This window comes from Osmerus eperlanus, chromosome 22 (genome assembly GCF_963692335.1).
Source record: "Osmerus eperlanus chromosome 22, fOsmEpe2.1, whole genome shotgun sequence".
NCBI classification, from domain to species: domain Eukaryota; kingdom Metazoa; phylum Chordata; class Actinopteri; order Osmeriformes; family Osmeridae; genus Osmerus; species Osmerus eperlanus.
In genome coordinates, this window is record NC_085039.1 from 5,496,433 (window position 1) to 5,707,829 (window position 211,397).

Consider the following 211,397-nt stretch of genomic DNA (forward strand, 5'->3'; position numbering starts at 1 on the left):
CTCTCCAGAGATGTTCGATCTGGTTCAAGTCTGGGCTCTGGCTGGGCCACTCAAGGACATTCACGTGGGAGTTGTCGAGAAGCCACTCCTTTGTTATCTTGGCTGTGTGCTTAGGGTCGTTGTCCTGTTGGAAGATGAACTTTCGCCCCTGAGGTCCAGAGTGCTGTGGAGCAGGTTTTCATTAAGGATGTCTCTGTACATTGCTGCATTCATCTTTCACTCGATCCTGATTAGTCTCCCAGTTTCTGCTACTGAAAAACATCCCCACAGCATGATGCTGCCACCACCATGCTTCACTATAGGGATGATATTTGCAAGGTGATGAGTGGTGCCTGGTTTCCTCCAGACATGACACTTGGCATTCAGGCCAAATAGTTCAATCTTTGTTTCATCAGACCAGAGAATTTTGTTTTTCATGGTCTGAGAGTCCTTCAGGTGCCTTTTGGCAAACTTGCGCGGAAGGGGAAACAGGGTAACTGAATTCTCCAAACACTGGCCGCATGTCGCAGAGCACGGGCGTGACATCACACGCAGGTCTGCTTTTCTTGAAGTAGCCGACAGCTTTTATCGCTGTGGTTCAAATGCCTGTTTTGGAGTATAAAGGTTTTCTTAATGCCAGTATCGAACCGTTCCTAAAAAGCCAGTACCTCGGTATGGTACCAGTACTGGTCATTTGGACCTTCAATGCTGCAGACATTTTTCTGAACCCTTCCCCAATGCTTCCAAAGATCTGTGCCTTGATACAATCCTGTCTCTGAGGTCTACAGACAATTCCTTGGACTTCATGACTTGGTTTGTGCTCTGACATACACTGTCAACTGTGGCACATCAACTGAATTTACCACGGGTGGACTCCAATCAAGTTGTAGAAACATCTCAAGGATGATCAGTGGAAACAGGATGCACCTAAGCTCAATGTTGAGTGTCATGGCAAAGGCTGTGAATACTTATGTACATGTGTTTGTTTCGTTAATTTTTTTTTATAGATTTGCAAAAATCCTTTGGGCCCACCCATGGGAGAAACCGTGAGAGTCGAGTGCGATGCTACATGGGTGGCAGTGAAGGCCAGGGGCCTCGACGGACAAGACCCGGACAAAGGCCGGCTCTGGGGACGTGGAACGTCACCTCACTGGGGGGGAAAGAGCCTGAACTGTTGTGGGAGGTGGAGCGCTACCAGTTGGATCTGGTGGGGCTTAACTCTATGCACAGTCGTGACACTGGATCCATACTCTTGGATTGGGGATGGACTTTTCTCTGGTTGACCAGGGTGTGAGGTGACGGGCGTGTGTGGAAGAGAGGGTTGCTTCCCTACACCTATGGGTTGTGTGGGGGAAAACTCTGACTGTTGTCTGTGCATATGCACTGAACAGCAGCTCTGAGTATTCTGCCTTTTTGGAGACCCTGAATGGAGTCCTGTAAAGGGCCCCAGTAGGGGAATCCATAATGCTGCTGGGAGATTTCAACGCACACGTGGGAAATGACAGGGACACCTGGAAAGGCGTGATTGGGAGGAACAGCCTCCCCGATCTGAACCCAAGTGGATGTTTGTTGTTGGATTTCTGTGCTAGTCACAGATTATCTATAACATATAGATAACATAACATCATAATGGGGTATAGTGTGTAGAATTTTGTGGAAAAGAATACATTTTATCCATCTTGGAATGCGATGTAACATAACAACATGTAGAAAAAGTGAAACGCTATGAAAACTTTCAAGATGCACTGTATATGTGAATTGTGTTTTTAAAAAGTTCAATAATTAAAAGCTTATTATTCATTTTCCTTCAGACTGATAACCTACTGTTTCTGTTTCAGTAAATGAGGTCTTAAGTTCATTAAGTTGTTTAGTAAAGACACACCAAGAAAGCATTCAGCTGTAGTAAGTGTGCAAAGTGCATTGATTGTTCACCCAAGCCAGAAACATCAGAAGGTGCTAAAATACACAGCAGAAAAAACATAACAGCTGCCCTGAATGTGGCCTTTCCACCTACAGTTTGAGGACTTAAATATTTACCACTAAACTAAATTACATGAATTCAGTGGAATGTTGTTTTCTCATTTATTGATCTCCACACGTGCTAGAACACGTGCTCTCCTCTCCCTTCGTACAGATATGTCAGAGGTTATTAGGGATGAAGACGGATAGTTTTGTGTGGAATTGCAGCTCATGCTCTGTAACTTAGTTCCAACTGATTGGTTTGACTGAAAATGTCTCTCAATCCCTCTTTGTGTTAATAAAATGACCACTATAATTATTTTCTATTAAGTTGTTGTGTTTGGAATCACAATTTGCAGCTGTAAACTCTGTGCCACCTGTTGGCCAGAAAATGCAACACATATTGAACCGTCCACAGAATGTGATCAGTGTTATGAATTCAACTGTAAGCTGCTGGTTTCCATTTGAAATATTAGAACCCAGCACCTTTTTGTACCAGCTAAAGGCAAAAGCATTTTTGTCATTAATAAGGCTTTCACGCTGTCCTCTAGTGACAAAACAAGACCATCTGCACCATATTACCAGATCACTGTTTAGAAAATAACATAATAATAATAATGAATTTTGACTGTTCATTTATTCAGTATCTTGAGTGTGTATATTTATAGTATTTATAATATCAATATATAAAGATACAACAATCGTACATTTACAGAAGATAGATTGCTGCTATTATTTCAGAACAGTATAGATTGCTGCTATTCAGAACAGTTGCATTTCATCATCTAGCAACAATTATGTCATAGAGTTGCAGTGATGCCATAAAGAATATTTTGTCAGTTTCCAAGGTGCTACTTCTAAATTATTATTTACCATGAACAAGGGAAACATAATCATGAAGCGTTACACTAGCTCTGCTAACATGACGGATTTCTCCCACAGTTACAATCAAATAAGGAGAACAGTCAGTTCAACACCTGTCTATGGCAAAGACTACAACAAAAGAGGGTATGTGACACAGCAAAAAGAAGTGAAGTCCAGTACAGGATTTTCTGGTGATGGATCAACCAACAGCCTCATTGGACATTATAACTTGAGCATGTCAATGTCCAGTTTATCTGCCGGCAGCTTTAGGGATGAATCGATGCCAAGTTCTGCTGGGTCTTGGAGGTCTGGGGCCTGTCACCCCAAGAGACCCTGGATCTCCTTCACTGAGATGGCAGTCTACCCAGCTGAACCATTCTGGCCATACTTTCCCTGGCAAATAGTGCCCTCTTCACCCCCCAGGCACTGCCAATCTTCCAGCATGTGGAGCAACTTGGGGAGCTACCACTCATCCAAGCATAAGGAGATCCCAAGGATGAGCTTCCAGAATGTTCTCCAGGAGCCTGACCACACTGTGTCTTTGTGGGACTTTGAGGTGGAAGACAGAAAAGCAGGGCTAGAGAAAAACAGCCTTAGGACCAGGATTTAACCTTACACAAAATGTGAGCAGCAGAAATGTAATGTTGCTTATGTTTATTTCTATTTCACTACTTAGTTTTCTTATAATCCCCAAAAAAATATTTTAACATGAATTATTTTCTTAATAGTCGAGGGGGAAGAAGTGATACAATAAAAAATATATTAAATTCAATCCATAGAAGTTTTGTCTTTCATAATTCAAGCATATAATTGGGTATGGTTTAAACATCCTTTTGCTAAAGACTTTCAGGTTGTTAACAGTGGTAGAATAAACGAAATATCTGCCAGAGGGTGGAGCCAACGTACTGTTCATCTACACGGCTTACAAGGCACACAGTATCTTTACCCAACACCACTCATACTAACACTTATATACTGACACTTATTTGGAGGTTTCAAAAAACTTTATTTTCAGTGACAGAAACTGAGCCAAGTTTGACCATCTCAATTCATGCGCCTCCTTTCTATTTGTGTGTGCTCAAGAAAAATCAAGACATTCAAATATATTTCAACAGCAAATTCATTCAAACTAAAATCTGGTCAAATCAAGATAGACATTTGTCTTTCTGAGGGTAACACATTGTTTGCACTGCCTAGATTTGCTAGCACAGTACATACAAACATACAACCCGTGGGTGACAAACTGAAGACTGAATACATCAAAACAGTGTGGCATTAGGTGTGACTTCACTCATAAAAAGCAATGACAAAAGAGACATTGTGATGTTTTCAGAACTCATATTTTTGAGTTCTTCTTATCATAAACATTTTGTGCATGATGTGAAAAATACATATAACAAGTCTAAATACAATCAAACATAAATCACATAACATCCACTCTCCCTGGATAATTTAGAAGTAGATTTCATCACAGTAACATGCTTTTTGTAGTACAGCCATAATTCATGAAATTTAATTTTCTTGCAGTGCAGGTTTGATTAAATTCAATTTACAAAGAGTAGCATGAAAACTAAAGGGTCTCAATAAGGACCAGGGACACATATAATTTCAACATAGGGCTCTGGAGCCCTAAACACCTGAATGAAAACCAACCTTGAAAACGAAACATGACAAAAAGTAGTGAAAGAAAAAAACTGGCAGTAAACAAAAGATGAGAGTTGAAAGATGTAAGTTGAATCTCTTCAAACAAGTGACCCACTGAAGGCAAGGCAACATTTGCTATGCTTTTGTTTCCCCAACCTGGAAGTAAATTGGCTAACGGGAAATCACGTTGTCTAACATTCAGGTCTACAGAATCATGTTGGCACAATAGACAAATAGACAAGTTGTTATGTTTCTCCTCAAGTTGGCATTTCCACACAGCCAAAATACACAAGAGAACTACCAATATAAAGTCTAATCCAAAAGTTTATGTAAAATGTCCTTCCCCATGAATCGACTTGGGGGACTTTTTAAAACTTAAAAGTGCACAGTCTGTTACTCACTTTCCCAAAACAGTAGTGATTGGGACTAGCACTGGATTCAACTAATGTTTACAGGTCACAAACAACAATGGCACAGCACTTCAGACCAGTTGTATTATATACAAGTATCTTTTCATCCATGCACAAATAATAGATAACACATTGCTACTTCAATTTCAGAAAATGGACAGAAAAAGCAACAGACAAGACAAGCACACTGTGCTTACAACAGAATTCAACAGGTGAGAATGGCTGGAAACCTCAACCTCAAAACATAGTTGACAGCGATTTGACTTTTCAAGAAATTGAATTTGTCTATTTTGTCTGCTGTCAAAACTCTGCCTGGTACATCCCACTTTTGAAGGGATTGGTAGAACGTGTTTGTTTCTACCTCCATCAAGAAAGTAAGAGGTCTACTAGCAGACATATTATGAGGCTGAATTTACCATTTACCTTCAAAAAACATCACAAAACACAAAAAGTATTTTGTGTGACATGTATAGTAGTTTGGTAATCAGTTTGGTTTCATTCGAACCTTTTTACACATCTAAAAAAAACAGGAAAACCAGTCATGTCTAGTTGGCTTTTAACTTAACTATCGTGTAATATGGTTGTTGCTAATTATCTAGAGGGAAAATGTTGACACACTAGTGACATGTTGCTAATTAACTTACATTACAAAAGGACACAGAATAATGTATTAGCATGTCACTAACATTTAATTTACAGCCATCACCACAGCATTATCATCTACTGTTGTCATGAAATGAGTAATTTCCTAAAAGTTTACATCAGGAACTAAGCATTAATCACCAAAAATATTTCCCTTTTCATTCGAACCAGCCCCAAAAATATTTAAAAAAATCACATAATCTATTGTTATTTTATCCCTTCTTGTTTTTCCTAATTTTCCATAGTAATCTTGGAAACCGTCCGAAGCCCTTTTAAGGCTCACTTTGAAGTTCTCCACATCCAAACACACTTTTTTTCCTTTTGAACAAAATTACATTTTGAATATACAGCCTACAGCCTAATTCACAGCTGAGTCATGAATAAAAAGAGCTGTTTATAGTTCTGGCACAACTAAGTAGCTAAAGGACAAATACACAGAAGCATCTGGATATCCAGGGGAGTATTTTTTCCCCTATTTTGCGTTCCTTTATTAAGGTGTGACCTTGCACATGTTAAAAAATGTCCATTGGTCAGTACTGTTGCATCGGTCCCAGTCCAGGCTTCAAGTATGTAGCACTACATCCCTTACCCTAACCTGGGTCCGTATTCCCTGGACTAAACCCCTTGCCCAACCCGTATCCCTCACTTCATGTATTACATGCAAATAATGTGTGTTCTAGAACTGTTACCTCTGATGTTCATGTTTTTGTAGAAGGCGCTACATGATGCAAAATTGGTTCATTTACTCCTATACTAAGATATCTACTAATTTGTATTGGATATTATTGTACGCTCAAAGACTGAAATGGAAATGGAGTATGGACAGGTCTCTGATGAGGCATAAATAGTTGTAGTGGACGAGAAGAAAGTGCCTTTAGGCTGGGGTGCTTTAGCTGTACGATTAGAAGGCTTGGATGTTCTGAACAACTCAGAGCCCTGAGATGTGAGCCATGAAGAGGTTAACAATACGGAGGCGCACATCGATAGCATCAGATTCCACATAGTTATGGTCAACATTTCCAAAGTCGTTGTACAGTGTGTGACCTCAACGCAGAGATCGATGAATGCTTAAATAAAGGGATGAACACAGATCCCAATGAAGGGATTGATCCCATGGATGTGGGCAAGGTGGTTGTCACTGGTTCAGACAACACTATGTTGCACTGAACGGCTTAAAAGTTTCTGATGGTAGTAGTCGGCATTGAAGATACCTTGGATGAGGTGTTTCCAAGTCAAAGTGGATTTTTTTCCCCCAAGCCAACTGGGTAGGTTCTAGAAACCCTTAATGTGGCAGTAGGCTTCCAACGACGATAAAACAATATACAATAGCCACAAACTGAAAAAGAGCGTTGTGGTCAATATCTTGGGGATACGAGGCCCGCCCAGCTCGCCGCCAATCTCAGGCCGGCGCCGGTACATGAGCACGCCCACGCACACAAAAGCGAAGATGGTAAAGAGGGTGACAGAGAATGCCAGAGTGCCAGGGTTCACCTTGAAGGTCTGGCCCTTGGATGCGTGGTAGATAGCGGCGATGGACCACGCCACGCCAATGCCCAGGAAGACGTTGACGGCATTGCTACCCGTCACGTTGCCTATGGAAGCGTCGGCATACTGGTCCTGGGTGGCTGACACCTTGCTGGCAAATGTGTCTAGAGGGGAGACAAGAGTGGATGGATAGAGAGAGAAACAGAAGAATAGAGGACAAAGAAAATGGGGAATATTGGGATGACCTACTCCAAAATCTGATATTGCTTAGATATAGTTATAAAGTAGCATGCTTTTGGACATAGGTAATTAAGTTGCCATCTATTGCATCTCTGATTCAACTGCAGAAAATACCTAATACAATTCTTGGTAGCCATTTATATAATAACTACATAGCAATACCAAAAGTAACAAAATTGTAGTAACTGCGAAGTAGTTACACTTAACTACAGTTTAGCGGTATAAATTATGCCACAAACCAATTTTTATCTTGTCCTCCATACTGTCCCTTCTTACACTTTCACAATAACTTTCACAAATGTTGCTAAAACTAAATTCTATGTCATGACATAGCAATTTCTTTACACTAACTCTAGCCGTAAACTTTCAGTTTTCAAACTAAATATTGGGTTACCAAGTCTAAAAGAAGGCATTTAACTTATATCTACTTCAAACCTGCCAGCTCCACCACATGAAGCTGCCAGCTCCACTAAACTGAAACTGACATTGTTAAGGCTGTTAGAAAATCTCAGTATAATTTATTTTCCTCCTCACCCAGTGAGATTGTTCAACCCTCTACCCAGTATTACAGTAGTGTATGAAGGACTAACCTGGTACAGAAGTCCCCAAAGCCACAAACACCACAGCTGTCACCGAGTCCTTCAAGCCCACGGTGCAGCCAAAGTGGGACGCCAGGTCACCAATGATGGCGGTGAGCATTCCGATCACACTGATGGACACCACGAAGCAGGCCCAGCCGTTCCAGTAATCAGTGGGCGGCACGAAGGCGAACAGAAGCTTCCAGAAGACGGTCAGGAAGTGCATGACGTAGTCGAAACAAGACGGAAGCTTCTCCTCGCCGCACTCGTCCTCATTGTCGTTGCCTGGAAACAGAGGAATGTATACAGATGGATAGAACGGATGTCTTCAAACCTACATGACTTTATGGTCAAAATAGAAACTCCTATTCTGCTTTTATGGTTTAAAATGTTGAATGTAGAACGTTCCTGTGAGTAACGCACAGCTAGGCATACAAATGTTATCTTACTGATACATATTTAAAGGACTGCTACATGGTCATTATTGATTTTTATAGTTTTCCAGACACGTTCTGGCATGGAAGAAAAGTGTCAGTGACAGAAGAGACAAAAAATCGAAATAAGGGCCAAAAATTCTTCCCATTTGAAACAAACATGCACTGTGGATAAGCCATTTTCAGCAGAATCACTGACTCCTCACACTTCTAGCTACTTCATCTCAGACATAAATTCACTCCTTAGACAAAAAGGGAGGTCTCTCATCACATCAAGTCAGAACAGAGAGCATTGTCACCTTTCATTGATGAGAGGGTTCATTAGAGCCCCTGACAGCGCGGCTTAAAATGCCAAAGTGAAAATCCATTTGAAAGTTTTGTTGATCTGAGTGAAAAAGGGTCCATTACTGCATGTGTTTGTTCTTGTGGGTTTCTGTGTGTGTGTGTGTGTGTGTTTAGTTTTTTGTCAGTGAACTTGTAGAGACTTGTGTGAAAGGGTGTAGAACACATAACTTTGTGTGTATGTACAGTACTGTGTGTGTGAGTGTGTATTTCTGAGTAGGGGAGAGAGCAAACAGGTCCAGCTGTGATTATGTTGACGATGCTTCATAGCAAATCACATTTGCTTTCTTGGTAATGATTGACCATCAGTAACAACAGTTCCCAGCATTTATAAATACACAAATATATGATGTATGTTTGCAGCGTGTGTGTGTGAAAAACTAAAAATTAATAACGAGTCTTGTACGTATCAATGTGGGTAGATAAATGAGTGACAGTGTGTGACTGTCTGTGTGTGTACTGTATGCTTGTGTCTGAGTGAAAGTGTGTGAGTGTGCGTGTGTGTATGTGTCTGCATGATGCAGAAGGGAGTCTGTCTGGATTAGAACCTAGGCTAGACTCTCCGGTGGTTAATTTGCTACATGGGCTTTAATGATCACATTACAGGCCTCTGTGGAATTTCAGCCTGGGTTTGGATGCCATGCTTGTTCCCATATGCTCTTCCTTCGCTAACAAGCTCTGTCAGTTCCACTCAGGAACTGAGAGACTTTGTATGTGACGTGGGTAGTAGGAGTCTGTGTGTGTGTGTGAGAGAGAGTTATTGCGTCATTTTACGAGAAATAGTTCCAGAATATACACAAATGTTTGTTTTTAGTCCAACATGACGCTCCAGGACATGAGCTGGACAGGAACAACATGAGTGACTCTTAAGTAATTACTTTAGATTTCTTGAGTTGTTTGCATGTATGTTGCAGCAAGGCACTTATCCATCAATAAAATAGAACAATATCTCCAACAGTAAAAATTAATCTTACTAGTAATCTGTGGGACTCTGAAAGCCTAGATGTTTAAAAACATCTGTAAAATTAAGAGTGTACAATCAGGTGTTAATTTGCTATAGCTGGCTAGTCATCTATGTCAGACTCTCATGCATACAATCTTCCTCAACAGCAGTTTCAGAAACAATAAGCGTTGATTTCAACCAGACACAATTGGGGGTCTTTTCCTCAGATTGCATTGTTTCAGGATTTGGCTTCGGAGGTCGCCTTTGCTCTGTTCCAGTTAACAGTAGGAAGCATTCTTATAAATGATTCCAGCAGCTGGCTTCATGCTAACATAGACAACAGTGTTCATTTAACAACAATATTGTGCGGTTTGGATGGACAAATTAAATGATGTTAGTTGTTCTACAGTATGGGATATGCTAGATCTGACATGCTATACAGTATATGTTAGTAACATTTCTGATAGGCATGTGTAAGGCATGCATCTCCATACTAGATTTTTTATTTAGTTTATTAAAAATACACTTTATGGCTTGACATGTATGGTCACCCATGATATGGTCATGGTACAAACTAAACTGAAACAGACTTTTAACTACAAACAAATTCCTGATTTCCATAAATTACATCCGTTTCAAAACATGATTTCTTAAGAGCCTGCTGTAGGCTGCCAAGAAAACTCTTTTTTGCCAAACCAAATGAACACTTTGGTTTATTAGGTTTTCCAGGCTGGAGTAAGTATTAGTGAGTGTGGCTAACTGTATTGGTGAATGTGGGTTGACTTACCAGAACTGACTGTGATGGCTTCCACAAACTGCTCCCTCCAACTGTTAGTTCCAATTAACAGAGCCAGATTGGTCTTCTTGATAAGCTTATCCACTGTGTTCTGTGAGGATATCAAAGGTGTGTGGTAATTCATGTATTATTTTAATCACACACATCATTTGTAAACATAGTACATTTTAAGGATATTTTTATTTTAGTTGTATTGTTGGAATTGTGTTACTGTATGCTTGCTACGTTAAGTGTCTGCTCAGACCACTCAGATCGTGAGGGGCCCTGTGTCATAGAACAAGCTCCAAAAATCTCTTATCTTTGTGTTAATCACAGACACATGTCAAAAGAACCATGTGCCCAGGGACCTCACAGAACCACAATCTGGCCCTGCTCCTATCCTTAGAAAATTTTCAAAATTACTTAGAGATTAATAAACATATTTTGTTATTAAATGTCAAATTGTGGTTACGTCTAGTGTTACGTCTTCTAAAAAAAACAGTGTCTGACATTTTCTGCGAAATGCCTTTTGGACTAAAAGATGTCCCAAGACCATTTCTGTCTGAAAAAAAATATTAAAGTATTGTACAGGCTTTCAACTGAGTCTACTTGAGGGAGTGGGAGATACCATCTTTCAAGTACAACTGGCTCATTGGCTCCTGTCTTAAGGGTTTTTTATAATGAAGGTGGATGAGGATCTCAGAGAAAACCAAAAGCAAAGAAAATGGTGAGTAGGTGAGTGATTACATTTGAAGATGATTTTAGTTTGAGCAAACTATATGATGCTGTTCTAATTTTTCTTTCTTTCTTTCTTTCTCACCAGAACCAAGTCAAACCAACAGTACCTTGAACTCGTATGACTCTTCAATGACCACCTCCAGTTTGACATGTTCTCCCAGGGTGGGCCGGCCCATCTCGGCGATTCGCCTTTCTTCCTCTTCTTTCTTTGAGAGGGCCTCTTCATCGCCCTCCTCTGACAAATAAACAGGGAGCAAGAGAGACAGACACTTAGGGCTTATCTAAAAGTCGATGACTAATCATATCACAGCCAATTCTCAGTTTGTTGTGTGAGGACAACACGCTTTTGGATTCAGGTTCGGCATCTAAAATGGGAACGCAAAACATCCTCTCTTTTTTACAATGTGCACAATTTCTTTTGACAAGGCGCCTACACACTCTCATCCCTCTTTATGAAAATACCTGAGAAGCATGGCATTGTTTCCCCCTCCTCACGTCCTTAATTCACCAAATTCCACAGTTCCATTAACAGTATGCTAACCTCAAAGACCACTGTCTCCTACATGTTCATACATTTGTTTTGTCTTGTCATCCCATATTTCAAATGTTATGACTTGGCAAAGTATGTATCTGAAATTCAACAATCAAAATGTCACCCTCAATCCATACAAACAGTAGGTTACAAAATTGCCCTTTGGAAGAGTTGACAAAAATAATCCATCTGTGGCATTTGGAATGGTGGAATTCAATTAGCATCAGTGAGTGTCATTGGTATAGCAGCTCACAAAGACAAGAAGAACCGGGATGACTGCTATGGCTCAGTACAAGAGGTCATACAGGAATAGTGACACTGGAGGCAAAAAACGAACATTACTGAACATTTTAATGCTCGGGGGTGTGAGACATCCATGTTGGTTAATTCATGAATCACATGTGACTATATCTTCACAAACCGCAAACGTACGCTAACCACTCATAAGATGAGTAGTTAGCTTATGGGCTGTACAATATAGGAGTGGCTGTATAGAAAAACAACCTTTAATTGCTTGGATGTTTACTCCAAATCCACTTGAACTCTCCTTCTGAACCCTTCCGATTGAGATAGATAGGTTTCAATTTAGTGATAAGTGAAAGGACTATGTCGGATTATTTTTAATTATAATCTTGAGCCCTAATTTTTAAACATAATGAAAGTGACCATTAATAAATCATTTGTGTAATGACTAAAATGAAGAGAGAATGAGAGAGAATATTCTAGAAAGGGTGGATGGTGTGTGGGATGAAGAAGAAGGAAGATACAATGGAAAAGGGGAGAAAAAAAGATGTAAACTGGTGAACGTATACCTGCAATGCAGATAATGGTGGAGGGAACAGGGTTATCTCTACCCTGCACTTTCCGGTAGACATCCCTGCCTGAGGGACAAGTTGAAAACAATTCATTTTACAGTGGCCCATTCTCAAAGTCAAAATTGAAGAATTTAACTGCGTAATAATACATGTAGTAACAACAGGTTATATGAACCTTAAGTGATACAAGGTCTGATGTAGGCATTCTCACTATGGGTTAAGTTGTGGGTTAAGGTGGTCCTTCACAAGGAGAGCCCCCCCCCCACATTAATCATACCTTATTCAGATAATACAGCTAAACAGGAATACCATGTTATTGCATACTGGAGCAGTACAATTGTTGTTACTACAGATACACTTACGAAACTACAATGAAACTAAAAGTTAAATTGAATTATAGTTCTTGCTTTTTTCACATTTTTACTCAGCAATCAAAAAAAGAGATCAATATCCATAAAGCCCAATTGAAACTTTTGACCTATCCAGGATAAAAGGAAACAAAAGGTGTTTGATCAGGGCCCAATGTCTAAATGAGGGGTTATTATACATACAGTATTTGCCAACCTTGAAAGGTGATATGTCTCGTGAAGTTATTGATGATTAGCAATGCCTTCATTAAAAGCTCATACGAAGCATCAAATTCAACACTTGGTTGGACCAAGTATGATACTGAATACAATACCATCATACAAATATATTCAGCATTCTGTATAAGTGGCACAGTTATTCCAGGTGTTAAGACAACAACATTCAAATGAAGTGTCGAGGTACTGTATAAACTGTAGTGGAAATGACTTCACGCTTACATTGTTGCACCTATATCATGTACATTACATATGTCATCAATTAGTATTTCTCTAATGAAAACTGTTAAGAAAAAGGGAAGTCCTTTTCAATTGCTAAACAATAAACAAATTGGAATTCATTTGACAAATTGGAATGTAAATATGTAAATAGCATGGTAGCAGTCATTAAAGTACTGCACATGGTAAAGGGATTGAGAGCTGCCAGAATGTCAGTTCCCTCTGGACTTGATTTGAGGTCCCACCTTAGTGAGTGGTAAAGTGTGACCCCGCCATTAAAAGAGCACGGACCATACTCAGTGACACCAGTGACTGCATACCTATGGGCGCCTTCCCATCTGCCTCAGCGGGCAGAGGCCCCCCTTCAGAGGTCACATTAGGGTTGACTGAGTGACCCATCCCCCCCGCAGCATGCAAAATGGCACGTGTCTTGAGAGACACACATCACACAGTGAGGTCACACACACAGGGAGGTTATTCCTCACGTTCACACTTTTTTGCCACAGTGTTGGGAGATTCATTGGACAGAGTTTGCTCCATGACTCGCTCCATGAAGCATGCCCAAAAGTGTGACAAAAGCGGGCACTACAAAATCCCAGTTCCGAGCGTACACACTGTGACGTCGGAAGAATAATCCACGTGAAAACACACCATGCTCGAATTTATACATGGTTAGCTAAAGGGACTTCCACAAGAAAGCCATCTTGTGCTGGTTAGTTCTAAATCGTTCCTAATGATTCTATCAACATCTCTATTATGTCAATTACAGACACGTGACGTCTAGTAGACATAATAACAAATCCAGTCTGAGCAGTAGACAAAAAGCCTCAGTTGGATTATTAGTAGCGGGTCGGAGAAGCACAATTTCTGCTTTACATTTAGATTGATTTTCAAAGCAAACTGTCACAACACTGAATCGTTTCTTACCATAAAGTCTTTTGTCTATCAGAAATTAATGGAAATGTTTGATTAATGAACTCCAACTGGAATTAGTAGAAATCACTGTATAAAGCATAGCATTGTTGCTGTCGTATCTCATACCTGTTTTAACGAATCCACCTAAAATGAGAAGGAAAATCAAAAGATACCCATTACTAATCCCAGTTTCTTAATCCCAGTTTTGGTGTCTTGTTATTACATCCCAAAACATTGAGTTTTCATTACGAATAATATTGTCAACAACAAAAGGAAATTAATATGAAATATTTAAATATGCAGTAAAAAGTACAGCTGCCAGTTTATCTAAAGATTCTTTCACTACAATGGTACAGACAATGACAGTTGAAGCAACGAATGATTCAGACAATGAAAAACTGAGACAGTCAGTGTGACAGAAGATCTCAGCAGAGAACAAGAAAAAGTGAACTGCTTACCAACTTCTTGAAGCAACACAGCTGATAGGGGGGAAACAGATGACACAGACAGTGAGCAGAGGTAAGTGGGAAATGGAAACAGTAACAATGGAACAAGAGAATGAACACGTGAGCTGAGGGCAAAACATGACAGATAAGCCAGTTATGATGCAATATCTGAGGACACTTTTCCAAGTGTGCTTGAGTTCATCCATATACCTCCCTAGTTAGTTTTTTTGTGACAAACCATAATGCTTTGTGTGCATTAAATGAGTAATGTCTTGTGAACCATGCCGGTGTAAAGGCAGAAGTGGTACCTGAATTACTGTGCTGTATAATGACACAGTGTTTGTTGATGTCACAGATTTTTCCTCAGTTAGTTTAAATAATAATGATAAATAGCCTAAACACAGACTGATGGCATCAAAAGTAGCATAGCAATGGCGTCCTGGAAAGCACAGTGTTTTCTATGAAACTATGGAATTATTAAATAAAATGTCTATACATCAATATGTACAGTATGTAATAACGATTGTATGTTTTTCTTAATGTGATTCAGACTATTTCTTATTTAAAATCAATACTTAATAAACAAATTATGCTTATAGTTTGTAATCCTAATGAATCATTTTGCATAATGCATCTGAATTTCTGGCATACACAATGGATAGGAGGGGCAAGCTTGAGGTACACAAATATGTCACCAGCAGATGTAAAATGTCAAAAACTGTAATACTGTACAGCGACGTAAATGTTTCCAGAAATTCCCAAATTTTAACACAAGGAGAATGGTTAGAAAGAGACAAGGAGAATGGTTAGAATGGACAAGGCATGCTACTCGCTCGTTTCAAGACCACACAAAAACAAGATACTGTGCATTCATATGACCACTTGTTGTACAATGCTAAAGTATCTTCAATACTATTTTTGTTTTTTTATATCTCTCAAGGCTTTTTGACTGGGGTCCTGCAAGGGCCAGGTATCAACTTTTAAAACTGGTCAGATATTATCCTCCCTACCGCCTCCTGTAAACAAAGCTGGCCAGAATCAATGCAATGCAGCAAACTAAAGGGCAGGCCCTGCGACAGCAAAAAGAGGCAAAGCGCAGAGTGGGAGATAGGAGAGAGAGAGGAAGACAGCATGTAGGAGGAAGAGGGGGAGAAGGAGGAGGAGGTAAGAAGACTGGAAACAGCTCAGCGGACTATTCTGGAAGAGACTCTCACACCTGTCAACCTCTTGTTCCATGTGGGCTCCTGCAGCTCTATGTAGAAGCTGGCTCTCCTATCATACTCCTCGTGGTCAAGTATTCTAATCGCTAGGGTCTTCCTGTGAGGGAACACAAGACATGGGTACAAAAAAACAAAAAACAAAAAGGGACATAGGTGAGGGAGGGAGGTGGAGGGAGGGGTGGATGGTTTGTGGAGTTGGGAAGGAGGTGGTTGTCATGCTACACAAATACCACCGATGGATTTGGACAGGGATTGATAGAGAGGGTTGCACACACACTCACTCCATCTCATGTAAAATAGGAGCACATACATCCTGATTTTGGTAGGAGCTGTGTTCAATTCCTTTGGACATAAAAGGACTTTGTACAACTTTTGATAGTCACCCCCATCAACAATCACTGACTGAAGGATGTTCCTGAAAAATCTGTAAGTAAGCGTAACAGGTTGAATCTAGTAGTCCACTGGCCCATTTATGACCCTTGAAGACCATTGTGTATACTGGTTTGCACTTGACATCTGATTTCTAAATCATCAAATCTATAAGAGGATAGCAGGAGGATAACAAAGCTTTACATCCTCTGAGGAAATAGGCTAAACCAGCCTACACAGTGCTCTTCAACAAGAACAATAGGCAAATGTCTAGTACTTTAGTCATGGTTACTTCTCCCTGGATGTCCATACAGTATTTTGGTTTGAGCAAGCACAGACAACGAGTGGGTGGGGTTGGGGGAGGGGCCAAAGCCTGGGAAAGGGGACTCCCCACCTTTCCTCTCACTCATCTCCACCAGACGAGGCTCTCCAATCTCAAGGAAGAAGTTCTTGTTTTTCTCATATTCCTCGTCATCGATTATATTGATCTGTATAGTTTGGCTGAAAAAGAAAGAGAGGGAGAAAGAGAAAGAGTTGCAGAGAGAAGCGTGTGGAGAGTGCAGACTTGAAAAAGGCAAAAATAACTCAAGGCATGCATCAAGGAAACACACAATTGACAAACAAAAAAACAAGATGGAGAGGTTGTAGCGTGGCATTTACTAGATTTCAGTGAAATAACAAACAAAACAGGAATGGTGAATCCAATAAGGCCTTCCATTTAGTTAACGCAAGAAAGTAATCTCTCAGGAAAGAAAACTCCAACAAACCAAGCTATTTTGAATGGCCAGTTGGGGATGAAGCCTGAAGAATAATAGGTTGATTTGAAATAATTCACTGGGTGTCTGTAAGACAATTGCTTATGATTCTCACAGGTAAAGCCTTGATTAGTTGCAATGTCAGCCGTGACCACTGAAGACTCCTAAGCTTGCTAACCTGTGTTATATTATTCGTTGTAACACAACTTGAAGAGGATAAATACTAGTTGCTACTAATAAGTGGTACAGGGCTTTTACACATTGGCATGAGGTGTCTGGTTGAAGGTGTTTACCACTATGGATGTAGTTACAAAAAAGCTCTTTCCACAGGCAGTTGGGCCAAAACACAACAGAAGCTTTTACTTAAAGAGCCAAAGCTTCTTACATAGTATCTTACATTAAACAGTAGAGGTCCATCTATGTTTACTGTACTGTATATTCTCCATTCTTATACATCCTAATGACCATTTCCTGCTTTTACTTTCGGAGACAATAGTTTCAATAGCTATACTTTTTGTGTGTGATACACTTTCACTGACAGCTGCTTGCTGGATGGTTTATGAGAAGGAACATTTACAGAAGAGACGTGTTGAAAATAAGCCACCTTCCTAGTACTGGAAACTGAAGACCAAGCCATGCATGGTCTATTTATCTATTTAATAGTTTGATCCTATGACTTGTATCCCATGTTTGAAAAGGACCAGGACCCCCTCTGCACAGCAATACCCTAATATGGAGATTAATTCAATGCAAGACAAAAACAGAGGGAGGAGGAAGACAAACTCCTGAGTATTGTTTATCATCCAAACCAGAGACTGGGGACATGAGAGGCCTATTGCCTGAACACAGAGCCAAATTCAATGGACATTAATACACATGTGAATGCACTTACTGTCTTAGTCCAAATGTTGTGGCTAACTACATTGAGGAGGTGGAAGGATACATTGAAGCTTTCCGGACTTCCCTAAACGTGGGAGGATAAACTGGCAATTTGTTAAAGAAATGTCTGGTTACTTGGTTTGAATGAAAATCTTCTGAAGCAGATTTCCATTTGGGGTTGGAGTTCAAATACATTAAGTAGCATAACAGCAGAAACATAAATCATACTGAAAATTATTTATAAATCCCCTGCTCGATTTTTTACTGTCCTTTTTAACAACATATCAAAAAAGCTGAATACATTCAAACAGATACAGTACAAACCTATTACAAACTACATTGCGCTAATAGTCAGAGAAGAAAAGTTAGGTTATCATGGGCACATAGAGTTCATATAGCTTTTTGATTCAATAAAACATCAATTTAGTCAAATCCGTTCTCTTCACTACTATCTTTCCAATTCCTTTTGGATCTGCACCTCAAACTAGTTTTAGATTTTACCAGTGTCAAAACTAGTTTGTCTTATTCACAACAATCTGTTAGGGGACCTTTCACAGGTGACAGTAATTTACTCAGATGAACATGAATAATTGATTGACCTATTGTGCAATTACAACAAAGGGTAAGGATTATCTGGTGAATGGAAATACCAGGAGCCCTGCTGTGCCCTGAGGGAGCAATCAAGTTCCCTGGCAACATGCTAGAATCTCCTGCAAGCATGTATGCTTATGGTTTGTCACCGACTAGCAAAATAAATCCTGCTTGATAATCCAACAGTACAGTCTTAACCCCAGAATCAAACGTATTGTTTTAGAAAAATGAAACCATCCACTGACGGTACTTGCTAAAAATGAGTTACTCACTTTCAAACAATAAGAGTACATATGTGGCGACAAAGAGTTGAAGGAAGAAAAGGAGAATTACATTTGAAGTCAGTTCCTCGTGTTTTCATAGGGGCGGCTTGTTTTAGCTAGAAAGTGCTTGACAGAGAGGTGGGGAACTGATAACTCTGAGACGGTGGGTTGCGGTGGGCCGCTGTTTGCCCGTTATTTTCATTTTGCTCAGTTTTGCTCTGCAAATCCTACAAACACAGCGCTTTCAAAGAGACCCCTTAATAAGCTCATGCAACTGTGAAATGGGGGATTTCACTTTTCTGGCTCTTTGCAACAATTTGGAGAGATTAGGGCCCCTTCTTTCAAACGCAGTGTTGGTTGGCCAGGAATAAAAATTGCACTGCATCCATAAAGTATGGTTCAGAAAACAGGGAGGATGTTTTCAGATGAATTATAAATTCCTTCCCTGCGGCTTTGTCAAAGGCAGAGGGGGGATATAGTCTAGCTGCAGACACTGAGAGTGAGTGAGAGGTTAAGCTGACGGGAGTAGAGGGAATGGAGGGAAAAGGTCTATGGCGGAGCGATAGCCCCTTTCTCTCCGATATGGAGAGAAAGGGGTTAGATAGACATTAGGAGGACGGAACATAATTTTCCACTAGCTTCTTAGCCTTGTGTCAATCCTATCCCAACAGGCCAGCCCTCTGACTAAGCTGATGCTTGGGTTGACTCTGGGCCAACAACCAGCTGGGCCTGAGAGCTACAAACTCCCTCTACCTTGCCTTGTTAATTCCCACCCTCTGAGGTATCCCTAGCTCCTGCTGACGTGGGTCTAGAATGAGGTGAAGTTGAAGGAGCAGTCAATTGTGTGTTTCAATGTTCTTGTGTGTTGTATGTGTTGTCTTAATCCTGTGTCACTGATTCACATGAAATGTCTAAATTGGATTCACGAACATGTGGTTCATTTACATTGTGGTCTTATGTATACATGTAAACCACCATCTGCAGCACAGGCATTTGGAAACCATGGACAATATACTAGAATTGACCAAAATATGCAAGGTAGACATTGAAATTCAGTTCGCTCAGTTCTGTTTCTGAGAAGTGACTCTATTAAAAGGCAGTTTCTGAATATCTGTCTCAGGACCTTGTTTGATGTTTGTTTATAGATTATGGCGACATCCTGGTAACAATGAGCAAGCAGATGGCTAACTTCTCCATTATGGATGCCTTTGTAATCTCCCTTTCCTCCTGTGCAACGTTTAATGAGCTGAGCCTTTGGGGAGACCTCAGTGAGTAATATGTGCAATAGCAGTGAAATACGGTGTTATATGGACAAGCATATTTGCCCTTTATTTTCTTGGGTCTAGTTCTCAGGGGGAAATGTTCCCTTTAACTTTCAGATCTGACACCCTCCGACACATTCATACTTTTGTGGTGAAATTCTGGAAAGGGCAGCCTCCTGCTGGGATGGTGTTTACTACATTTTCTGTACTGCTGTATCTATTGGAATTTTTCTTGGAAGATTTCAATCAACAGGATGCACTTTAGCCAAATAAACCCCTAGAAACTGAAAATGGGACAAATTGTTTACTTCTCTGACCATTTCTTCATTCCAAATCGTAGCTCACATGCTTAATGGAAAAGGCTGCGCAGTCTAACATAAAGGACATCCCTTTAACTGATGTGAATCCATGTAATACAACTGGAGGCATCTTTCATTAACTGGAAGTTAATGCCAAGCCAAATTCGACCATCATTTAGACTGAGCCGCACGAAAGGCTAACTCCTCAATGTCAAAACTATATTAACAAACTCGTTCATGATCCACTCAATTATAAAACTCCGGCCACATTCATACATCATACTTACAAGCTGAGAGCAGGACTGTGAGGAGCAATTTTCTTTTGGGTGCCTCTGGAGAAGGCAATCTAGTAGTTGTTGATTCGCCTTTGAATGTTTCTCATTTTTCACCCAGATTATTTTTCCATTTCCGGTCTGATGCAGAAGAATTATATTGGTCTTAAAATAAATGTAATTTTACTGTCATACTGTAGTGTACATTAATTAAGCTTGCAGCAGATTTTAGATGGCAGTACATTTCAGGTCGTTGCAGCTAAATCACTCATGCATTATAACAAGCTGCTAAACTGTTTTAATTATTATCCAAACTGACAATATCTCTACAGCCTAAGCTATTTCCTCCAAAGCAGTTTTCTTTGCCAAGCAGTTAGATAATCCAAACTACGAAGTTCACTCCCAAGTCATCCTTTTACTTTCTGATGCTTTCTTTTAAGAAGACTATTTTACTGTATGTTTTTAGTTACTCTATGTTAAATAGTACTTTAGATCTAAGACATAAGGTCCTATACATGCACATAAACGTTAACAAATAGAAGCATTTATCTTTATAATTTACATTATATCCGAAGAAGATTAGTTTTTCAATAAACCAAACAAACCCTCATTTTGTCATAGTTTATCTCTCAGCTACCAACCCATAATGTGGTGAAGTGAATGTGGTATTGTCCTAGTGAGGAGAATTCTAGAGTATTCTGTCATACAGAGGTCAATGTAAAACATTGCCATATCTGGCTTACTGTAGGGCGTGTATGTCCTCTGATATGTTCTCGTGAATGAATACACAGCCTAGACAAGTTTCTATGAGAGGCCGTATAGGCCATAATTCATATTTGGTCTCATATACAACACCATAACCTCACATATATACCATTATACTCTCACATATATACCTTTATACTCTCACATACAACACCATTATACTCTTGCAAATAAACAACTTGGTCTCACATACAACACCATATCCTCACATATATACCATTATACTCTCACATATATACCTTTATACTCTCACATACAACACCATTATACTCTTGCAAATAAACAACTTGGTCTCACATACAACACCATAACCTCACATATATACCATTATACTCTCACATATATGCCATTATACTCCCACATACAACACCATTATACTCTCACATATAACACCATACTCTCACATATATACCATTATACCCTCACGCATATACCACTATACTCTCACATATATACCATTATACTCTCACATTCTCACATTCTCACACTCTCACAAGACTAACTCCTGACAGAGTGCTGCTGCCGCTCCTTGATGCACCTGATCTAGGTCTGAAGAGCTGGCGCATTTCATTGTCAACGTTTGTTAGAAATAGCCCCTGTGGATGGCTGTTGTCTTTGATTCCAACGTTTCTGACAATGAGTCAGGCAAATCCACCAAAAAACTCAAATGTAGAATTCCATAGTTGTTTAGGAAGCTATACGAACAAGCTAGCACCCCCACTACTTGAGTCAAAAGTCCCAGATCAGTTTTTCTGATGAAACAAACAATCAAACTATCATTTAAATGCCAATACCTGTGTGAATACTGTCCCATATGTGGCACTGGGGTTCTAACAGTTTAAGACTGCCCGGCAACAAAGTAGCCTAAAAAGCCAAAAACAACCAAATACGGTTTTTGCACAGGTCCGCAAACGCCCCGCAATCGCTTCCCGTTTTAAAGAAGCATCTGAAGCAGACAGAAGAGGAAGAGATGTTTTTGATATGTTGCGTTGGAGATGTAGTGACGTCACCAGTGCAAGTGCAGCTGATTGCTCTGACAACATGTCGTCTGCTCCAGATTCGACGTGTTTGATTTGGGATCTTCCCACGTATTGTTGTAGTATATAAGAAACCAAATGTTCATCGGGCATAAACAGCAAATGTTTACTCCTCGACAGGTCTGCAAACGCTTTGTCGCCTCGATTTGTTAAAACGATTTGTTTCTAAGCCTCGACCTACGGTCTCGTTAACAAATCTCGGTTTACAAAGGAATTTGCAGACCTGTCGAGGAGTAAACATTTGCTGTTTATGCCCGATGAGTGCCCACACCCATTCACTGCAACGAAATAGCTTCATGAAACTCTGACTCGGAATCTGAGCTTTGAGACGCTTGACAAAAAAAGACATTTGGCGTGTGGTGCGTTTTAGAATTGTTAATGTGATGGGTTCCCATCGTATTTAAGACAAAATATTTTACAAAGAAGAGGTTTGTTAATGTAACTGTATATAGGGATGCGTATTGATAAGATTTTAACGATTCCGACTCCTTATCAATTCCTGCTTATCGATTTGATTCCTTATCGATTCTCTTATCGATGTTCCCCTCTACAGCCATAGGTCTGTGCGTCCTGCATCCCCACACACACACACACTCGTTCTAAACGAATTTCTCAAACTGGCTTTGACTGGCTCTGAAATGAGCTAATACCTACCACCTCTAGGCCTCTTCAGGCCTCTGTTTTCAAAACAAAATCTAGTCGGAGATAGAAACTTTCAGTTTCCTTGTGTTCAAGCTTCTATTACTCAACACCAGTAGGACTTACAGGGGTCCTAACAACAGGGGAAATAACTTCAGTGTCACCTTTCAAAAGAGACCATTTACATGCATGTACTCCAAATGGTTCAACAAAAGCTTTCAATGTACTTTGGGTATGTTGTTTAGGCGTTTTCAGGCACATTTAACAGGACTATTAAAAGGTTAAACAATTAAAATGCTAAGTTTAATATTGGATTAAAAATCGATATGCTCAGTTTAATAATGTGACACGCGAACGTTTGCTGATAACACACGCCGCCCCGATAACGTGAAATGATCAATAAGATCAATACTAATGGGAGACGAATGCCGGAGCTAAAATGTATGCTTCAAACAACGGGACAGAAGATAACTAGATCGACTACACACAATAAAGGCAAATTGCTTCACACAGTAACAAGGGGTTGTGATCACTTTTGAGCAGTTTAGCTCTACCTTAGATAGTTAGAGATGAAGCGCGAAAGTTAGCTGCGCTGCTGCATGCATCGAACACATGACGTTCCAGTAACTTCATTCCATGCTGTGTGTTCAAATGCTTCTTCCTATTTGGGTAACACTTTATAATAAGTCAACGCTTTTTGGCATTTACAAAGTATTAACTAAAAGGTAGTTAACCCTTTATAAAACATTTTGAAACATTAACAATACATTTTTAAATAGTTAATAAGCTTATTATTAAATGCTATGTTAATCATTAATAAACACTGTTAAACATTATGGATTTGATTCATAATACAATTCATAAGGTGTTTGATAACTGCATTACCATACTTTATAGACAGCTTGTTAATATAGTTGCAAACCAGTAGTTTATAATCTGTTAATGGTACATGAGCTGGTATAGAAAGCATTAGCAAATGGTGAACAAACCATTTACATTACCTTTACAAAGCATGAGTAAAAAACTAACAACATATTAACTTATGTCTTTAATTAATGTACGCCAAGTCGAATACATGATGTACACTAATACTTAGCAGATGTCTTAACAACTATTTTATAAACACTTACTAATGATGCAACTTGTGATTAGTAATGCAAGTTATAAAGCATTTACTAAGCGTTAGTTAAGGCTTTTGTGTTATTTATTAAGGTATTCTTGTCCATTCTCAAACCTCACATTCACAAAGGTATCGTAACAACTTTTTTATAAACACTTACTAATGATGCAACTTGTGATTAGTAATGCAAGTTATAAAGCATTTACTAACTGTTAGTTAAGGCTTTTGCGTGACCTAATCTAAAGTGTGAACTATCTCTGCCTTATTAAACATTTATAAGTTATTTATTAAGGTATTCTTGTCCATTCTCGAACCTCACATTCACAAAGGCTGAACATACGTTTCTCAAAAGGAAACAGACACAACACAATGTGATACACAAAATTACTATTTTATTGAAGTAATGACAGGCATGTGTCTTACTAACTACTTAGCTCTACTAGCCGAGAGTGACAGCAGTCGATACGTTAAAACCTCAGTTTGATATTTCCCGGCATGACCGAACGGTCGAGGTTAGTAAGTTGTTTATTATATGGCATTTTTAGCTCTTTTCATTTAAAACATGTAGTTTTTTTCAGCTCTACTCGTCTTCTCACGGTGTGTTTCAGGTGTTAGCACCTAGAAACCAATCTGAAATCTGAGCAACCAAACCTAGCAATCTGCCTAGCGCTTGTCGTTTATCTCTCTGTGTTCACACTTTTCTGCTCTTTTAGAAAGTTAAGAATTTCCTCGTCGCTGTTGATGTCTTCATTGTCATCTGGATAGTAAAACTCCTCGAGCTGATGTCATTTTGAAGATGACATCAGCGGAGGGCAATAAGAATACGTATCAGACCGCAGATGAGGTCAATACGCGCATAGATATATATAAAGACTTAATACGCGGCTGGCATGACTACCCATTAGCCAATCAGAACGCTCGTACTGTTGTTGCAATTGAACCAATATGCTGTTCTTATTGGTTCAGAAGACGTTCTCAAAAGAGTTGTTGATATGTTGCCTTGGAGATGTAGTGACGTCACCAGTACAAGTGCAGCTGATTGCTCTGACAAGATGGCGTCTGCTCCAGATTCGCCGTGTTTGATTTGGGATCTTCCCACGTATTGTTGTAGTATATAAGAAACCAAATGTTTACTCTTCGACAGGTCAGCAAACGCTTTGTCGCCTCAATTTGTTAAAACGATTTGTTTGACCTCGACCTACGATCTCAGTTAACAAACATTTTAACAAATCTCTGCTTTCAAAGGCGTTTGCAGACCTGTCGAGGAGTAGCTAAACATTTGCAGTTCATTACAGCCATTTTTGGAAAATAAAATACATCTTCGGGTAACCAACTTTTATACCAATTCTACTGTATTGCTTCTTAATGGAAATAAAATACTATTTTATTACCCAGGTAAATAAATTAACAGCAATTTCTTCTAAAAAACAAAAACACAACATCTATAGGCCTATAGTCTTTCTATAAATGCTTAATAAGGCATAAATAGTTCACACTTTAGATTAGGTCACGCAAAAGCCTTAACTAACAGTTAGTAAATGCTTTATTACTTGCATTACTAATCAGAAGTTGCATCATTAGTAAGTCTTTATAAAATAGTTGTTAAGATATCTGCAAAGCATAGTGTACATCCTGTATTCGACTTGGCATACATTAATTAAAGACATAAGTTAATATGTTGTTAATTATTTACTCATGCTTTATAAAGGTAATGTAAATGGTTTGTTCACCATTTGCTAATGCTTTCTATACCAGCTCATGTACCATTAACACCTTTTAAACTACTGGTTTGCAACTATATTAACAAGCTGTGTATAAAGTATGATAATGCAGTTATCAAACACCTTATGAATTGTATTATGAATAAAATGCATAATTTTTTACAGTGTTTATTAATGATCAACATAGTGTTTAATAATAAGCTTATTAACTATTTAATAATGTATTGTTAATGTTTCAAAATGTTTTATAAAGGATTAACTATTAGTTAACACTGTAAATGCCAAAAAACGTTGACTTATTATAAAGTGTTACCCATATTTGTAGTATTTCCTCCCTTCGACGAAATAGACTTTTTACACGCGTTACAAGTGGCGTTGTTGTCATTTTGTCGTACATATACGTACTATACAACCAAACTTTAGAACGCTTCTTCCTAGTTGCCATGTTTGCTGCAGTCTGTCTATGGCAAACTTTTATAGTGTATTCAGACAGACGTCCGCGTGTCCCATTATTAACTGAGCATATCGATTTTTAATCCATTATTAAACGTAGCATTTTAATTGTTTAACGGCACAGAGAATCGTTAACAGAATCGTTAAGGAATTTTGCTAACGATTCCAAGGAATCGATTCACTGGGAACCGGTTCTGAACAAGAACCGGTTCTCGATACCCATCCCTAACTGTATACATATCTCACTCATACTGGCTAATCAGCTAACATGTTAAACTCGCTGTCATGAAACTAGCCTCATTTTCACAAAAAGCTTTGAGGTAAAATTAAAAACCTTTTAAATTTAGCAAATATTATTGGGCACAAGTATTTTAGTACAGTTAATATGTAATTGAATTCCATAATTTCCCCAGGAATAACTGTAAAAACGTATTTCAGGAACGGGTTTGTCCTCCCTACAATGACGCCGCAGCATTTGGACTATTCAAAATGTTATTAATGAGTCCAATGGCTTCATTAAGCTGCCCACTATCTGCCATCTTGTCATGTCATTCAGTCTCGTCTAGATAGGGAAGGTAGGCGTTACCCAAAATCATTCTTCTTCATGTGTAAGCCAATCAGGAACTGATAATTCAGTACTCTCTCACATAGACAAGTACTCTCTCTTGCACATCCTGTTATTCTCTTACATTTACACAGTAATTATGGTTCTTACATATAACTATTCTTATTCACATAGACTATTAATATTACTTACATATACTACGATTCTGTTTCACACATACTATTTGTCTCTCTTACATATATTGTCATACTTTAGTATGATGGTGCATATAAGAGGGTATTTCTGTGTGTGTAAAAGAGAATAGCAATCTGTGTGAGAGTATGATAGTAAATAAAGTAAAGTTTGACTGTGCATGTGAGAGAGTATGCCAGTTTATGTGCAAGAGTATAATGGTGTATATGTGAGAGTATAATGGTATATAGGTGAGGTTATGGTGTTGTATGCGAGACCAAGTTGTTTATGTGTAAGAGTATAATGGTATATATGTGAAAGTATAATGGTATATATGTGAGAGTATAATGGTATATATGTGAGGTCATGGCGTGTATGTGAGACCAAGTATGAATTATGGCCTATACGGCCTCTCATAAGTTTCACTTCTTTGTTTCAACATGAAATGATGCATTCAAACTATACTGCATCTCAATGCCCTAATAAGGTCATACATAGTTTGCAAAGGACAACAAAAAAAAGCTTCAATATGAGAGACACTGAGGAGATAAGAGCACAGTGAGGAGTAGCTGAGAGGAGTGTTAGAGGACTGTTGATGTGAGTCATATCAGCTGGGATTTGTGATCTAACAGTGTCTATCTCTTCATCTTGTGCGTGGAAGATGTGAAATAATCAGCACTTAGTCTATCTGTATCCCGGCTGGCAGCAGTGGCTTTGCTCAACTTTCCCTCAAAGTACAGAGCCACAAATATGTGCACAGTCACTGAAGCATGTAGCTATGAAAATTAGGGACATGCACAGAGCACTGACTAACCTCCCTAAAAAAACAAGAAGCCTGCAAAGCCAGCGAGAGGGTATTGGTCAAATGTAGACGGACAGTGTCAGAGGTTGAATCAGTGCAGTTAGAGGTTTTTGGGGTTCTCATTCTCTTCGAGGTTGTCTGTCTTTCTACCTTTCTTCTCTCTCTTTCTCTCTTCATCGGGCCTTTCCCCTCTGCTCTATCTAGTCTGACGAAGCCGTACTGACATCTCCCCGTCACACAGCCCACAGGATGGAGATGGGCATCACAGTCGCGGTCATGCGATCTTCAAGCGAGGGGGCTTCACCGGGGGGTGGGGGGGGGGGGGAGCGGGCATGCAACGTCAACTCTGGATCATGACCATGACAGTGGCTTGCTAGGATTCTGAGGACAGATGAACTGCTGGGCCTGTCCTTATGGGGTTCAGAGCACCGTAGGGATGCGAAGGGCAAAATGAACACGCACTCCCAAAATATTAATTGTGTAAACTGACTCTCTTCCTGAAGCGCCAAGTCACCCGTTCTGCCAAGTCGAATGTGTGTCAAAATGTGGAGTTCAGGCAAAGGAACTTTGTCATTTGGTGTAATGAGTTAAGTTGTGAATTTTAAATTATGTTACTGCAGTACCCACAGAAACCCAATATTATATTAGAATATGTTATACATTGATATGGATCCATTTATAGGCCCTACCTCTTATCAGATTATACTCTGTTTGGTTTGACTTTTGTTTGACATCACTAAGAGAGGAAGAGAGGAGGATAAAGAGGGAGAGAAGGCGATGGAGCTGGATGGAGTCAGCACACAGAGAGTGTCATCACTAAGAGATCAAGAACCAGATGAGAAAGTGGACAGGTAATCAAGACCATGTAGATGCTATGTGTTTTTGCCTGCATTAAATGTTTCCAGGAGTACATTTAGGCGACAAAGCTAAATTCTCCCAGAGAAGTATAAGGCATGATCCGCAGAGATATTTTAAGCAAAAAGGGGAGAAGGGTTGAGATTGAGGGACTGTTCCTTAGGGTAAACTGGGTTGGGTTGTGGGGTGAGTTGACCCAATGTCAATGTATTTTTCATTTATTGTTAAATAATTGTATTAATAAAAAAAATAATCTATTATTTTTTTTGTCATTTAGCAGACACTCTTATCCAGAGTGACTTACAGTAAGTACAGGGACATTCCCCCGAGGCAAGTAGGGTGAAGGGCCTTGCCCAAGACCACAACGTCATTTTGCACGGCCGGGAATCGAACTGGCAACCTTCAGATTACTAGCCTGCTTCCCTAACCGCTCAGCCACCTGACTTCCAGTGAAATTCTGGATTTAGCAGGGGGTTTAACTACGGTGGCCCTGAAGTGCAAAACACTCCCCCCAAATGTGAGTCAACTCCCCCCAAATAGGATGACTTGCTCACCTCCCCCCAAAACAAAGACACGCTCCGCCAAATGGGAAACAACATTAAATCAACTCAAAAACACATTACATTAACTCAAACCGGAAAGGGTTGGTACAACACTTTCGTTGCTGAATGGATGCAGTAACTAACAGGAAATAAGAAATTGGTCTACAGAAGTATGAAATGCAATAGCCTGACAAGAGTTACGTGCACCACCATTTGTTTGGCTATCGGAGCATGTAGCAAGTACTTATGCAAAAGTATTACCTGTTCGATGTTACATGCTTCGATGGCCAAACAACTGTTCTGGTGCACGTAACTCTGTCATTATTTCATTTTGTACTTCTATTGATCAATTTCTTATTTCATGTTAGTTACTGCATCCATTCAGCGACGAAAGTACCAACCCTTTCCGGTTTGAGTTCATGTAATGTAGTTTTGAGGTAATGTCGTTTCCCATTTGGGGGAGCGTGTCTTTGTATTGGGGGGAGGTGAGCAAGTCATCCTATTTGGGGGGAGTTGACTCGTATTTGGGGGGAGTGTTTTTATTTGGGGGATGTACTCATATTAGTGGGTGTGTTTTGCACTTCAGGGCCACCGTATTTAACCCTTTTGCAAGGCACTGTATGAATATCCATGTCACATTCTCATTAAGGGCTGAGAATCCCTAAAGGTCTGATCCTAGAACTGCCCCTAATGAGACCTTTGCTGTTGGATGAAACTGGCAACAGCTTATGCAGTAAGAAATTAAGGTTATATTGAAATGTGGTAACACTCATATTCTCATAGCCATGGAAATGTAAAATGTAAACTTAGTTCTTGGTATTTTCCAGAGAAGTAAGGCTGCATAGAATAGGTATGGATTCAGCACCAGTGAAGTTTGATGGCTAGGATAGGGGAGGGAGCAGATGGCTGACTTGTGTGTGTGCTTCAGACTCCCCCGATCTTCTCCTCAGCTCTAATTTCTCCTCACTTACTGCAAATAGCAAGTGACACAGTCAGAAGCTAAGCCCTGCGTTACACTTCTTCAAAACGTCACATCTATTGTGGAGCCGGCAACTCTTTAGGACAACAGGGTTAATTTGCTTGTTAGTTTACTATTCATAAAATGCATTCATGTTTTGCTTCACCGATTCATGTAATTAACTAAATGAATCCTCTTCACTCATGAAGGGGAAGGATATTTATAGAACACAAGGTAACACTTTATAATAAGTCAACGCTTTTTGGCATTTACAAAGTGTTAACCAATAGTTAATTAATCCTTTATAAAACATTTTGAAACATTAACAATACATTATTAAATAGTTAATAAGTTTATATTAAACACTATGTTGATCATTAATAAACACTGTTAAATATTATGGATTTTATTCATAATACAATATAAGGTGTTTGATAACTGCATTATCATACTTTAAAGACAGCTTGTTAATATAGTTGCAAACCAGTAGTTTAAAAGGTGTTAGCGGTACATGAGCTGGTATAGAAAGCATTAGCAAATGGTGAACAAACCATTTACATTACCTTTACAAAGCATGAGTAAATCACTAACAACATATTAACTTATGTCTTTAATTAAAGTTTGCCAAGTGGAATACATTATGTACACTAATACTTAGCAGATATCTTAACAACTATTTTATAAAGACTTACTAATGATGCAACTTCTGATTAGTAATGCAAGTTATAAAGCATTTACTAACTGTTAGTTAAGGCTTTTGCGTGACCTAATCTAAAGTGTGAACTATCTATGCCTTATTAAACATTTATAAGTTATTTATTAAGGTATTCTTGTCCATTCTCGAACCTCACATTCACAAAGGCTGAACATACGTTTCTCAAAAGGAAAAAGACACAACACAATGTGATACTCAAAATTACTATTTTATTGAAGTAACGACAGGCATGTGTCTTACTAGTACTTACTACTTAGCTCTACTACAGTAACCGAGAGTGACAGCGGTCGATACGTTAAAACCTCAGTTTGATAGCTATTTCCCGGCATGACCGAACGGTCGAGGTTAGTAAGTTGTTTATTATATGCCATTTTTAGCTCTTTCCATTTAACTAAAACATGTCGTTTTGTTCAGCTCTACTCAAGTCTTCTCACGGTGTGTTTCAGGTGTTAGCACCTAGCAACCAATCTGAAATCTGAGCAACCAAACCTAGCAATCTGCCTAGCGCTTGTCGTTTATCTCTCTGTGTTCACACTTTTCTGCTCTTTCAGAAAGTTAAGAATTTCCTCGTCGCTGTTGATGTCTTCATTGTCATCTGGATAGTAAAACTCCTCGATCTTCATTTTGAAGATGACATCAGCGGAGGGCAATATGAATACGTATCAGACCGCAGATGAGGTCAATACGCCATAGATATATATAGACCATGAATACGCGGCTAGCATGACTACCCATTAGCCAATCAGAACGCTCGTAATGTTGTCGCAATTGAACCAATATGCTGTTCTTATTGGTCCAGAAGACGTTCTCAAAAGAGTTGTTGATATGTTGCCTTGGAGATGTAGTGACGTCACCAGTACAAGTGCAGCTGATTGCTCTGAGAAGATGGCGTCTGCTCCAGATTCGCCGTGTTTGATTTGGAATCTTCCCACATATTGTTGTAGTATATAAGAAACCAAATGTTTACTCTTCGACAGGTCAGCAAACGCTTTGTCGCCTCAATTTGTTAAAACGATTTGTTTGTAACGTTTTAACAAATCTCTGCTTTCAAAGGCGTTTGCAGACCTGTCGAGGAGTAGCTAAACATTTGCAGTTTATTACAGCCATTTTTGGAAAATAAAATACAGCCTTGGGTAACCAACTTTTATACCAATTCTAGTGTCTTGCTTCTTAATGGAAATAAAATACTATTTTATTACCCAGGTAAATAAATTAACAGCTATTTCTTCTAAAAAACAAAAACACAATATCTATATAGTCTATAAATACTTAATAAGGCATAGATAGTTCACACTTTAGATTAGGTCACGCAAAAGCCTTAACTAACAGTTAGTAAATGCTTTATAACTTGCATTACTAATCAGAAGTTGCATCATTAGTAAGTCTTTATAAAATAGTTGTTAAGATATCTGCAAAGCATAGCCTAGTGTACATCATGTATTCGACTTGGCATACATTAATTAAAGACCTAAGTAAATACGTTGTTAGTTATTTACTCATGCTTTATAAAGGTAATGTAAATGGTTTGTTCACCATTTGCTAATGCTTTCTATACCAGCTCATGTACCATTAACACCTTTTAAACTACTGGTTTGCAACTATATTAACAAGCTGTCTATAAAGTATGATAATGCAGTTATTAAACACCTTATGAATTGTATTATGAATAAAATCCATAATTGTTAACAGTGTTTATTAATGATCAACATAGTGTTTAATAATAAGCTTATTAACTATTTAATAATGTATTGTTAATGTTTCAAAATGTTTTATAAAGGATTAACTAACTATTAGTTAACACTTTGTAAATGCCAAAAAGCGTTGACTTATTATAAAGTGTTACCGAACACAATTCATATCTACATAGTGAGGGACATTGCAGGCATATCTAGCAGTGTGTTTACAGTAATAGGCTTGGGGACGCCCTGCTACTGCGCCCCAACCACTACGAACTTCAATGCCAAGACTTATACATTTTCCAAATGATAACTCAAGTGCCACCTTCCCAATACAGACTGGTGCCCTGTCTATATATGGTTCTTCTTCCCCATGCAAAGCTGGCTGAGCCCCTTTCACATAACGCACTTCAAAGCAATCCGTTTCCCTCTGTATAAATGTGTGAGTGTCTCGTCATTAATCCGCTTAAAACAAGCACAAGTGCAGGGCCTTTTCCATTTCAAGAGGCTGGTGTTCTGTTCGTGCTGGCAATGTTTATTCTCCAAAGAATGAAACTGTTGTCAGCGACTCCCGCCACCACTCATTCTGTGGAAAGGTCCAGGCCCAACTGCTATTTCAAGAATATAAACCTGAGTGTACAACTGGGTGATCTAGGCCTAGAGTACTTCCAATGTGAAGTGGAAGATTACGTAAAGTGGGTACTGGAATCCTAGTAAAATAAAAGATTCATTATAAAAATCACAGGTAAAAGAAAGACTAAGAATCTTATGAATGGCATTTTTGCTCAGAGTGCATGTCATATCTTTCAATAGATTTTTTTCCGACTACATATCTATTATGCTACAGCTGCTGGCTCTTGCTTCAAAAACTTGTAACCCTAATATATATATATATATATACATCTAAAAATGCATAGTTAGCATTAGCATCCCATTCTGATCACAATGATCATTTGTTGCCATTTGTTTCCTCCACAGCCAAGCAGCAGTGAGTCATCAAATCTTGCCTTCTGTGAGCAGCCAAATGAGGTAATGACTACACTCGCATGCTCACTGCACATCATGACAGATCCTACTGATTGAGTGGGGTGGAATACAGATACTAAAATAAAATACATTTCATAGGTCATATTACTACTTAGAATATTCATTTGTGACACAACGTTGCTGTGTATGCCTCTCCAGGCTCACAACTGTATGATGTCATGGCAGAAAGAAATAAGAAAGACAGGAGAGGCAAAGCTGAGAGAACATGAAACAGAAGAGGAAGCAGAAATAGAGGGCACACGAGAGGCTGAAAATGTACATTTGTTTTCGCCCCTCAGGCATATGGATATATTATGAAGTTATTAAAAAATAAAAAATGGATTAATAAAACAAGAAAGTTGGACAGGACAACATATAGACTTGTATGGACTGGAATGATATGCTGTAATAAGGCCAATACTTTTTTTGGGAACTACAGTATTTTTATAGGGCAAGTATTAGTCAATGTGCAGTCACCTAGTCTTGTTTAAAGGTACACCCTTACAAACAAGCATAGTGACAAAAACAAATTAATGTTGTTTACCAGATCTCGTCATTCTGGAACTCCAGTGCTCCATGGGTGTCCTCAAAGTCCTCTCCACCTCCCTTCGCTGAACCCTCAATGGTCTTGTAGGGTACGACAACTACTCCACGAGCTCCTGAGGTACGAATGACCTTCACCTCCATCATCCCAATGCTCTCGCTAATGGTCATCACCGGTTCTTCGAATGTAAAGATCCCGGCGTGGTCATCGTCAAAGATGGTCACCGTGGCTGTGCATGGTAGGCCAAGACCTGCCAGGGTGTCCACGTGATTGGCCTCTGAGTGTCTGACACCTGTGCCCTCAGAAATTACCTTTACGTTGCTGAGGTGGACCAAGAAATGCTCGTCTTCCTCAAATATGTCATCGTCAATGATGTCTATTCGGATCTCCTTCTCCGTCTCACCGGGCTTGAAGACCACTGTGCCCTCAGTGAATTGGTAGTCTGATCCGGCATTGGCTGTTGCATCTTCAGTGCGGTATTCCACTGAAACGGTATTGGTCAAGTCACCACCACGACGAACCACATTCAGCGCTACAGTACCACAGTTCTCTAAGCACTGGTATGTACCAGGGTCAAAAAAAATCTTTGATGAGAAGTCATTGTCCGAAACCTCTGACCGAACCTCGTGAGCACCAATGGCTTTCCTGGCTTGGTCGGCAGCATGTTTCTTCAAAACATTCCCAGCTCCTGTCATGATCCTGGTTGCCTGGCAACGGTAAAAGGCACGACTTTTCTGCTGTTGGGTCAACACCTGATAATTTGCCAATTCAATGAGCTGCTCCGTTTCTTTCTCCGGGTGTTTTTGTTTCAGCTCCTTCAAGATCTTGGCCATTTCCCGTCTGGCTTCCTCATTGTCCAGATCTCTCTCGTCCATTGCCATGTCTCCATCCATGCAATCCTCTCCATGAGAATTGAGCATCTTGCCCTCCATTTCAATGTCGACCTTTGAGGGAAGCTGAGGGTCTCCTTCAGTTTCAATGATCATCCCTTTCTGCTTCCCAGCTCTATAGCGCTTGTACACATACTTATAGAAAAGAAGTCTGCGGTCAGCGACATAAGCAAACCCCACGAACAGCGGGAAGAAAAACAGAGTGAGAAGGCCTTCCCACACTTCTACAATCCCAGGAGAGATAACAGCCAAGATCAGATAAAGCCAGATGTAAGCGAATATACTCCATGTTGCTGTGACAAAAAATACCCTCAAATGTTTCACTTTTCTGGTCTCTCCATTGGGGATGACAGAAACACAGAGGCCAATGATAACAAACATGTTGAAGGCAGCGCTTCCGACAATTGTGTTAGGGCCCAGTTCACCTGCATGAAAACCATGGCCACACACCTCAACGACGGAGAGTAGGATTTCTGGGGCAGACGATCCTAACGCCATTAGAGTCAAGTTGGACACAGTCTCATTCCATATGCGCACGGTCGTTGTGATTTTTTCCCCGTTCGGTTTCTTGATGGTAATCTCTCTCTCCTGTGAAGTAATGACCTCAATGGAAGCCATGAATCTATCTGCGATAATAGAAACCCCCAGGAACATGTAAAACAAGCCTACAAAGTAAACAGTGGCTCTTGCCAACTGATCGGCAAAGGCTGGGTTTTCTGGTTTCCATACCGCCAGGATAACACCAGGTGTGCATTTATGTGTCCCTCCACCACATTGTGTACTATTCCCATCATCTGTAGAGTTAGTTTCCATGCTTAGTTTGGGACTCCCTGCTCTTGAATACTGAATTTGAGATGAAAATGCTGACAAAAACACAGCAAGCTGAAGAATGAATAGCATGGATGAAGTCCCAGTCTGCGCCATGGTGCTGATAAGATGTTATTAACAGGCCCTCTTTTCCGTGTCCCTGTCAGAAAAGAAAAAATGTATGTTTTACAGATCGTTACAGACATTGGATTCATATTTTCTTGACGATGAGAGTTTTTGTTATGAAAAATATGTTACATTTGGGATTCTCTCATAGACTGTCTTCAATACAGGATGTTATTGTTGTTTTAATGTTTTTTGTTAGTTACCCTAATAGCTAAAGGACATACATAACATGTTTTGCCTGAATTCCATGCCAATGCTGTTGTAACCCTACATAGCATTGAAAACCAAATGAACAACTTTTAAAGTGCATCTGAAAATAATTGTTTTTCCTAGCAGACACTTGCAGTAGGTCCTAAACATTTTCTGATATCTAAGATACAGGCCTGTAATGCATACACACATAATACAGATTTTTGCATGTGGTATTATTTAATCCTCATCCTGAATAATAAGTATGATTACATATGGTTCCACTTACATCAATTGACAGCAGATTGCATAATAAATCATTGGAATGATAGAATACCAAATAATCTAACTTTTACAAAGTGTTTCTATTTTGTCGACATTATCTTTCACCTTCCTTAAAAAAAAAAATCTTGCTTATCAACACACAGTACACCACAATGACAAAGTAAAACGCCACCAGTAATCTGAAATATCCCATTTAGTATGCACACCTGAGTACAAATAAAGTAGAAATGTTTGTTACTTGGCGAAATAATTTTGCAAGCATTTACTTCCTGAAGGCTGAGCCATCATCGTTACCTTGGTACTAGCCGTGATGCTATGTACCATGCTGATATTACATAACATAATTCAAAGCTGATAATATGCATTTCAAAGTGTCTCTATATGAGAATTAAGCCCGCCAGCATCAAAGCCCAATTATGGCCCGGTTTCTGAGGTTTGCTGTAAGTATGGATCACTTCTGTGTTTGTTTCTCCTTAATCATTTCATTATTGATATTCTTTAGAACATCATTCAGGAGAAACAACTGTGTAATGATTTGTTGGTTTTCTACCTCTGACCCTTCTTGACTTGCAGTCATTTAGTTATCTGCAATTAAATCAGTCAGACTAATTAAGAGTAAAGTTGAGATGTAGTCTCAAATACAATTTTTATAAATTATTTTGTTATAATTCTTACACAATGTTTCACAAAAAGCCAGCAAAAGTTTAAACATGGCAGTATAACAAAGTTAAATTGCTTCTCTCATTCCACAGTGAAACTTCCATGTGCCACTGTATTTTTTTTCGACTCCTCGGTACTTTCAGAATGTGTCTGCATGTGTGAGCTTAGTATCCTATACGCTCTTTCCATGCATTACATATCCACACAGCCGTTTCACACAAATCCATTGAATTTGAATATGAAAAGGAATAATTACGTCAAAACGTTTCAAATATAGCACACGCCATTCACATTCAGAATTAAAAAAATCGATATGTGATAAGAAAGAACTTTATTAACCCATACTATAAGCACGAATAGCCTACTCAGGTTTGGTTACGGTATGAGATCGGTCCATCATTGCCTTCAAAACAAATACATAAAATAAAGAAACATTAGCCTTATAAATGTAAAAAATAGGTTGCTTTGTGATGACCTACCTTTTCATTCCCGTTGTCGTGCAAGGAGACAAATTTGAAATAGCCTGAGGCAAATTTTGAATAACATTGAGGCAGCTGCTTTGAACTTTCCTAACTCACACTAAACCTCCGGATCTCAAAGAAGTTCCTGAAAGCATCAATACCTTTTCTTTGAAAAAAAATTGTCGAGGTGAGGCAAGTCAACTCACATGCACCCGGTCGTCGTTGTCAGCTCTCGGTTTTCGCGCTGCTGCTGATGCGCTTGGCTTGTGCATCACCTCTCTCTCTCTCTCTCTCTCTCTCTCTCTCTCTCTCTCTCTCTCTCTCTCTCTCTCTCTCTCTCTCTCTCTCTCTCTCTCTCTCACGCTTGCGCACGGATGAATCAGGGCCAGGGGCATGACAAATGGTGAGATAGGCTACTGCTGCTGCACTTTTTTAAATTTAAATGTAACAATTTGTTATAAAACGGACTGCTTTCTCCATTCACCTCATTCACCGTCCTACAATTTACACTGATAATATTTCCGTTTAGAAGGGTATTTTTTATTTTGCTGAGGGGTCTGTCTCATTGTTGCACTTAGATAACAAGATACTCATTGCATAATGTGGACAGCATTCACTGCTCACCATGAAACTTAGTAGAGATGTATTATAGCTCCCTACAGAAATGTACGCTGTTGCTTGTAATCTTGAGTCATGGCAATGCCATGTCAGGTCAAGTTACCCAATGCCCAGCTTGTTGTCTCCCCTTGTTAGGCCAGTTCGTCTCGAGGCCTGCAGTGGAAGTCCACCAAACAGCCAACTGATATGAATCATATGTCAGATGATGCTGCAACAGTCACCCTTTGAATTATGCTGATCTGTGGCATAGCACAACACTGGTGCTTGCACACAGACTGCACACACAAACAACTATTGAGGCTATTTCGAAACTGACTTGAAATGGACGGTCACACTTTGTCATGGACATAAAAGAAAGGTGAGGGTCCAGTGGTTGTACTAGTGTGATGTGGCAAGTTGCAATTTTGCTCCTTCTGAATAAGGCCTCCAGTGGCTTGGCAAAGCATTCAAATGAACCCAGTTTCCACCTGTCAGTGGAGCTAATGGTAGTCCTCATGGACATTCTTCACCTTGGATAACATCTATGAAGATTAGAGGGTACAGACCAGGAGAACTTGATGAGTCAGGCCATGTTTTTATGTTTTTTATTCTGCTTGCTACTGCTTTGAGATGATGGACCACACCTGGTAACACTTAATTTGAACTCTTAGGATGCACCTTCACTGCCCTCAAAATCACCACATGGCAAAGCATATTCTAATGCATAGAATATTCTTTATGTACAGATATGTATGTTTATGTACAGATATATTGACATCCACCTGTAGCTAGTTAACACTAATGTGTCATTGTTAATACTTCTAATCATTGTTCTACACACTACCACTATTGTCCTACTTGTGCAACACCAGATACATTTTTAGTGTTTACCCAGAACTTCGGGTAACTTTTTGCAGCAAAATTCTAGTTTCAATTTTCGTTTTAACTTTAGAGTCAAATGACCTTGGAACTAACCTTGCTCTCTGGTTTTCTCAGCTGACACGGAGACTACTTAGTAAATAATTCTGTTACCCATCCCCTGGGGAGAAAGGAGGCATTTTGTTCCTGTCTACAAATTCCCTGCTGGCAGTGAGCCCTTTGCCAGCCTGCCTTGGCATTTCTGCTCGATTTTGTGGGTCCAATGTGTCATACTGTAGCCAAATCTTAAAAGCCTTCTACAGTCACAAGAAGTTATCCACACTTGTTTGTCACTGCCTTTTTGGTGAACCTAAACATACAATCTAGGACTGTTCTCTTAGTCCTACAGCATACCTTGTTTCAGACAGATTAAGCAACTTTGTCACAAGTTGATTACTAGACAGGGTAAATTAACTATTGACAACATTAGCATAGCTTAATAATCATAAGTAATTTTATGGAATGGCAACTGTTGCAATGGTCTTTAATCTTTACATGTGGCGAACGACATCAATCAAATGAATTGATAGTTCTGCAAAGACTATAACCCTGGCATCAAGGTGAACCATTTCTCAGAACAAAGTGCTGAAAAGTGTCAAGAATCTGTTCTATGATGGCAAGTGTCCATCTCTGAGCACATTCACATAGGCATAGTTCACATAGTTCATCTCTCAACCATAGCCTTTACCAAGGCTAACCTACCAAATCGAATCCTTTTTAACCCTTGTGTTATCTTCGGGTCGTTCTGACCCATCAGTCATTGTGACCCACCGTCGTATTGCGACAACTTTACCGCATACAAAAACAAAGTGAAGCATTTTCTTTTAACAGTTGGGCTGTCTCAGACCCCCCACATTGCGAAGGTTAAAAGAAAATTATTTGTATTTGTTTTTTTATTGGGTAAAATTGGGTAAACACAACGATGGTTCGTTATGAACCTTTGGGTCATGTGACCCGAAGGCAGCACGAGGGTTAAGACAGCCACAGCTTGAAACATTTTTGTGCAGTGAAAGACCAAATCATCTTCCTCATTACTTTCTCTCTCAGGACACAGGACAGTACAGTTGGTGAACACACACACCAACTGTACTGTCCTGTACTGTACTGTACTGTACTGTACACACACACCCATACTGTATACACACACATCTACAGCCAAAATCTCCCATACCCGAACCTTGAACAAACATCTCAAGGAAAAAAGTTCTGTTAGTAAATAAAAGAGTGCTGACAAAGCACGGTGGCTTGCAAGATGCCTTGTACTCACCTCTGAAGTCCCAACGGAGCTGTGAGAGAAGAGACACTGCTCAGCGGGGAGAACAGGGTGCGATAACCTCTCTAAATTTAACAGAAACAGACATTGTCTCGGGACACTGTTCCCCCCTGAGTGTCTCTAAACATGGCCCGCATAGCTGGCTTTGCTGCTTATCGTCCTCCTTAGCGTGAGCTATAGCCATACAAGGCTCTACATCAGAGACTGTCACCACGTTGCGGAAGCAGGGGCCAGCTATCTGGCAGCTCCCTGTCGCCACTGCCACGTGGGAGATAAAGGGCTCGGCCGGCGGGTACCTTTTTGATGGCGCGGGGCCCGAGGAGGAATGTCAGCGTAAGTGGTCCACCACCCTACATCCCGCCACCTCCATCTCCCCCCCCCTCACCCCTGCACCGCCACCGTGGTGATTTTCCACTGTTCCCATGCCCTCTGACTGCGGAGGTGACGTCTTATGATCCTCTGTTAAGGACTGGGGGGGGGGGGGGGGGAGGGAGAGTGATGGTTCAGAGCTGAATACACAGACAGAAAATGCGAAGATGCATTTTTGTTGGATCTCTGCATTCAAAATATAATGTTCAGATCTGTGGCAGACTTTCTTTTTTGCTCCGGTGGGTGTCTTGTTCTTTCTCACACAGAAGTACCTCTCCATGCGTGAGACTGAAGAAACACACAAGTTAAAACCTTGATTTCACAACACAAGTCACGCCTCCCTTAACCCTTGTGCTGCCTTCAGGTCACATGACCCAAAGGTTCATAACGAACCACCGTTGTGTTTACCCAATTTTACCCAATACAAAAACAAATAAAAATAATTTTCTTTTAACCATTGCAATGTGGGGGGTCTGAGACAGCCCAACAGTTAAAAGAAAATGCTTCACTTTGTTTTTGTAGGAGGTAAATTTGTCGCAATACGACGGTGGGTCACAATGACTGATGGGTCAGAATGACCCGAAGATAACACAAGGGTTAAACATGTTTGTGAACATGTATACACACTTACTGCCGAAACATTTTGATACATTTGTTACAAGGGGTATCATTTAGTCATGTTGCTATCACATATTCACACATCTTCTGAGGAGAAACTTGAATAAGGAGATAGTCAAATTGAAGTATATAATCATGTAAATATTAGGGTAACTATTACAATGATGCTGTATAATGTATACTATTAAAAGTGGTATTTTGATACAAAAAACATTTGTAAAGAGTACTGTAAATGAGAATATGATCAAACTCTTGCCTACTGTATGGCCATTGTTCATGACAAATTAAGAAATCATAACAGTTTTGTCAAGTAGATCCCAGACCCTTTTATCCATGTGGTTGTTTGCTTCATTCGAAATGTGATAATTTATTAATTGAGACAATCCCTTCCTCCACTGCTCTTCCCTTGAAACAGAGACATTCATATATATATCCTGTCTGTTGCATAGAATTATGGTCTAAGCTCCATTTCATTTAGCCTGAGGCCCTGTTCTATTTTCTGGACTCGATCTTGTTCTCTACCTACACCATGTCATGTTTAATAATAAAGGCATGCCAAATGTCTGTTACATACTGTCGAGGCAGTCACTCATTGTTCTGTAGGTCTTTTCAATAAGTAAATTAACCTTCCCTTTGGACACACTATTATTTCTATTGCTTCTGTTTTCTAATTGACTGTAGTAACATTACCCCCTGTACAGAGATCTGTAGATGGTTACAAAATCAAAACGCTATTAAAAGAGTGTAAAGAGCATCCCTGTTGATTGAACAGGCTAGAGTTAGGATGAAGGTAAATTGGCACAGTATTCTTTTCACAGTTTTTGATAGTTTATTAGTAATCTACAGACGATCTACAGATGGACTGGCCGAACAAATGGTTATTTGAAAAGTCCATCTGCTCAATCTATTGTGGAACTAACATGTCTTACAGTGTAAAAGGAAGAAACAGGGATAATATGGATTAAGGTTTCCAAAAGCAGTTAACCATATCTCAAAACATGGACAGATCTTCAGCATTTTGTCTGTGTTGAAGGTAATTAATTTGATTACACCTTCTACTGTTTAGAACCTTTTCGCTCATTTCCACTGAAAAGACAGATGGGTGCCATGATAGTCAGTCCCAGTTTCATTGATCTCATTGTACCTGTGAAAATGTGAAAACACTCATGCCCATATGAACAACACATGATAGTGTGCCGGTACTGTGCAGGTAAATCCAAAAACACTTCTGACTATGCCGATGCTATAATAAACTCACTACTGGCATTGTGAAAAATAAAAATCCTCCACATGATCCCATTATGTCATCTTCTTCTCATTGCCTGTGACAAGATGTTTCTGTGACTGAAGGGATTTTCTTTGGTGGCATGATACCATGGGCGGCGCTAGGGAGGGGCTAGCAGGTGCTTCAGCACCCCCAAGAAAGACAAAAGCACCCCGATAGCACCCCCTAAAATATTGCTCATTTAGTAATAGTATTCAGGCCCAGAGTGGCCATCGGGAGAATCGGGAGAATTCCCGGTCTGCCCGCTCTGCCGTTCATAAATTGTGCCAGCAGATCGCCTGCTTTGTCTTTGTTTTTTCACACACCGAATAAAACGATTTGTGTTAAGTTTGTTACTGTGTGACTGATAAGTAAGCTAATAGGCTACACTAGGTTTTAATCTAAATAAACGCATGATCAGACCGTGCATTAAAAAGTGCCGTTTTCAGTTGTCGCGCATGCTCTCTTTCTCAAACACAGGTGCGTGTACCAAGACAACCCTAAACCATCATTTATTGTTGTGGAGGGAGTTTGCAAGATTAAGATGATGTCAAAATAATAAAATGGATGGGAAAAAGATGCCAGGAGGAACTGAAAAAGACAGGTAAAAAAAGAAAGATCTGTCACTTCAGAAATCTAGGTTCCTGCAAGGGTGGGAAAAATATGTTCTCAAAAGCCCCAAATCTTTCAGGTAAAAATTTGGGTTGTAATTTCGAGAAAATATAACAATGAGTCCAACGTAATGTTTATATTACATAAAGCTCAAAAACCTATTTTGCACTGAAATTAATGCAAAATATCTCGCTTGCGTGCTCGCATTAATGTGAAGTTCCGATTTCAGCTCACATCAAAACCTTGACTAGGTCCTAAATTTGGGTTAAGCCCCGAATGTTAAACGTATGCCTCGGCCCCTGGTGGGGATGGGCTGGTTTTGGCCATTACACTCGCGGGCTGAAAATGGGTCCCACTCTGGCCCTGATAGTATTTATAGAAATAAATATAATATATATATAATTGCGCAGCTCCCCCTGTCAATGATCTAGCACCCCCTCAGCACCTGCATGAAAAATTCTCTGGCGCCGCCACTGCATGTTACCCTGCACTCAAGAAAACAGAACCCAATATAAACCTTATTGAGGAATGATCCTGAAAACAAAGATACCAGCAAAGAATATCAGTAACTGACAAAAAAATGAATGCACAAAGGAAGCGTCTCGGGCCCTTGAAAATGGGTGGAAATTGTTTAGAGAGGACCGTGACGAAACAAAAGTGGGACCGTGGTTTAATGATTTAATTGAATGCATCCTAGCATGGTTGATTAAGATGCGAAAAGCTTGAGATGTTTAGTGATCCCTCTTACAGCTTACATGAAGGGAAGAATTGTCAATGAGTCAATAACAACAACAATAACAATTCATCAATCACACACACATGCATACAATGTTTTCTGTTAAATATTTTTTTAATCTGTCCAATCTGATCTGTGCTCAGTTCATACAAATGTCATTGAAATGTGAAAAGAAACAGAACATAACAATAGTCCCCAAACTGTCATGACATCTAACATTCATTTAAATAAGTGGATCCCCTTTGTGAGTAACAGAACATATATTTTGTTGATTTATCCAAACAATAGGCTTTCCCTGATGTTCCTACCATCAACACTTCAGTGTATTACTGTAGTTAACATCAAATTCATTTATTTTATGTTTTTTGGCACCAGTCTTCCTAGACATTTTCACAGCAGGATGAATACATCCATCAAATTCATGCAGTTTTTTTTAATATAGTTTTGATCCCATCATGTGAATTCATTTTCAACTTTCAGAAGGAAATATGAGACAATAAAAAGGCAAGAGTCATTGGAATGGAAAACTCATTCTTGACTATTACTTTTTCAATAATGTAAGGGAGTCTGATGGTTAAGTTTGGTGAAAGAGCTTTGCTTTTCTCTATAAAGCCTCCCAGGTTTGATATTGCCCCCTGAAAATGAGATTTTACTTAATCATTTTCGTCTTCAGAAGGATGGTGATCCGAAAGGATGAAAATATCTTATAAATAGAATGACCAATGTAACCAATTACATGTAATCATATGTAATCTTACAACACACGCACTTTAAATATAGGTAAAAATAGAACAGAATATACCATTTTCGAATTGACAGTGTTATGTATTAGGCTGCAGACTGTACATCATAGATGCACTAAACAACATCTACAATCCTATTTCCATTTCCATGTGGGATAATGATAATTTATGATAATGAAAATCCCAGGCTTCCAGCAAATGTAAAAGCTGAGTCGGCTGTCAAACTGAATCTTTTCTCCCATGGGGGCCTTCAACTCGTTGTATGTTGTCACAGTTGGAAGTTAATTAAAGCTACAGTGAAATTAAACACTGGAATGGCATAGGTAGGGCAATGTCCAAGTGCCAAGAATTTTTTTTTTTTGTGACATTCCATTGATCCCTTTCTCTGTCTGCTGTGTCAAACTTGGGGGTGTGAGGACTGTGGACTGACAAAGAGGTGTTGATGGGGTCCAGTAACCTTACTCTCACGCCTTGCCTGTTGTTCATAGTTCTAATGTAGGTGTTTACAGATGGACCTCTCCAGACCCTGCTGACGGTGGACCATGGCTGCAAATTGTACATCACACCTCACACAGTCTTGAAAGAGGTTGGGAAGAAACCATTGCGTTCAGAAAGGAAAAGAATGGGCTCTCCCTTTCACCTCTCTTTACAAATTCCAAATCATCGATTCTATTGATGTGTTTAGTAATCCAGACCTTTTGGAGATTTTACGTTATGAGAATGCCAGGGCTTTCCATTTGTGCCTTGAGTAGATGTGCAAACAACAATTATCACTGAACACAGAAGATGGCATCTCTCACAGACCATATGGTGGAACTAGAGGCACTAACACATGGGGCCACTGCTGATATCAAGAATACTTTAATTACTCTCTTCTTGAAAAATCAAGACAAAATGTTGTTGATCGGTCACTGCACATAACCCTGTTCTTTCTTAGTGGGTGCCCAGAAATAGAGGGTGCAGGCAACAGCTGTTACACTATTGTCTCCAAATGTCTTGGCAAAACCTCAAACTCCCTAACATGTAAGTAAGAAGTTGCTGTCTTTCAGGGACAACAGGGATTGACTGTTTTGATAGATTGATCACATATTTTTAAACCGTAGTGCAACGTAGGGTAGAGAACAGTTAAATAACAAGCATCAGAAAACTGTAGGTCCAAATCAAAATATGCTTGATTGATGATTGACTTGATGAACATCAAATTCAATTCTGGAAATCTTCAAAAGCATCAAACTGATACTGTTTTTCAAGTGCTCCCGTGAATTGACATCTGTTCTCATCAGGTATTACATTAATACATAAAAAAATCTAATAGAAAACCTTGTCTTATTTTTTATATTATTATCATCAGAAACAGAAAGAGCTTGGCAAAGTGTGGTCACACACATTATTTGTGCTGGTTTTTAAGAGCACTAAAAACCTAGATACAGGACACAGATCATTTCACTGATTAACATTATTTCACTTAATAATTCCTCTTGTTTAGAATTGTTGTTTGAGATCCTTCTCATGATGCTTTGCATAATAAATGTAACAAAATATAACTTGAAGTTCAAGTTTATTTGAGGACATAATTATACCAAGTGCAGTGAAGTGTACAGTACAAGTGAATGACAACGGTATAATCAGAACAACTTTCTTGAGGGGTGACACACATCTAGGAGTTGAAATACAGCTGTCACATTGTATGCCTTAGGACTGTCATGACTGACAATGGGAGACATCTGAAAATAGAGGTGGACAAATATGGAGGGGAGGGGTACAGTCAGGGCATAGTGAATACATGTTATATCACTGCAGATGACATTGCACAACTCTGTTCAGTCCAACCTCAATTGCCCACTGGCTGAAAAAATACAGATCCACTGACTTTGGTTGGTTGAAAGCAAAGTTATTTTTGGTGTTGCTGGTTGTTGGTGAAGTGTGTGCTGGGGGGTGACATTTGATTCTGCACATTGTGTTTATTGCATCATACTATATTCAATGTATGTACACAAATATATTTTAGGGGCATTTCTGCCGTTATTATAATTTTTTTGACAGAGATAGTGTGAAGGGGACAGGAAATATAGGAGAGAGAGAGGGTGACATGGGGTAAAGGGCCTGGGCTGGATTTGAACCCAGGCGCAGCATCAACCTACATAGTGCACACATTTATCTGGTGAGCCAGATGTGTGTACAGATTTAAATGACCAAAAAACTCGTAGTGTCTCAATTGCAGTTGTAAAAAGACAATTTTTCTATAATTGCCCAAATACAATATCATTTTAGGGTTCTGATGGGTTCCTGCATTACCTGCAAATTTTCACATCTGTCCTTTTCTTTTCCCTTGCTGGTCAGGCAGTTTAGATTAACTTTTGTGAACAGTTTTGAATCGCACTCTGGTCTTAAGGGCTTCCTCATTTTTTTCACCTAGTTTCCAAAGTACAACCTGTATACTCAACGTGTAGTTTGAGTAGAATGAGTACAATAGTGGCTCATATAGAATTAGGACCAATTTATAATAAGTTTAATCTTCTTATGTCAAGAAGATTTGGACCAAAGAATCCGAATGTACCTGTACCTGTTCTTGTACTTGTTAGAAATGGCAAATAAACCTGAAATTTGAAACTTAATTGATATCCTGTGGTGTTGTTACTGCAGAAATGAATGCTCCTGATCTACGCAAACAGTTTTATCTCTGTTCTGTTACAGCGCAACAATGTGAGGACCCGAAAATGGACTCAAAACACAAAGGCTCAAAGGTGAGTATTTATTGTCCATGAAAAAAGGTTTGAAGCTATGGGCTGCAGGTCTTCAGGAGGAATCAGGGCAAGGCAGGTAGCTGGCTGGAGAAGCACTGGAGTCTCAGCCAGGAACTGAAGATCACAGGAGAAAGGTAAGTATGATGAATCCACAAAAAACAGGTAAGAATAATTCAAAACTCAGAGACTGAGCTGCCTAACAATCTGGATGGTGAGCAGGGTTGAAGTAGAATGTTGATTGCAGATCTGTGGCAGGTGAGTTTAGTTGTCTGTTCCCAGGAGACTCTGCACATGCACACACACATACACACACACAGGGAAAGGGAGGGAGGAGAACACACGGAAAAGAAAGAAATTCAGTGTCACAGCCAGGGGCGTGACTTGTTCTTTCCTTCTCTTCATGTAATGTAGCAAGTCAAACACATGGTGGTGCATTAACGTTACTTTATAACAGACTCTCAATAGTCATGCTGAACTCTTTTCCCCAGTAATGCATCACTTCCTGATGCCAACAGATAGATGCTGACACAGAGTGTTTTCTAGCTCAGGACATCAAATGATTGCATTGGGTAGAGACAAGTCAAGTTTCAGGGGGTCAGATGGCTGAGCGGTTAGGGAGTCGGGCTATTAATCAGAAGGTTGTTGGTTCGATTTCCGGCCGTGCCAAATGACATTGTGTCCTTGGGCAAGGCACTTCACCCTACTTGCCTCGGGGAGAATGTCCCTGTACTTACTGTAAGTCGCTCTGGATAAGAGCGTCTGCTAAACGACTAAATGTAAATGTAAGTTTGGAGAGTCAAGTGCTTATTATAGTTCAAATAAATGTATACAAACTCCTTTACCTATCATGAATTAAAGTAGTAACAATGGGTCGTTTCATAACTGTAAGTCTCTCTGGATAAGAGCGTCTGATAAATGACTAAATGTAAATGTACATAACTTCTTGTACCCTGTTTTGAACCATATTGTAGCACATTCTTACTGTCACAATTAAGGGCCCCTGTACTGAGAAGTCTGGATGAGTATGGTTTATAGGAATGCCTATAGGAACTGAATCAAATGTATTGTCATGGAATCCAACATTTATGGTGATGCCCCTGCCTATAACTCCCAGATATCTGTGGGAGGACATATAACCAGACTACTGTTTGCTCCCTGAGACTGGGATCAGTCTTCTGTGTATAAATAAAAGTGAAGAAGAAAAAGTGAAAGCAGAATATAATTATTCTGTTGAGCAGTCCCAGATTTGGTCTTGAAAGCTAACTACTCATAGACAGATTATAGTACCACCGGCTCAGGAATGTTTATGGAATTAAGGTGGAAAATCATGCCTGCTGAACATTGGCATCAGAGTGGACTTATCTTTGAATACAATTTCACTGGATTATGCCATTTTATGAATTTGTAAGCAAAATTGTTGCTTTTACGTGTGACATTTCTGCTACTCTACTAGGGAGCTAAATTAAATGTACTAGTGCACAGTGCCCGTGATGCAGTCAGTGATTAAGATGCGAGTGAAACACACAAATACAGATTCCTTGAACTATAGATAGTGCATAGTGCCCGTGATAAAATTGGTGGCAAACACACACACAGATTCCTGGAATTGTAGATAGGGCACAGTGCCGTTTGACATTAGTTGTATGTGGGGCCATGGGCAGGGGTTAATATGAGTATGGGAATTCATGACTCAGCTTTTATGGTATACTTTAAAATGTGTCTTACTCATATTATATTTGGGTGTTATGAGGTTGTCAATGGTTATCGGTCAGTTACCTCCCTACATTCCTTTAAGAAAGTTAATTTAATCTGAAAACTTTAACAGTTTAGCTCACAACGACGTTGGCAACTAAGCCAAAGAGAATCCCACTACATAAACCCAATCATCCATATTCTGCTCCTGCAGTTGACCCAAAGAATGCTGCCTGTCACAATTGCAGGGATGAATACTGATCTTGGCTTGGTGTAATGCTTCAATGCAGCCATGCCTGCCTCCTTCTACTCCCTCCAGGACACGAAGCACACAAAAAGCTCAAACTAGATAAATTGCTGGCATTGTTGGTGGGTTTCATAATAATGGGGTACTTTGGTCATGATCATCACACCAGACACTTCCAATAGTCACTTGGGTCTTCCTTAAGATGACAATTACAGTAAGCTATTGAGGAGAATTGGAATGGAAGGGGTAGCTGCCCTCATTAAAACTACAACAAGAAACAAGAAACAAGTCAAATAACATATTCTCGGATAGCTGGTAGGAAACCATTGCTTTTACATTTTCTTTATTCTTAAAATATTTATAAAATTCATTTTATATAGTAACTTGGATCAATAGTCTAATGTGCAGTGCCTTCAATAACGTTCTTTCCCCCTTGATTTTCCTTGCTACTGTACTATGGTGCCAAAAAATGGGGGGACTGTATAAAATGTTTCAATGTTAAAACAAAACAAACAAACTGAAAAAAACCTTTTATAAAGCCTGTAAATATTATATTTACTGTGCTTTAACAACTTTTAGATTACACATTTAAAACAGTGGAATAAGGAAAATATAATCTAATCTAACATTATGGAGGGCACTGCATGTCACGTTTCGCAAACTATGGCTGATAAGGAGTTGTACACATCATTGCGTTGTACATATCATTTTGCTCTGAAAAGTCTGTAGTCTTTATGTTCCTGTCACTGTTACTGTTATGTACTGTTACATATTTAAAATGTTAGTGTAGGAAGTTACTGTGTGAACCATCCCATGTGGTGTAAGAGTTAGTTTTGTTGTCCATAGCATGTAGACCCAGTTGCTGCTGCGTTGAAAGCTAATGGGGATCGAAATAAAGGAAGACTCTTTTTCTCCAATTGTGTTCCAAGGGCACGGTTACTCTACTCTTTCATGGAGATAGTTACGCATCATCACCAGCTGCCTTCTCCCATGAATTATGGATACCAGATACAGTTCACTCACCTCCCGCCACTGGTCTGTCTTATCCTCTGTTTGGGAGTGTGTGTGTGTATGTGTGTACGTTTGTGCATGTGTTTGTGTATAAGAATGAGATTTTATCTCATTCTGTGTGCCTGCCCCATTTTTTGACATGTGGGCGCACAGTATGGGACTGAATGGGATGTGTGCACTTTCAGGTGCTGTATGTCTGAAAGTGTGTACACACACACACACACACACACACACACACACACAGGAAACAAGGCTTTTTTTTTACATGAGTAGCCTACACAAGCTCAATGCTTAATTTGCTACCTGTATTTATGCTTTGCATCTCGTAGAGTCGTTTTTCCAGTTTCTACTCACAGCCTACAATTTCCTCTCTCCTTCACCACCACTTTAATAATAGAGAATGAATTTCACCTAAGAGTGTTTAGAACTGTGGTTTTAGAATAGGCCTGTACCCAGTACTGTTTACACACCGCAACCAGCTCAGAGGTTTGCCAGCACACTTTTTCTCCTGAAACATGAAAGGTGGTTAATAAATTGACAATTGCTGAACAGGAGCCCTTTTGTACTTAGTAATTATTTTTAAATGTTGTTCATTCATCTGATGTCAAATCTAATTATTAGTCTGAGAAGAATACTGTACTGTATTTATCACAATTTTATGGTGTGGTTTTTAAAGATACTGTAAAATAAATTCCATGTTTTGCTTCTAAGTACATTATATACGTGTGAAATGAGTTCCTGAAAGCATGTGCAAAGCGCTAAGACTTTGTCACACTGAAATGTGGAGTTAAACCGAAGAACAGTTTCTCTTCCGTTTTCAGATCAGGTTTTAATGGGCGGAGACAAAAAATGCCCTATCTACGTCATTTCGCCCTATCTACGCCAGATCACTGAATGGCTCCTCCTGCTGTACTGTTATTGTAGCCTACATCAGCTAGCTTCAGGATGTCTCCCACCACCCACAACTGCATCTTCCCTAGATGCAAGTGTAGTGCCTCTCTAGGTCTGTTACAGAGGTGAAATCAGTTTCATATTCGAGATTCAACAGACATTCATATTCGTACCTCCGTTCAGGCTCCGCGTCATATTTAGGGACCGGGGTAAAAGAGTAGACAGTCAGAATGTTTCTTCAATATCTTTGTCAAAATCGACCGTACAAACTTCAAACTTGTTGCACATTTGTACAACCTTTGGTTTGGTGATAAAGTTGATTATTGATTAACACATAGCCGATAAATCAACAAAAACACCAATATTTCAGTATTTCCTCAATAACTTTGTCAAAAATGAACATAGAAACTTCAGACCAGTTTCACATTCTTCTACTCCTAGCTGACCAAGTTGTCCAAGATTTGGTTTGGTGATAGAGTTGATTATTGATTAATCCATAGCCAAGAAATCAATAAAAACACCAATATTTCAGTATTTCCTCAATATCTTTGTCAAAAATGAACATAGAAACTTCAGACCTGTTTCACATTCTTCTACTCCTAGCTGACCAAGTTGTCCAAGATTTGGTTTGGTGATAGAGTTGATTATTGATTAATCCATAGCCAAGAAATCAATAAAAACACCAATATTTAAGTATTTCCTCAATATCTTTGTTAAAAATGAACATAGAAACTTCAGACCTGTTTCACATTCTTCTACTCCTAGCTGACCAAGTTGTCCAAGCTTTGGTTTGGTGATAAAGTTGATTATTGATTAACACATAGCCAATAAATCAACAAAAACACTAATATTTCAGTATTTCCTCAATATCTTTGTCAAAAATGAACATAGAAACTTCAGACCTGTTTCACATTCTTCTACTCCTAGCTGACCAAGTTGTACAAGATTTGGTTTGGTGATAGAGTTGATTATTGATTAATCCATAGCCAATAAATCAATAAAAACACCAATATTTCAGTATTTCCTCAATATCTTTGTCAAAAATGAACATAGAAACTTCAGACCTGTTTCACATTCTTCTACTCCTAGCTGACCAAGTTTTCCAAGATTTGGTTTGGTGATAAAGTTGATTATTGATTAACACATAGCCGATAAATCAACAAAAACACCAATATTTCAGTATTTCCTCAATAACTTTGTCAAAAATGAACATCGAAACTTCAGACCTGTTTCACATTCTTCTACTCCTAGCTGACCAAGTTGTCCAAGATTTGGTTTGGTGATAGAGTTGATTATTGATTAACACATAGCCGATAAATCAACAAAAACACCAATAATCAACTCTATCACCAAACCAAATCTTGGACAACTTGGTCAGCTAGGAGTAGAAGAATGTGAAACAGGTCTGAAGTTTCTATGTTCATTTTTGACAAAGTTATTGAGGAAATACTGAAATATTGGTGTTTTTGTTGATTTATCGGCTATGTGTTAATCAATAATCAACTCTATCACCAAACCAAATCTTGGACAACTTGGTCAGCTAGGAGTAGAAGAATGTGAAACAGGTCTGAAGTTTCTATGTTCATTTTTGACAAAGTTATTGAGGAAATACTGAAATATTGGTGTTTTTGTTGATTTATCGGCTATGTGTTAATCAATAATCAACTTTATCACCAAACCAAATCTTGGACAACGTGGTCAGCTAGGAGTAGAAGAATGTGAAACAGGTCTGAAGTTTCTATGTTCATTTTTGACAAAGATATTGAGGAAATACTGAAATATTGGTGTTTTTATTGATTTCTTGGCTATGGATTAATCAATAATCAACTCTATCACCAAACCAAATCTTGGACAACTTGGTCAGCTAGGAGTAGAAGAATGTGAAACTGGTCTGAAGTTTCTATGTTCATTTTTGACAAAGTTATTGAGGAAATACTGAAATATTGGTGTTTTTGTTGATTTATCGGCTATGTGTTAAACAATAATCAACTCTATCACCAAATCTTGGACAACTTGGTCAGCCAGGAGTAGAAGAATGTGAAACAGGTCTGAAGTTTCTATGTTCATTTTTGACAAAGATATTGAGGAAATACTGAAATATTGGTGTTTTTATTGATTTCTTGGCTATGGATTAATCAATTATCAACTCTATCACCAAACCAAATCTTGGACAACTTGGTCAGCTAGGAGTAGAAGAATGTGAAACAGGTCTGAAGTTTCTATTTTCATTTTTTACATAGATATTGAGGAAATACAGAAATATTGGTGTTTTTATTGACTTATTGGCTATGGATTAATCAATAATCAACTTGGTCACCAAACCAAAGCTTGGACAACTTTGTCTGCTAGTATTAGAAGAATGTGCAACAAGTTTGAAGTTTCTATGTTTATTTTTGACAAAGATATTGAGGAAACACTGGAATGTGTTTTTCTTGATTTATTGGCTATGGGTTAATCAATAATCAACTTTATCACCAAACCAAAGCTTGGACAACTTGGTCAGCTAGGAGTAGAAGAATGTGAAACAGGTCTGAAGTTTCTATGTTCATTGTTGACAAAGATATTGAGGAAACACTGAAATATTGGTGTTTTTATTGATTTATTGGCTATGGGTTAATCAATAATCAACTTTATCACCAAACCAAAGCTTGGACAACTTGGTCAGCTAGTAGTAGAAGAATGTGCAACAAGTTTGAAGTTTGTATGGTCGATTTTGACAAAGATATTGAAGAAACATTCTGACTGTCTACTCTTTTACCCCGGTCCCTAAATATGACGCAGAGCCTGAACGGAGGTACGAATATGAATGTCTGTTGAATCTCGAATATGAAACTGATTTCACCTCGGTAGCTCAGTTGAGCTGAAGTGAGAGGTGGCTAACCTGAATTCTTTTAACTAACAAAAATACACTTGGGGTTTCACTAATGAACTTGACAATATTAATCCAGTATATCAACAATCATTAATTTACTTATTAATCATTAATAAACTTATTAGTTATTACTAATCTACGCCTGTGTCCAATAGGAAAAAATCAGTACACCCATATACAGAAAAGCATTAAAGTTTTACTTTAGGAAAAAACAGATCAGTAATTCAATTCTCGTTTCCAATATTGTCACATACGTTCACATCAACATGACATATTATTCACACTGAAAAAACAATAATAAATATAGCTGCAAGCAGCGATGCGGGTTCCTCCGCAAAATGGCAAAATATTATAAACATGTACACTGCAGAAGATCGAGAGTTTGACAGCAAGGGAGCAAAACTACTTCATGTTTGGCCAACAACAGGCTGAATGTGGATTTGAACTCATGAGCATAAGGTTACAAATCAGTCTCTCTATCCTCTCTGCTACACACCAACTGCTGAGATTGTATGAATAGAAAGGGCAGAGTATTAGCTTTGGTCAGCTTTTGGACAAAGGTTAAGAAACGGTTGACATTTCAAGGTGAAGTTGCATGAAATTGTGCATGGTATTTCAGAATGATGTCATCCTGTTTAACTAAACAGATGACAAAAATTATGACAGGCCAAAAGATAATGGCTGGATTCCAACCAACTACCTTATACTTTACAGGTCACCATGCCAGCCCATTGAGCTATTCTCAGTGTTGAATATTGTCATGTTCAGTTACTGTATAAAAAAGTAAGCTGTTTCTCCTGTGGTAAGCGTTGTTAGATTCAGCCTAAGTTGAAACTGCTTGTACATTTCCTATAAAAACGGGACAGCGGGATGACTGGATTGCTGCTGTAAAGAATAACTTTGTCATCGTTTTTTTAAACAGGTTGTTTGGAGTGCCATAACTTGTCATGGAAGGGAATTTTAAATCATGCCTAGCATCAGTGGGAATGTGTCCTGGCTTAGGTTACTGAAATGAATTTGTGCAACAGGCAAGGGATCCACCTGAACAATCAATTTACTTCATTAGAGATAACCATTAGAGTTATCTCTACCATGCGTAGACTACAAGTAGCTAGCTACTGTGGTGAACCTGGCTTGTTTTGCAGTGGTTTACACAGTCTCGCTAAACAGATGATCACAGTGTTGTGATGGGCTCAAATAAACACGCATTGCTATGTTTTTACAACCAGAGGATTGATTGGAAGACTAGAAACCGTTTTGTCCTAATAAAAAATTTACAAATATGCCTCTGACTGGTTTTGAACCTACAACCCTTTGCTTACCAGCACAACATCTCTGCCAATTGAGCCATTCCCAGACATGGATTACACAAAACTGGATAATAAAAAAAGCTGTTTCTCCAATGGCGAGCATTGTTAGATTTGGTCGAAGTTCAAACAGCTGTAATTCAGTCATATTTCGACATATCAAGGTGAAACTTTGCATGGTACTTCAGGGGCATCTCACCTTAAAGCCTATTAAGTTTGAACCATCCTTCAAAAATAAATTTGATTTAGTGACACAAACATATTGAGGCAATGTGGACATTTACATAAATACACCCATTTCAGCCATTTTGTACTTGATTCAATTGCCTTAAGTAAAGTTTTTAAATATGTCAATGATACATATCTGTACCAAATTTCAAGTCAATTTCACCTTTGGTTCAAGAGAAGAGGAATTTTGAAGGTTTTCCCAAATTATCACAGTACAGGAAAATCCATCATGGCGGACCTTATGGGTCCTTAGGCTTTTTTGTTCCTCATGAAAAATGAGGCATGCACACCAAGTTTCAGAAGAATTGGAGCAATGGGGTGGAAATGCCATCACTTTGAAAATCGGACTTTTGGGCGTGGCCTGTGGCGCCCCTTATGGTCCGATGTGGCCCATATTTGGTGTGGGGGTACCCACTTGGATGTAGTATCAATGTGCCTAATTAGAAAATTTATGACCAGGGACTTTTTGAGATATTGGGGCGCAAGGAGAAGAAAAATAATAATAATAAATATAGCTGCAAGCAGCGATGCGGGTTCCTCCGCAAAATGGCAAAATATTATAAACATGTACACTGCAAAAGATCGAGAGTTGGACAACAAGGGAGCAAAACTACTTCATGTTTTGCCAACAACAGGCTGAATGGGGATTTGAACTCATGAGCATAAGGTTACAAGTCAGTCTCTCTATCCTCTCTGCTACATACCAACTGTTGAGATTGTATGAATAGAAAGGGCAGAGTATTAGCTTTGGTCAGCTTTTGGACAAAGGTTAAGAAACGGTTGACATTTCAAGGTGAAATTGCATGAAATTGTGCATCGTATTTCAGAATGATGTCATCCTGTTTAACTAAACAGATAATCAAAATTATGACAGGCCAAAAGATAATGGCTGGATTCCAACCAACTACCTTATACTTTACAGGTCACCATCCCAGCCCTATTCTCAGTGTTGAATATTGTCATGTTCAGTTACTGTATAAAAAAGTAAGCTGTTTCTCCTGTGGTAAGTGTTGTTAGATTCAGCCTAAGTTAAAACTGCTTGTACATTTCCTATAAAAACGGGACAACGGGATGACTGGGTTGATGCTGTAAAGAATAACTTTCTCATCGTTTTTTTAAACAGGTTGTTTGGAGTGCCATAACTTGTCATGGAAGGGAATTTTAAATCATGCCTAGCATCAGTGGGAATGTGTCCTGGCTTAGGTTACTGAAATGAATTTGTGCAACAGGCAAGGGATCCACCTGAACAATCAATTGACTTCATCAGAGAAAACCATTAGAGTTATCTCTACCATGCGTAGACTACAAGTAGCTAGCTACTGTGGTGAACCTGGCTTGTTTTGCAGTGGTTTACACAGTCTCGCTAAACAGATGATCAGAGTGTTGTGATGGGCTCAAATAAACACGCATTGCTATGTTTTACAACCGGAGGATTTATCGGGAGACTAGAAACCGTTTGGTCAGAATAAAAAATTAAAAACTATGCCTCTGACTGGTATTGAACCTTGATTACCAGCACAACATCTCAGCCAATTGAGCCATTCCCAGGCATGGAATACACAAAGATCAATAACTGGATAATTAAAAAAAAGCTGTTTCTCCAATGGCGAGCATTGTCAGATTTGGTCCAAGTTCAAACTGCTGTAATTCAGTCATATTTTGACATATCAAGGTGAAACTTTGCATGGTACTTCAGAGGCATGTCACCTTAAAGCTTATTAGGTTTGAACCATCCTTCAAAAATACATTTGAATTGATTGATTTAGTGACACAAACATATTGAGGCAATGTGGACATTTACATAAATACACCCATTTCAGCCATTTTGTACTTGATTCAATTGCCTTAAGTAAAGTTTTTAAATACGTCAATGATACATATATGTACCAAATTTCAAGTCAATTTCACCTTTGGTTCAAGAGAAGAGGAATTTTGAAGGTTTTCCCAAATTATCACAGTACAGGAAAATCCATCATGGCGGACCTTATGGGTCCTTGAGGCTTTTTTGTTCCTCATGAAAAATGAGGCATGCACACCAAGTTTCAGAAGAATTGGAGCAATGGGGTGGAAATGCCATCACTTTGAAAATCGGACTTTTAGGCGTGGCCTGTGGCGCCCCCTATGGTCCGATGTGGCCCATATTTGGTGTGGGGGTACCCACTTGGATGTAGTATCAATGTGCCAAATTAGAAAATTTATGACCAGGGACTTTTTGAGATATTGGGGCGCAAGGAGAAAAAAATTATAATAATAAGAATACCAACAATAACACTAGGTTCCCTCCTACCGGAGGAACCTAATAATAAGAATACCAACAATAACAATAGGTTCCCTCCTACCGGAGGAACCTAATAAGAATACCAACAATAACAATAGGTTCCCTCCTACCGGAGGAACCTAACTAGCCGGCAATACTAAATAATATAATACCCTCTCGATACAGTTCAAACGGTGCAGGCCTGACTGTAGCTTGGGTACGTTGTAGCCGTAAACCGAATGGCTGCTTCACCACAAGGGCGCAAATAAAATTAAGATGGTACCTCTGGTTCAGATGTGGCGGCCTAAGGGCAGTAGCAGGTGAAGGAGAGACTGCTCGAAGATCCTTGTGGATGACGAGAAGAGCAGAATCCAAGAGAGGACCGATGCCGAGGACGATCCCGAATTTCCACAGGCTTTACCACTACGTTCGCTGGTCGCTAGCTTGGTAGCAAAGTCTGTGTTCAATCGCTAGCCACTTGGTCAGCAGCTGAAGTACGTTTTACAATGGTTGAGTTATCCACTCAACTATCTAAATATATCACCATTACTAAGCTAAACAGAGTCCTGGTTGAACACTTGCTATAATAATGATGGATACTAGAAATAAACTGTTTGTAGGGGTTTACGTTACAACACTTATTTTTTCGACCTCCTCCGTTCACCGTTATCTCTCTTCCTCCCTCCTGCACACCCCACGACCTCTGATTGTATATTTTTAAAGGAACGTGAATATTAATGAACTTAATCGAAATACATATAAACAGTACAAAACAAATAATTTACATTTTAATCAATTTACTTTGTAACCCTTAAATGCTATTTATTATATAATGAACTTATTTATTATAACTTCGTAGTTCTCTAAGGTCACTGTTGTAGTCATGGCCAAGCGTGCAGATTTGGGTTAATGTACTCACAATATCGATCAAAATACCACTTTTACACAACATTTATGTAAGTTTCTCCTCCATCTTGAAATTGTGAAACCTAGAAATGTTTGTCATGACCAAAGGTTGCTACGTTACAAGAAACAAGAAAACAATCCGATTGGCCAACGCTAGCGTTTTCACGCTCCTCATTTACATAAAGTTGAGAAAATCCAACTTGCAACGCTCCGCTCCGCTCGCCTTCCCACAATGCCCTACGCGAGCGTCAACGCCTGGTTTCATTGAAAAACGCTGCAGTGTGAACGCACTGTTACAGTGCGTTCACACTGCAGCGGAGCGGGCGGCGCGTGGCGTCGGCTTCCAATTCATTTTCAATGAAACCAGGCGTTGACGCTCGCGTAGGGCATTGTGGGAAGGCGAGCGGAGCGGAGCGGAGCGGAGCGTTGCAAGTTGGATTTTCTCAACTTTATGTAAATGAGGAGCGTGAAAACGCTAGCGTTGGCCAATCGGATTGTTTTCTTGTTTCTTGTACATTACGTGACTGTTCTGTGCCACTGCTAGCCCAGCCTACAAACGACTGGTTGAGTGACCGGTGGCGTAACATGTATTCTACTGTAATCTTGCACTAGTAAAATCTTGCACTTACATAAATGTTGTGTAAAAGTGGTATTTTGATCGATATTGTGAGTACATGAACCCAAATGCAGAGCGTTAAAAAACGCTGCAGTGTGAACGCACAGTGCGTTCACACTGCAGCGTTTTTTAACGCTCTGTATCGCTTGCCTTCCCACAGTACACCACGCTCGGGGGCGTGTTAGACAAGTTAATACAGAGTTGTAGTTCTCTAAGGTCACTGTTGTAGTCATGGCCAAGCGTGCAGATTTGGGTTCATGTACTCACAATATCGATCAAAATACCACTTTTACACAACATTTATGTAAGTGCAAGATTTTACTAGTGCAAGATTACAGTAGAATACATGTTACGCCACCGGTCACTCAACCAGTCGTTTGTAGGCTGGGCTAGCGAGCTAGCAGTGGCACAGAACAGTCACGTAATGTGACGACTACATTTAAAAGTAGGCTATAAAAACACACTAGGAACAATGACGACATCGGCAACCATGCACCATGCATTATTAGTTTAATGTAATCTTTAAATTCAGGCTCGTCACATTAGTAACTTTGTTCTGAACAGAACTGGGTGTGCAGACACATACGAAAAGTTTCTCCTCCATCTTGAAATTGTCAAACCTAGAAATGTTTACCATGACGAACAGTTGCTACGTTACAAGAAACAAGAAACCAATCCGATTGGCCAACGCTAGCGTTTTCACGCTCCTCATTTACATAAAGTTGAGAAAATCCAACTTGCAACGCTCCGCTCCGCTCCGCTCCGCTCGCCTTCCCACAATGCCCTACGCGAGCGTCAACGCCTGGTTTCATTGAAAATGAATTGGAAGCCGACGCCACGCGCCGCCCGCTCCGCTGCAGTGTGAACGCACTGTTAGCGTCCATTATCTGGGTCGGAGGTAGGCACTAGGCAGCGAGGGGCGGAGCTTCAGCTCCTTCAGGTGACACGCCCCCCCAGTCTCAAGCAGAGAAGACTGCTGATTTTTTCACGATTTCAAAGCCTAATTTAACATACTTGTCTGTGTTATTTTTTCATTCGAATTTGGATGGGTAGTTAATAACACATTATTCTGTGGTGTGGCGAACTTAAAACTCGTTTCCAGGTCCACTTTACAGGATCTTTAACCTGCAATCTCTTGAAATGCAGTCAAGTGCTCTAAAGACTGAGTTGTACCCTACTAAAAACAATCCTTGTTTCTTTTTTTTTCGACATTAAAAAACAAAAGGTACCCATTACACCTTGAACATTTGAATACATTTACAGGCATGTTGGTACAGCAGACTCAGTTAATTTGAGAATTTAGTATACAAAAACATTTGAGTTCCCTATACATTTCCTAAGAAGGAACATTGAATACATGTGTCTTCCGTCACAACCCCTATTTGGATCTTTTAGATTTATATTTTATGTAAGGAATGCACCTTTGGCGTACGCCACTTAATACTTTAAATGCCCTTACATCTGATAGTGACAACATCAGTACACCACCAGTATCAGGGTAAACTGACGATTAGTTAGAACTGGTAAGACCCTATCGTTTTGTTCATTCATGTGACAAAAGTAAATAAATAAATAAATAAGAAACAGAATCTTCATTCTGCCTTGGTTGATTCACCACACAGTGAATACAAAATGTATAAACTTCAAAACCAGGCTTCACCCTAGTTGAAATTAAACCCTATTTGTTGCTCACAGCTAAATACCTTCTCCGAAACTCCTGTCCAAGTTAAATGGCTTGGTTGTGCAATGCACAGTGCGCCAAACAAAAACATGCAGAGGAAATATATTTCAAATGATCATCTATAGAATTACATCTGTGGTACAGTATGTAACAATAATTTTTATACTTATTTACTCTTCTATAATTGTGAAAATCTAAACTACAGTATGTAAAAATGCATCCATATTCTACGTTTCAACATATCTTTATTGTAACATAGCCATAGTTCCACAGTTTCCAAAATAATATATTTAACAAGCACCAATCATATATAAAACAAGCAAAAAGAAAAGCAATTTGAACATGTTTTTTGTTATGTTATATATCTATTTTGTAAAATGTTGCTAGTTACCGAAAACTATAAAAATACAAAAAAGTTCAATTGCAAATGTTCTTCTTAAATTTAGAAAAATACAATCCATTATTCCTCTAACCATAACTGTTAACTATAATTTGCATCCACACCAACCTGGACGATTAGCTTCTTGCAATGTTGTCTTCCATTTCAAATGCACGGGCACTTAAAATTCCTATGGATTCTGATTGGTTGTCAGTATTTTATAATTCATCAGCTGGAAAGAAAATATTTTTGAAAGTGATCCCAACGATATTATTCTGCGGTATAGTTATTGTTATCATTGAGGTGTGGTATTGTTTTAAATATAGAGCAATTCTTAAAAAGGCATCTTTATAGTTATAGTTATTGTTCTTGGTGTGAACGGACCATTAGCCGCTTGTGTCATAACTGTCATAGGTTTAGAGAAAGGCTTATGGTTGTGCATGACACCTGTGATGCCACTGTTATGACATCATCATGTGATTCACAGGTCAATTAATGGTGTTATTCATGTTCAGTCTATGTGCCATACTTTCCATCAGGCCGGTCCACATTGAGGAATCTAATTGTGATGTATTTATAGAAAGATCTCCTCTGAACCTTAGCTTATGGTGCGTAGACAACACTTCTCTTCACTTCAAGTCTTCCCTTGATTTCCAGCGGTTTGTGACCTCACAAAACCAAGAGCTAGAATTGTTCTGGTGTGGGTTAGGGTTAGGTTGTCATTCTAGAAAGACTTCCACCTGATAGCAGATAAGATGGTGTGAATGAAGTAGAGGAGTGTGGCCACATATGAAAACACCTGAAAAAGACAGAGAAAACGGTTAACAATTATAAACCACTTGGCTGGCGCTTATAATTAATAGTAATGTTTGAAAACTTCCTTTAGTAAACTTCTCTGGGCTTATTAGGGTTGACATAAATTTCTGAGAACCACTTGTCACAAGTCTTTATGGGAAGCGGCTTACCACTGCAGAGATGTCAAGTTGGTAGTTTTGGAAGTGAATTCCATCTTTCATATCCAGAGTCACTTTGGCAAGTGCAACTGAAGCACTGAGGTAGAAGAAAGCAGCCAGGCCGTGGTATGCAAAGTCCTGAGCCAGACAGAACAGGAAGGATTAGGAAATGGAAAACAATCTGTGGGAATTGAACGTGCAATGAAAGTGCTTGAAACAAAAGCATGATGTTTGAAGGAATTAAGACATCACTCTGGATCTGTGGATTGTACACTTCCAGGCCAAAGTTCCAAAACATCATGCTTTGTCAATCTTGTTTTCAAGTGTATGGCCTTTGTGTATGGCCTTTGTCACATCTACAACCCTGGGGGTTGTAGATGTGACAACTGACACACTGAACAATGACCCCTGAAATTGACTTTGTTTTTCTTCTGTCTCTAAAACAATGCGTTACCCCACATTATTATTGATTAATTACTGTGTTGAAGTTTAAGAAAAACGCAAGACACGGCAAAACACAAGTCTCAATATCTACAGCAGGTCAAATACTGTACATATTGTGAGAATCAATACTTAAGGAGACTTACCGCAGCAGCCCACTTCCCACTGTTGTGATGCCCACCGCAGGCAAATACCAAGAGCCAGATGAAGGTCATGACAAAACAGAAGACTGACACGAACATCACCCAGCCCTGGGGGTTAGCGGGCACCACTAACGTGCATGCCACCAAGATCCATACCAGGCCTCCGAAGATCTGAAAGGCAGTGTGGCAAATAGTACAGGATGAATAAACAAGTAGATATTATTATTCATTCATGATCAATGTGGCTTGAAAATAGAAATATAATGGAATTGAACATAATCATTTTAACCACTAATGTGTAAATTAACATGGTCTTCGTCAACTGTGTCCTTTAATAGCCCTGCTGGTATCCACACTTAATTATCAACCCAGTCAGAACTTAGATGGTTAACCATACACACTATTGCGCTAAATATTGTTGCTGCAGGATGATTCGAGTGGAGTGGGGGATCCCCTCATCACGCCATTTGCAAATTATATACTGTATTTTGCATGCATCCCGTGGCACCATTACACATAGGCTATTATACAGGTTTTTATATTTAAAAATATCCAAGCAAGCCAAATGCATCTACTCCCTTTTTTAAGCAAAGCACATACTATTTCACCAGAAATCATCCGTCAGGTTCAAAGCGTATGGGTTTACGATTGAATGTCTGATTGTTATCATTGCATTACTTGTTAAATTCATCATAACAAGTTGCAATAGTCAACTGTTAGTATAGGCCTACGGGCTGCCTGTCAGTGTCTACAAACTGTTGGATCTGGCCTATGGTGTGGAACGAAAACTCAACAGTATAGCTACATGAAAAGCGGGCAAAATATAAAACCTATAACCTGAACCAAAAACAAAATATTGTCGTGGGGTGAAAAGTCAAATTTCCCAATTTTTCATTTAGCGTTCCTCAGATGAAATCCATTGCTACAGAGCATGCTCAATTGCATTATAATGATTTTAGTGTAAATTAGCTAGGCCTACAATTAAAAGTAAAAAACTTACAAGCTCCGGAATGTAAAGAATGTCTGGAATAGTTGTGCATATCCCTACTCCGCTCGGCAAATTCCCTACAGTCGCAGTATTCGATGCCATGGTTGCGCTCTTCTGCTCACACACCTGAATGAACTAACGGTTGAACAGGTGCGCACGTCTTAAGAACCTACAGACTAGAAAAACCTGCTTTACCATCACGACACACCCGTAAAAGAAATGAATACTTTTGTCTTTAGGTTTCAGATGTTATCGGTCATCAATATCTTTTCTGGAGTTCGTTTAAAGTTGTTGTGGAAACTGCACGTATGAATTTTGACCAGGTTGACTCATTAAACACCGCACCCTCGAAAATGGACTTTTCCACGTTTTGGGAGTGGGACACATATGTAGACTACGTTCAGCGTTGTCTATGATAGTCCACAACTACACTCATTAGTTGAATGACAGTGTTCTATTTAATGATCTAAATACAACACAATTATTAACAAAAACTACGTTTCATGTGGTGAGTTGTGGTTTATGAAAAGCCTAAAAGCAAAGGAAAGTAAAATGACCACCACAACCCAAATTATGCACAAGCAATATGTTATGTGATGAAGGCAGACCCTGAATAGCTACCCTACTGGTGTAATAGTAGCTGTGTGCTGGAATAAAGCTTGTTTGTGGATTAATTTAACAATCATATTGTGCAACAGTTGTATAGAAAATATTGAGTTTGCCTGTATTAGCATGGGATCCTGATCCTGTATTTGGTTTACCTTATCCAGGACTTGCTGTCCTTCCTCAAAATGAAGATACAAAGTCCACAGAGACAGACAACTATTGTTCATAGCACATATAAGGAAACTGGTTTCCACTAAACTGCAGCTTAATGTTTGATGTGCGCTCATGTTAAAACCAGTTTTCTCTGATCCTTGATAGAGGGCTCAGAGAAGATTGAGACACATGGCGATGCTTATGTTACCTATACAGTCCATGGGGGGAAAACACTTTCTGAAAGATGTTCCTGGAGATTCCATTAGCCTGATGTTTTATGTCACTTATCTGTCTGGCTCTTTTCAGAAATTGAAAATTGCCCTAGACAAGGATTGTGACAAAAGTATTGCCAAAAGTTACAGTCAATTGGACCTATATCCAATCAATTAGAAGAACGAATTGAGATGAAGGCATACGAACAACACTTTCCTTCTTATGAAGGGAACCTTTGGCACTTTCCCCAAATGCTACATGATCTGTGTGTCAACATGAGCAGTGTAAATATAGCTCTACTATGACATGATTCGACAAATAATTCTGTCATTCAGTCATGTAGAATATTGATACTATACCATATTTACAGAAACTATTGAAAGTGAATTGCTACCTCTGATATAAACGTTCCCCCCCCCCCCCCCCCCCCCTGGTTTTTAAGCATCCAGCATCTGTAGTAAATAAAATCCCTACGGCTATATCTGCAATTGTTGCCTTTGTAACAAAAATACACTTACAAATGTCTTTCAATAATCTGCATTGTACGAGCACACTTTGCAGTGAGGGATTGAAGGACAGATGAAGGAAAAGGCAACAATAAAACAGGTCTAAGATATCACATTTAGTCATTTAGCAGACGCTCTTATCCAGAGCGATTAGATGTGAAAACGTTGATACTGTAGAACCTTCTAATTCTAAACTCATGTTGTGGTACCACCATGACAACCAACTGCAAAAAAACAAAAAAACAAACAAGCAAAAAAAACATTCTGTCTGACACAGTAAATTCTGTAGGCCTATGTATGCATGGCAGACAACACAATTGTGCACTCAGTGCAGCCTGAACACCACAGCCATGGCAACAACAGCCCTATTTTGGCAGGATGGGACAGTTCATCAGCCTGTGTCTGTAAGACAAACACCTTAGACAAACGGTGAGTAAGGTCCGGTTACCTTGTTATGTCACATTATCTGTTCTCCATGGTGAATGTAGTCACTGCGCTAGGACAATTACTATATCAGTAACCTAATTGTTACTACTTTTTTTATAGGTTATGTCTATGTCTAAAGTTTCATGATGTGTGTATAAATCCCCTCTTCAGAACATATAGTAGGCCAATTATGTGCATGGCATGTATTTGTGGTGAAATTTAAAAATAACTCTTCTACTAGACTGGTTCACACAGTACTGTTGTCTTTCCTATGCCAAGTTGAGGTATAATTATGTAATGTATTTCATTGTCTCTATTACAGGGATCACAAGTGGGCACCATCCCTGTACCCACGATGCAGTAGGTCACATTCCCCCGTCTTTGTGTCACCGGGGCACTTTTTCTGCCGGTCAACCGTTTCTATGGGATCCGGTTTCCGACAAAGTGATGTAACCCAATCCTTGACAAAATTCCATCCTTTTTCTTCTACTATATTTTCCTTTCTTTTGTTTCCACGCTGAGTTGATAAGATAATAGTTTGGTGTCTGAGAATTGCTCTTGGTTTCTGTTGACTTCAATTCAGTTGGCACATTCAAAGATGGCACACTGTAGGCTACAGCGCAATGATAACGCCCAAACAGATTACATTTAACATATTTATATATAAACATGTATGTATAGTCAAACCTTGTAGGCCCTATAGGTTTATGTCAACTAAAGCGGTGCATGATAGTCTGCTCAGGAGAACACAGACAATAATGTAACAGCATAATCAAGGACCTGAAGCCTCTGAAAAGGCACAGCTATAGGATTGGAAGCAGTAACCTTTTGATGACCTGCGCACGTCATGAAAACAAGTATTTTGTAGTAGGACATGTTGTGAGTGCCAACCAAAGTTACATAGGTTGTTTGTCTGCACAGACTTGATTTTGACATTGATCAAATTTAATCCTACAATGCTCAACGACGGTGACGGATGTACTTGTGTGTAGGGGTGTGAAGGAACATGCTCTTCTGAGTGAACACAATAAGGTTTCTTACACGCATTATGAATAATTACTGGTTCAGCATTCCCAACGTCCCCACAATCACGCCTCTGATTATCTGTCTTTTGCTCTCAAATGACGTCTGAGACACCTTATCACTCAGATGTTCACTGAAGCTCAGCAGTTGCAACCGGGGAGATGAGAACAAATGCATTCTTCAGATATAGATATAGGGAGTCAGGTGGCTGAGCGGTTAGGAAATCGGGCTAGTAATCTGAAGGTTGCCGGTTTGATTTCGGGCCGTTTCAAATGACGTTGTGTCCTTGGGCAAGGCACTTCACCCTACTTGCCTCGGGGGAATGTCCCTGTACTTACTGTAAGTCGCCCTGGATAAGAGCATCTGCTAAATGACTAAATGTAAATATAGGCTAGATTGTTTTCGGAACACCCTTTCAAAGAAACTACATAGGAACCAATTACCCAACATAACATTCTGTCTACCCATTAGGCATTTTGCCCCTGATGATAAGCAGGGGCAGTTATGGGGGGCGGTTATGGGGGGCGGTTATGTTAAAGTGAAGAAAACTATACAACAACAATAATGTTTAATGTAACTGGCCCCTCTAAGAGTATAACTACCCCCCCCCTCTGTTGGAATGCTTTAAAACCTCCCCTAATGGTTTAGAACCTCCCCTAATAGTAAGGGTCGGTTCAATGGAAGTTTGAACTGGTAAAGCCACATTACTGACTATTACTGACAGAGGTTATATCTTCTGTGACTGTGACCATCACCCCACGAAACAAGACAGAATGATTTCAGGTGACCTGTGCTCAAAAACAGACTATCCTGAAGGTGAAGCTTGTCTGATTTAGATATAGGCCTAATGCTTGTTGTTCTCATTAGACCCTTGGGTCATTAATATGGTCATGAACATGACCGCTGATCATCTGCTTATGATCTACATAGATTTATCATATCTCAGTTACTATATCTCACGGAATGATACACTAGCATAGTAAAGACTGACATCTAGTGACAACATTTGTCACTACATACATTTAAAAACATTGTACTAATCCAACCAATACGGTAAATGGCTGCGCTTCTACAACCGTACTGGAAGGAAGGAAAGCGCGAGCAACCAGCTGTAACCACAGATCAGGTGAGCAATGTTTCTTGTGTGTTTATGCTCTAGATTAGATCAAGTTGGCCTAGCGTCCATGTTTTCCCCGAACTATATTTAATACATTTCCACAGACATGCTTTATGGCTTATTGGCTGTAGTCTGTGTTTCATTCTGTTGACACGATTTTCACTCAACGCGTTGCTGAATCGCCATAGGCAAAAGTGTTTCACAGAAGTAACTAGCTATTTAGACGGAAGTAGCCTTTAAAAGATTATTTACGTTATTTAACATTATAATTGTTACAAGAATAGCTTAGAAGTTACACGAGGGGATATCGAAAATGTGTGGGGCTAGATGTGTTCACGGAGCTATTTTGGGTTTATGGACATCGATTCAAACGTGAAGTGGCAACAGTTGAGCTAACGTCCAACTCAATGTATCCATTCTCATTCCGCAGATTCAGTTAAGACATGGACATAACCTCCTCATGGAAACAACAGCTTCTGGGATTTGGCAGTGGAATTTAAGATAGATAGAAACTTTATACCTACCCCTCCTTTCACCTTTGGACACCCTTATAAGCCCAACGCCATATTATGTTACACTCCTTTATAGCTCTTTGTTTGCTTTTGATTATTAGTCATTCACTACCATGTATGGCTTGCAAAACACCTGTTTACACATCCAGGAAACTGAATGGTTGTTGCCAAACCAGTTTTGTAAACGGTAGCCTGTACTTTCTAATTTACACAAGAATGCACTGAAGACAACCTAAATAACTTTTATCCTATCAAATTGTAATCTTCCACCCATACTCTAATCCTTCACAAATGCCTCGATGGAAAGCTATTGCAAGCCAGCATTTGCGTTGGTCCAGCCCTGTTGCTCAGGGACTAGTCCTAAGCGTTGTTACATTTTGCATCATTCTGCCGCTAGTGTGCCACAGAAAGCTGTACTCGTATTATTTCATGAAATCCTTTTACTTGGATTCCTTGAGCGATGATGTGTTACAAAAGAGTTATGAAAGGGGGCAGAATGCTTTGCAATATTGGGAGGACAGCTCTACAAAGTCCTCTTCCGACTTCAGAAACATCGCCAAGGAACCTGAGCTGTTGGTCACTGTGGTTACAGCGAGGCGAACTGAGGGGAGGAACTTCCACTACCTGCTCCAGGTGATGCAACAGCTAGCCAGTCTCCTGAGAGGCTGTGAGGGGCAGAAACAGTGTGCAGAGGTGTTGGTCTGTGACGTGGAAAGTGGTCCCCTTGACAACGAGGATGCTGCCTTACTGGAGAGCCAGTTCCGGGTGGTGCGGCGCTCCCCGGAGGAAAAGTGGAGAAGCAGAGGCCACGTGAACACCTTCGAGAGGGAGAAAAGAGACTATGTTTTTTGTCTTCGAAAAGGATGGGAGCTGGTTAGACCCAAAAATGTTGTTGTCATTGAGGACGATGCCTTACCTCTAAGCGACTTCTTCCCTGTCATAAAGAACTTGCTTTCTCGACGGTTTGCGCTCCACACACTTTACATTAAGCTCTATCATCCTGAGAGATTGCAACGGTACTGGAACCCAGAACCATATCGCATCCTGGAATGGGTTGGACTAGGACTAGTCGGGGCCACGTTCGTCCTCCTAACCTTGCTGCACTGCAACCCTTTCTCTTTCACATTCTCCTTCTCTGCCACCCACATCCTTTTCTTCACCTTGTACTTCATGGCTGCTATCGAGCTCACCGGCAGGCATTATCTTCTGGAGGTCCGGCGAATATCACCCCACCTCTACGCAGTTTCGCCGGCCACCGAGTGCTGCACCCCGGCTATGCTCTATCCTGGTAACTCCTCCCTCAGAGCAGCAGATTACCTAGATGGATCATTCTGCATCAAGGGCAATGCTAAGGATATGGTCCTGTATCAGATGGCCAGGACCATACCTGGGGAGAGAGGTCACAGCCTCGAACCCAACCTCATTACCCATATTGGTGCTTACTCCTCTGTACGCTCCAACCCATCCAGGCCCAGACTTCTATGAGTAGGCTTTTCGGAAAACAAACGCTCTATCCTTTCCCTTATGCACTAATGTAGGCCTACGAAGATTACACTAATCTCAGCAATATATTGCCAGTTTCCACCACACCTTTTGAAAAGGAAGGTGGGTGGCTACTATTGCGGTTCATCTTCTTACTTCAGATATACATGAAGTGACCAGTGCTCCAAGGTCTAGTGTTTTTTTTTGTTTGTTTTTTACCATTAACCATTGTGCAGGGAGATGTATGTTAGCACTCCATACAGATCAAAACTAGATCTAATGTCAGTGTCTAATAACATACTTTGGAATATTTTAGGCTAAGAATGCATTTTAAGCAAAATGTATGTAGATATCAGTGCTGTACTTGCCACAATTAGTGAGATTATCACTGGTTTTAATGAATGTTTAAATCAAACATGCTGTAGCCTAGTATCTCTATATTTATTGATTTCCTCTATGTAAGACATCTTTGTACTTTTGACTAAATGTTTTTACTGATTGATTGCCCCTTTTCCAAAAAGCCTAAATCATGTAGTTTAATGTTTAATTATGTAAAAAAAGAAATATCTTCTTGGCACCTTATCATTTATTGAGCACAATGTACAATTTTAACTATAGCCTACTATTAAAAGCATTGACACATTTATCATTGGATTTTTTACTCAAAATACAATTGACTTTTTCCAAACACTGACCATAAGAATGTTAATACTCAAAGCAAGTAAATACGTTTAAAAAATGTTTGGATGAGTTTCTTTGTTGATTGTTTATTGTCTTGGTGTTTTTAATGCAACTAGGTTGTATGCATAGAATACGTTCTATTAACTGAATTGTGTGTTGTAGAAACATAATGCCAAGTCAGGTCATAAAAGTTTCCTTCCAGCTTTTCTCTCCATTGCCATTTCCGCTAGATTTCTGTCACATGACTGCACAAAAATCATGGCATTGCATTTCAGAAGAATTTGGGAATCACTTGGGAATGATATGTGCCTTTTTGATCTATAGGAAATAATGCTAAAGTTGTGGCCAATCCGTTAGTAATGTATGTAATTCATCAAGAGGAATATAACGGGTGCAGCTGACTGAGCGAAAACAGTTGGAATTTTAGAGACGATCTTCCTTCTCGGGAACAGGGATATCGTGTTCGTTTTGAGTGAATCGTTTAGCTATATGAAAGAAGTGAAAAAGACACTAGTAAGAACAGTTTTTCGCTTCAAACAATGTCTCAGTCAGGAAAAGACAAAGATGCACAAGAAGAAGCTCCACAACACGTCATGGGATTATCGAACGGCAGAAATACCTCTGAAAACTTGAATGGAAAAACAAAGGATGTAAGTGATGCAATTGTATCAATTGCTGGCGTTCACTCCGTCACAAAGTCTCAGTACTAAATGAAAAGGCGAATCTGAGAAAAAAATGTGGTGGTAGTGTGTATCAAGTCTGAGATTTGCATTAAAACTTTTGGCAGATAAGTCACGCGCATAGCTTACTCTTACGGAACCTGCTGGAAACGTCATCCTGTGTGATAAATTATCATACCTTGTTTTTAATTACATCCGATTTGTGAGTGCATAAATTCACCAGCTATTAACATTTTCTGAAACACAAAATATTGCTCAATGATGGCTTTAACCATAATATTTGTATTTGCTGATATTATGCATCTTACACAATGCATCTGACATAAACGCAAATCAAACATGTCCTCTTTCTATCTCCTGTGACAGGATTTTGACCTGGCCGCTGTTTATGTTTCGGATGCTCAGTACAACAGAAACATTTTTTTTGACACAACACCCCAAGCTGTGAGGTAGGGAAGCTTTTCTTAGAGCCGCATCAATTTCAATTTTGTTTCATATCTTGTGGGGGTTAAATAGCATACACTTCATTATTAGTTATGAAAACTAACATAACTAGTTGGATTTTTTGTGTGTTCTTTCACAGGCTGTACATGCTGTATAACCACTGGGGCTTCCAGGTTTTGGTTTACACCTTCATTGTTGTTGACCTGTCTTTGGCTGTCTTTGAGGACCCTGCTGTCATTCATGTACCAATATGGGTACAGTGTAATCATGTTGTATACATAGCACTTACCATAACCAATCCTTTGAACAAACAGGTTTTAAATAGTAATTAAGATAAATATCTGTCTAATTTGAGCATGTTTCTGTTGTGACTGAGTTTGAATACAATTCATGATTGTATGGGGAAGTTGGAAATATTCCTGGGGGAGTTAGCTAGCCTACAAGCCTCCACTATGTATCTGTCAGGTTTACAATTAGACAAACAGAAAGAAATCATGTTTGCTTTCCTTTTGTCTGCCCACAGGTGACCATGGTGGTCGAGCTTGTCTGTCTCTTGGCTTTTACAGCTCGTCTTGTCCACTATGCCAAAGTCATTCCCTGGCAAAAGTTTTGGAAAGACCCCAAGAACATCTGCATCATAGTCATCATTTTGGTAGTATTTTTTTGCAAGAGCAATTCAGATTAAAACTATTAAGTAGGTTAAACTTGGCATTACTGTATGGGTGCTGACATTTGCCCTGGTAGATGGAGCATAGCAAATATATACAACATTTATTATCCATTGTATCATTGTATATTATATGCTTTTGAAACAGTACAGGGTCAATTCGTATTTGCAACTACCGATTTGGCTTACCCACTGCAACAAAACTGTGAGCTACATCAGTTGCACCAAAATGTCTTCAAATAGTTGACCCAGGTTTGATTTAAATGTGCCAATACATTTTAGTAAGAAAAAGCAGTAACAGTAAGACTTTCCTCAAGTGTTAGTTTTTTTCACCATTACTGCAAATACTTGCTGTCAGCATGGGGTGTTTGAAGTAAATATTAAACATGTATGATAATGTTCTGAGGAGTGCTTAGCACATTGTTGTGAAGTAACCTTTAGCCTACGTTTTCCCTGAGTCAGCGTTTCCAATTCTTTTCTCTTTGTTAGCAAATTACTTTTACTCTGAATTCTGTTACTCTGAAAGAGGGACTAAGTATTTTTGAAGTCAAATGGTAGTGCTTGCAGGTTAATGGTACTGTGTTGCTTGCCACTGCAGATTCTCAGATAATGGTAGCTGCCAATAGTATGACTGTGGCTTACTGTATGTGTTTGTTGTAAAAGAAAGATTACGTGTCAGAGGACAGTTGTGGAGCACTGGCATTCACAGATTTATTGTGTTTAGATTGTATAGTATTTCAAAAGCTTTTCATTTTAGGCAATTTCCTAAATGCAATATCTACTATGTATCATCTACCACCATTTTGAATCCTTCAATTTCTAAAGAAAGCCATACAGTGTATTGACTGTAAACCTTTCATTCTCCCCTCCACCGTCTCCCCTCTCAGCTTACCATGCTTGACATGGTTATCTACGGAGCACTGAAATCTTCAAACTTTCATGCTGTCAGATGGTCCAGAGTTATGAGACCCCTCCTTCTGGTCAATGTAACTGAAGGACGACAGGTAATAATCATTGACAATCTTCCACTGGCTTGGGTTGTTGTAAGGTTGTCCCAAAGCTTATTTCTCAAGGCAAAACAGAATAACTCAATGATTTATGTGGCACACAATAAAATTAGTTTGTATATTTAATTATTAGTATTTGATATTATATTTGTAGTAATTGTACAGTATGAGGACATGTATTTGTCTCAATTGCTTAGTTTCTAAACTATTCATGAATTTATTATTTTGTGTTGCTTATCTTTTATTACTCTCTACCTTCCTCTTTTCCTTTCAGCTTCGCAGAGCTTTCAGAAGCATCCGAAATGCCTTGCCACAGATCCTGTATGTCTTCCTGCTCTTCATGTTCAGTCTTTTGATGTTTTCTCTCATGGCTCTTAAACTGTTTGGGAAAAGGTAAGTCTGCAATTCTACAATGATTTTTGTGTGATGTAATGATGTTATTCATACCATAACTTTGTGTATCTTTTAGTACTCCTATTTTAAATGCAGAATTGTGCTGAAATTGTCAACATTTTAATGTTTACCTGAATTAAACGAATGATTATTATGGATTAAATAAGTGTTAGTCTCACTAATATACATATAATGCCCCATATTAAAGAAGTGAAGACCAGTTCTTCTGTACCTTTTTGTTCACATTAAAAACTAAATACTGAAATATCTAATGTGCATCAGTATGTTAAACCTCTGAGTGCATGTGCAATGACATTGTTGAGCCAAGACCCATTTAAAATAAAATTACAAACAACAACGTCTCCATAGTCCAATAGAAAGCGGCACTCCCCTACAACACTACCAAGAGTTCAGAGTGGCTGCCCAATGACTAAAATTGTGTGTAAAAAAATAATAATATGAATAAAAGTACATTGCACACTTTTCTATAAAACATTTAGCTAGACACGGATCTTGATCCAATTGTAGTTCATCAGACAGTCATGAGCAGGATCAGATCAGTGGAATCTGACCCTGGACCAGTTCTTAACATCTGCTGCAGATGGTCAGTTGCAGGGGAAAAAGCAGCGTTATCATTGTTGCAGTTGATGTAAACCAGATCATCTGCTCCCACTTGTCTCTCCAGGGACTTGAAAACAATTGAAGGAAGCTCCTATTTCACCAACTATCTAGAGATCGTCTTTGATCTTTACGTGCTTGTCACCACCGCCAACAGTCCTGACGTCATGTGAGTGTTTATGGATTTTCAGTGTCTTGCTGACGGTTTCTTTATGACAATATTGCTTTGACAAAACAGGACACAGCTACAGTACATTGTGAAAGAGTGTTGAATGTACATGAATGTCTATAAAATTAGAAATTATATAACCTACAAGTAAATCTGTTTATCTGCCATTTAGTTATATTGTGTCTGTGTAACATTTTAAAACACTAATATTTCCTTCTTGTTTACTTCATAGGATGCCAGCATACAACTCCCATGTTCTCTTTGCTGTTTTCTTTATTCTCTACATCCTCATCAACACCTACATCTTCATGTCTGTCTTCTTGGCGGTCGTTTACAACAACTACAAGAAGTACCTAAAGGTAAAGTGCACACTCTAATTTGGTTTGCTTGCTTCTCTGGAGAACATGATTCTTTAATTGATGCTGATGTGGCTGCTGAACGATTTACAGACTGTTTGAGGAAGTCAGCAAACTAAACACATGTTTAATGCTTGACAATGTCATAAAACACACCAACCGGCTCTCTACCATTGTCTGTCTACAGGAAGAGGTACGGCAGCTGGTCAGGACCAAAAGACACAAGATGGTGCGAGCGTTTGGGCAGCTGCAGGAGAGACAGGGGGAGGAGGAGCCAGTGGTGACTCAGGCCTGCTGGAACCAGCTCGTACGATTGGTCCAGCCGGATATCAGCAACGCCCACAGGGAGCTTCTCTGGAATGTCTGTGATGACGGCAACCAAGGCTGCATAGGTCAGTAGTTGTGACCTTCAGTAACGTGTGACTTATGCATTTAAATTGATTACATAATACAAAGCAACATAAAGGACAAAAGAGGAAATATATTTGCTTGGTTTGTAGATTGGACACTATAACACACTACATGTGTCTTAGTAAAATTTGTGAAATTTATAAATTCCCAGGCAAAGTGATGTTTGTCCAGCTGGCAGACCTGCTCAATATCCAGGTTATCACCGTGAAGTCTAGGCCCCATCCCCTAGAGACTTGGATGCCCTCCCTCTACCTCTCCTCTCCCAGCCGCCTGCTGCTTCGCATGGTCCAGCACCGGTATGGCTTGCTCGAGGTCTTTCCTAACCCTGATCAAACTGGGGTGGGTGGGGGGCCCAGTGATTTGACAAATGGGAGCAATATGGTAAATACTTTATAGCAAGTTGAGATTGGATTAATTTAGTTCATGGCTTCTCTAATTGGTGCTTTCAGAGGGCAACCATAGTTTGCTTTGAAACCATTTACTGAACTTAGACATGATTTGTGATCAGTATGGACTTAGGTTTTTTTTTGCAATTCCCATAGCAACATTAAAAAGTCCTTTATTGCCTTTGCAATGAGCCTTGTAGGCACTTTATGACCTTGGGTGAGTTGTAGAATGTTTTTTACTTTCATAAAGGTTATAAAAGATGTGACTTATAAACCTTCCAGCGTGACTCATTACATTCAAGCCTCTAAATATAGCCTGGCTAGAACATGGCTGTCCGGGGGTCACACTGCTTTTGTCTGTGTGAAGCATGTGGAGGGCAGTTTTTATGCCTTTGAACTAATCACGTTGGTCCAATGTTGAGTTTGACATTTTATTCAAACTAAAAAATACTGGAGGAAGTAATTGGTGTGAGGGACTAGAGAATAATGCGTGCCTCTGTGGTTGTTTCATTGTGGTTCAGTTTCATTTGGCCATTGGGCCCAATTGCAGTTGGGCTAATTGCGTTTAAATTCTTTATTGTAGTTAAGCAATTTGTTATATTTTTTTATTAATATGTTTTTCTTCAAAAACCTTAGGCTTTTGATTGGCTTTTCTCTATCCTATTGATCTAAAAATGTACACACAGACATGGACACTCCCACCCTCAACCCCACACATTACTTTGTGTAAACATATTCATTTGTGAGTGTAGGATGGGTGCTTGTGTGCATGGGTGGGTGGGCGGGCACTATAATGCATGCCAGTAAGTGTTTATAGGTGGCTCAGGCCTCAGTGTGATAAGTTGTTATTCCTGCAATGTGTTTTGTACCCACCTGTAATACACACACTAAATGGTGACATTGTGGGTTTGAATCCTCCTCAGCCTAAATCGGTACAAGGTATAAAGGGTTCAAGTCACACACCTCCTGCAGATTCAATGCACACTTTGTAAGTGACTTTGGATAGCAGCGCTTGTGTAGCTGCCGTGGAGATCTCGTGCAGGAGTTATAGCCTGCATGGAGAATACCAAATCAAATTCCTAGTAGGGCTGTCCCCGACTAAGATTTTCTTTGGTCGACCAAGACTCGACTAAAACGTCTGAAAATCGACTAATTGAAATTTGAAACGCTTTTTTTTCCACACACAAAAAAACGTCCATCCATCCATCCATCCATCCATCATCTTCCACTTGTCCGGGGGTCGGGTCGCGGGGGCAGCAACCTAAGCAGGGAGGCCCAGACTTTCCTCTCCCCGGCCACTTCCACCAGCTCTTCCTGGGGGACCCCGAGGCGTTCCCAGGCCAGCCGAGAGACATAGTCCCTCCAGCGTGTCCTGGGTCTTCCCCGGGGCCTCTTCCCAGTGGGACGTGCCCAGAACACCTCACCAGGGAGGCGTCCAGGAGGCATCCTTATCAGATGCCCGAGCCACCTCAACTGGCCCCTCTCGACGCGGAGGAGCAGCGGTTCTACTCTGAGCCCCTCCCGGATGACCAAGCTTCTCACCCTATCTCTAAGGGAGAGCCCGGACACCCTGCGGAGAAAACTCATTTCGGCCGCTTGTATTCGCGATCTCGTTCTTTCGGTCACTACCCACAGTTCGTGACCATAGGTGAGGGTAGGAACGTAGATCGACTGGTAAATAGAGAGCTTCGCCTTTCGACTCAGCTCCTTCTTCACCACAACAAACCGATGCAGAGCCCGCATCACTGCGGACGCCGCACCGATCCGCCTGTCGATCTCGCGCTCCATCCTTCCCTCACTCGTGAACAAGACCCCGAGATACTTGAACTCCTCCGCTTGGGACAAGATCTCCTCCCCGACCCGGAGATTGCACTCCACCTTTTTCCGGTCGATAACCATGGCCTCAGATTTGGAGGTGCTGATTCCCATCCCAGCCGCTTCGCATTCGGTTGCGAACCGCTCCAGTGAGAGCTGGAGGTCACGGCCCGATGAAGCCAACAGGACCACATCATCCGCAAAAAGCAGCGACCCGATCCTGAGGTCCCCAAACCGGACCCCCTCAACGCCCTGGCTGCGCCTAGAAATTCTGTCCATATAAGTTATGAACAGAATCGGTGACAAAGGGCAGCCCTGGCGGAGTCCAACCCTCACCGGGAACAAGTTCGACTTACTACCGGCAATGCGGACCAAACTCTGGCACCGGTCGTACAGGGACCGAACAGCCCCGATCAGGGAGTCCGGTACCCCGTACTCCCGGAGCACCCCCCACATGAGCCCCCGAGGGACACGGTCGAACGCCTTTTCCAAATCCACAAAACATGTGTAGACTGGTTGGGCGAACTCCCATGCACCCTCCAGAACCCTGCCGAGGGTATAGAGCTGGTCCACAGTTCCACGGCCAGGACGAAAACCACATTGCTCCTCCTGAATCCAAGGTTCGACAATCCGACGGACCCTCCTCTCCAGCACCCCTGAATAGACTTTCCCAGGGAGGCTGAGGAGTGTGATCCCCCTAAAGTTGGAGCACACCCTCCGGTCCCCCTTTTTAAAGAGGGGAACCACCACCCCGGTCTGCCAGTCCAGAGGCACTGTCCCTGATGTCCACGCGATGTTGCAGAGTCGTGCCAACCAAGACAGCCCTACAACATCCAGAGCCTTAAGGAACTCCGGGCGGACCTCATCCACCCCAGGGACCTTGCCACCGCGGAGCTTTTCAACCACCTCGGCGACCTCAGCCCCAGAGATAGAAGGGCCCCCCCCAATGTCCCCAGACTCTGCCTCCACGTCGGAACGCATGTTGGTGGGATTAAGGAGGTCTTCAAAGTATTCCTTCCACCGATCCAGGACGTCCCCCATCGAGGTCAGCAGCGCACCATCCCCACCATATACAGCGTTGACAGTGCACTGCTTCCCCCTCCTGAGTCGCCGGATGGTGGTCCAGAACCTTTTCGAAGCCGTTCGGAAGTCATTCTCCATGGCCTCGCCGAACTCCTCCCACGCCCGGGTTTTTGCCTCCGCGACCGCCAAAGCCGCGTTCCGCTTGGCCTGCCGGTACACATCAGCTGCCTATGGAGTCCTACCAGCCAACAAAGTCCGATAGGCCTCCTTCTTCAGCTTGACGGCTTCCCTCACCTCCGGCGTCCACCACCGAGTCCGAGGGTTACCGCCGCGACGTGCACCGACCGCCTTGCGTCCGCAGCTCCGGTCAGCCGCCTCAACAATGGAGGCCCGGAACATGGCCCATTCGGACTCAATGTCCCCGGCCTCCCCCGAGACATGGTCGAAGCTCTCCCGGAGGTGGGAGTTGAAGCTCCTTCTGACAGGGGATTCTGCCAGCCGTTCCCAGCAGACCCTCACATTACGTTTGGGCCTGCCAGGCCTGACCGGCGTCTTCCCCCACCATCGTAGCCAACTCACCACCAGGTGGTGATCAGTTGACAGCTCTGCCCCTCTCCTCACCCGAGTGTCCAAGACATTCGGCCTCAGATCCGACGACACGACTACAAAGTCTATCATCGAACTGAGACCTCGGGTGTCCTGGTGCCAAGTGCACATATGAACACCCTTATGCTTGAACATGGTGTTCGTTATGGACAAGCCGTGTCTAGCACAGAAGTCCAACAACAAAACACCGCTCGGGTTCAGATTGGGGGGGCCATTCCTCCCAATCACGCCCCTCCAGGTCTCACTGTCATTGCCCACATGAGCATTGAAGTCCCCCAGGAGGACGAGGGAATCTCCGGGAGGAGCGCTTTCCAGCACCCCTCCCAGAGACTCCAAAAAGGGTGGGTACTCTGCACTGCCATTTGGTGCATAAGCACAAACAACAGTGAGGACCCGTCCCCCCACCCGAAGGCGGAGGGAGGCTACCCTCTCGTCCACCGGGGTGAACCCCAACGTACAGGCGCCGAACCGAGGGGAAACAAGTATTCCCACCCCAGCTCGATGCCTCTCACCGAGGGCAACTCCAGAGTGGAAGAGAGTCCAGCCCCTCTCAAGGAGACTGGTTCCGGAGCCGATGCTGTGCGTCGAGGCGAGGCCGACTATATCTAGCCGGAACTTCTCTACCTCGCGCACCAGCTCCGGCTCCTTTCCCGCCAGCGAGGTGACGTTCCATGTCCCTAGAGCTAGCTTCTGCAGCCGAGGATCGGACCGCCAAGGCCCCCGCCTTCGGCCGCCGCCCGTCTCGCACTGCACCCGACCCCCATGACCCCTCCTGCGGATGGTGAGCCCACTGGAAGGGGGTCCCACGTTGTCTCTTCGGGCTGTGCCCGACCGGGCCCCATGGGAAAAGGCCCGGCCACCAGGTGCTCGCCATCGAGCCCCACCCCCGGGCCTGGCTCCAGGGGGGGGCCCCGGTGACCCGCTTCCGGGCAGGGGCAACTGAGAACCATTGTTATTTTTCTTCATGGTAGTTTTTGAGCCAAGCTTTGTCTGATCCTTCGCCTGGAACCTGTTTGCCTTGGGTGACCCTACCAGGGGCATAAAGCCCCCGACAACATAGCTTCCAGGATCATTAGGACACGCAAAACCCTCCACCGCGGTAAGGTGGTGACTCAGGGAGTCACTTTTTTTGTACGTTTACAAAAAAACGTACAAACATTTTCCCGATCTGACTCAATGGCTGCTGGACATTGCAGATTCAGCCACTAATAGCCTACTAATAATAAGACTCGTATCACCAGTCCTGTTGTAACCGAATGCCGATGGTATTTAGTATCTCTTACAATGTACTACAAATTTAAAATATTGTGTGTTTAACATGCAAATCATCAGAGCGCGCTTATCACTGCCTGAAAACTTGCAGCATGCGAACTTACGCAGAAGCTGAGTGGGGAACGGTGCAACAGAGAAAGATTTTGTTGTCTTGGCCGGAGAAGATAATGTCATTCGATTTGGATGTGATTCTTATAATAGGCATTCATTTTTCAACCCAGCGCGTTAGCATGAGCGAAGTAGGGCTAGGCCAACTTACGTTTTTCAGATGGAAAGCTATACATCATATTCGACGTTGAACTATGAAAAATCGTTGTTTGCATTCAACGTTTTTCGAGTCACCCGGTACTTTGTAAATGGACTTTAATTAAATGCTGCCTTACCACAGATTTATTTGCCATTTTGACTAATAACACCGACAAAGTAAGCTATGGCAGAGTTTGTAATTCGGCAGCCAATTGTGCTCGTGCCTTGTGCAAAATACCAAAACAAAGCGCAGATTAACGAAAGGGAAAGTATGGAAGCAAATCGTTACCAAAATTCAAATGCAAATGCATTTCCAGAAATGCATTTGCATTTTAAGAATGTGGCTGCATTATTTGACTCATAAATGAAATTAGTAATCAATCATCCTATTTGCATTTTAATTTTCTTCTTCGAAAGTGCTCAATCTTTGACTTAATTAAAATGAAAAATAAATAGACATTTGAGATTTCATTTTCAAAACATGCCCCAGCAAATAGATACCAAAATTCAATTTGAAATGTAACATTTGAAAATTAAAATGCATTTCCAGATATGCATTTTCATTTTAAGAACGTGGCTGCAAAATCGTGACCACAATTCAAAGAACAATTTCAAGAACGTGGCTGAAAAATCGTGACCACAATTCAAATTCAAATGCATTTCCAGAAATGCATTTTTATTTTAAGAACGTGGCTGCAAAATCGTGACCACAATTCAAATTCAAATGCATTTCCAGAAATGCATTTTCATTTTAAGAACATGGCTGTAAAATCGTGACCACAATTCAAATTCAAATGCATTTGCAGAAATGCAAAATGAACGAAAAAGCATTCTGAGCAGCGCAGCAGAGTGACGTCAGTAGCCGCTCTTCTTCAGCTCCCTGCTGACCGAGCTACCCATCTTGTTCGGTAGGGAGCGGTGTGCACATCTGCATTGCATTACATTGCAAATGTGCCGGGAAATTGATTGAATTGCCGGGTCTTTAGAGGACGCATCACAGACTGAGCAACTTGATGTCAAACAATGAATAAAACAGTGGCAGAGCTACTATTAATGTGTAAATCTGTGACGGCAGAGTATGCAGCCAAGCTCTCTATGACTTGTTCTACTCGGTCACAGGCATCAGACTCAGATATATTATTAGAGTCTACCTGTTCAGCTAATTCTAACAGTGTTTGCACAATTTGAGGGAGCGCCATGGTCTGTGATGCGTCCTCTAAAGCAGCGGTCCCCAACCTTTTTTGCGCCACGGACCGCTTTCATGTAAGACATATTTTCACGGACCGGCAGAACGGACTGGGAGGAAAGATAGGCCCTGGACAGCTGCGCTGCTAATGCATGTACATTCTGGGTTTGATGTGATCCTAGTTAGTGACTTCCACACCTAATGCGAGCGCGCGGAGCGCGCGAGAAAAATAGTTTATCTGATTTGAGCGAAAAATTGTTTTTTGAGTTTTATGTAAAATAAACAGCCGTTTTTTCAATTGACCCATCTTTAAGTTTCTTAGCCTGGTTTTCCATCGTTATATTGTTACTAGCTAGCTTTCGATGTGTCAGTCCCACTGTTGTGTGTGACTATAAGCTACGACAGTGACACCCGAAGTGCGTTCCTTATATCCAGTTCAGGCCTATTCCAAAATTTAGTTTGATTGCTGTCACGGCAGAAAATCCCGCTTGATGTTGGAAATGGAAGCAGGGTTTTCAGTGCTTTAGTGGCGATCTCAGGATAGCCTTCATCCAAAACACCGATAGAGTTGTTGTCTCAAACAGGCTTCATTGAGTGGTAACTATCACTTGTCAAGAGGAAGAGACGCACATGATACCGTTCAATAAAGCCCACAAACTTGCTAAAAAATGAGTAAACACACGTCTTTGCAGAGCTTTTTTGCTCAGGGGAAAAGGCCCGCGGAGAAGGAGAGAATCAGGTCATTTTTCAGAATAAAACGTCTTTCAGACTCTGATAATCAATTAAAAGGAAATAATGTTATTAATTATTTTTTGTGCGGCCTGGTACGAAATGACCCACGGACCGTTACCGGTCCGCGGACCGGTGGGCACCGGTTGGGGAACGCTGCTCTAAAGACCCGGCCATTCAATCAATTTCCCGGCACATTTGCAACGTAATGCAATGCAGATGTGCACACCGCCCCCTACCGAACAAGATGGATAGCTCGGTCAGCAGGGAGCTAAAGAAGAGCGGCTACTGACGTCACTCTGCTGCGCCGCTCAGAATGCTTTTTCGTTCATTTTGCATTTCTGCAAATGCATTTGAATTTGAATTGTGGTCACAATTTTACAGCCACGTTCTTAAAATGAAAATGCATTTCTGGAAATTCATTTGAATTTGAATTGTGGTCACGATTTTGCAGCCACGTTCTTAAAATGAAAATGCATTTCTGGAAATGCATTTTAATTTTCAAATTTTACATTTCAAATTGAATTTTGGTATCTATTTGCTGGGGCATGTTTTGAAAATTAAATCTCAAATGTCTATTTCTTTTTCATTTTAATTAAGTGAAAGATTGAGCACTCTTGAAGAAGAAAATTTAAATGCAAATAGGATGATTGATTACTAATTTCATTTATGAGTCAAATAATGCAGCCACATTCTTAAAATGCAAATGCATTTCTGGAAATGCATTTTCATTTGAATTTTGGTAACAATTTGCTTCCATAGGAAAGCAGTAACACCTTTTCTTTTAAATTATATATTTTTAGAGTTGCTTTATTTGTCTTAAATAATATAATCTACAATTTCTGTAGAACATTTCGTTAATTCAGCAATGATGACACAAGCGGGATTCAGATCTCACACTGCCATATGGAAGCTCGACTAAAAAAATCTTAATCGACCAAGAGCATATCGACCAGAAAATCGACTAGTTGACTGAGTGGGGACAGCCCTAATTCCTAGTATCTGTATGGCGAAATAAAGTTGAATTGAATTGGATAAATGTGTCTGCTAAAATAATAAATGTAAATCTACTTGTGTGAGCATGTCCTCATACATGCTGACCTTACGTGTTTTTTCCACACAGGGTGTTTATTTACACTTATGACCTGATCATCCTGGTAAATGCCATATTCATCGGTCTGGATGAGGGAAACCCGCTGATATCCAACGCAGAGTGGGGGTTCCTGGCTCTTTACCTTCTGGAGATCCTCCTCAAACTCTATACCTTTGAGCCCCGCGCCTTCTTCTCTAGACATCAGTTCTGGAACTGGTGAGAACTCGAGACATTGTATGAAATGTGTTGTTTTACAATTGAATTGCATTTAGAAAGTTATGTATGATAGGTTATCTATCTATGCCATTATTGTTCATGTTCATTTATAAACATGTGAAAAGACATGGTAAATTGTGGTTGATTTAGCATACTCTAACTGATACAGGTTTGACACCATCATCGTCATCTCTGCATTGGTTGCTACGATCATCAATTCAGCCGTAAAGTCATGTGAGTACTCTGTTTGTCATTGTCATCATTTGTGAGGATTACACACAAAGTGATGACTTTTTAGTTCTGAACACTGTGACAGGAAAGTTATCATATTGTACCACAGTTGAAGTAAAAAAAACTGGATCTTTGTCAACTCAAAGTTTTGTCATTTCTACAAAAACAATTGTTTTTTTCCCCATAACTTATTTCCCATTGATTTTGCCCAACAATATAGTAAAGCCAAGCTTAATTTATAAACTTAAATTTCAACTTCATAAGGGCATACCGTGTATTAAAGCGAAGAACTTCAATGTTACCATTTATAATATTATCTAATCCCTTCAGATGGGTGTAGGAGATTTATAATGTGAGGAAATGTAGGTTTGGAATGAGCACACTTCTCCTGGGGCCTCATGTATAAAGGATTGCGCAGCTTTCATACCAGAAGATGGCGTACGGCCAAAACTCAAAGTACCTACACACAGAAATATTATGTATGTGAGGGGAGTCAGTTGGCTGAGCGGTGAGGGAATCGGGCTAGTAATCCGAAGGTTGCCAGTTCAATTCCCGGTCATGCCAACTGAAGTTGTGTCCTTGGGCAAGGCACTTCACCCTACTTGCCTCGGGGGAATGTCCCTGTACTTACTGTAAGTCGCTCTGGATAAGAGCGTCTGCTAAATGACTAAATGTAAATGTATGTATAAAACCGGTCGTACGCCAGGTCCTGCGCACCTTTCCTATAAATCACAATCAACGTGAGATTGACCGCGAGTGGTGAACGAACCACTGACCCCGCCTGGCCTCCTCCCATAAATGAATATGCAGATGAACTATAAATGCACTCCTGAGGTCATTTCTTTGTCTGAATTACCGTATTTCTTCGAATAAACGGCGCCCTCGAATAAACGCTGCACCAAAAATGAACGTTAAACGCCGCAGCGTTTATTCGAATAAATACGGTGACTGTGAGATCAAGGTTCTGACAACAGAGGTGGAGGCGATAAAATGTATCCTGTTTGGCGACCTGTCATCAGGTATTAGCGACAAAAGAAAGTCGGCGGAGAGAAAACTGTCACTATTTGCGCCCTTTCTTGTTTTTAACCTGTAGCACTTTGAGATTTAGCTAAATGTAAAGTGCATTACAAATAAAATCATTATTATTATAGAGCCATAAATGCTGTGGGTTCAGAGAACCGGACCATGGCAGAAATTAAGAAGAAATGGTCCAATGCAAAATTTTAAATGAAGAAACGAGTGGTGGCGCATCATAACAGCATGGCAGCAATAGGGTTAGCGTGACATGCATTTCCTGAGTGATTTTGTCGTTCGATTGACACCCTCAAGTTTAAAGATCCTGTAAAGTGGACCTGAAAACGAGTTTTAAGTTTGCCACACCACAGAATAATGTGTTATTAACTACCCATCCAAATTCAAATGAAAAAATAACACAGACAAGTATGTTAAATTAGGCTTTGAAATCGTGAAAAATCCAGCAGTCTTCTCTGCTTGAGACTGGGGGGGCGTGTCGCCTGAAGGAGCTGAAGCTCCGCCCCTCACTGCCTAGTGCCTACCTCCGACCCAGATAATAGACGCTATGTCAAGCCAAACAAAACCATATAGAACTAGAGAGGGTACAATTTCTGGGGAAATTGTAGGGTGTGCTTGCTTGCGTCGGTTGCACAGGGGTCCGTTTTTGGATGACATTTTTACAACTGATATTTCTGTATATTTTATATAAAAATGCATACTTATTATTTATAAAGATTACATAGATTTAAAAGCATTTTTTTGCTGCTCATTTACAACTGAAAATACGAGTGAAGTGTAGAATGAAATAGATGTCTTCTCATTTCCCCTGCAAGAGGCAGCCTCATCGTTGAATCAAAACGAATAGATTTGGAAGACCTGTGTAAAAATTGACCTAATCTCTATGACGTCCTTTTAAGTTTTTCCCTTCTCGTGATATTTGAAGGCATTTAGCCTACTCATATTGCATTCATTCATGAATAAAGAACCCCCTTTGAAGATTATTCTACGACGTTACCGGCAGTAGAAGATGGAATCGCGATTCAAACAGTACCATCTGCTAACTGAAAATATGCCCCCAAAAACGTAAACAAGCTTGACATTTATTTAGTGGAAAATCGCTTTCATAAAAAGCTCACTGGTAGCGATCATTGTCAGTAACAACGCCAAGTGCGATATAGCCCTGTGTGGAGAAGCTGCCTCGGTAAATTGTACAGTACAGTAGACTACTGCTGTGTTCGTCTTGGTAGCGATTGCGTTGGTTGAATTTGATTTAACGTTCCGTTGTACGGTTTAGCCTGAAATTAATTATTTTCATGAACAGATTGACAAAGTTTAGGCTGTGGCAATGAAGTTAAGGTTAGTAGTTAGACTTTTGATTTAAGTAAGGGGAGTGCCGAACATGTTCTGTCGCCGTTTGACTTCCTACAGTTGTGTAACCTAGATGTTTTTGTAGTGTCTCGCGTAGGCTACAGCCTTGCAGTGAGCAACACTGGTTTGAAACCACAGGTAATGATAATTTCACCCACAAATCGTTTACTTGTAATGTAATGTCATAATAAATCCTACAACGAAAATGTATTCATGAGGAATGTTTATTTTAACGATTGAAAACAGATGCATCATAGACCACTGTAATATGTGTTGCCCGGGCAACAGAGGCTAATGTCATGATGCTAATACTTCAGTGACATAGTAGACTACTGTTTCCGAAAGTAGATGTACTTCCTTAATAAAATCAGCTTATATTGTACATTACACGTCACAATTGTGTGTCATATCACAAAGTAAAATTAGTAAATAGTTATCACCCTGGCCTCTTTGCTTGTGGCGTTTCTGCAGCTGCCTTGCAGTAAAGCAGTTAGCTTAGCTATCTCCCAGAAGTTAACGAGCTGCTAAACTAATGTTCTGCTAGAGGTAGTCACGCGAGTTTTCGTGACGTTGGTGACGTAAGTAGCGTCTTTGACTGTGGCTAGCAAGTTAGCCACCGTTAGCTTCACTTTTCGCCACAAAAACGTAATTTCCACTTAAACCATGCAACGGAACGCAAATCCCAATAGAAGCAACTCAATCGCTACCAAGACGAACATTTTGACACCGCCGTTGTGTATGTAGTCCAAATATTGACTGATCCTTAGGGGGGCGAAAATAAATAATAATAAATAAATATATATGTGAGAGAACAAAGGTTGTGCCCTTGCCGAAGGCAAAGCACACCCAATTAGTATTTATTTGTTCAATGAGTGAAACGTACAGATGCATATAAATGAAATGATCCCCTGAGCTGTAACAGTAAAAATGGACACCAGAGACAGCAGACAGTGAGCTCTCCAACTAGGCTACTTCTAACACATTAGCTACCATTTCACCAAAATACCATCATTCTACACCGAGTAGCCTAATATCAATTTAGCGGTTTGCACTAACTCATAGCAGAGATACCTCTGGAAAAGTTATCTAGTATAATTATAACAAGCACACAGAACAGAGTGATGAACTGCTGGCAGCGGTGGATTGTCCAGGTGCGACCGGAGGAGGAACGGCCGGGAGGGCGATGCTCGGTACGGCTCCACGCTGCAAGAGAAGCCGTGTGTCCCCGGACACACGTCCGGGGTTCTGTAGCTGATGTAGCTGATGTAGGCTACAATAACAGTACAACAGGAGGAGCTATTCAGTGATCTGACGTAGATAGGGCGAAATGATGTAGATAGGGCATTTTTTGGCTCCGCCCATTAAAACCTGATCTGAAAACGGAAGAGAAACTGTTCTTCGGTCTAACTCCACATTTCAGTGCGACAAAGTTTTAGCGCTTTGCACATGCTTTCAGGAACTTATTTCACACGTATATAATGTACTTAGAAGCAAAACATGGAATTTACTTTACAGGATCTTTAAGTAAGGGATAATGCCCGACAAGGTGTCCAATATCACCTGATAATGGACGATGCGGAGGCGTGAACCGTCCGACCTCGAAGGGCATCATCCCGCTTATACCATGGTCACTTGCCAACAATTTTTTTTTACAAACATTAATTTATGTTTTCAGGCGTTTTGTAAAAGAAATATTTTTTTTTTTAACGTTAGCCAACTCTGATATTTTATAGTCCGCTCAGCTCATAGAACCAACACCGGCTTTCCCTTGGCTGAGCTATTAGCCCGAAAGCTAACGTTATGCTAGCAAGATTCAGAGGCAATAACATTGTGTACGGTTGACAAACAGTAAATATAATTTTACAGTATGTTTGACAATAAGATTTGCTAGCTAACCAGCCATGTCACTGTCCCAAAATCAATATCAAGATTTTCACGAACAAAGTATCGTCCATACTAGTACTAGGCTACAGTACGGTCGCAGCCTGTGGAGCGAGTTGAATAGCAAATGGATGTGAGATGACCGCATCAAAGTTGACATTTTCTCCAAACAGTAATTATAATTTGACAGTATGTTTAACAACATGACTAGCCAGGTATCGAGCCATGTCATTTTCCCTAAATAAAATCTAGATTTTTAAGAAGATCTAGATTTTACTGTTGTGTTGGCCGCAGCCTGTCTGCAGTAGATTGACTAGCGAGGTGAATAGCGAATGGGATGTGAGATTAGCGGTTACGTGACACTGACACACTACATTCAGAAAAGTAACATTTTTCAATGAAGATAAATATTGAAGTCACTCATTGTTGTAAATACAAGTTAGCTTGTTAAAGTCTTTCAAAATAGTAAATGGACTCTTTTACTCCGTCCCTGTTGTTATGGTTACTTATTTCAGACACTTTGTACAGGCTCATATACTATGTAGCCAGCGGAATAATTTAGAACGGTGAAAATACAGTTTTGCTGCAATGACGTAGTAGGTGTCCGTTATCACCCGATAATGGACACCCCTGCAGCCAATCAGAATCGAGTATTCACCCAGACCATGGTATAACCGAAATTATTAAGTGGTGACGGATTACACAGAAGGCTATATAGCATTTCCCGTTTAGGGTTTTGGCATTTTGATGTGATCATCCACATTAATGATCAAACTTTTATTTTTTATGTTTTTTGAATAGTCAACGTCATAAAACATGGAAACTTTATTTTGTAATGTTGGTGAGTTTCAGCACTTTTCAGTTAGAATTCGCCATGTTACAGAGCCAGACAAGACTTTGCGGACGGTCCGCACATTCTCACGTCAAGTAAATCTTTATACATCACAAAGTGTGCGTGAAAACCAGCGTACGCAAGGTTTTTGTGGGTACGCAACGTTTGAGGCCCCAGGTGAGGTAGGCCATAAACCCTGCTGTTCCCTAACGCTATTCTGCCTCTAGTGGACGCTGTAGTTGTGATGGGCAAGCCTGGCTATTAAAGGGGTCCTTGGTGTGAAGTTACATTCTATATTCAGCTTTATTTGGCTTATAGGGGTAGAGGTATTGTGCTTGCATTTGACTGGGTGTTTTGGGGGGGGGGGGGGGGGGGGTGTGAATCAACTCTAACCCTGATTTTGTATATTTCAAAAACTCTGGCATGGTCTTCTTGTATTACAACTCTCCTGTTAATGGCCTCACAGCATGCTATTTCAGAACATCTTAGAAGATTAAATGTCTTTTTTGGGATTTATCACATTGACGTAAACATGCCTTGTCACAGCTGGAGGGTACACTAGCCGTCAGATCCTGGACATAGTCTTCATCCTGAGGGTGCTGAGGCTCATACGGATTGTGGACAGCATCGAAAGGTCAGAACTTTACGTCTGTGAGCAGATATTCAGAGTTGGAATGTCCACATCTTTGCCAACAATCATAGCCCCCATGCTTAAACCTAAGTCTGTGAGGCTGTAACCTTCTTCATATTATTATCTTCCTAAACAGGTTCCGTGCCATTATCAACACTCTCATCAAGATCGGGCCAACTATACTTACATTTGGACAGCTCATTGTTGTAAGTGGTTAGAGTCTAATTGTAATTACAGAAGTGTATATGCAACATTAGACTTACACAGTTGTCAATTATTTTATGATGTTTTGTATGAGCTGCATTTAATTACTGACTTCATAAATCTGCTAAACTGAAGCTCTGAGGTCATAAGATTGTTGGGTCATCTCTCTCTTTTTCATCTCTCTAATAATGCGAGGAATCTCTGTGTGTATCTGTTTATCTGAGTGAATGGGATTTTAGGGCACTCTGCAAAGTTCGTATTTCCCAGGTGTCATTTTTATAATCTAATGGAGTGCAGTGGTTTGGATAAGAATTTCCCCAAAATGATTTACTACAAGTTTTGCTTGCTGTGCGCACAAAACTGTGCACGAAACTCTCAACACCAAATCAATTATCACATTATAATCACCAGAGTGCATACAAATTTTGTCTCCTCGGTCAGTTGTCATGTCATATTTATGAGAATGCGATTCAGAAAATGCAAGACTATTTTACAGCATTCCATAGCACAAAGGAAAAATTCAAACGTTAATATAAACATAGCAAACACCCCTTAAGCTACATAATCATTTGCATGAATGTACCAGAGCATTGGCAATTTGTTTAAAATAATGAGAAATTGCTTTTATGACGTGCATAAGTGACTAGGAGATGTGTAAGTTGAACACGTACTTCTGAGATGACAGAGAATTTCAATTGTGATCAAGAAATATAGGTACCAAAGCCACTGAGAAGAACTGTCATCACTAGCTGCATCACGGGCACTGAACTATCTATCTATAATTCCCTAAATGTGTGTGTCACCGACATCATTGCGGGCACTGTGCCCCATCTATAATTCCAGGAATCTGTGTGTGACACCAATTTTATCATGTGCACTATCTATAGTTCTGTATTTGTGTGTTTCCCTGGCATCTTAATCACCGATTGCATCATGGGCACTGTGCACTAGTAAAAAAAAAAAAAAAAGCCTAAACAAAACTATCATACCTCCTTCTTGTTTCTTAGGTTGTTTACTACATATTTGCCATGGTGGGAATGGAACTATTCAAAGGGAGAATCCATTTTTTTCCGGAAGACTCCACCGATCCTGAGAAGGAGTACTGTGGGAACCCCCTTCTCAAGGGCACGGCGTTTGCCAGGAACAACTACTGCAAGAACAACTTCAACAATGTGATTTCTTCCTTTGTTCTTCTGCTGGAGCTGACTGTGGTCAACCAGTGGCATGATATCCTTTTTCTAAAACTCACATCTGTAAATAGGAAATGGGGTCAGAAACAACGGGTCGGCTAAAGTTATTCTGTTTAGCCTGTCCGCTGACAACCCTTTTTTTTTCTCACCCATCAGCAGTTGTCTGTTTTGTGCTTTTCTAAATTGAATGGTCAGAATGTTTTACATAACCGGACTCATATAGTTGAAATATGCCAATTAGAAAACAATGTTGACATCTAAGTTATCGTAACCATTTATTTTAACTACATCAGACTCACAACTGTGAAATGCTTTTAATGAAGTTAAATTCAGTTCTCAGTGAAAACTTAATTTGCAGTTCCTTAATGGGGTTCCACTATTGAGCAGTGGGTATACTGCTGTCACTCACGTATCAGCCAGAATATTCTTTGTCCTGTTCCATATTGTTGTCGTCATCATCATCATCAAGTAAGAATAAAAACATTTGCTAGCACTTAAAAAGGGCAGTTTTTATGTACAGTATCTCACATATACACAGACCAGGAGATTGGTAAACCCATCATTTTGGGCTAGTGTTTTTCCATATTGCACTTTTGAAATTACAAGAGCAATAATCGCTCTTTGCCAAATTGCTTTTCATAAAAACATGAGTCTTGATATCCTGACGAGTTGGCTGAATGAATGTAATTTCTTGACAGTATCTTCATCGCCTTTGTACTTGAGGCCTTCTTTGTGGAATACACCGTTGACAAAAGCCACCTGCAGACGTCGCTGGAAAAGAAAATTGAAGAACTGGGGCTGGGTGTTGAACAGTATGTTTTGCAGATATCTCATTGCCCTAGACTAGGTTCCAATATTTCTATTGTTTCCAATGCTAATGTTTCAACTTGATTAATGTATTACTTTACTTAGTAGTTAAGCTTACAACAACTCTCACACACTCATTTCATTCATAATGCACTTACTAAACATAAAACATTTAACAATGAATGAATAAAAAAAGATTCTCTCCACTTAGGGACGGGCCAGATGAAAACTTGGTGGATGCAATGGAAACAAATGACAATGACATGGGTACTTCAGAATCTACGAAGGCCAAACCGGCACTCATGTTTAAGATTGCCTCAAAGAGTAAGATAAGCTCCAAAATCCCATTGTGTTTACCGTGTTCCCCATAGCCTTGCATCACGTGACTGGCATGTGTCTGAATAATATTTCATTTACATTTTTGCTTATAACACTACTCACACACAACAAAAATACCTCATTAGTTGCAAAAACTAGCTTTTGAGAGCTGACTGCGCTTTCTGTTTCACATGATATAACCAGCAACAACAAGCCATTATGAAGCTATGAGACAGGATCATTTGTTGTAAACTTAACTGGATGATGGTAGTTCATCGTACTGACATTCATTGTCTGTTCTCCATCAGGATACAAAACTGTGGATGGCTTGTTACAGAGGATGTTTGAAGCAGACTTGAGCCCTGAGGACTTTGCAGAAGATGAGGATCCTAACAACCCATCAAACCTGAACTTCTCAAACCCTTCCTTTGATTATGTATAGCCATGCTGAAAAAGGGAAATAATCAAATACTCTATGTAACTTTACACTTTTGTACTGAAATGAATATAGCTGCTTATATATATCATGTATCATTCCATATGTAACATAAACTACTTGATATGAATACTATTAAATATATTTTAAGAGGTTTCTATATGCAATAAGCTGTAAATGGGTAATATTCCTCAATGTGATATTTAGTTATCTATCTCTTTCCTATTAAACTCGGTCAGTATCTCGATTTGTAAATATCTTGAACCTTGAAGTGTCTTGTAGCTATGTAACAGGATCAGAATAGTTTTTTCATCAGTGGAAATGAAACAAAATACTACATGTAAGTTTGAAGGAGATTTTGAGAAAACAGAAGTTCCCGATGAGGTAACTTTGTTGCAATAGTAAAATCTTGCTAAAATACAAATCGATGAAGACTTTTGACTCGGCTCTATAATATTTTTGTTATGAGACGGGTGTGTGCATTCATGGCATGATTTAACTATAATTTGTGGGATGCCTGTTGAAAAGCTCCACTCCTTTTCGGTAGGCGGCGGTGTTGCTGCCTCAAAATACTATACGGGGGCTACAGAAACGTGCAAGAACGAGGGAGTGCGTTGTTGGCAAATGATGCTGATGCTGGGGATGCGAATGGAGACAAGCAAGAGGATGCTACTGTAGAAATGGCGGTGCACGGGGCGAACCTCCTTATATGGTTTTGACCGTGGAGGCAAAACAATGCCCCTCGTCAAAATCTTTACGACTTCTATCTCATGTCGGCGGAAAAGAATTAGGTAAGAAGAAAGCTTCCATATTACATAATCTCGACAGCATTTGAGGTTTAGGAAAATGTCGCTTTGCAAACCTATTGTTTCTTGTGTAGGCCCACATGATGTAGGATGAGATTTAACGTATGGTATACATGCATTAATATGAAATGACATCATTTGTTTAAGTTAATTTTCAATTAAGTGCTGGTGCTTTTATGTTATAATTGTATTGGGCTTCCGTTTGGAAATCCCAGCGTGCGATTCACGTTGGAATGTTAGCTCCATTATTTTCAGTAGGCTATGGTCTTTCAATTTTAATGTAACGCCCATTACTTAGATGCGATATTTAATGAATCTAAATAGGCCCAATTAACACCCATCCTGTATGCCCGAAGATAAGAAACATACTGCCATTGGGGTAGATTATTTGTAGGGTGGGACAAGCATAAATTCTTGTTTTTTTTTACCCCTTCATCATTTGGGGTGTTGCGTGCGCCACCTCTCGCCTGAAACGTGGTACGAAAAGGTGGGTCTCTTGTCTAACATGAGACTGCGCTGCAGTGCGGACAAAAAGTGGAATGGGATGGATCGAGAGCCGTTGCGGATAAATGCCGTATTATAAACTGAGATATCAAAATAACTTTGCATGCCTTATTGGAACTATATATAGTAGCCTAAACTAGCCTACATTTCGTTCGTCGACATTGACATTGTAGGCAATTCAAGCAAAGCCCTGCACTTGTCCACTGCAGGATTTGAAACAACATTCGTTAAATACTTATTTGAAAATACATACATTTTTTGTGTAAAAGGATAACCTTTTAGATGAGAAATTAACAAAGCGCGCAATTGTAACTGCTTCTTTTGTGGTAAAAGATTGCATTAGTTTGGATTTTTGTCTTGGATACCAGAATGCAAGAAAGCCCCACTATTCACATTCACATGGGACGTCAGAGATGTTGAAGTTGACGCGGTTACAAGAGTCCTTGCAACGGATTTTATCATATGTTGTTGCCACTGCGAACCTAAGTGTTGAGCTGCATCGTATCGGTTCATCATACAGGAAAAGTAGTGTTTGTCTTTGACTTTGAAGGACGTTTTGTGCCACCTTAAAATCCCAAATGAAGATTCCAAAAAGACGGAAAAGACTAACGTGCCTTCTCTGCGCCAGGTAACGACACGCGTCTAATGAAATGATGGTTGACATCACAAGCCCTTTAGACTCTAGATCGTCTATGGGATAGGACTGAAATTAAGTAGGCCTGTACAACATTTTGCGGGCAGATTGTGGTGTTGGAGCCTCAAGCCTAAAATCCATCAGTGGTGGTTGAAATGTTAATTGCTTAGGCCAAATTGATATAGCCTACAACATTTGTATGTCATTTATTTAGGTAGACCTACTTACGATGATTCTTATTCATTTAGAGTAATTAAGTAAAAAAAATAACGTGAATCGCTATGGTGGTTTTGGTAGGTCTAGCAATACAGTGTGGATTCTGTGCTGTAGCCTAAACAAAGTCGTCTCTCTCACTTGAAACATTATGTAGCTCTGATATATTTTGTCTGGTCCATTTACTTTTTTTATTCAACTGTCATAGTCCTGTAATTGTTGTTGTTTCAGCATGTTTTTTAAAATAAGTTTTGTTAAAAAATGTGTATTATACATTTTATATTTTGTGTTAATTCAAATAAACTGCAACACTTCGCCAAATAGTGCAACGATATCTTCAAACCTCACTTTGGTGAATGTCATGGAAACAGTTGTGACAAACCTCTCTGTATTTTGACTTTTCTTGGATTGTAGGCTAACAAAGGAAGGTTTTGGCGTCGACTAAATTTGGCAAGCTCAGGATTTTTTCTCAGACGTAAGGTTTTCGAAGAGGTTTTAAATATGGTGAGAGGTTTATGTGTTCTTCAAAGTCCCTTGGAAATGTGGCTGCATCTATATCCACCAGTTTGAACACAAAATGGCTGTGGCAGCTCCCCTTTCCTAGGACTTCAAGTAATTTCATGATTTCGCTTTAAAGATCTGGGAAACTTGAATACAAACCCTTGGCTTTTCGCTGAGTAAAAACTCCCTCACTTCCTATAAGGCTATTTGTATTTCATCGAGGAAGAACAGCAAAAAAAATAACTTACTTGTGTCCTGTAACTAGTTGGAATCTATCAAGTCTCTCACTATTTGCAAATTATGCACTACAGCTTTTGTCTTTCCTTTTTTGCCTTAACCTATCACTGCTCCTAATGGCTTCTGAAAATGAGATGAAAATGCTGCTAAAAAGAATCCTTGATTTGAAATATTATTTTAAATAAAGGAGGAAAGACTTGCAGCATTTCCCCATGTGTTCATAATATTTCACATGCTTCTCATAGTCTATTCACTAGGATGAACCCAACTGGAAAGTAAACTGAATTATATACCATTTCCTTAGAGACTATCAATATAAATTAAACTAGCAAACATCCTATTGTTGACCAGTTGTGCAGTTGAAGTTATCAAGTAACTTTACATTTCCTAGCAGGTGCATTGACTTACAGAAAGGTGTAAGTCAAATTGGGGAAATGCTTCCAGTGTGAACTCACGTTCTATTACTCTGAATGCTTATTGGTTGGTCATATCTGCTTGATCCCGCCTCACTCGTTACAATACTGCGTTTGTATTGCTGGTTCTTCTGGCTTTGAAGTAAGCAAGTTGAGAGCACCATGGTTCACTACATTTGCAATGTAACTGCAGTCAGAATTAATGTTGTGTCCTGTAAAAAGAAAAATTAGTCACTCGTGACTATACTTTATTGGGTAGTCAACAGGAATTACGCAACAACAGGAGAAACTTTTCCAGCAGTAGCACTGCAAATGTTTAGAAAACTGTTCTTGGTGCGGGGTGACAGTTCTTGCCTTAAAGACATAACCATTGGTATTACCTTCCTCGCTCACCCAGCTAAATCCTGTTTTGCCACTTATTCTATCGGAGAAGGGAAAAAGAATGTCCACATAAGTCTACTGGAACAGCGTTGACCAGGGCATGACTAAGTACTTTTTCCCCAATTGAGCTGAGCTGTGCATGGATAACCAATGAACCGTGGCACTGCATGCAGAATAGCATGGTTTTGGTACTTACATGCATCACTTGAATGCTACTGTTGACCCTAAAGCTGAACCATACATTTGAGTTAGTGAGTGTCAAATAAAGTGTTTGGATTTACAAATAGTGCATTGATGCATCTAGACTTCAAAAACATCCTAAAGTATATTTTTGTTCTTTATAATTGGGTATTGCGGCTGTTGACAATTAGCAAATTGTTTTTTATAAGTTATACATATTCAAAAGTTTTAAACATATTATCTGAACATGCACGTGTTTAATGGAGAAAAAAGTTGTTAAACGTGTTAGTTAACAAACAATGCAGCATATTAAGTGTAGTGCTTGTTTGGTCTTCATGTCTTTCTTTGTGACATCTGTAAATCATTTGTATTTGATTTATATTGAGGGCATAGAAGCAAGTTGCACACATGATGCATACCTCAGTTAGGACTTCACCACTGTGTTTGTTTAACAAAAGGAATATCTTACTGGTACTGTAGGGGCAAAGGTGAATGACATTTTGGTAGTTATTCTTTCACATAATTCAGTTCCATCTGCAGTTTCTCTAAGCACTTACTCAATATCTAGTCAGTCTTCTCCTGTAGGTGTCAGACTCTATATACAACTATTAATTCCAGTCACCATTGTTTATGTCCATGATATTTGCCTCAACAACTGCAAATACCATTTCCCTTTCCCCTCGTAGTGGCCCAAGCTAACACTAGGAATGGCTTGTTCTGATAAACCCCTTTCTTGCTTTGCGTGCGATATGTGATGCCTGGCTTGGTCTTTTGCAGAAGGAACATACACTTATGTATGTCCTACAAAACCCCCTCCCACCCCCTTTCTTTCACAGATAAATGGCTCGTTTAAGCTGGGAGCTGCTCGTGTTCTGTCCGGCTGGCAGATGCAGTGCCTAGTGCCTGGCCTTCAGGACAACGCCAACATGAATGGGGCTGGAGATCAGGCGGACATATTGCCACCCAACTGCATGGTCAAGGATCGATGGAAAGTGGTGAGTTTGCATTTGTGAAAATGTTGTTCTCATTAGCAGTTTTGGTTAATTCAAGATCCAAGCACATCTAGAACAAAGGGAAAAAAAGGCTAGGTCTCCAACCCAAAGTGACAGTGTATGGTGAAACACACACTTTTCCTTGACATTAATACTGTTAGAATTTCAATTCTAGTCCTTGATTATCTTCTGCACTAACTGTAGGCACTATAGACACATCATTCACGTGAAAACCTCAGATTATGTAGATGTCACCAGTCATGATTACTGACATTTTCTCTTAATCACCCGACCCTAGTCCAAGACTGTGAGAGACAGGTAGTCCACCATGAAAGAACCCATGAAAAATAGTTTTGGCTTTAGTTAGTAGCTTTAGTTTTGGATACAATCAGCCATTAAAATAATTAAATTTACAGTAACTCGTGCATATGAGAAGATTGGGCCTGGGAAGGAAGTAAGGTATTGCGTAACAGCAGAGTCACTGCTCTGCCGACTTGATACATTCAACTACACTGTCAGAAACCATCGAGGATCGACAGATCTCCACACCAAAATCACGGCGCATGAAAGAAAAGGCTGCTTGCGCATGGGTGGTCAATTTGTCTCGGCCACTTGGCTGTCATGGTCAAGCAATAATACGATGGCTAAGAGCACTTTAGCTCTTGCTGAAAAAGCAGCAAAGTGAGACTCAGACGCAGTGGTGCAGCGTGCTAACAGCAAATCCACAATGGATGGAGGCCCTGTTCATTCCAAAGAAAGTGATATTGAAAAGGACATAAAAACAAACGTTAGAACTCTGTTGACGTATGAAAGGAATGCAGGTCAATATAGTATTTGTGACATTACAAATAAGTAAAGAAAAAAAACCTTTTGCTTGTTACAAGGAATCTTGAACCTCAGATTTCAATTTCCATCATGCAAAACCGAATTGGGAAGACAGTGGATTTTTTGGCGCTTTCCATTTTTGCTAGCATGCTCGTATGTTAAATCCTCGAATTGAATTGAATGTCCATAAACAAATGGCAATAAACATTACATCCTCATCCTTTTCAGCTGAAAAAAATTGGAGGGGGAGGTTTTGGGGAGATCTACGAGGCCTTAGACTTGCTGACACGGGAGAATGTGGCGTTGAAGGTGGAGTCGGCCCAGCAGCCCAAACAGGTCCTGAAGATGGAGGTGGCCGTCCTAAAGAAACTGCAGGGTGAGGCCAGCGGACAGACCTTTACTGCTCTGTCGACAAACTCTGTGCCAGCTCCTTATGATTCCTACTGTCGCCCGTCCTTGACACTGTCTGTGCCAAGTTGCCTTTGTAAAAAAAACAACTTCAACTCCGGAGTAAAGAGGAGTCACACTTTTCACTAATAATAGCATACAGTCATAACTAATTTATAATAGCTGCCAGCTAACCAGCTGAACCTAGGAAGAAACTGTCACAGTGTTTTTTGTTTGGTAGTTAACCAGTTATTGAATCCAATGTGTCATTTTCATGAAAATGCTTTACAACAGGTGAAGTGACAAAGTAGTTTGTATCCACACCAAACTTGTAATAGATAAAACCATGATAGGTCTCAAATAGATTTGATTTCTTTTTTACCTCAGGTAAAAAGGTAGGTCGAGAACCCTTAACCTAAAATACAAAAACGTGTTCTGTGTCAAAATACAGCATTTCCTGCACAAAGCTTATTTAAGAAAGCAGGTTGTCTAGTGGGTCAATGCGGAAACATTTTCTGCCTACCTGTTTGTCTTTGAATGTTGTGGGTGGGCTTCTACAGTACATTCAACCTATTGAATTATGTTGCTCAGGGAAAGCAACATATAAACAGATCTTTCACTAGGTTACGATGTCCATAATTTCTGCTTGGAAGAGAAGATAAGAATAGCTTTGACTCGAAGAAATCAATAGTGAACCGCTTGACACCGATTTTTCATGTTGTTATTGAATCAGACCTTTCCTCCAAAATGATTAGCATAGGAAAACTGGAACAGACAGTTTGACTCCTCCTATTTGTTTAATATTAGTGAACCTATATTTCTCCTAAAGGGCTTGTACATCTTAAATACAAGATTACCTAGGAGAGTAAAGTCCACATAAAAATACAAACAGTGCACTAAGCCTAAAGAAGTAATGCAAAATGATGGCCCATAAGCTAATATAAACTAACATTGTATAAACATTGACCTATTTGGTTGAAACTCACCAACACTGTGGAAAGATAGAGAACTGAGTATTTGAAACTGTGTGCACATGCAGATCAGATGTGACTCACTTGGCGTCGCTTGTTGGTTGATGCAGCACTAACACTGTGAACGAGTCACATGGAATTGAAGTCCCTCTTCGGTGGTACTCTAACCTACACGCACACAACCCCCCCCCCCCACCCCCCCACCCACACACACTTATATACACACACACGTACAAACACACACCAGCATGCAGGGGACACAAATGACTCACACTGGCTGGGGGTCATCGTACTAGAAAGGGAGAATGTTCATTTTGCAAGCTGTCTCACGTCAGCTTGGGGACTTTCAAAAACATGTGAGGGACACAGAAGTGTTTCACGTTTGTTGAGTTGTAGAAGAAAAGCTGTCAATCTTTGTGTGAGCGTGCGTGTGCGTGCGTGCATGCGTGAGTGTGTGCGTGCGTGGGTGCTTGCGTATGCACCAGTGCCCATGTATGCCACATGCATATGTGTTTGGTATGTGCATGTGTACATACTATACATGTGTGTGTTTGTATGTACAAGATACATGGCACTGATGTAGACATGACACCTGATAAAAAACACCATGGATATGTGTCACATAAAGCTCTTTGACAAGTCACATTTAGGAGTAAAATAAATAATGAAACCAACTGTGACAAATTTTCTCTGTCCTAGAATTAGCAGGATATTGTATTATCAAAATTAATGGTGCCTGATGAACAATGATTATCTTTGCGCTACTGAGCATGCGCTGTAGGTATTTACTGTCATAAAAAAAGAGGAATCACAATCACAATTTGTCAAGTGTTATGTTTGTGGAGCTATAGTTTATGCAAAGTTAGCTTTCACTGAACATAATAGAACACGATTTAGTCTGTAGCTATTAAAAGTCAATAAATCCCAAGATAGAATTCAAACCTTTAAAAAAAATCTTTTTTCTTATGGATAAAGGAGAAGAGAGATTGTAGAGCTGCTTTTGCACAAGTGTTGAGGTTCTCTTGCTAATATTGGTTTGATCGTTTCAGGTAAAAACCATGTATGTAAGTTTATTGGCTGTGGGAGGAATGACAAATTCAACTACGTGGTGATGCAACTTCAGGTGAGTGAATCTATATACCACACACATTATTGACCCTTATTGATAAAAACAAATGGCTACTGACTGCTACTCTTTACGTGAATACAAATGACAAAAACCACAATAGACACAATATACAAACTAATCTATCATTACACCTAATAATCAGGCAGACTACAGTATATGAGGTATAGTACTGTGAGGCACATATTTCAGCACTTTATTTCATTCAGAAGAAAGTAGTTTTACATTACCCTGACCTGATATGTCTTGACTTGATGTATTGCATTAAGTTGACCAAGCTACAAACTTTAATGTAAATTAAGTACTGCTATTGACCCGATTGATGTTCAATATTGTAAAATGAAGCCGTTGACCTGTTGTTTTCCCCGGGGGTCGATAGGGGCGGAATTTGGCTGACCTGAGAAGGAGTCAGCCTCGAGGGACCTTCACCATGAGCACAACCCTCCGTCTGGGAAAACAGATCCTGGAGTCGATAGAGGCCATCCATTCTGTTGGCTTTCTGCACAGAGATATCAAACCAGTACGTATGTTTGGTTCAGTCTGGTTCAATCTGGACTCTTCAATATGTTGTTTATTTTTATCAGGTCTATTTTACCAGTAGTGATGTATTAATCACTACTGGTTAATACATCACTAATCTCACAAACCTGTTCTTATTCAGTGCAGTTATCATCAGCATGATGTATTCATCACATCATAGTCTGATTGATTTCATACATCTTTAAAAAGTACTGGGTTTTTATTATTATGTTTTATTGGCTGATCACATTACTGTGAGCGGCCCTTGATGTATTTTAATCTTTGATTAATGTCTATTTGTTTAATGTTTATTTCTTCCAGTCCAACTTTGCTATGGGAAGGTTGCCTTCAACGTACAGGAAGTGTTTTATGCTAGACTTCGGCCTTGCTCGTCAATACACCAACACCACAGGGGAAGTCCGACCGGTAAGTCAGCTCTGGTTTCCTATGGTTCGGCTGGTGCTGTAATTTCTTTGTTACGTTTTTTGGGTGATTTTCTTTAATTATTGTGGTTTATAATTTATCCCCACCCCCCCTCAAAAAAAAATACAAAAGCCAAATCTTGCTTGTTACAAGACATTTCTGGTAGATTTATTTTGATCTGTAGGCACTTGACAGATTGCAGATTATATATTGTACTTTTTTGCATGTACGTATAACCTTATAAAGAGCTAGTCAAGGCTCTTAATGAATATTCATGGGGTTAATTGTGATTACACAAAGGGTCACTGCAAATGTCTTGTTTTTGACACCTTAAAGATCTGAGTGAAATTGCAAAAACTGTCAAAGGTAAATCAAGGTAATCTTCGTTCCCAGCTGGGTTGACTGTTAGTTGACTGTTATAAAACTCCAAGTGAGTCACTCCGCAGCTCAAATAAGTTAGGGAGCCACTGAGCCACTGTCTGTTTACATAAAGACACAGTAAGATGTTGGGTTTTGGTGCATTGCAGTGCAGTTCATTCAATAGTGGATTCATTTATCAGAGAGCGCATCAGATGTGCCCAACCTGAATGAAGAGAAGAGAGGGCTTGACAGCAGTTACGTCGAACCCTCTGAGCCTACCGTTTAAGATTCAAAACATAAATGAAAGTGTCAGCTCCTTAATTAATATATGTCAGTCATTTATTCTCTTTTTGCCGAAATAGCTTTAGATGTTAAAAGCTCAACTTTTCACAATTTAACTGTCCCTTGTCTTTATAAAAATAGCATGAAATAAAAGTATCAGGAAATAGAATTACTTTGGTTACGTGACATAATGTTTCACACTATGTTGTGCTTTTTATGACAATGAATGAAAAATTGTTGTTGATGTTAAAGTCATTTTATCATATTGTTGTTTGGAGTCCACTTTTAAGCATCACTCTTTTTTGTGAATGGTTCAGACCAAGTGAAAAGCAATGCTATCTATTTGACATTGAGAGAGCAGTTGTTGAGCCGTTGAAATAGATATAGAAAAATGCCTGCATTGTTACTCTTATCCTAATCCTTGGCCTTTGTTGTTAGCTTCCATGGTAATCAAAGTCTTAGCTAATGCCTTACTGGAACTAATCTGGTGGACTGCATTGGGAGTGCCTTGGAGAGAATAAACTCCTCTGTTCTAAAACACTCTTCTCTTTCCCTCTCTCATCTCTCTCTTCTCGCCTCTCTCTAAAGTCTTGCATGCTACGCACACAGGGACACAAACGCACACACACACACACACAAGAGATGTGTATGCAGAGTTCTTGTTATCTGGCTATGGTGTGGAATGTTCTTTTAAATCATTAGAGGCATTCCTCATCTAGTTGTACAGTAACTCCTCCAAGTCTTGTCTTCACATTCCTGTACCTCCTTCTGCCTCTCTGCTCACATACCACTCTTCTGTCTCAATGCCAATCCTCTAATCTTTTTCTTCTGTCATTCTACCCTTCTCTTGTCAATTTCTTATATTTTTTACAGTACTTTGCTTTCCATCCTGCCTTTTCTCCTCCTCAGGCAGTATCTGCTCTCTTCTTAATGTCTGGCCAATCCTCTTGTGTTCACTTCCCTGCCCTTCACTCCTCCCATCCCTCCTTTTCAAGCGCTGTCACAGTGTTGTCTGCTGCTCCACTATTCTCCTCTCTCATTCTCACCTCTATCTTCCTTCTCCTCTTTTCCTTTCTTCATATCTCAGTCACAGGCAGTGTCTACTCCCCTCTCCTTTTCTGTCAGCTCTCTCCTCTCTTTTCTCTCTGCTTTCATCTCTCCAGCTTCACACCAGCACCATCCAGTTGATTTTTCCCCACTCACTCACTCCATTCGTATCGACCACTCACTCCATCACTTCTACCTCCCTCTCTCTTTCTCTACCCTACTTACTTTCTCTCCCTTCCCTTTATCTCTCTGACGAGGGCACTACCTGCTCCTCTCTCTATGTCTCAGCTCTCCTGCCCTCCCCCTCTCCCCCTCTCCCCCTCTCCCCCTCTCCCCCTCTCCCCCTCCCCTTCTCTCTACTACTCCCTTCTGTCCTCTGTCATCTTCCGGGCTGTAGCTCTGTCAGTGTTTTCAGTGCAGATCCCTTGCTAGAACTGGGAGTACAGCAGCGTGAGATGAATATTTGATGAGCCTGCATGCGTCAGTGGCCAATGGCCACCAGCAAGGCCGGCAAGGCCGGCTGTCTCCCCCCTCCCCCTTTTCTACCTTAGTTTTTTTCTCCTTTTCCTCAGTACAGCTGAGTCAGCTTCAGCTCATTGATTCGTGATAAATACAGGGCTCTGGCTCGTCCTGCATTTCCTCAGTTTTTCATACTGTCCCCCCCATCTCTCTCTCGCTCTCTCTCTGACAGGCGTTCTTACAGTGCTCTCCTCTATCTCCTCCTCTATCTCCTCACCTGCTATCAGCCACTCCAAATCCCTCTGTCATATCTCCCTCTCCCTGCCTATGCTCTACTCTGTTCCCTTGCCTTCACCTCTCCCCTCCCTCTGATTACCCCCCCTTACTTACTCCACCACTACTTTCCTGCACTCTATCTCTCCATTTCTCTCTCTCTCCATCTCTCTCTCAGACACAGCACTTCCCCTACACATAGACAGTCTGGTCCGTGGGTGGCTAAGTGTCCCCAGGCCAACATGACTTTCACCTTACCACTGGGATGTTTCATAGCCTTCTTAAAAGAACCACTCAGCATAAAGTTAGCACTAAGATATTAGCCATATCGTTAGCACCGAATTCTAAGCATAAGATGTTGATTCCATGAAAAGGGCCGTCCCAGCTGCTTCATCACGTATTCTCAGTAACGAGGAAGGATCCTCCCAGAGCCTCTGAATAAATCATTTGTGAAGAATAAATAGCAGTGCGAGGTTTTGTACAAAAGTATGGCATGCATTCAGCGTTTTTAATGCTTTTAAGATGTTTGTTTCATTGCTGTGCAATGCTAGGAGGTCTCGAGATGCTAGAGAAATGGAGTGTAAAATGCATGTGTTATGAGATCCTCACAACTTAATGTTCTATCTTAGACCCTTTGTCACATAATACACGTTAATAGTTTAGGGTTTATGCAAAATATAGATTCCACCAGGAATGCGGTTATACAGTACTTTACATATCAGAATGATATAAACAGGGTTTGTACTGTAGATACCTTTGTAAGCAAATACATTATATTGACAAAAGTATTCACTCAGCTATCCAAATCATTGAATTCAGGTGCACAAAGCAAGGGCCATAAGGACATGGATGAGTTTGGTGTGGAAGAACTTGACTGGCTTGCAGAGTCCTGACCTCAACCCGATAGAACACCTTTGGGATGAATTAGAGCGTAGACTGCGAGCCAGGCCTTCTCGTGCAACATATGTCTGACCTCACAAATGCACTTCTGGAAGAATTGTCAAAAATTCCCATAAACACACTCCTAAACCTTGTGGAAAGCCTTCCTAGAAGAGTTGAAGCTGTTATAGCCGCAAATGGTGGGCCGACATATTAAATCCTATGGTTTAAGAATGGGATGTCACTTAGGTTCATATGCGTGTGAAGGCAGACGAGCGAATACTTTTGGAAATATAGTGTAAGTACCAGAGTCTTAAACTGATTCTGACCACTTTCTGACAAAAGGATTCCATTGTACTGTACAATGCATGACAATTCCCATAACCAGCTTTGGATAAAAGCGTCTGCTAAATGAATAAATGTAACCAGTCCATCATCATGTTTTATTTTAACTTTTTGAACAAATTATTTATCTTGTATCGTCTGCTTTTGTGAACCCCTGTACTACTGACCTTGCATTTGTTTTTCATTCCTCTATGTTTCAATGCTTGGTTTGTTTTGCTTTTGTTGTTTTTTTTTGTGTTACAGTTCCTTTGGATTATGATTTTGAAGTGCATGCTCCGACCTATTTCTCCATCAGGTCCTTGCTCCCCCCGTGGCTGTCACCTCGTTACACCTGGTGACAGAGTGACGTGAGTGTGGTCACCGAGCTTCTGTTTTCCTCATAGCAGAGGGGGGTCACACCGAGGTATAATTATACTAGTAACTGCACAATATTTAGGGAAAACACATTTTTAGAAGTATAAGGTAGGTAAAATTTTGCACTGGTTGGGAAATTGTACGTGGTCGCACACATACACATGTTGTTTATAAGTTAAGTTTAACACTACTATTCAAAATAATGTTTGTGACTGAATCTTGTCATTCTATAACTTTCCTTGTTATTCAGCCTCTCCATCCATAATTGTCTGTACAGTGCCTGATGCCTCTGGTTTGACACACTGTAGGTAATCAGTACAGAATAAATCAACAGAGAATCTTTCAGTATCTTTTTTATGACATCCACCTCTAATGGCTGCCAAAGAGCGGGAAAAGCCTACCAGCTGAGAGCACAGGTGTTGTTGACAAAATAGGGCTTCCCTGTCAGGCCTCTTAGTGTTTACCTTAGTGTTCAGTGCACTCAGTGTTCCAGAAGCAGATAGGGGAACTCGGCATTCAGATGCCCTAGGCTAAGGTCACAGACCAGAAATATTTTTTATTCTGAATACGTTTTTAATTTGTTTCATTATGGACTGACTGAGTAAGATGGGGCTGACCTAGATCTGGGTAATAATTCTGTTATCGTTTTATCCCAGTCACTTGATCTCATGCCTATTTCCGGGCACATTGACGTTCTTGGATGAGAAATCCTAAGATTATAGGAGTATTTGGCCTAATGCCCGGTGTGACCCTTTGCTGACATTTCTGATTATTTCATTATTTGGTTACTTTTGTTGTTTTAGTTGTGTTAGACTTAAAGGTGCAAGATGTTCCTTTAAGGCAAGTGGACTTTAAATATTTATGCTATTATTAAACATTCATTGTGGTTTATCCATTACACCATCATTGCTGCATTGCTCATGGTGCAGTGCTGAAGGTCATATCTGAGTCTATAATAAGACATGTTGACTTAGTGTTCAATATATTTTCATATGCTTATGTAATATGAAAAAACTATTAAGACTATGACTCTTTTAATGCATTTTAAATGCTTGATGTAAAAATTATAAATGTAAAGAGGTATTTTTCCGAAGGTTTTCCTCAATACTTACCTTATATAATACATGGACAGTGTTTCCAGTGCCATACTTGTGATTAATAGTAATATCTTGAAATAAGATTCTTATTGTTGTATGATGTTGTATAATGTTTTTCTTTTTAGCCCAGAACGGTTGCAGGATTTCGAGGAACAGTCCGATACGCCTCTGTAAATGCACATAAAAACAAGGTAAATGTTTCTTATTTTTAGTATGTTTTTGTAACATTGTTGCTAACCTATTAATTAATCAGTTTTGTCCTTTAGCAAGTACCTTTTTCCAGACTGCAAAATTATCTGTCAATTAATGTATTTTTAATGTCAATGTACTTTTATTGAACAGGTCGGCTTGTCACTATAGATTACCATTCTCTTTTTTTTCTAGGAAATGGGTCGCCATGATGACTTATGGTCATTATTTTACATGTTGGTGGAATTTGCGGTTGGTCAGCTACCATGGCGGAAAATCAAAGATAAGGTAGACTTCCTCTGCTGTTCAGTAGCATGGCATGATCCTTATAAACAGATTGTAAAAGTGCAGTCTGTACACTTAAATCAATTAATTCTGTTTTCATGTAGTATCAAAAATGTCTGCAAAACAAGTAGATAGTGGTTTGTTGTGATATCATTCAAAAATCTATTCTGTTCTGTCTTCAGGAGCAAGTTGGACAGATTAAAGAACGATATGACCATAGGATGCTGCTGAAACATATGCCTTCAGAGTTTCAAATCTTCCTTGACCATGTATTGGGCCTTGACTATTACACCAAGCCAGATTATCAGGTACTTTGACATCATTATATTTGTTATATAATAACCATAATTCGTTGTGCATAAAACAAATCTGATTTGAAGAAGTATTAGATAGTACCCAACTGTGAAAGTACCAAATCAATGAAGTGAATCGTCAACTACAAGTTCAAGACAAAATCAACATCTTTATTACATACAGTTAGGTCCATAAATATTTGGACATTGACACCATTTTCATCATTTTGGCTCTGTATACCACCACAATGGATTTGAAATTAAACAATCAAGATGTGCTTTAAGTGCAGACTTTCAGCTTTAATTTTAGGGTATTTACATCCAAATCAGGTGAACGGTGTAGGAATTACAATAAATTTTATATGTGCCCCCCCCCCTTTTTAAGGGACCAAAAGTAATTGGACAATTGGCTGCTCAGCTGTTCCATGGCCAGGTGTATGTTATTCCCTCATGGGAGTTCGTTATTTCATTGACAAGGAGCAGATAAAAGGTCTAGAGTTCATTTCAAGTATGGTATTTGTGTTTGGAATCTGTTGCTGTCAACTCTCAATATGAAGTCCAAAGAGCTGTCACCATCAGTGAAGCAAGCCATCGTTAGGCTGAAAAATCAAAACAAACCTATCAGAGAGATAGCAAAAACATTAGGTGTGGCCAAATCAACTGTTTGGTACATTCTTAAAAAGAAAGAACGCACTGGTGAGCTCAGCAACACCAAAAGACCCGGAAGACCACGGAAAACAACTGTGGTGGATGACAGAAGAATTCTTTCCCTGGTGAAGAAAAACCCCTTCACAACAGTTGGCCAGATCAAGAACACTCTCCAGGAGGTAGGCGTGTCTGTGTCAAAGTCAAAAATTAAGAGAAGACTTCACCAGAGTAAATACAGAGGGTTCACCACAAGATGTAAACCATTGGTGAGTCTCAAAAACAGGAAGACCAGATTAGAGTTTGCCAAAAAACATCTAAAAGACCCTGTACAGTTCTGGAACAAGATCCTATGGACAGATGAGACCGAGATCAACTTGTACCAGAATGATGGGAAGAGAAGAGTATGGAGAAGGGAAGGAACTGCTCATGATCCAAAGCATACCACCTCATCAGTGAAGCATGGTGGAGGTAGTGTTATGGCGTGGGCATGTATGGCTGCCAATGGAACTGGTTCCCTTGTATTTATCGATGATGTGACTGCTGACAAAAGCAGTAGGATGAATTCTGAAGTGTTTCTGGCAATATTATCTGCTCAGATTCAGCCAAATGCTTCAGAACTCATAGGACGGCGCTTCACAATGCAGATGGACAATGACCCGAAGCATACTGCGAAAGCAACCAAAGAGTTTTTTAAGGCAAAGAAGTGGAATGTTCTGCAATGGCCAAGTCAATCACCTGACCTAAATCCAATTGAGCATGCATTTCACTTGCTAAAGACAAAACTGAAGGGAAAATGCCCCAAGAACAAGCAGGAACTGAAGACAGTTGCAGTAGAGGCCTGGCAGAGCATCACCAGGGACGAAACCCAGCGTCTGGTGATGTCTATGGGTTCCAGACTTCAGGCTGTCATTGACTGCAAAGGATTTGCAACCAAGTATTAAAAGTGACAATTAGATTTATGATTATGTTAGTTTGTCCAATTATTTTTGGTCCCTTAAAAAGGGGGGGGCACATATAAAATGTTTTGTAATTCCTACACCGTTCACCTGATTTGGATGTAAATACCCTGAAATTAAAGCTGAAAGTCTGCACTTAAAGCACATCTTGATTGTTTCATTTCAAATCCATTGTGGTGGTATACAGAGCCAAAATGATGAAAATTGTGTCAATGTCCAAATATTTATGGACCTAACTGTATATGTAAGGTGCAGGTGTCTGATACACTCAAGTTGAGCATCTCAGAGGACTGGACAAAGAATACAGGAATGAAGGGCAGTTAAATAGTATCACAATATGGGGGGTTTAACTCTCACAAGAAATGTCAGGGGGATGACAATCAACATAGCCTTTGCAAGCACAGAAAGAGGACGCTGCATGCTAGAATGATTCTGTTTAGGCTTTAGATAGGGCTCCTAGAAATTGCCCTGATGTTCCATGTTTCATGAGCTAATATAGCAGGGTATAGTTCAAACATTGTTTAATATATTCAGAGCATTCCAAACAGTATAAAAGTAATAAAGTAATCATTAGCTGTAATCTTTAATTATTGTTAACTGGTCAGTCGTTTAGGACAGACCTCTTCAGATTCCTTAATGAAGCATTTCGTAATGCTTCAAGCATTTCCTCAATGTCTTCAATCTTTTCAATACCTGCCTATTGGAATCCCTTTTCCATTTATCAGCTCCTGATGTCAGTGTTTGAGAACAGTATGAAGGAACGCATCATCACGGAGAACGAGCCGTTCGATTGGGAGAAAGGAGGGACCGACTCTACCCAGTCGACCAGCACCTCCACCCAGCCACAGCACCACACCCGGCCCACCGCCGCCATGGTGGGGTAAGAACAAAACCCGTTCTGCTCAGCAGACCGAACGCTTCTGGCATCTACCACGTTACTACGTATACTACCGCGTTCTGTTTCTCCTCTTGACTGTAAAACGATCCCATGGCTCTGAGGTTCAAGCAGGGAAGCTCTGGTAAAGTTCAGGCAACCCCACAAGCTCACAAACAAGCATGCATTCATGGACGTAACACATTGTAGATTGTAAGCAGGTCAAATGCAGATTTCCTCTAAAACACTAGGGCACACTAGGGCGCATGACGTCCTTGCAGACAGCATTCTTCCATCTCAGGTTGCATCAATAGTGTCTTGGTTTTTGTTACACACTGAGCTTCTAAGTGCAAATGAACAATGAGAGACTATCAGAAAGAAAACCTTCATATCCCGACCTGTTTCTTAACATAAATAAAATAAACTAGATGAGATGAGAAACATTTCGTCAGTTTGGCTAACAGGTAATATTGTAAATGCATACAAATATTCATGCTTTTCATACTTTTTATTGACATTAAAACACTAAATATCAACAAGGGCTTAGTTGGCAATAAACACCAGCCTTGGCACTCATCTAATAGAATAGTGCAGGACATTTAATTGTGAGATTTTTGCACATCAATTTCACATTCATTTCCATACACTAACTGCGCTCACCAACACCACCTTTACTCTTTCCCACCGTTCAGAGCCATCAACGTCACGCTGGTCCCCGGCGATCTTCAGAGGGAGAACACGGACGACGTCCTCCAGGACGAGCACCTCAGCGACCAGGAGAACGCCCCTCCGGCCTTGCCTGGCAAGCAGGGGGCCGAGACAGCCAGCCTGGTACCCAACGAGGGCGAGAACTGGGAGGACACTGACTTCAACCGCAACAAACTCAGGATCAGTCTCAGCAAGGTGTGGCCGAGATGCATGCTACCCAGTTTGAGGGAAAGAGTATGTGAGAGTGAGTAATTGATAGGTGAAGATAGGATAACACTTAATCCCCAGGCAGGGATATTTGGATGTGATGTAGATGGGCAGGTTGAAAGAAAGTTATGAGTAAAGATAGATGGTATGCAGTGAATAAATGGGTAGAGAGATTGGAAGTCGAAAGGCTCAGACTCGCATTAGTCAACAATAACAACCCGAATAGCAATAGCATCTGGAAAACCAAGTATTGACCACAAGATAGCACCGAAACGGAATGGTAACTTAGTTATACATTTCCTTTTACTTGTTGTGTCCTCTGCCATTGGGTCTCCTGGGAGTCCAGGAGGAAGACCCAGGTCGAGGGGCTTGCCCTGTGTCTCCTGGCCGAACGGGGGGCCCAGATTCGCCCAGTGGCCAGGTGCGCTCCTTGAGGTACCGGCGTGTCAACAGCCCTGAGTCAGACCGCCTGTCTGCGGCCGAGGGCAGAGTCGATGGCTACTGCCAAAGGTAAGAGACCTCCAGATAATATTTATGTGGTGACGTCAAATAAACCTAAGAATACATTTATGTCTGGCTGTTGTCCCAGCCCAACATCTTCAATGACCAATTTTGTAGTTGATCTTGATAACGTGTGTAAAATGTGTGTGTGGTTAGTGTCAGGTCTCGCATGGACATCCTGGGCTCGCCCTCTCGCCACGTCTACTCCTCCCAACCAGCCCAGATGCTGTCGGTGGACGGCGTCCGGTGTGGCGACCGGCAGGCCAGCGGGCGCCACGAGGGCTCGGTGGCCTCGGTGGACCAGGAGGCACACAGCAACGCCTTCATCCGCTCCGTGCCGTTGGCTGAGGAGGAGGACTTTGACAGCAAGGAGTGGGTGATTATTGACAAGGAGACCGAGCTGAGGGACTTCCAGCCCACGACATCGGGCACCACCGACGAGGAGCCCGAGGAGCTCAGGCCGCTGGAGGAGCAGGAGGAAAGGAGGAAGCTCCGGGCCGCAGGTGTGGAAGAAGATCATAGTTTTTTTTCCTGGAAACGTAATTGTAGTCATTGTTATTACATTCTGTTGGTAGTTGAATACACTTCACAGTTTATTTTAATTCAGTTGTTGTGAGTGACATCAGACGCATTGCAGCATGTTTTGTTGCTGATTAAATCACCTTAAAACTCTTATCTACAATAGTAATTAGTATTTATTTACAAAAAATATATATAAATTGTGCAAAACATTTTCTGTGTCATGTAAAGGTATCACAACATTTTGGAAAAGTAGGGATGTGATTGCTAGGAGATTTTTGTTCATTCTATCACACTATCATAGCCAGTTAATATTTGATTAGGTGCAGATAATACAAAGGAAAGACTGTGAAAGTCAATACATGCTGAGCTGTCGTCTGGTAAACCTTCTTGGACCACAACCTACCCCCCCTTGCAAATACCCTTTGAAGAAAGATAATCTTTGAAGGCTTGCTGTGTGTTGTTGAACTGGTACATTTTTTCATGTGGATGAAGGCTTCACCTTTTTTTTTACAATACATTTTTACAAAAATGAAAAATAGTCACTCAAGAGATGTTAATACTATATGTTGGGATATGATTTCATTGTCAACAACAAATCCTAGATTCCTAAAGATTTGTGTTGTTTAGGTGCTGAGCTAGTGGTACGGCCCAAGACCCATACCAGGGACAGCAGTCGAGGCATGCTGACCCTGACTGAGGAGGAAGCCTCCCGGAGGAGCAGTGGCAGCCCCGCCCAGTCGCCGTGTCACTCACTCCCATCAGGCCGCCCCCGGAGAAGAGAGTCCGAGCCCATTGGACCCCAAAGACCGGTAAGAGACCGGGTCATCCAATCAGAAAGGAGAGAGCATACTCTACCCTTGCATGTTCATGGGCTTGGCTTTCGAGTAGGTTGCTGCAGCACAGCTCCACAACTCTTTTCATTGTATGGATGGGCCTAAGTATTTGCCAACCCATATGGTTAAAAGGAGAACTGTACTGTGTCAGCTCTGGTTAAGTGTCCATTAACATGTAGTACTCAAATTGCAAAAAGGCAAGTAGCCCCTGTGAAAGTGAATAACTAAGCTAACCATGATGCCTGCTGCCTTTTCTGATGAAATTTTCCATGAGCCCATTCTCATGAAGTGGTTGTCGTTGACATAGCAGATTCCATAAGCAGCCTTGCTGTTTGATTGTGGTAATATAGCTTTAAGGCATGAACTTGACAGTTAGCATTTAAAGTTTCCAGGTTTTGTGTTGACACCTGAAGGTAACACAGATCTGGCTGTAAAAATAATATACAAGTAACTAAGTTAGTCACAGATATATTTACTTAGAACCCCATATAGTACACATATTGAAACTTATTTAATTTAACATTAAGAAAATGAAATCTGACTGCTAGTAACTTGGTTATTCCTTATAAATGACAATCATTTGAAAAGCAATTTTACAAAAGGTGGTTCAAGAAATGTGTTATCAGGTTTTACATGTTGGTTAACCAAAATTGTTATTTTCCATCAGTTTGTTTTCCCCATGACTTTAGTTTTAACCATTGTTTTTGTAAATCTAAAGTATGAGTGGGAAACTAACAGCATATTACAACATTATTGCACTTTTTTATGATTAATAACACAGTTTACTTCCATTAACTTGTTTCAAGACGTCTATGTTTTACATTTTATTGGTTACCATACCATTGTTGGTAACACATCTAAAGTGTTTGTAAGTATTTTAAACTACAATGCAATACAGCCACTGTTTTACAGTGGTCCATTGGACTGCGATAGAAACACAAGGTATTACACTGAGTTTTTTCACAAATGTGGACCAGAGCTCCAAGAAAAAGGGGAATGTGGCAAAATTCCAACTGAAGTTTGCATCGCCAAAACAAGTTACATTTTAAGATCCTCCAGCCCCTGGAGAGCCCCCTTCCAATTCCTTGTTCCATTTATCCAATACTGAATACAGCTAAAGCATAATACCATAAAATTACAGTTCTTATCTAACTGAAATGTTTTTTTTGTTACATAGTTTATGTTGTAACTTATGATTTGTGTACACTAAACAAAGTAAAAAAAAAATTGGGTCAAGAATTTACCATATATATTTCTTCTTTAGGCATCAGAAATAAAAAATTCACAAGGCAATCAACTACATGTTAGTTGTACCATTGTATTAGACCTAACTCACTTGAACTGTAACACTTTTAAAGTACACAAATTAACTGGCTTACTAAAATAGTAAACTGGAAAGAGCTTGCCAAAAAAGCTGGCAATGTAGTTTTTAGGGGTAGATGTTGGTACTACAGTTATTTTTGCATGCAGTACTATAGGTGACAGTGGTGGAGAAGATCAGATTCAGAAAGTAAAAGTATCATTGTATCATGTCTACTGTTCCGCCTACTGAACCAAGTGATTCCAATCACCTTGATCTGATATTTAGCACAGTTGTAGGTCAGTGAAAATTTACTTTTTTACAACACACGGCACATTTATTTTCATCATTAATATCCACCTCTACTGAGTTTCAAGGACATCAAATTATCCTTCACCATAGATCACTGCTAATATTTTATAAGATATTTCAAAGCATCATAACAACAAATAATTAAACAGTCACTCATTTATCAAGGTGCTCCCTTATAGTAATGTTATATAGTAAGTAGTACCTTCCACTGACCAAACTGCACACTGTTGCCCAGCACCAGAACTATGTAGATGAATGATGAGATGTAATATATCAGCTCTAGAACCAGACCATTTCAAGTTTGCTGTATCCTGAATAACTTAGGGAGTCCATTGTAATGTCATTAAATACATTTATTATAAATGTATGATTAAAGCTGAAAATGTTGCTCCACGTATATATACCACAAAAATTGCATATTATGATTTGACTGGTTTACTAGTGGTTTGAGCCCCATATAGTACATACTAGTTTGGTACTACTAGTTTTGTGTGTTTGCATATTTGAAGACCAGTTTTAAGTTTAACTTGATTTGCACACAAGTGTTCTTATCAAAGCTTACCATGGTGTTCAGATCAGAAATTTTTGTCATCCATTTCTTGTGACTGTGTTGTTATATCAAAACGGTACACCTATAAATGTACATTTCTTTCTTTTTGTCTGTTGTGCTCAGCTATAGAATGCATTGTATCTGGCCTAACACTAGAGGGTGGCACAAATCTTCTCTGGTCTTCACTACTACATTTATACTATCTTTTTCATACAGCTGCATTTCACAGGCTTGTTTAAGCCAGGTCTCCAACTCCAAAAATAATTGACGTTATCACTTAACAGATGAATAGAGGAGTCATACATGTCATCAACAAGGGGAAATTATGATTATTATGACTTTTAAGTGGTTTCAAATGAAGTTAAAGAAATACAATTGTGTTTAGTTGATTAATTTAAAATGACAGGGGCAACTCTGGGACATTTCTTTTCATTGATCTAGTTTCTTATCTTTGGGACTTAAAGCACACTATCAAAGATGCATAATCAGTCCACTGCATCAGTTTGACAAAATCAAGTCTGAGGTTCTCCTTTGTATGCAGGTCAAGCAGACAAATTGATATTCCCAGCTTTTACTTATGTATATACAGTATATATCTTTAATTTCCGTACATTGTTTTACACTTCAATACTTTTTGTTGTATAGTGGATTTAACTTGTCAATGATTGACATGACAAAAAAGATATACAATCAATCTTTAATGATATATATGAATAATTGATACCTGCATATTTAGGAGTACTTGAAACCATACTTACAACATGCCTTATCTTTCATATTAATGTATGAAGATTGGGAGGAACAAAGCTTTTGTCAACTTCAGTTAGGGAACATATAGCTAGTCTCACATGTCATGACTTGTTTTTATAACATTTTCACACATCGGAAATGATTCCTCACTTCCTTTGGTGCCTTTGTATTGGCTACTGCGAAAGTACCAAGCCTTGCAGTCCTACAAAAGAAACGGTCGTTTTTTTGCTCTGCGATCTTTCCCTTGATATAACTGCTGCCTTTGCCCAACCTATCGCTTAAAAGTACAGTATTTCAAGTTGCACATACCCGAGGAGAAAAAGAAAAAGGCGAGGGTGCCATGGGAACAGCAAGAGAAGAAGTAAAGTGGTGTTTTGGGGTAAGCACAGTTTAGGATAGTCCTTTACCTCTGTTTTTTTCTCTCAATTGAGTTTTTGTTTCCGAACTCCTTTTTGTTGAGCCATATCTACCCCTTTTCCTTCGTCGTGTGTTTGTGTTTCGTGTGCTTGATGAAATCATCTCTATTTTGTGTTCCCTCTTTACATTTCCAATGGTGATTTTCCTACTAACATCTTAAAAAAACACATTCGATTCTCCAGGTTCAGTGTGTTTCCAGACTAGTAATACATGTGCAGTGCTTGTGCAGGTGGCTTGTGTGTTTTTGTTAAGTGCATCCTTGGGAAATGTTTGCAGTGTACATTGATTATCAAATAAGGACTTTCCTAGTCGCAGTTGCTCAAACCTAGCAACCTACAGGGACATGAATCTGCATTGGGAATAGCGTGATGTAAAGCGTCCTTTTGTAAGCAACCTAGCTACAACTAAAGTTATTCTCCCTATCCCTGTTTCAATTGTTTTCTCTGCAGGCAACTGCAGATAAGTCACATAATATGCACACAGGGAAGGAGCGTTTTTTAACAGATGTATTCCAACACTTAATATTGGCTTCCTTGTTTCCTTTCCCTAAAGCCACTGACCTGAAAGGCTGTTGATGAGTGAGAGCACAAGATGATCTTGCCTATCTGATCCTTTCAGATCATCAGTCAGACAGGGGAGGAAAACTAGTAGAAAAGCCATTTTAGAGTTTTGGAGTGTAGCAGTTAAGATGTTTGTTAGATGTTGCCCCTCTCTGCCGTCCATGCTAACACACCGCCATCCTGTTCTCTGATTGGTTTTTCCGCAGCTGGATGAAGACAGGCCGCACCCGAGGCCCAATCAGCTGAGAAGGCTGGCCTCCTACGTCTTCTCATCCTCAACCCTGGAGACGGAGCAGTATCCCCACGCCGGGGGCTCCTTCATCCAGCGCAGCCGCTCAGCCGAGAGCAGCCCCGCTCATGCCAACATGAGCGGCCGCCGGCGCCATGCTCCCCTGCAGAGCCCGGGGAGCCCACGGACCAGACATTCAGTGTTGAACGCTTCTCGCACGCAGATCCAGCAAATGCTGGCTAAGCTAATGAACAAGAATGCAAGCTAAGGCAACCAGGCACGCAGGGACCTACCCACAGGCACACACAAATACAGTTTACATGAACCATACACAGTACACACACACATAAGTGGAATTACCCACTACCCAATAAGCAATCCTTCGGCAGGCTGATGAGAACGCAAGTGTGACGCACACACACATCCAGATTGTCACAGACACACACACACTGTTTTCTCCAACTCACTGTAATATTACTATTTTTCAAAGGAGAGAATACAGTAAGAAGAGAATTATCAACAAATGTTTCATGCAATAAACTCTTAAAAAACCTGCTCCTTGCTAGTTCAAAGTTGCACATGCCAGGGAAATGGAACTGATTTGAGGTTAAACTGGTTGAAGTGAAATTTCAGTTTTTTTATTTATTTATAAGCTGTGTAGATATAAGGCCATAGCAGTGGGACTGTTCTATGACTGTTCAGCTTTATTCATTTAATATCATGCAAAATACTTGAGGCTATGTCGTTGAATGCAGGTCATTCCAGCGATAAGTATACCAACAAAATGATACTGTCATTTGAGTATTCGATCATAAGACTTAAAATAACAAGCGATGCAATATTATAAAATAAGTTTCCATGTCCCAAAGGAAGTCTTAATAAACCTGTAACACCGTTGAGACTAATAATTACTAAAGGGTTTGCATCATAGAATCTAGTGACTTGTCATACAGTAACACCTTTAGTAGTGTTCTAATCTTTCAGATTTGAAGTCACAGTATCCATGTCTGTTTTATTAAGGTTTAATTGAGAAAATATTTATCTTTAAAAGTGGCTTGATACCCAAACACAGTTGTTGCAAATGGCCACAAGCTTTAGTGAAGGTGATGACAGAAAATGTGTTCTGGTATTTGAATTCGGTCAAGCCGTTAACTCAAGTCATTGATGAAGTTTTGCTTGCAATACTTACACAAGTCTCAAAATTGATTCTTACATAGATTCTAGTGTGCCAGCCTAGATCACCTACATTTCTTTAGGGGGATCTCACTGCATTCATTTCCTGGTTAACTGTCCATTGAAGACTCTTTATGTCAATTTTACTTCAGTGTGCTCTCTCAGAGTAAGTTGCGTAACTGGTTTTGTGCATAATACTGGAGTGAGATTTAGGTAACACTCTTTATAGAGCATCATGATGTATGGATTGATACACGTTAAAGTGTGTGCCTGTTTCTTAAATCCCTGTTTCAAATCCTATCATGACATATATATCATGACATATATCGCTCTGGATAAGAGTGTCTGCTAAATGACTAAATATATTCAAGCAGTGGTTGTGCGGGAGGGTTAATTAATGGATGCACTTGGGAAAATGCCGCCCCCCTCTTAATGCCGCCCTAGGCGGCTACCTATGTCGCCTGTAGGAAGGACCGGCTCTGTATTCAAGCCATTGGTTCAATTTCAGAAACTAAAAGATTCAGGTAAAGAACTGGCAGTGTGAGGTGTGCACTGGGGGAAAGACATCTTGTACAGGTTTGTCTAACTAGATTGCTTCATTTTGCAAAACTAAAGATTTAGATCATGCGGGGGTCATTGAACAATTTTCATGAAATTACACTCATCTCGAGCCAATCTGTTGGCCATGTAGCTAAACCAACTGTGACTAGAACCGGACTGTGGAAACTCCCTATCTGCTCAAAGTGTCCGTTACAGTCATTCCTGGTGAAAATACTAGTGGACCATTGCGTTTTAGGCGTGTCCATTTTAGCCTGGTAGTAAAGTGAGGTATGTCTAGATTGACTGTTGTATGCTTTACTGTGTCAGTGTGCAATTAGTCATGAACATTACTGAATGCCGCTTAGTGGCACTTTGTTTCCCCTTGAATTTTGCACCTCACTGTTGCACTTTATGGGACTGGATAATATGAAGTAACGCAATAAATGTTAAGGAGGTTTGGGCTAGAAGTTCTGTATTATGGCCACCAGATACTAGGAAGAAGCAATACTCAATTCCTGTTCATTGTATCACACCTTTTTAAGCGATGAGGTATTTGACACTTCAATGGGCAGCAGTTGTAATGTACTGGCATGTATTGTCAATGTAGCCATTGGGTAATGTAAGGTCTGAATTATATAGAATTGCACCTCAGTTGAGAATGACTTGACCGTGAGATCGAAAGCTTGACTCTGCACTGTAAGTTGATGCTTTTTCACCAATGTTTGTGAGACGTCTGTTTGTTACAAACTTACTTTATGGATGTTGGCTAATAAGGTATATTGTCTTCCCTGTTCTACTAAAACCATTGTCATATTAGTCCTCTGAAAAGGCCTCATCACATACAGCCATCTTATTTAATGTTATTGATGACATTGTCACATCTATGATTGCTTTTTTTTAAAGGCGTTTAAGGGCTACGCTAACAAAATATGTACCTCTTATGCTTTTGTCAAGCTAGCATTTTTAGGGTTTACATTACTTACAGTAAGCGCGCTATTACTTTCAAATCTTATCAGTCTGTTATAAAGAAAGCAAATAACCGTTTGACCGTTAATATAACTTGCTGCTGCTTGATCATTCTCTTAATTTTGTTTTTAGGCACCATATTGATAACACTCCTCAACACTGAAAGTGAACTAGCTGCTAACTCTTTTGTGTTGCACGCCTGCAAATGTTTCATTCATGCAATTTCCAAAAGATATGCCTACGTCCTTTTCATGTTCTGACTAAAACAGTTAATTGCCATACTGTACCTATCTCAATAGAAGGATGTCAAAGGAAGAGACTGTACTCCTTCTCAAAAATTTCTTGAATTGAAAAAATATATATCTTGAAAGTAAACCATATAGTTAAAAAACAGTGGATTCTTTTCTTACAGCTAACAATATTTGCATGACTTACACTGAAAAAAAAAACAACTGTAAATGTATAGTAATTTATTTTACTTTTGTATATCACTGGTAAAGAGATACTCACGGATCATAGACAAAATTCGAGATAAAGCAGAGTTGTGTTGTTAGGTCAACACTACACAATATTACTTACAATGTATTCATTGTGGATGATATTGTTTCTATTGTTCAGTAGTGTAAGCTAATTTGACAGAAATTACTAACGTTTACAACTGTACATTAGCACGTCTCACATTTGCAGTACAACATATTTTGTTGAAAGAAATGTCTTGTGACATTGTTAATATGGTAAAATCTGTGTCTGTAAAGGAAATATGACACATAAATATAACACACATATCTACGATGGAGAAATTCCTATAAGAAAGAGTCTCTGACATATTTATCAAAATGTTATATACATTTGCTATTATTTTTAAAATGTACAAATATATGGCTAAGCCCCCAAACATTCACCTACTAGTAGTTCTTAAGGTATGAGTGACAAGTGCACATAAAACATGAGCATGTTGTCCTACGAAATTTTAACAAGACTGTTTTCAAAACAGGGCTCTTTGTCAATGAATTAATTGATCTTTCTAGCATAGGTCAATGTTAGACTTGTATAAATGTAATGTATTCTGTGTTGTGTTGTACTGCATACTGTTTACCTGCCATCATTTGTGAAAAGTGTATTAATGCCAATGTCCATGTCTATGGAGGAACAGGGTAATAGTGAATAATACAGTTGATGTACAGTCTCAGTGAATCTAAGTGATAACACTGGTGATCTGTTGTGACTACTTTTGGCTGAATCAGTCTTTTGAGTCTTCATACAGTACATTGATTTTCTCCTTCAACTGCACCAGTCTTTTCCTGTCTAGTCCCACAGACAAGTACTTATATGTGATGCACTAATACATAGCTAGCCATTGTTTTTCATTCCTTGCAAATATTTGAGATAATCACAAAGAAATGCTCCTGGGTATGACGTAGAACGTGTGATTTATAGTGGTGCGGAGATAAACAGTTTGCAGTATTTGTCAAGTGTGATCCGTGAGTGTCTTTTAGACATAGATAAAGATATGTACCATGTAAGCAATTTTGTATCACAATATAAATGTACAGTCTGCTTGTAATATTTACAGGTAAAGCATGTATTTTAAAGTTTTTGTAAATCAACAAATTCCATGTACTGTACATATACAGAAATCTCACAAATTATTCAGTTTTTGAATGGTAATAGCATGTTAACCAGCTTGTTGGGTTTAGCGTGTATATAATGTGCTTTATTTCAAATCTGAAGGGAAACACTTGAAAATTCACAAGATATTGGGCTGCGTGCTGTCAAAGGAAAAACTCTGCAATGCATTTTTGTGCCTTTTCTATTAATGTATGTAATCTAGACAATCTTGAAGAGCTTGTGTACAACCAAAACAACATTAAATGATTTGGGGAAACTGTCTTGTCCCTTATTTCTTTCTAGGTACAGGCATTGATGAAGGCATTGGTGTTTTCCGTCTCTAAAGACTTTCTTGCTGTGTCACCCTGGTACCATTGCAGTTAGGGTTGGGAGAGCTTTTACATACTATGTATAGTCTACACAGAGAACCTATAAATAAAACGTGTGACTCTTATTCTAAACAACATTATAAAAATGTTTATGTTACCGCCAATGTTGTAGTAGACGTCACTGTAGAAGTGCTTCCTTGTGTTTGTTTCGTCAATGCTCTGAGCCGGCTGATTTCAGTCATGTAGATCTGTGACAGTGTATACAGCACATTGGTGTCATTAGTTGGCTTAGTGCATGGGCTTAACAAACATATGATGGTACTTCGACTTTCTGAATCTGAACCTGAACCTCAGCTCTGGACAAAGTGCTATGTTACAATACCACATTACAAAAACACATGTTAAGATGTATTTTAGGAGCTGAACTATGAAAATAACTTGATTAAATTTTCCGTAAATAATATCTATTATTTTTTACCGTCAGCTTTGATCCTATTTTTCTGTATGAGGGAAAGTAACACCACTTGTTTTCTTTTGTAGGTGATAATGTCACCTACGGAGCAAAATGGCCCATCTTTGCCATCTCCAGACTACAGAACCAAGGGTCAGACTGATGAAAAGGAGCTCTTCCACATCCTCCCTCAGCTCCAAGTAAAGAGGGCAGATTTCCTTACAGTCATGCTCACCGGCACCCTGCCTCAGCGCCGGACGTTTTCGGCTCTGCTGCCGGAGAATGAAGTACCGGAGCCTCAGGGGCCGAGGGATGATGACGTGACCAAGAGCGAGTCCAACAGCGAGGCCAGTCAGAAGAGCACTGAGCGCAGCCAGGATGGAGCTCCATCCACTCTCATGGCCGAGGACCTGAAGGGCCCGAGGGAGCCTGTCTCAGCTGCCGATGCAGACCCTGACATGGAGGACGCCTCCAAGACCCTGGTCCTGTTCTCACCCGGGGACAACCGCAAGTCCCCATCTACTGGGTACCCCAACCTCGAAGCTGATTTTGGTACCCCGTGTACCATCACCCCCCAAAAAGAGAGGCCCGCAATGGGTGAGGCGATTCAGGCAGAACCATCTGAACTTGGGGGTTTGTCGGTTGCATTGAGATCGGATTTGAGAGCCACCACCCCCATCGCTCCGGCGTCTCCTCCGTTCACTAAAGTTGAACGGACTTTCATCCATATCGCTGAGACATCCCACCTGAATGTCATGTCTTCCAGCAGCCAGACTCCCAAGGAAAGTGATCGAGACCTCTTGGCCATTGTCCAAAAAGCTTCAGCAGATGGAGGCACCAATAAACAGATACATCTTGTAAAACAGGGCAACGCATCTTCTGAGCATTCACTTGACCTCCAAGTCCAGTCTGCAATTGATGGGCACCTGGAAAATGACTCGCAGCCCGAACCTGAAAACTGTTCAACGTTTGTCTTTGCCAAATCTCTGGAGCCTGTCCCAGAAGCCACATTGCCTATTCTGGCACATGAAGCTTTATGCAGCAATGATTCTCAAAAGAAGCTGCTTGAAAAGAAAGACATTACAGATCAACAGGAGAATAGTCCAGAACCAGAAGCACCAACCCCTCCCAAACCCAGGATCAGGAGCCGGATCCCTGTGTTGGTCTCGGAGGAAGACACCGGCTCAGAGCACTCGTCCTCCCTCTCGGCCCGGGCACGACTCCAGAGAAGGGTGCGGCAGCTGGACTTGGCAAGACTCGTGGTGGAGAAGCAGCAGGGGCGTTGGATGAGGAGGAGGCTGATTTCGGGGACCTCGTCTTCCCTGTCGTCTGGGGATGACGAGCGGCGGAGGGCATCGGAGACTCTCTCTACCACCGGCTCAGAAGAGGACACGCATGCCTCGGATGAGTCCCTGGCGAGGAGGACTTCTCGTCTCAAGCCGACGGGGGAGGAGGGGCCTTTGGAGTGGCGGAGCAGGATCCCCAGGCCTGTCACACCCATTAAAAGACCCTCAGGGCGATTAGTGGCGGCCGCAGCCCCCTCCCCTCTCACCCTGCCAGGACGTGGTATTTCTCGAGCAGCCACCTTCATTTGCAACGGGTATGTCATTTTGCTATTCATCTATAATATAGGGGTATATGAAAATTATGTGAAACAGGAAATATAGCTATAATTCATTGGTTTCTAATGCAAGTTAAAACATCCAGTTGTTTTGTAAAAAAAAAAAGCGTTCACATGTGACTTCTTTCTTTTCTTCAGACTTCAATCTCAAAGAGTAGGACTGAGCACCCTTCACACCCAGAAGAGATCCAAAACAATGCCGATCGGGTCTGCCTCTTCGTCTTGCCCCCGACCCTCCTCCGGTCCTCCCCAGCCATGCGGTAGCCCCCGCATGCCCCTGCGCTGTGTTTTTGATGCCCGTCGTAGCCTCAGTACCTCTCACTGCAGGACAGACAGCCCCTCCCCCCAACGCGTCCGCCCAATAAGGCAGCCCCTCTCAGTCCGACCCACAACCGCTCCCCCTCCACGACCAAGAACTACAAGTTCCCTCCAACGTAGCGCTTCACAGGACCCCACAACGCAGTCATCCACTGCCATGCCTGCCAGGGTCAGGCCTAAGTCCACAGGGCCAGCAAAGGGGAAACAAAGCACAGGGGACAAATTTAGTTCCGTTAGATAATACACAGAGACTAAACCTAGACAATAGTTGTGTATACATCTATATGGTCTTCAGAAAAACTTGATGCCTCAAAAGGACCCAAGCTGACCCCAAAGCTAAACTGATGCTTTAAGTCTTTTTGATCTCACAATGACCTCCTTTGATCCAAATAATTTGTCTGTACTAAAATAGTATGTGAAAGGACGACATCATACAAAATTATCTCCACGAGCTTCCAGGAAATAACTAAAATAACTTGATGAGCCACGCTACCATGGTGCTATGTGTGGGCTATGCTGTGGGGGAATCCTATTCATGAAATTTTGTTTGAGGAATTGAAAATCTCCATTGAAAGTTCTTTGGTTTCTGCATATTATGCAATAGTAAGGTAGATATGTAAATTAAAAACATTTAACAAGCAAACTCACAATGATTTTCATCACAGAGTATCAAGCACTTATGAAACTAACAGTTTCACCTCATCTACAGTCCAATATCTCCTTGGTTTGCTTCGCATGGTATACAAATCACCTTTGATTAATTGAAACATTTCATTGAATTGCATCTAAAGTTTCCAGTATCTTCCAGTAGTGACATCTTTCTCCAATTCAGATCAAACTGACTGGCCAAAAGAATTCCCAACTGTGTAGTCTGAATGAAAGCTTCAGCTGCTTCAGATTTTGACATGGTAGAATAATTTACTAAATTCATGATTTTGGACAAAGGGGAGGGTGTGAAAGCAAATATTACTGCTAGCCTCCTTGTTATTGTGTGTCAATGGGCATGCTTTGTATAATACTATTTTCTGGATGTTCAATTATATTTATGCTTTGTATATAATGATACTTTCTCCAAAATACATCTTTATTTTTCTCTTGCGAAGCAGACAGAATTCTTTAACATTTGGTTTCAAATGGATGGCACTAAGCCTGTCTTTTTTTTTGGCATGGGAAAAAAACAAGGTAATGTGAAAACGAGAGAGATACCTGCCTTTGATGTTCTGACAATGCAATGATTGATGATCACTGGAGCCCATGTTGAGTTGAATGTTTGTATTGGGTAGATAAAACCTGAAGTTACAGGGCACTGAGCTATAAAGTGAAGTCTTGGTCATGTGGAAAGATATATATTGTGTTTACTCCCTAATTGTTTTCATGCACAATAATAGAGTGCTGGGTGACTTTAAGTTCTTCTAATATTAGGGCACATGGTTTCAGGACACTCAAACAATATCTAGGTTACATTATACAACATGTAATAAGACATCCGTAATTCAGCAAAAATATAGTTTCTGAAACAAAAGCCCATCCCCATAAAAAACGTTTTAGTCTCCTGCAAGATCACAAGCATTTGAGCAGAGATCCTGTGTATCAATGGACCTTGTCTTTTTGTTCTATAGCCACAACTTTAATGTCCTCCTCTAAGGCTGTGTTGAGGTTTATCTAGAAAGAGCTGTTAAAAGTAAAATAATAAATGGAACGTCAATATTATAGTTCATACCATTGGAAAAACAACATTGTCATAATGTCATTACAAATACAACATTCTGCTACAGCATTTACATTTCATGAAAAATGTTGTAAAACGATTTTAAAGTATCGTAACAGTAATAGCAATTCTAAAAAGAACACAATTTACTTACTAGGGCATAGGTTTGGTTTAAATTGTTGTGTTGTTGCCCTAATGCTAATACTGCCCCTGCTCTGACGTTAATTATTGGTGGGGATTCAATAGTCTTTTACAATGGTAGGGACCTTTCCCTACTTTCTGCCCCTAAACCTACTCTTATGTTTACATGACAACAAATATTTACTGAAAAATACATACAAAATGCATACTAGTAAAACATATAGAGCCTAAACTTGGACTGCAGGACTTCATGGTTGAAACTAGGTCCATTCTGAAACGCTATTTGTAAAAATCTTTATTATCACAGTGTGTGAAGATGAAATGCTCAAACTCAAAATAAGAAAAGTCTGTCTGGAAAGCAAACTTCCTTTATATTTTTGTTCAATTAAAGAGTTTTGTTTGAGCAGTCCTAAAGTAGTATTTTTCCAGCTCTGTCAACTTAGCCTGTTAAGAGAAAAGGTCAAATTAAATTGAAAACATTGGGAGGCAAAAATGTTAAAACAACATGCGTGTTTGTACTAGAGGGAAAGTCTGCCGTGGTCCCCAGCATTGGAAATGTGATCTCTCTTTTTTGTTTGCATACATTATGCTTACACATTTTTATGTTTCTTCTCAATCCATATAAAATATAAATTTGATTCAACTAAATATGTTTCCAATAAATTTAAGTAATAATTATCCAAAGTGCATTTCCACTCATTTAGGACTGCATTATTAGATAATATTACAGCACAGAGTACAATTTTAAATATAGAATGTACAAGTCAAACTTGTGTCAGTAGCTATGTTCTGATTTGTTTTATGAATTTTCGTTGGACCTGACCCTTATGTTTCAAGTCCTGGACCTGACCCTTATGTTTTGCATATGTGGCATGGTGAAAGTGAACTTGGCTAGCATCAAAATCACGAGGCATAACACAAATAAATCTCCTGTAAATACAAGAATCATATATTCTATTAAAATATGTTTACAGTTGTACTCTAAAGGTGATCAATATGCTGAAGAGGAAGACCATGAACCAAATGCATGGTTCAAACCAACTTACACCATTCCCTTTTCTGCAAGTAAGTTCCCAGAAGCAATCTCTCCAAACAAAATGCATTTGCTCTCCTTTTTCACTGTCAGGTGAGAGGCAGTGTTGCAGAACACCATGTGAGAAACATTTCACAGATAGAAGTCTGGCACAAAGAAATGTTTGTCTTTTACTGTTCGATTCCCGGCTGTGCCAAATGACGTTGTGTCCTTGGGCAAGGCACTTACCCTACTTGCCTAGCTCTGGATAAGAGCGTCCTCTAAATGACTAAATGTAAATGTAAATTTACTGTTCCACAGACTACCGTGACGGAGAACATATTGAAGTGGGGTGGAACAAGACATAACGGTTTGATTTGTACACGCATCACACTAAGACCCTCCCTTTCCCTGTGTTCTTCTCCCCACGTTGAGAGATGACGGTTCTCAAAGTAGAGCACACTGAGAGAAGGAGTGAGTGAATGTGTGTATGAGGCATAGTGTGTCAGAAAGACGGAAGAGGGACTGTGTCAGAAATAGGGAGAAAGTACAGAGTTCTGAGGAGAGAGTTCTGTATCCTTTGATAAAATATTAGATAAAAAGGGGAGGAAGAACCAAGTCAAGAAGGAGCAAGTTAATAGGTCTACCTCATCAGGCTCTACACACATAAATACACCCAGGGTCAGGATGAGGTTTGAGGAGATCCTGGATGATGTGGGTGGCTTTTCCAAATTCCAGTTTCTGGTTTTGCACTTGCTCTGCCTGCCTAGGGTCATCCTTCCTCTCCATTTCCTCCTCCACAACTTCATTTCGGCAGTGCCACCCCACCACTGTGACCTGGGCGAATCCAGCCATGGGGAAGAAGGGTTGTCCATGTCTTTGGCCGATCCAGAGACACTCAGCTCCTGCAGGGTGTTTGCTTCCCAGACGGACCTCGGTCATTCCAACCACACCAACGTGACCGTGCAGGTGCCATGCCAGAATGGCTGGGTGTATGACCACTCGCAGTTCAGCTCTACCACTGCTACGCAGGTACTGTACAGTGACTATGTAGATTGCAATTGGCTCTTATCTGAAAAAGAAACATATCAGACTTGTTTTTGTATTTTATTAAGGTAATAATTATAGAGATGTTAGTCACATTTGTTGCCATGAATAAATAACAGTTTTGCACATGCATAATGTTTGCATCAAGTGTGACATCAAACATTTCTTCTTTGCCCTGGTACAACTATGAACTTTTTGTGAAACTCATATTGTTTGCATCACAACAAAGATTTGATTTGATTTGCTCTCACTAGACACATCATGTGGTGCATCATCATGAGAAACAAAGAATGTGAAAATGCTTCTTGTATCCTGTACGAGACCTTAAGAAATGAACCAAGTCTATGATGGATAATGAGCTGTAAAATATATTTACATAATTATGTGTTTTTATTCAGTGGGATTTGGTTTGTGACAACAAGAAGTTAAACAATGGTCTTGCCACCCTATTTTTTGTTGGAGTAACAATCGGTGCAATTCTTTTCGGACAACTCTCAGATAAGTATGTTAAATGTATTTGCTTGTCCTTTTGACGAAAGACCGTGAACAGAATTATTCATGTAATACACAATGTATGCTACCCATTTACCAACACAACCAGATGCTAATTAATTACATGCAACTATTAAAACATAACTAGCTATCAATTAACAACTTATTCAACTTTAACACCATCTATTAAAATCTATTTTGGGGGGCGGGGCATAGTGTGGGCAAATCCTCAAATGCCTTGAGGATTGTATTGGCCCTTTCTCAACTTCCCTTATATCTGTGATATGATATGTGTGATATGATACTTCTCAAAAAAATCCACAACAGTGTAAACAATGTTGTTAACTAAGACAGTCTCAATTACAGAAATACTGTGATAATTCTGTCATTCAACAGTACACACTTATAGAAACACTTATATCCCACATGGGGTCTGTGTTAAAGGTTCTAGATAAAACAGAATAACCTGGTTGAGTTACAGTAGAACCTTTTAAAATGGTTATAGATGGAATGGTAACAAAAAGTGGTAGTGTACATGTAAAGTAAATGAAAGTAAAGTGTGGTGAAAATAAATGTTTTCCCTTTGCTCCTTCACGACAGGTTTGGTCGTAAACCTATGATTTTGGTGTCCTTTGTATCCAGTGCTCTATTTGGGGCAATATCTGCCTTTTCTGTCTCTTATGTCATGTTTGCTGTGACAAGGACACTCTGTGGAGTGGCCCTAACTGGAATGTCCATCACTACACTTGCACTGAGTAAGAAATCCTGTTCTTCAGCTCCATTGTGTCCTATGTTCTATCCAATATTAACAGAGAGAAGTTTCAAATATTTTATATTGAACTAAACTGCAATCTTGCATCCTTTTCAACCAAGCCTTGCTAATCCCTCAAAAATGTCCCTATCAAGAAATCCATGTCAAATCAAAGTGTCACAAACTATCATGAGTGCCATATCCTTACACAACAAATCTACATATTCTGCAAAACAATTTAACCTCCAGGCATTGAGTGGACAGACATTGAGCATCGTACCTTCACTGGGACGATCATCAGCCTGGGTTGGAGTGTGGGAAACATGCTGCTTGCACTTCTGGCTTATTTCATCAGAGATTGGAGATATCTCATGCTGGTGGTCACGTCCCCTTGCATCGCTGCCATTATCTCCTGGTGGTAAATTGACACTCAAGACTGGAAAAGTTTAAATATGACACATTTTGACAATTTCTCTTTGGTCTAGTAGATCAGACTTCTACCTCTGTTTAGGTGGATACCAGAGTCTGCTAGATGGCTGCTGGCTAATGGCAAAGTGGACGACGCCAAGAAGTACCTGGTCCAGTGTGCTAAAATGAATGGAAAGTATAATTACACATCTAAATTGGATACCGAGGTAATTCTTCAAATTTGGATGAAAAATATGTAGTTCAGTGTGAATAGATCTCCTACAATACTTCTTGTGTGAGGACTACAGTGATGAATAAACCAATGCCATATAATTGTAAATTCTGATGAAAGTAGACACTAAATATATCAACACTGTAAGCAGTCTCTGTACTGCCACAATAGATATTATTGAATTAATTGTAGACTGGGGACCCCCAATTTAAATACAGCTTCAACTGAAATTAAATGTACTTGAGCATAACTTTTGTTATGTGCTGATCATCTTTAAGAGGCTGAGGAAAGTCACTGTTTCTGAAGTTGCCAGTAAGAACCATTCCTACCTGGACCTGATTAGGACACCAAAACTGAGGAAAATTGCCATTTGCTCAGGGATATTTTGGTAAAAACAGCAGAACCTTTTTTCTTCCTTCCTTTTTGATTTGAAACAGTCCTTGAGTCATTTCCTTAGTGCTCTTGCTCATGCTGTGAGGAGGAATATGAGTGTGTGTGTGTAACAGGATATTTAAGATAACTAAATTGGCTTAAATTAACTGGTAACCCACATTCACAGAATCAATTCTCAATTAGTTATATAGTAAATGTTAGTCAATATTGCTGGAGTGCATTTTATGTAATGTGTTGTAGCTAATTGAGGAATGTGTTTGTAGTATCTAAACATATCACAAGGGGTCTTGACTGATCACATTTGACGCTTTGTACATGTGACAGTACATCGTTCTAAATAATCTGAAGCTAAAACAAATGTGTTTTGTTAGGGTACATGGAGACTAATTGAAGCCATGTGTCTCCCCCTAGGTTTGCTGTTGCCTTTACATACTATGGAATTAGCTTCAAGATCACCGGCTTTGGTCTTAACATGTACCTCACACATTTTGTTTATGGTGCCATTGAAGTACCAGCGAAAATTGGGACATATTTTGTCATAGATCGTATTGGCCGTAGAAATGGGCAGGCGTGGTCTCTCATCATAACAGGAACACTAATTGGTCTGAACACTGCAATACCCACAGGTAACACGATACTCTAATTTCCTCAACCTGCTAATTGCATTGTTCCAAAAACATTCCAAGAACATTTTCATGAAGCCAGCTTATAAGGTCCTGTGTGTGTTTTCAATATAACTGTATCCTGTATAAACAGAGCTCCAGTATTGACTTATTTGAGAACGAATCTCATTGCAGTCTTCTTCTTTTTTGCCCATTTGCTTTGTTTTATAGACTACGGTCTTGTTCGTACCTGTGTGGCAGTGGTGGGGAAGGGTTTTTCTGAAGCAGCCTTCACTACTGCTTTCCTTTACACCGCTGAGCTGTATCCCACTGTCATCAGGTAAATGCACTTTTACCATCACAAGCACACACACTAGTTAATAGATGAATGTTTATTTGATGAATGTTCATTTCACAAAATTTAGAAGAGAAACATATGCTTCAAAAAGATTAGAACGAAGGGCAAACAGTATGAAGTGCAGTCACCTCTCTTCCCTCCCACAGACAATGTGGATTAGGCTACACTTCTTTCATTGGCCGATTGGGGGGGTCCCTGGCCCCCATGGTTATGCTGTTGGAGGACGTTTGGGTGCTCCTGCCCCCTATCATCTTCGCCATCACAGCAGTCCTCAGTGGCAGCGTGGTCTTCCTGCTGCCTGAGACCCTCAACGTGAGGCTGCCGGAAAACATCCTTGATGTGGAGGAGGGAAGGTACTGTTGCTGGACATGCATTGTGCTCATTTACTGGAGTAGGGATGGTGCATTGGTATACTGATTCTCATTGGTGCCAGGCTCATGAGTGTCATGATGTATATTACTGTACTGGATATGTAATTGAATTTCACCTGACACAGCCAGTTGACCAGAAAGAAATGCTTATATGCTAGAACGTTTGTGGATGAATGTTTATACTAATGTTTCCCCCCTTCCTCCCCCCCCCCCCCCCCCCTAGGCATTTACACATCACCAGAGATGAAGCTATGGGGTTGGAGTTGAACGAAATTGACTCAAGACGACTCACATCATCACAAGAGGACAAGTAATTGCAAATTGTTATTAATATGCAAATATTAAAATCACAAATGTAACGACAGCTTTCAAAAAAAATATCTATCATAGTAATGGGATTAGAACCATTAACCAAATGTGGCCAAATGTGGCCAGAACATAACTATAGCCATAACCTTCCACTTGCCATGTTAATGTGTAGTTTGAAATGCATATGTTGTGCATTTATATTGTGGATTTAACCATCTTTTATCGTATTTATCACTAGCATGTAGCCTACCCTTTAATGTACTTAAACTATCCATTATACAATTAATTAATTATGTGATATCTAAATAACTGAGTGTAATTTTGAGTGAGGAGCACCATTGTTAGTGGAGTGAGGTAGAATGTATTCTATTATTCATTTAGGAGGTGTTATAAAGTGCCTCAATAATTTCAGTATAATTTGGGAATGATACATCATGATTCAATGAGTTGTTACCAAGTTTAAATGATTAAACTCAGTATATAAACCGCCACACTATGGAATATGGAACAATATGGTGTGTGGTCATTTGTAAGGACCCAATATTGATTTCCACAGTACACACAGTCCCATACACAGTTCTATACACACTAATAGTACACTTATTATTTGAAGTGTGTGTGTGTTTACAGTGTTAAAAGTACAGTATGGACAGTAGAATAGGTTTCTGAATAATGTAACTGTTTTACACCTACTGCTTATTAAAAACTGACTTGGGTAAGTACAGACCTACTGTTGACTGGATTTCTGACAACGGACCAATTTACTCACCTAGACAAAGAGAACGTGACTTCATAGGAAACATTAAAAGATCACCTTCTTCTAAATTAATTAATATATATATTCTACAGGAAGATAATATAATTGTGCAGGATCAACAACAAAGTAATTGTAGAACTGTTTTACCACATCAGGATCATGCATCAGCCCATTATCACTGGCCATAAAAAATATTTTAAAATGGCAAGTATGTTTAATCAAGCATTGTCTGTCCAATTACATTTTTGAAATTCTCAACAGGACTATCTGTCATGAAATCATGAGCCGGCAACTCAAGGGGAGGGTGAACTGTACCTTAAAGTGTAGTCATATCGAAACTATTCGTCCTGCAGTGTAGTTGCAAGTCTAAACATTAGATGGCATCAAAGTGTTTTATTGTCGTCAGCGGTAAGGCTATACGTATGCACGCGTCATCTTCCAACATGGCAGCGCAGGTAGAGCTGTCGTGTTTGGAAACATTTCCAGCGCACTTAAACCCTCTGCACGTCCTTGTTTTCAAGTCACAATTCAGGTACGCTTTTCCAAATTGCACCGAACCCTCAACAACCATTTTCTTCTCATCTCAGAAGCTTCAGTCACTGGGGAAGTCAGGCATTTTGCTCTGCGCGCACGCAACAACCGATGAAGAGACGCCAGGCTGTGGTGCTGATGTCAACAACAAAACGTTACAACTTTATACAAGTAAACTGTTTTTCAAACATCATGGACTTCAACTAAATACACGAGGAGCTATACGACTGCTGTCGCCACTGGCTTTAAGTAAAGTTGTTATTGGCGCACGAACCAGACAATGCTTCAAATGGGCAACCTCTGAAAAATTCTCCAATGGACTCCTCGTTTTAGCCTCATGCCAGGGACAGAGGCTATTGGCAAGGGAAGGCGACTCACTTTTAGTGCCTTATCATCCACTGCTTGGTGACGACATATCTCAAGTGCAACAACATATGTTGGATTTAGTCGTATTGCAGTGCACACCTGTTATGCAGGGGATGATTACAACCAAAACGAGTGTGGTTTTGACCGATTGCAGGGACTTGGAAACACCTGGCAATAATGTGACTAGTAGAACTGTGACGTCATTATTCGTCTCAGATTTTGCACACTATGCTAGTAGTCTTAGCAGTGGCAGTTCACTTCTTGACAATAAGCTGGTACTGAATTCAAGTTTCTCAGCGTTCTTACGAGCCCTTGAATGTAGGTTGGATGTCAAGGTGGTTGATTGTTCTCATCTGTATTGTCAAGGCAAAAGTCAACTCGGAGTGCACGAAGCTGAAGTTGATATTGACAATGCAGTTTTCGTCAGTAAACAGTTGCTTCTCAAACTCGGGTTGTTTAACCTTGAATGGGTGATGGTATCGACGTTAGGTTGTCCATCAGAGAAAACATCATCCAGGCTTTCATATCTTCCAAGTCCAGGACCGGTTGAAGATCAGATGCTTGTCAGAGACCCCAAACGAGCCCATTTGTCCTTGGTTTGTGTGTCAGAGTTTGGCAAGCATCTGGAGTTGGACCTGCAAGACAGTGTTGGTTTTATAACTCCAACTCACTGGTTTAACTTGTCAAATGGAGATCCAATTCCAATTGGCTGCAAAACGGTGAAGATAAAGGTGAACATTTTTGCATTAGATTTATAATTCAATTATTTTAACCCTTGTGCTGCCTTCGGGTCACATGACCCAAAGGTTCACAACGAACCATCGTTGTGTTTACCCAATACAAAAACAAATAAAAAATAATTTTATTTTAACCTTTGCAATGTGGGGGGTCTGAAACAGCCCAACGGTTAAAAGAAAATGCTTCACTTTGTTTTTGTATGCGGTAAATTTGTCGCAATACGACGGTGGGTCACAATGACTGATGGGTCAGAATGACCCGAAGATAACACAAGGGTTAAAATGATTAAAACAAGAATATGCTGGAATATGTTTTTGTAGGCATAGAGTTTTAAACTATATGAAATAGTTTTATACTTACTCGACAGCTTTTTATGCATACCATGTCAACTCCCTCAATCAGGGCTACAAAATCTATAGTTGGGGGTATTATTTTTACCTCTCTCAAGCAATGACTGTTGCCAACAATAACCTTTTATAAAATGTCCCACAGAGATGGAATAGTGCCTCTTCTCGGTCAGGACCACAGTGTTCAGAGAGCCTCTCTCGATCAACGTCACCAGCATTTGTCACAGAACTCCACATCAAGACCGTCATCTCACCAGAGTACAACTCCCACGGCCCCTTTGACAGTTTATTGTGTGAGCACTTCACTATACCAAGGTGAGCAAGACTTCCTGTTGCACATACTGTACCGGCTCTTCTGTCTGCTACTATCATGGTGAATCTACTGTCAGTTAAATTGGTGAATAACATCAGAATAGTCTCCAACTTTTCACCAATTTAGCTGATTCTGTTGCTTTTTAATATGTCTCTTAGACTAGTGCGTCAAGGAGATATATTGGCTATCCCATCCAAGGGACACCCTGACATTTTGGAGAGCAATTCTGAGGGAATCACAAGGTAATTGTTATCATCTACATGTTTTTTTACATTGGAACATTTGAGATGAACTCCTCCATACTGTGCCAAATGGTTAACTGCTCTTACCGTACCAATGGTTTCTAAATATTCTGGCTCGGTGACTGTAGTATCTTTAATGCAATTCTTATGGTAATGTCTTCCACTAGGTGGCCAGTTGTTCACTTTAAAGTGAAGGTTTGTGGTTCTACTGAGAATGAGAATGAAGAGAATGGGCATTACCTGGCAGACACCACTCACACATCTCTGTACATGGTATGTTTGGACACTACCTTATGTAGGGTTGTCCAACCCTGTTCCTGGAGAGGCACCAGTAGGTTTTTGCTCCAACCTTTATTTAGTACAGTAAAAAACAAAACAATCTGAATCAAATTAGGTGTAACTGAGGTTAAAAAACTAACTAAAGGGAGAGTAGCTCTCCAAAAACTGGTTTTGACAGGCCTGTTAAATGTAAATGATTTTCTGACCAACCACAAACTGTCAGGTTTCACTAATATTTAGAATTAGTTCATTCATAAACTGTGAAAAATGTGTACAGTAATAATACTGTGGCACCGTAGATGTCTTATCTTAAATAACCATGTCGAGATTTGTGAACTAGATTATTTTCTAAAATAAGTTTTAAAATGATTGTTTTTAGGGAGGTGCCACCAACAGCTTGGCTCCTTGGTCTTTAGTGGGTGAGGGGCCATCCCTATGGACGAGCTTGGCTCCACCAGGGCTTTCCACCACTGTGGACAAACTCACCACCATTATCCAACCCCATATTTATGAAAGGTCAGTATACCTAACCATTTAAACCCCCTAGTATTTTATACATTTATATCCGTCTTCTTCACACAAATACTATGAATTCCCAAATTTCTACATCACTTTTGATAAGTGTCTGCTAAATGAATATTCAAATGTATGTACATCAGTATACTTTCTTAACTGCACAATTTTTTGTTGACGCAAATAATGTGGACAGGTATAGTTTCAATATGTCACATGTAATGTTGGTTGGCAGTTAGCTACACTATTTTAAATAGTTGGAACTCTACTGAATGGACCATCATTACCTTGTTGAAGCTGTAGTGCTCTGGCAAGTGGATGCTCCATCCTCCTCCAAGGACACAGTGGCAGTGGCAAAGTCACAGCAGTGAAGGCGACGTGCCGGAAACTTCACCTCCACTTGGTTAAGGTATCTCTGACACAGCTAGCTTCTTTTGCCATTCAAGTGTCTGCAGTTGCCATGGCATGGGGGGAACTTTTTTGTTGTTGCTAATTTCACTTCATCATTTCACTCCCTAAATCTTCTGTAGATGATAATGTGAAAAGCAGCCCAACAAAGTATGTATAATGTATACTACCAGAAATATCCTTTGAAAGGAAGCATAAACATCAATGCCTGCATTTGCTGGGACGGGTTGAGGCAGAGGGGGTGATTTTCAGTGAGTGATGTCTCTTATTGTGTCACTAGACGAATGAGATACATGGAGATTGACCAATATGTAGCAAAAGATTTACCCTCAGTTCTGCAGACTTTGATATCAGCCACTCGGGACAGTCGCTGTGCTTACTGTGTTTGGGTCAGTCACGGTGTTTGTCTCAGTCACTCCAGGGTAATACCAAAATTCAAACTTCTGGAAACCCACTGCAGCGCTTCATTAAACAGCGTGAACCCCCTTCTCTCCATATCCCCCTCTCCCTGCCCCAGGTGGACTGCGTGACGGTCTGCGCGGACACAGCGGCCGCCTGCGAGGCAAAGATGAGGGCTGCGTTCCAGAGAGCCGAGGCCCACCAGCCCTGTGTGCTGCTCCTCAGGAACCTGCAGCTGTTGGGCCAGCCCAAGGATGGCTCAGAGGAGGACGCCAGGGTTCTGGCTTCTTTCCGCCAGCTCATCACCAGCATGCCTCCCAGGTAATGCCTGTGAACTTTTCTTTCATCTGTAGCCTTTGAATGCAAGGAAGAGTGTCTGGCAATGTTTATTAGATCAGTGTTTCTCATACGGGGGTATGTGACGTACTACACAGGGTTTTTGAGAGAATGTGGTAAAGGGATTGATGAAAATGTGCGTATAAATATGTGTTTATTCAATATATATTTGAGTAAAGGGGGTACTTGGATTCATTTAATCAGGAAAAGGGATTACGGAAGCCAAAAAAGTTTGAGAACCACTGGATTAGATAACTGCACCAAAAATATCAGGGCCTGTGATTTTTACTTGCAGAGAATACCGTATTTCTTCGATTAAACGGCGCCCTCAAACGCCGCCCTCGATTAAACACCGCACCCCAAAAATCTGAAAATTGTTATTTAATTGGTTAAATTAAAACACAGTAGCCTATTTATTGGACAATTAAATCACAAGTGTACTATAAATCCCTCGAAGCACTGGCAGACACAAGTGGTTTTCTTGCTACAGGTTTATTTGAAGTTTCTTCTCCAAATCCAAAGTGAAAACGAAACCCACAGTATAACGAGAAAATATAGACCACATTAGCTTAATATGAACATACAATGCAGTGTTTCCTCTAGGATTTTTTTAGTAGTGGGGGTAGGTCGGTCCAACATTGGTTGAAAACAAATTATACATTTTTATAATGTAATTGCGACAATTACGTGTACAAGATAGCGAGGTAGCTGACTTCACCACTCGCGAATACGCCTTTCATCAACCCCAAGTTCGCGTGCTACAGATCTGTTGCTGCTGGTGAGTGCTTTCTGCACAGCTTTCTCTTTTTTAAAGCTTAAGTGTAAGAACGTTTCGGCATGCTGCTTCAGATTTCTACACAATGTAGACACGTGCGGCTTCAATTTTACACTAGGCTTTGGGTTTGACGTCCTTGTCTATTCTTTGTTTGTCTATGGCCGCACTGCAGCTACTATTCACTAAATATTTCTTAGTAATTAAACACCACCCTTGAATAAACGCCACCCTCGAATAAACGCCGCCCTCGAATAAACGCCGCACCAAAAATGATCATTGTGTAATAAAAGCTGCGGCGTTTAATCGAAGAAATACGGTATGTAGCATACCATCTAAAAGTGTTTGGAGACAAACGACACAGCAGTAAACGCAGTGATTGAACTCGATTCTCTTCATATCTTTTCCCACAGCGTGGCGGTCATTGCTGCGGTCAGCAAACCCAGGGAGCTGTCGGCAGATGTCACGGCAGGGTTTGTCCACCAAGTGGCGATGGAGATCCCCAGTGAGGAGCAGCGAAGGGCCATGTTGGCAAGCCTCACAGAGGGCTTGCCCCTGGGGAAGGACATCAGTCTAGCCCGCCTTGCCAAGCACACTGCGGTAAGACCACACACATTCCAGAGCGTTTGAGGGGAGTAGGGGAATCCCTAATATGAATTAGTCTGCTTTGAAACACCTATTATAAATCCCCAGGATATCATTTATGCCTGTGCTTTTGAACTTCTTAATGAGCAATTAAATGCTCTTTAATGCTGCCTTTGTGTGTTTTTGATTCTTAGGGTTTCTTTCTGGGGGATCTCGTTGCGCTACTCAATCAGGCTGGTAAAGCTGCCTTTAGAAGGCTGCTCACTTCCTGGTAAATCCCCCTGCTATTGCCAGTCCCTCGGCCACAGTATTACGCTACACACGTTTACACTGTTTTGAAACGCAATTGACTAAACCAAATATGTAAACAGTGTTTTTAAAAGGTTTTCTCTAGCAACCTTGCTGCTACTGTCACGTGTTGTGGATATCTGCATACATACTCACAAACACATTTTATATGTAAAAAAATAATTATGATTATAAATAAAACCTAGACCACTTCATCTCCAATCTGTGGCTGGCTTGTTGTGCATTCAGTTTCCCGGAGGGTGCCAGAGTGGAGAACGAGGAGGACCTGTGTGCGTGCGGAGTAACTATCTTGTCCCAGGACTTCACCAGGGCCCTGGAGACCCTACAAGATGCTCATTCCCTGGCCATAGGCGCTCCAAAGGTATTGCACATCACGTTCATCATCATCGTGAATCAACTGAGCACAGTGATAACTATTCGCTTGGTTTTGTTTATTATAAGTGTGAAGAGAGAAGTTATACCAGTGTTTCCTCCATGTTGGCAAACTTTCTGCCGCCACGGTATCCAAAATTTTAGGCCGTCTATCAGCAGTAATTGTTAGAGTGCATGTCGAATAGCACGTATACATGCGCGTCACACCGCAGTTGAGATTGCGTGTGTGCGTCCTTGAGAACTTTAAGTCGTATAACTTATGTTGTGAGTTCATTTAAGCCTGTTATTGTATTAGTCTATAGTCCATCCATCCATCATCTGCCGCTTTTCCGGGGGTCGGGTCGCGGGGGCAGCAACCTAAGCAGGGAGGCCCAGACTTCCCTCTCCCCGGCCACTTCCACCAGCTCTTCCTGGGGGACCCTGAGGCGTTCCCAGGCCAGCCGAGAGACATAGTCCCTCCAGCGTGTCCTGGGTCTTCCCCGGGGCCTCTTCCAAGTGGGACGTGCCCAGAACTCCTCACCAGGGAGGAGTCCAGGAGGCATCCTTATCAGATGCCCGAGCCACCTCAACTGGCCCCTCTCGACGTGGAGGAGCAGCGGTTCTACTCTGAGCCCCTCCCTGATGACCGAGCTTCTCACCCTATCTCTAAGGGAGAGCCCAGACACCCTGCGGAGAAAACTCATTTCGTCCACTTGTATTCGCAATCTCGTTCTTTCGGTCACTACCCACAGTTTGTGACCATAGGTGAGGGTAGGAACGTAGATCGACTGGTAAATAGAGAGCTTCGCCTTTCGACTCAGCTCCTTCTTCACCACGACAGACCGATGCAGAGCCCGCATCACTGCGGACGCCGCACCGATCCGCCTGTCGATCTCGTGCTCCATTCTTCCCTCACTCGTGAACAAGACCCCGAGATACTTGAACTCCTCCGCTTGGGTCAAGATCTCCTCCCCGACCCGGAGATTGCACTCCACCCTTTTCCGGTCGATAACCATGGCCTCAGATTTGGAGGTGCTGATTCCCATCCCAGCCGCTTCGCATTCGGTTGTGAACCGTTCCAGTGAGAGCTGAAGGTCACGACCCGATGAAGCCATCAAGACCACATCATCCGCAAAAAGCAGCGACCCGATCCTGAGGTCACCAAACTGGACCCCCTCAACTCCCTGGCAGCGCCTAGAAATTCTGTCCATATAAGTTATGAACAGAATCGGTGACAAAGGGCAGCCCTGGTGGAGTACAACCCTCACCGGGAACAAGTTCGACTTACTACCGGCAATGCGGACCAAACTCTGGCACCGGTCGTACAGGGACCGGACAGCCCCAATCAGGAAATCCGGTACCCTGTACTCCCAGAGCACCCCCCACATGAGCCCCCGAGGGACACGGTCGAACGCCTTTTCCAAATCCACAAAACATGTGTAGACTGGTTGGGCGAACTCCCATGCACCCTCCAGGACCCTGCCGAGGGTGTAGAGCTGGTCCACAGTTCCACGGCCAGGACGAAAACCACATTGCTCCTCCTGAATCCGAGGTTCGACAATCCGACGGACCCTCCTCTCCAGAACCCCTGAATAGACTTTCCCAGGGAGGCTGAGGAGTGTGATCCCCCTAAAGTTGGAGCACACCCTCCGGTCCCCCTTTTTAAAGAGGGGAACCACCACCCCGGTCTGCCAGTCCAGAGGCACTGTCCCCGATGTCCTCGCGATGTTGCAGAGTCGTGTCAACCAAGACAGCCCTACAACATCCAGAGCCTTAAGGAACTCTGGGCGGACCTCATCCACCCCATTAGTCTATAGTTCTTGCAAATTTAAATTAAGTTAACTGGTGATTTTTGTTGTTTGTATTCTTCCCCTGCTAGCTAAATTGCATGTCTGTTGATTCGATAACGATTGCTGCCCTTGCTCATGTTTGTATTTTAAGTGCATTATTATGCTGAAGTAGTTTTAATTAATAAATAGTGGGTTTATTGTTATTATTTGCTACAGAATGCTTAGCCTATCAAGATCAAATGAAGCAGACAGTGTACATGCTTCTGAGTGGCCTACCTTAATCGATAGGCTAGGCTACTGACCATTTACAATAAGTTGTTACGTCAATTATTAATTGTTAATTTATGAGTGTAAGGTGTCTTTAAGTAGCCTAACTTTATTGCTTTAGGGTAAATAGGACGAAAATATGTGCAATATTACATTACCTATTAGACTACTACATTAACCTGCTCCGAAACAGACCTGCCCCCACTGCTAAAAAAAATCCTAGAGGAAGCAATGTATACCATATCAAAAATGTCTTGATCCCCATGGTGAAGTATGGTGGAGGTTCTGTGATGTTTTGTGGCTGTTTTTCCTCTAAAGGCCCTGGAAACCTTGTTAGGGTACATGGCATCATGAAATACATGTTAAATATGAATATGGCTGCTTATTGAAGAAAAATGTAAACCTAGGTTGTCTGGACCTTTTAGCAGGAGATTGATCCTAAACATGTCCAAATTCACACAAAAATGGTTAACTGAACACAAAAACAGTATTCTGCCATAGCTATCTCAGTCACCTGATCTGAACCCCATTGAAAACCTGTGAGCTGCGCTGAAGAGAAGAGTGCACAAGGGAGGACCTAGGACCCTGGATGATCTGGAGAGATTTTGTGAAGAGGAATGCTCTCAGACTCCTACCTCTGTATTATCCAACCTTAATAAATGTTAAGGAGAAGACTTATGGGCAAAATGAGGTTGTACAAAGCATCAAACGTAAGGCTGCCAATAACTCAAACAAATGGTTTCACAAAAAATAATAATTTCTTGATGACAGATTTTTTTCTCTCAAAATAAATCTACTTCTATTGAAGGTTGGATTGTTCGCATTTTTCCCCAATGTGACATTAAGCTGTATAACAAAAATGTGACTTTTTACTCATCTTTGCCAAGGGTTTCAATAAATCCGGAGGTGACTGTAGTTCAGAAATGGCACCTCGAGTTACAAATAAAACCAAAGAATTAAACATGGTGTACAAGATGAAATTGCGGGAGATATATTTGACGATCTGTTGCGTGTGTCCAGATCCCCAGCGTGCGATGGCAGGATGTGGGCGGTCTCCAGCAGGTGAAGAGGGAGATCCTGGACACGGTGCAGCTGCCCCTGGAGAGACCCGAGCTGCTGTCGCTCGGCCTGCGCCGCTCTGGCCTGCTCCTCTACGGGCCCCCCGGCACTGGCAAGACCCTGCTGGCCAAGGCTGTGGCCACCGAGTGTTCCATGACCTTCCTGAGGTAGGTCAACCTCCAGCCCAAGCTACTAATGCAGAGAATGTCTCTGCATTTTGACCTGTTGATTTATTTTGACAATATTCCTGTTCCTGCCGTCTAGTGTCAAGGGCCCAGAGCTCATCAACATGTACGTGGGTAAAAGTGAGGAGAACGTGAGAGAGGGTAAGCGTAGACAAGTGTTGAGCGTTGTACTGACGTCAAAATGTCAAACGTTGTACTGCTTCAGTGACACGTGTTCAACAGCGTGTTTTGTTCCGTCTCAGTGTTTGCCAAAGCTCGTGCAGCCGCCCCTTGCATCATCTTCTTCGACGAGCTTGACTCGCTAGCGCCCAACAGAGGGCGCAGCGGGGACTCAGGCGGGGTCATGGACAGGTGTGTGAGATCCTTTTAAAAGTCTTTCTAATTACTTAACATCAACACTTGAAAGAATGTAAAGGTTGGCTCTGTTTGTGTTATTTTTATTGTAGCACCCTGGCTTAGTTTTGGTTGTCTTTATATGCGCTGTTCTTGTAGATGGGGAGGGAAGGGGGGGTGACCACTGTTACCATTTTACACACCTGAAGAACTCAAACAAGTTTTAATGGCTGCAGCAATGTACCACAGTTATACCTTGTCCTACAACCTATCTTTCCATTTAGAATTTCTTTAGTAAATTAGTCCAGGTGATTTCATTGTAATCCTCTTCCATTAAAGGTGCTGTAAAGCAAATTCCATGATTTGCTTCTCAGTACATTATATACGTGTGAAATTAGTTGCTGAAAGCGTGTGCAAAGCTCTAAAACTTTGTTGCACTGAAATGTGGAGTTAGACCGTTGAACAGTTTCTCACCTGTTTTCAGCTCAGGTTTTGTTTAGGCGGGGCAAAACCCAACCTATCTACGTCACAGCCACCCATCTATGTCAGATCATAGACGGTTTATATAACTTAAATTCTGTTCCTCAGCTGGTACGATGCATAGACTAAGTAATTAACACATAAAACACTCAGAGACTGCAGGTAGGTCTGTTCTGATACCTGCAATTGATTTAGCTACCTAAATTACCATTTTTGTCTGTGTTTTTTTTTCATTCAAATTTGGATAGGTAGTTAATAACACATTCTTCTGTGGTGTGATGAACTTAAAACTCATTTTCAGTTCTGCTTTACAGCCACTTTAACCATTCACCTGAACAGTTTTAAATATTGTACATGGCAATGTAATTCTAGACCATCACAATGTAGGGATAGATATCAACTATTTAGTGTTTTTGTGTTTGGTTCAGGAGATGTGATGCAAAATACATATTCGGTTATGGCTTTAAATAAATTGGCCGCCATGAGGCGTTTTTTCAATGGCGGCATTTCAGAAAATGTTCAGGGCCCCAAACTGTACAAGTGTACCTAGTTTCATGCTTTTGTGAAAAAGTTAACATTTTCACATATCACCTGGACTAAAATATCAAGTTATGACAGCACAAAACATTGGCCCTATATTACAAATAAAAATGATAACTTGCACATTCAATATTACCTACTTTTTGGGGGAGTAATAAGATGCACTACTTAACCTGTGATACTTATTTTGGACTACAATTTATTGTCCAGTGGCAGACATTTATCATCTTCAAATGTAGCACACTGTTGACCCAATTATATTTTTGTCGGCCGATGTCCCATTTAAGGGCAGTAACAACCAAATACTATAATAATATATATATTGAATAATCAGGGCTCAGACTAACTGTTTAACTAGGAGCACTGAGCATTGCAATGCAATCTTTCACATTTTCCCCATTTTAACAGTATTACTGAAAGATGCTTTGGTAATAAATAACAAACAGCACATTGTGTTTTTTTTTTTTTTTTTACCTAAGAAAACTTCCCTCCATATGCCTGCGCCTTGTTCATTAATTGTATATAGCGGGACAAGTTATCCCTTCCTAGATGATTTTACCCACGCAGTTGACTAATCACTCACGGACCCTACCCCCTCACACATTGGCCAGCTCTGACAGATTCGCTCTCTCCTCATTTTTCAACATAAAAAAATAAATATTAATTTATAGTCACATTTGCAAGTCGCACATGTGCGAGTAGTTGCATGGTCTCGAAAATTGTCGCAGTCTTGAGCCCTGACAGTACTGGTGGTAGCAATCCCTGTAGTTTAAAAGCTAAACGTTTTATATAATTTTGCCTTTGTCATAAATTTCATTTTGGGTTTAATAACAACATTGTATTACAGGGTTGTTTCCCAGCTCCTTGCTGAGCTTGATGGCCTTCACTCCTCTGGGGACGTGTTTGTGATTGGTGCAACCAACAGGCCGGACCTGCTTGACCAATCGCTGCTCAGACCTGGCAGGTGAGATACAAAAATAACTATCCTTTGGTTCAGTCAAATGGCTTCCTGTCCCATCTAGTGTTTTTATTTATTTAAAATGCAAATACTACGATTTAATACTCTGATTTCAGGTTTGATAAATTGGTCTATGTTGGAATCAATGAAGACAAAGACTCTCAGCTCCAGGTTCTAAAGGCAATTGTCAGAAAGTAAGTAGGCCCTTTCAAGATGAAAATGAGTAGTAAGTCATTTCTGAAGGGAGCTGTTCGGTCAGAGGCAAAGCGCTTGTGAATGTGAAAATGTGAGTGTGTGTCTGCAATGCTCCAGATGTTGTTGTACTTATGTTTGTCTCACAGTAGTCACAAACTGGGTCATTTTCATAGATATGAGGTCTCTGTGTAAATGACCAACTTGCCTAACAAATTTGTGCGACCGCTAGCAGTAATGTGCTTCGGGACCAGCTTTGATGGAGTATATTGTGGTTCTGTGTCCAGATTCAGGATTGACCCCAGTGTGAGTCTTCAGGACATCGTGGAGCGATGCCCATCCCAGCTCACCGGAGCTGACATGTACGCCCTCTGCTCGGACGCCATGATGTCAGCCATCAAGAGGAAGATAGCTCTAATCTCTGACGGTATGCTTTGGAATTCTATCATTCAGGACATATGAATTGTCAGCACTGACTGACTGTTCTTGACAGAACTGCATAGCATTATGTAATGTAAGAGTATAATGCATATACATTTAGTGCACATACATCTAGTTTATAACTCCAGCATATGTAATTCTTCAATCTCAAAAACCTTTAATTGCAGTAAAATGTTGTAAAACATGCATGTCCACACACAGGATAATTTTTTCTGACTATGATAATTGTATTCATATTAACACAGTGAAACAAATCAAGAGGCATTCACTCACTGATAAAAACTTTACTACAGCTTTCAAAACTTAATTTTACAGTGCAAGCGCATGGCAATTATGTAACAAATGACTAATTCCACCAAAAAAATCAACCATTTGTGTAATGTCTTGGAAGATAAGTAAAATAAAAATGTTCTCATGTACTTAATCATGTCATGAAAGTTCCTACTTAAAGCACTTCTAAGGATGGTAATGGTTTAATCTGCTACCATCGAATGGCAACTTCAAACTAACAACTAGTGGAATATGTATTCTTCTTTTGTGTAATTTTCTCATTCTCCCTCTGCCTCTCTTTCACTCAATCATCCCTCTTTCTTTCCGTCCTCTATCCATGTGCTATCCCTATCTCTCTTTAACTCTCAGGTCTGGACACAGATGATTCACCTCTTATCCTCTCTGCAGATGACTTTAATCATGCTCTGAAAAGCCTCAAACCATCAGTCTCTGACCAAGAGCTTCTCAAATACAAACACATTCAACAGAAACTCACTGCAAAATAACCAAGCCACCCAAAGACTAGTGTTGCCCCATGTGTTGGTTAATCTGTGCTCCATCTGCGGTACAGTACTCCAAACCTTCTGCCTAAGAGTTTATTCTTCAAAACTTTCATCTTAGAAACCAGCATTTCAAATGGGTTCATGCTGGGTGTTTTTGCACTGAGCAGTAAGCAGTGACCAAATTACTTAAAAAATTATCCCGGTGAGGTACTCGTGTGTAATTCCTAACTGGTGTTATTATGTGAGATAATTGGTGTATATGTGATTATTCAGGCTCTTGAAATATTAAATCACTAATAAGTGGAGCTCAATTGCACTAAAATGTAGACTTGTGAACATATGACTCTGCATGACACATAAAATACGTAATCAAAACGATTCTAGTAAGTAAGGCAGTATTTTTTCTAATCTCACATGTAATTTGAGGTATAATCCACATGTCAATAAATGCAGTCAGCCAAACAATAATTAATGTTACTGATCTTTCTATTTCAGGGTAATGCTTTCCTTTTCTAAGTACATTTGTTTTTGTGATATTAGTGCTAGACAGACTTATTTGTGAAAAATTTTGTCAACATTACACCCACCTAAGGCACTAGTTTACAGTTCACACTAAAACACTTTAGGGACTGTTGAATGCAAGTCTGTATACAAAGTTAACTGGTTTGTGCAGTGTTTTCTCATCTCCACCCAGTAATTTACATCAAATTCAATAATACAAAAGTAAATGTGACAGGAATGAAAAATGACAGTAAGAAATGTATAACCTTGAGTTTCATAACGCTTGGAAAGCACAGAGTGGACAACACACATTCAAACAAACAGCTACCACATGAATCCAGGAGTGTATTCGGTCTCACTTTATATTAAGTTAGCAGTTTATTGTTTTAATAAATCATTTGTTACAGCAAGTAGTTAGAGTAACAAAGATTAGATTCCCTGAATGATACATTGTTATTAAATAAATGTTAGATTTAAATGTGTATGTTTCAAGTATAAGTTACTCATTTAAGTAAAAAAATAGTCAAATTTGGTCCCTTGTGACAATTGGGCAACAACAGGTAATCTATTGTACATATGTAATAGAACAACTTAGTATAAAGTGTTACCTTATTATAAGGTTACTCATTTGGTATTATTTGTACTAAATATTATGATGGCTATCAACGTCAAAGATGCTAGTTTTGTTATGTGTGCTTGCTGTCATATGGTAGCAGGTAAGACAGGTGAACAGAATTAGGACAAACACACCTTGATTAGTGATTGAATGCATTAACAAGAACTTTCAGTGTTCATGTAGGTGTCATGGAGCAGATGTCAGTAGGTAAAAACGTATCTAAATTTCTTAGTAGTTGGATGGGTAGAGGACAGTTTTAGTAGAACAAAAATACTTAACTGTATTATTGCTTGTGAAACTGCTTTTCAATGTAACAAATAAGCATGCAGATAATTGAACTTATACATTAACAGAATATGGTTTCCAATATTTTGTGCCAGTCTTAATAAATGTAATACTTTAATATTACATTAGTACGAGATGTGAATTCTTACCAAATGACAAATTGTGTGTGCTGGCTGCTTGACATATTTACCGTATCCTGTAGGTGACACTCAACCAATCTTTACCAAGCTAATCTTTGAATGAGTTTTCAATTAAATAAAGTAATAACTCGAGCAAAAATGGTCTCTGGGTATTTAGCAACTCAGGATGAACCTATTTTTCCATTCCAGCCAATGTGACTTGTGGATTATTGACTAAGGAGAAATGGTGGGTCTCTGATGGTAACCTGTAGGCCCAGCAGTACCTCAGTATTGAGCCCTGTATGAATTAGACACTTGCACCCACCAGGTGTGGAGAGACACTCTAATTTTCACTCATTCCAACACAAAGTCCGCTTGGAAACTGAATAATTTGCTCTGATTTGGGAAGAAAAAACCTAACCTAAAAACACAGTGAGATTCAGTATTTCTCAACTAAATGCATGCCTCTTGATATAAAATAATGTACAAGTCACACGCATTGTAGTGCCATGAACCATAACAAATGTATATTTGAAGAAAAAGATGTACAAATGGGTGTGAATCAGGAAAAATCCTGATTTAATCCGGGGGTCTAGATCTCTGTGGTCGATCCCTCGTTTTGATGAAAAATGTGGAACCCCTTTTCGGTTTGCTTTGGCTTTTAGTTCGTTGCTTTGGCAGAGATTGAAAACGTAGTTCTTCCATGTCTTGGGCTTCCATATCTAACTCGGGCAGGGAGATCCTTTTTTCTAAGGCCTCAAGTGAAATGCGGCATCCGATTGCAGGTTCTGTAAGAAAAGGAACATGTTTCTTCAAGTTTCCACAATGTACTAGCTGTAGTTGATGGCATGGTATCTTGGCTTTTAAACATGGATGTTTAATTAGTAACTACTTAAAGATCTATATAATATTACTCTATTTTGTAAAATGAAGAATCCACTATAGATATCCTTAAAATACAGATAGATTTGTTTCTAAACTTTGGATAGCCTTTTTAAAAACGTAATAAAATACTATCAGTAGTCATCCGTTGTGTATGAACTTGTGTATTCTCTAAATACAATTTGATACTGTATGTATGTAATATGTATGTATGTAATGTATGTAAACATTATGATTGGCTTAGTTAATGAGAACTATTGCCACTGGGATTATGGATAGTACAGATTGTCAAAATGGTTTAACTTCATAAACAATTTAGATTTTGCCATTGAACAGATCAGACCTGTTTATATTCAGCCTAATTTTACTATCCAATGGACATGTTTGATTGTACCCAATACTGCTCATATTTAGTGCCATTAGATTAATTACATGTTACACTGCATTCTGGACTGACCTTATTCTTCATGTGTTCATGGTGATAGCCAGTGTGGACAACTTATGTTTTCCAGCCTAGATCAAATAATAACATGCACCAGTTTTTCAGTGTCATGCTGACATGGTCTGAAACTGTGTTAACTGCAACTTCGAAACTAAGTTCTATTAGCAACAACTGTAGTCATTGCATTGAAGTTCTTCTTCTTTGTAGATACAGGGTTACCAGGGTTAGCCACCTAAAAGCTACTGTAATAATGTATGTGTGCTGTGATTAGTTTGATCCAGTTGCTGTTAAACATTAAATGGTGCTGATAAGACAAGTTATATACTCGAATGGGATTTTACAATCATAAAAAGGCGTAATCCAGTATAAAATACTGGATTAACCCTATCTGGCTTTTAGATTTACCTATGTTCATTACCTTATAGTAACAAAATGTTGTGGGTGGGACCAGAATGAAGGCAACAACAGTGTGTGTTCATGGTTCTACAGGACATTTTTACAACAAAAGCTAAAGCTAAAATAACTGTCTCCTAATCTCATGTCTTTCCCTTTTGGAATATATTTTTTATGTGCAGTAAGTTTAGTCATTTACCATGCAATTATAGGTTGGATATGTCAGGTACCTCACAGCAACAATATTCAATTGTGCAAATTATTTGCTCAGCTTCTAGGAGTTTGTAATGTAACCCAACACTTTAGAGGCTGATTGGGCAGCAAATGCTACACAATGGGGTCTAGCCATGACTAAAGTTGTCCAGCTACAACTGTAGTTGCCAAGATCCTTTGCGTTAATGGTATGACTTACTGTATTCCAATCAAAATGCCTACTTCTCTACCTCAAGCTAAATTGTGTGGTTGTTAAAGTAATAAAAGGTGAAATGTACTTGGTTTCTCACGACTCTAGATGTTTACTTACAAATAGTCTGATATTTGTTCATGAAACAGAATATGAGTGTAATCGTTGACAGGATGGTACAGGGTATAAAATATGTTACTGTAAGCTTTGGTTCTATGTTACTTTGCAATCATAGAACCAAAGCTTACAGTATGTCTAGTAATGTAAATTATTACAGGTTATACCTTATGAAAGTTTCAACAAACTATTGGTTATTCCCTACTCACCCAGAATCAGACACATTCTTGGAAATCATTTTTACGTTAAGCCATTCTGCTAATTACATTCTACCTTTTTCTACTTGGCATTTGAAAATGTCAGTAAAACTTTCGCTGTACTGCAGTTTCAGCTAGTCAGCTGTGTTGATACTACTTAGTGATATGTACCTGCTGACGCATTCACTTGATGTTGATTGTACATTTAAAAATAATGAAGAAAACTTTACACTTGCATAAAATAAATAGTTTTAAAAGTTTGTAGTTAAGAGTTTGGGAAAAGAAATCCAAACTTAAAATGCAACTATAGATAATTTTACATTATTATTTACAGTTTACTTTCTAACTTGGGGTGAGTAGAAAAGAACCACAAATCCCAAAGTACCCGTTTAAAACTTAACTTTACCGACTAATTTCCCAACATCCAAGACCTGAAATTATAACAAATAATTGACTGTAGGTGTGGGGCTAATTCTAGTAAAGGTGTGGGCGGGTATTACTCTTACATGCAACATTAGCCATATTTACCGCTTACGTGGCCTTTGCTACTTTTGTGCGCTTCATCCTTTTCCTCCGCATAAGGGTCACCTGAGGCCTCTTCAACCCCGCAATAAGCAGCAGCAGTCTGGGCCGGGACTTGGTGAGCCAGCTTCTCAGTAGCGTCCCCTTGGGAAACCTGCAGGAAAGGGCAGATTGTTTAATGGAGCTAGTAACCACAAATCAAATCAGATTATACTTGTATGGTCCTTTTTACAAGCACATAGGGCTTCACATGCTCTACAGCATAGAGATATTGGTCTTTCTCGCAATATTGTGACTTAATTAACAAAACGTATGATTGCTGTATACTACACTGACTTTTACAGGTTGAAGTCCTTAGTTGCGTCACTGAGGAGATCAATTAAGTTTACATTCCAAATTCTTATTTTAACATTGATGAACAATGCCTAATAATACAATTTGTAATCTGGAAAATGAAACTAATTATATCCTGATGTCAAGAATGTCTAGTTTTTCATCTTGATATAAGGAATGACAACTTTGCTAGTATTTTCTTAACAAGTCATGCTATGCAAACTTAAAAGATTGTTACGCTTACGTTCGGCATTAGTTCTGGTCTATTTTGGCAACCCTTGCACTACTTGAACTTACTTCTATTGCGTTATGTTTTCTCCTCTAACCTGCTGTCTTCTAATTCAACAATTAAACATTTTGACACTTTTGCCTGATGAAAATCCAGGTCTTTTATGTGTATGAAGGCCATTGCTCAAAATGTTTGCTGATCTACCATAGACTATTGACCTAATTTGCAATCGTTATTGTCCATAAAGATGGACTCTGCAAAGATATGCGTTTTTGCTGATCCAAGATATTATTATCATGTTCTATAACTCCTGATTCCTTGCAGATCCAAAAACTGCAATACAATCCTATTTTTGAACAAAAGGATACACAACATTTGACAAATTACTGTAGCACTGAGTGTTGTTTCTGCATGTAACAACCCCGTTAAAATCTGTTGCATCAGTCAGTGGGACTGTCATGACTTGAATTCCCCAAAATACAGTCCCTCGCACTTAATCAAACGTCATCTAAATTGCACTCACTTGAAGCCCTCATCCATAAAGTAAGCCTGAAAAGAAACCAGAACAGTACCTCAACCAGTAACACTCCTCACCAAAGCACCATAGCAATAATTTTAGCTTTCTGAAGAACTGCACATTCAGACACCAAGGTCACATTCTTTGCTACCTCAAATCTTCACCACGGCCACTCTCCATACCCTTATATACATCCAACCTCTCACAGCCACACAGAGTTCTGACTGCTGAGCCCGATGGAAAATATAAAACCTTTCAATTGTTCAACTTTTGCTGTTCAAGCACAGCTAAACTGGCCAGAGAGAAATCTAGCAATGTTTAGATGTGCTAGGGCCTTGCTGACGCCATTGTTGTTCCCCTGCGGGGTTGATGTTAAATGTACTGAGGGCAACATTGTTTGTTTAGTGGCCCTGTCCTCCCTCCCCCCCCTCTCTTTGCCCCCCCCTGCCTTCACCGGTTTTCATTAGCTACATGGGATGAGGTCAGGCTTGATTTTCCCGTCTTTGTCTTTCAAGTGTTCTTCCATCGATGATTAAGAAGACGACTATTGCTTCTTCAGAATTCCAATTTTTTTCTTTTTGGGGTGGTTGACATGTTATCTCAGAAGGCCCTTTAGATATGTTTGATTAAAACTCAAGCATCACCTCTGTCCCTGACCTATAGTTGACCTCTTGTTTCCCCTTGTTGTGTCATTTTCATTCTGTTGTAACTTCAGCCTTTGTTTTTAGTTTTTTTTGTCCCTGTGTTATTTTGTCCTTCTGGAATCAGAAATATATCTCCAACAATACATGAAAAATGTGGTCCATTTCCAGATATTTCTTTGATAAGATTTTCCTTGTTATTAAGGGTAGCATCCTTTTTTCCCAAGTATAACCTAATGGTGCACTCTCAGGAGATTATATTTTGTCAGTTAACAACCCCACCCCAAAGAGAGCAGACATCTTTCCATTTTGGCAGCAACCCAAAGATGTCCTTTTGAGTTGAATATGCCAGGTAACTTTGACGTTCTTCTCTCCCATCTGTTCTGTAGCAACCAGCAAGAGGAGCTCACTTATAGTGTCAGTACAAATCTTACCTCAATTACCTGAGTACCAACCTGGCAGCCTGCTGTTCAGTTGCATTTAAAGCCAAAGAACCATTCATCCAAAAATTATTCATCCACAATAAGTTTATTTTTTTCAATTCCAAACACTCACACGTGAGATATTTAAAAGACTTAAGAGTACATACAGCCAAGTTATTGCTATGGAATTCCCCTGCAAATGGACTAATCTGAGTATTGTACAACATGCTTTCAAAGAGATATAACTCACTCTTGAGGCATAAAAACAACCTTACAAACAGTTGCTTTCAAGTTACTAGCACTTGCCTTAAATTAATCAGGAATTGAGGTTCTTACCATTGTCTTGTCCTAATTTTCATAAGTTACGTTGACCGGAGTCTAGTGACCAAAACTCTAGAATCCACACCAAAGCCCCCAAAAATTCAGATCACAGTACATTTCCACCCCTCCCTTGGCATACAACGTACATTATCCCCCCCTAAAGTCTCTAACTCTGGAGAAGTAACAAACAGAAAGCAGTCCTTACCAATTGACCCCACACATTTGTTAGGTTATGCCCCCCGCGTCCCTGCAAAGGCACATATATGATCCTGATGGAGTTTTTTCCTCTCACACTAGAAAGTTCAACCAGGATGCAAAAACAAATCTGCTAAATAATAGGAGGCCATGAACTCAACAGCGGAGCCTGAGAGGGGGCTTTAAAAAGGAGGGTCCACTCAGCACTTCTCACTGCAAATGGCAACGGATGATCCCTGCCAGCCAGCCAATCAGAGGGCTCACTTTTGCCATTGCCGTGACATGTGGCACTAGACCAATATAAAAAGGCCAGGCGTTTAGGACAATGTAGAGGGAGGTCAGCCAAACTGTCATGGACTCAAAAGTGGGGCATAGTTTTGATCTGCTAACTTTAGAGGAATTCTTACAAACACAGTCTTTTCTGATGGGCGAAGAATCTTTCTTCTTTTATGCATTTGACACTTCCCCTCCAAAAAGCTTATGTGCTTTACTGTTTTGCCACGTGAATTCATGAAATATATTAGCAACACTTTACATTAAAGTTACATTCATTACATAGCAATACCTATTGGTAAAAACATTGTAGTTACGTAGCTATTGCTATATATTTAAATGGTATATGTTATTACAAAAGTATAAAAAGGCATGGTATGGGGGAAGGGGTATAAGTAGATGTTGTAAAGGGGCAGTTAAATGTTATGCTACCAAAACAAGACCAATGTTAACATCCACTTACCCATGGAAAACCCAATCACCCCCAAGTTTCAACTGTGTAATAAACAAATTAATTAAGTGATTGAAAATTTTAAATGCTCTCCAGCTCTCTGAGATTAGTCAAACACTATGCTCAGACAGACCTACCGGTATTCCGGAATATTGGCACAGCTTACTGTAAATAAACTGACAACTGGTTGTGTTTAATTTACTTTCTGATAACTCAATGTAGTGCTGGCACTATGCTCCATAGATGGAGTAGCGACATCAGCCAGGAAATGATGAGATGCTGGAGATGTGCTCTCTGTCCAGAATGACTCCACAGTGGGAGGAGTCTCTGTGCATTAAACTCCACAGTGCACTGTTCAGGATAGCCTGTCTGTTTGGGTACCATGCTGCAGTACCTATCCTAGAAGGGAGGGAGGGAGGGAGGGAGGGAGGGAGGGAGGGAGGGAGGGAGGGAGGGAGGGAGGGAGGGAGGGAGGGAGGGAGGGAGGGAGGGAGGGAGGGAGGGAGGGAAAGGAAAGGGAAGGGAAGGGAAAGCCTGGCACTGCATTGCAGATCATCAAAGGAGGGAGGGAGGCATGGTGAGGAAGGAGAAGAGCTGGCTCTGCAGAAAAGGGATTTCCAGAGGGGAGGCTGAGGGATTCCCTGTTGGCAGTATGTGGAATATCAAATGTACTGTACAATTCATATATGTAACTCGTTACTTACAGTAGTTGCATTTTGGCATTTGTCAGGAAACAAGTTTAAACAAGCACTGTTTACAAAAAACACTGTGCAGATTGGACTGGAACTAAACGTTGGATTATATTTGAATAAGTAACTCTTATTCAGTCTGTTTCAATATGTTTTGACATGGCTAATTTCTGCCTTGATAGATGAGAAGCAGGTTTCTATGTTTCGAAGATACAGTACACTTTCTATTTAATTCAGTGCTGTGAATACTGTTGTACTATAATTCCATGGTGGGTTTGAAATTTGAATTGTCTGGATGGACCCCATTAGAAATGTTTGATGTTTCAGCTCAGAGCTGTTATGCTTGTTCCATAATAAGATTTGCTTCCTTTTGTCCCAGATTTGTGACACTGTGTCCACAGCACCCCTTCAGGAAAGCTGCACCGACAGTACAGTATTTACAGTATAAACTATTACTGCACAACCTAACCTTTTACTATTTTAATTTGAAAGAATTTTCAGAAACTTTGTGTACTATACCATTTCCTGGTTAAAAGATTTGTGATTGACATATCCTGAAGCTAGTGGTCAAGGTTCTTTCAGAACAGATGACTAATCCATGGTGGGCACAGTGTTGGTCTCTACCCTGAACACCAGCCATACTCTACCGGAAGTTTGGGTTTGAGGCATGGTTGACTAAGCTGTGCAACATAATATTACTTTATGTTGAATTGGTAGGGGCTGTGACAATTATGCTTTGTGATTGTGGCAAATATATTTTACTTTTATAGGTTGTATTACTTCAGAAATAAAGATAACACTTCTCCAATACTCTAGTGACGAGACGCGGTTGTTTCAAAGCCAAGCAGTGCAAAATAAGTGGTGATATGGATCAGTAGGACTGGAATGCACATCTGATAAATGTGGCAACAATGGGACTGCCATTTGGATACAAGTCAACATTTTATGGTAGCTATGTTGAAGTCTAAAACTAAAAAGGTATAACTTTAAAGTTATAAACCGGATCATTTCTTGAACAATGCAAAACTGGCGAGTTGGCGATGTCGTGGAGGGGATGCAGTTTTAAAGCATTAGACAGTCTAGGACTAGGTGATACATGAGGCATGTCATGGATTTAGACAACATGGGTAAAGATCATGTAGTTTATAAATTGAGTTGCACATTGAGATTGCTTTCTACCATAGATTTTCCCCCCACAGAGGAACTGTATGGTAATGAAACAAAAGGTGTATCTTCATTAAAGTATTTGACACTACATCAACACAATATTTACTAATAGGTTATTGTTAAAAATGAATGCTGCTGTTGTTTGTATTGAAAAACAGGGTTGTCTGTGTTTTTACATCATTACGCCGTTTCCTTTATTATTATTCCCCATTGTACAGCTGCATCCCTGTAGATGTCCTTATACAGCCTGAGGGCCATTCATTTTATTATGCAATTCTCTGTATTCAACTGTGAAGAAGTGAATTTATTTTCTTGTTCAGAACAAATGGAGTAAATGAGAGTGATTTGTCACAGCTGTGGCACAAGGCGTAGGGTGCGTTGTGAAGGAGGAGAGTGGACAAACAGTCCTACATTCCCATCTCTAGCCCCTCTGTTGTCTCTAGTCCACTTCATAACACGTGTTTTTTTCCTGTTTCCTTTTTTCCTTTTTCCTGTTCTTTCCTGAACCTGGCATCAAGGGCTAATTAAGGGACATTAGAAAATGCAGATAATATGCCACAGGTGGTGATGTTCTCTGTCAAAATCTGTTCATTTCGATTTCCGCAGACAAAGTTGTCCTTGTCATCCTCTTTGTCCTTATGGTTTTTCCCCAATCTCTTTGTCTCCATGCTTGGAGAACCAACATACAGTACTTGTATTTGTCATGCGTTGGTTTAATACACACACACACATTCACATGTATTCCCACAATGAAATAAAGCATGTTTAACAAACTTTTTAAATCATACTTAATAATGTCAAATAACAATGAGTTCATTTAGCAGACACTTTTATGCTAAGAGACTTCTCGGATCTGAAGTTGTCAGAAAGTTTAAACCTTAGACAAACTGTTGAGGAAAAGCCAATTGCTTAAAGTATATTACCTATTGATATAAGTAATGAATGACACCGTGCTAATGCTGTAATTTTATTCATGAGCAAACATTACATGTACATTTGAGTCCATGAAGAAGGGTGACATGTTCCAGTCACTCAGCATCATGATGCTCTTGTCAACGTTCTGCCTCTCAAAACACAGTATAGGAAGCGTGGCACCTGATCTAATGTTGAAAGTCAGGAAAGAATTAAGAGCAGAAGCAAAGATACAGGGAATTGTCCACAATAGAACTGCAAGCTACCCTGAAATATGTCTGCCAATACATCAGAAACTGTTTGATACACCTTAATCTCGTGTAACAATTCAGTTTGGTAAAAAGAAAAGAGAGAAAGAATTACAAAGGGCATCAAGTACATCACCAGCTTGTTTAGAAAGCAGTCAGAGGAGGTTGTTTACTCATTATTAGGATTATTTAGGTACTTCACATGTACCATCTGGAAAAAGTTTTCCAAATGTACTTGGATCTTTTTGGTAAAGTTCAGACAGAGTGATTGTTGGAATTGTTATCTTTGGTTTTGTTTGTTCCACCTTGTTTTCTGCCCAGTGTGCATCTGACACCCATTTGCCATTATTATCTTTGCAACAGTAGGCTGTCCACATGAATTCAGGAATGTTGACACCATTCATTGTTTTCTCAGGTTTGCTAGGCACAGCTCCTGTTATCACATAAGCCTTCACTTTATTATTGTCCTTGCAATTTGCAGTCATAAGATTCCTGACAGACGTCTCCATCTCTGCCCAGCTCCCACCATTGAAGCTTTTCTTTTGAGGGACGACGTTGGTCAGGGTAAATGTTGACTTTTGGGTTTCCTTGTCTATTGCATGCTGGCATGGGAAAATGTGGCCTCTGTCTACCGTGAGGTCAGCTACTATTCCATCTTCATAATTTTTCTTGGTGGCTTGTAGCTCAAGGTTCACCTGTTACAAGACAGTATATCTCAAGTCACATGTAAATATGTGACTATTACACCACTTCACTTCATCATAAATAAAGATCATAATTGTCAGCATTATTATCAGCTTACAAACTGTTTCTTAGATATACAGATATAGTATCAACATCCAAGACAATTTGAAAACAAAAATGAATAAAACAATAAAATAGTAATCACCTCAATTCTCCAGTTTATGGAGTTTCGTATATCTGTACAAGATGTTGTAGATTTTCCCTCAAAGGTATATGCAGAAAACACTGGGATCTTGTTGAGTGTATCATACAGCGTTGCAAACCTATCAACTCCGATGGACCTCTGGCAAATGAGCTTGTATCTGTTTTTATCTTTAACAACGCCGCCTTCCAAAACATCTTTGATCTCTGGAGTTTTCGATCCTACAAAGAATTGCAGGCAGTTGTTGTTGTCAAACTTGTCCACTACATCAGAGAGGCAGAGAGGAGTGTGGAGGACGAGCAGGAGGAGGCAGAGTTCCACAGTCAGCATCATCTTCATCACCATCATCTTCATCAGGACTAGAGGTCTCTGTGTCACATTCAGAGGATGTAACCCACAGTAGCTCTGTAGAAGAGCCGCTGTTCTTATACTCTCAGAGATCCCACCCTCTGACTCAGACTAAGATCCAACCCTCTGAGTTCAGGTACACTGGTGAACATTCAGAGAACTTGAATAGAAACACCCCTCTTGGACAACATTGCCTTCTATGGACTGTGTGGTTACAAATGGCTTGTTTGACACACACAGAACATTAATGACACATTGTTTCATACACACTTTTGCAGAGGGTGTTTTAATGAAATAAAAACTGATTTTCCTGACTGATTGCACCTCAGTAAGGCTCCCCCAAACCCCTCTTTACTGACCCCTCTTCCTTTGTTCCTCCTCTACCTCTCACCTCTCCATCTGACATGTTTTATTTCTCCTCTCTTGTCAGCATCCTGTTTGCTGACATGAAGGGCTTCACTCTGCTCTCCATGAACACTAAACGAGCTCTTTGGACGTTTTGACCATCTAGCTGAGGTAACACCATCAATGTGCTGCACTGCAAACCCTCATATCCCTAACCTGACCTTGACAGAGGATGAAAACAAATTCACTTACAATCTCAAAACATTTAAAGAGTCATTGTTAAGAATAATATTTAAAAGGTAATTATGTCTTAGAAGATAATAAACAGCACTGAACATCCCCTTGTTCTCCAAGATTATATATGATTTCTGTGTAAGATAGATAGAGAAACAGTTGAAACATGTTCACCATACAGTCCACCATTCTGGAAGCTTAGGGAAATTAGATGAGCATTATTCTCTCTTATCTTCTTTATTCAAATGTTGATTTAACTGACTACCTTATCAAATCTCTCATTGTCTCTCTAGTGCATTATGACTCTGACCTCCCTTCTCTGTCTCTTCATAGGAGCACCACTGCATGAGGATTAAGATACTGGGCGACTGTTATTACTGTGTGTCGGGTGTTCCAGAGCCCCAGCGTGCACACGCTCGCTACTGCGTAGAGATGGGTCTGGCCATGATCAACACCATCAGGTCAGCCCGTCCGTATGACTTACAGATCAGCCAAGCTGAAACTTAACATGCCATATTTCAATTTTGGTCGAATGACATGTAAGAAGAACATTTCCCTCAGACATCATCTTCCAGATCATTTCAACACTGTTAAATGCCAACATGTAGAAGGATGTTTCTGCCCTTTAAACCTCCAAGTTAGGTGTCCTCGCATGCTCTACATGCTTCAGTCAGTCTGTGGACACGGTGCCATGGCCTCTCTCCTGTCCACCTCACCAGGTCTGTGAGGAAGCATCTGAACCACGACATGGACATGCGTATCGGGATCCACTCAGGCTCCGTGCTGTGTGGCGTGCTGGGCCTGCAGAAGTGGCAGTTTGACGTGTGGTCCTGGGATGTGGGCATCGCTAACATGCTGGAGGCAGGGGGAATACCAGGGTGAGAAGGAGAGCTTCATACCTCCCCATGGTTCATGGTGGGAGGCTCTGAGATGTGATTCACATTATGATTGTGGTTGAAGGCTTTAGGATACAATGGCTCAATAAAAAAGTTGAGAAAAAGGTTGTGTTTATATTCTCACTTTGTAGTTTTTTCTTTCACACTTTCTCTTTTTTGATCTCTCTCTCTCTCTCTCTCTCTCTCTCTCTCTCTCTCTCTCTCTCTCTCTCTCTCTCTCTCTCTCTCTCTCTCTCTCTCTCTCTCTCTCTCCCCAGGAGGATCCACATCTCCCGGGCAACGCTGGACAGCCTGGAGGGCAGCTACCAGACAGAGGAGGGGCACGGCCGAGAGAGGAACGAGTTCCTGCGGAAACACAACATCGACACGTTCCTCATCTGCCCCAAGGAGGAGGGGCCCACCACGGACAAACCAGAACCGCCCAAAACCCGCCAACCAAGCCGCACGTGGAACGCAGAGCTGCCGTTTGGGAACATCATCAACATGAACTCTGTATGCTCATGGTTTTGACCTCTGATGACCCAGTTCTCCACTGAGTTTGAAAATTGTTTGGTGACCTATGACCCCTCCACCCCCCACCCACAGATCCTGGCCTCTTTCACCAACGGCTCCCTTAAACAGCTTCCCAACTTGTCGACGCGGAAATCGCCGTCCAAAGAGATTAACAAGCGCATCGAGCACGCCATCCAGGTGCGGAGCAGCGAGCGCATGCGCAAGGAGCACATCACCCCGGTAACGCTCGTTTTCAAGGACACACACATCGAGGACCAGGTGAGGGGGCAGGAAGGGGAGGCCATGCTGGTTTGGGGTTTAGATGGTTGAACTGGCCAAGTTCAAAACAACATGATGGAGATTGTGCAACTATGTGTTGCAGTTTTCCCTGATGAGAGACGAGATGTTCAACTCCAACCTGGTCTGCTCCTTCATCATGGTCCTCTTCCTCATGGCTGTCCAGGCCCTCATCCCCGCCCCCAGGTAGACGGATGCCTCCACTGGCCAATCACAGTCTCACTTCTATGTATGGGCAGTTACTGACCACTGGAGTGGGTTAGCATTACTCATAACTCTTAGTATTAATATTTTGGAAATTGACTATCTTTTCTTTCCCCTCTCCCCTCCCTTTCTCCTCCTTCTCCCCTCCTCCCCTCTCCTCCACCCCGTGTCTGAGCAGGCAGTACCCTGCTGTGCTGCAGTTCTCAGTCTTCCTGCTGGCCTACCTGCTGCTGCTGGTTCTGGCTCTGGCTGAGGAGTTCAAGCAGGCTCCCTGGGCCCTGCAGCAGTTCTGCTGCTGGATCCACGAGAACAACGCCCGCAACCTCCTCACTCTCAGCGCCATCACCCTCAACTTCGCCATGGTCTCCACCGACATGGTGAGACGCAATCTTGGGAGAGTGGCCGTTTTGTCATTTAGAGGATTTTGGACTTGGGAAAATGGCTATACAAATAATCTTAAACCTGCAGATAGTTTTTTAGCTTTTATAACCCTTCAATGACCTGAAATTCTAAAAGTTCAAATAGAACATTCTAGAACTCTACAATGCTCTGTCTGTCTCCATAGAGTGTTAGCTGACTGATAGGTGGTCCAATAGGATGTGAGAATGTTGCTGTGTCTGCCGTGTGGTCTGACCCCTCCTGCTTGCTGTGTGGCCCCAGGTGTGGTGTTCCCTGAGAGACCCTGTCACAGGGGACGAGGAGGGGCTCAACAGGAGCAGTCTGGACTCAACCAATCAATGGGCTCTCAGCACCTGCACCTTCCCTGAGGTAACAAGGGACAGTCACATGACCATTCTCATAATGAGGGACAGTCACAGCAAATATAGGGATAGTCTGTTGTGTAGGTGGACATATACACTTTACAATTCAACCGTCATTTCCTACTACATTTCATATCACATGAAAATGAATGTTATCTTTTGAATGGTAGTCATTAAATGGAAATACTGTACACTGTCTCTCTCTCTCTCTCTCTGTCTCCTCCTCTTCTTAACTCTACACCACCGACATCCCCCTTTCTTTCTATCTCTATACACTGTACACATAACTATCATTCTATCACCCTCTCTCTCTGTCGCTATCTCTTCTGGTGAGTAGTTCTTTGTGCAGAGCGGGGTGATCGCCATGGTGACGTGTGCAGTGTTTCTGCGTCTGAGCTCTGTGTTGAAGCTGGCAGTGCTCCTGCTCGTGGTGGCTGTGTACTCCTACTTCATCCAGGTGGCCTTCCATGTGCTGTCTGTCAGTCAGCCAGACCAGGGGGTGGTGCACAGGTACACACACACACACACTCACACACACACATTCATGGGTATCACACACATACACACACACAGGTAGATATTTAAAACATGATCAAACTCTGACGATAACTTTTCCTCAGTAAATGATTGTGTAGCCTTTGTTAATTACACAGTTAATTCATGTTCAGTGTTATAATGTCAATTTTTTGTCTTCACTTTACTCCACTTACTCAAACACACTCTCGCATACATGTGCACCCACACACACCAACCCACAGGTCCCACTACCTCAGGAGAAAGGGCATATCCATCCTCCTCATGGCCATGTTTGTTGTAGCTGTGTTCTACAGCGGACGGCAGGTACTGTTAAACCCTCATGTTTCCTGTCTTTCCTTCCCTCCTTTCTTCCTCTCTCTTTCCCTCCTTCATTCCTTCCTTCCTTCCCTCCTTCCCTCCTTCCTTCCTTCTTCCCTCCCTCCCTTCCTTCCTTCCTTCCTTCCTTCATTCCCAGTGCACAGTCATTCTCTTCTTCAGATGTCCAGTAGTAGCTTTAGTATTAAGTAAAACCAGAAACCACCATGACCCTCTAGTCCCCCGCGCACTTGAATTCAACACTTCCTAAACCAAGGGTCTAGTCACATGTCACTCCAGTCTGGTCCTGATTGGCTGCACCTTGTTGCACAGTGGGAGGCCACGACAAGGCTGGACTTCCTGTGGCGCCTTCAAGCCCAACAGGAAGTGGAGGACATGAGGGAGCTGCGCGAGCACAACGAGTGTCTGCTGCACAACATCCTGCCTGCTCACGTGGCCCGCCACTTCCTGGAGCGGAACAGACACGATGAGGTAGATCCCTAAGGTTCACCAACACCTGGCTCACGCCACCGTCTCACCTCAGACACTGGGACTGTCCCAAGACGAGGTCCCACTCCCAGCTCCCTGTTGACTCCCTGCTTCCTGGATAGGTTTGAGTGACATCTGTAGACCGCAGTGACTGACTTACTGTCTGCGTGGCGTGTCTGTGTTTGAAGGATCTGTACTCCCAGTCCTACGAGGAGGTGGGGGTTTTGTTTGCCTCTGTGGCGGGGTTCAATGAATACTACGAGCAGAAGGAGGTCAAACACGAGGGAGTGGACTCCCTGAGGCTGCTCAATGAGATCATTGCAGGGTTCGATGAGGTGAGTCAGGAAACCAGAGCACCTGGGTTTAGGGGAGGGTGGAATCATTATTACAAGACTATTATAACGTTGTCCTCTCTCTCTCTCTCTCCATCTCTCTTAATCTATGCCTCTCTTTCTACAGCTGCTGGAGGAGTCCTATTTTCACTACATAGAGAAAATCAAGACTATTGGCAGCTGCTACATGGCAGCATCAGGCCTGGCCCCAGAGAGACAGGTGGGTCACCATACATCAACACTGGCTAAAGGGAGATCAACAACTGCACAACATGTACAGTATATTTACTGACAAGAAAAAGAATGAGATGTGTAACTACTTGTGTTGAGCAACATTCTGTCTCTCCATCTCTCTCCATCTCTGTCTCTCTCTCACTCTCAGGGCCGTGTAAATGACTGGAACCACCTGAGTGAGCTGATCCTGTTTGCCTTAGCCATGCAGGAGACACTGAGAGAGATCAACAGATTCTCCTCCAAAAACTTCCAGCTGCGAGTGGGTAAGACCATCAGAGAGACATGCAGGGGCCTGGTTCACACAGCTCAGCCCAGCAGGGGGAGTGCTGGAGCCACTAGTAGCAGAGGAACTATCTGTTACCCCAAACAAACCAGGGGAACATCGTAATCCTTTAAGTCTATATGTGACTACTACAAATGGGTTGTGTTTTCATTGAGAAGATCTCAGTTTTATGCCAGGAGATTTTTACTCCAGAAGACGACATACATTATTTAATAGATATTGGCCACTGGACTATTCCACTGTGGGTGAAATCCCTCCCTTTGACTGAGCCTGTCTCTCGTGATTCGTAATGAAGGTCGTTTGTCCGTGTCATCCAGGTATTGCCCACGGGCCTGTGGTTGCCGGGGTGATCGGCGCCACCAAGCCGCAGTACGACATCTGGGGGACCACGGTGAACCTGGCGAGCCGCATGGACAGCACGGGGGTGAGCGGCCGTATCCAGGTGCCCGAGGCCACACGCAGGATCCTGGTGGACTGGGGCTTTGTGCTGGAGCTCCGGGGAGAGATCTTCATCAAAGGGGTGAGTTCTGAGTTCAGAGGGGTGGATTCCATCACAACCAGGAGAACTAAGACCCGGGATAGATTTGGAGGCCAGGGAGAAAACAACCGCCACTAGGCAGTTGCTCTTCCAATCGTCACTTCTGTTTCATTCCTCTCATCTGTCCTCTGCTCTGTTTTACAACTCCAAGTGGGAGTGTGATTGAACATCTTGTCCACTGGAGGGCGCCACTGCCTGATCTGTCCCCGTCTCTTCCCAGGTGAGCGAGTGTCAGGGGAAGGTGCGCACCTACTTCATCAACAGCAGCCGTGGCCAGAGGATGAGCACTCTGGTGGGGCGCTCTGGAGGCCGCTCCGGGGGACGCAGCACGCTGGCGGCGGTGGTGTTCGGCCTGGTGCAGGCCAGGAACAAGGAGAAGCAGAGAGAGGCCAACGGGGGCTTCAGTCTAACCTCGTGCAATGCTAAGAGCCCCTAGGGTCAAAGTTCATGGAGTGATGACTTCCTGTGGCAGAGTTGAGTCACTTCCTCTGAGTAGGGGTGCCGTGTTTCTTCTGGGAGAGAGGATGGGTGGTTGACCTAGTCTGCTGCCACGTGAGGGAGTTATGGTGTTTGTGTGAGAGAGATGGACATGGTGGGGAAGGATTGTATTCAGCATGGAAATATTCTCACAGACACCACGAGAGAGGAAGCCTGTTTTATAGTGCTTTTCTCATAACACTTTGTCTGGAAGTTTCTCTGAAGGGATATCTCCTTTAGGCTTAAACAGACTTTGAACTGTCTCCTTCACAGATTTCTCTTTTTCTACTGCCATGTTTGTTCTGTTTTTGTTTTTTTATTCAGTTGTGTACCCTGATTTAGCCAACATGTATTTACTTTGTGATACAACAATCCTGCCGTTTACATCCGCAGTACATCATAAGCCATAGCAAGCCATCATTACAAAAATACCTCACTAATCTAACACTACTGTTTTACACAACTTTGTTACATAGTTCTTGAGTGAGATGGATTGCTATTTTATCATTTTTATAATAATATTTATTGTCAGGTTGTGCTGTTTTATCTTTGTAGCAGTAATAGGAAGGCCCGTGTTAATACTTTCATTCAGATCTACATTATCATTTGCGGAATACCTCACAAATGTACCCAACTTTTAGACTTGAGACCCAACTTATGTGTTCTATTCCGTTACATCTTGCAAAGTTTAAATTATAGTTAGTTCTGGAATATTGACATTTCCAAATCTAAATTGTTCAAATTATTATACTCCCCACCTTATGGTGTTGGATGGTAATTCCCATATATGACAGTGCTAATGTACACATTTTGATCTTCGTTTAACATGTCTTTACATCAGTGTCAAACATTTTGTGAACAATTACAATGTAGTCATCTGTCTTTGCCTTTGGTATAGCCTATTTCATTACGCTAGTCTTGAATAACATGACATGTCTGTAACCATAGGGATTAAAACAGTTTGTATCTGTTCTGTTTATCCATCTATCTGTAGCCTTCTGACTCACTGCTCTGCACAGCAAAGCTGTTTTGCAAGGACACACCAGTTCATACTGCTCTCCTAACACGTAATTGCCAAATATACTATTATGTTCTTCATGTTGTCAATTACATTAATCTGTCCATTAGTTAGTGTGATGAAATATTACAGGAAATAAGTACAATGAGTCAGTTGTATTGTTTAAATGTCTGCTTTATGACAGGGGAAATAAGTTTAGTTGTCTATACTTTATTTACTAAAACATTTTCATAATGAGATCCCAGGTTTACACAGCACAGTATATTTTTTCAATCATTTGTATAAACATTTGCATTTTCTGATGATTAAAAAGACCAATGAAGAACAAAATGTAATCTTATGTTTTTCTCTTTCTGATACAGTCGTCAAACTTCTCCTTGTTTACAGCAGTCTCCAACCGTTTCTGGAGAGATCATTTTCTGGAGTTTTGCTGTTACCATAGTTGTAACTAAACAGAATCACGTTATCGACCAGTCAATTCTTATAATCAAGTAGGCCTGAATATGATTGGAGCAAAAACCTGTAGATGGCTCCAGATGCCCCCAGTCTGGCTAACTTTCAATTCAGTATGGCACCACTTAGTGGACACTATATGTATTTTGTTAGGGGGAAGCAATGAGAAAATTAGCTCGTAAACCTTGGAGAAAGTGAGAAGGAAGAATGAACCTTAAAAACTGTTAAAATGATGGTGTGTACGATTTAACCTACATCTACAAATACAAAAGATGTCAGGTTGGTTGACAGTTTTGTTGGGCAGGTTTAATTATTCTAAATATGTTTTAATGTTGGTACACAGTGTTTTGGCGTTATCATCTTCAAAAGAAATTATGGTAGACATATGCAGTCCATATACATTTACAGTTTATTAACCTCAGTTTATGGTTATAAATTGTAGTTAAGAAGTTTTTTCTTTTTTACCTTTCATTTTGTATTGACTTGGTAGGCCGTGTTTTCAGTTCTTGCAAGCATTGGAGCAAGGATTTGGTTGGTATACCTTAATTTCATGTCTTAATATCATGCCAATGTTTGTATTTTCCCACCTGCCTGAGTTCCATGTCTTATTAATTCAGAGATTGGTTGTTGTCTTTGCCATAGTTAAATATTTCAGATTAATCAAGCATTCAAAAGACGAATGTGTCTCGACAGCGGTAATGTGATTAGAGGCCCTATCAGAGAAAACAAACCACTCTAATGACTATGGTTCGAAGGGGATTCAAAGTCCCCTCACACCATACTTACAGTGGGGCCAGACATATTTATTTCCTAGACCTCACATTCACAACCTACATGTGCAGGCTTGCTTTTCTTAGTCACGTCAAATTCCTCGAATGTAATCCAGTTACACCAAATGTAAATTATTATTTTAGGTTAAAAACTTTTCTAGTGTACTGTGCAATTAAGAAATAGAGAAGTTGTGATTCATCGCGTCATGTCATTCCGTGGTGCCAGACCACCATAGAACAAGATCAAGAATGGAATGCAATGTGTAATATCAACCTATAAAATCTGGGTTAAAAAAGCAAGCTTTTTTGTTACCTACATTAGTCCCTTGTTATGCAAGCAAACTCAGTTAAAAGGTCAGGTCTTTGTAAACATGTTATGAAGTTAACTTATTTTAATGCCTATGCCACATTTGGAACTGTATTAATGAAATAAATGTAAGTGAATAAAAGTATAAAATCATTTAATAGACTTTTTGTTGTTTTTTTACAAATTATATAGCTGTGTTTACCAGAAATACTATTTTCAGGCAATAAATGAATGTAGTAACATATACAGTACATAAGTGTTTAGATTATTTTCATTCTTTTTCCAAATCCTTATTCCATGTCAGTGCATACACAATATTAGTATAGTTTTAAGGTCAAATACAAACAATGGCATGCCTCAATGCAGACACAAAAACTGAATAATCTAAAAGTAGAAAGGACAGTAGATACTGGAGTCTTAAGCAAATCATATATATTTTGTAATAGTGTGGCACTGGTGTATGAAGCAACACATAGTCAAATTTGTTTTCATGTTATTACATCTGACCCAGGAAAGTCAGATGCATCTCAAGCATGGACTATAGTGAAAAAGTGCAACAGTGTGATATTTACATTAGTTTGCTTGTACAGCATAGTCGGGAAATGCCACATAGAAGTAATAATTTAATTGTATCCATTAAAATTGTAATATAAAGATGCAACATAAATGTAATTGCATATTACATCAGTATGATATCACACTTATATGCACACAGTTTCAAAGTGAAGACAAATTCATGTTATTTTTAATATGAATTTACATATTAAGGTGGCTGGTATTCTGAAACTGCTGACTTACGAGTTGAAGAAGCCAAGGTGTTCTCCAAAAACGAATAATCACTGAAAAGAGACCAATGGTGCAAATAACAAGCAAATCTTTTTATGATACAAATGTTTTGTGCAAAGGTTGCTTTTACTATAATATCAAACATACGAACGTTAGTGATTTGAGATTGAGAAAAGTATAACAAAACAAAACCAACATACTGTACCTAAACCAGTTTAAAGCTGGACACTTTGATATAGCTGTGTATTTTTGGTATCACATGAAAACATTGTTTAGGTTTACCACCAATACAGTTGAAATATACATATATAAAATATGTTTTTCTTCAGCCTGTCCTTTCATATCATAGATGGATTTCAAATGTACTTTGATTCAATTTCAATGTAACCAACTTAACCCCATTCCTGGGCTTTCTCACTCTGCAATGTAGAAAGCATGGTAAAAAACGTCTGCAACCCAGTTCTGAAGGCAAGGGTCAATCTAAAAACACAAGGGTAATGCGAGTCCTTACAAGGATTGTAAACAGCCACACAGCCCAACTTCACTTAACGCGGAAATGTAAATTACACTTTTTTTTATACACTTTTTTTTTATACCAGATTCTATCCACAGGAATTTCCTGCTTGACCTTTGACGAAGTGATTTCCAAACCTTTGTATTAAAAAAGTGAACAATGTCCAACATAATGTATTTACCAAGAAGGAAAACGGATTCATGTATTGGCATTACCACTTTAGAATAGGGCTTCCCACTTGAATAGGGTAACATTAATATTAATATACAGGACAGGCCTTACAGTTAAAAGTCTTTACTTTACCTCATTTAACTCAACGGTTGAAATAAAATCAATTATATGTAATTGATTTTTATTGCTGATAAATGAGAAATATAATTACATAATGTTAGTCATTCTAACAAAATGAATGAAAACATGTAAATGTAACCATTTTATATAGTATTATTTTAACCTTTTAAAAAGGAGACCCATAGAATTGTAAATGTACCTCAAAGTGCAGATCTCAACATGTGCATTTCCAGCTAGTGATCATAAGAAATGTGATCATAACTACACAAAGCATCATTGAATTTACTGTATCTGCAAAACAATGCACATTTTCTTCCTTTTCTCACACCAATGTGCAACATGTGACACAATGGCCAAATGTCTAGATACATTTACTTGTTCCAAGTTCCATGGACTGATAATACATGCATATTACATGCATTTACATGCATATTACGAGAAGCTGTCATATTTATCTGAATCAGGTGATGCTGGTCTAGATATTTCAAAAAAGGAACCAGAACTCTTTCTTGATTTGAGCAATCGAAGCATTTCGGCCAACTGGGTTTCAAGTGTAGCCATCCGGCCATTTAGAGATCGAATATCTCCCCTAAGTTCCTGCTTGAGCTCCAAGAAAGAGGCATGCATGGTTTGTTCAGGTATTGGACAAAAGACTTGCTTTGCTTCCGACTGTACAGGGCTTCTCTCCTGTGGTGTACGGGCATCGCCCACATTGTCCAGACGCAGGTCACTCTTAGTGATGCCACTGTCACAAGAGTCCGTTTTCTTGAGGGACATCTCATCATGGGACTTAGTCCTATCTGGTAGTGTCTCCATTGACTCTGCTTTGGAAACACTGCTCCACGATTCCGCTTTTACAACAGATTCCTTGAAACGCCCCCAGCCTTTAGCCTTTGGCGGCTCAGCAGACTTGCAACCGACAAGATTGCCATTCTGGATGGCAGGGGCATGAAGGATGACTCTGCTAGAGGTCCTTGAGGAAGTGGATGCAGATGTGGAAGAGGCTGTTGGAGTGGCAGGGCTTTCTGTCACCATGATTATGCTAGTTGAGGCCAAAACTTCCGGTACCCTTGTTTGTTCCAGAATGATGGTACCTTTCTCCACATCAGATTCCCCTTGGCTGGCCCTCTCAGCAGCCAGACGAGCCTCTTTTTGTTGCCGGAATCGCTGGAACAGGCGACGAACTGGGTGGTCCGGGGGTAAGTTTAGTGGGGCCTCATTCTTCCTCTTGAGCATCTCCTCTTCTTCGCGTTTTACATCACTGATCTTTCGGAAAACAATCTGTGACAAGAGAACAAGCAGTCAGTACTGTGGATACTGTAGATGCATTCTAATCTCTGAATTTGCATAGTAATAAGTATTCAATATGTAATGATAGTTATAGTACTTTAGAGGTATTCTTTTCACACGCTGACCTTATGCTGAATGCAAAGGTCATCAACAAGACGCAATGTCCCCTAGCCTTTAAAATGTCATTAGCTCAGAATAAACAAACCGAAAAACGCAGAAAACATATCTCTCTGAGATATAAATCTCAGGATGTGGTCACTGTTTATGTTGAGATACTGACCATTAAAAGGAGCACTGCAAACAGACATGAAAATTATTTTCTCAAAGCCTGAACAGATAGGCTGTCCCCTAGTTTGGTTCTGTCAGGTATAATCAAATAATTCTGCACTTTATAGTACAGAATGGCATCCTTTGAAATAGTTTGATATGGGAACCTAGGTGGTGATGTAATGTCCCCAGGAAAAGGTCAAACTATGTAGGGGCAGCAGTACACCATCCATGTTAGGACAGAATCAGATATCAGACATGGCACAGAGCCACAGTACACTGCAACCCCCGCAATTTTCTTTATGTCAGAATCCCCCCTGTAGAATCTACGTTACACCAACATGCACCAATCGTACCTGTCACATGTCAGAAACGTGTATGTTAATCATACAAATTTGAGTCTAAGAAGAAGACATGTTTTTGTAAGTTTCACTGGAAGATTTACTCCCAGCCTTCTGTAGCTACCTTGCTAGCAACCACGCAAACCTATTTGTGTCGTTTGACAACTGACAAACGGACATTTTTGTTAAATAATAAATGAGAATCATGACTGACCAAACATAGGAAAACATACAAATCATAATTGGCTAGCGAACTGTTGTAGTTCACAATTGCCTTAACAATAAGAATTGTAAAACTTGATATCCCCAAATACATTAATATCTATTATACCATGGTCTGGGTGAATACTCGATTCTGATTGGCTGCAGGGGTGTCCATTATCGGGTGATAACAGACACCTACTACGTAATTGCAGCAAAACTGCACAAAGCCTGTACAAAGCGTCTGAAAGAAGTAACCATAACAACAGGGACGGAGGCAAAGCCTCCATTTACAATTTTGAAAGACTTTAACAAGCTAACTTGTATTTACAACAATGAGTGACTTCAATATTTATTTTAACCTATTTGAAAAATTTTACTTTTCTGAATGTAGTGTGTCAGTGTCACGTAACCGCTCATCTCACATCCCATTCACTATTCACCTCGCTAGTCAATCCACTGCAGACAGGCTGCGGCCAACACGACAGTACAGTAGCAGCAACTCTACACATGGCCGATTATTTTCTTCATAAAAATCTTGATTTTATTTTGGGACAATGACATGGCTTGATAGCTGGCTAGTCATGTTGTTAAACATACTGTCAAATTATAATTACTGTTTGGAGAAAATGTAAACTTTGATGCAGTCATCTCACATCCATTTGCTATTCAACTCGCTCCACAGGCTGCGGCCGTACTAATATGGCTAGCATACTTTGTTCGTGAAAATCTTGATACTGATTTTGGGACAGTGACATGGCTGGTTAGCTAGCAAATCTTATTGTCAAACATACTGTAAAATTATATTTACTGTTTGTCAACCGTACACAATGTTATTGCCTCTGAATCTTGCTAGCATAACGTTAGCTTTCGAGTTAATAGCTCAGCCAAGGGAAAGCCGGTGTTGGTTCTATGAGCTGAGCGGACTATAAAATATCAGAGTTGGCTAACGTTAAAAAACGTTAGATTTATTTTGCAAAACGCCTGAAAACATAAATTAATGTTTAAAAAAAAAAATTGTTGGCAAGTGACCATGGTATAAGCGGGATAATGGCCTACGGAAGCAACCGTCCTCCGACATCGTCCATTATCAGGTGATATTGGACACCTCATCGGGCCTTATCCCTTACTCAAACCAGTCTTTTTATATAGACTGCATCCGAACAAATCAAATGCCAGTATGAGTAAGCAATGAAGCATTTTTGCAAGCATGATGGATACTGCTATTGAAATGCATATACTCTCAGCTGAGAATGAATAATCCTGTTTCTAGTCTGTGATTATAATGGAAACTTCTCTCATGACTGTCTGACTTTGTGTTATTCTAGTACAGGTGTGACTGATTCTGTCTGATAACATTTTTGTCTCATTAATGATAGCAAGTCCATACCACACATTGTCTGATGTCTTGATATGGAGAAATTTAAAATAAAAGCTCTATTTTTGGAGAGTACACCATACATTTATTTTCAAAGAAATATCTATCAATACCCTTCAGATTGTCATGTTTACCAAAATATTGGATAGAATGCTGATTTGTCAGTGGTAGCCTAGTTATATTAAAGACGCAATATCTCAAGTTATTTACACCCTGATCTGTACTTCCAAGGACTTTTGTCTTTTTAACGTCTTATTGCATATTTTAATTGTCAGCTGGATGGTAGCTACAGCTGTAAACGGTGTGCCAAAAAGTCTAACTGCCTCCCACTTTAAGGGATTAATGATAGATCACTTCACAAATATGGATGTGAAATGATGTCCGCCTAAAATGGAGAGATGTTAGAGTCGTGATTATTTTACAATATAATAATTTAGCTACTGTACAGCCATGTCAAATCGTTTTGTTTAAAATGTTAAGTACTGTAAAGTAACTAAAACATTACAAAAAGAGTTTTGGAAAACTTTGATTATTTTTAGACTAATCAGAAATAATCAGAATCATATCTGCCCAAATAAGATCCTCTGGAATTGTACAATTATATTAGCCTTTTCTTACTTGGCTAAAAAAAACTACTTTGTCCCTTAAACTTATTTAGTTTTTGCCCCATGTTAGACTCTCATGTTAGACATTCTTATTCAAACATATTGCCTTCAAGTGCCAATTATACTTGCTATAAAGTTCAGGTACAGTAGATGTGATTTCTGCGGTCTATTCCACCAAAAGCAGTCATTGTCTAATGTACATTCAGTCTCAGCTCTGTTCCAGATGCATACAATGTCCTACAGCATGAATTACATTTAAGTATGCATGAAGGACAGTCCTGGGAGCTACCAGTCAGCTATTACCAAGTTGTGGAAAGGACTAATACACTGCTTCACACAGTGTGTAATAGCCGTTAAATATAGATGGTGTTGACATAGAAGGTCAATAAGTTGAGTATAGCTGCTTAAGTGCACCCATGGTTCCGTATACTGTGCTGCGGTACAGACCACAGGGCTGCTATATATACTAGAGAGGGTACAATTTCTGGGGAAATTGTAGGGTGTGCTTGCTTGCGTCGGTTGCACAGGGGTCCGTTTTTGAATGACATTTTTACAACTGATTTCTGTATATTTTATATGAAAATGCATAGTTATTATTTATAAAGATTGAATAGATTTTTTAGAAAAAAACAGACAAAAATGCTGCTCATTTACAACTGAAAATACGAGTGAAGTGTAGAATGAAATAGATGTCTTCTCATTTCCCCTGCAAGAGGCAGCCTCATCGTTGAATCAAAACGAATACATTTGGCAGACCGGTGTAAAAATTGACCTAATCTCTATGACTTAAACGTCATTTTAAGTTTTTCCCTTCTCGTGATATTTTCAGGCATGTAGCCTACTCATTGCATTCATTCATTAATAAAGAACCCCCTTTGAAGATTATTCTACGACGTTACCCGGCAGTAGAAGATGGAATCGCGATTCAAACAGTACCATCTGCTAACTGAAAATATGCCCCCCAAAACGTAAATAAGCTTGACATTTATTTAGTGGAAAATCGCTCATTCATAAAAAGCTCACTGGTAGCGACCATTGTCAGTAACAACGCAAAATGCGATATAGCCCTGTGTGGAGAAGCTGCCCCGGTAAATTCAACTACTACGGTACAGTACTAGACTACTGCTGTGTTTGTCTCGGTAGCGATTGCGTTGGTTGAATTCGATTAAACGTTCCGTTGTACGGTTTAGGCTGAAATTAATTATTTTCATGAACTGATTGACAAAGTTTAGGCTGTGGCAATGAAGTTCAGGTTAGTAGTTAGATAGACTTTTGATTTAAGTAAGGGGAGTGCCAAACATGTTCTGTCGCCGTTTGACTTCCTAAACAGCTGTGTATGTTAGATATTTTTGTCGTGTGTCTCGCGTAGGCTACAGCGTTGCAGTGATACACTGGATTGAAACCACAGGTAATGATAATTTCACCCACAAATCGTTTACTTGTAATCTAATGTCATAATAAATCCTACAACGAAAATTTATATGTGAGGAATGTTTATTTTAACGATTGAAAACAGATACATCATAGACCACTGTAGTATGTGTTGCCCGGGCAACAGAGGCTAATGTCATGATGCTAATATTTCAGTGAAATAGTAGACTACCGTTTCCGAAAGTAGATGTGGGCTTACTTCCTTAATAATATCAGCTAATATTGTACATTACACATCACAATTGTGTGTCATATCACAAAGTAAAATTAGTAAATAGTTATCACCCTGGCCTCTTTGCTTGTGGCGTTCCTGCAGCTGCCTTGCAGTAAAGCTATAGTTAGCCTAGCTATCCCCCAAGTTAACAGATGCGAAACGAATGTTCTGCTACAGGTAGTCACGCGTGTTTTCGTGACGTTAGTGACGTAGTGACGTTAGTAACATCAGTGACTGTGGCTAGCAAATTAGCCACCGTTAGCTTCACTTTTCTCCACAAAAACTTAACTTAAGCCCAAACCATGCAACGGAACGTAAATTCCAATAGAAGCAACGCAATCGCTACCAAGACAAACCTTTTGACACCGCCGTTGTGTATGTAGGCCAAATATTGACTGAGTTTTAGGGGGGCAAAAATAAATAATAATAAATAAATAAATATATATGTGAGAGAACAAAGGTTGTGCTCTCGCCGAAGGCTTGAGCACACCCAATAATATATATGTGAGAGAACAAAGGTTGTGCTCTCGCCGAAGGCTTGAGCACACCCAATTAGCAGTCGGCTCCTTTTTGTTGGTAATAGCGCTGTTCGGTGTCATGTTTACGTCACATCATACAGAAGCTTTTGCAAAGGGATCATCCTGGCATCTACAGTTTCATCAGTATCTGTATTTTTGAGGTTCTAGGGATTTTCATTTAGCTACCTGACCTGGTGAAATTGAATTGTGACAGTGGTGCTACAAAGAAAAATCCATTGCATGGGGTGACAGGATGGAGCCTGGTCCAGTACTGATAGTCTTTCAGGACATAAACCGTTGATGATAATCAATCAAAAAGGAAGAAGGATAAGAAATCTACTGAATCTGGCTATTATTTATCCAAACCACTGACCATATAAATGTCAACCAAATGATTCCACATACCGTATTTCTTCGAATAAACACCGCCCTTGAATAAACGCCGCCCTTGAATAAACGCTGCACCAAAAAAATCTGAAAACTGTTATTTAATTGGTTTAATTCAACCCCAGTATTTATTACACATGTACATATCTTTCTGTTTGAAAGCTAACGTGTATGAACATTAAGGCATGCTGCTTCAGATTTCTACACAATGTAGAACACCTGTATTTGAGACAGTTGTACTACCAATGCACACCTAATTGATAGCCAATGAGAAAGGGAGTTGCCGCACTCATAGACAAACAAAGAATAGACAAGGAGATCAGCGGTAGTAAATGAAACCTGCGTTTTTAGCAGCATGATTCATTTGTTACAATGCCAGTAACGAAGTTGTCTATGGCTGCACTGCAACTACAATTCACAAGATCACCCTTACTAATTAAACGCCGCCCTCGAATAAACGCCGCCCTCGAATACACGCTGCACCAAAAATGAACGTTATTTAATAAACGCTGCAGCGTTTATTTGAAGAAATACAGTATTGACAACAAAGACCACCACCATTTTGTGTTGGTTGGGGTTAGAACAGGGATATGGCTGGTTGATTAGAACCTATCAAACTCTTATTGTAATGAGAGATAATTAAAAAAAAATCCTTTAACTAATATGAAATTCAAAGAGAAACATCTGCTGAAACTGCCCAAAGTCTTGTTTTACGTAATCTATAAGCAGCAGGGGAAAGCGTCTGTAAGACCAAACACTGTGTCTGCTCAGGCAAGTCAGGGTCATTTCTCACACTGAAAACCATTATTGCACAGTGAGGCAGAACGAGACACATGCAGTGGGCTTGGTTTCAAATCGATTTGTGGGGAAGAGGCAGAGAGGGGGGTGGTGATACAATGACAGAGAAATAAACAGTAGAGAAAGAAAATATGAAGATGATGAGAAGGAAAGAGAGACAAATGGCAGACAGAATACTCAAGCATGGGATCACCTGTAAAGAAAGTTTCTGAAAATTTAAATATGGTATAGCATGCAATGGAACATGTCACTATCGTTCTGTTTTCCAGCTGCAAGACCAAAATGCACCAACCATTACTTGGTTGTCTATCCCATTTGGCTCTTCTTCATAAAAAATGTATGTAGCATTTTCCCTATAACCCTTGGGAAATAGTCATGGGTTATTAATCAGTACTTTGACCCTTTTTGTAAAGTGTGATATACGGTACTGTATATAGTATTACTATTCAAGGGCGTAGGTTTGGTTTTAACATTGGTAGGGACAAATCTTTTTATAACCCGGTTTGCTAACCCTATAACACTACCCCTGTTCTGCAAATCATTGGTGGAGATGTTCCAATGGTCTCAAGGCATTGGTAGGGATATTTCCCTACTGTCCCCTCCTAAACCTATGCCTTACAGTATGTGAATGATGGTATACACGGTGCTTTGCAAGACAAATGTAATAATAATACATGCAATTTGTATTGGGGTTTTCTAGATACTCAAATCTAGCATTCGAAAGTCGGCACCACAGCGTAACTTCGCAATTATGTGACAAGCTCTGGTGAAAAGGGGCTGTTGTCGGCCACGGTCATTTCTAAATTGTTTAGAGATTATGGAAGTGCAGATTGTAAACTTCCAAATGATAGGTCATAGGTTACATTGAAATCTGAAAATAGTTGATGAAGATACGCATATCTGAATGTTGGTAAACCTGGAATGCTGGAATGAATCAGGGTGTTTTTGTGTTAAATATGAAGTGCTGAGCGCCGGTGTTGGGCCGAAATCTCACTCCCCCCCAGAATTCCACTCCTCTACGCGTGAACGCGCGCACTGCCTTCCTAGCGTATTGCTATGTATAGATTAGCGAACCGAGGCTATTTTTACGAGTAAAATGTCAGTAGGCTATTTTATTAATGTTTCTTTAAAATATAAGTTATGTTGCGCTGCACTTGAGAGCCGATGCGATTTGTATGTCGTGCTACATGTATAATCGGAATGATTCTCTCACGAAAATGGACGTAATGTTGAGCTGCACTTGAGAAACACTGTTGATGTTGAGCTACACTGTCCTTTTATCGGAATGAGGTCATATGTGAATTATGTTGTAGTTGCGACTGCTGTTATGTCACTGTCTGGTTAAAGCGAGCATCCTTGGTATTCATTTGTACGAATCACTTTTAGTAGAACTATTCACTTCTGATTCTTGATTACGTTGAACTTGCTATTATAGGCTACTTACTAAATATATGCCAATTGTAATAGAATCGTCTGGTAAATGAGACTTTAGACTATATATATAGCCTATGTTGAAGCGAACGATCATTATAAGGGGGATGGGATATGCACCTTCCAAACAGCCTGAAAGATATATTCATAATTTACCTGGTCAAACAAATAAAAATGTATCCTGTGCACAATAGGATAGGCATCTACTAGGATAGGCATCTCTAGGATAACTGGATCTAACAGACCACTTTTGGATAGTAAAAGTATTGCAGTAAAACCTGCACACTTTTGTGTTAGTCTTGAATGTAACGCACATTGACTAACTTGCTTGTGATTGGCCAGTGAGCCCAGTCCTGGAAAAGCATGTAGCACTCGTCATGCATACTCAGAATGATGGGCACAATGAGGGCCGGTAAAAAGACAGACTGGGCCGGTAAAAACGTTATGGAATTTTCAACGGCTCACAGAGATTTGTTTCGGTATGCCCCAGGGCCACTACACCACTGGGGTGGAGTGGGTGGCTGAAGTTAGTAATGGTTTTGAAGGAGAGGTAAAGCTGAGTCTCGTCAGTATAGCAGTGGAAACCATGACAGCAGAGGATTTGTCCAAGAGGAAAGATGAAAAGGACAAAGCGGAGGGGACCAAGCACTGAACCCTGTGGGACAACATGGGTGATTGTGGTGGAAGATTTGCAATTGTTTACGTAGATATATTGATGTTTGTCAGAGGGATATGAGTTGAGCCAGGATAGGGCGGTGTTGGTTACGCAGAGGGGGTGCATGGTATCGAAAGGCACCACTAAGGTAAAGGAGGATGATGATGGTGAGGAAGCCAGAGGCAGCAGAGAGAAGTATGTCATTGGTGATTTTTAGAAGGGCGGTTTGTATTTATTTGGTAAGTATTTATTTAGTAAGATTTGTACATTGTAGTTGACAAATTATATATCTCAACTATTAGAGACACACTACACTACATTTGCACTATTAAGTACTGTCAACCTAAAGACCCTGCCCAGCAACGTAGCTGCAATATTTTTGTCAAAGTTGTGCTTTTATATCCTCACGTACAGTCGTCCACCAAAGGGCATGGTTCAATATTAATATATTTATTAATATAGACGTTTTCCCTCTTCAGTCAGTGACAGTAATAAACCTGTCAATTTCACCCTTAGTTAATTTCAAGGTGTATGAAGAAGGGGATGGCCTATTGATGTGGAGGAAGGCCCTAGAACCTTGACCTTTCAACCAGGTCATGTTAACCCCAACCAACAGGAAACCTTCATGGGAGAACCTGCTCATTAGGAACAATGACAGCCAACCCTAATACCAACCAATTACAATTACCAGAAGAAAAGGGCACCATGGCCTTTTGTGAAACCTGTGCCATACCTCACAGCAGGTTTCAGCATTAACCAAATCAACCCAGTGTTTACCTAAGCTAACAAGTAGGGGGGGATCAGTGCCTGTGTGAAAGTAAAGAGGCTTAAGCGCTGTAGGCTTTTCTGTGCTGGACGAAGCAATAAACTTAATGAAACCTTAGTGAGGACCTACGGTTCATGCTCCATGGCTAATTGTGAATATCAAGACAGAATTATTTCCTATAAAATGTGCTATTAAAATGAGTCATCATCTTTGCCAACTTGACTGTAAGGGTCTTTACTCCTAGCCTGGCTCTGCCCGCCTACGTACTTCCTCTCAATTTTCATTGTGCTTCTGTACTGCGTCTGGGCTTGAGGTATATTGGTCAGATGTCTGCGGTAAAATTTTTACCGGTCCAATCAGTGAACAGAGAGAGTGGCTGAGAACGACGTTGATGTTGTGTGCTAGTTTGAGTTGTAGTTACGTAATGGCGGCGGAGAAAGATGCGAGCGAAGCCTTTCGGTCCGTTGTGGCAATGCTGACGAATATCCAGAAGTTAAAGCCGGAGCAAGAACAATCTTTGATCCCCACCGGGTTTGTTTGATTTTCCAGCTAGCTCCAGTAGTGGTGAAGGAGTTGGCTAGCGATTGGTTATGCCAGATCCAGAGTGGCTCTGGGCAGATCCAATAGTTTTAAACTTCAACAGAGTACCCGCCTTCAAGGAAGTTAACGCTTGTCAATGGATCGAGCCCAGACTCTATGTACAAATGCAATGTACGAGAGTCTGGTTAGGACCAGGCTACTTTACTCCTACTTCATTCTGATGAAAGTGAAGTACTTAAACGAGGCTGAAGCTCCTCTTGATGAAAAAATACTATTTTGTGCAGCAGCAGCTCCCTTAAACAACCAATCTACTGAATGCTGACAAAGAAAATAAATGTCAAGCAATTTATAAAGGAATATAAAAATCTCTACAGTGGGTTTTCAATTTAACTTGCAGACAGAACAGAAAAAGAGTATGCTCAATTTTCTTCATTAAAACGGCCTATAAAAATACATGAACATACATCCCAGAAACCTCCTTACCCTCAAACTCACTCTATGTTCCACACCACACAATATGTAAAACCATATTTAATCTGTCTACCTATCAGGTTGGAGAACTTACTTGAAAGGAAAGGAAACTTTGAGGTAAACTGGAGATGCTTACCCTCTTCCTAAGGTTATAGGTCAGCAGCAGGTTGCGAGAGAAGTGGTTTGAGAAGGCTGTGTAGAACTCCAGCACTTTCTGCAGGGCATCGCGTTTGATGATGTGCAGGTCACAGTAGGTCAACGCCCTCACGTTGGCACATGCCTGGGCAAGGGTCACCTCTTTCCAGAATATATCCCCAAACACATCCCCCTTTCCTGTGCAGGTTCAATTATAAGCAAAGAAAGGAAGAGAGAAGGAGAGAAGGGTTGATAAGGTTCAGAGAACAATTTGCGTTCCTCTATAGTGATATAAATCTCCTAGGCCCTGTGACACTCCTTCCTGCAGCCAATCACGATTGGTGTGAAGATAGGTGTTCAAGGTCACACGTTCCATAATAGAGAATGCAGTGTGGCATATATTTAGGGATAAGAGAAATACAGTAACAGCATGAAAACTTTTTTTATTACCCTAAGTGCATTGCAGTCCGATATTTATATCCTAGAGAATATATAATAAATAATGAACTTTGGTATGTTTTTTTCTGTAGTAAATCCAAGATAATTAAGAAGTCCAGTTGAAATACACTGCTAAAGATTCAAGGATCTTTGAAACTGAACATGCAATTGTATGGCTGGGTGTCCCCCTGCCCCCACCTCTCATATGCTAAAATCTGGAGTTGTTGGACGGAGTCTCTTCTTGATGGGTCTCACATTGTGTAACTTACTGTTGCATTGCTAGTCATATGTTGATATGATGTGGTCTGATTGGTTGTTCTTGTGTATAAACGGAATTGTGAAGCATTGTTCTGTGGATCGCCTGAAACCTTCTACCCAGCTCTGGCTTGTCCTTCTCCTTGCTCACCTCTTGCTTTTTCTCTCTGATTTACAATAATCATGGTAGAGTAGGGAAGATTTAAAGCCTTCATTTTGTAAAATGTTTGCCTTGTAATTGATTTCATTAATTTGCAATGTTATTATTATGTTTATTTCATTTCATTTACTTTGACCATTCTTGCTCAGATTTAACCCATAGTCAAATAACTGTAATTCCATTGGTATTTACATAATTTGGTTCATGTTAATACACTGTTCAGATTCCCATCTTCCTTTAAACCATAGGGGAATTAGTTTTTGTTGTTTGGCCAATATTTAACCCCCTACACAATACTTGAAGTCTTCTATTGAGCTTTCTCCTTCGATTTACGGGGCCCTTTTTAATGGACTTTAATTAAACACTTGGCATTGTAATAGTTTATCTTGAGATACTGGTGGAAACAGTGTTACACTTTCAGATTGACCAGTTTGTTTTCAGAAAACAAATGCATGAAGATTAGGATGGAAAGTCACAATTAGTTAATACTAATTGCACTCAATAATGTCATAGGCCAACTCCTGCAATTATTAAAAAAAAGAAGAAACAAAAACACCTTTGCTAAGCTTTTTTTCTGGAATAGGCCTCCAAAAGGATTAGAGATAACACTCTAGTCACGACTTTTAATATTCATCTCAATTTACAAATGAAATGTAGCTCTGCCACTTCCATCTGAGGATTGGATAATGAAATGCATGTGAAGGCTTAGCTCAAGGTTTGGAGTTACAGTACAGACTGGTGATATTTTATGACACAGTACAGCCTGTGACAGAGCTGTGACAGAACACACCAGTAGGCAAAATAAAGCAAAAAAAAAAGGTTTTGAAGTAAGCTTTAAAAATCAAGTGGACCTCATTTGAGAGACTTGGTCCTGAGCTGGGGATGATTTGATACTGATGTGAACAATGTGTGGAAGCCTTTCAGCAACAGCTGGCCAATTTTACAAAAGACACATTTCTTTAATGACAACTAACCCCCATGGGGAGTGAATATCAGCCTGACTGAGGATTATCCGCAATGTGGTATATCTTCCCTGTCATTGCTCTTGCTAGAGTGCAATCCAAATATTTACCCGTCGTGGAGGAAAAGAAGCGGCATCTACAGGTCGAGACCCTTAATAGAAGCCCTCTTCCCTTGACAATTTAGAGGGAGAAAATTATCAACAATCTCATAAGCAAACAAAATGTTGCTTTTGGGCATTGTAAACCAATTATCCCATTTTGTCACGGTGACCTAAAACAGTGCTCATCTTGATACGGAAAACCAATCAAGCCTTCAGAGATTTGAAATATGTTCTGATCTTCTGCACAAAATGCAACCTTTACGTAGACAATGTGGAGAGTACAGTACATATTTTCATCAGTGTGCAGTATTGTTGTTGTGTGTTTTGTTTGGTCAACATATTCATGTACTTTATGTACTCTACTGTAACAATATCTCTGAAAAAATGTTCTGTTGGTTCAAATAGAGTAACATTTTATGAACCATGTGTGTGGCATACGGTGACAGAATTGGGTTTTTATACATGATTGTATAGTTTTGAATGAAGTGATTCATTTTGCAAAAGATTGGAGGTGTTCTGCTACCTGTGTGTCTGGTTGTGTGAATCGTGTGTTGTGTTATAACAAAGTGAGCCCTGTTTTCAAAATTGTGCTTGAGCAATCGGAAAAAACTGTACTAGCAATTTATAAACATAATGACCTATTTAAAATGTATTGGTTGAATGTCATCTTTTTTATAAATAAAGTAATTGAGACCAAGTGTTCTCCATCACATAATATAATTTTTCAAAAAGAGTGATGCTGGGAAAATATGATGCCCTCACAAATTATTTAGGTTCTTCCAATTAAGGTGAGTACTGTATACATATATATAAGACTTGCTCCAGTGCCTTTCTCTCACCATTTTCAGCTTTCATTTCTAAAATAGTTTATAACTTCAAATGAATGCCCTCAGGGACTCCCAGACATTGCCAGGATTCTGTATAGCATGCGAGTATATGAAAGACTTAATGTCTAAAAATAGTTTGCTTAATGAGGGGCCTGGAGCATTCGTCTTCAACATATTGTCATATTTAGGTGTGCTTTGCCTTCGGCAAGGGCACAACCTTTGTTCTCTCACATATTTATTGGGTGTGCTCAAGCCTTCGGCGAGAGCACAACCTTTGTTCTCTCACATATATATTTATTGTGAGAATACTGTTCAGCATTCTCACTATTGTTTTTCAACTTCTTAGTTCTTCCACTGTTTTTTTGGCCTTTAACTAGTCCTGCATACTTTCACCGATTCCTACAATTTTTGTATCAAAACGTTCAGCTCCTTCAGGAGATGTTGGCTATGACTTTTGGTATTTCTCACTTTTATACTTATATTATTTTAAGTCATTAAGGTTTTTGGTTTTTGCTCCTCTTTCAAACGTAACTACTTCAGCATACTTTCAGCTAGAGACACCATTCAACCTTTAAAATGTTCACAAGACATTCAGCTTTTTCAAATATTCAGCCAATTTTGAATTATGACAGTTTGAAATACATTAAAATGTTTGCTCCTTCTTGATTTTTTGAATGAGCAGCAAGCAGAGTGGCACACTGCTGCCTGCTCTTTTTCTGACATTCAACTAATTTGTTAAACAAATTCCTCTAACGTTCATATAGTTTAACTTACAGAAACAAGTTATACCTTAAAATGTAGGAATAATTGTCCTCTTTCAGCCAATGTAACTACTAAAGAGCTCATATTTACAGATTTTCAGCTATGAGCCTTGAAGCGAGAGCAGCCTTTCAAATTCTCTCACTAACTTCAATGGAGTTGAAGCTACTGAGCTACTGCTCCAAACTTTTCCCAAGCTTTTGTTCTTGCTCCTTGTTAATCGAATATATATATTACTTAATTTATTCATTTATTTTGTCCTTCCCGATTTAACCTATACATTTACTATCTTACTTATAGGTTTACTCGGCGCGGCTTTCTTCGCGGATTTCTTCCTTGGAGCCCGACACTACTGTTCCTGTTGAACTAGCCAACTCAACGCTCTTGACGGATTTCCCTGGCTGGCATAAACTATTAACGTAAGTTAACTATAATGTCTCACACCCACTCACATTGTCCTACATGTGTCATTTTGCTCGAAAAGTTGACTCTGTTAGAGAGTCGCGTTCAGTCGCTTGAGGAAGAACGTATGCTAGTAACTTTAGATGCGACTGGCGCAACATCACTGGCAGGGAGTCCTAGCGCTAGGGAGGACTCAAGATTAGCCCCACCGGTTTCACCTTTGCAGCATGGTGGGAGTGGGACTCCTCAGACGTTAGTGATCGGTGACTCCATCACTCGTAACATTAGATTGGAGCAACCAGCGACAGTTTACTGTGTACCTGGGGCCAGAGCTACCGACGTAGAAGCTAATCTCAGGGTGCTGGCTAGCACTAGGGCTAAGGCAAAGGCCCAAGCTAAGGCACATGGCGCACGCACTGATGATAGGTATGAGAATATTGTCATTCATGTCGGCACCAATGATGTTAGGCTAAGGCAGTCAGAGGTCACGAAGGTTAATATAGCTCGGGCATGTGACCTTGCCCAAAAGATGTGTCGGCATCGAGTAATAGTCTCTGGCCCACTACCTGTTAGGGGGACTGACGAGATCTACAGCAGACTTGTCTCTCTTAACCGCTGGTTGGCTCGCTTCTGTTCAGAACAGGGTTTAGGATTTGTAGATAATTGGTCTTGTTTCTGGGCCAAACCTGGCTTGTTGAAAAGTGACGGGCTCCATCCGAGCTGGAGAGGTGCTTTTTTGTTGTAAGCTGTTGGGGGCCCGATAGCCTAGCTTGTAGTGTAGTCAGTGAGGTTGCTGATGTCGTTTCTCCCATTGAGACGGTGTCGGTCCCCCGCCCTTTCTCTAAATTTCGGCCTTCAAGTATTAGGAATTATACCAATTTAATATGTATTCAGCCTTGCTCCCCCGTTGCTCTTCCTACTAAGTTTTCTGATGACAGTGCCACCTTCTCAGAAGAATTATCTACGTCTAAATCTGCCAAAAACCCATACTGGAATGTTGGGCTCCTAAACATCAGATCTCTATCCACAAAGGCTGTTTTGATTAATGATCTAATGTCTGAATACAGCCTGGACTTGATTGGACTCACCGAAACCTGGTTAAAACCTGATGAATATTCCCCCCTGAATGAAGCATCGCCTCCGGATTTTGCGTACTCACACATCCCTCGTGTATCAAAGAAAGGTGGTGGTGTTGCTATGATATATAAAGCTAGCTTCAACCTCAGCCTAAAATCTGTAAATACCTTTAAATCATTTGAAATAATTTGCATGAAACCACCAACTATTTTAAAAAGGAATAATGCTACTACTCCTGGCCCCCCTCCCTCATTTTGTATAGTTACTCTATACCGGCCCCCCCGGCCCGTATTCCCTCTTCCTGGAGGAATTTGCAGATTTTAGTGCTGATCTTGTGACATATACTGATAACGTCTTGATTATGGGTGATTTTAACATTCATGTGGATGACCCAAAAGATCCTTTAAGTAAGGCCTTTACTGCTCTAATGTATTCCACAGGTCTCACTCAGGTGGTTTCCAAACCTACCCATCTTCACTCGCATACATTGGATTTAGTTCTCACGCGGGGAATCAAGATTAGTGACGTCATTGTCCACTCCCACAATCCTATATTATCAGACCATTGCCTGGTTACCTTCAAAATGGACCTCTGCCAGAGCCTTGGAGGCACTAAGAATATTTCTACTAGCCGCTGCATAACCCCAAACACAGCTCTGGAACTGGCTAATATTCTACCCACTGCACTAGAAGTCCTTGACGTCCCAAATAAATCATTAAATACTAAAACGAGGGATCTGAATTTGGTTCTTCAGCTATCCCTAGACTCTGTTGCCCCTCTCAAACCAAGGAAAAGAAAGGAAAATAAACTGGCTCCATGGTATTCAGAGGAAACCCGCACTCTTAAGAGGTCCACTAGAAAACTAGAACATAAGTGGCGTACCACTAAATTGGAGGTTTTCCGCCTGGCCTGGAAGGACAGCCTAATGGAGTACAAGCAAGTCCTCATCGGGTCCAGATCAGATTATTTCTCTAGGTTGATTAGTAAGAACAAACACAACACTAAGTTCCTATTTGATACTGTTGCAAATCTCACTAAGAAAAGTACACTCTGTGTTAGTTCAGATTTCTCTCCCAATGATTTCTTAGATTTCTTTGACCAAAAAATCTATGCAATAAGGGACAAACTACAGACTAGTCCTGGAGGAGTGGCCATCATCACTGAACTTTCCCCTATACCAAGCATGCTGCATGTTTTGGCTCTCACTCACTTTAACCCTATTTCTATGGAAGCGTTCATCGAGCTGATAGACTCCTCGAAACCCACTAGCTGCCTTCTCGATCCCCTCCCTGCTAAACTCTGTAGGGAACTTCTCCCTATTATTGGACCACCCATGCTTAGTATTATTAATGAATCTATTGTAATTGGCCAAGTCCCCAACAATTTCAAACAAGCTATTATTAAGCCCCTTCTTAAAAAAACAAACCTGGATCCAGGTTGTCTTAGCAACTACAGGCCAATTTCAAATTTCTTTCCAAAATTTTAGAGAAGGCTGTGGCACAACAGCTCACTGAGCACCTCTCCTCAAATCAGCTTTATGAACCTCTCCAGTCTGGATTTTGTCTCCACCACAGCACTGAAACTGCATTAGCCAAGGTAGTCAATGATCTACTGTTAGCCTCTGACGCGGGTTCTATCTCTGTCCTGGTTCTTCTAGACCTAAGTGCAGCTTTTGACACGGTGGATCATGAGATTCTCTTGGAACGTATGGAGAACTATGTTGGGATTTCTGGTACGTCACTTCAGTGGTTTAGATCGTATGTATCTGATAGATCACAATATGTCCACTATGATGGCTGCTCATCCAGGAGCTCCACTGTAAAATACGGAGTACCACAGGGTTCAGTTCTAGGCCCTCTGTTATTTTCTCTCTATATGCTGCCTTTAGGAAACATAATTAGAAGCTCTGGGGTAAATTTTCACTGTTATGCAGATGATACTCAGCTATATATGTCTATAAAGTCTGGAGAATTTCCACATGCTATGGAAAAATGTGTTTCTAGGATGAGAGCTTGGATGACTGCAAATTTCCTTCTTCTAAATTCGGATAAAACCGAGGTTCAAATTTTCGGTCCTAAAAAATATAGAAATAATTTTTCCAATCTGACCTTAGACCTAGACGGCGTCAAAGTCTCTCAAAGCCAGCTAGTAAAAAATTTAGGAGTCACAATGGACCCAGACCTTTCGTTTGAGTACCATATTAAGCAAATTACTAGAACTGCATTTTTCCATCTACGTAATATTGCCAAAATACGAAAATTTCTCTCAAAGGATGATGCCGAAAAACTAATACATGCATTTGTTACGTCCCGATTGGACTATTGCAATGTGTTGTTCTCTGGCCTCCCAATTACCCACCTAAAAAATTTACAGCGGGTGCAAAATGCTGCTGCTAGACTATTGACCAGAACAAGAAAGTTTGATCACATAACATCTACTCTTGTCTCTCTACACTGGCTCCCTATCCAAGCCAGAGCTGACTTCAAAGTTCTACTACTAACCTACAAATCTCTGCATGGATTGGCACCACTGTACCTCTCCGGTCTCCTTGCACCCTATTGCCCCGCAAGGACACTTAGATCTCAAGATGCCGGCTATCTGGTGGTTCCCAAAATTAAGAAAAAAACAGCTGGAGGTAGGGCGTTCTCATATAGAGCACCTCTTCTCTGGAACAAATTACCCGTCTCAATTAAGGAGTCTGATACTGTTTCGACATTTAAAATTAGGTTAAAAACGTTATTGTTTAGTCAATTCTACGACTGTTAACGGTAAGTATGTTACTAGTTGGAGGCAACGGGGGACGGGTTGTTTCCATCCTTATTCTATAAGTATAACTTATTTTAGAGTTCTCTTCCCCTGGAACAGATTTCATGTTCCAAATGAGGGTGGCTGTCGCTGTCTTGGTGTGTGGGGTTGCATCAAATTCCCCTTTTTTGCTCTGTTAAATTGCTGCACCAGTCCACACTTGACCGGTGGGGATCTCATTCTATTATGACTGTAACTGTTAGCTGCTCTTGGCATTCTCTAATCCCTGCTCTCCTCTCTCTGTCCCCCCCCACACACATCCCTTGTGGTGTGGGGGGTTTGAGTTGTCAGCACCTGCCTGGTCGTCGGTCAGCCAACACTGGACCTGGTCGCGAGTCTCCCGGTCCTGTCCTACATCTATAAAGTTGAACAATGGATTTTGGTGTTTTAAAAACCCATCGACACTGTATGACTATGTTTAGCCTGTGTTCTGCTCCTCTCTCTCACCAACCGTCTCTGGAGGAGGGGATCCCTCTCTGAATTGCTCCTCCCAAGGTTTCTTCCATTTTTTTCTCCTGTTGAGAGTTTTTTGGGAGTTTTTCCTTGTCTTCCTTGAGGGTTTAGGTTGGTTGAGGGGCAGTTCTATGGGCATATGTGAAGCCCTCTGTGACATGCTTGCGTGTAAAAAGGGCTATACAAATAAATTTGATTTGATTTGAATGGAGAGGTGGGTAAAATCCGTCAGAGAAAGCAAGAAGGAAGACGATTTCGAAACTGCCGGTAGAGACATATTTCTGACCGCACAGACATATAAAGGACATCTCTAGTTTCGGCAGAGTCTTGGGTCTCGGAAAATATCCTAATTTTATTGATTGGACGTGTAGTTTTGCGTCTAGGTCAACTTGTTTGAGGTGTGGATGCTAGGTAAATGTTCGTTTTTCTCTCTGCCTAGCTCGTTAGCTATCACAGCTGCGCCATCACCGTGGCAACCAAACAGACACACACCATGAAAGCAGAATTGGGTACACGTTTTTGAAACTGCCGGTAATGTTGTATTTCTGACCGCACAGACAATGATATCTCTGGTTTCGGCAGAGTCTTGGGTCTCGGAAAATATCCTTATTTTTTTAATTGGACGTACAGTTTTGCGTCTAGGTTAACTTGTTTGAGGTGTGGATTCTAGCTACATTTCTGTTATTCTCTCCCCTCAGCGCGTTAGCAATCATAGCTGCACCATCACCGTGGCAACGACAGACACGCACCACTCAGTCTCTCACACAGGTGATTAGTGGAGTCACAAGACAGAGTTTGATAGTATTTCAACCTAATACAATTTACAAGAGGTGACTCTGCAGGTGCTGCTAATATCTCCTTTACTACTATTGCTAATGGAACTGTTTTATTCTAATACGCCACTGAGTGCGTTTACTTGACCATGAGAAACCCGATTACTAGCAATTGTTGGATTATGCCATACGATTACTCCGTTTACATGTGTAATTAGTTATGCGATTACTCAATAAGCGCGTCTACATGATTCTTTTTATTAATCGTTGTATGCTCCACGGACAAAACTTGCACCATCATCCTTCAGCAACAAAGTGTCGCCGTGTCTTCCTGTATCGGCCCTACTGCTGTATGTTTCATTCAATCAGCACATTGAGTCCTACTAAGAAAGCCGAGTAAACGCACTCAATGCACACATCTGCTACTGCTATTACTATCCCAACTATAATTTCAGCTGTTAAGACTATAATATTATTTTTATGACTAGCTAGCCTAGAACTACTTCTTCTTCTGTTTAACAGTTCAGCTTTCAGCTTCTCCCTCATTGTATTTCAGCTCTTAGCGTTGTTAGATGATGCAGTTCAGTTTCCACACTGCCTCTTTTGTGTGACTCACACATTTTTGACATTAATTTCAGCTTGCGGGTATTTTCTCATTTCTGTATTTTCTGCAATTTAAGGAAAATAATTTCATCTTTCAGCATTCCAACGCATTTTCAGCAGGTAATGCCTTTCTAGTTATTATATCAACTTCTTAGTTCTTCCGCTGTTTTTTGGCCTTTAACTAGTTCTGCATACTTTCACCGATTCCTACGATTTTTGTATCAAAACGTTCAGCTCCTTCAGGAGATGTTGGCTATGACTTTTGGTATTTCTCACTTTTATACTTTTTAAGACATTAAGGTTTTTGTGCAAATTATTCTCCCATTAAAAGTAATGGTAAATCCTTTCAAATCATTAAAAAGCTTCCTCCTCTTTCAAACGTAACTACTTCAGCATACTTTCAGCTAGAGACACCATTCAACCTTTAAAATGTTCACAAGACATTCAGCTATTCCCAAATGATTCAGCTTTTTCAAATATTCAGCCAATTTTGAATTATGACAGTTTGAAATACATTAAAATGTTTGCTCCTTGATTTTTATGAATGAGCAGCCAGTAGAGTGGCACACTCTGCTGGCTGCTCTTTTTCTGATATTCAACTAAATTGTCAAACAAATTCCTCTAACGTTCATATAGTTTAACTTACATAAACAAGTTATACATTAAAATGTAGGAAAAATTGTCCTCTTTCAGCCAATGTAACTACTAAAGAGCTCACATTTACAGATTTTCAGCTATGAGCCTTGAAGCGAGAGCAGCCTTTCAAATTATCTCACTAACTTCAATGGAGAGGTGGGTAAAATTCGTCAGAGAAAGCAGGAAGGAAGACGATTTCGAAACTGCCGGTAGAGACATATTTCTGACCGCACAGACATATAAAGGACATCTCTAGTTTCGGCAGAGTCTTGGGTCTCGGAAAATATCCTCATTTTATTGATTGGACTTGTAGTTTTGCGTCTAGGTCAACTTGTTTGAGGTGTGGATGCTAGGTAAATGTTCGTTTTTCTCTCTGCCTAGCTCGTTAGCTATCACAGCTGCGCCATCGCCGTGGCAACCAAACAAACACGCACCAGGAAAGCAGAAGTCACACGTTTTTGAAACTGCAGGTAGAGTCGTATTTCTGACTGCACAGACATATAAATAATATATCTGGTTTCGGCAGAGTCTTGGGTCTCGGAAAATATCCTTATATTTTGGATTGGGCGTACAGTTTTGCGTCTAGGTTATCTTGTTTGAGGTGTGGATTCTAGCTACACTTCTGTTATTCTCTCCTATAGTCGAGCTAGCGCAATGGCTCTCCATAACTAAAAACGGTTCGACCTCTTTTCCACAATCGACCAAATTGGCCAAACAAGGTATGTACATTGAGCTTAAAGTGTACATAATCTAGCTAGATCGTTTTTATTTTAGCAAGTTTCACAGAAATTTGCAGTAGGCCCACATCTACTTTTGGAAACGGTAGTCTACTATTTCACTGAAGCATTAGCATCATGTATCTTGTAGGATTTATTATGACATTACATTACAAGTAAACGATTTGTGGGTGAAATTATCATTACCTGTGGTTTCAAACCAGTGTTGCTCACTGCAACGTTGTAGCCTACGCGAGACACAACAAAAACATCTACACAGCTGTAGGAAGTCAAACGGCGACAGAACATGTTCGGCACTCCCCTTACTTAAATCAAAAGTCTATCTAACTGCTAACCTTAACTTCATTGCCACAGCCTAAACTTTGTCAATCTGTTCATGAAAATAATTAATTTCAGCCTAAACCGTACAACGGAACGTTAAATCCAATTCAACCAACGCAATCGCTACCAAGACGAACACAGCAGTAGTCTACTGTACTGTAGTAGTACAATTTACCGGGGCAGCTTCTCCACACAGGGCTATATCGCACTTTGCGTTGTTACTGACAATGATCGCTACCAGTGTGCTTTTTATGAAAGCGATTTTCCACTAAATGAATGTCAACCCAGCTAACACATGACGTTGCGGCAACGTTGCCAGTAAGTGCTCAGTTGGTAACCCGCGACGTTACCTTCTGGCAACGTCGTGGCAACGTCTTAGCTACGTTATAAAGGGAATGTTGCCAGTGTTGGTCCCATGGACAACGTTGCCACGACGTTGTACCTTGGTCGGCTGGTTACGTTATTTTTAGACCCGTGGGCAACGTTGCCGCGACGTCGTACCTTGGTCGGCTGGTTACGTTATTTGTTGGTCCCCTGGACAACGTTGCCGCAACGTCGTACCTTGGTCGGCTGGTTACGTTATTTTTTGGTCCCCTGGACAACGTTGCCGCGACGTTGTACCTTGGTCGGCTGGTTACGTTATTTTTTGGTCCCCTGGACAACGTTGCCGTGACGTTGTACCTTGGTCGGCTGGTTACGTTATTTTTAGACCCGTGGGCAACGTTGCCGCGACGTCGTACCTTGGTCGGCTGGTTACGTTATTTGTTGGTCCCCTGGACAACGTTGCCGCGACGTTGTACCTTGGTCGGCTGGTTACGTTATTTTTAGACCCGTGGGCAACGTTGCCGCGACGTCGTACCTTGGTCGGCTGGTTACGTTATTTGTTGGTCCCCTGGACAACGTTGCCGCGACGTCGTACCTTGGTCGGCTGGTTACGTTATTTTTTGGTCCCCTGGACAACGTTGCCGCGACGTCGTACCTTGGTCGGCTGGTTACGTTATTTTTTGGTCCCATGGACAACGTTGCCGCGACGTTGTACATTGGTCGGCTAATTGCCTTATTTTTAGACCCGTGGACAACGTTGCCGCGACGTCGTACCTTGGTCGGCTGGTTACGTTATTTTTTGGTCCCGTGGACAACGTTGCCGAGACGTTGTACCTTGGTCGGCTGGATACATTAATTTTGGTACCATGGGTTAAGTTGCGGCTAAGTCGCTCTTTGGTCGCAGGACAACGGATCTCGAGTGCATATAGTGGTTTATCCAGAGATGGAGAGATCACACTGGACTGCTCTCAGTTCTGACACTTTTGCAATGTACCCATAGTCTACATGAATTTCAATCACACACAATATTAAATGTTGCACCCAGCACGTATAAATGTAGACAATGCATGTAATTCATGTGCAGCTCAGCCCCAGCATGTCATTGGTCATCAATTTTCTCATATGCAGAAACATAGCTTTAATAAATAAGACTGAATCTGGAATATAATTTAGTCTTTCATTCTTTACTATAAACATGTACAAAAGCAATCAATGTTTGATGTGTAACATGATTAAGCAAACATTCTTTGTATAGCACACCAAAGCTGTATGACACACAATGCAAATTTGTGCTCCAATAATTTTTGTGATACAAAATTGTTAAATGTGACCAAAAGGTAAGCGACTCTTAAGAGTTTCATTTCCAAAGACAAGTCATCACAGAATATTACAATTCTTCCTTAGCAAACCTGCCCCTCAGTCTGCCCCTGAGCAACAACTTTGCGCATGCCCATTTCAACGCATCGCTCAAATTGGGGTTTCAGAAGAGATTTTGCAGGGGTTCAACACCGTCTTGTACGCATTGGATTTCAACTGGAAATTAGCTACTTCAAAGGTGAGTTTCTTTACAGAAATATATAAACATATTTTAAGAAATTTTATGGGGCATACTTATACGTATATGTTTGAAATGTAGGCCATTTAGCCTGTTTATGTGCTATCAGATTCACATTGTTTACGTTAGGATTTCGATAGCTACAGTACAGTAGAGGTTAAACCCTCCATAAAGTTATGTTGAAATACTGAAAATGCATAGGCCTACATGTTTTCAAAGTTTAGCTTCTCACAAATCACCCACAAAAGAATCAGTGAAAATAAACGTTCAGAACTGTTAAAAAACCTTGTCCCAAAATAGTTTATTTAGCCCAGAATTTTCAAAGACTGTGGAGCTAGCGTGGCTGATCACGTTTTAATCACAGCAATGGCGTCTATAAAAGTATCATGTCACTAATTTTTCCAATTTGTACATGACATCTTTTTTTGGATAAGTTTATTCGTTTTAACCTTTTAGATGCGTGAGTTTTAAATATTTCCGACGCTTCCACCAGTTATTTTTCCAAAACGGCAGCTAGGTTGCTTTAATTAGCTTCCGTTACCTAGCAACCTAGCATAATACTCGTAGCAATGCTACTACCTGCTAGTGTTACTTGTAAGCCTACTAGCTTATTTACGTTTTTGGGGGCATATTTTCAGTTAGAAGATGGTACTGTTTGAATCGCGATTCAATCTTCTACTGCCGGTAACGTCGTAGAATAATCTTCAAAGGGGGTTCTTTATTCATGAATGAATGCAATATGAGTAGGCTAAATGCCTTAAAATATCACGAGAAGGGAAAAACTTAAAAGGACGTTTACGTCATAGAGATTAGGTCAATTTTTACACCGGTCTGCCAAATTTATTCGTTTTGATTCAACGATGAGGATGCCTTTTGCAGGGGAAATGAGAAGATCTATTTCATTCTACACTTCACTCGTATTTTCAGTTGTAAATGAGCAGCAAAAAAAAAATGCTTTTAAATCTATGTAATCTTTATAAATAATAAGTATGCATTTTTATATAAAATATACAGAAATATCAGTTTTAAAAATGTCATTCAAAAACGGACCCCTGTGCAACCGACGCAAGCAAGCACACCCTACAATTTCCCCAGAAAGTGTACCCTCTCTAGTTCTTTCTTCTAATGCATGTTGCTGGACTCGTGTTGCTTCATTTGAAAATTCATGTAATTTCTGCGTAAGGTGTCAAGCTAACACAATGTTGATGTATAAACCCACTTAAAGGGGTAAGACTCAGGTAAACCAAATCAGTGAAGTAGCCCCAGAAATGCTCTTGGAAACACTCTCTTGTGATGTATATATTGTGTACACTTTCCACTAACTATGATAAGGAATGGTAACACTTAAGAGTACTTGAAAGTGGTATACATACAGTAGGCATGTACTATATAAAGGATGTCATAGATCATTCCCAACATCTGTAACTGAATGCTGTCAACATTCATTACAGCTTTTATGTGTCATCCGTCTCATTAATATTGGTTCTGTCTGTGGAACAGTAAGTGAATTTGTCACTTTTCAATTGCCTCTGGTACGAAAAAGCTTTATGTACAGTATGCTTATGTGCAGCATACCCCTATCAAATAAAGTGTCACCGAAATAATTATATCTGTGCATGCTGACATGTCATGCCACAAAAGTATCTCACCTAAAATGGCCACCACCTCGTCATCTTGGATGACCTCCAAAGACCCAGAAACCACGAAGCAAAGGCTGTCTACACTTTCACCAGCATGGTAAATCAGGTCTCCTGGGGCGCTGTGGATCGTCTGGAACTCCATGGCCAGAGCCCTGAGGCACCCATCGCTGGCCAGCCGGAAGGCTGGGTGCTCTTTAAATACCTTTCTGTTGAGGTGGACGCAAATATCCGCTCGCATGTCCTTGGGACAGATTTGCAGCACCTGGAGAATCAAAGGTCACAACTGATGTACATAGTAAATCCCTGTCTAGTTAGATGCCATTAGTGTTGCCATTATCTTCTTTTTGTTAGAATGTTTTGCATTATTATACATTAATACAATAAAACGTGTTAGTTGATTTTTTCATTTCTTTGGTGAACAAAATAATGAAACTTGAAAAAGGTTAGTGCTCACTTAGGCCTTGTTGTATAAAAAATTTATGTAAAATAAAAAAAATGGCTGGCTGTTTCCATTGATCTTCTGAAGTCTTTGACCCATCAGCATCCCTCAACTCTTGGTATCTTATTAGCTGACACGTAAATTGTTGACTTAAATGAAATGTGGTTACTTTTTGATGTGGCTAGTAAATACAGACTGTTCCTTGATTCTAACCACCAAAGGGAGTCAGGTGGCTGAGCGGTTAGAGAATCGGGCTAGTAACCAGAAGGTCGCTGGTCCGATTCCCGGCCGTGCCACATGACGTTGCGTCATTGGGCAAGGCACTTCACCCTACTTGCCTCGGGGGAATGTCCCTGTACTTACTGTAAGTCGTTCTGGATAAGAGCATCTGCTAAATGACTAAATGTATTGTAAATGTAAAATACTGTAGAACTATGCACTTCTGATGCTTGATCTGCTGCTGCAATACATGTACATCGCTTTGGCTAAAAGTGTCTGCTACATAAATAAAATGTAAATGACTGGTATTCATCAAGGGTCTGAGGTAGCATCAACTCATCATGCCCCTGCTACTAAGGCTACTAATTGGCTGTAAGTATGGATCAAAAAAGCATATTTCTCCTGGCTAAATCACATTGAAAATCAGAAATAATGAGAAACCGGTGGTCAACACGCAACGTACCTTATCAGTATCTATGCCTCTGGACATGGACCAAGTGGAGACTATGTAGTCCATGACTCGTTCACTGAGGCCCTTGGGCACCTGGTAGAGTTTAAGGAAGTCACGGACACTGTTGAGCATCTCGTGATAACGGTTCGTGTTGGCGTACATCTGCTGGAAGATGGTGGTGACGTTACCAAAAATAGTGGCATACAAGAGTGCTGGAAAAAGAGAGAGGACGATAAATAGCCATGTAGAACTCAGAAAGTGGCCCAACATTTATTTTGAACGGTAATAAGACCTTCATTGAGATATAAATAGGCCTGCAACACCCCTTCCAACAAAAGCAGTTTTTGGTATGTCGCTTAGGATTAAAGCATCTGCTAAATAGATGAATATAAAATGTACTCTCTCAAGCAAGTTCAGTGTGCATCATATGTCATAGTGGTTTCATCATACAATAATTGAACATTGTTAGTCAGTCACAGACAACCATGAGAACAATATTTTACATGTGTCACTACTGAGGACTCCAGCCTCATTGTTAAAAATCTCAAAAGCCCTGATGCGTGGTCTTTCCTGTGGTTATAATGGATTTTGCTAGATGGTCTGTGAAAATGTATCGTCCGGTGCCCTTACACCCCATTGACTGCTGCTCAGCCATCGCTCACTCTACCTCTCAAAATCACAGCCAGGCCAATCAATACCACAGCCTCTCGCAATTCATCTCAGAGTCAGCACTTTCCCTGAGAAAGTGTCACCCTTTTCCCCTCTAAGTATACCAACAAGGGTCACAGAAATCAATAGAAGCCTTGTCAACCATTAGTTCCAATACTTTTTTACAATCTTCTTTGACAAACCACAGCCCTTTTCTTGACAGAAATATAGTACTCGACTGGTTTAGGAGGGATAACCCATAATTCCCGTTGATTGTAACCATCATAATCACAACTAGCAACCGAGAGCAACCTTCCTAAAAGTTATTCAGGGAAGATGATGTGACAGTGTTGATGTAATGGATCTTCCATTGAGGCTGCAAACACAACAGGTAAACAGCCAGGGTAGAGGGCCTGTCACAAACACAATGAGAGGGGTGCGTTCATGACTAACAGCTGTGTCATTTTTCCAGCTCACTAGCGATGACAGCCATGTACCAGAGAGCACCGTCTCATCCAAAGTAGCTGATCTATTCAAGGTGCATTCCATGTGCCCAGCTTGAGGATTGTTAAGTATGCAAAATTGTCCTCTTGATGTCCTGATGACCATTGTCCCCAAGGTCTATTGTCATACCTAATTTGTCACGTAGTTGGAAGAAGTTTTTCAAATGCCAAATAAACAACCATGTACACTAAGCAGAGGCCTAAACAAACAAGGTATGCTGCTGCCAAACACAACCCCTTGGTTAAAAATGACTCTCAGATTAGGGGAAAAATGTATTTGAGTTTTGGTTTTGAAGAATTTTTATCAGACACAACTGTATTTTTTGCACACATAATTTGTTTGTCACCTGATTTTTGTTTTTCAATGCCGGCAGACAACATCATGTAGAGTAAATGGACATTTTGATCTCTGTTCAATTATATTAATCTTCTATTGAACTATGCTCGCCATAAGCATGTCAATTGCTTTGGGACTTGGATGATTGGTTCTGGGGTAATATTGCTGTTGCCAGAAGAAATGTTTTGTGCAAATAAACAGTTTACATTTCATCCATATCTAGCCAATTGGACTTTTGTATTTGTCTTTCTCCCTAATACAAATCTGTTTCTAAAGAAGAGGAAAGATTCTAGCAGCGGATTTTCTCACAACAGGTAGACGGTTTCCAGAATATTCTTCAATTGGATTCAACCTAACAAATAAATCCACCTTCCTTATAAATGTATAAAACTTGTTGATAGAATGACAGTCTAATCTGTAACACATATCACAATTAATGATCAAATAATTTGCCTGGGAGTTTATCTGGTATGTCTCTCATCTCACTATCTGAAATTAAATTGGGTTACGTCAGAGTCAGGTCAATTTCATGTCCCATTCTGCTGTTCACGCCATGCATCATGTCTTATTGGAAACTTTCTTTGGCCGAAAGTGAATTGAGGCAGTGAAACTATGTTCCTATTTAGCAGACAAGGTGCTTTCCACAGGAAATTGACATTTTTCACAATTGAAGCATTCTTGACCTGGCACCTGATATGCTAAGTTTATGAATGCTGAATAGAATATAGTCATAATACAAAAAATATTTCCAAAATGTAGTTAATACATAATAAATAATAATTTCCCCACGTGGCCTTGAAACCCAAGGACAGGAAAAACAATGCTGAAAGTCTGAAGCGCATAACAAAACCTGTGTTAGCTGAAAAAAACACTTAGATCATGTCTAGGCTTTTCTCAGACTGGCTTGCACAGTCATCCCAAGAGTGTAATTATAGGAGCCCTAGGGAGTCAAACTCTCACTCTAGCTCCAGTCTCAACAAGGCCTTAGGGGAAGCTATCAATATTGGCTCTTGCAATCAAGCCCAACGTCTCTTTTTGGTGACACTTTAATTCTGCAAGCTGGGCTTGCTGCAGGTAAGCTAGCTCTCAGCCTGTGTGTGTGGGTCAGCAGCTCTGTCTATCATTTTGTTTGTGTGTCCTGAACACTTTGTTCCAGCAGTTCATGACGCCAAAGTGTTGCTGGTTTGATTTTGTTACATGAGGTTCATAGTTTGTACCTTGTGTTCCACAGAACAATTTCTCTCTGTTCTTCATTTGAAGCATGACTGAGCTACACTAGCCAAACTGACTCAATTGTAGAATTGGTGTAATAGATGAGTAACGGGTTACGAAAACAAGTGGAAAAATTCTCAAACTATTTTGAAGTGACATTGGTCAACAAGACTGCGCTAAAATAACCTCAGCATGTCATTTTCCAAAATAATTCATATATGCCAATTGCGTATGCCTCTACTTAAATGTCAAAAGTATCTTATTTACAAGACTACCGTGTCAAGAGGTTCTTTGAAGAGAAACTAATGGTTCACACCTGTTTCTCATGAATCCCACACAGTCACCTAGCGGTTCCATTTATCCAGACATTTTCACACCTGCAATGTTATGCTGATTAGATGTAATGAATGAGTTTTTACTTCACCTCCTCATCCCCATCTGCTGCCAATTGAAGACCTCATTCGAACTCTGTCAAGCCTCACAATCAGTCCTTCTGTGTCATTGCAAACTAAGGACTTATGGAAATGGATGACAACAAACGTCTGCTTCAGGGACAAAATTAAGCCATTCAAAGGTTTGTATGTGACAAACATCACATAATGAGTCGACCACGAGGCAAGTAGGGTGAAGTGCCTTGCTCAAGGACACAACGTCATTTTGCACGGCCGGGAATCGAACCAACAACCTTCTGATTCATAGCCCGACTCCCTAACCACTCAGCCATCTGACCCCCCACTTTTCAGCACTCAAGTTCGATCTAGTACCTAGTTTGGTCTGAGTTGTGTTTTCTCATTGTGGGGGTTACTGGGGACGAGAAGGCTCCAGCTGAGTGTGCAATCAGTCATGAAAGGAGTATGCTATTAGATACTGTTGACTACTAAGCCCGGACAGAACTTTCTGATCCATTCTGAGAAGACTTGCCTTGTCTGCTGTAGCCTCCAAAAATCCTGACAGTTAATGCCTTTTAATTACATTTCTACAAAACATTTTGGATAAAACATTGCAGCTGAACGAAATGCGGCATTTTGACACAGGTAGGCCAGTTGGGGGAAAAAAGCAATTTATCATTGCCACTTTTTTTCCTTTGCTGTAAATAGGCTGGGTGCAAAACTTCTGCATTAGAAAAATAGCTTGGATCTCTTTGGCCTACTTCAAAAGCAAGAGCGGATTTAAAGAGCCACTGTTCCTATGGAAGTTAGAATTTACATGAATTATGTTTATGTCATTTACATTAAGGTGAGATTATATGCAAAGACCCCAGTTTAGGATTTGGGTCATTGAAAGAGCTCAGTAAACATTTTAAAAGCTAGCTGCGACACAGAATCTTAATCTCCAATCCATCTGTTAGCATTGACTACAATCATGCAACAGTTAAACATGTCAAACCATGATGTTAATCACCATCCACCCACCTGTGGAATTGAAAATGTCTCTCTCAATCAACCTTCTGCTGAATAAAACTATAACGAGGACGACCACCGTCTCTCAGCTGATGCAAAGAGACAAGATGTATTAATATATAAATGGTTAAAAAGCTTCAGGGGAGGTTTTTTCCCCCCGTCTGGCTGCCATGGTCATGGTAAGACATATAAGGATGTGACATGGCTGACTGCACAGAGACAAGTCTACAACGACAGCCAGGAAAAACCTGGTCACAGCGTCGTAGAAGGTAGCATGTCATATCTCTGGCTCAAACCCAGTACACACCAGGGCACACTGACCAGTATGTTTGCCAGTGTTGTTTTGAGGATGATACGCAGGGACTCAGACTCAGTGTAGCATTGTCCCAATTGCACACATGAATACATCTGTGCAAGTGATACCCTGACACACACACACACACAGAGAAGGAAGTAAACTGCTAGTACATTCAACATTTCTGACATACACTTCAGTATATATTAGAGAAAAACAAAGCAGAAAGCAACACAGGGAGACTGAAACTGAAGCAGACAGTGTTGTGCACACACACTCATACAAGGCAGGTGGGTGTCTCCTCTGATAGCATATTGCATGACTAAACTTTTGTCCAGCTTTCAGGCTGACATTGGCAGATTGTCTCATAGCTGTGGCAGCAGCCTGACCCCACCATCCCTCCCTCCACCCCGTCACTCTCCCTTCCTCTGCCAACCCGCATCACCATCACCCCCTGGGCAGTGCCACTATCTCTCCCCGCGGAGTGGCACTGCCCTGAACGAGCTTTAACTGCAAGGCCAGCAAAGAACCGAGCCAGCATCTGTGATGTAATATGCATTGGAGCACTTCCTCAGGAAGAGGTGCACCTGATGCAGCGTGACCGAGTATACCGGTAACTTGTTCTCTTTTTCATCACCAAAATGGCCGGTGAAATCATCTGGCAACCATTTGCTTCATGTTTTAGAGGTTGCTGTCAGTTGTACAGTGTTTTCAGTGGTCTGATGGTGTGACACCCATGACATACACTTCTGGTGTTGGCTAGCAAAGCATTCGGGAATGTTAACCTTACTGAAAATATTCCCCACTGCTATGTCATGTCATCGTGACATGAGATGTTGAGTGTGGGTGGCTAAATCTGTGCTGTCATGCTCGCACTCACAAACTGTCAAAATGTCAGCCTCGCATTACAAACAGGTATTCTACATGCCCGGGCTAACTCTTGCTTTTGACTATGTAGACCATCTGACCAGAACATGACCTCTCTGTATTAAGCAATCCCAACTTTTCTAACTTTCAGGCTTGGTTGCAATTGATAATGCAATTTAGATTATAAATCCAAAATAGGATTCTAGAAAAAGTGTCAGAAGACAAGACAGAAAACACTGTCGACCCAACTCCAGTAGAAAGAGTAGTCCTTCTAAATAAAAACATTTAAGTAGCCAGCTCCAAAATAGATGAGTACTTATACATAACAAGTCCTCAGCTGGCAGCAAAACACAATTATACTAAACTATAGTGATTGGCATATACATAATTATATAATTATAATTCCAAACGTGTTTCGTTTAACTTGCTCTGAGTGTGTAATTACTTTTCACACTGTCAACTATCAACATTCTACTCATGGTTTTAGTCAGGCCTAGGCAAGGCACAACTGTAATATGAGTCATTAGTATGAGTCAAAAACCGTTTACAATATACTGCTGCAGTACAACAAAAAAATTGCCCCTTGTTTAAAACCATTTATCAGTAAATACATATATGCTTGGATTCAGTTCATTCTGGGTTTTGATGAAAAGGGGCTCATCAATCATACAGTGAAACACCAGTCAACTCACATCCAATCATCATCATCGCCACAGCGAAGATCTTCTCTCCATCTGTGGTAGGAGCGATGTTCCCAAAACCGATACTCGTCAAGCTGGTCATTGTGAAGTAGAGGGACGTTATGTACACCGAGTCCTTGCTGGGCCCGCCCTCCCACCTCCCCAAGCCCGTGGCGTTGAAGCGATACGGCGTCCCCGCAGACTCCCCCAACTGGTAGAGCCAGCTATCCACCCGCACGCTGTTGGTGTCCTCGTCGATGACCTCGTAGTCTCCGATGCTGTACCAGATGCAGGCCAGCCAGTGGGCCGCCAGGCCGAACACGCAAACCAGCAGGACCAGGACAGCGGCCCCGTACTCGATGTAGTGATCCAGCTTGCGAGCCACGCGGCCCAGCCGCAGCAGTCGGACCACTTTGAGGGAGCTGAAGAGACTGCTGATACCCTGAGAGAGATGGAGAAAGAGGGTTCAGGGTAGGTCAGGGATAGCGGACTGAGATGAGAGGCTGTTGAGTTTGTACTTTCACACAAACACAAAGCCATTAGCCGTGTCCCTCCATTGCAGAATCAACCGCTAGACAAATAAAGGATCTATAAAAAATGTACCATTGCGTGTGTGGTACACTCAGAGAGAAAGAGCTTCAATATTCATGTTGCTTCCCCAGAAAGCTCATTTACATGTACCAGAGGTAGACACAGGACAGAATGCAGTTTGAATTTAGTATTCTTGCTAGCATCTGTGTGGGATGACTCTTCTCTTTTTAAATTCATACATCAACTTCTGCATTTTTCTCACTTTGCTTTTTGTGTTCACTCCACTTGTGACACATCCATAATGGATGTGTCTTTTTCTCACCAGTTGGCAAATACAAAGGGCCAAAAAAACGGTGAGAACAAGTTCCCTATTTTGGCTCCATGGAATTATGTAATCTTAGACAAACTGTGTTGAAACCAGAGCTTTAAAAAAAAAAGGAAAAAGGAAGGAAGGAAGGAAAAAATAAGGAAAAAAGGGAATATACGACAAGCTACAGTAAGCGTTCATTCATGGCACTGCCTTGATAGGGTAGTTAAATTGTGTTGACAAGTTCGGCCAAGGCACAGCACCCACAGGCTTTGTGTGAGCTCACTGTGGGGGTGCTATAATCTTTTTCTCGACACGCCCTTTTCCTCAGGCCCGGGGACATCATCAGACAAACAACAACAGATCTGGAGAGTATGTATGGCTTCCGAGCTTGCTTTTGTTTTTCTTTCGGAAATTACACGAGTTTAAAATACAGTTAACCTTCTACAGCTTTGATTATTCTACATTATTAGAATAGGTAGATTATTCATCTACCAAGTCGAACAATGGATTTTGGTGTACCCCACCAAATCTGGCAACCCCACTCTGTCATCCCACCTTTCCACAGTAATCAACTGCAAGGGGATTACTTTTTTTCTCCACTCTAGAGAACGTATTTGTACCAAGACTATTGTACTAGCTTGTGGTTTTTGTTTGAAGCACAATATGCAGATTCCAAATTCACACAATGTCTAGTTTATCCGTAATTTGGATAGAACACCACAGGCCCACAGCTTTTTATAATGCTTGGTGACCACATCGAGATTCTGATGAGTGCACAGTGCCATTGTCTTCAAAATTCATGAGACACAATGACAAATAAGCACACACCTAATGTGATGCATTTTAATGCATAACAAAATGCCACATTTACATAGCGAGACATACTGTAGAGTATGCTGCATGATGACCTCTGTAGTGGAGCAGAGCACTCAGTCTCATTATTCAAGTAGCCTAAATGCATGTCACACAGTCCCTTCCTCTGAGGAAGACTGAATCCCAGGCATGAGGAATCCCGACTTGCAGATTCAGACCAACTCTCTTGCTTTGCGTTTCATAACCATCCCAGATAAAGTATCCCTTGCGCTACACTGACAGACGAGGATAGCTGAAAAATAGAGATTACCGCACAAGCTCACTAACTGCTGAACAGCTCATTGCTTCAGCAGACAAACGCAAAGGAGACACATTTCCAATGACATGATAAGGGGTTGGTATAACGGCTGGCTGATCTTGAACTGAAGAGATTTTCTGCAGTAGTTAATGTTCCTTCTGCTGCATTTCACGTGTTTGATACATAACAAATGTATTAACTGGTATACAAAGTACTGACGTGCTATATACTATATATATGATGTATATTGTAGATGGCAAAATAATTCAAAACCTATTGAATAATCTGTCCAATAATTCATCCAGTGTACTGAATATTCATTCACATCTGTGCTTGTCCAAGGATGAATAACATATTACATCTTATAGTCTTCTATCCTACCTTATTGTAATGCACTGTGTAGACCAAAGACTTAAGTCAAGCACTTAGTTTGTGATGAAGTATCAGAGTGTCAAGTCCCTAGTGCTTTCATGTATCTAATTTGACTAGTGTCTTTGACTGAGGTAGACCCACTTGAGAAAACAAAGCAAGGAGATCTTACCTCATCAACATTCTCAAAGGCATTGATGACGTCATAAGGCAGGCAGGAGAGCAAGTCGATTACGAACCACGTTTTGACATAGTTCATACGGATCAGCTTTGGGTCAGAGATGACTTCTCCCGCCGGGCCCACGAACGTTGTATGGAAGTTGAGCACGATGTCAACGAGAAAGATGACGTCCACGATGCTGTCCACCACCAGCCACGTAACATTGTTCTGCTTGGTCTTGAAGGAAACGTTGTAGGGCACCATGATGGCGGTGTAGAAGGTCAGTATGAGGATGACCCAGTCCCATGTGGTCTTGAAGAGGCAGTAGTGGAGGATGATGTGGGGAGGGGTCTTTGGGGTTTCCTGCTTGTACTGAGGAAGGATGTCTGAGCCCAGCTGTAGTACCTGGAGGGGGGCAAATTATTGAGATGTCACAAAAATGTGTTTACTCTTAGGTGAGAGCAAACAAAGTCTTCACCACTAATAACCGCTAAGCTGTTTGTTAGATACATTGACGTGCACTTTTGTCAGTGTGACAGAGACATTATCATTTTCCATCTATTATGTGACGGTTTGTGTGAGAGGAGCAGCAGGTACATGTTCCCCCACACATTGCACACAAATAGTCAACTTTATTTGAGCGAAAGGGCTTTGGCATGACGTGCCAATCTGGTTGGTTAACTCTAGAAAAAAGATTTATACCCCCCCCCAGCCCACAACGACCAGATAGAGTATCTGGCTCTGAGCCAACACTCGTGTGAGATTTGTAAAGTGTCTGAGATCACTTTATCTCACATACAAATGTAATAACCTCTCTTCTCAAATTGGCCACAGGTTTTTCCCTACTAATGAGCAAATAAACAAAAGGTATCCATTTTGTGTCACATAATCCAGCAAACACAGCTCACCGTTGCTTTGGTAAACAGAGAGCCGAGCTATCAGAGCATCTAAACCTACTGTCCAATTCTCTTTCAGGGAATAGGAAGTAACACACTTTCCCTGTGCACACTCAATCAATCAAACATGCTTTATTTTCAGTCAAAAGTAAATTTCCACCACTTTTTAGATGAGACTACTCTTACCAGAAGCGTAGATAAGTAAGGATTTTAGTTTCAGTGTACAACTTTTGCACATTTACAGGCGCATAGTAGATATCTGAATCAATGTCTACAGTTGCAGTTACCCAGATATATAAGGTTTCACTGATGCTTGGAGATAATGAAGAAATACATTACATTTTTGTTCAAGGCAAGAAATTAGTATAGTACTAGCTAGACAACACACACTTCATTCGACTGGAACAGATGTGTCCTGGTTTATGAGACTACCTCCTCCAGTGAGCGGGCTCACAGACATACTTTATTCTAAGCAGAGTGCTCGTCATTCGATCGAGCGCCAACGTCGACAACCCGGCGAAGTGCACGCTCACACCTGGCATGAGATCACAAAGGAGACGGACTCCCTCTCACTCACATACATCCCTATGCTCTCTCTCTCTCTCTCTCTCTCTCTCTCTCTCTCTCTCTCTCACACTCACTCACTCACACACACACACACACACACACACACTCAACACCTTACCTCAGCCAGTCGAGAGTGCTTGTGGACATTCTCGCCCTTGTGGACCGTTGGCGCCAGCTGCTGCAGCACTCCTCTGCTGCTCGTCAACGCTCGTGTCAGGCGAGCAAATTTACCCCACCCTGAATATGAAAAACACACCAAATAGGAAGCATCCTTAAAAATGTCCATCAACAAAATGTATGGTTTACTATAACCACAAAGAATTATCTAACGACTGCAACGGCACGTAAATACTTGGACAATGTCTTACACAGGGAGTTGTTTACTCTATTTCCAGAGCATTTCCTTTTTAGCTGCAACCTCATCTCAACAAACCTTTGGAGGAGTCATCCTCAATGGGCTGCTTAAACGCAGTGATGTCGCTGAAGGTGCACAGGAACAAAACCACTTTGTCTTGCTCGTTCCTTATTGGAGCGATCTTGACAAAAAACCACACGGGCATACCTGTAACACACAAATACTTAATGCACACCCATTCTACTGCACATCAATATCTAATTTGGTAATAACTAGTACAGAATATCAACCTTCATCCAGTTAGTGAAATCCAAAGAAATACTTACGATTCTTCTTATACATTAGAATTTCAAAGGAGTTCATCTCATAATTCTCGAAGGTCTGTCGCACCTTCTCACTGGTGTCTTTGTCTGTGAGCTCCCCATACATGAAACTGAATAGAGACAAGTCAGGGTTACAATTACATTAGTTTGAGGCTTTAAGATACATTTGTTCTTCTCCTCAACAACAAAGGCCTTCCTTCCAAAAAACACCGGACTCTGCAGAATTACTGTTTAAACAAATGTCACTTTCAATTTGCGCTGTACAAAATGTAACGTTCCACATAGGAGCAGAAAGGCTTGGCTGAATTTCTTCAGCTACAGAACTGTACGTGAAGATATTCTTGGACCCTTCTGGATTAGTTGACTTCTGAACATGAGCTAATGCACATTTGAATGAGATGGCAAATATGTCACATGTCTTTGAATATTACTATATTATTACAAATATGTCACATTTATTTGTGATGAAGTATGTGAAATGTTTTCCAAATTTGTATTGAAAAAAAATACATGAAAGCTTTTTGCACCCTTGAGAGGTTCATGTCCTTGACCCATAACAGTTGGTGAAAAGCAATGTTATGAATTTAGCTGAATCTATTTAGACTGCAGCTCTGAGGTACCTGCAGGTGCTACTCTTCTGCATAACCTCGGCACGATGGTATCCAGACAGCTTACAGAAGCCATCGTTGCTGTACACAATGGGCCAGTCCACAATCTGGGCATTACCAAGAACAAAGTTTGTATCTGCCCAAGAGGGAAAGAAAGTTAATAGCTGTTCAGAAATGAACAGACACAAAGTCTATTCACACACATCATTGAAATATTGTGCTACAACTGTACTTACTATGCACCATATAGTGTGTTTTACACGTAGGCAAGTATGAATTCTTCAAACGGAGCGTATGACATCTTGCTAAACAGGTGTTTAGGAGGACCAAACTGTGAGTGCTACCATCAGTCAAGGTAAATGTGAGTTTGAGATACAGCATGTATGTGCTATGACAAAAGTGTAACTAAAAAAGGACAATAGAGCTATTGAGTGGAGAAAGGATTAGCGTTTTGTGCTTATCAAACATTGGTGAGAACTTTTATATTTTGGATACTATTGGCTACTGCAGAACTGCACTCATTCATAAAGAAACATTCTTAGACATTCTTAGAGTTTGTAAAGTTCAAAAGGAAATGCTGAATCATCACACAATATAAACATTGTTTAAGTTGTCCCAATTTAAAAGGAGGCTATTAACTCAGAATACTTAGAGATTTAAATTCTTTAAAGGCATTTTATTGTATGTATTAATAATCATAAATAATCTTGGTTTACGTAACAAGTAGTAGGTTTCACTAGATCTCTCTACAACTAAAGGATATTATTAAATGAATTAGGCTGCGAGATGTGTTGTCCATATTTGGTTCACATACCTAAAAAGGATAAGGGCCACGGGGGTAATAGCCAACGAATTTTGTACCTACAGTGTAGTTTAATGTGATATCTTTCATCCACTGAGCCATACCCATCTCCATCTGAGCTATTTTGTTAGAAATTGAAAATACTTACTACAGTATAAGCCCACTACGCTATAGTCACAGTTCAAATAAAATGGTTGTAAATGTCACATCTCACACAGTTATAGTCAACTGGGATGGAGAGAGTAAACAACACAGACCAACATGGCACCATTGCAGTCAATGGGAATTTGGGTCAATACTGTACAGTGGATAATGCTTCACAAGACCAACATCATGACTTAATAATATGTAATACTGTTGTTGGGAAACTGGGTGTTTATCACTAACAAACACAACACAAGACAGGTTAATTCCTATACTAGACAACGGATACTACCACAGATACAACATTATAATGGCAAGCTACACAACACTACATTCATCTTTGATGGCTAGAATGGTTATTTTCTGTTACATTCAATATGTATAGAATATAGTGTAAAGCTTTGCATTGTTGATCTCAGCTTGTTTACAAATGGCATTATATATCAGCAGAGTAATATATTAAATGGAAAAGGAAGCTAATAGAGTTAAAGAATTTCCAAATGAAAGGCTCTTAACTACAATGATTAGACTATGATAAGAGAATAAAAATGTAATTCAGACACAGGGAATGGGAGTCAAACACAAACAAGTCCAGGGTGGTGGGTAAGGATCATGGAAGGGACACGACACCACTTTAAAATATTGTTTATACCTGTCTGTCTATGTGATAATGTCCAAACTGAAAAGTTGAAAAGAAATGTGGTTAAAGCCAAGGGAGCCAAAATACAGCGTTGACAGATACATCTATCCACCTAAAACCACATGTGTCCTAGTGGTCACTTTAATGTAGTCAACATCACAAAATACTGGGCAATGTTCAGTGTCTGACAAGCCCCCAAACGGCATTGTGCTGTAATTTAACTAATGTATAATATGAAGTCATTATCATTTTAATATGGACCAAGCAGGAAATGCAGTGGTACATCTGTAGAGGGAGTTATATATTGTGGCATAGCTTACTATGACACATACAGCTAGGTTTACACGAGTTGTTTGATAAACATGTCAGTGAGGTAAGAAATAAACGAAATATTTGATTCGAAAATATTGATTCGAAAATATTGATTCGAAAATATTGATTCGAAAATATTGATTCTCTCATTGTTTGGTATTATTCTGTAGTATATTTAAATAGGCGGTTTAGCATCTGTCGAGCAGGTGTCCCTATTGGTCTGGTGACAATATGTGTATTCAAATTATCGGCATCTTCCACATTGTCTGACAAAAATAGGTTTATGTATATCCTTACCGTTAGACCGTCTAACAATATTTTCGAGAAAAGTGTTTTGAGGGGCCACAAGTCCTCGCCGTCCACCTGCCATCCCGACTCGTCATTCAACGCCGGCCAGACAACGTTTAGAGTATGAGAATTCCAGAAGTATCCACTGGACGATACCTCTTTTCAGAGCTCTTGACTGCTGCTTTCATGGTCTTCTTTCGACTTGGATATGAGAGACGAATCTCTCACTTCACGTCGCCCAAGGCTCATTTCGTGACGATGCTCCCCCTATTGAAGGTGGGAATTATGCTTAGCCAGTATCACCTGAGTGTCTCGCCTCGCATCCTTGGTCATCATGGGTACCTCGTACCCTCCCTTCCCTCGCTATGTTCCCACGGCTAGTTTCAGCATCCATCTGGTGGCGACTGAGGGATGTACACTAATGAGATATGAGTAGGCTACTTAGCCTGTAACTATTACTGTCCACTGTGATCGGTTTGCAAAAACTGCACACTTGATTCCCGATATTTCGTAGTTACTGTGCCTTCATTATTATTTGGGGATCAGATGATTTTTTTACGTTGAGCGGTCATGACTCACAATGACTGTAAAAAACAATACTTACTACTGCATGATATCCGATACCAAGGGCATTTTATATTATCAGAAGGGCAAGCAATGCGCGCGCACATATTATGCGGGCAAAAAAAGGCGTACACGTGGGTTTTGGATTTACGAACATGGCTATGAAGAATTCCACAAAAATTTGAACTCTCGTCTCCTCGTCTAACAAATAACTCAGCTTTGCATTGTCTATTAGAACAGTATTCAATCTGTAATTATCCTAAAAAGTAAATTATGCTCGCATAATATTAAACTATGAATGAACCCCATCAAACTATGTATATGTGACATTCAGCATAAAAACCTTAATAGTTATTTATATTGGATAATGAGTTGATGTTGGAATTAAAATATAGTTGCACTCAGTAGTATATGTTGCCACACATTTTACAACTATTTATTTGATTTGATACTATGCCGCTGCATCTGATTGTGGGCTACGTGTGCGTGCTGTGGAAGTCCACATCATAAACAATACAGATTATATATCACAACTTTGAAAAGATATTCTAAACTTGCGTATACCAATAAACAATAATAAAAAGACTACTCAGCATAATTCACTGCTAAATGAATATGCCGGTCTACCGTGCAATCAATGGCACACTTTTATAAATAAATAAGTATTTATAAATACGGAGTCAGGTGGCTGAATAGTAAGTGAGTCGGGCTAGTAATCTGAAGGTTATCGGTTCGATTCCCGACTGTGCCAAATGACGTTGTGTCCTTGGGCAAGGCACTTCACCCTACTTGCCTCGGGGGAATGTCCCTGTACTTACTGTAAGTCGCTCTGGATAAGAGCGTCTGCTAAATGACTAAATGTAAATGTAAATGTAAGTAAATAAGACACTTGACCTCTCTCTGCACTAAGGTCTGACATTTCATTGTGGTGTTTGTCACCATCTGCTGGCAAACCAAAGGTAGTAAACCGTCTGATTAAGTCTACAACACACATTTGGGGGGAAAATATATAGGCTTTGATGTTATGTAGCCAAAATCTTATTAGAGAAAATACAATCAACATGACAGATGTGTTACATTTCAGTAAAATTTATAAGCAAATGTTGCCAATAAAAGGT

General features: G+C 40.5%; 9 protein-coding genes and 1 long non-coding RNA gene across 21 annotated transcripts; 6 read left to right on the forward strand and 4 right to left on the reverse strand.

The window, feature by feature from the left end:
• Positions 1-6,548: 6,548 nt before the first annotated feature.
• Positions 6,549-40,401, reverse strand: slc8a1a (solute carrier family 8 member 1a). 5 transcript variants are annotated; one of them, XM_062448055.1, is made up of 11 exons: positions 40,244-40,401; positions 34,044-35,900; positions 16,528-16,634; positions 14,557-14,577; positions 14,225-14,242; positions 14,111-14,125; positions 12,378-12,446; positions 11,141-11,268; positions 10,308-10,407; positions 7,814-8,086; positions 6,549-7,147 (listed from the first exon to the last, which is right to left on the reverse strand). In XM_062448055.1, the coding sequence occupies exons 2-11, from the start codon at positions 35,855-35,857 to the stop codon at positions 6,771-6,773; spliced, it is 2,922 nt and encodes a 973-aa protein (XP_062304039.1). In that variant the 5' UTR covers positions 35,858-35,900; positions 40,244-40,401; the 3' UTR covers positions 6,549-6,770. The 5 variants fall into 5 exon arrangements, with proteins under 5 accessions (XP_062304039.1, XP_062304042.1, XP_062304040.1 ...); XM_062448058.1 differs by lacking the exon at positions 40,244-40,401 and adding an exon at positions 37,668-37,794; XM_062448056.1 differs by lacking the exon at positions 40,244-40,401 and adding an exon at positions 37,480-37,627.
• Positions 40,402-61,375: 20,974 nt separating this feature from the next.
• Positions 61,376-64,100, reverse strand: LOC134008993 (myelin and lymphocyte protein-like). Its single transcript, XM_062448616.1, has 4 exons — positions 63,960-64,100; positions 62,963-63,130; positions 62,388-62,513; positions 61,376-62,221 (listed from the first exon to the last, which is right to left on the reverse strand). The coding sequence occupies exons 1-4, from the start codon at positions 64,047-64,049 to the stop codon at positions 62,147-62,149; spliced, it is 459 nt and encodes a 152-aa protein (XP_062304600.1). The 5' UTR covers positions 64,050-64,100; the 3' UTR covers positions 61,376-62,146.
• Positions 64,101-67,905: 3,805 nt separating this feature from the next.
• pgap4 (post-GPI attachment to proteins GalNAc transferase 4) lies at positions 67,906-70,734 on the forward strand. Its single transcript, XM_062448792.1, has 2 exons — positions 67,906-68,000; positions 68,422-70,734. The coding sequence occupies exon 2, from the start codon at positions 68,795-68,797 to the stop codon at positions 69,986-69,988; it is 1,194 nt and encodes a 397-aa protein (XP_062304776.1). The 5' UTR covers positions 67,906-68,000; positions 68,422-68,794; the 3' UTR covers positions 69,989-70,734.
• A 101-nt stretch (positions 70,735-70,835) lies between these two features.
• tpcn3 (two pore segment channel 3) lies at positions 70,836-93,142 on the forward strand. Its single transcript, XM_062448873.1, has 20 exons — positions 70,836-70,847; positions 71,152-71,316; positions 71,713-71,795; positions 71,930-72,044; positions 72,314-72,442; positions 73,345-73,461; positions 73,739-73,857; positions 74,543-74,644; positions 74,877-75,003; positions 75,188-75,392; positions 75,563-75,707; positions 83,798-83,983; positions 84,153-84,217; positions 89,856-89,943; positions 90,077-90,146; positions 91,152-91,371; positions 91,712-91,802; positions 92,033-92,146; positions 92,353-92,465; positions 92,768-93,142. The coding sequence occupies exons 1-20, from the start codon at positions 70,836-70,838 to the stop codon at positions 92,899-92,901; spliced, it is 2,400 nt and encodes a 799-aa protein (XP_062304857.1). The 3' UTR covers positions 92,902-93,142.
• A 345-nt stretch (positions 93,143-93,487) lies between these two features.
• On the forward strand, positions 93,488-127,058 carry ttbk1a (tau tubulin kinase 1a). 4 transcript variants are annotated; one of them, XM_062448788.1, is made up of 17 exons: positions 94,235-94,833; positions 95,467-95,556; positions 97,601-97,759; positions 98,810-98,957; positions 100,989-101,062; positions 101,445-101,585; positions 101,906-102,010; positions 107,229-107,294; positions 107,488-107,580; positions 107,760-107,885; positions 110,200-110,354; positions 111,041-111,251; positions 111,610-111,773; positions 111,921-112,267; positions 112,914-113,095; positions 122,394-123,904; positions 124,064-127,058. In XM_062448788.1, the coding sequence occupies exons 2-17, from the start codon at positions 95,554-95,556 to the stop codon at positions 124,482-124,484; spliced, it is 3,906 nt and encodes a 1,301-aa protein (XP_062304772.1). In that variant the 5' UTR covers positions 94,235-94,833; positions 95,467-95,553; the 3' UTR covers positions 124,485-127,058. The 4 variants fall into 4 exon arrangements, with proteins under 4 accessions (XP_062304773.1, XP_062304772.1, XP_062304774.1 ...); XM_062448789.1 differs by lacking the exons at positions 94,235-94,833; positions 95,467-95,556 and adding an exon at positions 93,488-93,686; XM_062448790.1 differs by lacking the exon at positions 95,467-95,556.
• Positions 127,059-127,576: 518 nt separating this feature from the next.
• On the forward strand, positions 127,577-132,578 carry slc22a7a (solute carrier family 22 member 7a). Its single transcript, XM_062448046.1, has 10 exons — positions 127,577-128,136; positions 128,550-128,653; positions 129,244-129,398; positions 129,644-129,812; positions 129,906-130,029; positions 130,313-130,422; positions 130,839-131,053; positions 131,261-131,369; positions 131,534-131,740; positions 131,982-132,578. Exons 1-10 carry the CDS (start codon positions 127,792-127,794, stop codon positions 132,070-132,072), a joined length of 1,629 nt encoding a protein of 542 aa, XP_062304030.1. The 5' UTR covers positions 127,577-127,791; the 3' UTR covers positions 132,073-132,578.
• Positions 132,579-133,209: 631 nt separating this feature from the next.
• Positions 133,210-147,314, forward strand: pex6 (peroxisomal biogenesis factor 6). Of its 2 annotated transcripts, none has more exons than XM_062448045.1 (17): positions 133,210-134,452; positions 134,952-135,121; positions 135,278-135,361; positions 135,529-135,634; positions 136,020-136,156; positions 136,457-136,562; positions 137,079-137,281; positions 138,482-138,668; positions 138,848-138,924; positions 139,191-139,323; positions 142,391-142,596; positions 142,694-142,755; positions 142,857-142,965; positions 144,815-144,931; positions 145,042-145,119; positions 145,405-145,544; positions 146,198-147,314. In XM_062448045.1, the coding sequence occupies exons 1-17, from the start codon at positions 133,247-133,249 to the stop codon at positions 146,332-146,334; spliced, it is 3,258 nt and encodes a 1,085-aa protein (XP_062304029.1). In that variant the 5' UTR covers positions 133,210-133,246; the 3' UTR covers positions 146,335-147,314. The 2 variants fall into 2 exon arrangements, with proteins under 2 accessions (XP_062304029.1, XP_062304028.1); XM_062448044.1 differs by having other exon boundaries at positions 133,238-134,452; positions 136,451-136,562.
• On the reverse strand, positions 145,691-153,665 carry LOC134008598 (uncharacterized). Of its 4 annotated transcripts, none has more exons than XR_009928158.1 (4): positions 153,477-153,665; positions 150,815-150,962; positions 149,192-149,247; positions 145,691-148,640 (listed from the first exon to the last, which is right to left on the reverse strand). It is a non-coding gene; the product is annotated as an uncharacterized LOC134008598 (long non-coding RNA). The 4 variants fall into 4 exon arrangements; XR_009928161.1 differs by lacking the exon at positions 153,477-153,665 and adding an exon at positions 153,287-153,439; XR_009928160.1 differs by lacking the exon at positions 153,477-153,665 and adding an exon at positions 151,943-152,018.
• Positions 153,666-156,002: 2,337 nt separating this feature from the next.
• LOC134009149 (adenylate cyclase type 8-like) lies at positions 156,003-166,134 on the forward strand. Its single transcript, XM_062448874.1, is given in 19 exon segments — positions 156,003-156,006; positions 158,450-158,576; positions 158,871-158,915; positions 158,917-158,956; positions 159,353-159,480; positions 159,739-159,897; positions 160,173-160,407; positions 160,501-160,686; positions 160,790-160,890; positions 161,087-161,285; positions 161,569-161,676; positions 162,007-162,179; positions 162,428-162,509; positions 162,834-162,992; positions 163,178-163,324; positions 163,449-163,541; positions 163,704-163,818; positions 164,156-164,358; positions 164,597-166,134. Coding segments are annotated over 19 exon segments (2,520 nt in total). The 3' UTR covers positions 164,813-166,134.
• Positions 166,135-168,258: 2,124 nt separating this feature from the next.
• kcnh1b (potassium voltage-gated channel, subfamily H (eag-related), member 1b) lies at positions 168,259-210,218 on the reverse strand. The gene is made up of 11 exons (XM_062448592.1): positions 209,725-210,218; positions 207,542-207,665; positions 206,925-207,031; positions 206,677-206,805; positions 206,362-206,480; positions 204,793-205,185; positions 202,312-202,741; positions 196,370-196,569; positions 195,258-195,510; positions 180,422-180,618; positions 168,259-170,273 (listed from the first exon to the last, which is right to left on the reverse strand). The coding sequence occupies exons 1-11, from the start codon at positions 209,795-209,797 to the stop codon at positions 169,425-169,427; spliced, it is 2,874 nt and encodes a 957-aa protein (XP_062304576.1). The 5' UTR covers positions 209,798-210,218; the 3' UTR covers positions 168,259-169,424.
• Positions 210,219-211,397: the final 1,179 nt, after the last annotated feature.

Excerpts from the sequence above, each read along its gene's own strand:
- tpcn3 (XM_062448873.1), top strand. Across the intron at positions 89,944-90,076 it reads ATTGTGGACAGCATCGAAAG|GTTCCGTGCCATTATCAACA; the intron begins GTCAGAACTTTA and ends CTTCCTAAACAG. Across the intron at positions 92,147-92,352 it reads CTGGGGCTGGGTGTTGAACA|GGACGGGCCAGATGAAAACT; the intron begins GTATGTTTTGCA and ends CTCTCCACTTAG.
- ttbk1a (XM_062448788.1), top strand. Across the intron at positions 97,760-98,809 it reads TCAAGGATCGATGGAAAGTG|CTGAAAAAAATTGGAGGGGG; the intron begins GTGAGTTTGCAT and ends CATCCTTTTCAG. Across the intron at positions 112,268-112,913 it reads GAGGAAGCTCCGGGCCGCAG|GTGCTGAGCTAGTGGTACGG; the intron begins GTGTGGAAGAAG and ends TGTGTTGTTTAG.
- slc22a7a (XM_062448046.1), top strand. The coding sequence starts at position 127,792 with ATGAGGTTTGAGGAGATCCTGGATGATGTGGGTGGCTTTTCCAAATTC. Across the intron at positions 128,137-128,549 it reads GCTCTACCACTGCTACGCAG|TGGGATTTGGTTTGTGACAA; the intron begins GTACTGTACAGT and ends GTTTTTATTCAG. Across the intron at positions 131,741-131,981 it reads CTTGATGTGGAGGAGGGAAG|GCATTTACACATCACCAGAG; the intron begins GTACTGTTGCTG and ends CCCCCCCCCTAG.
- kcnh1b (XM_062448592.1), bottom strand. The coding sequence starts at position 209,797 with ATGGCAGGTGGACGGCGAGGACTTGTGGCCCCTCAAAACACTTTTCTC. Across the intron at positions 206,806-206,924 it reads TCTAATGTATAAGAAGAATC|GTATGCCCGTGTGGTTTTTT; the intron begins GTAAGTATTTCT and ends TGTGTGTTACAG. Across the intron at positions 202,742-204,792 it reads CCTTTGAGAATGTTGATGAG|GGTATCAGCAGTCTCTTCAG; the intron begins GTAAGATCTCCT and ends CATCTCTCTCAG.
- pex6 (XM_062448044.1), top strand. The coding sequence starts at position 133,247 with ATGCACGCGTCATCTTCCAACATGGCAGCGCAGGTAGAGCTGTCGTGT. Across the intron at positions 142,966-144,814 it reads TCAGGCGGGGTCATGGACAG|GGTTGTTTCCCAGCTCCTTG; the intron begins GTGTGTGAGATC and ends ATTGTATTACAG. Across the intron at positions 145,545-146,197 it reads GATAGCTCTAATCTCTGACG|GTCTGGACACAGATGATTCA; the intron begins GTATGCTTTGGA and ends TTTAACTCTCAG.
- pgap4 (XM_062448792.1), top strand. The coding sequence starts at position 68,795 with ATGCCTCGATGGAAAGCTATTGCAAGCCAGCATTTGCGTTGGTCCAGC.
- LOC134008993 (XM_062448616.1), bottom strand. The coding sequence starts at position 64,049 with ATGGCATCGAATACTGCGACTGTAGGGAATTTGCCGAGCGGAGTAGGG. Across the intron at positions 62,514-62,962 it reads GTGGGAAGTGGGCTGCTGCG|GACTTTGCATACCACGGCCT; the intron begins GTAAGTCTCCTT and ends TGTCTGGCTCAG. Across the intron at positions 62,222-62,387 it reads AACTTGACATCTCTGCAGTG|GTGTTTTCATATGTGGCCAC; the intron begins GTAAGCCGCTTC and ends TGTCTTTTTCAG.
- slc8a1a (XM_062448055.1), bottom strand. The coding sequence starts at position 35,857 with ATGGCGCAGACTGGGACTTCATCCATGCTATTCATTCTTCAGCTTGCT. Across the intron at positions 10,408-11,140 it reads AAGAGTCATACGAGTTCAAG|AACACAGTGGATAAGCTTAT; the intron begins GTACTGTTGGTT and ends ATATCCTCACAG. Across the intron at positions 8,087-10,307 it reads AGCCATCACAGTCAGTTCTG|GCAACGACAATGAGGACGAG; the intron begins GTAAGTCAACCC and ends CTCTGTTTCCAG.